Source organism: Puma concolor, chromosome A2 (genome assembly GCF_028749965.1).
Source record: "Puma concolor isolate L17-30 chromosome A2, mPumCon1.1.hap2, whole genome shotgun sequence".
NCBI lineage: Eukaryota > Metazoa > Chordata > Mammalia > Carnivora > Felidae > Puma > Puma concolor.
This window is the reverse complement of record NC_141668.1, coordinates 25511294-25755086: the sequence shown is the minus strand read 5'-3', so window position 1 is coordinate 25755086 and position 243793 is coordinate 25511294. Positions and strand designations below refer to the sequence as shown.

Genomic DNA, 243793 nt, shown 5'->3' with positions numbered 1-243793 from the left:
CTATTTGATGTGAAAAAGAAGTCATCAAAGAATCAAGGATGACTCCTAGGTTTCGAGCTTGGTTGTTGGATGGCAGTGCTATTCACTGCAATAGAGAAGGTGAGGGGAAACAGGTTTGGGATGAGAATGAGGAATTAGATTTTGGACATGTTAAGTTTGAAAGATCTGAGTCATCCAAAGGAAGATATTAAGCAAACAACTAGATATGAGTCTAGAACTTACAGGTCAAGGGGGGAAACAAAGTTGAAACCTTTAGCACAAAGACAGTGCTTAAATGGATGGAAATTGTTAAGACTGTCCTGAGAAAGTACATGGAAAGAAAAGAGGGACCTGAATGGAGGTGAGAGACCTCAACTTCTCAAAGCCAGGCAGAAGAAGTATAACACCGATCAGTGAAGGAGGAGGAAAACCAGGAGACAATAGTGCCTTGGATAAGAAGACAGAACATTTAAAAAGCAGAGAGTGGTCAAGATGAGACAGAACATTTAAAAAGTAGAGAGTGGTCAAGGTGAGGACAGAAAGGTATCCTCCTTTGTTAGGATAACACGGAAGTGACTGGTAATCTTAACAAGGACACTTTCAGTGGTGGGACAGGGGGTCACATTGTGGATTGAAAGCAACTGGAAGATTAGATGAAGACAATATATAAAGATAACTCCACAGAGTTTGGTTACGAAGGAGAGCTGAGAAATGGCTATTGGTGGGAAAGACGTGGTTTAGATTTTGGACGCTGGAACATGTCTGCAGGGAGATGAGAATGATCCATTCAAGACAGGGACTGATGATGTAGAAGAGAGAAAGGGGAAAACCTAAGGAGAAAAGTCCTTGGAAAGGCGACAGGGAATGGGATCCAGAGCACAAGAAGAGGAGCTGGAATTTGAAATTTCCTCCATAGTCACAAAAAGGAAGGAGGAGGTTACCAAGGTAGCTGGGTTGGGAGGTTGGGGGGTAGGAGGGTTTTGTGGTGGGAAGATGAGGAGGTTTTTATGCAATAAAAACCTGTTTGAAGGAAACAGGTAGGAAGGGATCAGAAAATTTGAGGAGAGATGAAAAGGTATATGCATTAGAAGTGGGAAACTGAAACTACAGTGGGAACAACAGCACCAATTTGAGGTTGGAAATCATGAGTTGAAAGTGAAACTAACTGCATTATGTGATTTTCTTAAAGAAAATGTTCAGTTGTCCCAATAAAGCCCATGGAAGGCAGATGGTAAAGTTTGTCCAGAGCTGGGAGTTTACAGGGAAAGTAAATTGGAAGAAATTGAGGTTAAAGATTGCTGAGAGCACTATATTTCAAGGATTATAACGATGGACCGTGGCATCCAGGCTAGACAAGGAAGGAAGTGAATCTAGAACAGGGGCTGATAGTGGGGAAAATGAAGTTAAAGAATTAGCTGTCAGTAAACAAGGGATCCAGAAGGATAGGAAGATGATCAGAGTGGAATGTCTGATAACCTGTTAGCTCAGGTCCTTCTAGAAGCAGACACCAAGGCAGGCTTCAATTTGCAAGAGTTTTATTGAGGGGACATCTGTGAAGCAGAAAGGTAAGGAAACAGGAGCAGGGAGGGGAAGGACTTCATACCATAATGCAAGTCTGACAGCTGTGAAAGGAGAAGGGGATCCAGCAAGAAGAGCCTTAGACTGCACGCAGCACGGTTCTAAGAAAGTTCAACCAGGCTGCTGAGGGGTCCCCGAGACAAAGTTGCTCCTTAGGGGAGTCCTGCATGTCACATGAATGGACCATCACTAATACCCACACGAGACTCGGTTAGGGACTGGGAGTAGCCAGGAGGAGCATGGCTTCAGTGCAAACCCGGTAGTGGGTCTCCCGGGATGCAGTCTAGAGCCATGGGGGCAAGGACTGATTCCTAGGGGAAGAAATGGTCACTGGGGATGAAGTCACGAGGAGGGAAGTTACAAGGATGTTGGAGTTCGAGTTCAACCACAGTTACGCATTACACACTCCAGACTGTGTCGGTGACCCCGCAGTCATCGGGGATTTGCACACTTACTAAACCAATCTCTGGCAGACAGTGGGGCAGTGGTGGGGAGGAGCTTGTTGATGATAGGATTTGAGGTGAAGAAGACTAAAGCGGGAGCTGGCCTTTGAAGAACTAATAACGAAAGAAACTGCCTAGGAAGTGGATAAATTACAAGGAGGGAAAGAGGTTGCTACTGTCCAGTGGGAAGATTCTTAAAAAAAAAAAAAAAAAAAAAAAAAAAGCCGGGGTTTTGGCAGGATGAGGAAGTTACGCTCGGAGAGCAGCAAAGACTAGCAAGGAGGCCATCCTCCCGACCCGCCGGCCCTAAGGCACACGGTCCTCCTGAGGGGCTTCGTGGGCAAGAGTTGTGAGGCGAGCCAGGTTCGGTCACAGCGAGCGGGTGAAGGGAGGTCTGCGAACAGCTGAGCACACCGCGGAGTTCGCTGCCGTCGGAGCGGACTTGCCCGAGCCCGGGACGGTCTGCAGGGCGAGCGGGGAATGAAGGCGGGACGCGGCGGGGGCGCCTGAGGTACTCGGGCGGTGCGGAGCGCTGGCGTGGTCCCGCCGGTGGCCGGGCGGCGGCGCTCACGGCGGCGCGGGCTTCCCGAGGCCGCGGGCGGCGTGCTGGCGCTCCCGGGCGGCGCCGCCGCGGAGCTTGGCGCGGCAGCTGGCGGCGGCCTGGCGCGTGGTGACGGCGCCCGCGGGCGGGCAGCGGCTCCCCGGGGCGGCCGGGCGCAGGGCGGCGGCGCTGCGGGGCGACGGCTTCCCGAGGCTTCGGCCCGCACGGGCGGCAGCGGTCCCCATGGAGAAAGACAAAGACACGCCGGTTAGAAACGGGACACACGCGCCGGCTCCTCCCAGCTAATCCGGGCGCCGCAAACCCGAACTCCGCGCGATGCCATTTCCGCCCAACAGGTTGTCCGTCCCGCAGACGCACAGAAACCTGTGTCGATCGGAGGAAAAGGGCCTCCGGCTGAAGTCGCGTATGTGTTTTAGCAATTAGAGAAAACGTATCAAAACCCTTAAATCGTTCCGTACTTTGACCCAATTCTCGTTTTAGAATTTTCCCCTAAGGAATAATTATGAATACATACAAAATTTTCATACAGGGTGTTCAATACAGTATCTATAACATGAAGAAAAAAAAAACCAAAGGCGAAGAAAATTAAAAAATGTAAAGAAAAACGGGAACTATCCTATATCCAACAGTAAGATGTCAGTCAGATTATACTCTTTCTTAGAGTAGATATTAGCCTATCAAAATAATGTTGGGAAATAATACCTGATCATATGGGAAAGTATTTATACTAGACGGAATGAAAAAATCAGTTCTCATCCCCATTTGTAATGTGTGTGGAGAGGTGTATACTTATGTGTGTACATACACAGCACACCACACGTGTATAAAATAATGGAGACAAAAACCCCAAATGGTCATCTCCAGGTGATGAGGCCGCAGGTAATCTTGATATGCTTCCCAAATTGTATACAATAAGCATATTTCATTTTTATAATAAACAATACACTTAATAAAACTTTATTCCCTTCTTATGTTCCCATTCTTTCTCCCAAGTCAAATTTCTGAAAATAATCGTATTGTTTGGAAAACTAGTGGACGTCAGGTTTTAAGAATGAATGGATGGTCCCCAGTAGTTTATCTTCCTGAAAGGTACTGAGTACATCAGAGTATTACAAAGCATTTTGTCCCTTAAATATTACGCAGTTAACCATAAGCAGTGTCTTTTGTGAAGTTATACCTTATTTAACTCTAGTAATCATTTCTACTTCAGAAAAAAGGGAGGGAAAAAAGCTTTCTGGGTTTCTAACAAACCTAATTTGGTTTGTTAGACTTGGGAACACAAAGTTTACTAAAAACAGAAAAAAACAATTATATTTTTGGAACAAATGTTTTATAGAATACCAACGTTTTAACAACATATTCAATAATTGTCTCTTTGACTTCAAAGAACTTAGTGGGAGCCAAATTAAAATGTTACAATGAACTAGTCTAAACATCTTGGTCTTCCATTATAATACATTTAAATTTTTAGCAGTCATTAATACCTAGGAAGTCTGGTTTTTGCTAAACCTTGTCCCAGGAAAATGCATAAAGATGACCATAAAATTATATTAATATAATATAGGGGTGGGATTCCAGGGCTGTGTTGTTAATTTGATACAAGATACATTATAAGTTCCAATGATATTTTTAATTTTTTTAATGTTTTTTTATTTTTAAAAGAGACAGAGTGTGAGCGGGGAAGGGGCAGAGAGAGAGAGAGAGAGAGAGAGAGACAAAATCTGAAGCAGGCTCCAGGCCCTGAGCTGTCAGCACAGAGCCTGACGCGGGGCTTGAACCCACAAACCGTGAGATCATGACCTGAAGAGAAGTAGGACGTTTAACCGACTGAGCCACCCAGGCGCCCCTTTTTAAAAAAAAATTTTTTTTAATGTTTATTTATTTTTAAAGAGAAGCTCCAATGATATTTTAAGCCGAAGTGACCTCAGAGTTGTCAGGTTGATTTTACTTAATGATGAACAAATCCAAGTTTAGATGTTTATTACAATAGTGATGACCTACTCAACCACACCATACTGCAAGTTTCCTTCTCTCTAAAGGTACTGGATAAAATTATCATGTCTAGAGGCATACTTTTAGTAAAAGATTTTCAGAAATAAAATTTACAGAGAACAAATCCTGAGAGGCCAAAAAGTTTGTATTAACTAACTGTTCCTGAACAAAAAGATGGTTTATGAGCTTTTTTATAAAGCATTTCCTCTCCAAAAACCTTATTTTTCACCAAATCAGTTAACATAAACAGGACTGAATACAGATACGGAAGAGCATTTATTTTTGATGCTATCGTCTAACTTTCATTCTCCATACAGTGAGTCTATTTAATTTGACATTTTTGAGTACTGTTTGTCTCAGTACTGTGCTTAGACACTAAGACCAAAAGATTACTGAGGGTTCCTACCTTTGAGAAGCTCTATCTAGAAAATTGCCTTCAGATTATTAGGATAACTCAGACCCTGGAGCTAATCTGAATCCCTAAATCACCCTTCAGTCCTGCCAAAGCTTTATTTCTCACATTCTTCGCATGAGCTTTCTAATTTCCCATCATTCCTTTGCTCAGATTCATCCACAGCATCCCACTGTCTTCACACTAGCTAAATTATTAGTTCTTAGCCTTTCAGGAAAGTCAGAGACCAGTCTGAGATTCTGATTAAAGATATGGGCTTTGTCCTCCAGAATTATGCACAGAAATGCATACACCATATACTTTATTTCACTGCACTGGAAACTGATTTCCTGAACATAAGCAATGTATAAAAAACAGTATTTACAAAGGATTATACCTCCCTCATATTGTTATTTTTCGTAAAAGAAAAATGGCTTCCTGAAGAAAATTAATTTAAAAGCTTCTAACTGCTCAGTAGTAAATTTCAATTATATTTGGCTTATTGAAGTAAAATTATGATATGGTCTTTGATACAGCAACACATACGTCTTCTTTGATAATCAGTTAGAACTTTTTTCTCCATGGCAACAAGCAGTGAAATCTTTGACTCCCAAAGGTACACAGAACCCAAGCAGAATTCCAAACAATGCTTTGTCAGGTTCAGGTTACCTCTGTACTGCAACACTAAATTCCTCCAACACTTTAAAAAAAATTTTTTTTAAGTTTATTTATTAGAGAGATAGTGGGAGGGGCAGAGAGAAAAGGAGAAAGAATCCCAAGCAGGCTATTCACTGCCAGTGCAGAGCCCCATGCGGGGCTCAAACTCACCAACCGTGATATCATGACCTGAGCCAAAACCAACAGTCAGACGCTTAACTGACTGAGCCACCCACGAACCCCTCCTCCAAGGCTTTCAACCTAGAGTCAAGTAATGTTATTTCCCCTGCTTTCAAATTAAATTAAGACCTCTTGAAAGGCAGCGAACCTCTGCCTAGTAGAGAAAAACATCATATTCTTTTCCTATTTCTTGGTAGTACCTGTTGGAAAGGTAGTGACAGCAGCTGATACGGAAAGTAATGAGACACAGTCACATGTGGCTAGCCTTCCCTCATCAAAGCAGGAAAACCATGACGTATGCCTGATATGATGGGTGCACATTTGCCCTCAGAGTGCTAGTATTTTTTTTTTCTTCCATTTGAATATTAGAGAGAGAAAAAGGATTATTTTGAAACTGTTGACAGTCTTTCCAATTTCCAAAAAGGGTCCTAAAATGGAATTCTTTCTGGAGGGCATCAGGGAGCACATGAAAACGTGAAGCTTGATGCACTGAGAGGCATCAATAGTTTATCCAGTTGCATGCTGAACAAAAGTGGCACAGCATCCGTTTTCTTCTAATTCTGGAGTTAGTGGTATTTGACAGAAGCACTGCTTCAATTCTGTTTCATGGACCATATTTAAGAAACTCTATACCACTCCACTCCCCTATCATGTATGATTATTTCTCACCTCTATGCTTTTGTTCTTGGCATTTCACCCATCAAAAAAATGTTTTCTCCCTCCTTACGTCTATTCAAACACTTCCCACCCCTCAAGACCCAGACCAAAGCCACTCCCGACGAGCTTTCCCTTATCATTACAGTCTGAAATGATCTCTCCACTTTCTGAACTCCCACAACAGTAACTACCCAGGACTGTTGGCTCCAAGTGTGGTTCTGAGACCACCAGCTTCAAAAATGCACCATAATCTGTATTTTTACGAATACCAGAAAAAGCTATGGCAATGTCTCCACTGTTTTCCTAAATCCATTCCGCCACTCTTAAAAGAATAACTGATCCCCAGATGGATGGAGAGGGGAAGGCTGACAATGCTCATTAGTTGCTGCAGTGACCAACTCATCTGTTCCTTTCTGTACCCATTTCCAAACAAAACATTTTGATTCGCCAGCTGTGTGTCCTACCTGTAATGTCACTGTCAACTGCTGAATTCACCACCATCATACCTCTACCTCTGGGTTTTTCAACCGTTACCTCCCAATTCCATGGCAATCCTGCTATTCTAAGAATCCAGATGCTGCTACCATTTTCAAAATAACTTTACATTCTATGAGAAAGAATTTAAGCAGAGCTTGAAATGAAGGTAAGCATGATTAGAGGGAAAGGGCTATAACTGAAACATCATCTGTTCAAATAAGATATAAAATTATACATATTCTAGAGCTAAGCAGTAACTTGAAGATCATCTCTTTTAATAGACTCACATTGCAGATGGGGAACTGTGGAGAATGAGGTATTTGGGAGCAAAAAACTGAAACTTGAAAAAGAAAGTCTCAAAAACAAAATGGTAGCAAAGTCTTTCAGAGCTAAAAAGGATTGTCCTAATTAGCTTATGGATTCCATATTAAGGGTAAATGAAATTAAGGAGTTAAAAGACTTAAAGAATAAAGAATGAAAATAGCTCAGAGTGTAAAAGATGAGACAGATCAGTCATCTAAAGAAATGGCCCAAAAGACTGACTTTGATATTACAAGTATCAATGTGACCTGAACTCAACACCAGTTATACTTATTAATATTAGTTATTATTTAATTACTGTATGCCAGGCACTGGGCTAAGTGTTTTATAGGTATTAATGCAAATTTATTAAACTCCAATGGAAAAAAATGTGCTAAAGGAGATAGTCCATGGTAACTATGTAAGAAAAGAAATCAAGAAATCAAAAGCTGGCCATCTGTCTGCAGCCTGGTCTAGTAAAAAGGATGCTCTGAAAATTGAACATCTGGTCTGAGTGGCAGATATATTCCTTGGGAAAGATGAATGCATCACACTACCAGAACTTGCTGATTTGGGTCACTGTGAGCTGACTCAATGCCCATGAAGCAACCTTCTGATTACAATTTAGTAGACTGTAGATTTGCCTGTTTGGAGAAAATACACTGAGCCATAAACATTAGAAGCCAGTGCGTCTGATACCTCTCCCTGCAAATTAAAAAACTAGCACTGTAATATTTATACACCAGTATCTAGGAGGCTCGTTAGATGACACAGTTCTCTAGCACCCAGTCACCTTGCTAGATCAACCAATAATCAAGGCCAGCCTTAGAAAGTAATAGCCATGTCAAAGTGACCTGTGAGGCCTGGAGGGGAGGCTGGCCTGCTCTATCTTGTTCACCATCTTCAAACTACAATGCTATGTGATTTCAAACACATACTAAACACATACACGTGCACATGCATACAGCGCACACGCATGTGCGCACACACGAACCATTTAGGAATGAAAATGATAGAAAAAGGAGGACAAAACATAGTGTTTCTCCAGACTCCAGGGCACCACCTTGTGAATTCAGAGCTTTGTTTTTACAGCAGAAAAGGCTCAAGATTGAGGATTGACTGATTTGGAGACAGAGAGAGAGAGAGAGTGCAAGCAAGGGAGAGGGGCAGAGAGAGAGAGAAGGAGAGAATCTTAAGCAGGCTCCACACTCAGTGTGGAGCCTGACATGGGACTTGATCCCATGACCATGGGATCATGACTTGAGCCAAAATCAGGAGTCGGAAGCTCAACCAACTGAGCCACCCAGGTGCCCCAAAATTGTTTTTTTTTTAGTAGCACCAATAAATATTTATTTCACTTGTTAAAATAAGTTAGCCACCTAAGGAAAAAAAATTCAAGTAAAATTTAGACATATAAATTTATACCAAACAATAAATATCAAAACATTTCCCAGGTGCCTGGATGGCTCAGTGAGTTGAGCATCCCCCTCTTGATTTTGGCTCAGGTCATTATCCCAAGGTTGTGGGATCAAGCCTGCAGCAGGCTGAGCATGAAGCCTGCTCAAAATTCTCTCTCTCTCTCTCTCTCTCTCCTTCTGCCCCTCCCCAACTTGTGTGTGCTCTTTCTTAAAAAAAAAAAAAAAAAAAAAACACTAAAAAAAAAAATTCCCATGTCTCACACAATACACAGTTATTTAAGGGTTCTGGTTTTTGTTTGGGGTGTTTTGTCAGTTTTTGTTTCCTGATAATATCTCCATAGAAGAGAGACCTAGAAATATAGCAAGGTTCTACCATGACTTAATCACAATTTTTGACAAGACTTTAGCTCTCAATCTTACACCAAGAATTCCAAAGTCAGAATGCAATTAGAACTGTCCAGGTTTGAAGATAATACACATAAAAGCTGCACTAATGCTATAAACCTCAAAAATACAATCTTATTTGTTCTACTACTGAATCTTAACTAATGTGAAAGTATTACAAAAATATACTTTTAGTATGATTAACTTTTTTCCAATCAGTAATGGAATTATAATTAATACTGTTTTCAAACAGAATTACTCAGTAAATAATGCATTGAGAAGTACTGCCACCTTTAGGGAGAATGCAGGATTACTGTCTATCTAAAGTAAAATCCAAATATAAATACTTAACCTCTATAAATCCTATCATGGACATCTGGCATGGAACACATTTTTTTTTAGTGGGTTTGCCTTTTGTGATATGGTTTAGTTGAAAAGATCTAAAATCAAGGAGTTCTTTAGGCCCCATTAATCTCTAATAAATAAAGCAATAATTGCACTGATACATAAGTTAGCCAAGAGAAACCCAGAATGATCAAAATTAAGAATACATTTTTATACAGATGATCATGAGTCATATCAAGATTAACACATATAGTTACAATCCATTTTGAGAAACAAATGAAAAATTATTTCTGTTATTTGCATATGAGGTTGGAGATTTAAAAATTCAGAAAATAGGGGCGCCTGGCTGGCTCAGTAGGTGAAGCATGCAACTCTTGATTTTGTGGTTGTGAGCTCAAGTCCCATGTTGGGTACAGAAACTACTTACAAATAAAATCTTTCTAAAAAATGGAAAAAAAGGTATTTAAAAATTTAGAAAATAAACATTTGTGGTTTGGTATTTATAACATTGTTGCCTTTCACTGGCACTGAGAAAGATTTTTGTACAAGTCTAAAGGTAAATCATTTCCCTGAAAACTCTGTCACTTCTTTTTCAAATGAAAAAGAAAATTTCCTAATCAGCTGTTATTGGTAACTAGCAGTAATAATTATTATATATATTTCACTTATCTTTTAACTTCAACATATACCATAAAATAAATCAATAACCATGATCTCTTTCTGAAAGCAATGTGAAATACTACATTATGGTCACACAAGAAACTCAATATATACTAGAAACAAAAAATGATTTAATAATTTGTCCATTCATATGAACAAAAACTATTTGTTTAAATGATAGACAATATAGTAACATGAAAGTTCATGGACCAAAGAATAAAAATATCCAGTGTCCACAAAATTCAGACATGCTGCCATGTGAAAAAGTGGGGGGGGAAAGCAAGGTACAGAAAAGTGTATACAAACATGCTACCATTTGCATAAAGGGGAAGGTATACATTTATATGGTTATATATACATAGGACAGCTCTTGAAAGCCCAAGAAACTGGTAATTTGACTCTGGGGTAGAGAATGAGAGATGGGATAGGAGGAAAACTTACCTTTCACAGAACACCTCATAGTACCGTTTTTTTGTTATTTTTTTTTTTACATGTATGTGTTATTACCTACTAATCTTTAAGAGATAGCTGGCCTCTATTCCTGAATTCTTCATTAACTACACATGTGACCTTGTGCAACCACTTACCTCAACTTTTTCCACTTTAGAATGAGGGTATGCTAAATCTCTAGAGTCCCCATCTGCAATTCAACAGAATTATGGCACAAAAAACAGCATATACAAAATGCCAGGTGGCTAAAAAAAAAAATAACTATAAGCCTTACTTTGCAGTGACTTATATAACACAATATTGTAATTACTTACACTTAGGCCTGCTCTGTTCCCATGAGGCTATTAAAAAAAAAAAAGGCAACATAGCAAGCAAAAGAGTCTGAGAATAAACTTTGTTTGGCAACAATGTTTCTCTTCTTTCCTTCAGGTTAATCCTCCTTTTTTATAGATCTAAACTATGGCTTCCAAGATATAGACTCCTAGAATATACTTGATACATGAATATTAAAAATAATTGTAAAAAGGTAGAATTTTTGCAGTAGAGTTTAAAAATTGATCCTAAGAAAAAAAGCTGAAAAATTACCTCCTATTCCCATAAAGTTAGCCCAAGAATCTCCCAAAATCATTGATAATCTTCATAAACAAGATACTAACAGAACCAGAGTAGCCAAGAGGACAGCAATAGAAGGTTTAGACCAAAGTAGGACACAAAGAGGTGACAGAAAAGACACCCAAACTGACAGCTGGAGAACAGAAAACAGGAAGAGGCCTGGGGATCCGTTCATTCATTATCCCACATGCTGTGGAGAAAAACTGTTGGGCCTCAAAGGGCTTAGAGTCTAATCGTGGGGGACACTCTAATTAAATAATGATGCAATAGTAACACACAGGGTGAGAGTGAAAAATAACTGGTAAGGTAAATGTTGTGAGTTCATCGAAGGAAGAAGTCACCATGGGTGGGAGCTGTCAAGAACAGAGTCACAAAAGAAAGGATTTTGAACCCTGTGTGATAAGCAACAAGATAATGGCAGCATGGACCAAGTCGGCGCTCGTAGTAGGATGATGAATTTAGTTTTAATCATACTTTGATTTTAAATGGTAACTTTGCAAAACACGTGAGAATCAGGGTTGCCAAATTTTCTCTGCAGACTACTACTACGTAGGAGTGACGACACACTAGCACTGTATCAAAAGTGACTGAACAGGCTAAATACAAGATCACTATGCATCTAGATGCAACTTTTAATAGGGCAGGGCGCTGAGGTATGAGAAAATGTTTGGCAACCCTCTTCCAGTATTTTCTTGCAAGTACCTAGCATCATTTCCTATCACAACCTTCACACACTTAGGAGTCAGCTCCACCCAAGATACACAAAACCGGGAAATCAAGAGGTGCCAGTTTTACTTTCCTATCGATTAAGTCTGTGAACTGGGGCTAGCAGATGAAATAAAGTGCTGTGGATTTTACTGCATCAGAAGGAATGCCAAAACAATACAAAACAAAGCAAAACACTACCTTCTATCTCCCAGTGATCTAGTAAAGCTAAAAGAATAATGTTTAACCACTTAATATATTAATTTTGGCATAATACATAACTTCAAGGTATTCATTATCTTCTGGATAAAGAATCTGGGTGTTTTTGGTAACATGATAAATCTTGTAAGAAATTTCTACACAAAATGTCTAAAATGTTGGCACGGGGCAAGAAAGAATATCAACAAATATAAAGGTTATTAAACAAATGAAGTCCTCAGTGCAGACAATATGTATTCTAAAATTCTATTCCACTCTGCATTTTTGTTACAAACTTTCAAGTGCCGAAATACCTTTATTCAATAATCTTTTAGTGACTTACTGAGGTGAAAATGGGTATATTGAAAAAAAAGCAATGTTTAGAAACAAATTTATTTAGAAAAAAAGATTTGAAACAAGTCTTAAAAGTTTATGATTTAAAATAATTCTACACAGGGCGCCTGGGTGGCTCAGTCGGTTAAGCATCGGACTTCGGCTCAGGTCATGATCTCATGGTTCATGGGTTCGAGCCCCGCATCAGGCTGTGCTGACAGCTCAGAGCCTGGAGCCTGCTTCAGATTCTATGTCTCCCTCTCTCTCTGCCCCTCCCCTACTCACCCTGTCTCTCTCAAAAATAAATAAACATTACAAAAAAAACCACTTTAAAATAATTCTATGCTATGGCAATGTACCTTGTTTTGACATGGATATTCAGTTTATGCTAATGCCCATTATTAAAGTTCAAATAACAAGAAAATGAAACCATTTTCAAAACATTAGAACAGAAAACTTTAAATGTCCCCCCCCATTTTACTATAGATTATAAGGTTATAATAAAATGTTGTTTTATTATAGCTGTCCTCTTCTAGTTCAAGTCTGTCAGCATTTCTATTATTGACTTTAGTTTTTAAGGGTCCTAACTCATCCATAAATTTACTCTATTAAAACCTGACACAGAAAGTCTCCCAGGAATCCTTCCCTTCAAAGGCAGATTTTAAAAGTTAATCAAAAGTTGGATAGCTCAAATGGTTTACAGTACAACGTCATTACTTTCAGCCCCAAGCAGGGCTGACTTCTTAAAACTCATTCTACACACTCTCCTCAACATCCATTGGTCCGTGCCAGGTGAACAGATTGTTCCATGTCAGTGCTGAAGGGACAAAAACCTCCACTTGTGGAGAATTCTAGCGGCTATCTAAATGGCAAGATCTAAAGTTCCGTTGTTAGGTTCTCCCTTCAGAAAGACGTGAAAAGAAATTGGGAGAAACCAGTGAGGGCCACAAGAACATATATGACAGTGCAGGACCTAGCTTTTAACTGTTATCTTAAATATTGACCCATCCAAAAAAATGTAGCTTGGCAAAATAAAATCAATATATTTCAATCATCTGTTCAATATTTAATAGCATATTTCCCCCTTAGAATCTGGCTGTGGATACTAAATTAAGTTTATCACATGGATTATGTCAGATTCTATTAGTTTAGTGACATGGCTTCCTCCTAGTTTTCAGAAATAGTTTCTGCCTTGATCAGAAGCACAGGGACTAAATCACAAACAAATCCCGAACATATGAAAGGTATGGAACTCAACAAACACATCTTGTTCAGTCTCAGAACACTAACAGGTTGTTTTATTATTTTAAGAAGGTTATTTCCTTTCTAAAAATAATCTTTTAAAATAGGTCTTACAGATTTTTTTAAAGTCCTCTAAATTAGTTCACATTGCCTAATAGTGTTACAATTTAATTATCCAGCATTTCTTAGAGTAAGTAATATCCAATATAAGTTATATTATAGACTGTATAAATGGCAGTGGAGAGTGGTAGTGGTTGGAGCAGAGAATCAGTGCTAGTCAAACATCATTTCCCAAATGAAAAACTCAAATAGAAAGGCACCAACCTAACTTACACACTAAACCAGAAGAATGTGAGAAATAGTATGATATGCGGAGTGTACTTATCCTTTGCAACCTCTTCATAACCTATGGCTTAAAATATATGTGCACTAATGACTCATAAATCTCGTCTCTGGACAAATCTCTCTCTTGACCTCCAGTCTGTATCTCCTAGTCCTACTAAGCATCTCCAGTGAGATGTCCCATAAGCATCTCAAGCTCAACACATCTAAACTTTAATTCAACATTTCTCCCCAGAAAATGTTCCTCCTCCTATGTTTCCTACCTTGAAGAATGGACTGACCCACCTGCCCAACCAATATTCCCAAACCTGGCAGTCACATTCCTTATTCATCTCCACTGCCTGGAAAATTACACTTCTGAAATAATTATAGTGTCCATATCTGTCTCCTCAGTTTCATTGCCTTACCTAAATTTAGGCCCTTATCACTTCCTATTTAGATTTCTAAAAGTGGCTTCTATTTGATTTCCCCACCACAAATCTTACTCTCTATCCCAATTCAATCTCCTCAATGCTATCAAATACCCCTGCTTAAAATCCTTCGATAACTACCCTTAATCTTGAAAATTTGATTCAAACTACTTACTTGGTACATAAGATCTTTCTTGACTTGGCCATCACTCTGTCTCATCTTCCCTTGGTCTACGTGTGGTCTCATGTGTCTGTACCCACCTGGAAGTTTTTCTGCCTCTTTCAAAACGCAATTCAAGAATGAATTTAGGAATTATGAAAAGCCTTCCCCAACTCCTCAGTGTGCCTTAATATTGCACTTCTGTGTGTCCTTATAATTTGTTCTTTTCTATGATACTTAAGAGGAATAACTGTGGCACAAAAACAGACACATAGACCAATGGAATAGAATAGAAACCCCAGAACTAGACCCACAAACGTATGGCCAACTAATCTTTGACAAAGCAGGAAAGAACATCCAATGGAAAAAAGACAGTCTCTTTAACAAATGGTGCTGGGAGAACTGGACAGCAACACGCAGAAGGTTGAAACTAGACCACTTTCTCACACCATTCACAAAAATAAACTCAAAATGGATAAAGGACCTGAATGTGAGACAGGAAACCATCAAAACCCTAGAGGAGAAAGCAGGAAAAGACCTCTCTGACCTCAGCCGTAGCAATCTCTTACTCGACACATCCCCAAAGGCAAGGGAATTAAAAGCAAAAATGAATTACTGGGACCTTATGGAGATAAAAAGCTTCTGCACAGCAAAGGAAACAACCAACAAAACTAAAAGGCAACCAACGGAATAGGAAAAGATATTCGCAAATGACATATTGGACAAAGGGCTAGTATCCAAAATCTATAAAGAGCTCACCAAACTCCACACCCGAAAAACAACCCAGTGAAGAAATGGGCAGAAAACATGAATAGACACTTCTCTAAAGAAGACATCCGGATGGCCAACAGGCACATGAAAAGATGCTCAACGTCGCTCCTCATCAGGGAAATACAAATCAAAACCACACTCAGATATCACCTCACACCAGTCAGAGTGGCCAAAATGAACAAATCAGGAGACTATAGATGCTGGCGAGGATGTGGAGAAACGGGAACCCTCTTGCACTGTTGGTGGGAATGCAAATTGGTGCAGCCACTCTGGAAAACAGTGTGGAGGTTCCTCAGAAAATTAAAAATAGACCTACCCTATGACCCAGCAATAGCACTGCTAGGAATTTACCCAAGGGATACAGGAGTACTGATGCATAGGGGCACTTGTACCCCAATGTTTACAGCAGCACTCTCAACAATAGCCAAATTATGGAAAGAGCCTAAATGTCCATCAACTGATGAATGGATAAAGAAATTGTGGTTTATATACACAATGGAGTACTATGTGGCAATGAGAAAGAACGAAATATGGCCCTTTGTAGCAACGTGGATGGAACTGGAGAGTGTGATGCTAAGTGAAATAAGCCATACAGAGAAAGACAGATACCATATGGTTTCACTCTTATGTGGATCCTGAGAAACTTAACAGAAACCCATGGGGGAGGGGAAGGAAAAAAAAAAAAAAAGAGGTTAGAGTGGGAGAGAGCCAAAGCATAAGAGACTGTTAAAAACTGAGAACAAACTGAGAGTTGATGGGGGGTGAGAGGGAGGGGAGGGTGGGTGATGGGTATTGGGGAGGGCACATTTTGGGATGAGCACTGGGTGTTGTATGGAAACCATTTTGACAATAAATTTCATATATTGAAAAAAAAAAAAAAAAGAGGAAGAACTGTTTCTTACCTCTGTAACCCTAGCACCTAAATCAGCGCCTTACACAAGGCAGGAGCTCTATATGCCTACTGAATGGATGAAGCTAGTCAATCTATGAAATAGTAAAATCTGAAGAATACTTATAAAATTCCTTGATTTTTGATACCTGGGCAGGCCTCACAGGGTGGACAAAAAGTTTAATTTGCTTATTATTACTGACCTACCCCTAGATAATATTTTCAAATGATTTATTCAGCTTCTATTCAATGAAAGTTCGTTCAATTGAAATCTTCAATCTTTAAAAGGCAAATAAACACCTCATTTCAAATACAACTAGTCCTACAAGTAATAAACACTTTAATTAACATGTGGTATAAAGGCTTGCATCACTCAAGGAGCTAAAAGGGAATCTGGGTTAATTCAACCTAGCAAATACCTGTTTGCCTGCATGCCTAGGGCACCACCTATGCATCAATACCGGGTAAACAAATCTAGCTGCCACCACCCAGTGGCCCCCAAATCAACTGCAGTCACATCAGCATTAGTGTGAGTGTGGGGTAATTGTTGACTCCCATCCTCATGGAAATAAATGCAATAGACAGAAGGGAGAAGCCCATTACTATTACAGAAAAACTAGAACTACACATGAAGGTCTATGAGGATGTAGAAGATTCTAGGACCCTGTAACTTCTCTGCCTTTGCTATCTCCTATTTGCCTATACTGATAAGCTGTCATTCATCCACTCATTCAACAAATATTTTTAAAGCATTACCATGTCCTGAGTATTGTGCTAGGCGCAGGGTCTACATAACTATCCTCACTCAGTCTCTTACATAAATTTCTCCACTGGGAAGACAGACATTAAACAAGTCAATGCACAAATACAAGCATAATTACAAACTGTATTAGATGACAAGTAGGAAAGGAATATGAAACAGAACTACAAGGGAGACATACTTTAGGTTGTCTTTCTTTAGAAGTGACAAGCTGACACCTGAGAATGAATAAATCAGTCAAGTAAGGAACATACAGTAACAGCACATCTGTGTTTTAGGAAGATAATTCTGACAGCAGCATGGAAGACAGATTAGAGAGGAGGTCAGTTACAAGACTAATACAATAGTGTAGGTAAGAGATAAGAGTCCAAACTAAACTACTAAAGATGGAGATGGCAAGGAAGAGCCAAATGTAGAAAACAGTCACAGGAAAGATGAACAGGCGTTGATCACTGATTACGTGAAGAGTGTGAGAGAAAGAAAAAAAAAAAAAAAGTCCAGGTATCTCCTAGGATTCTAATTAGTCTAGGCAACTGGGAGGGTAGGAGTGTGAAGAATTGATACAGGGAACACATAAAGAAGGAACAAGTTTAAAGGGAAGATAACAAGTTTGGTTTACTGAGTTTTTGTTGCATTTAAGATACTGGAGAAACATTTTATAGAGATGTCTGACATGCAACTTTGAAATCAAATGGTCTTATAATCAGGAGAACAGCCAGGCTAGAGAACAGGTTTGGGGTCATCTTCACAGAAATGATAACTGATGCTCTGGAAGTAAAGAAATCACTGAGACGGTATAAAAAAAAGAAAAAGGACTCAGGAAAGTTTGATCCACATTTAAAGGCCTACTAACAAATGCCAAAGGCAAGAAAGGCTCAGAGTTCACAGAAGCATCAGTTCAGTAAATATTTATCAACATCCACCATGTTCCAGATGCATTATAAGATGCCAGGGGTATGAAGAAAAGATAGGAGCCCTACCCTTAAGATGCTTATAGTCTAAGAAAGAGGCACAAATAGATCATTTCAATATAGTTATTGATGAAGTTCTATAGAAACATACTCAGGGGAAACCTAGCCAAACTTTGGAAGTCAGGAAATACTCACTGGAGGACATAGTGTCTGATCTAAAGCTTCAAGATTAAGCAAAATCATGCAAAGTTAGTAACGGCAAACCAGATGAAATCAAGAGAATGTTCCTAGACTTTTAGAATCCTGAGCAGGATAATGGGTATGAAAAGAACTGGAAAAACCTGAGAGGCTAAAGTGATTTAAACTGGAAAGTTATTTTTAGACAAAAATAAAGATGGGAAAAGTGGTCAAGGGGTTTTGGATAGAAAGTTCACAGAATGTTTTGAGAGAAATGTGACAGAAGAGAGATTGGAGGAAGCTGCCAAGTTGTATGAGGATTTAAGCTTTATGTAATTGTACCTTTCTATCTCCTTATGAAATTTCTGTAAAATAGTAAATAGGTTCATTATTTTCCAAAGATTTTTGGAAACAAAGATGTTTGTTTGTTTTTGATGCAATACCATGCTGAGATTATCCCAAGGTGACCCAGTTATAAGTGACCGTAAAAATCTGGGAAAAGTAAATTTGTAAGTATTAATGGTCATGAAGAGGTCAAGAATGATGACAAGCGAGAAGCCACCAGATGTAGCATTTATGTGGGCACTGATGTCCTTCAAGTCCTTTTAATAGAAATGTAGGGGTAGAAAAAAATTGCAGATGGTTCACAAGTGAGTGGTATAGGCATGGCACTATATTGTTCATTCATTCAACAAATATTTACTGAATGCCTACTATGGACCAGGAACTGTCCTAGGCCCTGAGGAATCAATGGTGATCAACACACGTATCTAAGAGCTTTATAGTCGAAAGGAGAAGGAAGACAAGGACATATAAAGTTATAGTGAAAGTGGTGCTAAAACAGAGCAGTATGAAAGCACGTGGAAGCCTGACAGTGAAAGGAAGCAGGAACAGATGGCAGTAACTAGACTGAAGGTAGTATGTAGGTAAAGTTTACTTTCTGGCTGAAAGGAGTCTGAGCATATTTGTGGGCTGAGGGGGAGAAGCTTGTGGAAAGGAAGACAGAAGATGGGGAGGGGAAAAGAGAGGAGGGTTGTTGAAGGAAGGTCTTGGGGGAAAAAGGGCAGAAGTGTTGGACTTGGAAAAGAAGAACACTTCTTTCTGCAAAGAATCAAAGAAGGAATAGAAGACAAGAAAGTAAGTGTGATGCAGAAGGGGAGCATAAAGAAATGCCTCTACCTTTTGCCATGATACAGGCTAAGCTGCTTCTTACCAAGGGAACAAAAATACAGCTGGAGGCTTTAAGGACAGTGCAAAAGTTCTAAAGTAGGCAATGTGAGAATTACATAAACAAAATAACTAATCAATCCCAATTTCTAAGATTACACAAATGACAGAAGCAGCAATATCAACAACTAATATCAACAATTAGTTGCCTGCTTTTTGTTGAGATCTGGGAATGGAATAGGAAGTGAAATGTGAGCTGAATTTCAAAGAATTCAATAAACATGAATTAAACAAAAGTAAACCTTTAAAAGAACCAGCCAAAAAAATCACTAAATGTGCATCCATACAGTGTGCGATTGATTATGGATTACTTACAGCATATACAGTCAATACACCACTGCCATGAGTTTGAATCTGTCACCATCACTGAGTAGCAATGGCAGAAGCTAAGAGGTTCACACAAAGAAGGCAGGCAACAGAAGCCAGCAGTAACAGAAACAAAGAGGAGCTCACAGGTAGAGAAACTATACAGATCAGAAGATGATGTAATGGGAAGGAAGCTTAAAAGCAAAGGTATATTTGTGGACTAATGATAAGCCTGAAGATCCCTGATGTCCTGTTCCTGCCTTCCGTTTTCCTTCCTTCAACATTCTCTAAGCACCTGTTATATGCCAACTACACTGTGAGGCACTGGTGATGCAAATAGAAGACATAATTCTTGTTTGTAAATTCAGAGTATGTTCATGTACCCATAGCCTAATGTTTACAACAAAAGAATAAAACCAAAAGCTGCTTTGAGTTTTTATACTCAAACTATACATGCTTCTATAAAACAGCCACAGAGAAGCAAAATTATATGAAAGATTCAACAAATTCTTTAACAATCAGCAGAAGGTGCTATTAAAAGTGGCAGCAGATTAAAGACCATAAAATAGTATGTTTTACCTTAATAAACTGCTGGGTATCTTGGCTTTATCACGGATGTTACATCTGACTTTTCATTAAACGGTTGGATTAATGCCAACAAAAAGGCAACGAACCACAAATGGCAAAGCAAGATAACCAGACACTGAGTGCTAGAAAGTATTCCAGAGCAAACTGATAATAATTTTAGTGATTACTACAACAGTAATAATGCATATTTATTGAGCTCTTGAGCCACGCATTGTGCTGAGTATATAAAATACAATGTATCACTAAATTTGTATAAATTCCCACAACAAACCTAGCTATAAGGTAGTTTCTAATATTATCATTTTACAGACAAAAACTCAAGCTTAGAAAGATTAAGTAACTAGCAAGAAAAGGAGCCAGGACTTGAACTCAGGTCTGCATCATTCTTAAAAATCCATGCTTTAACCACTGTTACAATTCTGTTTCCCCAAAAGACTGGAATAGTACCAGGCACATGATGGACACTCAACCAATGGTAAGTGTCATTGAAGGAATGAATGAGAAGATATAAAACAGCTATTGCAGAGTGAACCCAAACATGGAAAATACAAGTAGAAAAACAGAAGCAGTACTTAAAGGGTTCACTAAATCACCAACTCAAACTATACAGCATAATTGGAGGTGTGTGGAAAGCAGCAGCAATTGACAGAATGGTCTAATACGCTGGTACAGGAGATGTAATGGTTCTTTCAGAGTGAAAACTTCTATGAATCTGCAAAGCTGAAGATGGAAACAGCACCAGGCAGTTCAGAAAAGGAACAGCAGACGCTGATTAGAAAACTCTTTTCCACATTTTCTCAGGATGGAAAGGACTGATGCTGCACTGACAGAACACTCAAAGTCCCAGGTTACTTTTAATTCTATTACCTTTTTAGTTTTAGTTTATTTTTTTTTAGAGCAAGACAGATTAACACCACAAATCTGGTACCTACCAACTCTGACTTTCTTAACTGAAGTATAATTAACATACAGTGTTATATTAGTTTCAGGTGTACAGTATGATTCAACAATTCTATTCATTACTCAGTGCTCATCCCGGGAAGAGTACTTTTTTTTTTTTTTAAACGTTTATTCATCTTTGAGAGACAGAGAGGGACAGAGCATGAGTGGGGAAGGGGCAGAGAGAGGGAGACACAGAATCCGAAGCAGGTTCCAGGCTCCGAGCTGTCAGCACAGAGCCCGACGTGGGGCTTGCACTCATGAACGGCGAGATACGACCTGAGCCAAAGTCGGACGCTCAACAGACTGAGTCACCCAGGCGCCTGAGCCACCAAGGCGCCCCTCAGGAAGAGTACTCTTAATCCCCTTTATCTAATTCTATCTAATCATGTGTACTGGAAAGATTACATTCCAGAACTATCCAGATCCCTCTTTTAAAAGATTCCCACCAAGATTCCTTTTATTGGGTTCAGGAATAGGTTTTATGCCACTGACCCTGCCACCGTGATCACCAATGACAGGAGCAATGGGGGAGCACATATCCCAAAAGCAGCCAATCTATGAAAAGCAACTTATGGCCAGCAACCGATGAAAAGACCTGGCATGGGAGATTTGCCCGACAGGGAATAAACCTAACTTAATCAGATTTTTTTCTTACGAGCTATATGGAAAGTAGCTGAAAAGCAGAGAAGGCAGGCAGCAGAAGTAATGAGGCAGTTATAACCACATTGAAAAGATACAGAATAAGGTTATTAGTTTAAAAATAAAAAGTAAAAACAGAGTCTGAGAAGGGCAATAACAGCAGAGAATACTGCTGCTGCGAAGAGGACCATACCCAGTCACTACAGCTGCATTGATTTTTTCCAGGTTCTGTTAACACCTAGTTGAAATCTATATGGTGAAGCCAGTTTCAATCTCCCTTATTTTCCCACATGAAGCTTTCTAATAAGCCTTTCATTACTAGCTACAGACCAAGTAAAACTCTGCTTGCAACCAAAAATAAATAATAAAATGAAATGAAATGAAATGAAATAAAATAAAATAAAATAAAATAAAATAAAATAAAATAAAATAAAATAAAATAAAATAAAATAAAGCATGGCACAGTATTTTTATATATGAGTGCACATACACTCAACAGAGCTGCAATTAGATGACAAGGCAAACTGGGTGGGTGGTAATCTAAGCATTGTGGATCTTAGTTCCATCTTGTAGCATCTGTGATTTGAAGACACAGTGTTACACTGTTACTTTGCTCTAGTTAACCGTTTTTAAAAAGTGGGGGTGGGGCTTCAGAGATGTATCTTAAACCTTTAACAATTTATATCATTACAATTGTGCACTTAAAGATTAAAAAGAGATCCAAGGGAGCTACAGGAAACAAAATCATCTCTTCCTCCTGTGTGTACAATAATCTGTTTATGTCCACATTTTATGGCAAATAAGTGATTTTGTTCTCTCATAATCATATGCAACAACAGTTGACTAGTCACGATGGACAAGCAAAGAAAGGGCAAATTGGAAAAATGTGAAAATGTTTCAGAAAAAGTTTAACTTGACGATATACTGAAAATTATGCATAAATTTCACTAAGTATGTTTTTGACCATCTTTAGGACACTCTCATTAGACTATCTTATCACCTTGAAGCCTGCCCATTCAAAGGAAAGGACAAAGAAGCTCAGAAAGTCTCAACCATCTGCAAATGCCCAGCACATTAAACTTCAAGGAATTCAACAAATCTCCAATGATCAAAAGGCTTGAAAATGACATAGCCACTCTCCTACAGAAGCTTTTATAAAAAGCCCCTAACAACTTATGTCAAAAATTCAAGGAAATGACATAAAAATCCTTTCCCTAAAAGTATTTTTTCACATAATTCAATCACTTGTGCATACAATATCTTCCTAGTGCTTCACTATTTTTTTCTTAGAAGAAAAGTATCCCTTGCTTTTTCCTTCCATCCAAAATAAAAGCTACTAGTCACACCTAACAGGTATTTTGGGGTTCAGGTTTACCAAAGGCCCAATCTATGCAAGAAGAGTCTCAAACTTCTTTAAAAAAATTTTTGCACAGCCTAGAAAGTCTGACTAAAAGCCACAGTTCCATTTCTGAGAGCTAATTTATTTTCTGTATAATCCCACAGATAGCAGAGATTAAAAACGAATATTCAAAACCTGAGTTGTAATAACAGTTCCATGCACTTAGGGTTCATTTTGGTGTAATAACTTTTCCTCTCGACGTAACATCATTACACACTCTTGTACTGAAAGTGCTAATGAGATTATATAAAGCAGGACACCCGGATAGCTTCACGTTATTATTGCTCAAGCATTCAAAGTGAGGGGTTTTTTTTTGTTTTTGTTTTTTGGTTTATTTTGGTTTGGCTATTTTTTCAAGCATTATCATTCTACGCCTTACACGTCACAGTGTTTTGTGTGCCAGGAATATGCTCCAGATACCTGACACAAGTATTTGAGTATCAGCATCACTAAGAAGCCATACAACACAGGCGCTGGAACCCCAGCACTTGATCTGAAGTTCAGAATACGAAGGTTCATCCAAACCTAGGGACAAACGTTCTCTGGTGTTGCAAATTATACAAGTCCCTAAATACAAAAGTTTCTAAAATCATTATCTTATTGTTAAAAAAGTAAAAGCAGGAACAATTGGGTATGTGCGTAAACCCTTTCAGCAGATAATCTAACAGTACTTGGGCCTCAGTGAAATCTGGAGTACTGCCACTAATGACTACCAGGGGTAAGACTTTTGGAAGTACCACTTCTTACCTCTTCATGACACATTTACCCAAGAAATTCCTGACTTGGCCCAAATCATGCTCTGCTGAAGAATCTACTCATTCCATAACTGAAGCTTTCCTTCAAATAGTGCTGCAGATATACTTTTACAGAAATGTTTCAGCTATGTTAATCGATTAATATTAGCTCCATGTCAATATTCTGCACATGACCAACAATAAAATTTTCGTATGATGGGACAGATACTAATAAGAATTTTAAGACAGATGGATTATTCTGGGGAGTAACCATAAAAACAAAGCCAAACTTAAAATGAATGTGCTTAAAACTACCTAATACCTTTTTTCAAGATGAGTGAAAAATTTATGAGAATGGTAAACTAGTAATATCTGATCAGAAGAAAATTGACAGCAAATAATAATAGTCGGTTGTCTTCATTGTCCCAATTAAATACAAAGCAAGAGTTAAAATCTGATGTGTAGCAATAAAGTTCTCTTCTAATGCACCCATTTCAATCTAAACTTTAAGTGGTAATAAAAACATTACACATTTCCAATGCTATGAAAATCACTTATGGTAACCATATCCAACATTTATTGTAACATGCCAAGCACTACTTTAAATGTTTCACGTATTTTTCATTTTATCCTCAGAACCCCGTAAGGTAGATATTATCCCCGTTTCACAGATGAGGTAACTAGGACACAGAATGATTAAGTAACTAGTACAAAGCCACACAGGAAATAATGTGTGGATACAAAAATTTCACCAACTAATCTAGCTCCAGATCATTACACTAAGCTGCCAAAAAGGTAATGTGGTAGATGTGCTTTGTAAACAGTACAATGTGCAAATGTAACGTGCACGGATTAAGAGCACATGCTTCATAGTCAAGACCTAGTGTCAAGTGTCAATTCTGTTATTCCCTAGCTATGTGAACTTAAGTAAATCACTGAAATTCTACGTTGAAACTCAGAATTCTATAAAATGGAGATAATGAAGTAACAGTTCTTACTGGTGGATCTTATTGGTGGGTCTTCTTGGTCGATGAGGGGCATTATGCATGTAAAGGATAGCAGAGTACTTGGCATACAGTCAGCACTCCATGAATACTCATTATTATTATCTAATATGAAGAGTTCTGTTTATTATTACAAACTATCATCTTAGTACTGGCAGCATTTTCTAAAATAAGTAAAATCAATATTGAAATAATAAAAGTTTATGAAATGATGGGGCACCTGGGTGGCTCAGTCGGTTAAGCGTCCGACTTCAGCTCAGGTCATGATCGCACAGTCCATGAGTTCAAGCCCCACGTCAGGCTCTGTGCTGACAGCTCAGAGCCTGGAGCCTGCTTCAGATTCTCTGTCTCCCTCTTTGCCTGTCTGCCTGTCTCTCTCTCTCTCTCCGTCCCTCCCTCAAAAATAAACAAACATTAAAAGTTTATGAAATTAAAACCCGAAGTCTCAAAGTATATGACAGCACAATTCTCAGATGGAAAAAGCTACCACTCACTTGAATATCAAGTTTTTATTCACAGTGCCTGCGTATACATGAAAATGTGCTAGGCACTAAACAAAATTATCAAGACACAGTCCCTGACTTCAAATATAAACAATCAAGCAAATTAACTCTACTGAGTGGGCACAAACAGTAAAACCTCCAACTTCACGCATTTTCCCAACCAGACACAACTATGGTCTTCATTAAGTTCACCTCTGCTTGGGGGTGCATGGTGGTGAATATATGCAGAAGAAGCAGTTTGAAAAGAAATAATAAGCCTGACAAATCAAATTTAGAATGACAAATATTCAGGAAGAAATAAGCTGACTTTCCACCCTCTTACCTTCTCAAAAAACATTTTTGCTATCTTGGTACTTGGTAGAGAAGCAAAAAAAAAAAAAAAAAAAAAAAAGAAAAGCCAGAGATTCAGAAGAGAACTCAGAGTAAAATAGTACAGAAACAAATTCTAGGAGACAGGAGTGAATTTGAAAGTTAGAAAAGTCAAAATAATTGCAGGTGAGTTTAAGGGAAACATGTTTTATTCTATGTTATATCATGTGCCTAATTCCTTAGAAACCAAACAACAGCCATTCTTAAGACTGCTGATCCTTACTTCTTTCTAATCCCTAAGTTTCTAAAGTTGAAGAAGAGGGAAAGAATAGCTCAGAGTACAGAAGGATTTTGTATAATACAACAGCCAACATTTTGCTACACGTATCTTAGAGCTCGGCTTCAGATCAACTCTTAGAGTCATAGCTAAATCATAATCCTGGTAATCTATGGATTCCATTAAAAAAAGTAACTTCTAAAACTCCTAACTAAAGATCGAGAATACTTCCATTGGCCACTGTAGGAAACCTGGAAACCTAATTTCTAAAGTTTAAGAAGCATTTCTTTTTCAGAGGTCATGCTATTTGAAAACATCTTTTCCAACTTCACAATAGGAAATGATAGCCACTTGTGTCTATCTCAATACTTTCTTGCCATAACACCTATTGGTAAACTCAAGCCCTAGAAAGACCACAAAATTCCCTGCTACTGCATCCATGGGCTCTTTCAAGCAAAATGAGTAGAACAGCCTATTGATCATAAAGCAATATAACAAATACATATCCCTAAAAAAAGTGAAGTACTTTTCAATAATACAAGCCAAAAACTCAGCTCATATGTACAAAAGTAGGCCAAGAATTTATATATTCTACAAGAATAAAGAATATATATATTCTTCAAGAGGAGGCTTTCTTCCTGAAGTTGGGAGGAAAGAGGGGGAAACAGAGACATGAAAAAAAAAAGTTATCATACATTCAAGGTATGTATCTCCATGTTCTAATAAACACCTGCCCAGTGTCAGCCATACCTCATCCAGCTCTCACTTGCACTACCCAAACTTATGAAGTTGAAATGCAAGCCATACTTTTCATTGTTTTTCCTCTTCCACCACACTTACGACGAATGGAAGGTATCTCAGGAAACAAGGAGTTGAATTCTACAGGAAAACTCTTGATTGATCAAATAATAGCAAAGGTAGATATAATTGGTAGCCAAAGATAGGTTTTAATATAAAATAAGCAGTTTCTGATGGTTCTTTACTTACTTAACTACTCCTCCCCACAACAAAAAGTGCTACAAATATTTGCTTATATTTGCATGCAGAAAAGCTTCTGCCACAAATTTCCTAGGACTCTTCTCCTTAAGAGTCTCAAGCCTCAGCCTCTGAGAAGACAGATCCTGAATCAAAATAAAACCAAAAAATAAAGATGAAGACCAGAAAGAAATAGGAAGAACAAAGAACATCTAATAACTTCTTACTTGTTCATTCCACCTCTCTAAACTTGTTTAGCCTCTAACTCCTCTCTGCCATGATCCATTGATTTGGCTACTATGATAAAATATTCCCAATCTCTCTAGGCAATTCTAATTTAGACAGACGCATCCTGACATAGTTCTATTTCTTCCTCTATGACCCAGATGAAACCTTTTGACAGTCCTTGGAACCCTCAATTCCTCCTTCCAAATTCCTGCTCTGTGGGCCTAGAGTTATGGGTGGAGACAAACTATGAATAGTATTGTGGAAATAGGGGAGTTAAAATAAAGGAATTCCAGTAATTGGGCTCCCCTCCATCAACATCAGGCTATTTTTCTTTATTCCCTACAGAATTTAACAAGTAAAGTAGAAAACAATAGGCTGACATATAGATGAGAGGCTGTAGCAAAGAACTACCCCCAAACTTTTTAGGAATACTCCTATCTTTCCACTGGTTGTAGGTACTTAAGTCTGGAATGTATCTTTGGAAGATGTCTTGTGTGTAAGAATGTATAAAAGATAACACCTTGCAAAAGTCAAACATACAGATTTAATAATGTGCAACTAATGAAGATGGTTTATAAATGAAATACCACCTACACATTTAGTTCCCTAAATATATGATGATATTAATCATTAAAGTTAGGTATATAAGTACAAGTTTTCCATATGTGGAAAAGTAAATCTGTTTTTAAATTAAAGAGGAATTATCACTCTAATCCTTAAAAATAAAACTATTAGGGTATAATTCAAGTGTAGCTGCTCATAGTCACTGAATAAATTTAAATTTGATAAAACATTTAAGTTTCAACCAATGCACCTTTGTTGAAGCACATTTAGCTGAAATAATTTTGAGTCTGGTTTATTTCCATCACATATAGTACATTTTTCCAACAAGAGCATGTACATTCAATATAGAACATTTCCAGCAACAGTTACAGTCTTTCTAGTTTCCTTTCACAGTATATTTTAGTGCAAAGCACTGGGAAGGGTAAATGTTTTTCTAGCTATAGAAGCATTTTATTATGACCTTGTGGATCTTCAACACTTTAAAATTTTTACAAGAAGTATATAGATGGACAGGGTCCCTCCTAAGTACAGGTATGAACCTATATAAAAACATGGTATGTTCTCTGCTGTACCTTTTAAAATTATAATTTGACAAAAATTACTAAAAAATAAAATATTCCCTAAAAAGTACAAAATATTGATACACAAAAACCTGCCCAATATTTCATAAAGATAGATGTACTTCTGTTTTCCTAAAATCTTGATTACAAAAATGGACAAGAATTCATTATTTTCCAAATTTTACAGTAGGAATCAAATATCATCTAAAGTAGTCATTTAAGATTTTACTCGGGAGAAAAAACTTCAGGGTTTATACTCCCATCTTCCTTTTTTAGCAATATTTAAAGAATTAAACTAATATCATAAGAAGTGGTTGTGCATGGATTGTCTGCATCCATAAAATATCAGTAAGCTATTTACTACCTTCATACTAACATTAGTAAATGTGTGGTCTTTAAAAAAAAATATACAGAAACTGAAAAATTAAGTTGCATCTATTATTAAAGTGCTTTGTATAAAATTTAAAGAAAAAAAGGGGAATGTTTAATTTTCATAAAAACCTCAGATGTTGACAAATAAAAATAATGATCCATGGACGAAAATGAACTGGAACCTTCTGCTGAATATATTTTAGAATGAAACTTTCAAACATTTAAGTGCTGGAGAACAAGTTAGAAATAAATGAATGTAAAAATAATTACAAATACTTAGTAGGCTAAATATTTATAATATGTTGATACTAATTTCTCTTTTGGTCCTAACATACACTCACTAGGAAATAGATCTGTACAATTCAGATGAAAATTTTGCCAAATAAAGTGAAACAAAACTAAAGTCACTAAGATATAAAGTCTCTGTCAATTAAAAATCACCAGTGGTGATATACTCTTCAGGTTGTTGATCGCTTTAATCAACAAATTGTTTGGAAAACAAAATTTGCAACATTTTTGTAGGAACTGCAGACCAAATGCACAAGGTCAAGGGTGGTTAGCTGATGGACTGTGATGACAATATGTAATGTCACAGCTACTTGAAAGTGCTGGAAGAGGCAGTGCCTTAGAAACAAGTGGTTAGATGGTTATTATTTTAGTCAGAAAACAGCAGTTACAGTCGAATATTTATGAAAATGTTTTTCCTTTTTTTCTCATAGTACCATTTGAAGACGTTTAGTGGTTCTAACACCAATTTAAAGTCTTTCCACAAAAATGAACTCCAAACCTTTTCGTACATCACTTGAAGTTATCTGAGGAGAAATGGGAATAAATGAACACTTTTGAGTTTACCAATAAAACCTTGTTTTAAAAATTATACAACAGTAAATCACTTCTAAAGGATGGTTTCACCTCAAGTTTCCACACAAATAAAAACATGTGTGATACTCAATCACAACATTTAACCTACTCAGTACTCAAACTAAGTATACTGCCTAGAACCTGAATCCCAAACTAATTTAATACTAATTAAATATATTAAATGCCTTAATACAGGGGACACAGGTACTGAAGGTAAACTTTTAAAAATATAGATAGACTTGCAAAACCAAGTAGAGGGAGTCTACTCCTTATTTCATATTGCATTTTAAAAATCTACATTTATTCCAAAACCTTCTAAAAAAGTGAATTTTTTTCTTTTTTCCCAATAGGGATTTTCCTTTTCTTGCAACGCACCACCACAAAAAAAGATAAAAAAAAAAAAAAAAAAAAAAAAAAACCTACTTAATAATATTAACTATGTTGAAATGATCACAAAAAGTCTGTTTAAACAAAAAGGGAAAAGTAAGATTTTGAACCTAAATAATCACTTTTTCCGCAGATCAAAACTAAAAACAGTAACTAACACACACTCCTAAGGAGAAGGAAAAAAAAAAATCCAAACTTTTATCAAGTTCCCCCCTTTGACTGGAAGCACTATGTTAAACATAAATAATAAATGCTAATTGTTCTAAATTCAATTTGGGGATTTTCTTTTTCTTAGTGCAGCACTTTATTTAGCCGTCACAGATTAATTTTTACAATAATTACAGTGCCTCAAAAGACTTTTTTCCTATAATTATCGCCTTCACAAATTCATTCTAATATATTTAACTTTTCCTACAATGTATTCATTAGTAGACTAAGTCACTAATCAAATTAAATCTGTGCAAAGTTAGTTAAACAGAAGACTTCTATTGTAAACATAAGCCAATATAAACGTATATATTTTACAACATTGAGAGGAAAGCACTGACCCTGTGCCATCTACCTAGAACTATAATGCATTGTCCTGTGGAAGATAAGTTCTGAAGTTAACTTTTGTTCCCAAGCCACTGGAATAAAGGTCACTGAAGAGGTAAATGCAACATGCACATTACTCTTGCAGTTCCCAATGCCATAAGATATATGGAAGCAAACATGTATTAAAATGGAACCAGCTATAAATTATGGTCAAATGATTTTTTTTAGTTCGATGGGGGGAAAAAAGCAAAACTCTGTAACTGTTCCTCACCAGACAAGAGCCTTAGATCTTGTACTTCGGCCTTTGGTTTTGTTTCCTTCAGGTGAATTGGAAGCATTTGCCTTATGAGTTTTCTTATGATGTTCAAGATAAGTCTTTTTGGCAAATGCCTTTCCACATTTATTGCATCTGTGAAGAGAAAAGTTTTTTGTGACTTTTACTTCAATACCAACGTCAGCTACTTCATACTTTTTACTAGGAGAGTTAGAAGTGCCATCATGTTTTGAATCACTATGTTTTGCCTCATCCCTCGAAGGGCCTCTTTTTGCCACTTTATTTAGAACAAAATCAATGGGCTTCTTTATAGCTCTGATCTCTAAACTGGCTGTTATTTTCCCAAGATAGCGGGATGACTTTTTATGAACCACAGTTATATGTCGTATCACATCGCGCTTCCGACGAGTTTCATAAGTGCAAAGAGGACACTTGTAGAATTTAACATAAATGTTATTCCCATCTGTGTGCAACTCAATGTGTTTAGTCAAGTTCTGTTTGGAAGTAAACTGACGTTTACAAAGTTTACAGTAAAGTTGCTTAAAGTCAAAGCCAGCTGAAAGTTTTGGTTTCCTGGTTTTCTGCTGGCCACCTGCAGCAGACGGACTAGTTGATTTAGGGCTTTCAGAGTCTTGTTTAACTTTATTTTTCTGTGCTGCCGGTGTGTTCTTTTTTTCATTTGAATGATTTGTTCCCTTTAATTCATTCTGTGGAGAATGGGTAATGGAAGGGGGTGAAGATTCTACAGAATCTGCTGGTTCAACTTTAACTTTTATTTCTGAACTGCTGGCAGTATTATTAGGGCCTTTCTCTCTTTTAGAGTTTGTTCCAGAAAGAGTTATCTTGTGGACAATTTGCATATGTCTTTTAAGCATTATTTGTGAACTATATTTCCTCTTGCAAAGGAGGCATTTGCATGCAGTTAAATTGTATTCAGCCTTTGAAGACGACTTTTGTTTTCGAGTCTTAAAAGATTTTTTAGGAGAAACAGAATCCAGGAACAAAGGTTGCCCAGGCTTTGTTGCTATATCAGGAGTAATTGAATCCCTCCTTAGTCCTCTATGAACTTCATCAAAATGCCTCCTTACATTCGCTTTTGTAGCAAATGATTTACAACATACTGGACAACTCCTACTTAATGGAACTAGAACATTCTTACTGCGTCCTTTAGAGGACTGGTTTGGATTCTTTCGTGTTTCAATGTACTTTTTTAGTTCTTCCATCTTTTTCTTGTGTACTTTTCGAATGTGACGACGAACACCTCGTCTGGAATTGAATTCTTTTCTACAAAGACAACATATCAACTGGTGACCAAAATCAGAATTGTCAGAAGTTTCCAAGTCAGCCTGTGATTCCTGAGGTTGCTCATCAGATGTAGGTGCAACTTCATCTGCAACAATCTCAACAGGAGGGGGCTCTACAGTTTCCACCTCTGTATCTATAACTGGTACTGTTTTAGACTGTTCAGTGCTAGTTTCCTGTATTTGAACTTCGGTTTGTTCAGGAGTACTGCTTGACTCTGTGACTTCAGTAGGATTATCAGTCCTTGAAATATACTGAAACACTGCATTTTGATTAGTTTCTATGGGTTCTAGCTTAATAATATATTCTCGCTTGTCCACACTTGGATATATGGCTTCTAGGAGATCGTTTATGGCTTGACTTTGTTTATCATTTACATCAGGAAGGTCTGTTAAGAAAAAAAACAACATTTTAATCTGAAATAATTAGCCTGCTCTAGCTCTCTAATATTTAAAGTTGTATTATGAACTTCTACCTTAAAATTTATTACATTACTGGTTTGTATTTTTTTATAAGAGCATTATCTACTTTTCTGTATTTTATAATTTATACATTTAATGTAGTTTTACAAAAATTAGTATTAATTAAACTAAAATTAATTTAAAATCTCATCATGGCACACAAATGTTAAGGAATAAATGCAATCTGAAGAGCTACTTCCACTTCTAAGTGCCCTTAATACAAATACACGAGTGTCCTAAACAATAAAAACAGTATTTCAAATTTTTAGTCTAAAATTTTTAGGCTCGCAAAGGCACATCAAAGTTCTTACAACCCAAGATGGATAAAACATCATGAAGAATGTACTATTCTATATAAAAGTGATTCTTTTTTTAGGAAACATAACAGCAGTCCTATTAACTTAATCCATAATAAATAATCTAGTCTACTTGTATAGACATCTGATAGAATTGGAAAAGAAAAATATGTAGGATATAAATATGAATGACATGTATAGAAGTGCTAAATTCAGTCCTATTCAATGTTTTCTTAACATGACACAATACCATTAAAGCAAGTGATTAAAAACTATAGATTTTTACTCAAAAAACAGAGGTAGTTTTATTTGTACAATAATTACATCCCTTATGGGAAACCAAATATTCCTATTATATATCCCAGAACTATCTAACACTAGTTATGTTTCCACACACAACTCTAAAATCTGGCCACAAATACAGCATGAAATCTGGCTATCCATTTAGAAATCAAGAAATGATTCACTATTGCTCTTCTAGTGATCTTCCTAATTAAAATGGATAAAGGAGTGTCTACAGGAAGGATAACACTTTCACAGAAGTATTTCTAGAGTGAGTATTGCCAAGAGAAGTACACAATAATCCAACAAATCCATTTATCTATATGTCTAAAAGTCAACTCTACACTAAAAAATTGCAAAGAATAACTATCAGAAATAACTAATTTTCTACTAGTACTTCAATTATTAAAAGGTCAGGTTTAAAACTTATCCCCATAGACTGCCTTTTCATTTATATCTCAATGATTAAAAACAAGTATAGCAAGATATAACAGTGGTAAGAAAAATTTCCAAATAGAGGAATTTTTGTTTCAATTATGTGCTATAATATACTTTATATCAGCTTCACGCTAGTAATTAAAGTGGTACTTTAGATATTTGGAGTTTTCATTTCATTCCCATCCCAAAAAAGTTAAATTGAAAAGTACACAAAATCTATAATGCAACTATAGTATCAAACCGAGAAAACAAATTCTGTAAATTTGTAAGTCCGCAAAGAGTTAAACCCCTGAACAAGACATAATGAATGTAACCTATTACTTAATAAAATATTTTAAGGAACTTGTACCGGTTCTTTATAGCAAGAAAATAATACCATTATGTATACTGCGTACTTAATCGTACATGGTCGGTATACTTAATCCAACAAACATGTGGCTCCACAAAGACATTATTAGCCTCAACCTGCCTCTGTCACATAAAGCTATTTCAGATCTCAAGCTAGCCTATAAGACAATCTAATTTCTGATAAAATGACTAATCTATAAATAAATTTAACTGAGAACAAAACTAATCTTCAAACCAAGACCCAGAAAAAAATGGAAAGATTAATTTTTTTTTTATTTGTTTTTTTTTTCAACGTTTATTTATTTTTGAGACAGAGAGAGACAGAGCATGAACGGGGGAGGGGCAGAGAGAGAGGGAGACACAGAATCGGAAACAGGCTCCAGGCTCTGAGCCATCAGCCCAGAGCCTGACGTGGGGCTCGAACTCACAGACCGCGAGATCGTGACCTGGCTGAAGTCGGACGCTTAACCGACTGCGCCACCCAGGCGCCCCTAGATTAATATTTTTTAATGCTCTTCACCATCCCCAAGAAATCAACTCATTTACTCATTCTTTGCCCTATTTCTAGCCTCATTTACTTAACAGTAATCTTAGTAAATTAACAGTCATATGTAAAAAGTTGTTAAAGAAGTGAAAATGAAAAATATCAATAGTCCCTTCAAGCACTCATATTTTAACTTAGAAAAATCCTGAATATATACTATCTGGTCTACATAAACATTCAAAAACAATACCCAGTATTTTAATACAAATAAATATACTCATAAATCGAGCCTCCTATATCTTTAGAAAAACCGAAGCAAAAAGCGCTCATATGAAAGTACCTATCTAAGAAAATGAATAAAACATTAAGTCGAGTGTTTAATTTTATTCTCCATCATTAAATTATCAATACCATTTTAACACAAACATACAGCTACAGTATATGAATACTTAACTAACTATAAAATGCATAACTGAATATATGAATAAAACTTACTGTCATCCATCTGGAGACTTGGTGGGCAGTAGAATTTTTTATGGGTAATTAAATTTGGTAATCCTCTGAAGAGACTGCGGCATAATTTGCATTCAAAAATAGTGTCCACGTCTTTTAATAAAATATGCTTAAGTTGTTTAGTTCCTGAAGGAAAAAAAAAAAGAAAACACAAAAGATAACTTTAACATGCACTTTTAACTGGGCAACCACTGTTGACAATCCAAAGTGCAATTACTCTTTGAAAATAAAATACAGACATTGCCAACTTCTACGATAGTGTATTCGGAACTAAGTTATAAACTAAATTTTAAGCAAAATCGCATCATCATTTGAATATTATGACAGCTAAAACTGATATTCTTTTTCTAATTCAGCAGCCAATCAATTCTTAGGATATCCCAACAGTCACTCCAACATCTGGTTGATCATCACAATGACCTGGGAATAAAGATGTACATGACCCACCTCCAGAGATTCTGATTCAATAGATCTGGAATGGGAAAGAAGAATTAAACATGCCCCTTCCTCCCCTACCCCCTTTACTCCCTCCCAAAGTATCTGGCTGGTTCCTACAGCTCTCTTCTGCAGTGAAATGAAGATGGAGTTCTGTAATACATTTTCCCCTGATTCCTTAAAGAAAGTCAGAACTGTGTCCCAAGACTGCCTGTGACTTTTTTAAAACTCAAATTACTTCAGGTTCTAGGCCAATATGGAATTCTGGCCATTGAGTGTGAGAGTACAGAATCCTTATCCATAACATGAATTTTGCTTAGGCCTCTTGAGACCACTATACATTTATTCAAATTCTTTCTCCCTCAAAAACTCACTTCAAGTACAATTAATTAAATACTGATAGTTCTACACTTTAAACTAACTTAAAGCCTGTCTTCCCCACTAGATTATAAACACCAAAGCAGCCAAAACCAAACCTGTCTTATTTACAACTAATGTGTTCGGCTCTCACAATGCTCAATAAAGATAAGTTGAAGAAATGCCACAGATCTAGGGAATCTAAGCATTATGACAGAAGGTCAAAAGGCAAGAAAAAAAAATAAATGGCAACAAGCATTAAAGTAAATGGCAACAAGCATTAAAGTAAATGGCAACAATCTTTAAAGTAAAAATATCTGCCAGGAATAAAACACAAACAGATCTTTTGTCATTATTTCCTACAAGGTTTTGCCACAGGTAAATTGACAAAATTGATCTGCAGTGCTTTACTAATTTCCTCAAATAAAAAAGATGATAATGATATTGACTTAAACTAAAGAGGAAAAAACAAAAGTGTCTTGAAAAACAACTTTAAGGGGCGCCTGAGTGGCTCAGTCGGTTAAGCGTCCGACTTCGGCTCAGGTCACGATCTCGCGGTCTGTGAGTTCGAGCCCGGCGTCGGGCTCTGGGCTGATGGCTCAGAGCCTGGAGCCTGCTTCCAATTCTGTGTCTCCCTCTCTCTGCCCCTCCCCCGTTCATGCTCTGTCTCTCTCTGTCTCAAAAATAAATAAACGTTATAAAAAAAAAATAAAAATTAAAAAAAAAAAAGAAAAACAACTTTAAGACTATCTAGGTGCAAAGTGTTCTATCACTCAGCAAGCACTTGACACTCTGTTAAGCTCTGGGACTACTAAAGAGCAAACACACTTTACTATCCACCTTGTAAAATGAACAAACCAAACCAAACGTATTTTACAGAATCATGAAAGAAAACATGAACCTAAATCCCAGAAAAATTAAATTACACATCTGGGTTTCTACTGGAAAAAATATATATATATAATGAAATTATTTCCACCATTTCTCAAATTCAAATCAATGTTTACTGCACTAAACCATATTACCACAAAATCAGAAAACACAAATTTAAAAAGATTCAGAGGACAGCTTGAGTATATTCTTTATATAAAAGTAAACACACACACACACACACACACACACTTTATTCCACTTCACATTACAAAATATATTGACAATAGACTGCTAACATATTTAGTTCATAATCTCCTAAGTGACAAACTATGAGAGGTAGACTAATGATAAAAATATTTTAGATAAACCTCTCTACTTGATCTACCTATAATTCCCAAGTACGGTTAAGTGTAGTAAAGTAAAAAGAAAACATAGAAAGTTTTTGCACACTTCAATTCTAAATTAAATTACCTGCTAGACCCATACTAAAGATTCAATTCTGCCTTTAAAGATAGTCAAAAAAGATTGAAGAGCAATGCAAAAATAACCTGAACTAGGTTTAACGTTAAGAATTCAGTTGAAGATTTAAATAGAAAGTATGAGGTTATACATAAAAAAGTTACTGCTAAAAATATAAGACTGCATCCTTAAATCAGAGCTCTCACTTTGTCTGTAAGATTCTCTCAACCATAAAAAAGTCTATATCTATGTATAGATTCTTATTTAGTCCTAGTTATAGAGCTAGTTATATTCAGTAGAGTGTATATCTGCTCCCAGTAAACATCCCCCTAAAACAAGTCTCTAGCTCTAACCTGAACCAATCAATCTTAATACTCATTCACAAATGCTCCCCCCACCCCACCCCACCCTACCTACACACATACATGCACACACACATCAACATGCACATGCACAGACACAAACATGTCGTGTTGATCCAGGTACATCAAATTTCTTTCAGAGCCACAGGTTCACCAATTTCTCGCTCTCTCACTTTTCAGGCCTTCACCTAGGTTTTTCTCTCTGCCTATAACAATCTTCCATTTCCCTGGTCTGGCTCACTTCCAGCAATCCTTCAAATTCCAAGTTAGTTGTTTCCTCCAGGAAGCCTTCTGATCACTCCTGTTTTTTTAAGAATTCTTCACCCCTACTCCCATAGCACACTGTACATCTATACTATATTATTCCACTATCTTGTAATTATTTTTCTGTACTCCCATTGAAGTGGAAGCTCAAAGAGGAAAGAGAAGGTATCTTTATTCTTCCCACTGTATTCCCAGCCCTCAGAATCATGCCTGACTGATGTTTGTCAAATGACATATTGGAGAACTCTATGTTAAAGAAAACCTTCTCTATAAATTAAACTTTCTTTTAGCCTATTGTAAAGTTGACTGGGAAGTCAAGAGACTTCAAAGATTTTTTTTTTTTAATGTTTCATTTTATTTTTTGAGAGACAGAGCATGAGCAGGGGAGGGGCAAAGAGCGAGGCAGACAAGGAATCCAAAGCAGGCCCCAGGCTCTGAGCTGTAGGCACAGAACCCGTAGGACTTGAACTTCACCATGAACGTGAGGTCATGACCTGAGCCAAAGTCAGACGCTTAACTGACTGAGCCACCCAGGCACCCCTAGACCTCAAAGAGTTTCTAATTCAACTTCTACATTTTACAAATGAGAAAAATAAGAGGTCATCCATTCCATAAATACAGACAACAGAAGTTTTTCCCTAAGTTAGCAGTTGCCATTTAAGGTTTTGTTGTTTTTCCCATGCGGTCATAATGGTCTAATCAGCTACTATTTTCTTATTGCTTTGCTCACTAACAATTAGGCACAGGCAATCAACTCTGCCTCTGTCAATAGCTAAAACTTTCTACCACCTGAGACAACAACAGACATGGTCATCTAAACAGCAACATAAAGTTCTTCCACAGCTCTTGATTCAGAAAGAGCCAGGGTATCTTACTCCTAATTATTCCTTTTCCGATATTAATAACTTTTTCTTGCCTCAGGTTTTAAAACTATCTTAGGATGCACTATTTACTGCTTACATAGATCATTAATCAGTATCCTTCCAAAAAACCAGCCCTCCAAAGGGTAAGTTTTTGATGCCTAGAAATTAGCTAATTAGTGAATATTTCAGATTCTCATAATAGGTGCTCATAAAAATTACTTAAACCTCATCAAGGATTTAGTCATGTGCTATTCCTTAATGTCAAATATTCTGTATGTACTGAGAAAAATGTTTACAAGATTTTTTTCAAAAGAAATCAGTATTCAGTTTTACAGTAGAGTAGATTGCACTCACCTTACATGATGTGATATTAATTATAACTCTTCTGTGCTAGAAAGATAAGCTTTCATTTTTTTCTTAATATATGAATATGTTGGTCAATGACCATTTTAAATTGTGGCAATAATGGATTTTTAAATGTTTATGTATTTATTTTGTGAGAGAGAGCATGTGTGCATATGCACGCACGTGGAGGAGGAGCAGAGAGAGAGAGAGGGAGACAGAGAGAATCCCAAGCAGGCTGGGCACTGTCAGCGCAGAGCCTGATGCAGGGCACAATCTGTGAGATCATGAGCTGAGCCAAAATCAAGAGCTGGACACTCAACCAACTGAGACACCAGGCGTCCCTAAATTGTAGCAATAATTATTTTTAAGTGGTATACTGTTTGCTTTATTGATGATTCACACATGAGCTCAATCTTTTTTAGCATGACTGTTTAAACACAGTATCATCTCAACACTGCAAGCAAATCCATAATTTGTGTCAAAACTGATTTTCAAGGCCAGTATACAAAGGAAATTTCTAGCTGATCTTCTCTTAACAAAAGTTCTCGAAGGTAAAAAACAGGGAAAACTTAAGAAAATTTTAATTATTATCTTAAAACCAGCTGGTTAAAAAAAAATTACTAGGTTAATTATGGAACACTGCCACACACTACAGTAAATTCATAAGTAGAATAAAATTATTCCAGGGCCTACTTGGTGAATCTTTTAGTTTAACAAACATTTACTGAACACCTATTAAATATTAGGTCACAATGCTATTCACTGGAAACACAGAAGTGAAGGATCTGATCTGTGCCCTTAAGAAATTTCCAAACTAATATAAATGACTGCTCTCCTAGGAACACAGCCCCAGATGATATGCTTTGAAGAAGAACGTAAGAACAACAAATCAAACAAATAAATCTACACCTTTCTTATTCATCCAAAAAAATATCTAGTCTGATTTTAAATTTCCTACAGTTGTATGTAACAACCAAAAAACAAAAACAAAATCCATGGCACTCTCTTATGTATCTATGATAAATCATACTTCCAAGCTAAGTTTTTGTTTGCAGAGTCAGGACTGAGGGAGGCATCACCATCCAGTCACAGCTTACACTAAATACAAGTAATGTTGCTTTAAATAGTACAAAAACAAAACAAAACAAACTCTTCTAAGAAGTTAAATGACCAAACCTAAACTTAAGATAATGGCAATAGCAAATATCACAAAAGCTAATTCTCATTTTTCACCACAATTTACTCCTCCCTAAGATTCAGAAAAGATGTCCTTCCTTGCACAGTACTGTATTCTATAGGCAGAATCTTTTTTCTACGATATTATATATTACCTCTTTTTTCAATATTATATATTACAAGGATTCAAAAAAAGGTATCAACTTCATATTAAAGACCAGTTTTGAATACCAAACTAAATAATTATCATTCTCTTTTCTCTCCATTTTTCTGTTTCTACCCTTAGGATATTCAATAGCTCCTTTGCCTCTAGCAGAAGGCTGAGAGACTAAAAAAGACTATTAAGCTCAATCAAATCAATTTTAATAAACGTCTCATGCAAGTACATCTTTTTGTTGTTGTTGTTGTTGTTGCTGTTACTTAAAATTCTGCTTCAGTTTGGGGAGAGAGATCAGGAAGGAAGGAAGCTAAAAGTGTTAATAGAAAGGAGGAAATTTGAGGATGCCAAGTCACACAGATTGATCCTAGAAGAACCAACACAGCTAAGGCAGCACTCAGGCAAAAGGCAGGGCCCAGTCAAGGCAGTACCAGAAGCCAAGGATTCAGAGCAAACAGTATGTCTCAAAGTCACCCAACCATTAGGGATTTCAGAGTAGAAAATCTATAGTATGTAGCAAAATAGGCAGCCTAAAATAATAAGGCATCTCTCTACGAACAGATGTCAAACAACAGTGAAATGTACTGTTAAAGCAAAAATACATAACAGGGCGCAGAGTCAGCTATTACTCATACCGGGGGGGGAAATGAGGGCTATATGTATAGACAGCCTTGGAAGAAAACACACAAACCCTGTAGCAATGGTTGCCTGAGCAAAGAGACTCATTTTTACATTTTTTATATCCTTTTGTACTTCATTATTTTTTTAAACCACAGGCATTTATGACTTAATCCAGTAACATTATTTATTCCAATATAGGAATATTACTTAATTCCAAAAAAAAAAATCTACTCAAATTAATTTACAAGTGAAGCAGCCAGAAATAAAGAGATATTAGAGGTCAAGAAGGATAACTTAAAGCCAGCAAAACAGTCCAAAGCAAAAACTGAAGTGTGAGGCAAAGAGAACAAGTCAAACCTGATCAAGCAGTCAGTATAGCACACAGGGGGCTGTGGACTTGAAAAATGAGAGAACTCCTTCCTCAGCCTTTTATGAACTTCCAGCTTGGGTAGGAATTCATATCAGATCATAGACAGTCCAGTGTAGGCTGAAGAAGGTGAGTCACTTAGAGATGATACAATAGCTGAAGACAACTAACTGAGCTTAAAGATTAAGCTAGATATCCTAAGACATTACTAATACCCAACCTGATTTAGTTTCTATAGGTTAACAAGAGCAAAAGCATGGACTTCAGATGGTTCTTTAAATGCAATGTGTGTGACCCAGCTGTAAAGGAAAGAGCCTAGAAAGATTTGAGTCACTGAAGGTGTGGTTGGGAGTAGAATGGAACCAGGAGGAACTTACAGGATGAGAATGGATCTTGGTCCCTAAGTCATGCGGGCCAAGCTTCCATTCTATCCACCCCAAGTTTCAGTCAGCCAGGACCTGGATACTTCAGTGCTAAAGAGCTATCTTAGTAGATTTTAGATTACACAGATATGTGAGAGATTACGATCCTGAGGAAATTAAAATTGCTTAGTACTGAGATGCATTAACGAAGTAAAAAAAAAAAAATCTTTTTTTAAATACAGAGTTAGTTTCTTTGTATCGCTAAGCATATTTCTAAATCACTTCTAATTTAAATTAGCGGGTACCTTAAATTTATAGTACTTTCAAAATTTGCCTAAATAAAACATAACTCAGAAGGCAAATCTGCTGGGGACATTTAAAAAAAACATTTTACCCATTTCACGGACCCTTTTCTTTAGCTCTGATTGTAAAGAAATAGCAAACACAGAAAACAGATATGACCACAGTGCAAAAGAAAACAATTTCATTTTTAAATATTTACCTTCCACAGTTAAACACAGATTCTAAACACAATCTTCTTGGAAAGGGATATTTTACAAGACAAAGCATTTATGAATGAACCAATTCTTACTTAATCAAATAAGACTATAATAAATTGAAGTAGTATAAAATAACCTTATTAATTTCAAATTCTGGATTTTTAAATTTTATTCAAATTTTATTTACCTAACATAGAGTGCAATATTGGTTTCAGGAGTAGAATTCAGTGATTCATCACTTGAATTCAATACCCAGCACTCATCACAACAAGTGCCCTCCTTAGTACCCATCACCCATCTAGCCAACCTCCTACTCACCTCCTTTCATCGACCCTCAGTTTGTTCTCTACCATTAAGAACCTCTTGTGGTTTGTTTCCCTCTCTTCTCTTCCCCGGCCCCCCACAGTTCATCTGTTTTGTTTCTTTAATTCCACATATTAGTGAAATCATATGGGATTTGTCTTTCTCTGTAAATTCTGGATTTTAAAAACCTACAGCAAAGAATGTAACTAAATGTGACAAGCTATTATCTTCATTTCCAGGAGAAAGTGCAAAAGAATTATTTCTCTATTAAAAGTAGCTAACAAAAACTCTTATACTACAAAAACTAACCATTCTCCTGTTATGCCAGAAATATATTATAAATACGGCTCCTAATAAGTAAAATTGTAGTTGTCTTTACTAAAGGAAAATCTGACTCATCAGTTACTTCTGTTAATGAAGGGCAACTATCAAAAGTAAAAAAAAACAAAAAACATCTTTAAGTAGGTTTACCACCTATTTAGGTAAACCTAAATAGGTTTACCACCATCCAACATGAGCAAGGCATGTGTATACACTCAATACTTAACTAAATTAAATATAAATAAAAGCAATGCCATGAGGACTATAGATGAAAAGTCCAAGAAATAGATATTATAAAGTGAGAAAACCTTTTTTATTTTAGATTAAGGAACAATCTATTTCTTAGATCCTAAAATAAAACAAATAGATGCCACTTCTCTTTACAATGACTTAAAAGCAAGCACCTCAAAGAATTTATTAATACAAAACAAGTTATTACATATAAATTATCTTTTCCTTTGAATCTTAGAAATTTTTCATTAAAATAGTAAGCTTTAGAATGATAACAAAAGATATTCTAATCTTCTAAGTTTCCATCAGTTAGGTGTCCCATCAATCATGTGTGTCTGCTTATTTATATCTAACTCAACAGTCTACGACGACGTCAAAGAAGCCAAATCTACAAAAGGTGGATAAGTGGATTATAAGAATCAGAGCAACCTAAGATCTTACTGATAACACAGTTCTGACAGTTCTCAATTATGTATATGTAGTAAGCAACAACTATTTTAAAGCATTGGATTGCACCTGCACAAGCACCCTTATTATACATGCAATTACTATAATAATCTAATAGAAAGAAAAGCTAAACACTTGCATCCGAAGATCCCAGGGCTGGAGTAAGTATTTTTCCTATCTTGTGCTCTATTTAAGATATTGAAACTCCAGGGTTAGGCCAAAGAAGGGGAGTCACATAAAGAGTGATGATAATAATTAATCTACGATAAGTGACATCTCAGACGCTGTGAATAAACAGTCTACTCTGCCAATGCTTTTAAAGACCCAGTAGAATTCACCTTTGAGAGTTTATAAAGAATATGCCAAAAAATAAATCATTAAGAGGCACTTTACCAATAAAAATACCACATATATTTCTTTATAATAAACAAGCTTATTTCCATATTAATATATAATACATAGTACTGAAAAAGAATCTAGATCAAGTCAATATTCATCCACTTTTTTAAAATATGGCAATTAAAAGTATTCTATAAAACCAATGTATACATTTTAATATTTAAAAAAAATTAATTCTAAGGATTTCTAGGTAGTTTTTAACTACGATGTGAAGGTTGAAAAATACATCCTAAAACATTCATACCTGATCGAAAGCACTCAATTATTTGCTGAATACCAGATTTGGATGTCTGTAGTGGTTGCTGTAACAAAGGAGCATCTCCAGGTTCCAGGATATAAACTACATGGAAGACAAACACCCACCCCAATCCCCACAAAAAAAGGGTTATTTAAATCATTTACTATTAAAGTAAAACAATGGTTTGCTACAATCATGTTAACGATAATCACACTTGTTTGTATATATTTCACCAGCATCTTTGTAAGGCAAAATGAAATAATGTGAAAAAATAAAGTTACCCTCAATTCAAGGCTAAATTAAAGCTACGTAAGGCTTCAAATACAAAGATTTACTATTTTGGCATTACTTAGTACCTATTTGTCATGTCTGCCTTTTTATTCCCCTTGAAGAACTACTGTATTTAACCAAAATTCTAGGGCAATCATGGCCTAGCCACATCTCATAAACCATTCCAAAACCCTCTGGACAATCTAGTACAAATGTACAGGCAATACTCAAAAACCACTGCCTAAGGAAAGAACTAGTGAAGTGCACAATGATAGATGTTCAAAAATGTTCACTGCAGCACTCTGTAGCGCTGTAAATAATTCAGAAAAAAATTCAAATTTAAAAGTCTCTCAACAGGAACCAGACTAAATAAACTATGAAATATCCCTACAATGGAATCCTTCATGGCTGTTAGAAAGCATGAGCTAGATCTACATATACTAACAACAAAGAACGTCAGTAATAGATTAACCAACAAAAACAGGTTGTGGAATATGATCTCACTCATATTAATGTGTATTTCAATAAATACAGAAAGAAGTTTAACGTACATGTGTGTATGTACAGACGTTAATATAAACACAAAAAGTCTGGTGGGATACCAACAAAACAAGGGTTCTGTCGGCGGGTTTTACAGGGGTGATTTTCACTTTCTGCCTCATACTTCACTAGTGCTTCAGAGCCTGCCTGGGCTTTTAGAAGAGTGCATGCTAGAAAAAACACATTTCTATAATGAGTAAAAATAATATTTCCACTTTAAAAATAAATTTTTTCGGGGCGCCTGGGTGGCGCAGTCGGTTGAGCGTCCGACTTCAGCCAGGTCACGATCTCACGGTCCGTGAGTTCGAGCCCCGCGTCGGGCTCTGGGCTGATGGCTCGGAGCCTGGAGCCTGTTTCCGATTCTGTGTCTCCCTCTCTCTCTGCCCCTCCCCCGTTCATGCTCTGTCTCTCTCTGTCCCAAAAATAAAAATAAACGCTGAAAAAAAAAAAAAAAAAAAAAAAAAAAAATTAAAAAAAAAAATAAAAATAAATTTTTTCATTTTCATATACAAAGGTCTCTTCCAAAATTCTCAGGTTCACAGTGTAATTATGTAATAAATTAGATTATGATAAAAAGTAACTGCGAAGGAAAACTGAGTTTTCCCATCAGATACCAAATAAAGACATGATTGTGGTACAAAAAACCAGCCACTTTAATTAACTCTTTTTTCAGTATGTTATAACGTTCTACTCAACTATTACCATCTTAAACCCAGGATCGTCCAGTCTGTGGGAAAATTAAGAGGGAAAACAATGATGTGTGCTGCTACTGCTTCAGGACCTGGTCTTGGACAGCATTTAGCTTTCTGATAAGGGGGCTAAAGCTTGCTGTGCTCAGTATATACACACAGCCTTAGATTCTCTTTAAGTCTTCAAGTCTGGTGCTCAGTGGTCACCAAACGGGAGAGACTATGTCTCAGGACTAAGTGATTTTATTAAGTACACTTTCCCAATTTTAAGAGATACTCTAGGAGTATTTTAAATGAATCACCCACAATTCACTCTGAGAACACGGATATTGGTAGTGTTCTACCAATTGGTAGTCCAACTCTAGACTTGGACTTACTGCACCAAATTTTTTTTCTGACATTTATTAGATACAACTAAGGCAAATTAAACTCTCTGATCTCTTTTTCATCTCTAAAATGGGGATAATAAAAGTACCCAAATCACAGGGTTGTATGAGGATTAAATGAGTTAATGCAAGTAAACTAGTTAACCGGTTAAAACAAAGCCTATGTTATAGTAAGTGCTCAATAAATGTTCTATCACCACCACCACGACCAACATCATCATGTACAAATCAACTGCTTTCTGACACAAAAAACTGAAAAATTGTCTCCAAAATCTAAGAGAAGGAGAATTCAACCCCTTAAAGATACAATAGCAGAAGTCTGTAAATAAATCGATGATACCATTTATTGGGATTAGATGGATCTCTTTTCACTATTTGTACATTATAACATGTGACAAAAGTTTACAAAAAAATAGTAGTTAACTACAAAAAGAGGGTAAAAATTTTATAGTTGTAAAGAATCAAAAGCATCAAGGCTTGGCTCTATAAGTGACAAGAAATCTAGAAAGGGACAATAAAAAAACAGTAACGGATAAGGAAGGGATAAGGGGAAAAAATGATAACTCGTCCTGAGAGTCCCCTTTCCTCATTTAAAAATGCTCCAGAAAACTTTCTATAATACATCATCTTCCACTTCCACATGACAACATCTGATTTCAAAGCCAGAGCAAAATTTTGTTACCTAATCACCTTCAGAACACTGCTACCACGAGATACATCAACATGTGTGTAAGAACCCCAGGGTTAGCTTACTTATCCAGATACATCCACTTAATATACAGATCTGTGTAGTTCCCATTGTAAAAAAACAAAACAAAACAAACAAAAAACTTCTTCACTTGAAAATACACTCTCAACCCTAAAAAAATTTATATATTAGTACTTTATAAAAGTTTCCTTTCATATATCCCATCATCCCTCCCAAGATCAGTTTACATGACCATTAGGAAAAAAACCATCATCACCCTCCAATCAAAACACCAAACACTCAGAAGTTAACATCTGTCTTTACATCCTTCCAAGAACACATTTCTCAGAATCAAATACCTACTTTTGCAACAGTCTCTCCTAGCTTAAAACGAGTGCTTTAAAAGATCTTTCGCCTGGCATTTACTTACAAACAATAGAGCACAGGGAAGTAGCTGGAGGGTGGAGAAGGGAACTGCAGAGAAGGGGAGAATACATGACGAAAAGATATTGTCCATGTATTAATAACTGATGGGAGTTGTGTGTCGGTTATATCAGGTTCCTTATACCATTCTCTCTACTTCTGAATGTTTGAAAATTTCTGTCAGGAACATTCTTAAAACATAACTAAAAAAGTACTTCACATACACTGACAGGCTTATAACACCACCCTTCACTACGAATTGACCATCCTCTCAAGGCCTCCTCAGGAACACAGTGCTCTCATCCAGGAACCCTCCCCCACCCCCCAACCCCCATTCATAATTCAAGAGAATAGAACTCTGGTAATTGGCCATTAGAAGAATTTCTCAAACACCATATTATCTTCTTCCCTCCAACTGAAGGCATCTTCTTTCAAAAACTATCACATCATAACATATTCCTCTTGGTACTGGAAATATCCTCCCACTCAGCACATAACTTCCTCTGAAATAATGACAATTAACTACTCTACAGGTTAACAAACTTTTAGCTTTCCACCAAAGTAGTCTTTGGAAAGTGTTTAATTCTAGCTAAGAAAGCAAAGAGACACTAACTACTTTTGACCTGGTCACTGAAAAAGTTTCTCACAGAAGAAAGTTTAACTTTTAAAATTAATGCAACTTAGATGATTTGTTAATGAGGGAGAAAAAGCAAAGAGGTTCCAATACATATTAAAAAGTTCAACTGTGAGAAACATCTTTAAAAAGACACTGGAGTCTCTAGGAAACTTTAATTATCAGAATACACTAAATAAGGTACAGCCACAAATTATCTTATTTACTTTATATCCATCTCTTCCCACTCAAAAGTTCTATAAGGGAATGACCTTATCTGTTTTGTTCGCCACTTACATCCCCATTGCCTTGGACAGTACCTAGCACCTAACAGGTGCTCAATAATAACTTGTCAAAGAAATAAGGAAACAAAATGAACACACAAACTTCTTCCTAAATAAGAAGCTTTAACAAAATGATTTCATTAACTAATTCAACTTAAATGACTTGAATTGTTTAAAAAAAAAAAAAACCACAAAAAACAAAAACAAAAAAAAAAAAAACACCCAAAACTAGAATAAAAGGTCAGTAGAACACAATTATAAAAGGCATTCACAGCCTTCTACTTCAAAACTAGCAAACTCCAATATTAAGTAAAACATAAATGACACACAAAATATGCAGTATGGAGGGGTGCCAAAAATCACATAGGTCAGGGACAGTTGAACAGAAACTGAGTCCCATCCTGGGACTATTTTATTAGCAGAAGTAAGTTATTACTGATTTCCAGCAAGCCAGTGGGGGGGATGGGTCACAGCAAATTTTATTCTCATGTGTACCAAAGTTTTCTGAAAATGGGAGTTCTTCCTCTTTACCACTACCATTTTTTTTCCCATTAGTCAAAAAAGTTCACTACTTGAAATGAAGTCTACTGTGATATAGGACCAAGTACACTGAAGCAGTTAAAATACTCCAACAAAAAACAAGCACAAGTGTAAAAAGTTCTAATACCTTTTAGGTCAAAAATAATGATAAACACCTGCCTTTAAACTAGAATAGCCTCTGTCTGGTCTGGTCACATATGTATTCAATGATTCCCTTGTAAGTTGTACCTCTATATGTTTGTGACAAAACACAACAAACTTCTAATAACTAGAAAAACTTAACAGTTTATATGCTCCATTTATCAAAGTTTTCTAATATTCTTCATGAGACTCAAAAAAGGAACTTTTTCATTCCATAAATCCAACTAAAAACAGTTCCACTGAGTACACTATCCTTATGGATCCTTAAGTAAAAACACTTATGTATTCTACCTAAAAAATCAGCTTTTTTTATTCTGCCATACACTGTGTTCTGTCCAAAAAAACTTTTAAAGGCTGCAGTGAGCAAAAAGCGGATTCTTCTAACAAGTTGAGTTTAACAAACTTTTTAGCCCAAACTAAACTCATTTTTTGGCTCTAACCGCTATTCCCTGATAAAAACGCATGAGAAACTTGAACTTTCAAAAGTTTAAATGAATCCACTTTCACGAAGACAAATGCTAGCATTCTATTACCTATTTTCTCCTTTCTCTTCAGTTTGAAACATTCAAAGGGCAAGGGGTATACTACTAACTGCAGGCTGCCTTGAAAGCAGGAAAAGGGACCGAGTGATTGATCTTGTGGAAAAGATTTAAGGTGACACTTGCAGTACTTTTTTTAAGGGATCAAGCAGGGGAAACCTCTTGTTTGTACAAGCTTTTAGTTTCATAACTAGTTTTATGCTGGGGAAAATTATAGCCTGCTTCCTTAGCAATGACTTCTTGGGCAGGAAGGAAACACAAGGCAAAGTGACCCTGACGGAGGGCAAAGTAACTGGAGAAGAAAGGAGTATACCTGGTTCACAGCATCCGTGATGATGGTGGTCAGTCTGACAGTATTTGTCCCTTAAAGGCATTTTCAGTGGGCGAGACCTACTTTCCTTTCACTGTAAGAAGCTCTTCATTGCGGCTTGGCTGTTGAAAGAAGCACAAACCCGTCACTCAGCCTGAACTTCCTGGGGGGGCTCTGGTTCTATTTTCCAGATACGTTCCCTCCACCCGCGCGCTCCGTTTTCCCTCCACGGACCCGCACCTTCCTCTAGAGCTGAAAAAGAAACATGCACGAAGGCTTCTCCAGCCCAAACTCCCGCACAGGTTCACCGCCCTACCCGGAAACGCAGCCCGGGGCGCGCAGCGCAAGGCGAGGGCCTGGCCGGCTGCGCGGGCGGCAGCGGCCTCGCCGGCCCGGGCGGGCGCGCGCGGAGACGGAGGCGCGGAGCGCGGCGGGCACGGCCGGCGCCGGGGCCCGCGGGGCGGCGGGCGCGGCGACAGGGGCGGCCGAGGTGCGACTCCCGCCGGGGGCCGGCCCTCGCCGCGCTCTCCCACCACGCACGTGCGTTGGGGTCTCTCCGGCGGAGCCCCCGTCCCCATAACCAAGTGCGCCCAACTTACTTAACTCCTAGGGCGGGCCGGCGGGCAGGCGGAAGGAAGGAAGGCAGGCAGGCCGGGCAGCCGCGGGGACAGCCTGGCGTGGGAGGCGGCTTCGGGCCCCACCTGGCGCAGCCTCGGCGGACCACGCGAAGGGAACCGGGGTTCGGGCCCGACGCGCTCCCAAAGAGTCCCCGCCGGCGCTGACGCGGAAGCGCCACAGCTCACCACGTCCCTCCGCGGCCCGAGGCGACGGCGACGGAGGCGGCGGCTCACGGCGTCCCTCCGCGCTGTGGAGCTGGGCGGGCGGGTGGCGCGCGGGCGCAGGCAGTTGACAGGAGGAACCGCCCCGCAGAAGCCGCAGCCGCCACCGAAGGAGCCGGAACCACAGCGGGCAGGACCTGGGCGCCCCTCGCCGGGGCAACGGCTGCCGCCGGAGCCCGGCTCCCCCCAGCGCCGCTCCACCTGCAACGGTCCCTCAGGCTTTTGGAGAGGGCGGGGAAGAATGGGGGTCCCCCCCACCTTGGGCCTTTTTTGGTAGTAGTTGTTGTTTCAGGAAACTTTATTAAGTCAGTCTCTCTCTCTCTCTCCGTCTCCCCCTCCCCGAAGAGCCTGAGCTACCGCCGCGGAGCGGGTAGGAAGGGGGAAGCAGAGACTCCCGCAGCGACAGGGAGCGACTGACTGACCCCGGACGGAGATGGGGCGAGGGCAGGAAGTGACAAGCTCTCCGAGTGGGTGGGGGGAGTGTGGCCGGCACGCCCGGGAGCGCCGCGCGCATGCGCCCGGCCGGGCGCCCGGGCCTGTGGGGAGGCTACGCGCCGCGGCCGGGCCAGGCGAGGGAACCTTGGCGGGTGGCCCTCGGGCCGCGGCCGGTGGCCCGGGCCGGCCCCTCGTACGCGCGTCCTCCTGCGGGCCGACGGAGAGCCGAAGCCCCGGGTCGTTTGTGCCCGGGAGACGGACGGGCTGATGGGCGACCAAACTGTTGCTCTCGCTTTTCTCCTTTGAGTGGAACCAAACCTGGGAGGGTTGGAAAAGCACGGGAATGAACTGTAGGGAAAGGTTGGCAAATGGGTGAGCCGTAAGTAGTGGTGACTCCGAAAAGATTGTCAGCACACTTATAAAATGGTAAAAGCCGATTTTTAAAAAAAGAAAAACCAACAGTTTTCGAAGCGTGCCTCCCAGAACTCGGTGGTTTTCATCAGGTCTTTGGGAGGAAAACTAGTGGTGGAGGATCGGCATGGACTGCAGCGGCATTGCGCTTCTGGGACCTGAAGGCGAAGGTGCGTCACATGGGCAGTATGCACCTTCCCTCCTCTTCGGCGCCCGCGTCCTGCTCGGAAAATCCCCGAAGATCGAGGTCGTCTGTCAAATTCCGCAAACCCGTGTGGCCGTCTCTTGGGGCAGGAGAGGCTGCCTCCTCACCGCCCGGAACGGAATTCTGGTTCTCCAAGCAAATACGTGTCCACCGACGGTCGGGAAATTTTAAGGGAGAAAAAAGCCCATTCGCATTGTTAGCTCCTCGCGCCGAAATTGTCGGTTTGCTGGGTCCTGAAAGAGCAGTTTAGCAGTAGGTAGGCTCAGTGTGTATTTTGGAAGAGCAAACTGTGGCTGAAATCTGTTTTCAAAATGCATAGGAAAGTTTGTGGTCGGTCCAGTAATTAATTGATAAACTTGTTATTGTAAAAAAACTGAACGGAGCATCTGCATAGGTCTTGAACGATTGTAGCAGCTTGATTATACGGGTGACAGGAAAAGGAAGGAAAGCGATCCACCTTTTTAAAGGAATTCCACGTACTGTACATTTACACACCAGTCACATGAGTGTTATGTTGGATCATTTTTTTCTGTGCCATTGTCAAGAAGCATCACACAACGTCAAACTAAAATGTAATGCCACAACTTATATGTAAAAGAAATTATGGTACGTCCATGTGACGGTGTTTGTTATGCAGCCAATAAAAATCATTTTGTGTAATATTTAATTGTATCCAGTTTACTTAAGCGTATCGAAAAAAATGTGACACCTGAACAGTAATTTTTAACGTTGGAGTTCTTTGGTAAAATTTAAGGTGAAATATTTTCATTTTCAGAGGATCTTTTCCTACTTTTATAAGCACACTTAGCACAAGTTAAAAAATGAATATACAATTTTAAGTTGCCATAAACCTGAAAAGTCACTGCTTCAGATATGTGAGTTCTAAATGTTTGCTGACCACATATGAGTAAAGAATGGTTAGCTTCCTGAGTAACCTAGAGGGTAACCCTGGTACTAGAGGGTCCCCAAAACTGCTTGCTAATAGAATAAATTTTAAACAATTTTTGAGAAATTAGAGTTATGGACACGATTGGAATGTTTGTGTGGGTAAAATATTGAACACTGGGTAAAAGATTGAACATTGAATTATAGAATTTTAAATATAAAAAGAAACCATGGAAATTATCTTGTAAACCTTATTTTGTAAGTGAGAAAACAGAGATTAACTGATTTGCTGAAGGTAACAGAGCAACAGAGCCTTCTGTAACAATACTAGTATCCAACATTTATTAATTAGTGTATTAAGCTCAAGAATAACTCATTTAATCCTATCAACAATTCAATGAGATTTGTTATCCTTTCATTCTACAGGTAGGGAAACTGAGGCAAAAACATACAGCTGACAGACAACTGAGCCAGCATTTGAACCCAAGCAGTATGGCTCTGAAATTCATGACCTTAGCCTTTATGCTGTATTGCCTATTCTGTGTTGCCTACACTATATCATAGCCATTTTTTTTTTTTTTTAATGTTTATTCCCAAGAGAGCAAGCGGGGAGTGGCAGAGAGAGAGGGAGCAGCGAATCCTAGGCAGGCTCCATGAGGTCAGTGCAGAGCCTGGTGTGGGGCTCAAACTCATAAACCACGAGATCATGACCTGAGCTGAAATCAAGAGTTGGACGTTTAACTGACTGAGCCACCCAGGCGCCCCTCCACATCATAGCCATTTTTGGATCACACTGTATGTGAAAGATGAGCCAGTAGATCCTGTCAGTTGTGAAATGTATTAAAATGCTATGTACAAGTTTATGAAGTGGAAATGGAGTTGCTAAATCACAAGAATTTAATTGAAATTTCACAGGGCTCTAGAGCTTAGACTTTGGACATCTAGAATTATCATCCTACCTCTAAAACGACTCTGCACAAATCATCCCAGAAAAATTATCTGTCTTCCCCTTTCCTTGTTCACTGCAACAACCTACGTGACACATTATTACAGCTTTACGGAACTTTTTGATCTCTAAAGTCTGGAAGTACATCCCAATGATTAACCCAAGACCATTTTATGGTTTAAAATTATTGTCTCATCTTCAAGGCAGGAAAATTCTACCATAAGTCCACACACACATGTACACATTATTACTGCATAAGAAACCACCCTAGAAATAGTTCTTTAAAACCATTTTATGTACTCTCAATTCTATACATCAGTGATTTCGACTGGCCTTGTCTGGGATCATGCATATAGTCATCTGGCATCTTAACTGGGCACACTCCTGACTGGTTGTGGGTATTGATTATTGTCTGTACTTACCCCCTAGCCTTTCTTCCTCGAGATTAGCCTGGGCTTCTTCATATGTAGGCAGCATGTCAGGCAGGTACAAACAGGAAGCTATAAGACCTCTTGCAGAAGTTACATGATCTCACTTCTACCACATTCTATTAGTCAGAGTAGATCAAAAGGACAGCAGAGAGTCCCCTCTTGATGGGAAGAACAGCAAAGTCCCATTTCAAAAGGACATGCATATAGGAATGGGAGAATTATTGTGAAGATCTTTGTATACACTCACAGATCATTTCAAGAATGATACTAGCTAAAGCTGCTGAATTTTTTTAATGCTGTATGATTCCTTTAAGAATAGCAACACAAGGGGTACCTGGGTGGCTCAGTCGGTTAAGCGTCCGACTTCAGCTCAGGTCATGATCTCACGGTCCGTGGGTTCAAGCCCCGCGTCAGGCTCTGTGCTGACAGCTCAGAGCCTGGAGCCTGCTTCAGATTCTGTGATTCCTTCTCTCTCTGCCCCTCTGTCTCTCTCTCTCTCTCAAAAATAAACATTTGAGCCAAAATAGAGACTAAGTTTAAGAAGAGTCATGGAAAAATTGATTTGGAGGAAGGAATATTAAACAATTGATTATCAACTGTATAGAATTTAACACCTAAGTGTTGGGCCAGCAACATAATATGAAAAAAGAAGATAATGCTTTTCCTAAGATGTTTATTTTAAGGAGAGGAAGGAGTAGGTTATTTATACCTGGGTTGCTGCCCTGGAGATAAGTCGCCTACCAGAAAGTCTCTGACATGGACTTGTATCTTTCATTCCTGGCACTAATGCACTGAGGTCTCGCTAGCCAGGTGGCATAACGCATGCACCATGCTGCCTCGTGGGCACCAAACCATCCTTGACAAACAAGTCTGCCATTCAAATGCGTTTCAGATAACATTTAAGTGAATCCCATTTTTAAAAACTGCTTTTTGTTATAATGGAGTTTGTTTATAAGTCTGTGTTGTAATCTAATAATAATAGCTAATGACAATTTTGTCACTTTTTGAACTCAGACAATGTGCTAAGTGCTTTCTAGTTTTTCACTGAATCCTTAACAAAGATCCTGGGTTAGATATTATCCCATTTTACATAAAGAGAAACAGATAATTAGTGTCTGAGCCAAGATTTAAATATATGTATGAGTCCAGGTCCTATGCTTCAAGTTACATATATGCTAATTATTACTAAAATTTTCTCTCCAGGTCAGACCTGTCCCTGGAGCCTCTCTAAACTCTTAACTACCCAGGAGACAGACCATCTAAATTTCCCCCAGCATCTCAAAATTAACAAGACCAAAACCGAACTTCTCACCAAACTGCTCTTCCTCTTCCAAATTTTAATCAACATCCTGTCCATTTAGGCTCTCAAGACAGAAGCCTTGGAGTCATAAAGAAGATCACATGCACAAATACAAAGTAATGAAAGTTACTTGTATACAGGTTTCTTACCTTGCTTATTCCCAATGTCTAACCCAGCACCATAAACAATTGGTTATACCTCAGAAAGGTCAAGCAAATACAGTTTCCTATCTCCATATGCACCACCAATCCTCTAGTCTAAAACCTCATCTCTGAACCATTGCAATAACTACCGCCATGGTCTCCCTACGGGCCATCTCTCTCTCCCTCAATTATTCCACACTATCAACAGAATTGTGGTCCAAACAAATCTAGTACTACTCTCCAATTTAAAATCCCTGTTGACTGCCAATTTTCTACAAGGAGTCAAATCTTAACAAGAAGCATGAAAACTGCATGCACTTTGGGGTCAAAAAAATCTGGATTTTAGTTAGCCTTACCCAGCACTCATGGGTTTTGTGTCTATAGGCTAGTGAGAACCTCTTCTGAGCCTCAGTTTCCTCAGGTGTATGCTATTTTCAGTGCAGTGAGAAATCAGTTAATGAATAAAGCACCCAGCAGGATCGGGAATACAGTACAGATATAATAATAATAAATACTCGTTATTATACCTGGCCCACCCACAACTTCATAACTTTATGCTCTAAACACACTGTATTTCTCACCCTTTTCAGAAATCAACAAAGCAAAAAGTAGTTAAACTGGGTGGGGAAGGAGTGTAGGACACAAGGGAATTTTAGAGAGAGATGATAGAGGTGTCAGTTGTGTGCACATATCCATTTTTTAAAGCAACTATTAAAATAATAGAATAGTATAGGGCGCCTGAGTGGCTCAGTCGGTTGGGTGTCTGACTTCAACTCAGGTCATAATCTCTCATCGTGGGTTCGAGCCCCTCGTCGGGCTCTGTGCTGACAGCTCAGAGCCTGGAGCCTGCTTCGGATTCTGTGTCTCCCTCTCTCTCTGCCCCTCACCCACTTACACTCTGTTTCTCTCTCTCAAAAATATATATACATTAAAAAAAATTTTTAAATAATAGTAGTTACCTTTGGGGGGAAGGAGAAGGTTGGCAAAGGGTGCCAATTTGGGTGTTAATGGCCATTTTATAGATTTTTACCTCAATGATCATTACATATATATTTGCTTTATAATAATTCAGTAAGCTGATAGTTTCATGCATTTTTTGTGAATGTGTATAATATTTCACAATAAAAATATTTTTTAAAGTAGCTGACCTAGGTTTCAATGCCTGTGAACTATACTTAGAAATCAGAAATTAGAAACGATTACTGGACTGGTTTTGTGCCTTTGCACATGCTACTCCTTATGCCTGGAAATATGTTTTCTCTCTATCTAGAAAACTCTCACTCCTCCTTCAAGATCCACTTCGGATGTCATTCCTTCCATGAAACCAGTTTCCACAGATAAATAATTGCTCCACATTACTTCTCCTGTGGTACACCATTCTGATTAAATATCTGATTCTCACATCATTTAGAATTCATCAAGAACACAGACCATAACTTACTCCTCTTTGTTTTGCCATCATCTAGCACACTACTGTCACATGATAAGCAACCATTAAAAGTTACTGGATGCGCTTGAGTGATTGGATTAGCAATAAATATAATAAGGAGAAATTAGTGGGGAAAATCAATTTTAGGAGTTTGGTTTAGTAAGGCCCTTGGCCTAAAAGGACACTCATTTCCAATGTAGAGAACAATCATACAAGGACAATTAAAGGAACTCCTATTGTATACTGTGTACTAATGCTGTAGAATATGTAGCTACATATTCAAGTGCATACTTGAAACTATTAACCATTCATCATGTAAAACCATTCATGACTCTGTTTTTGTTTTTTTGAGGGGTGATGGCTTTTATGTTTAGATTTTTTTTAGTTTTAATTTTGAAATAATTTCAAATTTAGACACAAATTGCAAGAATACAAAGTTCATCAATTTTTAATATTTTCTCATATTTGTTTTCTTTCTCTTTCTCTATACACATATTTGATTTTTGAACCATCCAAGAGTAGGTTGCCTACATCATGCCCCTTCACATCCCTTATTACTTCGGGGTGTATTTTCTAAAATGAAGGATATTATCTTACATAACCACAGTACAGTTATCAAATTTAGGAAATTTAACATGATAAATTTGATTTTATTTAAATTTGATTTGATTTGATCTGATTAAACATGATTTGGGGAGCCTGGCTGGTTTAGTCAGTGGAGCATACAACTCTTGATCTCGGGGTCATGAGTCAGAACTCTATGTTGGGCATACAGCCTACTGAAAACACACACACACACACACACACACACACACACACACACACACACACACTCATGATTTGATACAATACAGCTGACCCTTGAGCAATACAGGTTTGAACTGCATGGGTCCACTTATACATGACTTTTTTCAATAACACAATATAATACTATATATGTATTTTCCCTCAAGATTTTCTTAACATTTTCTTTTCGCTAGCTTATTTTAATGTAAGAATAGAGTATGTAATACAGATGACACTCAAAACATGTGTTAATTAATGGTTTATGCTATTGATAAGTCTTCTGGTCAACATGCAACGAGTAATGTTTTGGGGGAGCCAAAAGTTATATGTGGATTTTTAACTGTGAGGGGTAAGTGGGGGTCAGCACCCCTAACTCCTGAGTTGCTCAAGGGACAACTATACTTTTATTACATCTATAGTTATTACTATATATGATATTTATATTACATTGTTATGTTATTATAACTATGTCAGTTATCCTGATAATGCCTTTTGTGAATCTTTTTTATTTGCTCCAATATAAAACCCAATCCAAGACCACATACTGCATTTAGTTCTATCTCTTTACTTCCCTTCAACCTGGAACCATTCTTCAGTCTTTGTCTTTCATGACAACCACATTTTGATGAATATAGGCCAGTTGTTTTATAGAAAGAGTCAGTTGGGGATTGTCTGATGTTTCTTCATGATTAGATTAAGGTTTTATATATTTTGAATGGAATACAACATAAGGGATGTGGTGTCTTTCTCCCGCGTATCACAACCAGAAGCATGTGATATCTGTTTGATATTAATCTTCATCACTGGTTTAAGTGGTCGTTCAGTTTCTCCACTATACAGTTCTATTTTTGTTATGAATAAGCAATTTGTGAAGACATAGCAATGGTTTTATTATAGAGACTCCTTTTAACCAGTATTCTTGAGAATTCTATGTAGGTTTTAGAAATTATCAAAACAAAAGTAAAAGAATAAAAGTTAATTGAATTGAATCTTTATTTCTAATCTTATAATTAGAAACTAATAATCAATTGTGTAACTGGAAACTGTTTTTCTGGTTTACTCTTATGTTATATGAAGTTGAAAAAAAAGTTTATAATTATCCTGTGTACTAATTTATTATTGGAAAATCCATTCAACCAACATTTACTGAGTATCTGTTATATTTCAAACATCCTGCCAAACTGAGACTATATAGTAAGACAAGTTTTCTTCCCTGTAGTCAAAATTTACTTAGTGCCTATACACTAGGTCCTACGAATGCATCCATGAATAATTTAGGACATTTTTATCCTCTTGCAGTTTCTAGTCTAATTATTGAGGTTCCCAATCTAATTTTTTTTAACGTTTATTTATTTTTGAGACAGAGAGAGATAGAGCATGAACGGGGGAGGGTCAGAGAGAGAGAGGGAGACACAGAATCTGAAACAGGCTCCAGGCTCTGAGCTGTCATCACAGAGCCCGACGCGGGGCTCGAACCCACGAACTGTGAGATCGTGACCTGAGCTGAAGTCGGACGCTTAGCCGACTGAGCCACCCAGGCGCCTTGAGGTTCCCAATCTAAATGATAACATGTAAAAAAGTATATTATTTCATAATAGTCACATAAGACAAGCACAGAAGAGATGGTTGAAACCCTGGAATTATAAGGTGTCATACACAACAGGGGCACAAGGCAAGGGAGCATTTGCAGCAACAGTTTTTCAACTCACTTGAATTAGAGAAGAGAGCATTATAGAGGATGAATAATAATGTGTTGGTTTGGGGGTGCCTGGGTGGCTCAGGTGGTTAAGCGTCGGACTGTATTTTGGCTCCAGTCCTCGTCTCACTGTTCCTGAGTTTGAGCCCCACATCAGGCTCTGTGGTGAGAGCACAGATTCTCTCTTCCTCTCTCTCTGTCCCTTCCCCACTAGTTCACACTCTCTTACTCTCTCTCTCTCTCTCTCAAAATAAATAAACTTTAAAAAATAGGGGCGCCTGGGTGGCGCAGTCGGTTAAGCGTCCGACTTCAGCCAGGTCACGATCTCACGGTCCATGAGTTCGAGCCCCACGTCGGGCTCTGGGCTGATGGTTCGGAGCCTGGAGCCTGTTTCTGATTCTGTGTCTCCCTCTCTCTCTGCCCCTCCCCCGTTCATGCTCTGTCTCTCTCTGTCCCAAAAATAAATAAAAACGTTGAAAAAAAAAAATTTAAAAAAAAAAAAAATAAATAAAAAATAATAATAATGTGTTGGTTTTTTCCCAAGTAAATGTGATGTTTCCAAAACCTATTCATTAAGGATAGCTGGCTAATAGATTATCTATTGCTATGTATTTGCAAGGTAATGCATTCTAAATTCTAAATTGTAAATACTTTATGATTCTATTTAAATAGATAGTCATTGAAGAGTTTTGCACTTGATATTACATCATTAAAAAGGCATTGTTTTTCATTCATTCTCCCAACTGCTCTTCCTTATGGCCAAAGGGGTTTATTTGCAAGACTGAGTAAATAAGGCTGTAGTTCAAGACTGTAGAACAGAATGAAGTTAACTTCTTTATGTAACTCTCACTTCATTAGCGTATTGATTGGAACTACCAAATCCAAAATCTTCTCTAATGACAGAGTATCAGGAAAAATGTACGCTTTTGGCTTATAGAAACTGAGTCAAAAGTTAAAAATCCATACATATGTCTCAGGTCTTAATTCCAGCTGAATACATAGACTACTATGAATCAGACCATAACCTACAACAAAATACTATTTCAGTGAAACACTTTAAGTAAATGGTTGGTTTCTGAACTTACATTTATCCAAGATGTTAAATAATTTCTAAAATAATTTCTACAAAACGATCACTCATATCTTAAATTAACATTAATTTTCCCATTCCAACTTTCTATTTTTTTTCAAGTTTATTTATTTTTGAGAGACAGAGCATGAGCAGGGGAAGAGCAGAAAGAGAGGGAGACACAGAATCCGAAGCAGGCTCCAGGCTCTGAGCTGTCAGCACAGAGCGGGTCTCGAACTCATGGACCATGAGATCACGACCTGAGCCGCAGTTGGACAGCTAACCAACTAAGCCACCCAGGCGCCCCAAACTTTCTAATGTTTTCAGATGAAAGTTGTATACCTTGAATATGAGAAATCCCTAAAATTAGAGCATATGAAAGTAGATGATATTTTATATAGTCAGGAAGCTTGCTGAATGTTTCTTCTACTTTCGAGTCATCAGAACAGACTGTTCATAAAGCAATTTCAGTATTGTAATTGTCATGTATGCAGTAAGAAAAAGTTAGATTGGTAAGAATTTTGGAAAAGAGCCTTGAGAAATTACTCCCTCCACTCAAGCAGAGTAGCTTCTAGTTAGGAGAAAGCACCACAGGATCCAGAGTGGCAAGATTCTCGGTAAGACCTGTGTTGCCAGGCAGGACTAAATCAGCTCATGACACCTACATGCTGGAGTTAATATCACTGTTTTCAATGCCACAGAATGACACTTTCTTCTTAGTACTTTGTGGGGGAGTATCTAAATCTACTGTCACTCTCTTTTCTCAAAGAAATGCCTTTGAAGGGGAAAAAAAAGTGGGTCAAATTCAGCGTCTTTCTAAACATCTTATTGCTAGAAGAGACAATGTGCCAACACAGTCAGGAATGACAGTTTCATTTATTGGAATAAACTTGATTTGCATTTCTCAGAAATTTTTTTAAAAAAGGAACAATTGCTATAGAAAATTGAAAAATCCCCCATTAATGTTAGTTCTCTTTTCTTCATCACTTGTGAAACTGAGAACAGTTATACAGTAATGTGAGAGAAGATCTCATTGAAGTCCCTCCTTTTTTATTTTTTATTTTTTAATGTTTATTTACTTTTGAGAGAGAGAGCGGGAGCACAAGTGGGGAAGGGACAGAGAGAGAGGGAGACACAGAATCTGAAGCAGGCTCCAGGCTCTGAGCTGTGAGCACAGCACCAGACGTGTGAACAGTGAGATCATGACCTGAGCTGAAGTTGGATGCTTAACCGACTGAGCCACCAAGGAACCCCAAAATCCTTCCTTTTTTAAATTGTGGTCTTTCTGGTCATAGGACAGTCATTTTAAACATGACACCTAGCCAGATGAGTGAAGATGCAAATAATGCACAAGCCAGCCACTTGTGAATGTCCAAAGACTCTTCAACTTCAGTGCTATATTTTATTTGGAAAACATCTGAGATATTTGTATCTCATCTAACTGTGTCTTAGGATGTCACTTAAAGAAAACAAAGACCTCATGTCCTCTGAGTACTAAAAAAGAGTCTACAGAAAATATTTTGTAGTCTATTTGTTCATCCCTACATCATCCTTGTGTTAAAAATTAGGGGGGGGGGATCCAAGAAAAAAATGTAAAGAGGTGGTGAGGAGAAAGGAAAAGTAATTGGCTTTAATAGGTAGGTTGTTGGTTTGTGTCTCCGTTTATGAAAGAAACCAGTGAGTAAAATATATATTCTAACTTTGAATTAGGAGAAGCAAGAGAATATAAGTCTGATTTACTATTACATGGCTCATGTGAGAAAAGTTTGTTCAAATTTACTGTATTTTGTACTATATGAGGTTAGAGGAATAAAGATTTGGCTCAATTACCAATCATCTTTGCACAATGTCAGGGTTGGAAATACCTTCAAAGTCATCTTTTTAAGCTCTAACCTTCCATCTAAAACTTGCATCTCCCTTACAATATTCCTATCAAAGGCCCAGCTAAAGTTTGAACATTTCTGAGTAACAGGGAATTTACCACCTCCTGAGATAATACATTCCACTTTATTCAATTGCATTGAAATTGGCCTTCCTGGGGCACCCAGGGGGCTCAGTCTTTTAAGCATCTGATTCTTGATTTCAGCTCAGGGCATGATCTCACAGCTCAGTGAGTTTGAGCCCTTTATCAGGCTCTGCTGACAATGTAGAGCCTGCTTGGGATTCTCTCTCTCCCTCTTTCTCTGTCCCTCCCTAGTTCGCGCTCACTCTTTCTCTCTCTCAAAACAAATAAACTTAAAAAAAAAGAAAAAAGAAAAGAAAAGAAAAGAAAACAAAAGAAAAGAAAAGAAAAGAAAAGAAAAGAAAAAAGAAAAGAAATTGGCCTTCCTGAGACTTTCATACCCAGCAAAGATGAGTATATGGGACTGACATAATTCCTCTTCCATCCCCCATATGTACTTGAAGTGTTTGCTGACTAGGTGAAATTTCATTACTTCATCCTCTAAAAATATCAACTATTGAGTTAGAGTATTTTGATTCACTCATGTAACAGTGTTTAGTGAGGACTTGCTTTATTCCAGTAACAGTCCTAGGAATGGGAAGATATCACGATGAGCTAAAACAAAAACCGTGACCTGACCCTCATGGAATTTACAGTTGTACAATCGCTATCTCCCCCAGATTATATGAAATCTACTGTTTCCATGCACATGCTTTCATTAATTTACTTTCTGATTAAAGATGCTAAAACAACTTTAAAAGGAAAAAAAATTCCTTCTAGTAAGCATTCAGCAGAAAGCTCATAATTGTCAACACTGAGGAACCATACCTCTACCAAAAATACATTACTACTTATACTTACGGAGCTAGTACAGATATACATAGTATATAAGAATGTCATTTGCTATGATTTATTTATCAAATAAAAAAATTGCATACAATATGATTCATTAAGAGAATACAATTACTTGAATAATCAAAATCATTCATGACAGTCAATTAGCTGACTTTTTGCAGTATTCAGATAGGATGGAAACTTTTGTAGTTAGTGTGCCTGGTTCTTACATACTCCAATAGTTCAATTCGCTACAAAATTAAATTTGCAGATGAGGTGGATGTTGGTAGCAGGACTAGGTTAGGAGCTAGAAAAAAACAGTCAAGACTATGTGATTTAGGTGACTGGCATTACCAAGAATAATATATTGAAAACTCTGAAGGAAAAGTCTACAAAACCCTCCACTGGCGCTGTAGGTATAGTCATGCTATGAGCAAATGAATTCCTGTATCCGTGAGGCCTATTCAGAATCTTTTGTAGGTAAATGGACTCCTACCTTTACAGTCACAACTGATTAAACTAGTTAGTCACAGGCAACCATATACAGTCTGGCACACAGTAGGCACTCAATGGACATTTTTGACTAAATGAACACGTGGGCAGAAGTGGAAATAAACTCAGAAGCGGCATAAAAGGGACTAGAGAGAAAGGGAGTTATTAACTCATTCAATGAATATGTATTGATCTCTATAAATAGATCAGGCATGGTGTGTCAGATGCTGCTCCAGGGTGTATGGGGGGAAGCAAAACCAGACATGATTGTACTAGCCCTCAAGGAGTTTACAGACTAATTGAAGAGAGAGCTATTAACCCAAAAATCACTCATGACAATGTACATATAATGTGCATAATATAAGTGGTATAATAAGACACATGGTGCCATGAGAGAATATAATAGTGAGATTTGACCTTGTCAGGGAGGTCAGGGAAGGCTTGCAAAAGGAAGTGACATGGAATTATCCAGAATGAAGTGAGGGTGAAAGAGGGCCTGGCAAGTGCAAAGTTCTTATGGAAGAATGATGGCGAGTGTGACTTTGCACAGTGGACGTGGTGTGGCATAAGGATGGAAAGACCTTTGCAGGCCATGTGTACAGGTCCTTTATCTCCAGAGCAAAGAAAAAGCGTCCGCATGTGTAGTCAAGGTTAGAGATCTAATCATTGCATTCAAACACACACACAAAATGTATTGTCATTATGTTGCACGTGTTTACATGTACATAAACAAAACTGAGATATCACTGACATTATATAATTGATATAATAAAACTCCCCTTTTAAAATGAACAATTCAGTGGTGAAACCCAGTTTTAGTATACTTGTAGAATTGTGCAACTATCACCACTAGGTAATTCATACCCTTTTCACTGACCAAAAAGAAATCCTGTACCTATTAGTAACTCCCTATTCCTGTCTCCCCACAGTCTAGGGCAACCACTCATCTACTTCTTGTCTCTATGGATATGTCTCTTCTGGACACCCACATAAATAGAATCATATAGTATGTGGTCGTTTATGTGTGGCTTCTTTCACTTGGCATTATGTTTTCAAGATTTATTCATGTAGCATGGATCAGTACTTCATTTCTTTTGATTGCTAAATAATATTCTATTGTATGGATACACCATATTTTACTTATCTACTCATCAGTTGATGGACTTTGGGTTGTTTCCATTTTGAGCTATTACGATTAAATGTTGCCATGAACAATTTGCGTACAAGTTTTTGTGTGGGCATATTCTTTTCTCTTTTTTTTTTTAATGTTTATTTATTTTGAGAGAGACAGAGTACCAGTGAGGGAGGTGCAGAGAGAGAGGGAGACACAGAATTTGAAGCAGGCTCCAGGCTCTGAGCTGTCAGCACAGAACCCAATGCAGGGCACAGGGCTCGAACCCATGAACCGTGAGATCATGACCCGAGCTGGAGTTGGACGCCCAACCAACTGAGCCACCCAGGTGCCCTGTTATTTTCATATCTCTTGGATATATACCATAGAGTGGAATCGCTGGGTCATATGGATGTCTTCTTAATGCTCACTGTTAACATCTGTAGTAGATGAACATCTGGACTGTTCTTCACTCTGCATAGCCAGAGCCCCAGTAGTGCCCCCCTCAGTCCCTGCCCAGCTTCTCCTGGGATCAAGCTGTATGTTTGCCACATATTTTGTCCAGCTTCTGGCAGACTGTCCATAACAGGCCTGCCAGCTCTAAACTCAGCATCCAGGCCACATGGAACTGAGGGAGAACCAGGAATGCAAACTAAACCTCTCTGACTAAACACACCACAGCATCCTTTAACTATGGTGTGTACTCCCCCAAGTGGATGCAGGACTGCCCTGTGCTGCAGCTTCCTGCCAGGATCCCAAACAATGAGTGGATGAATAATCTGTCCACTCCTGTTGTTCCTCCCAGTTTATTGAACATACCTGCCCAAAATGGATGAGGCCAGGAGAAGGGTATCATGTGTGATCTCCTCTCCAGAGTTTCGGGAACTCAGAATAAAGAGAATTTGTCCAATTATCTTCACACCCTCATTTCTGCTTTACCCATCTAGTCCACCAACATGGGTAGACTTTATTTTTGCTTCTTCCACAGTTCAGTGACTCTCTAGAGGGGATGTTTGGAACTCTGTGGAGGTATTATTGGTTGTCACAATGATTGGCAGCTGCAACTAGCATTTAGTAGAACAGTATAGAAGATACCAGACGTCTCACAGTGCTTAGGACACTCGGTGCAGCATTCCATCTGACATTTCTTTTTAACGTTTATTTATTTATTAATTTTGAGAGAGAGACAGACAGACAGACAGAGTGGGGGTGGGGAAAGAGAGACAGAGAGGCAGAGGGAAAGGAGAGAGAGAGAAAACCCCAAGCAGGCTCTGGGCTGTCAGAACAGAACCCGATGCAGGGCTCAATTTCATGAACTGTGAGATCATGACCTGAGCCGAAATCACAAGTCCAATGCTTAACCGCTGAGCCACCCAGGTGTCCCCAGTCTGACATTTTTTTAATAACAGATTTACTGAGATAAAGTATTATTCAATTCTTTTAGTATATTTACAAAGTTATGCAACTATCACTACAATCAATCTTAGAACATTTCATTACCCACAAAAGAAATCCTGTGGCCATTAGCAATGACCCCCCATTTCACCTCAACCCCCTATCCCTAGGCAACCATAAATCTATGTCCCCTCTGTATGGATTTGCCTATCCTGAATATTTTGTATAATTGGCCATATATAATATTTGATCCTTTGTGTCTGATTTCTTTCACTTAGTGTAATGTTTTCAAGGTTCACCCCTGTTGTAACACGTATTAGTACTTCAAGTTTTTGATTGCCAAATAATATTCTATCGTATGAATATGTCACATTTTATTTATCCATTCATCAGTTGATGAACACTTAGGTTTTTTTTCCACTTTTGACTATTATAAATAGTGCTGCTGGAACATTCATAGACATGTTTTTGTGGAGATATGTTTTCATTTCTCTAGGGTATAGGCCTAGGAGTGTAGTTACTGGGTCACAAGGTAACTGTTTAGCTTTTTGAGGAAATGCAGACTATTTTTCAAAGTAACTGCACCATTTTACATTCTTGCCAGCAGTGGATGAAGTTTTCAATTTCTCCATATCCTTGCTAATCCTTGTTATTGTCTGTCTGTATTATAACCATTCTAGTTAATATGAAGTACTATCTCCTTGTGGTTTTGATTTGTATTTCCCAAATATAGCTAATGATGTTGAACATCTTTTCGTGTGTTTATTGGCCATTTGTATATCTTCTCTGGAGAAATATGCCTGATGTTTTAACAACCCACTAGGCTTACAGAAAGGTGGAAAAATTGGTTATCTGAGCCTAGAATCGAATTCCAGTTTACATATACCCTTGACCCTTGAACAACACAAGGGTTAGGGCTAGGTGCTGACAGCACAGTGGAAAATCCACGTATAACTTTTCACTCCCCCCAAATGTAACTATTAATAGCATATGGTCGATGGGAAGTCTTACCAATCATAAACAGTCAATTAACACATACTCTGTATGTTAAATGTATTATATACTTTATTCTTACAATAAAGTAAGCTAGAGAACAAAAAATATTAAGAAAATCATGAAGAAGAGAAAATACATTTACAGTACTGTACTGTATTTATCAAAAAGAATCTGCATATAAGCAGATTCTTTTTATTCAAAAAGAATCTACATTGTTCAACAGTCAGCTGTAATCATGAAGTATTTTTTCATGATTTTAATATACAGTGAATTCAAGAAATGCAACTACCATGTAAACTGAGTGTTGCTTATACCTTGTTTTCTCGGGAAGTTTAGCAAGATTTCTTCATTATTTCAGAACATATCACCAGTGGCAGTGCCCTCATGGTATTTGAATTACTGGTGTAACATGCTTTTCTATATCAGTCTCCATGTGTTCCTATGACATGCAAATATGTACCCGGGGGAGTTTGAGACTCCTTTTAACAGAGTTTGAAACACAAGGATCTCACTACATGTTAATAATAAGTTTTTAAAAATATTTCACATCATTTCTAACTTTTTAAATGTTGTATAACACACCATTGCCTGTGCTGTGAAAATTACATATTAAAATTAGGTACTGTAATTTGTAACAGCCTGTTGTTTTTTAATCTTACTTTGACTCTGTTCCCAGAAGCCTGTCAAACAACCTTCTTCTGATATGGTATTGTTTTTCAATCTGCCTTCTTCCTCTTTGCCTAAGAATACAGTATCCAGGGTCTTTTGAAAGACCAGAGATGGGATGCAGAGGAATTTTAAGACAGGAGATAGGTTTTGTGTGTGCGTGACACTTGATCACTGATGTCATAATAAAGGGAATTATTTTACATTGCATAAGAAATAAAACCAAATTCATTTGTACAAATATCTTATTTCCTCATTTTCTCCATTTCAACTATCTATAATTTGTCTTGGCTATTATCCACACTTCAATTATGGTTATTTCCCTTTCTCTTATCATATGTAAATAAGTGTCTCTTGGTATTACATATCCTAATTCTGGTTTTTATTTTTCATTTCCACTTGTATTTCTGCCCTTTCATTTTCTTGTATTTCTTATACAGAAGAGTTTTTTACTTCTCTTAAATTCAAACTTTTTCACTGTAACAAGATTCAAGCATATGACCCCCTCATTATGTCTTCTGGTCTAGACATGTCTAGGCTAGAAAAACTTATTATTTTATAATAAATTACTTTCCCTTTATTTCTCCTTTATATTAGGCTTAGGTTATTATATTGATTTTTTGGAATTCTATGTGGAGATAATTTATATTATCTATGCCTTTCATTTCAGGATGATAAGGGAAGCATTATAAAACATTAGTTACGAAAATGGGACACTGGATCTGAGAAGGTTGAGAACCACTGCTCTACACCATACCTTCATCCACCATAGGACAGCAAGCTTCAAGGCCTGGCTATCCTATCATAGGAGGATGGGTTAGCCTCTCTACACCTTGGCACACTCTGTGATCTCAAATTAGTAAGCTTGGTTCTTTACACACTACAGAAATTTAGATAATCATCTCTAGCCCAAGCCTGGTTTCAAGAGTTAAAAAGTCAGGAAACTTCTTTCTCATCCCAGGGCAGTAAGCCTCAAAGCTTACCTTCTAACGTAGATGATAAACTCATGACTTAAAGGCCAAATTAAAATTGGTATTTTAATGATTGCTAACTATAAATGTTTTAAGCAGGGTAGAAGGTAACATAGTCATGTTTGGGTTTTATGAACTACAACTGATAGTGTAGATAATGGACTGTGAGAGGCTCATGTACTGACTCAAGAGAAACATAAAACCCTTTCTGGTTTTCTCTGAAATCTAGTGAAGACATGGCTGATATTCCCCCATGTTCCCCCAGGGGACAAGGTATCATTATATTCATCCTTTGTCACTAAGAGTCATCTGGGACCTCAAGGGATTAACAGCATCAAATAGTATAATTTACAAAGACATGAGACATACAATGGGGGAGTGGCTTAGTGATCTTAAGAATCTAATCCATTTATTTATTTATTTATTTATTTATTTATTTATTTATTTATTTTGAGAGAGAACAAGAACAAGGGAGAGGGGCAGAGGAAGAGAGAGAGAGGATCTTAAGCAAGCTCCATGCCCAGCAGGGAGCCCGAGGGCTCAAAGCAGGGCTCAATCCGGGATCATGACCTGAGCCCATATCAAGAGTCTGACAACCGACTGAACCACCTGGGCACCCCGAATCTAATTCCTTTATATTCTAACTTTATGTACTGACCATCTCCAAGCCACATAGGTACTTAGCTGTGGACTGGGTCTCTACAGTTTCTAGCTAATAAAGGCAGGCAGGTCTTAGAATTGGAGTGCAGTTGCTGCTGCATGAACTGGAAAATATGGAGGCTTTATGCATTCTTGCTTTCTCAATCTGAATCCTCCCATTTTATGATAAATATATAATTTGACAAAGTTGAATTAGGCCCAATCTCAAGACATCACCTATAATTATCACATAGTATTACAGCAATAAGAGTCTCATTGGTGAGATGTGAATTATTTAATGAACATCGTATTATAGATCCAACCACCAATATGGTTATTGTCATTCCAGATCAGAGAGGAGGAAAGAGTCATCAACTGACTCCCATTATTTATATCTACCTCCTGTAGATATAAACTGTATGGGATGGAATACCTACATCAAGATGGCCAAGAAAAAGATTCCTGAGAAGGATCATAATCTTTGCATGGGAAACATTCAATAAGAAAAAATACATCTGTTCCTATTGGTAATAAACAAAGAGAAGAACCAAGGATGGATTTCTTTGTCCCTTTCATACAGAAGATTCTGTGATTCATTAAGGATTATAAGTAAAATAAAACAATTTAGGGTTTTGGGGGTCATTTGCTGGCTGATTACTTGATTGCAATTTTTAGTTTACTCTGTGTATCTTGGTAATACATGCTTTCTGTTTCTTCTTGTTTCACCAGTAATTAATAAAATGGAGAATCTTTTTTTAATGTGTATTTATTTATTTGGAGGCTGGGGAGGGGCAAAGAGAAATGGAGAGAATCCCAAGTAGGCTCTGAGCTGTCAGTACAGAGCCCTACACAGGGCTTGATCCCACGATCCTGAGATCGTGACCTGAGTCAATGTTAAGAGCTAAACACTCAGTGGACTGAGCACCCAGGTGCCCCTAAAATGGAGAATCTCTATGAAATATGACTTCTTATTGCACAGATTCAGCAATCCTTTCGCTTACTGTATGAGTTTTCTAAGGCTGCCATGTAAAGTAACCACAGAGTGGTTTAAACAAAAGATATTTATTGTCTCCTATTTCTGGAGGCTACACGTACAAGATCAAGGTGTCGGCAGGACCACACTTCCTCTGAAGACATGAGGAAAGGATCTGTTCCAGGCCTCTCTCCTAATTTCTGATAGTTCTTTGTCTTGTGAAAGCCTAACAATGTTCACATGATGCTCTCCTCGTGTATACCCGTATCTGTGCCCAAATTTCCCCTTTGTATAAGGACACCAGTTCTACTGGAGTAGGGATCAACCCTATTCCAGTATGACTTCATCTTAACCAATCACTCTGCAACAACCCTATGTCCAAATAAGGCCACATTCTGAGGTACTGGGGGTTAGGACTCTAACACATAAATTTGGAGGCGAGAGGATGCAATTCAACTCATAGCATTTACCTTCTTGCTTGAAGCAGTAATGCTTTGTCTGTGAAATTATGGTTGTGGGAAAGGAAGTAAAAGAGTGGTTTTGAATGGTGGTGTGGCAACCACGACTTCTAGTTTCAATTTCTAGTCCTCCTGCTCATTTTTCTTCTTGATACTACGGAAGAAAAATAACAAAAGTCTTGGACAATTGTAAGCGTCCATAAGTCACTGTGAATGTTTTTTTGTGAGAGACTATATAATAGCAATAGAGATACAGCTACTCATCTTGGAAGAATGTGCAAAATTACCAGCCAAACTTCAAAGTGTCAAGAAATTGCTACTTTTAGATTTGAGCATATAAACACTGCTGACATACACCTCAGCTTCCTGCTGCCATTTTCCTCAAGATTAAGAGTCTTCAAAGCAAAACCCAGACCAAGCAAAATTATGCAGTAAAGGAGAATTGCCTTTTGGCTCTTCCCTTCTCTTCCTTGTCCTGCTTCTTCCCCTTGCACAGCCTGCCTCACATACTTCCCTGTCTCTTTTTTGCCTTTCTTGGCCCAGATCCTCCGGAGTCCTGTAGACACTTTGCCTGAGCCTGCCAACCTTGCTGTTTGGCCCATCCTGCGACTACCTGTCAGGGTTTATTATCATGGCATTTACCTGCAGAAATCTTCCAGTTCTGGATTTCCTCAGGATCAGTTTCTAAGCTTTGATCTTTGATCATAATTTGCAAAATTAATGAACTTGATCCATGGTAATGTGGTTGTGGGAGACTGATAAAGGATCCTTCCATCCCTTCTAGGTAAATCTGTGTTGGATTAAAAAAACAAAAAAAAAAAACAAAAAAAACAAGAAACAAAAAACTTCTGAAACAATGGCAGATGCCTCTGTTGTATAATTCAGCATAGTGCCTTTAAGACTGGGATCCCCACACAGGAATAGCTACATCATTTGCAAGGTCCAGTGCAAAATGAAAATGAAGGGGCTTGGAACCAGTGCCCCAAAACAAAGAGGACAAGCAACCCCCAAAAGATTATAACTTCCACACCAGTACACACTCAGTGCCTGTTCAAGAGGGACGGTCCCTCCGATGCACCTGCCAAAGATGCTGGGGTGCCGCCACTCGAGACACCACAAGGACATGCACCTGACCCTGCCCCACCTGCACCTGTACCCAGGCCGCTCCCAGGGGCAGAAGGGAACAAGAGAATGCAGGTTTCCCCCTTTCTGCTGAAGCTTCCTGGTTGCTGGACCAGGCAGAGGATAATGATAATCTTGGGGCAAGAGTGGGGAGGAAGAGGCAAGGTGGGCCCAGGTCCCAGGGGGCAGAGAGCAGGTAGCCAAGAACCTAGGGGAGGGGGTGGCAGGAGGCACTGCATGTGAACCAAGGCTCCAAAACCCCAGTGAATGCTCCACTGTCCCATCAGACCTCACCTACAAAACACCAATTCAAAGATAAAATTATTGAGTTTCAAGACAGTAGCCACATAGCATTAAGCCCCAAGCACAGTGGCACCCTAGAAAAGGAGGCGATATTTTCATGCACATAGATCTTTGGAGTGATCCTTCAATCCCATGGCGTCATAAGGACACCAAGACATAGCACAAACAGTTTAGGATTTGGAACAAGAAGATCCAGATTTTTGTCCTGAGTTTCTAACTTACTAACTAAATTATGTTATTAAACTTTTCAAAAGCATGCTTTTATCATTTATGATGTTATCGTGTAAGGTGGTATCCTATAAGGGTTAAATTAAATAAGTTAGCCTGACAGACGACAAGCCAGCCACCAAAATCCCTTCACTTCATCCTTGGGTACACAGCTCGACTATGTTTCTTGTCTTTCTTGCAGATAGGTGGAGCCATATGACTAAGTTCTCTGTGACAAAATGTGAGCAGAAATGACATATGCCACTGCCAGGCCAGGCCCAGAAACATCTCCCTCAACTACTCCTCTATTCCCTTCCCATTCTATAGGCTGGTTGTAAGTGATGAGGAGGCCCTAGAAACAGGAATTCTTAGCCTGGGGTACATGGAGCCCCAAAGGGTCTATGGATAGAATTCAGAGAGTCTATGATACAAATGAGAAAAATCTCTAAACCTTTATTTCCACTAACCTCTATTTAAAACGCTGCATTTCCTTGCATTATTTTTTTCCTGTCATTAGTAATGAAGGCAACAAGAAAGCACATCACCAGGACCAACATCTGACTCTTTCACCAATAAAAATCAGCAATATTGTCATATTTCATTACATTGTTGGAGATATCTCAAAATACAGTGTGTGTTCATCACTACTTTGATGTTATAGTAGTTACTAGACTCATGTCTAGATCTTATTATTTAAGGTATTCATAAAAAGTACCTATAATACTATATCACAAATTAGCTCTTTTAAAACTTTAATAACTACATTTCAACATAATTTTCATTATGTAATCGTAAATATTTTATTCTATGCATTTGTAAACATTATTCCAAGAAGGAAGTTTAGAGGCTCAACCAGACTGCCGAAGCGGCCCATGACACAAAAAGCCTAAGACCCCGGATTATGCCAAGGTGAAAAAAATCTAGACATTACTTTTTGGAGAGCTGGTGATGTTCTAGATCTCAAAGCCGATGACGGCCATACAGCTGTATATGTTCATCGAAAACTATTTGAACTGTACACCTAAAAAGGGAGAATTTCAGGGGTACCTGGGTGGCTGAGTCGGTTAAGCATCTGACTCTTGATCTCAACTCAGGTCTTGATCTCAGGGTCATGAGTTCAAAGCCTGTATTGGGCTCTGTGCTGGATGTGAAGCCTACTTTAAAAAAAAAAAAAAAAAAAGGACGCGGGGGTAGAATTTCACTATATGTTAAATTACATCTAAATAAACCTGACTTAAAAAAAAACAAAAACAAAAACACTGCTAGGGGAGAACAGAATCACAGATGAAAGGAGTCTCTCGGACAATGTGGAGGGAGTCACATGCTGACCTCAACAGCGGCCCAGGGCTATTAGAGGCGAGAGGAATAAACTTCTGTTGCACTGAGTCCAGGCTCGAGTCCATTTGTCACCACAGTTTAGACTACTTCAACATATGTATTAAAAATATTTTGGAAAGTGTAAAACATAATACAGAATACATTATTAATGCCACTGCTTTCCTCTACATCGTGCTGGTGGTGGTCATGGCGTTGGGTTTCTTTTGTGTTTTGGTTTTGGCTAGCCAAAGGCTCACCATAAAACGACTCACCAAAGCAAAAATAAAACTCCTAATTCTTCATCAACCCCAGTAGGGAAAAAAAAAAAACAACAACAACCCACATTCCTTGCTTAGCCATTGCTATGGGCTAAATTGGGTCCCCTTAAAATGCATATGTTCAAGCCCTCACCTCCATACCTCAGAAGGTGACTGTATTTGGAGACAGGGTCTTCGAAGAGGTAATTATGTTAAACTGAGGTCATTAGGGTGGACCCTAATTCAACATGACTGGTTTCCATATAAGAAGAGGAAATTTGGACACAAATATATATACAGAGAAAAAAAACTACGTGAAGACCTTCTTAGGAAGAAGGCAGCCATCTACGCACCAGAGAAAGGCCTCAGAAGGAGCCAACCCTGCTGACACCTTGACTTGGACTTGCAGCCTCCACAACTGTGAGAAAATAAATTTCTGTCATTTAAGCCAGCTAGTCTGTCATTCTTTGTTATGGCAGCCATGGCAAGACTAATACAGCCATAATTATTTTTCAACGATATATTTCAGGCTAAAATTATTGCATCGTAGGGGTGAAATGTGCCCAAGCATCCATTATCCAATCCAGCCCTACCATTTTATGGATGGTAATAGTAATGAGCAGTATTGAGCGCCTACTGTGTGCAGACACTGTGAGGAGTGTATATATATATATATATATATATATATATATATATATATATATTCTAATGTCGATACCTTGCCCTTCATATTTGTTAGTTGTTATTATCCCCATTTTTGCAGATTCCCAAAGCCAGTTAGTACCAGAAACTGGGATTCAAACCCAGGTCTGTTTGGCACCAAAGTCATGAACTCTTAAACGCTACATGGAAGGAGTTAAGCAATTTGCCTCAAGTTAACAACTGAGTCACAGCAGGACTAGAGCTGGAATGGAGGTCACTTCATCCCCAAACCAGTATCCTGCCTCAACGGCCATAAAGACATTCATTAATGACAATTTGAAATACAAAGTTTTGGGGTACCTGGGTGGCTCAGTCGGTTAAGTGACTTCAGCCCAGGTCATGATCTCACGGTTCATGGGTTCCAGCCCCACATCGGACTCTGTGCTGACAGCTCAGAGCCTGCCTCATATTCTGTTGTTTCCCTCTCTCTCTGCCCCTCCCCCACTCACGTTCTCTTTCTCTCTCTCTCTCTCTCTCTCTCAAAAATAAAAACATTTAAAAAAAAAGAAATACAAAGTTTTATAGAGGTAGTGCTGGTGCATGGTTGTCTGGCAAAGGTCTGAGACCCCCTGAAACTCATTCTTGTCTTGTGCTCTACAGATATTTTATAAAGCAGAAAATGTATGAGTCTTCTGGACTAGGAGTATCTGTGAGAGTGGCCAGATACTGATCACAGGGAAGAGAAGGGAAAGAGTTTCACGCTGATAAGGTTTAGGGTTTGGAGAGGAAAATTCAAAGAGCAGGAGTTTAGCACATGAGAAACAGAAGTATTCACCCTACATACAGATTCATAAACTGGCATACACCCTCCATGCTTTTATGGACAACCTGCACAAAAGTAGGAAATTCTAGGATTTGGGAGGTTTTCTTTTGAAGGAATTGTGGGGTTTTTTTCCCTCTCATACCTATACAGCATTAAACTGAACTCTTACTTTATATTCGAGTTTGTTCCTGCGTCCTCATTAAAATCAGTTTTAAAATTTCATTTTAAAACCCCTAAATAAAACCTACCGCTCACCTCTATGGTGTGAAATGGAACGTGTTAATTGTACACACGAAACTATTTTTTGCAGTGTTAGGAGAAGTTGCCTCTTCTAAGCTACATTTATTTACTTATTTATGTATTTAAGTTTATTTTTATTTATTTTGAGAGAGAGAGCAAGTGGGGGAGGGGCAGAGAGAGAGGGAGACAGAATCCCAAACAGGATCCTAAAATGTCCGTGAGGAGCCCAAGAGGGGGCGGTGCTCAAATTCACAAACCCTGAGACCATGACCCCAGCCAAAATCAAAAGTCGGAGGCTTAACTGACTGAGCCACCCAGGTCCCCCCTAAGCTGCATTTACATAAGTATGCCCTATATCAGTGATTCTCAAAGTGTGATCCCCAGGGAAGCAGCACTAGCACCACATGGGATGAGGACTTGTTAGAAATGCAACATCCAAGCCCCAGACTGAATGAGAAACTCTGCAATCTGGGTTTTAGTAAGCCCTCCAGGTGATTCTGATGCACACCTATGTTTTAGCTCTGCTCTATAACAAATATTTGCTTCTATTTTGAAAGAGTCTTTAAATACTGAGTCCAAAATCTTTAATAAGTAAAATGACTTAAAGGGGAAGGTTGTCAGAATGACCCAAGCCAATTATTAAATCATCTTCTGCCAAAGATTCAATACCACCTATTGAAGTGATTCCTGTATTTTGGTCTTTTGGGTACCTTTCAATACCAAGAGTCTGTGAGCATTGAGAGAGAACAATCCTAACTGAGCAATTATGTAATTACAAATAATTGGCACTTTAATTTTCTTCAAAGTTTTGACCTTATATTCTGTTTTTAAAAAGTGCTATTTCTATGAAAATAATCGTTTTGAAGCATAACCTATTCCATTTAGCATTTTGAAATCGAAATAAGTAATATGCCAACATGTTAACAGTAGTTAGTTCTGGGCAGAAGAATTACAAATGTATTTTATTCTTGTCCTTATATTTTAGTTTTAATATTTTTTCTTTAAAATATTAAGATAAGGGGCGCCAGGGTGGCTAAGTCAGTTAAGCCTCTGACTCTTGACAGGTACAAATTTTTTTTCTTTAATAAATTGACATAGAAAGCATTTTCAATGAACAGGATCAAACAGAGACTTTCTTTCCCATTGTTTTTCATCTTTTCCTTCTAACAAGTCACAGATGGACTGACTACATCACATGGAAATTAGGAAATATTCTAGGGAAGCAGTCCAGAAAGATTTATTTTAATTGTAATAGGGTTTTTTAAGATGGCAAAATGTTTTATTTTTTTTTTTAACGTTTATTTATTTTTGAGACAGGGAGAGACAGAGCATGAATGGGAGAGGGTCAGAGAGAGAGGGAGACACAGAATCTGAAACAGGCTCCAGGCTCTGAGCTGTCAGCACAGAGCGGGGCTCGAACTCACCGACCGCGAGATCATGACCTGAGCTGAAGCTGGACGCTCAACCGACTGAGCCACCCAGGCGCCCCAAAATGTTTTTTACACTAAGTAAAGAATATGCTTTGTAATATATAGAGGACTCTTTTTATAATACATGGAGGCATTGTATGTAACCCCTCATCATACTTAATGGTCCTCAGTTCCATGGGCTTTCGATGGCAGTTTGGTTGATTAGCAGTTACGCTCTAATGAGAAGGGAGCCATACTTTAGTTACTTACTCTTGCAGCAACTGAGATTGAAATTCTTTTATTTTCCTCACTTTGATTCTTCACGATGTGTTTTCCTTAACATAGATCTATTGTTTCCATTTTTAAATGTTTTTCATTTAGATTTCCTTTAGGTACTTCCTGTGAATTTTATGGGCCTCCATTCTTATTATTGCGGCAGTTGTCATTTCTGAAATCAATGAAGCACAACCTTTTACAGGGTTGACTTGTACCAATCTAGTGAGCTAGAAGGAAGTTTGGCATTTCATTTCTCGACAATCTCCTACCCAAATAATGACTCTGTAATGTTGTTAGACTAACTTTTTGAAACCTTAAATATGGCCTCTTTTCTTATGTTCATTTTTGTCATTTCCCATATACAGTGCTATTTATTGTCTTTGCACTGTGGTTTAGTTAGCATCAAAAGCCCTGGATTAAGTCCAATTTCCGCCATTTACTGATTCTATGAATCACTTAACTGCTTTGAACTCCACTTTTTTCAGCTGCAAAATGTAAGTACCATTAACTACATCACAGAGGCTATAAAAAAGAAATAATATTATATAAAAAGAAATGATATCATAGTGAGACCATAAAATTTTAGAGTAATTACTTTTATTGTTCTCTCTCCTGACGCAAGTGCCCCAGGTAGCATGAAGTAACTAAAGAAGGGAATGGAAAAAGTGTAATTCAAAGAATTACAATTTGTCTTCAGAATTGAGCCTAGAACTTGTCCTTGTCACATTCTGTCTGCCACATACACACCTTTCCCCTACATACTCCTTATCTTTTTTTTCAGCTCACAATCTTTTTCCAGATGGCTTGGTTGGGGAGGTTTTAAACTAGGCCTAGGAGGAGTTTCTGTCCAGAAAGAGTTTCCAGAGTGGGGTGGTTGGAGGCTAGTGGTTAAAAAAAAAAAAAAAAAAAAAAAAAAAAATCCTAGAAGGAAACAAAATCTGATCTAGCACTTGAACCATCTGTCCAACCTATATAGTTTCCCTCCAGAAACCATTGGTACATTCTTCTGTCAAACCATTTTGGGAATAAACAGGGATAAAGACAGCTGGATGGCTATGCAGGTGTGCATTTAGGTATACATAGGGTCACTTGGTTTCACAGGGATAAATGGAGTATTGGAAGTAAGTCAGTTAAGGAAGATGGACTATGTGAAATGGATGAAAGGCACAATTCCAGAGCCACCTTTAGGAGTTTGACATGTCAAACAGGTGTACAGGGAGAGCTGAGTCTTAGGGTAACTAGAGAGGGAACAGAAGTCATAGTTCTAGGTCACTAATATTTGATACGTAACATCAACAAGGTGGTTGGTGGTAAGTACAAATATACTAGGGATCGCAATTTAGTGGTTAGTTTCTCTTACTTCACTGCATTTTTGGCTTTGCTAATTATAATCTTTGTCCAGTAGAGGATATTTCATCTACCTCCTATTCTCTCTTTTTTTTTTAAGTTTGATAGTTCCCAGAATTAAAAAAATTATTTGTACTAACCATAATTAATAATAATGGAAAATAGCATTTCATCAAAACTACAGATGGATTCTGTGTACCTAATATAAGAACAAGAAAACTCTTAGGACACTAAATGACTCAGCGTATTCACTGCAGACATGGTCCTTCAATTTAACCACCTATTTGCAGAAGATGTTAACATTTGTTTTATAAGGATATTATGATAATGAATGGGCTAATGTTTATAAAGCATAGAAAATACTGCAGTTTAATTAATTTCGATGTATTTTTCCATGATGTGTGTATGTGTTGTGTAAAACTCCTTAAAAAAAATGGCAATATCTACTTTGGCCCAAAAGACAGAGATTAGAGTACTTCATTTTAACTTAAAAGAAAGCATTACTACCATCTATTCTATTTTTTTATGCTCTTCTAATTATAACTTTACACTTTTTTAGTTTTTATTTAAATTCCAGTTAGTCAGGGGCACCTGGGTGACTCGGTTGGGGGACCAACTTCGGCTCAGGTCATGATCTTGCGGTTCAAGCCCCGCATCGGGCTCCGTGCTGACAGCTTGGAGTCTGGAGCCTGCTTCGAATTCTGTGTCTCCCTCTCTCTCTGCCCCTTCCCCATTCGCACTCTGTCTCTGTCTTTCAAAAATGAATAAATGTTAAAAAAATTTTTTAATAAAATAAAATAAATTCCAGTTAGTCAACAAATAGTGCAATATCAGTTTCAGACGCACAATCCAGTGACTCAATACTTACACACACCACCCCATGCTCATCACAACGGCATTCCTCAGTCCCCATCACCTATCGCTCATCATTTATTCTAAGAACCACAAAGGATTTTAGGTTGTTCAGAGACTAGAGGAGCTACTTTATTTGTTCTTTGATTAGGCACCAATGACAGCAGCAGAGACAAATTCATTCTTCGACTCAAGAAAAATTTATTGAGGGGTACCTGGGTGGCTCTGTCAGTTAGACGTCTGACTTCGCCTCAGGTCATGATCTCATGGTTTGTGGGTTCGAGCCCCTCATCGGGCTCTGTGCTGACAGCTCAGAGCCTAGAGCCTGCTTCGGATTCTGTGTCTCCCTCTCTCTCTGCCCTTCCCCCACTCGCTCTTTTTCTCTCTCTCTCTCTATCTCTCAAAAATAAATAAACATTTAAAAAAATTTTTTTAAAGAAAAATTTATTGAGCATCTATGATGTGCTACACTGGGCTCTAGAGATTCAATTTTATTAGTAAGACATGATTCCTGTCCTCACTATAGATACAGTCTATTTAAGAAATTCTGTCTCATTACAAGGGCACCCGGGTGGCTCAGTTGGTTGAGCTTTTGACTTCAGCTCAGGTCATGATATCACAATTCACGGGTTTGAGCCCCGCATCAGGCCCTGTGCTGACAGCTCAGAGCCTCGAGCCTGCTTCAGATTCTGTGTCTCTTCCTCTCTCTGTCCCTCCCCACTCACACTGTCTCTCTCTTTCTCAAAAATAAACACTAAAAAAATTTTAAAAAAAGAAATTCACTCTCATTTCAAAACAATGAAAAAGGAAAAAATAATCATGCATTTTAAAACTTTGTGGTCTATACAACAGAGATATAATTTGCGCATAGAGAATAATTCTGTCCATCTGCCAATGTTACTCTAAAAAACATGTCATACTTCCAGGTCTAGACATTCCTAAATATAAAATGTTTCAAACTAGAAAAAAAAATTGTGAATTTTTAAAAAAGAGAATATATGTGAAGTACAACAAAGACAGATTATTTAAATAGGTTATAAGTAATAATGTTGATCTAAATATCAACTTTAACCTAATTGAACTAAAACCAAAGGATCCTCAAAGAGAAAGTTTGCCACTGATAAACAATCATTTCATAAAAATCAGTCATTAAAAAGTAGTCATTTGGGGGGCATCGCTGATGTCTAGCGATACCAAGTAAATAATAACGAGGTAGGTAATAAAGCTTTTATCTCCTTTAACTTGGCTGTCTGAAGATAATTGCTCCCCCCTTCTATGCAGACTCATCTGTCAATGAAATCTTCCCAGGAGAAGATACTGCCACACTATGGAGAGGGACATCCAGCCACATTGCTCACTAATTGGTCCACACCTAGGAGCTCTCAGCAGCATACTGCAGAAGATGTAGTCAATTTTGTGTTATCATAAACAATCGTCAGCACCAACGTTACAATATATTATCTAGGACATAGGAGTAATTTAAGAAACACAATAGCATCACCTTTGCCAATCCTGTACTTCATACACAAAATTATTTTTTGTTTATTTATTTATTTATCTAAAGAGAGAGAGAGGGCATGCACACACGCAGGGGAGGGACAGAGAGGGAGAGGGAGAGAGAGAATCCCAAGCAGGCTCTGTGCCCTCAGCAGGGAGCCTGACAGACATCTCGATCTCACAAACCAAACTGTGAAATCATGACCTGAGCCAAAAATCAAGAGTCAGACACTTAACCGACTGAGCCACCCAGGCCTCCACAAAACAATTTCAATAGGAGGATAGACCTATGTGAGTGAGCCTTCCATCAGACAGAAGCCTTCAAAATCACAGCCAGCTCTAGCGATGCTAAGGCTACTAAATTTACCACAATATGGCAAAAAAAGAAAAAAAATCACAAAATCACCATCATTAATCAACGAAGATTTCTTCAGCGTCTATGGTGAGTTAAACATAACGCATGATGCTAGGGATACACAGAGAAAGAAAACACAATACCTGACCTCAGAGGGCTTATGAATCATTTAGAAAGAGAACATACACATGGCAAGTGAAACAAAACACAAGGAATCCTGAGGGAAACTACAGCACTGATGAGCATTGGGTCTTAAAGGGGGAAACCAGCTTTTAACAAAGGTCCATTATACATGTGAGCCAGTTCTTCATAGCTACATGCTTAATCTGGGTTTTAAGAAAATAGACTCTATCCTACGGAAATAATCCAAAAGTTAAGCAAAAATCTAGGCACAAAATATTGCAAAAACATTTCTGGTGACCATGAATAACTGGAAACACTCTAAACACTTAATAGGAAAGAACTTTGATCCAACTATACAGAAAAATTATATGTAGCCGTTAAAGGAGATATTGACAAATCATTTTAAGTACAGGAAAATGCTAACTCCAATAAACTAGCATAGTAACTAAAAAGAAGGCTAAAAACCATAGATGCATTAGGATCTCAGCTTCGTGGCTTGTAATACAACTATGAAATATCACACTCATTGTTTACTCTGAAAATTAGTAAATAAAGGGAAATTAGTAAGCATTTGCCCTGCCTTTTTAGGAGGAACCAAAGTTTGTGAAGAAAAGCTGCTCTTGGGGCGCCTGGGTGGCGCAGTCGGTTAAGCGTCCGACTTCAGCCAGGTCACGATCTCGCGGTCCGTGAGTTCGAGCCCCGCGTCGGGCTCTGGGCTGATGGCTCAGAGCCTGGAGCCTGTTTCCGATTCTGTGTCTCCCTCTCTCTCTGCCCCTCGCCCGTTCATGTTCTGTCTCTCTCTGTCCCAAAAAAATAAATAAAAAAAAAAAAAGTTGAGAAAAAAAAAGCTGCTCTTTACAAAATAATTCCAGCTAATAAATGTAGAGGGAACAGAATTAGAAAACACCATTTTGCAATCCCGAATGAAATCATTTATTCAGGCAAGAATCTCAGAGGATGCACAAACCATTAAGATGAAAAGATGATATTCAAAAGAGCCAAAATTTCATACCATAATTACTCTTACCAATTACACAGGGGGAAAAAATGGAGGGATATGAATCTTTTATTACAAAATTCTAAAAACAGTCAAATCTAGGTTGTAAGTATATGTATAGATAGATAGGTGTTCCTTGTGCTGGTGTTTCCATTTTTTTTATATATTTAAAAATTTCCTCATAAAAATTTGAAAGATATATATAGGAGAAAGGTTAAGAATAAATACACCAAAATATTGGCAGTAATTATGTCAACATAACTATAGGTGATTTCCATCTCAATTTAAAAAATATTATTCTGTAATTTCAATTTTTTTTCTTATGATTACATATTATTTTTATAATCAGAAAAAGTGAGTAAAAGAAATACAGACATTAGGTAGAACTGTGAGTGAAAAAAATAAAAAGCCTACCCATTTAAGGCAACAGGGATGTTGGTCTATTGTTACTTTGGTTCTGACGTTATTTAATATATTAATAGTTTCCAAAAGGAAGTTCAAGGCATATTAAGTCATATTTCAAATAGTATCTTGGCAAAGCAAGAGGGAGGGCTGCAAAAACAGGCCAACCCAGATACAAACTGCCCGTACAATTCATTAATAAACAGGACATTTTTTTTAATCTTGAGAAAAAATTCAATCTAATACCTCCAGGGGAATTCTTTTCTGCATAGTTATTCAATCATAGAGAAGCCTGGAAAGCAATAAATGGCAAGGAGGAACAGCAGTGGAGAAACGGGAGAGCCCTTGGAATGATAATGGGAAACAAATTAGAGATTTGGTTTCCAGTGACGTGAGTGAAAACCATGTCAGTGCTGATTTGGACTGGGTATGGAGGCAGAACACTGCCTTTCCTCCCTGCTCGCTGAGACCATCCAGTCCCATGTCACGTTCAAGCTGGGCACACAAGAAAGAAACCTGTGAACAGTATGGCTAGCAAAGCATATAAATAGGAGCCTTCAGGGATCCATTCATCAAAAAGACCAAGAAATTAAATTAAATATGCAGAACCTGCCACGAGAAGACAGAATAAAGAGATAAGGTTACAAAAATACGTAAAAGCTATTAATGCCAAGAAGCAAGAGAAAGCATTTAGCCCGGAGCTAAGAATAATGGCGTTAAATAAAATTAAGAACTGAAAAAAAAAAAAATTGTAGTAAGAAGTATTTAAATGGTGTCACTGGAACATCTCTTACTACTTGCCTTTACATGGTACTGCAAAATATGATATCTTATTCTCCATATACGGTGACTTGCCAGGGTTAATGCTCTTCCCTTTTGGTCTGGGAGTGGCTTACGTGGAGTCTTTACATAATAGTACAGTACCGTGGTGCCCAAATTTTGCTGCAGAGGACCATCTGGGGAATTTTTGAAATCTCAGTGATCAGGTTGTATACCATACCTCTTAAACCAAAATATCTGGGAGTAGGAGCCATGCATCAGCATATTTAGAGATCATCAAGAGAATCAATGTACAGCAAAGTTTGGGCATTACTGGCCTACCACGCAGAGGCAAATGCTGGGAGTTGGACTGACGACAGAATTCATGCTGATTAAAATACTTACTTACTTATTTATTTGTCTATTTATTTATTTTAGAGACAAAGAGAACATGAGCAGGGGGAGAGGAGTAGAGGGGGAGAGAGTGAATCCAGTGTGAAGATCGAACTCACCAACCATGAGATCATGACCTGAGCGGAAATCAAGAGTGGGACACCTAACCGTCTGAGCCATCCAGGTGCCCCTCTGCTGGTGAAAATATTTTAAGAAAACCCCATCGCACAAGTGCTAGCAGCCTAGTCAAATCATATAACTTCAACATAGGAAGAGGCGAGAACTCTGATGCTGGGGGCAAAACAGTGTCGCGCTGAGCCAGTCAGCCACCCGCAACAGAAGCGTGAATTGCACCACAGGTGCAGCTTGATAAGGAACCTCTGCTGGAATGTCGTAAGGACTACCTCCATGCTCACTGAAGTCAGTGTGTTTTTTCATCCCTTTCTATGGATAACAACTGAGAGCCCATATGCTCTGTTACCATTTGAAGCCAACTGCATTAAAATTTTTTCATCCCTAATTGATACTGGTTTCATTCAGAATATCAAACCATTTTGAATTACTTCCATTTCTGTTTTTGTCTTCTGATCATGTCTATTAACATTCTCCCACATAATAATTCGGGATGTCTCTTGAATCACTGTAATTTTCACAACATATATGAAGTGATTTAAGTACATGAATTTGGAAGTGACTTGAAAAGCAATATGAGGCTTATATCACTTGAAAAGCATACAATATTTTGAGTTTGGCTTTTGAAAACAAACATAATTTTGCTTATTCTGCACAAGAAGCCAAAGATTATCTCCTCTCTCTCAAATACTGTCCTCCCTCAAAAGAAAACTGGATGCATTCTTCTCTGCTCCCCTCCATAGCCACCAGCCTGTCTCTAACCCCTCTTCACCGTGGCCCTCTCGTGGCCCCTGACCCTCAGTGAGAAGGATTTCCCAGGCTGCAGCAGGGACTGCTGCCATCTAATCTGGGGTAGGAGTAAGATCAGTGTTTCCCACAAATGGCCGTGTCCAGACTGCCAAGCCGGAGCTATCTTAGGGAAGTGGAGGACAGATCTTAGGTCTTAGGGCTGCTGGTAAAACCCAGCAGGCCTGACACGGAGCTGCCATGCCCACTAATCAAACAGGATGGGAACTTCCTTTCCAGAACCGTTTCGTTTTTGTAGCTGCCAGTAACCCAGGGCTGAGACAGACACATTTGCCCACTACCCTTTCTAACCCTCTTCTTTATTGACATAAACACAATTTAGCTATGTAAATTGCACAACTCAATAGTTTTTAGTACATTCATGGGTGTTGTACAAATGTCACAATTTTTGGACATTTTCATCACCCCCAAAAGAAACCCTGAACCCATTAGCAGTCATTTCCATTTCTCCCCAACAACAGGCCCTCTCCCCTCAGCCCCAGGCAACCACTAATATACTTTTTGTCTCTAGGATTTGCCTATTCTAGAAATAGGCAAATTTCACACAAATATAATCATACAATATATGCCCTTCTGTGTCTGACTTCTTAGCATAATGGTTTCAAGGTTCATCTACATATCAGTACTTCATTCCTTTTTATTGCCAAAAAATTCCATTTTATAGATTTATCACATTTTATCGATCCATTCATCAGTTAACAGGCATTTGGTTATTTCTACTTTTGGACATTATGAATAGACATTTGTGTACAAGTTTCTGTACAGATGTATATTTTCATTTCTCTTGGGGATATACTTAGGAGTGGAATGGTTGGAAGGAAGTCATGTAATTCTGTGTTTAATCTTTTGAGAAACTGCCAGACTATTTCCCATAGCAGCTGTGCCACTTTATATTCCCACCAGCAATATATGAGGGTTCCAGTTTCTCTACATCCTCACCAACACTTGTTATTATCTCTCTTTGATTTTAATCCTCCTAGTGGGTATAAAGTAGTTATCTCATTGTGGTTTTGATTTGCATTTCCCCAATGGCTACTGACATTGAACATCTTTTCCTGTGCCAGAAGGCCATTTGTGGATCTTCTCTGAGAAAATGTTTACTGAATTCCTTTGCTCATTTTTAAACTGGGGTATTTGTCTTATTGAGTTTCTTATATATTCTTTATGCTAGATATATGATACCAGACATATGATTTGCAAATGTCCTCTCCCATTCTGTGGGTCATTTTTTCCCTTCTTAATGGTGTTCATTAAAAGCACAAGAGTGTTCTTACCCACTGGTTTCTTTTTTCTCTCTTTTTCCTCTTAATCAATCTTATATACTGGTGGTTCTATACAAGGCTGGAATATAGGCTTTTAATAGCAGTGATTTTCATCTGTTTTGATAAATGCTGTAATCCCAACACCTAAAACAGTACCCAGTACATAGTATACCCTTAATAAATATTTGTTGAACTGGGGTGCCTGGGTGGCTCAGTCGGTTAAGCATCTGGCTCTGGACTTCGGCTCAGGTCATGATCTCATGGTTCATGAGTTTGAGCCCCACGTCGGGGCTGATGCATGGAGCCCACTTGGGATTCTCTCTCTCCCTCTCTGCTCCTCCCCCACTCATCACACACAGTTTCTCCCAAAATAAATAAATAAATTTTTAAAAATAAATATTTGTTGAATGAATGAATGTACAACATTCACATACACTCAAAATTTAATCTTTCTGGGAACATATCCCACATCTTGTTCCAGTGTGGCCTTTTGAAACCACAGAAATGACCCTGGCTGTCAGCCCAGTGAAATATTAGGGGACACTCAGCTAAGCACAAACAGCAGGATCACCTACCTCCCTTCTAGTCTTTAATCTTGACTAACGCCCTCCTATTTACAGAGGAGTTGCTAATCAGCGTAGCAATAGAATACCCATCCTATACCTTTCCCTAATGCCCAAAGGACAAACATTACACACATGGTTGAAATCTTTTATTATTTTAAGAGAGAGTCATTTAGTCCTACAGAAGTTAACTTATAATGATCCAAAGAAACTAAGAGTCACCAGGGTAAGGGCTCTCGTCACCACACCATCGGAACACTTCCCACGTCTTGTTTTTGGTTTTGTTTTGTTTTTTTCAGGTCTTCTTTGGATGAACACTGAGAGCAGATGACAGTCCATCAAGAGTCATGCAGCTGTGGTGAGCATGGCGGGATGAAGGCTCAGACACGGAAAATCCACTGAAGCCACCACAAACTAGAACCCATCTTTGCTGGCCTCTATAATATTTTTGGCTGTAACATATACCATTCTCATTAAAATAATTAAGTCTCCTTTTGCTTAAATGAGTGCTCATTGGAATCATTCTGTTTACTTTGGTCAAATTCGTTGGAGCAAACAGAAGTGGCCTGGAGTCAAAGGCAAGGGAATTAAAAGCAAAAGTGAATTACTGGGACCTTATGAAGATCAAAAGCTTCTGCACAGCAAAGGAAACAACCAACAAAACTAAAAGGCAACCAACGGAATGGGAAAAGATATTTGCAAATGACATATCAGACAAAGGGCTAGTATCCAAAATCTATAAAGAGCTCACCAAACTCCACACCCGAAAAGCAAATAACCCAGTGAAGAAATGGGCAGAAAACATGAATAGACACTTCTCTAAAGAAGACATGCGGATGGCCAACAGGCACATGAAAAGATGTTCAGCGTCGCTCCTTATCAGGGAAATACAAATCAAAACCACACTCAGGTATCACCTCACGCCAGTCAGAGTGGCCAAAATGAACAAATCAGGAGACTATAGATGCTGGAGAGGATGTGGAGAAACGGGAACCCTCTTGCACTGTTGGTGGGAATGCAAATTGGTGCAGCCACTCTGGAAAGCAGTGTGGAGGTTCCTCAGAAAATTAAAAATTGACCTACCCTATGACCCAGCAATAGCACTGCTAGGAATTTATCCAAGGGACACAGGAGTACTGATGCATAGGGGCACTTGTACCCCAATGTTCATAGCAGCACTCTCAACAATAGCCAAATTATGGAAAGAGCCTAAATGTCCATCAACTGATGAATGGATAAAGAAATTGTGGTTTATATACACAATGGAATACTACGTGGCAATGAGAAAAAAAGAAATATGGCCTTTTGTAGCAACGTGGATGGAACTGGAGAGTGTGATGCTAAGTGAAATAAGCCATACAGAGAAAGACAGATACCATATGGTTTCACTCTTATGTGGATCCTGAGAAACTTAACAGGAACCCATGGGGGAGGGGAAGGAAAAAAAAAAAAAAAAAAGAGGTTAGAGTGGGAGAGAGCCAAAGCATAAGAGACTGTTGAGAACTGAGAACAAACTAAGGGTTGATGGGGGGTGGGAGGGAGGAGAGGGTGGGTGATGGGTATTGAGGAGGGCACCTTTTGGGATGAGCACTGGGTGTTGTATGGAAACCAATTTGACAATAAATTTCATATATAAATAAATAAATAAATAAAAAGATAAGTGTAAAAAAAAAAAAAAAGAAGTGGCCTGGAGAGAGAAGGACCATCTCAGATACTAAAGTAAGGACCCTTCACAGTCTGGCTCTGAATAGATTCAAGACTACCATTACAATTCAAATTTTTTCAGGGTGCCTGGGTGCCACAGTTGGTTAAGTGTCCAACCCTAGATTTTGGCTCAAGTCATGATCTCACAGTTCATGACATCAAGCCCTGTGTCAAGCTCCGTGTTGACAGTGTGAAGCCTGCTTGGGATTCTCTCTTTCGCTCTCTCTCTCTCTCTCTCTCTCAAAATAAATAAACAAACATTAATTTATTAAAAATTTTTTCTTTCTTCTTTTTATTAAGGTATAATTTACAAATAAAACTATAAGATATTTAAAGTATACAACATGATTACATGTATACATTATGAAAGGATTTCCCCCATTGAGTTAATTAGCACATCCATCACCTCATATATTTACCTTTTTTTTTTTTAGCGTGAACATTTAAGTTCTATTCCTTTAACAAATTTCAATTTATACAATACAATATAGTGTTAAATGTACAGTTATCAACTATAGTCACCGTGTTACACATTAGACAAAATTTTTTTTTATATTATTTTCATTATGTCACTTTTCTAAACTTGTATCCTTTATTGCTCCCAATTATCTACAGAAAGAATTTCAAACTTCTCAGCATGGCATCTAGGGTTCCTATTATCTGGTCCCACCTTGTCCCCCCAGCTTTTTCCCACCTTTCTTCAATACCAACACACTCCCTGTGAGCCATCTCTCCTGCCTTCCAAACGTGTCATACTCACTCCCATACAATCTCTTTGCATTTGTTTGAACACAGTGATTTAGTACGTTTCTACATCTTGGCATTATATTTTAGAAAAGCAGTTTAGTGACAGATGGTGAATGCTTTTCATTTCTTAGTTGTACACTTAACAATTTTCTTTTGGCCCTGGCTTATTAGTTTTATTTTTATTTCTCAAACTGAAACTTTAATATCAAAAGTTACAGAAGCAGATGCTTCCAAACACAGAAAGAGCAGAGCAGTTAAATATGCAAAAAAATACATATTTTAAAATATCTAAAACAATAAGCAAAATTAACAACACAAGTTACACCTACCTAATAATAAGCTTTTTAAGCAGCAAAGAAATATGAGAAAAGAATCATGAATACTTACTATTCAAATCACTTTGATGTGAATTTTTTCCCCACGAAACCTAAAGAATATTTAAACACTTTAAAGTATGCTTCATAAACTACACTGTAGTACAATAAATAGATCTCTTAATAAAAGAACAAAAAGCTCACTAACTAGATGCCTTCTCAACAAATCAAACTGATAGAATTTCCCCAAATTCCATTCAAAGAGAAAATCAATTCACAAAACTGTTAGCCTACACAACTAGTCTACACAGATGAACAAATATTCAGTGTTGCTAGCAATCAAAGAATTAAAAATCAAAACAAGATACCACTTTTGCCATCCAACTTGGCTTTATTGTATAATTCCATATTTCACACACATTTAGGATTATACCACATTGTGTTTTTTCAAATTACTCGTTGTAGCAAGGCTAAAGTTAGATGGATACTCTCAAATATGACTGATAAATGTAACTTGGTTCAATGTTACCAGAAAGTGATTTGGGGGGGGGGGGGTGCCTGGGTGGCTCAGTCGGTTGAGCATCTGACTCTTGATCAGATCATGATCTCACGGTTCATAAGATCAAGCCCCACATCAGGCTCTGTGCCGACAGCATGGAGTCTGCCTGGGATTCTCTCTCTCTCTCTGTCTCTCTCTCTCTCTGTCTCTCTGCCTCTCCCCTGCTCTCTCTACTTTTCTCTCTTTAAAAAGAGAGAAAAATAAAGTGATTCTGGCATTTTAAATTATCTATCCTGTGGTCTTATAGTCTCTAAAATTTACATTTTTTTTTCAACGTTTATTTATTTTTGGGACAGAGAGAGACAGAGCATGAACGGGCGAGGGTCAGAGAGAGAGGGAGACACAGAATCGGAAACAGGCTCCAGGCTCTGAGCCATCAGCCCAGAGCCTGACGCGGGGCTCGAACTCACGGACTGCGAGATCGTGACCTGGCTGAAGTCGGATGCTTAACCGACTGCGCCACCCAGGCGCCCCTAAAATTTACATTTTTAATGATTATCCAATATTTCATCGAACCAATATATCACTAGTTATTTAATCATTCCCCTATCACTAAGTATATAGCTTTTTTTCCAGTTTGCTACCATAAATGCTTAAATAAACATTTTTATACCATTTTTGACATCTCTATTTTTTTCAGATCAATTCTAGAAGAAATAGTACTAGGGGAGTCTGGGTGGCTCAGTCAGCTAAGCATCTGACTTCGGCTCAGGTCATGATCTCATGGTTGGTGCGTTCAAGCCTTGCATCGGGCTCTGTGCTGACAGCTCAGAGCCTGGAGCCTACTTCAGATTCTGTGTCTCCCTCTCTCTCTCTGCCCCTCCCCTGATCGTGCTCTGTCTTTCTCTGTCTCTCAAAAATAAATAAATGTTAAAAAAAATTATAAAATTTAAAAACAAAGACAGACATACAGAATGGCAATATAGAAAATGTGGATAAATGTAACAATTGACAATGAAACAAAAAGTCCAGAAATCAACTCATACATATATTGTGAATTGATCTGCACCAAAGGTGCCAAGACAATTAAATAAGGAAATGATAACCTTTTCAAAAAGAGTGCTGTAAAAACCAGATATCCATATGCAAAAATAAAAATGATGGAGCGCCTGGGTGGCGCAGTCGGTTAAGCATCCGACTTCAGCCAGGTCACGATCTCGCGGTCCGTGAGTTCGAGCCCCGCGTCAGGCTCTGGGCTGATGGCTCAGAGCCTGGAGCCTGTTTCTGATTCTGTGTCTCCCTCTCTCTCTGCCCCTCCCCCGTTCATACTCTGTCTCTCTCTGTCCCAAAAATAAATAAACGTTGAAAAAAAAAAAAAACAAATGAACCTTAACCTTTACCTCACATCATACACAAAAATAACTCACAATGGGTCACAGACCTAAATATAAATCTAAAACTAGAATTCTAGAAGAAAACACAGAGAAAAATCTTTGCTTAGGTTGGGCAAATAATTTTTTATATGATATAAGAACATAAATTCTAAAAGAAAAAAATGACAAATTAGACTTCATCAAAATGTAAAACTTTCACTCTTCAGAAATCAGTGTTAAGAAAATGAAATGGTAAGCCACAGGCCTGGAGAAAATATTTATACTTATACCTGATAAGTATTGTGTCCAGAATATAAAGGACCCTTATGATCCAACAATAGGAAGATGGATAACCCGATTTTAAAAATGAGCAAAAGACCCAAAACAGCAAGTCCAGAAAAGAGGATACATGAATAGCAAATAGGTACATTAAAAGATGTTCAAGGTCATTAGTCATTAGGGAAATCACAAGATACTACCACACAATCCCTACAATGGCTAAAATTAAATATTGATAGCTTTAGAGGATGTAGAGAAAGTGGAACTTTCATACTTTTCTGGTGGAAATGCAAATTGGTTCAGCCACTATGGAAAACAATTTGGTAGTTTGTTAATAAAGTTCAACATGCACTTACCATATGACCCAGCACTTCCACTCTTAGGGATTTACCAAAGAGAAATGAAAACACAGATCTACACAAACATGATCTCCTATTCATATAGCCCAAACTGGAAGCAATCCAAACATCCTCACCTGGTGAACAGATAAATGTTGGCATCTTTGCATGACAGAATAACGTGCAACAAAAAGAACAAACTACTGATACAGGCAATGAGTTGCAAAAGTATTATGCTAAGTGAAAGAAGCCAGATGCAAAAGATTCCATCCTATATGAATTCCAAAAAAGGCATACTGTAGTGATAGAAAGCAGTTTGGTCATTGCCATGGGCCAAGTGGTAGAGTATTGGTGGAAACATATGGGAACCATTTGGGATGATGTCATTGCTCTACATCTTCACTGTGGTGTCTGTTACAGGATTGCATACATTTTTCAAAACTGAAAATCCAGTTTAATTCACTGAATTCACTTAAGATAAGTGAGTTTTATTGTATGTAAATTATACCTCAACAAAACCGATTCAAACTCTTTGAATAAAACACTATTTAATAATAGTTTCTTTTCATTTTTAAAAATCGGGGCTGAAAGAAATATCTTGATGTGGATGAGGAATTTGTCTCATAAAGATGGTAGACAAAGGGGTGAATATTGAGTATACCTTTCCCTGGGAGGAGATGTGTCAACAAGAGGGTTTCTTTCCCCAGAGATTAGTATTCAAATTGATCTTATTCAATGCTAGTATAAAGAAGGTGATTGTATAGGAACCAAAGTTTAGAGATGACCCTTAAATGTCTTTTAATAGTGCATGCTAAGTGAATGAAGATGAATTGCTGGATGATTTCGTACTGTATAAATAGGATAGATAATGCATTTTAAGACAAGCAATTCAAACATACATTAATAATATTATATGGGCTCAAGTTATTTTCCTGGGATACTTTGTTTCCTGAAACCTTGATATCTATTGAAGACATGATAATGGTATTATGGTTTTTTTTTAAAAAAAGAATTCTTTATCTTTTAGAAGCAAATACTAAAGTCTACAATGAAGTGATAGGATATCTGGGATTTGCTTTAAAATAATCCAGTGGGGTGGGGAGAAGTTAAGAGGTGAGTGTGGATTAGGAATATAGAGGGAACAAGATTGGACATGTGTTGATAATTGTTGAAGCTGAGTGATGAGTACAAGAGATTTACTTTTCTATTCTCTTTATTGTGTGTATATTTAAACATTTCCATAATAAAGAGGTGTTTGGGTTTTTTTTTTAAGTTTCCTAAGTAAAAAAAAGTCTATCTTAACATAGGTGAACTTGTCCTGGAGTCATCCTGGATTATGCTACGTAGTCCATAAGAAGTTGAAAATACATTCTTTAAAGTGTTATTTTCAAGTCAAGGCAAAGATACGGCAGAATCACCAAGGGTGCTCATCCATTCTATGCCAAGAGCCTCTCTAGAAGATTTGATTGGATTGGATGGTGAGTTTAGGAACTGAGAGTTTAAGAGAATGCTCAATCCCCAGGAGAGAGGAAAAGAAAAGGCTAGGTGAACTTCCAGGACTTCTACCAATGAGAAATCATTTGGGGAATATCTATAATCAGTGGGAAGGCAGAGTTTCACCATATTATCCCAACAGGCAGTTAAATTACAAAGCCAACAGAATGCTAGGATCAGACAGAGGACAGAAGACAAATTATTCCATCCAATATATTAATTGCCAAAAAAAAAAAAAAAATACTATTGGAAATTCAAAAAAAAATCCAGAGAAGGGGAATTAATTATTTTATTAGAAACTCAAGGAAAGTCAATGAAAACAAGAGAGCAAAAGAAAACATTGGAGACTTGAAGGTTATAAATTCAGAGGCAGAAATAGTGTAACTGGGGCCTTTTCACTAAATCCTAGCATGCTAGAACCAGAGGATGCCACTTAAGCTTAAAAGATAACAGATTAAGTTCAAATAAAAGGACATACAGTTTATAAAAATGTTTTAGTCAAGCACATGAAGATGATTATGCAGGGTTTAACTAGTAAATAATAAAATGTAATTAAGGGAAAGGAAGATATCTGAGAGACAAATCCTAAACATTTTCAAACTAAACATTTGAGACACCATGAAAGTCACCTACGTTTTTGCAATCTATGCATTGGTATTACTTCCCAGACAGAATTGGCCAAATCATCCATGTTGCCAAATACTGCAGTTCTTAGTTTTTCAAGATTTGATGAAAACCCATGAGTCACTGCCACAATGGCCCCTGGTCCTTGATAAATAGAAAGACTCTCCATTTCTACAGTCAAACATGTGAAAACATTTTAGCCAGAAGCAGAATAATGCAGCTTCCACCACCCCAGCCACCAGCCTTGAAAAGCTGCTCTTCCAGTTATTTCCTGCTGTGTAACAAACTACCTCAAAACTCAGTAGCTTAACACAGCATCCATTTTATTCTGTTTTATGATGTGGTGGGTCAGAAATTTGGGAACAGCAAGGCTCGGTGATTCTTCTGTTCCGTGTGGTATCATCGGGGTCACTCGTGCTATTCAGCGGGTGGCTGGGCTAGGCTAGAGGGTCCCAGGTGACTTCCCTTACAAGCCCAATGTCTTGATGGTGTTGCAGATGGCAGGGTTCAGTTGAGTTCCTCTCCCTCACTATGTAATCTCAGGACCTCTCCATGTTTTCTCTAACAGGGTAGTTAGACTACTTAACTAACAGCTGATTTATGATCAGGACTCCAAGAGACAAAGGAGAAAGCTGTCAGACCTCTTAGAACAGGCCCAGAACTGGTATTGTATCACTTCTGTTGTGTTCTATTGATCAAGGCAATCCAGGCCAGCCTTGATTCAAATGCAGAGAAATGGATCTCTCAATGGAAGGAATGTCCAAGAATTTGAGACAATTTTTAATCTATCACAGATGTCCTCAGAAAACCATCAGGAACAGAAAAATATTCCTGTCTGCCTTTAAAGAAAGCCAGAAAGGAATTTTTCCTGGACTAAATGTTTATACAATAAGAAAGATAAATGGTTATACATACCACAGTATTCCTGTTCTTAGCCAGACCAACAGAATATTCTCAGTCACATATGGAAGTGTTTTTTTTTTCTCAGTTTGCCCATATGTGGGTGAGTATATGTAAAATATGCATGCATCTTATTCTATATGCATTCATTAAGTGACTTTATTAGAAAGGAAGTTAGGATGGTTCTAAATAACATATGATAGAGAATGAATCTTTTCAACTTAATTTTCTTAAAAAGTCTTAAAGCTTATCACAAGGACTATACGATATTAGCAATAACAATGATTATTCCCAGTGTAAAGACACATTTCATCATTACAAGAACTCTACCAGCTGATAATGTTAGCCCCAGGTCACAAGCTATCATTAGGGTTTGAACCCCAGTTCACTATAGCTCTAAAGCCTACAGTCACATTACAAATGTGGTAGAGAAATAACAAGTGTCGGCAAAGAAGTGAAACAACACAAACTCTCATAGAGAGCTGGTGGGATTGTTCGTTGGTACGGTTATTACAGCCAATCTGGAAAATATTATTTGAAAGCATATAGTCTGTGACCTAATATTCCTACCCCTAGTTAAATTCCCTAGAGAAACTCATGCACACATACAGGAGACATATACAAGCATATTTATAACCTCACTGTTAGTAATAACACAACAACAAGAAACAACACAAATAACAATCAATAGTAAAACAGAGAGCTAAGGGGTCGTGTTTTCATATACTACAATAACATTCACTGGTGAAAACGAATGACCTAGAATAACACGTATCAACACGGATGAATCTCAAAAATCTAAACCTGAGGAAAAGGAACAAGTTACAGATGAATACCTAAGTATGATTCCATTTATAGAAAGCAGAAAACACTGAACAATATGTTTATTAAAATGCATACAAGGGGTAAAATTGTAATGAAATAAGACTGTATCGTATAAAATTCAGCCAGGAGGAACAGGAATATGGTCTGACAGGAACACAGAGGGGGCATGTGGAATATGGCAAAGTTCTACCTCTCGGCCTGGATGAGAGTTCATTTTGTTAGTTTTCTTTTAACTAAAAATGTTTCCTTTACACAACTAACCGTTATCAGTTGCCCTCCTAGCACATTTCAGTACCTGCAGCTAATTTGCCACACTGCAGTTTTCCATTGATGGCTTTCCCATCACCCCTCCCAGCATGACTGGGCAGGGTGAGCTAACCTGATTGATGTCCCTGCCCCCACACCACCCCAGCTAACTCTGTAGTCTATCAGTACACCTGGGCAACTGTCTCTAATAAGTGTTTGAAAATCTGGTATATGAAGAGAGGTTATTGCCTTTCTAATGAATCTCTGTGAAAAAACATTATTATTTCTACCTCATTAAGATGCAAATATGTATCACCACCACAGATCAACTATATAGCATAATTCCTATTATTAACAAAACCGTATTGTGTATTTTAAATTTTTCTAAAAGAGTAGGTCTATGTTAAGCGTTTTCTTTTTTAATTTTTTTTTTTAATGTTTATTTGTTTTTAAGAGAGACAGAGACAGAATGTGAGTGGGTTAGGGGCAGAGAGAGAGGGAGACACAGAAGCAGAAGCAGGCTCCAGGTTCTGAGCTGTCAGCACAGAGCCCGACGCGGGGCTCGAACTCACGAGCTGTGAGATCATGACCTGAGCCGAAGTCAGACACTCAACTGACTGAGCCATCCAGGCACCCCTGTTAAGCATTTTTACAACAACAAATAATAATAATAAATAGGGTAGGAGAAAACTTTTGGAGGTGATAGATATGTTTATGGCATAGATTCTGGTGATTGTTTCATAGGCATATACATATCTCCAAACTCACCAAGTTATATGTGTTAAATATGGACAGCATGTCAATCATATCACAACAAAGTAATTTTTAAAAAATCACCACCACATGCCACTATGAAATATTTTCTTAGAAACAAAAGGCTCATCATTGCCATATAGAAAAGGTAACCATAGTCTCTATTATGAGCAAATTTGTCTAAATTTATTATGCACAAAGAACAGCAAAAATGTGTTTGTACCTTGATATTGAAGTAGATGTAATGAAAGACAAAGAAAAATTTTACTGCTTCAGTGTGGAAAGATGACATCATTAGGGAAGAAAACAGTACTTTTAAATTTTCAAATGTTTCCACTGTCACAAAGGAATAAATACAATAATTAGAAAAATCCAAGTGAAATATATTTTATTTCTATTTGTTGGCATACATGCAAAGCAGAAAGACTTCTTAGGGTTTTTTCTTTCCTTTAACAATAAGTTAATGTCCAAGTAACTCAAGAAAAAAACTTCAAATTATAATCTTTTTTTCCTCTCATGTCAAAGCCAAGGTTTACTCCTAGCTATTTTAATAGGTAACATATTAGGTCAAAAAAAAAGGTAAATTAAAATTAATTCTCTGGAGGGCACATTTTTTACCAGATTAAAATGAGACAGTAAGTTATGCATCCGGTATGAAAAACAACACTTTCAGGGCAATTTGAAAGGGAAGTATTTTTCTCCAGCTGTGAAACTTTATAACAATATATTTTTAAAAACTGGTAGTTGGAGGGGCACCTGGGTGGCTCAGTTGGTTGAGCGCCTAACTTCAGTTCAGGTCATGATCTTGCGGTTCATGGGTTTGAGCCCCACACCCGGCTCACTGCTGTCAGCCTATCAGCTCAGGGCCCGCTTTGGATCTTCTGTCCCCCTCTCTCCCTGCCCCTTCCCCGCTTATGGTCTGTCTCTCTCAAAAATAAATAAAACATTAAAAAAAATTTTTTTTAATTTGGTAGTTTCACATATTCCATTTCTTTCTAAATTTATGAGTAATACATTCCAGAATCATGTGACCTTCTAATACATATGCTTAAAATAACTATCTGCAAGGCAAAGAATGAAATCAACATTATATAGTGTGGGTTCATGTTTGTTTTTGATAATATTAATAGGATTTCCTGGTAACACTCATGGTCATTATTAATACAATACTGTGTCCCCTAAATCTTTCCTGGAAAAGAGTAAATATAAGTAATATAAACTCAATTTTACCATTTTCATGCTGAGCACTGTATATTATCTCTAATCCTTACAACTTATATGCAGATTCTTATTATCTCCATTCCATACAGGAGGACAGTGAGTCTTGGAGAAACCAAGCAAGTGGTTCAGCACTGCATTACTGGTAAACGGTAAGATGGGGATTGGAATCTAAGTGTCCCACTGCTTCCATGCTATTATTCATTCTTATACTCATGTTAGTTAAAATAGGGCCTTTGGATTACAGTAACTTTAACACAGCAATGCCTGCTATGGCATGGACAATTCCATGTTTGACATGTCACTAAAATACCATCATTAAAAAAGGTTCTACTCTAAACATGTGTTTTTCTGTTAATTGAAACTTAACTAGAACATAGATTCATTATGAGTTATATAGATACTTAACCTTCACATTATCCAAAGGTTGATAAAGATAAATGTCCTGGACGAGCAGGCACTTCTAAATATTACTGTTTACAATTAATTGGAAAAGAAATATCCAATGAAGATATTATTATATCCATTGGGAATCAAAGCATGATTTCTTTTTTTTTAATTTTTTTTTTTTTCAACGTTTATTTATTTTTGGGACAGAGAGAGACAGAGCATGAACGGGGGAGGGGCAGAGAGAGAGGGAGACACAGAATCGGAAACAGGCTCCAGGCTCTGAGCCATCAGCCCAGCGCCTGACGCGGGGCTCGAACTCACGGACTGTGAGATCGTGACCTGGCTGAAGTCGGACGCTTAACCGACTGCGCCACCCAGGCGCCCCCAAAGCATGATTTCAAGCCAAAGCAATCTTGAAAAAAGAAGAACAAAGATGGAAACAGTACATTTCCTGATTTCAAGCTACATTTCAAAGCTATAGTATCAAAAATGTATGACACTGACATTTAAAACAGACATGCATATCAGTGGGACAGAATAGAGACCCCAGAAATAAACCTATGCATAAATGGTCAATCTACTTATGACAGAGGAGCCAAAAATATTCAATAGGGAAAGGATAGTCTCTTTAATAAATGGTGTTGGAAAAACTGGATAGCTACATGCAAATGAATAAAACCAGGCCTCTATCTTATGCCATATGCAAAAATCAAGTCAAAATGTATTAAAGACTTGAACATACAATCTGAAATTGTAAAATTCCTAGAAGAAAACATAGAGACCTTGACAACTGGTCTTCGCAATGATTTTTTGGATTTCACACCAAAAGCAGAAGCAAACAAGTGGGAATACATCAAACTAAAAATGTCTGCTCAACAAAAGAAACCATCAACAAAATGAAAAGGCAACGTATGAAATAGGAGAAAATATTTGCAAACCACATATTTGATGCGGTTAATATCCAAAATATATAAGGAATTCATATAACTCAATAGCAAAAAATCAAAACAACTAACCTACATTAAAAATGGACAAGGAAATTCAATAGACATTTTTCCAAAGAAGACATACAACTGACCCAACAGGTCCACAACTTCTCTAATAATCAGGGAAATGCAAACAAAGACCACAATGAGATATCACACTTGTTAGGATGGCTCTTATAAAAAATAAAAATAAATTAAAATAAATTTTAAGAAAAGATAACAAATTCCAATGAGGATGTGGAGAAAAAGGAATCTTTGTGTACTGCTGGCAGGAATGTAAATGGTACAGCCATTGTGGAAAATAGCATGGATTTTCTCAAGGAATTAAAAATAGAACTACCATATGATCCAACAATCTCACCTCTGGGAATATATCCAAGTGAAATGAACTATTATCTCAAAGAGATATCTGTACTCTCATGTTTACTACAACATTATTCACAATAGCCAAGGTATAGAAACAATGTAAATGTCCATCAATGGATGACTGGATCAAGAAAATCTAGTGTGTGTACACACACACACACACACACACACACACACACACACACTGGAATATTATTCAGCCTCAAAAAAGTAGGAAATCTTGTCATTTGTGACAATATGGATGAACCTGGAGGACATTACGCTGATGGAATAAGTCAGACAGTAAAACAAATCTTTCATGGCATTGCTTACGTGTGAAATTTAAAGAGAAAAAAAAGAAGTGAACTCATAGAAATAAGAAGTAGAAAAGAGGTTGCCAGGGGCTGGGGAGGCGGTGGGGAAAATAGGGAGATGTTGGTAAAAGGATACAAACTTTCAGTTACAAGGTAAATAAGATCCATAAGAGGATTTAATGTATAGCATGGTGATTATAGTGGATAACACTGTTTTGTATAACTGAAATTTGCTAAGAGAGAAATTATATGTTCTCACCCAAAAAGCTAGGGGGTATAAATATGTGAGGTGACGGATGTGTTAATTAACCAGAAGTTAGTTAACTAGATGCACATGTATATGAAATCATCACGTTGTACACTTTAAATGTCTTGCAATTGTGTCAATTATACTCAATAAAGTTAAAAATAAAAATAGTATCAAAGCATAATTTCAAACTGATCTCTATTTGAGGAGTTTAAATCACCTGATCCTACGTAAGAGAGAGATCTTTGGGAAATGATATGACCCTTTATTTATGTTCCCAAATAGATGAGGGCACACTACACTTTGACATTTTGAAAAGGATTGCATTAACAAAACTTACTAGCTCCAATAAATAATAAGATTGTGATCTTTTCCATATTGCAGTTTTCTGGGTACTTGAAGCACATAGATCTATTAGACCCTACCTGGGGACAGATTTTTAAAAGATGTCCTATCAAGTCATCTCTGTCCCTAAATTTTGATACCACAACCAGAGAGTAGAGACCCTGTACCATAAGTTGTAGCTTGCCATGTTAGGGAGTATAAAGCTCAATTTACCAACAAGGGAAATAAAACTAATACTTATTGAATGCCTACTAGATACCTAGTACTTACACTAGGTATATTAAATGCATTTTATCATTTAATAACATTAATATTATTATAGCCATTTTACAGATTGAAAAACTGAGGACTGGAGAGGTTAAGTAACATTCCCATGGCGACACCACAAGTAAGTGGCAGCCCAGAATTTAATACTGCTTGAATCTTCCATGCTCATCTCTTACTTTCTGCCCTACATCAATATGTATGGTGCTTGTTAGTGATACATTCTAAATAGCAGCTCAAGGCTCCTTCCCCTTATTTCTCTTTAAGAAAAACTGATGTGGCCAGAAGCCAAAATCACTACGATTGAGCTATGGGATTATAGACTGAAGTTTTCAGTATGAGTCAAAGTCTCTTGTCAACATGGCTTGCTGCCTTGGATTCCTTACTTTAGACTGCCATTGATAGCTTCTCTACTGTTTAGACTTAAGTACAGAGTGACAAAACCTATGTGAGGGCAGGGATGGACCTGTGTGCCGTTGTCCATGGTCCTGAAATGTCATGCATGCTAGGTTTTCTCCTCTGGGAAGAGATGTGGTTATGGATGTGGCACAAGGCACAAACCCAGGAAGGTCTGGCAGAACTAGGTGTGGTCCGAAGAAAAGGATGCATAGAGTAGATGGCTTAACCGGCACAATCCAATAGAATTTTTTATAATGATGATAATGTTCTACTCCTGCATCTTTCGATGTAGTAGCCATTAACTATATGTGGCTACCGGGCACTTGAAACACGGCTAGTAGATGAGTAATCAAATTTTTATTTCATTTAATTTTAACTAATTTAAATTTAAATAGCCACATGTGTACCATATTGGACAATACAGATTAGATCATCAGCACCAAGCTGTTTCCTGAAAATGCAAATTCCTGGGCACCACACCAGATGTACTGGGTCACAATCTCTGGGATGAGTTCAGGGATGTGCACTTTTAACAAGGAAATTCCTCACACCCTCTATCATACAGGGTCAGCCTTCCAAAACTTCTCCCCTGAGCCCACTGATGCCAGCCATTTTCACCAGTTTCTGAGCTTGTCCTGACTTAGAAAATTTAAAAGACTCAACCCCACTGTCACCCCTGCCTTTATACCTGGGACCCAGTGGCTCAGGATGGTTGTTGAGCTTCCACATCCTCCCTCTTCATCCCAAGATTACTTAAGGGCTACCATTAAGGACACTTATGGAAACTCTAAGCTCCTGTCTGATCCTGCCCTAAGTCACAGTACTCCCAAATTCATATACCATTTGCCTTCCCTACCCATATAGTTTTGTGTATCCAGAGAAGCAGGCATTTCTCTTGGTTTCTTCTTCCTTAAGTCCCCTGCCCTTTCCCTAATTCCCTCTACTTGTAAGGATGGTGCTTTCCTAGTTCCCACCAGTCTGTCTCAAACAAATCTTCATCTCCACAATCTCTATCCACAGTCAGGATATGTGGAGAGCTCTCATTGACTCTCCACCTGACTACTACCCTTCTGACTTTCAAGTTAAACTCAGAATGAACATCCAGGTTCCGATGAATGACCAACTCATCCATAAATCTGATATATTTTGGAAACACAGAGTCTTTATCCTCTGTGGCTAAATCCATTTCTCTAAGCTTCACATACTGGTCACTTTACCCAGGTTCCAGCATGCTACACCTCTAAGCCCACCTTAATTAAATATTTTTAATTTAATAATGGAGGTCAAAGATAAAACTAAATAATTATTTTCAGGACTGTGAGTTCAATATCTATTAAAGTCTTCCTATCTCCTCCCCACCACCATCTCCACTCATACGTGCACATACACACCACATAGAATGTACTCTGATATAACACTTAAAAAAATCATTTTCCATGGATCACCACATTTGACTGAAAGAATGTATAGACTGTTACCTAAATCATCCCACATAGAGCCTCCACATTGTGGCATAGTTCCCTCTCTCATTGACCCTGGACTTAGCCATGTGACTTGGTAATCCCTTGCACATTGAGACTTGCCTTCTTGGAATTACTGCCATTGCCATGTAAGAAACCCAGGCTCTGCTGTTGAAGCAGCCACATAGAGAATGGAGGCACTCTGCTGAGAGTCCCAGCTGACCTCCATGTGAGGGGGTAGCTGTGTGGGGTCATCCAGCTCCAGTCAAACCTCCATATCATTGTACTGCATTAGTGACCCCAAAAAACTAACAGAAGAACTGCCCAGCTGAACCTAGATCAAATTGTGAGCAAATAAATTATCATGTTTTAAGCCATCAAGTTTTGGGTCAGTTTGTTACCTAGCAATAGATGACTGACCCTAGGAGATATTACCATTATTCTTTTTAAAAAAAATTTTTTTTAATGTTTATTTATTTTTAAGACAGAGAGAGACAGAGCATGAACGGGGGAGGGGCAGAGAGAGAGGGAGACACAGAATCGGAAGCAGGCTCCAGGCTCTGGGCCATCATCAGCCCAGAGCCCGACACGGGGCTCGAACTCACAGACCGTGAGATCGTGACCTGAGCTGAAGTCGGACGCTTAACCGACTGAGCCACCCAGGCGCCCCAACCATTATTCTTATTTTATAAATTAGGAATATGAAGTTCAGAGAGATTGGGTAATTTATCCAAGATCTTAGAGCTACAAAGCAGCAGAAGAGGATCTAGAACTTCAGTCTTTCCCCAAGTTCAGCACCTCTGCACACTAGGCTGAATCCATACAACCTCCATTCAACTAGTAAAGGGTCTTCAATGACCCCAGTCCTCCCCAGACTGCATTTTGCCAACCTAGTCCCCAACCTCCAGCATCCCTTTATTGAGGATAAGAGTCCATCAGCTCTCTCTCTTGGCCTGCTGGTGATCTTATTTTGTCACTTTCATTCTGCAAAAAACTAAGGCCGGGACGTATTTTAAGGGAGCTAGTGGAAACATTAAAAGGCGAAACCTACCTCACACGCAAAATGAATATTCTGGTCTACAGCACTGACATAGGTGATCATAATGGAGAAGAGAGAAATAAACTTATCTGGTCTGGAGGAAAACAATAAGAATCACTTAAGGATTAGAAGAAATATATTAGTGAAAAACAGATTTTGGAATCAAAGTTCTTATTCATAGAGAACACTACAGTTATATAAATTCTTTAATGCAAACCTGAAGAATGAAATGGGTTTAAATGGCAAAACTGTGAAAATGTGCCACAAAACTGAATAAAATTTTTAAATGGAAATGTTGGGGTAAATAAAGCCATGATAAATGTATTAAGAAAAAAAAAACTTGCCTTTTGAGAAGTCTGTAGAGGAATTACTAAAAGAGTGAGGAGATATGAATAAGTTCATTCACTTCTTCTGTAAATTCTTAAACAACGTCATCATGCCCACTGGGCTAATTCATGGATTTAGTTCCAGGTGAAACAAACGATTTGGAAGAATTCCCTGCTTCTTGGCTAGAGATGGGCTTACTTTGCTATTACCAGAAGACAGGTTAACCAGTCTTATGAGTGTTTGGCTTGGGAGCCCAAAAGTTAATTTCAAAATGAAAATTCTCACATCTGAATGCTATTTTGCCTATAGTGATAAAACGGTAAGAAAGTATCTGGCATAAATTAAGTGAACCAATTTCCAAATCATTGTCAACTCTTAGCATGATGATGTGAAGTCATTATGAAAATTGGCTCACCCACAGGGTTCACACGTCAGTGTAGATGACACATGTGAACTCATAAACAAGCTTTCTCAGAACACATCCATCTTCCTGCAGCCCTCTGTTTACGCAGCAGAGCAAGCAATCACACAGGTGTGTCAAGTAGCCTACACAACCCAGCTTGTGTTTGTTCCAGGAGAGCTCGTGTGCCCACACAATTTCACTGAAGGGAGGAAAGCAGAGTAGGCTGGTGAGGAAGCACCACTGCTTTAAGCCATCATTCAACCTCTCTGTGGCTCATTGTTCAGTAAAAGGTGGGTCGTGAAACTCCTGCTTCCTACTTCACAGAGTTGCAGGCATAAAAGGTGTAACTATGCTTTGAAAAAGTTCAAAGTGCCGTGTGGCTACAAAGGGCTTTGTATCTGGTGAAGGGTATGAAAAGGCAGCAATCCCACCAGCCAGCCACGAGGCTGCGGTGATGTCTCACATGAAAGCAGAGGCATCTGAAAACACAAAAGACCTAACAGGGAGCAGAAATAAAGATATGCTGCTCACAAAAAATGATTTTGCTTATTCTGGGGTCCTCACATAAGAAAATAATATTTTGAAAAACTGTCATGTTAAATTTAAGCTAGCCTTGGGTGACTTCACACTATGCAATTTGCGTTTAGCCCACGCTTAATTATAGCCTAGAAGAATTCCTCTAATTCTCATTCTTGACAATAATCCTGCAAAATTTAACTTGGATCCGCTTACAAAGACTTATGCACAAGGTCAATGATAATAAATCAATCATTTTTTCCACCTACCTCCTGAATATGATTCTCTTTCTTCTGCACAGTACAAGGGCTCCAAATCCTGCTTACATACAAGCCACACTTTTTTCCCATATCATCTTATTATCGCCTTTCATAATTTCACATGCACTGACACGGAAAGAAGAGTGCTCTGTGCTCAAGCCGGTCTATTTCATCCCATTAAATAGATGGGTTTTGATTATATTACATCTGGTGCTTTTCTTGTACCTACATCACATGTTTTGGACACCGTTTTTGGCATCTGGAGGGGAACACACACTTATGAATAAGTCTCCGCATCCAAGAAGCTTACTCTAACAGAGAGGGTAAGAAAAAATCAAAATGATAATGCAAGCCAGAATAGAAGAGCTTGAAGACAGGTTTAAAAGGCTCTGGGTGGTAAAGAAAGAGATCCCATCTTGTCTTGTCAGGATGAGGCTTCAGAAGGATGCTTTCTAAATAAACCTCAGAGCAGAAATAGAGGTAGAAAAGATGCATTATTTCCCCAAAACCATATTATTTGCAAAAATAATCAAGGCATGGGTGGGAAGAGGAGGAAGGACAAATGCAAAGGCTTTGAGGTAGCAAAGCAAAGAACACAGTCAGGGGCTACTAATGGTGAAGAACACAGTCAGGGGCTACTAACAGTGAAGTCTGGGTGTTGAGAGTATCACCCTCTACAAAGGGAGCAAGGGAAAAATGAAGCAAATGAGCTCTTGTCATTTTGAAGAGCCTTCATTGCCAGGCCAGCATTCAGGATATTAGAGGGTCTTTGAAGAGTGGAAGGCAGGAAAATACAATATTTCACCCCCATAAAACCCTAGCTCTATTACACAATCATTAACACAAGTGAAGTATTAAATGATAAAATCAAATATACATGTTTACATTAAAATCCTGATCTGGCACCTGGGTGGCTTGTTGAGCACCTGACTCTTGATTTCAGCTCAGATCATGATCTCACAATTTGTGGGTTCAAGCCCTACATCAGGCTCTGTGTTGCCAGTGCACAGCCTGCTTGGGATTCTCTCTCCTCTCTCTCTCTTTCTCTCTCTCTGCCCCTCCCCTGAGCACGTGCACGCTCGCGTGCGTGCCCTCTCACTCTCAAAATAAATAAAGTGAAAAAAAAAAACCCTTATCAAATACCACTTCACTATTTTATGCATGTTATTATAATATTATTGCTAGCTATACTTATAAAAAGCACTGTCATGTGTTTCATTCTGGGGTCATCAAATGCTCTTCTAGTTATTCAGTATTAGGAAAGTTTTCCCCCAACATAATATCAAATTGATATCTGGGCTTTATTTCTAGCAATTCGGGTTAAAGAGTACCCTACCTGACCTTCCTGCAGAAAACAAAATACAAGATAAAATACAATAAAATAAATTACCTGGCTATTGAGTATATGGGGAATTCAGTGAAAGTAGGAACCGAGAGGGATAATCAGAGAAATGAAGCTAGTTTTGGCTTGGGGGGCATTTGCCAAACTGAATGAACATGCTCCTTGTTTTTCCCAGTCCAGTAAAGCCACAGAATAAAGGCCACAAAGCCCAGGATTCACACAACATGGGTGGTTTAATAGGAGATCCCCTTTCATAAAGCCGAGACTGCCAAGGGCCTCACCCCCAGTGTAAGAGTGAACTAGGAAATAATTCTGGCACTCACAGAACTGAAAACAATATCACCTATCCAGAAATTTAGTCTCAGAGAGGGTGGGACTCTTCCCTAAAATTTCTTAACCACAGCCAGCCTTCATGCAGCTTTATAGGCCACATTCACACTACCTGGGAGGTCCAATAAATCACAAGCTATAAAGTCAATTTAGAGTTGTCCTGGGCTGGTAGTTCCTCCAGGTTCCTGACAGAAACAAATTCAAATCCTCTCTGGAGTATTAGATTTATCACAGTTTCAAAGAGTTTATGCAAATAAGTTTCCAAAAAACATGAGGTCACGCTATTAAAAAAAAAAAAACAAACCCTTCTCCCAAAACTACATAAAACACAGAGGAAAAAACCAGTACCATGTGCAAAAGCCAACAGAAAAGACCTGAAAAAAAAGTCTAAAAGGCTTTGTATCTAAATAAATTTAAGAATGGTTTAAAATATGAGGAAAAAGAAAGACATCATAGAAATGATGAAGTCGATTTTTAAATAAACAAAAAATATATACGTAGTGCTCACTTTTGCAGCATATATACTAAAATACAGCTTCTAGAACTAAGAAAAATTTAATTTTAATAGGCTAAAAAAGCTGAAGTGTGAAACAGGAAGACAGAAACAATCATCCAGAAGGTAACATAGAGAGATCTTGATAGAAATTACAAAAAAGAGACCAAAAGATTATGCCAAACCAGAGCTCTAAAAGGATAAGAGAGGGGTGCCTGGGTGGCTCAGTTGGTTATGTGTCCGACTTCAGCTCAGGTCATGATCTCATGGTTCTTGAGTTTGAGCCCCATGTTGGGCTCTGTGCTAACAGCTCAGAGCCTGGAGCCTGCTTCAGATTCCGTGTCTCCCTCTTTCTCTGCCCCTCCCCTGCTTGTGCTCTCTCTCTCTCTCTCTCTCTCTTAAAAATAAACATTAAAAAAATTTTTAAAGGACAAGAGAGAAAAAGAATAGGAAAAAATATTTGGATTGATGATTAAGAATTTTTCAGAAATGATGGGACATCTCTCCTCCGCTGAAGAAGCCTAATGAATCCCAAGCTAATAAACAGAAATCCATGTTTAGACATTTATCTGAATTTCTGCACCCCCAACCAAGACTGGGTCAGTTTTCAGCTTTAGGTGTGATCTCATTTGTTAAAATAAAAAACAAACAGAGAGAATCTTTGAAAATTCCCTGAGCAGACCAAACCAGTTTAGTCATACAAAGTTTAATTTAGCTTATTTTGCAAGACTAATTTGACCTGGGTCGTTTCTTGCTTATGCCTCTGATAATCATATGCAAAACCTAAACTGCTAGGTTGATATTAGGTAACCACTGACCAGTTCCCTATCATTTGAGAGAATTCTTATATTATAACCAATATAATAATTACTATGAAGAATAGTCAGTGCTTTCTCATTACACGAGCTGCTTTATAACATTACACCCCTGAGCCTTATTTTGCGCCTTGGTTTGAGTCCTTCCAGTTTACAAACTGTCTTACTGGTGTGTGTTCAATAAACTTTTACTGATTACTACTTCAGTGATTCATCAGTTTTACTTTGGCTATTTCTGAATGTTTTTGTAAGATTTTATTTTTAAGTAATCTCTACACCCAACATGGGGCTCGAACTCACAACCCCAAGATCAAGAGTTGCATGCTTTACTGACTGAGCCAGCCAGGAGCCCCTCAACTTCTGACACCTCTCTGGCAGTCCTTTGTTCAACCCCAAATTCTCCACTGCAAGAAGAGACGAGCATCCTCAATGGCAAGGAAAGTCTGGTTGACAGCAACAACAACTAAGTGTATTTTAAAATATCTTGCCACATAAAGCCAAAGAAATACCCACCCAATTCCAGTCACCGAAGGTTGTCATGAACTCTCTTTAGGTTCTCCAAAAAGAAGTTTGTTTTGTGTCACGTTATTTTTCTCTCCCATTTGTGGGCCAGATTCGGTTTGTCACTACTTGGATATTGACCACTTTTTGCAAATTAAAGACAAAGTCACCTCGGGCAACTCTTAAATACAGGCTTATTGGGAACTTGATGATACTGTAAATCATTACAGAGCGTAGGTTCTATGCTACTGCCCTCACTGATCAAATAGAGGGCACTGCTTTGAAGCCAGGAAGGACCCCCGGGACTGGCCTAATGCTTTTTGCCTTCAGCTTCTGAAGTTTATCACATTACTAATGTTTGAGCTTCTGGATTCTGCTGGCTAGTTTAATCATCTTGAAGTACAGTAATACCATTAACAGTGTTAGAAATGATTTGTCATTCTTTGCACTATTTCCCTCTGCTTGATTCATTCATTTTATTTATAATTTTGCACTTTCCTTCTCATGCTTCTCTTTCTGGCCATTCGAAGTAAAGACCACACTTTTCTTTCTTTTATGATAATCTTTCTTTTATGACAATCTGTTACTATGGAAATAGAGTTTTCAAACAGGGATTAAATGATCCAAGAGTAATAAAGAAAAAAGAAGTACTTTCTAAGAGAAAATTTGTGTTCAAATACAATCCCTTTAAACTAAACTGTTATATAAACATTGTACAATTATTAATTGAGCACTATGTATCTAGCAAGCTGCTTGGTCCTAAGCAATTCAGAGAAACATAAAATCCATAAAATTGTGTTCCAGCTGAGGAAATAAGACACATAACACAATGTACCGGCAATGTAGTACTATATATAATTCAGATGTAAAAATTAAATAATGTTTGGGATCATAAAATCAGTAAAAACAAAAAATCAGAGTAGACTAATAAATAAAGGCAGGTGGGCTTAATGTGTATAAGCCAGTGAAATAGGCTTTATGCCAAAATCAGGAATTTTAATTTCATGATCAGAAATTACACTTAGAAAGAAAGTGTACTATAATCAACATGCTGCCCAAGGAAGATGATTCCATTTTTTCATTCAGTGAACATTTTCTGAAGGTCTAATTGACATTGGGTCCTGGGCTAAGAATGAGGGCATGGGAGAATAGAAAATACTGAGACAATGTATCTTAGATAGGTTCCCTAGAAGCCCAGCCTGAAACAGGGGTTTGGGTGCACATGATGTATTAAGAGAGTGCTAGAAGGAGAGAGAGAATAAGAGAAACAGAATAGGGCTGGGGAAGGAACTAAACTAAGATATGTCAGTAGGAGTCTGGCTTCAGCTTGATCCCTTGGAAAGCCCTGGAGCATGAACAGTCCCCCAGAATTGGTCCCACCTTGAGGCAATATTAAGAGCCTTTTATACTCCCCTATCAGGCAATAATTGGCTGGATGCTCCCCCAGGAGTAGTGGTGAGTAATTTACCAAAAGGGTTAGCGGTCAAAAAAAAAGGGGGGGGGGAGGTGGTTAGCGGTCATTGAATAAAGAACAGTTCATGCAACGGTGGGCAGGAGTGAACTGTTAGTAACCAATGCTCACAAGGGTTGAGGGATGGGGGCCCTAGCCTGCTAAAGGGGATCTGAGTGAGATACCAGCAGTTTAAACAATATCTTCAAATTAAGAGAAATTAATTCTGAACTTAGAATCCTATACCTGGCCCTCAAAGTACACTAAGAGAATTACTCAAGAGCAATATTATAGCAACAAGATAAATGAGCTTAAGAAAGAGAAATGCATGGTATATAAGAAAAAATGATAAAGAAATATGTAAAATTTCTAGTTAATTCTAACAATTCCTAATGCAGAAAGCAAGAAAAAATTGGAAGTAGAATTCTAGATGATTACCATATAGCAGATGGTGGGACTGGATGAGCAGGAGAAAAATCAAAGTATCCTAAGGTGAGTAGCTGTGTATCTGGGGTGCAAAAAAAGTACAGATTAACTTTGGGACTGTACCCTCTAATATGGTTGTTATGGGCTGAACTGTGTCCCTGTAAAATTTATAAGTTGAAGCCCTAACCCTCAGCACTTCAGAATGTGACTGTATTTAGAGATAGGGCGTTTAAGGGGGTGTTTATGTTAAAATGAGGCAGTCAGGGTGGCCCCCTAATCCGATCTGATGGTGTCCTTATAAGAAGAGGACAGGTAGATGCACAGAGAGACACCAGGGACTCATGTACACAGAGGGAAGACCAGGTGAGGTCACAGCAAGAAGACGGCCATCTGTAAGCCAAGGAGAGAGGCCTCAGGAGAAATGGAGCCTGCCAACACCTTGATCTTGAATTTCCACCCTCTAGAACTTTGAGAAAATAAGTTTCTGTTATTTAAGACACCAGTCTGTGGTATTTTGTTATGGCAGTTGTAGCAAACTAATATAATGGCACTCACTGGTTACATGTGGTTGTTGAAATTTGCATTGATTTGAATTTCTTAAAATTAATTGCATTAATTAAAATGAAAATGAAAACTTCAGGTCCTCAATTGCACTAGCCACATTTCAAGTACTCAACAGCCACATGCAGCTAGTGATTACTCTGCCGTAATACAGAAAGCAGTCTTCTCTGCAGAATATAGAACATTTCCATCACCACATTAATTTCTATTAGACAGTGCTGCTCTAAAATCTGAAGGCAAATTTTAATTTTAAGTATCTGGGATAAAAACTTAAAGGAGAATGATCAGGAAAAGAGAAATAAAAATTAAATGAAGAAAAGGTAATAAATCCAGCAAAAGACCCAAAAGGAAAACAAAAAGTCGAGAGATAATGATAAATATAAGATAAAGTAGTAGGGCTATAATCAACCATATCTATAATCATAATAAACACAAATATGTTAAATTCCCCTTTTAAAAGACAGAGATTTGCAGATTGGGTAGAGGAAAAAGGAAGGAAGGAAGGAAGGAAGGAAGGAAGGAAGGAAGGAAGGAAGGAAGGAAGGAAGGAGTAGAAAAAGAAGGAAGGAGGGAAGGAAAGGGAGTGAGGGAGACAGGGAGTAAGGAAGGCAAGAAGGAGGTAAGGAAGAAGGAAGGAGGGAATAAGAGAAGGAAAGATGGAAGGAAAGGAATTATGAAGAAAATTTTTAAATAGAAGTATGGAAAATACAACTGGTAAGAAAAAAATAGCAAATGTAGTAATATTAATATTAAACAAAATGGGATTCAAGACTAAAAAAGAAAAATAGTAAATGAAACAAAAAGAATATTTTATACTAAAGAAGATATAATTGATTATGAAGACTCTCAGAAATATAAGGTAAAATTGACGAATCCTTGAATGGCTACATTCAGAGAGGAAACTTCCTACTTACAAATGAAAAATACACTATTGGACAGTAAGGAAATGTGACATATATTAGATCACAGGTAAACTTTCAACAAATTTCAAAAATAAAAAATCATGGGGGCACCTCCGTGGCTCAGTCGGTTAAGCATCTGACTTCGGCTCAGGTCATGATCTCATGGTTTGTGAGTTCGAGCCCTGCATCGGGCTCTGTGTTGACAGCTCAGAGCCTGGAGCCTGCTTCAGATTCTGTGTCTCCCTCTTTCCCTCTCCCTTCCTCACTCTCTCTCTGTCTCTCTCTCCCCCTGTCAAAAATAAACATTAAAAAAACTTTTAAAAAGATAATCATACAAGCCGTATTAACTGACCATATCACAAGAAAAAGAGAAATTAACAACAAAGAACAAAAATATTTATCAAGTGGGAAATATTTTAAATGCTTCTTTATTTTCTTGAAAGAGAGAGAGAGTGAGAGAGAGAACAAGCAGGGGAGGGGCAGAGAGAGAGAGAAAGAGAGAGAGAGGGAGACACAGAATCTGAAGCAGGCTCCAGGCTCCAAGCTGTAAGTGCAGAGCCTGACGTGGGGCTCAAACTCACAAACCATGAGATCATGACTTGAGCTAAACTAGTATGCTTAACTGACTGAGCTACCCAGGTGCCCTGGAACTGGGAAATATTTTAAACATCCTTCTAAATAATTCCTATGATAAAGAGTAAACTAAAATGTTGTTTAGAAACATGATTTATTTGAAAGTACTAACAATGAAAGCATGTATTGAGTCAAGATTCTTATGTGGAAACAATAGAAACCAACTCTGGCTAAGGCAGAAAATGAATTTATTAAAGGACACAGATTAGCTCACAGAAACACTGGCTTAGCAGTAGAACCAAGCTTAGAGGCGCACAGTTAGGACAATGCCCACCATAGGTCACCAGACTAGTCTGCACAGGACAAGGCTACTGCGACCACCAGGTGCCAGCAGCTGCATCTGGCACCACTGACCCTGACAGCCTGATCCCAAGAACTTGATCTTGCTGCAAATGCCACCACAACCACTTCTGTGCCTTGCTGGCTGCCAATTCAAACACTGGGGTAGGTAGCTTGGCTTTATTTAGAGCCCAGATCATGTGCCTGTGTCCAAGTGACAAGAAAGACTGATGTTTTCAGCTTTTATAGAGAAGTCAGGCTTGGTCTCCCATGAAACTTAACAACTCAAAAGCAAAATAAGCCCAAAGAAAGTAGAAAAAAACAATTAATGAAGATGAATGCAAATATTAACAAAATGGAAAAGAAAAATAGGATAGACTTAATATTTGAAAAGACCAATGAGGTAGACAAACTTTTATCATGCCTGATTAAGGAGAGAGAAAGGACACACACCAAAAAAAAGGACAAAAAAAAAAGTCCTTTTAGGACAAAAAAAGGGGGGGGGCGGGGAACATAACAATAGAAAGTTCTTATTTTTAAAATAATATTACATACAGGTTATTATCAACAAATTGAAAACCTAGATTAAGTGGGTATTTTTTTTAGTATAATTGAGTCAAGAGAAGATAGAAAACACAAGGAGACCAACAACCACTGGAGAAAAGATAAATGTAATTTAAAAAATCTATCCCTGAGAAGGGATCAAGAAGATCTAGATGGTTTTACAAGTGACTTCTAGAAAAAATTAAGGAAAAAAAATGTTTTGTTTTGTTTTGTTTTTGCGGGGAGGGGGAGGAGCAGGGAGAGGGAGAGAGAGAGTCTCAAGCAGGCTCCTTGCTGTCAGCAGAGAGCCCAAAAGGGGGCTCAATCCCACAAACTGTGAGATCATGACCTGAGCTGAGATCAAGAGTTGGACGCTTACCTGACTGAACCACCCAGGCACCCAAATGATTCTATTTTAGGCAAACAATTCCAGATTATCATAGAAAAGGTAGAAAGTTTTCCCACTTTATTTTACAAAATAAACATAACTGTGTCATCAAAATTAGACAAAAATTACACATTAAATAAGAGAGTTATTGACAATATTATTCAAAATATAGGTGCAAAAATCCTAAACCAAATACTAGTAAATCAAATACAGCAGTGTGTGTGTGTGTGTGTGTGTGTGTGTGTGTGTGTGTGTGTGTAACACAAATAAGGCTTGTTGTAGGAATGCAAGGATAAGTCAATGTTAGGAAATCTCACTGACAAAGGAGAAAATATCAGGATTTTCTCCATTTTGATACATCTAAAAAATGCATTTGATAGAAGAGAGCAGTCTTTTTGAAGCAAAAATCCCATTTTAGATTTCAGAAAACCTTTTATGAGGTAGGAATGGAAAGAAACTTCCTTTTTCTAGATAGAAGTTAACCATCAGAAACATGCAAATTATTTTAGATGGTGAACTGTTAACGGTACTCTAATTAAAGATAAGACCAAGAAAATGTATCAGACTAAAGTTTCTGGGTTCCAAGCAACAGAAACCGATTCAGACTAATTTGATCCAAAGGGAGGATGGATTTACTGGAAAGCTTGTAGAAAGTTCACAGCATCAACCAGAAGACTGGAGAACCTAGTTCAGAAACAGACAGGAATTCTTTGGTCTCTGGAATCAATGAATTGCAGTTTTTCTTGCTTACTTACATATGGTTCAATTTCTTCAAGAGCCAAAGTCCTAGGAATAGTAAGTCAAATTGGCTAAGCTTCGGTCATGGACTTGCCCCTTGACTATGCAGGGCATCTAATGGGAATGACCTAATGAAAAAATATCCAAGGGCTTCTTTTACTTCCATCATGGGAACGTAGGGTCCCTGGATTTACCATTCTTCCATGACTGCCCACAATGGGGGAGAGGCAATTCCACAAAAACAAATAATCAATCAATAGAGATGTGGTTAGGAGAAAGGGATGCTGGGAAACAAACAAAAGTGCTACCACAACATCCTAGCCAGTGTAGGTTTTTAAGAAAGTTTTTAAGAAAAAGGAAATAAGTGGGAAGATCTCAAAGGAAGAAATTAGACAATCATTATTTGGAGATGATGTCACTGTCAAGCTAGAAAGTTCATTAGCATTTACTGAAAAAATATTAATATATAAATTATTTTTTTATTTTTTTTTCTGAGAGAGAGAGAGACAGAGACAGAGGGAGAGCACGAGTGGGGGAGGGGCAAAGAGAGAGGGAGACACAAAAATTCGAAGCAGGCTCCAGGCACTGAGCTCTCAGCCGACTGATCCACCCAGGCGCTCCTAATATATAAATAATTAATAGAAGTTCATTAAGGTGGCTAAGTACAATATCAATACAAAAAATATATATATAAATGTCCTTCATTCCAGCAATAATCAATTAGAAAATGTAAGGAAAAAACATCTGGGCTCCTGAGTGACTCAGTCGGTTAAGCATCCGACTTCAGCTCAGGTCATGATCACGCAGTTCTTGGGTTCTGGGTTCGAGCCCCATGTTGGGCTCTATGCTGACAGTTCAGAGCCTGGAGCCTACTTCAAATTCTGTGTCTCCCTCTCTCTCTGCCCCTCCTCTGCTTATGCTCTGTCTTTCTCTCAAAAATAAACATTAAATGAAAAAAAAATTCATTCACAGAAATAGCAAAGGTTTGAAATATTCAGGAACAACCCTCATGAGAAATGCATAATACTCTTGTAAGTAAAAATAAAATTTACCTGAAAGATACCCTAAAGAAGACCTGAGTAAATGAAATATACCATATTTCAGGATGAAAAAATTCAAAATTGTAAAACTATCCAATTAATATAAAAATATAATCTCAATCAAGATTCAAGCATGGAAAAAAAAAAGATCCAAGCATGGTTCTTTATGGGATTTATAAGCTTATTATGAAGTTCACCTGGCAGAGAAAAATATATAAGAATACATTTAAAAAAGAACAACAAGGGAGCATTTACCATACCAGGTTTCAAAACATAAAGCTTTAATGATTAAAACATGTGGTATAGTCAACAGAGGACACAGAGGGAATCTAGAAGCAGACACATATTTATACTTTCTGTCATGATAAAGGCAGCATTTTACATCAAATGGCATTGGCACAAATAGCTAACCATTTGGAAACAAAATTAGATTCCTACTTCCTGTGTTGCACAAAAATAAATTCCACATGGATTAAAGAGCTAAGTGTAAAAACAAAACTATAAAAGTGTCCTAAGAAAATACAAGACCCTTTTAATATAATCTTGGAGTGAAACGTTTTTTTTACCAGACCCAAAGGCTATATATTGACCATTTCACCATATAAAAAATTTAAACTTTTAGATAAAACAAGGTACCTTTTAAAAGATAAGAAAAAGCAACAGACTGGGAGAAAATATTTTTAAGAGCTCCTACAAATCAGTAAGAATAAGACAACACAATTTAAAAACAGACAAGGATAGACCACCTTGGTGGCTCAAGTCGGTTAAAAGTCTGACTCTTGGTTTCAGCTCAGGTCATGATCTCACAGTTCATGAGTTTGAGCTCCATGTCTGGCTCTGTGCTGACAGTGCAGAGCCTGCTTGGGATTCTCTCTCTCTCCATCTCTCTCTGCCCCTCACCCGCTCTCACTCTCTCTCTCAAAATAAATAAATGAACTTCAAAAAAAAAAAAAAAGGCAAGGATAAAACAAGTATTTCACCAAAACTTTTCACACTAGACTTGTGAAAAGATGATTGGGATTACTAATGATCAAAAGAATGCAAATAAAAGCAACAATTGGATGCTTTTTACAATCAGATTTGCAAATGTTAAACATTCAATGTTAGTGTAAGAGTATCAGGAAAAGGTCTGTATGGAAATAAAAGTTGGCTACAGTTATTTGGAAGACAATTTGGCAGTATGTATTGAAATTTTAGATGCATATACTTTTTGACCAGCAATTCCACTTTTAAGTATCTATCCAACAGAAATACACTCTCAGTTATGATCCAATACGTGTAGAAAGCTTTTTACAGCAGTATTCTCTGTAATGGCCAAAATCTGAAAAGAATCTAAATGCCCAATAGTAGGAGAAAAGGAAATTAAGCCTATCCTATGTAAAATTATAGAGCAATTTAAAGAATTATGTGGACGTGTATATACTGAGATAGAAAGTGTGTTAAGATACGTTAAGACAAAAAACTCAACAGGGGTGCCTGGGTGGCTCAGTCAGTTAAGCGTCCAACTCTTGGTTTCAGCTCAGGTCATGATCTCATGGTTTGTGAGAACGAGTCCCTCGTCAGGCTCTGTACTGACAGTGCAGAGCTTGCCTGGGATTCTCTCTTTCCCTCTCTCTCTGCCCCTCCCCTGCTCACTCTCTCTCTCTCTCTCAAAATAAATAAATATTTTTTAAAAAAGAAATACATTTTATATTATGGCCCAATACATATGTGTGTGTGTGTGTGTATATAACTAACACAAAAGATTCATGAAACAATATTTACGCTTCCTTTCTGAGATGAACGCCTTCTACTCCATCCTATTTAACCTAAAAAACAAACACCCCCAAAACCCCCTTGACTGAGTTCATCAGTGGGTTGTGACTCAGTTGGAAAAACACTAGTTGAGTGCACCTAACCAACTTCAGTTGTGTATAATTTTGTCAGTTTTCCTGCTCCACTTACCTGATAGGGGGCAGAGAAGTTAAGGAGGATATATTAGAAGGATAAGCATTTGTAGAGTCTAGGATAATGGCAAGAGGAGCATGTGAAGATGGACACTAGGCTGGCTAAGACAGACAAGTTGGGGCACGTGGGTGGCTCAGTCGCTTGGGCATCTGACTTCGGCTCAAGTCGTGATCTCATGCTTCATAAAACCCCATGTCGGGGTCTGTGCTGACAGCTCAGAGTCTGGAGCCTACCTCTGATTCTCTGTCTCCTTCTCTCTGCCCCTCCCCCACTTACGCACTCACCTTCAAAAATAAATAAACATTTTAAAAATTAAAAAAAAAAAAAGAGGAAGATGGCTGCCTAAGTGGACACTGGGCTCACCGCGTCCTGCTGATCACTTAGATTCCACCCACACCTGCCTAAATAACCCAGAAAAACACCAGAAGACTAGCAGAATGGATTCTCTGGAGCCAAGCGTAGACAACAGGCCCACAGAAGAGGGTAGACAAGAGGCCCACCGAAGAGGGTAGGAAGGGTAGAGAGGCAGTGCGCGCTACACAGACTGGCGGGAGGGAGCCGGGGCAGAGGGGCAGCCCACTGGCAAAGCAGAGCCCCCGAGTCTAGCTGGCAAAAGCGGAGGGGCCGGATGGAGTGTGTTCGGACAGCTAGCAGGACTTAACATCTGGAAGGTTATAAGCTAACAGCTCTGCATGGAGAACGGGAGGGCTGGAGGACAACGGGAGGGAGAGTTGTTGAGCCCCAGATGACAGAGATCAGCTTGGCAGGGAACAAAGGTGCTCACCAGCGCCATCTCCCTCGCCCATCCCACAGCCAAAATCCCAAAGGGAACCGCCAACACCCAACGCTGTGCTTTTGCAGACCCATCCCTCCAGCGGTGGGTCTGACTCACTCCCGGTGCCTCGGGGCCCCTCCTGAAGTAGATCACCGAAGGAAAAGCCAGCTGAGCTTGCCCCTCCTGCCTCCATGCACCTTACCAATCCACCCCAGCTAATACACCAGATCCCCAGCACCACAAGCCTGGCAGTGTGCAAGTAGCCCAGATGGGCCATGCCACCCCACAGTGAATCCCACCCCTAGGAGAGGGGAAGAGAAGGCACACACCAGTCTGACTGTGGCCCCAGCGGTGGGCTGGGGGCAGACATCAGGTCTGACTGTGGCCCCGCCCACCAACGCAAGTTATTCAAGACAGCACAGGGGAAGTGCCCCGCAGTTCCGCACCACTCCAGGGACTGTCCAAAATGATGAAACGGAAGAATTCCCCTCAAAAGAATCTCCAGGAAATAACGACAGCTAATGAACTGATCAAAAAGGATTTAAACAATATAACAGAAAGTGAATTTAGAATAATAGTCATAAAATTAATCGCTGGGCTTGAAAACAGTATACAGGACAGCAGAGAATCTATTGCAGAGATCAAGGGACTAAGGAACAGCCAGGAGGAGCTAAAAAATGCTATCAATGACCTGCAAAATAAAATGGAGACAACCACGGCTAGGATTGAAGAGGCAGAGGAGAGAATAGATGAACTAGAAGACAAAATTATGGAAAAAGAAGAAGCTGAGAAAAAAGATAAAAAAATCCAGGAGCATGAAGGGAAAATTAGAGAACTAAGTGATGCACTAAAGAGAAATAATATACACATAATTGGTATTCCAGAGGAGAAAGAGAGAGGGAAAGGTGCTGAAGGTGTACTTGAAGAAATCATAGCTGAGAACTTCCCTGATCTGGGGAAGGAAAAAGGCATTGAAATCCAAGAGGCACAGAGAACTCCCTTCAGACATAACTTGAATCGATCTTCTGCACAACATATCATAGTGAAACTGGCAAAATACAAGGATAAAGAGAAAATTCTGAAAGCAGCTAGAGATAAACGTGCTCTAACATATAAAGGGAGACTCCTGACTGATGTCTCTACTGAAACTTGGCAGGTCAGAAAGGAATGGCAGGAGATCTTCAATGTGATGAACAGAAAAAATATGCAGCTGAGAATCCTTTATTGAGCAAGTCTGTCATTTAAAATAGAAGGAGAGGGGCGCCTGGGTGGCGCAGTCGGTTAAGCGTCCGACTTCAACCAGGTCACGATCTCGCGGTCCGTGAGTTCGAGCCCCGCATCAGGCTCTGGGCTGATGGCTCAGAGCCTGGAGCCTGTTTCCGATTCTGTGTCTCCCTCTCTCTCTGCCCCTCCCCCGTTCATGCTCTGTCTCTCTCTGTCCCAAAAATAAATAAACGTTGAAAAAAAAAAAAATAAAATAGAAGGAGAGATAAAGGTCTTCCCAAACAAAAACTGAAGGAATTCGTCGCCACTAAACCAGCCCTACAAGAGATCCTAAGGGGGATCCTGTGAGACAAAGTATCAGAGACATTGCTACAAGCATGAAATCTACGGACACCACAATGACTCTAAACCCATAACTTTCTATAATAACACTGAATGTAAATGGACTAAATGCGCCAACCAAAAGACATAGGGTATCAGAATGGATAAAAAAACAAGACCCATCTATTTGCTGTCTACAAGAGACTCATTTTAGACCTGAGGACACCTTCAGATTCAGAGTGAGGGGATGAAGAGCTATTTATCATGCCACTGGAAGTCAAAAGAAAGCTGGAGTAGCCATACTTATATCAGACAAACTAGACTTTAAATTAAAGGCTGTAACAAGAGATGAAGAAGGGCATTATATAATAAACACAGGGTCTATCCATCAGGAAGAGCTAACAATTATAAATGTCTATGCACCAAATACGGGAGCCCCCAAATATATAAAACAATTACTCACAAACATAAACAACCTTATTGATAAGAAGGTGGTAATTGCAGGGGACTTTAACACTCCACTTACAGAAATGGATAGATCATCTAGACACACGGTCAATAAAGAAACAAGGGCCCTGAATGATACATTGGATCAGATGGACTTGACAGATATATTTAGAACTCTGCATCTCAAAGCAACAGAATATACTTTCTTCTCAAGTGCCCATGGAACGTTCTCCAAGATAGATCATATACTGGGTCACAAAACAGCCCTTCATAAGTATATAAGAATTGAAATCATACCATGCATACTTTCAGACCACAATGCTATGAAGCTTGAAATCAACCACAGGAAAAAGTCTGGAAAACCTCCAAAAGCATGGAGGTTAAAGAACACCCTACTGGGGCGTCTGGGTGGCGCAGTCGGTTAAGCGTCCGACTTCAGCCAGGTCACGATCTCGCGGTCCGTGAGTTCGAGCCCCGCGTCGGGCTCTGGGCTGATGGCTCAGAGCCTGGAGCCTGTTTCCGATTCTGTGTCTCCCTCTCTCTCTGCCCCTCCACCGTTCATGCTCTGTCTCTCTCTGTCCCAAAAATAAATAAAAAACGTTGAAAAAAAAAATTAAAAAAAAAAAAAAGAACACCCTACTAAAGAATGAATGGGTCAACCAGGCAATTAGGGAAGAAATTAAAAAATATATGGAAACAAACGAAAATGAAAATACAACAATCCAAACGCTTTGGGATGCAGCGAAGGCAGTCCTGAGAGGAAAATACATTGCAATCCAGGCCTATCTCAAGAAACAAGAAAAATCCCAAATACAAAATCTAACAGCACACCTAAAGGAAATAGAAGCAGAACAGCAAAGACAGCCTAAACCCAGCAGAAGAAGAGAAATAATAAAGATCAGAGCAGAAATAAACAATATAGAATCTAAAAAAACTGTAGAGCAGATCAAGGAAACCAAGAGTTGGTTTTTTGAAAAAATAAACAAAATTGATAAACCTCTAGCCAGGCTTCTCAAAAAGAAAAGGGAGATGACCCAAATAGATAAAATCATGAATGAAAATGGAATTATTACAACCAATCCCTCAGAGATACAAGCAATTATCAGGGAATACTATGAAAAATTATACACCAACAAACTGGACAACCTGGAAGAAATGGACAAATTCCTAAACACCCACACACTTCCAAAACTCAATCAGGAGGAAATAGAAAGCTTGAACAGACCCATAACCAGTGAAGAAATTAAATCGGTTATCAAAAATCTCCCAACAAATAAGAGTCCAGGACCAGATGGCTTCCCAGGGGAGTTCTACCAGATGTTTAAAGCAGAGATAATACCTATCCTTCTCAAGCTATTCCAAAAAATAGAAAGGGAAGGAAAACTTCCAGACTCATTCTATGAAGCCAGTATGACTTTGATTCCTAAACCAGACAGAGACCCAGTAAAAAAAAGAGAACTACAGGCCAATATCCCTGATGAATATGGATGCAAAAATTCTCAATAAGATACTAGCAAATCGAATTCAACAGCATATAAAAAGAATTATTCACCATGATCAAGTTGGATTCATTCCTGGGATGCAGGGCTGGTTCAACATTTGCAAATCAATCAACATGATACATCACATTAATAAAAGAAAAGATAAGAACCATATGATCCTGTCAATCGATACAGAAAAAGCATTTGACAAAATTCAGCATCCTTTCTTAATAAAAACCCTCGAGAAAGTCGGGATAGAAGGAACATACTTAAACATCATAAAAGCCATTTATGAAAACTCCACAGCTAACATCATCCTCAATGGGGAAAAACTGAGAGCTTTTTCCCTGAGATCAGGAACACGACAGGGATGTCCACTCTCACCGCTGTTGTTTAACATACTGTTGGAAGTTCTAGCATCGGCAATCAGACAACAAAAGGAAATTAAAGGCATCAAAATTGGCAAAGATGAAGTTAAGCTTTCACTTTTTGCAGATGACATGATAATATACATGGAGAACCCAATAGACTCCACCAAAAGTCTGCTATAACACTGATACATGAATTCAGCAAAGTTGCAGGATACAAAATCAATGTACAGAAATCAGTTGCATCCTTATACACTAATAATGAAGCAACAGAAAGACAAAGAAACTGATCCCATTCACAATTGCACCAAGAAGCATAAAATACCTAGGAATAAATCTAACCAAAGATGTAAAAGATCTGTATGCTGAAAACTATAGAAAGCTTATGAAGGAAATTGAAGAAGATATAAAGAAATGGAAAAACATTTCCATTTTCATGGGTTGGAAGAATAAATATTGTCAAAATGTCAATACTACCCAAAGCTATCTACACATTCAATGCAATCCCAATCAAAATTGCACCAGCATTCTTCTCAAAGCTAGAACAAGTAATCCTAAAATTCATATGGAACCACACAAAGCCCTGAATAGCCAAAGTAATTTTGAAGAAGAAGAAGACCAAAGCAGGAGGCATCACAATCCCAGACTTTAGCCTCTACTACAAAGCTGTCATCATCAAGACAGCATGGTATTGGCACAAAAACAGACACATAGACCAATGGAATAGAATAGAAACCCCAGAACTAGACCCACAAACGTATGGCCAACTCATCTTTGACAAAGCAGGAAAGAACATCCAATGGAAAAAAGACAGTCTCTTTAACAAATGGTGCTGGGAGAACTGGACAGCAACATGCAGAAGGTTGAAACTAGACCACTTTCTCACACCATTCACAAAAATAAACTCAAAATGGATAAAGGACCTGAAATGTGAGACAGGAAACCATCAAAACCCTAGAGGAAAAAACAGGAAAAGACCTCTCTGACCTCAGCCGTAGCAATTTCTTACTTGACACATCCCCAAAGGCAAGGGAATTAAAAGCAGAAATGAACTATTGGGACCTCATGAAGATAAAAAGCTTCTGCACAGCAAAGGAAACAACCAACAAAACTAAAAGGCAACCAACGGAATGGGAAAAGATATTTGCAAATGACATATCGGACAAAGGGCTGGTATCCAAAATCTATAAAGAGCTCACCAAACTCCACACCTGAAAAACAAATAATCCAGGGAAGAAATGGCCAGAAAACATGAATAGACACTTCTCTAAAGAAGACATCCTGATGGCCAACAGGCACATGAAAAGATGCTCAACGTCGCTCCTCATCAGGGAAATACAAATCAAAACCACACTCAGATATCACCTCACACCAGTCAGAGTCGCCAAAATGAACAAATCAGGAGACTATAGATGCTGGAGATGATGTGGAGAAACGGGAACCCTCTTGCACTGTTGGTGGGAATGCAAATTGGTGCAGCCACTCTGGAAAACATATAAGCTAGCACGTAAATCATGTATGATGAGTTCCCCAAGGCAGCAAAAGTGGTGGCAAACCAACAGTGCTTCTATGACCATGGTCATACCCTTGGGGGAGCTTCAAAGTTAGTGATGTGGGGAAAAGGTTGAGGGGCACTGTAGGACTTCACAGGGGACATAAGAAGAAACTATAAACTACTACAATGACTTCAGGAAGATTTATCTGCATGTTTATAGCTCTTGCCGTTAAATTTTCCCACTTATTTCCATATGGTTTGTGTTTCTCCCTTTAACTCTAAGAAATTCAATTAACGTTAAAAGCTATCCCAGGTTTTGAAACAAACATTATCTCAGCCTGAACTCAGCCATAGCTCCCCAAGCAACTGCTTCCCAAGTGTAGGAATCTCAAATACAACGAAGCTTCGTACCCACTGTACCCTCCAGGCAGGAACCCTTGAACTATAGAGACCTGTGCACTTTGTCAGTGACACCTGTGGGGAAACTCAGATGAACCTCTGAACACCTCACGCTTACCATCCTGTCCATCTCTTCGATTTTGATGGGGCCTGTGGCATCCTTCATTCCAGGTGGAAGGTGTTTGTCTTAAGGAAAGATTCTGGAACTCATGGAATTTGACAGCTGATGGAGAGATTTCCTCTATCATGCTCTCAAAATTTTGGTTCTAAGAACAATGCCTCTGCTGGAGGCACTTTTTTCTTGCCCAGAGCCCATTTCCTACACTTCCGGGGTCATGTAACATTCTCTGTAAGAGCAGCCCCTTCTCAAAACAGAGTTTATTCACATTTTAGAGTTCTATCGTCAGTCATAGGGCTTCTTTAGGAGCAGTGCTAATTGTCACCATGTCACCCTCCTGCTCCATCTCAGAGCTCCACTCTGTTGAATGTGTGATCAGATGAAACAACTATGCCAACCAGAGCAGGATTCACAAAAGGTCACTGATAAAACTTGTACTGATTTTCGGCTAGGCCTCAACATTTACTAGGACCATACAGTTTAAGAAAGAAGCCTCACTCTAAATCCCAGGTAGAACCACAGAACTTCAAAATTACTTCACTCTCTAAACATTTCCATGCCAATCAAAGAAGCTGAAACACTGAATTCTCCTTTACTCCACACTCTGTAGAGCCACGCTGTTACTCAGGATCCTGGTTCTCTGCCTCCTCCCCACTACTGCCCAGTTTGGGGTAATTTGGCTATTAATTCCTCAAACAAGAGGTAGGAAGAAAGAAGGCGAGAGTTTAAAATTCACAAACAGTAAACTGCGTGGTATGAACATCCTTTATAAAATCTCCATAGCTCTTACGGTATAGAAGTTGATACTGCTTCAACATACTTGAAAACTCTGCATGTTTAGCCCCATGGTATATGCCTCTGCCATCTCCCTCCTCAACAACACAGATACCAAGATCAAGTATGAATGATACTTCCTTCGAGAAAACTGCTTCTACTTTCTGTAGTTCGTCCTTCAGCCTCATTGCTCTGACAGAACTCTGTTTGGTATCGACCGTGCTCTAGTAGTCGGCATACTATATCTTAGTATTTTCCAGGCATGTCTTGCCAGCTAGTCTGTGAGTGCTCATGCACAGGGATCTGTCTAATGCATCTTTATATCCACACAAGACACGGTGTTTCATACACAGGTAACAGAGTTTTCTTGAATGAATGAATGAATGAATGAATGAATGGACTTTCATTCACCAGTTTACCACTTTTGACCAACCGTTGCCTTGTCCACTAAGTAAGCCTCTTTACAAGTTTACCCCTTTCATTTTTTTCTTACAAGCATCTGGATACTGGTTCTTACCTCCTTACTCCATTTTAGATAGACAGTGTCCCGACACCTTACATTTCCATTCAGACTCAAAGAAGGAGAGGAAGCTGGCAGGAGAGGCAAAGGAAATAGAGAACTCAGTTCCATGACGGGAGCCACGTAATTTGGAGTACAGCTATAACCCAGGCCTTAGAAAGCGTTTAAAATTTTTCTAAGGCTTACGTTTTGAAATGCCCCTCATAAGGGAAAGAAACAATCCTTGCAAATGTTTACCACAAAGAATGTAAATATTCAAATGTGGAAACCATATAGTAATAATAACTAACATTTATTGAGTACTAACTCTGGGTTAGCTACTTTTGAAATAATTGTAATTGTACCGTAGCTTTATAAGCGTTCCTGACATCTGGTAGGTCAAGTTTCTCTTCTTCCTGTTCTTCAGGAGTATTGTGGCTCTATTTTTCGTTTATGGCCCTTCCATGTAAATTTTGCAGTCAGCTTTTCCACGTTCTACCAAAAAAGAAAAAAATCCCTACTGATATTTTAATTGGAATTGCATTGACTTTATACATTAATTTGGAAAGAATCAATGGTCCAAGATATTAAATCTTCTACCAAATCAACACAGTATAGTTCTCCATTTATTTAGATCTTCTTTAATATCTTTCTATAAAGTTTTAAATTTTACTTCATAAAGATTATGTACACCTTTTGGTAGATTTATTCATAAGTACCATTTTTTATTGCTATCATAAATGAGATATTCTTCCTCCTGCTACATTTTCAACTTGTTGATGGTAAATACTTTTTGTAATAACATGATATCCAACCACCTTCTTACTAATTCTTTAAGAAGCCTATAGATTCTTTTAACTTGCTGGGTAGAGAATCATATTATCTGCGAATAATGACTAATCTGCTTCTTAATTATTTCTTGCCTTACTATAAATCCAATAAAATGTTAATGAAAACTGGCAATAGTGGGTGCTCTTGCCTTTTCTGGATCTTAAAAAGAATGCTTCCAAGATTTCATCATTAAGAATAATGTTCACTGTATAGTTCTGGGTTTTTTTTGTTTGTTTAATGCCCTTTATCTGATTAAGGGAATGTCCCCCAATATTCAGCTTCAATATTAAGGGAATGTCCTCCAATATTCAGATTTCTTTTTAAAAATCATAGGTTTTGAATTGGTCAAAAAAAATTTCTGCATCTATTGGATTTTTTTCTCATTTAATCTCTTGATATAATGAATGGCATTTATAAATATTTTAACATTAATTTTTAGAATTTTTACACCAATGTTCAAGAATGAGACTGGCCAATAATTTTCCTTTTTGTACTATAATTGCCAAATTTGGGTGTTAAGTTTATGTAAGGTTCACAGAATGAGTAAGGAGGTATTGTCTCTTTTTCTATATTCTAGAAGCATTAGTATAAGGCTGCAATAATTTATTCATTAAAGTTTGATAAAAAATATCTGGGCCTGGTATCTTTTCTGGGAAGATTTTAACTACTTATTTAGATTACTTTTTCTGCTTGCTTCCTTCTGATGAGTTTGAAATTATAAAATTTGTTTCTATTCTTTTAGTAGCTGCCTTTTTAAAAATCATTTTAATGTTTATTTATTTTGAGAGAGAGAGAGCCTGTGCAAGCAAGCAGGGGAGGGGCAGAGAGACACAGAGAGGAGAGAATCCCAAACAGGCTCCATGCTGTCAACGCAGAGCCTGACGCTGGGCTCTAGCTCACAAGCCCTGAGATCATGAGCTGAGCCAACACCAAGAGTCAGACGCTTAACTGACTGAGTCACCCAGGCACCCCAGTAGTTACCTTTATAATTTTAAAATCTCATTCTTATTTTTATCAAAGATACGTGTAGACATAGCTTAGAGGCAAATAATTTTTTGAGTCAAACGCAGCCTCATTTCCTGATCCCCAGAGGTAAATACTTCCAATGTTTTCAATGAATCTTGTACTATTTATGTCCATGTCTCTACGTAACATGCTTCCATTGCTACTTCTTGATTTTTCTGTTTTAGGCATCGTCTATTGCCTTCCCATTCTGGAAAACAAAGATTTAACACACTTTCACACGTACCCCATCTCCTCTTACAAGCTACCACACACGCACAAACACCATCCCTCAATCTGCACAACATAGTTATTTGAATTTGAGATAGGGACGGCTGTTTTGCACACACTCAGTACCTACCCTTCAGTATTTATAAGTTTAACCATACCCCACTCACAGCTGAGTCTGCCCCTTGCCAGCCCAGAAGTCATGAATCATCCTACCCACAGGAAACCTTCAGGTAGAGAAGGAAGCTGGAAGGCCAGCCACTCGGTGGAAAATCTTTCGTCCACTTCTCCTTTGATAGCCTCACCTCCCCCCACTTCCAGGACCCGCCTGGTGACACCGGAGCTTTCGGAGCATTCCTCAACAGGTTGCTCCTCAGCTTTCTCCATCTGGATGCACATGATGCCATTTATTTCTTCCAGGTACACATTGCACTTCTGAGAGTGTCTCGTTGCTTTCCTTTTTATGTGAGTGCATATGTTATTTCTTTAAGCAATTTTGTACATAATTAATTTATATTCTGCATCTGGTAATTCTAAATCTGAAGTTCTTAGGAATCTAAATCATTTTTCATTGTCTCTGCTGACTCCTCCTGCAGCTTGGGAGTTAGCTTTCCCAGGCTGTCTGAGACAATTATCACTCATCCACCTGCTTTCCTAAATGAGCTTTCCACATTTGGCTGCCATTGTCTCCTCACTTGGGTCTACAGACTTCTATCTTTTAAAAATATCCATTTGTTGCCATGCTTGTGATTTGGGGAAGGGAGTGAAAATAAATGCATACATGCAATCCATAATGTTTAATTGGATATTCCCCATTCTTAAAACGTTTCCTTCATATTTAAGTTAAATTCTAAAGCTATGCAGTGCCCTAACCCTCCCTTGAACACCCTTCCCAATTCACATGCTATGGTCACCTCTTCCAGTCTACATGCCACCATCCCATCTAATTTAACTCTAACGTTTTAATCCCCAACAAATAAGACATTATTATTTTATACACATAAGATGTGTTAGATTCCCAGTTTTCTTTGTTCACTAGACCTTCTTCTATTTCAGACCTTACTTCTGGAGATTCTTCTCATTCCTTTGGACTAGCAGTCTCAAAGTGTGCTTTATGGTTCCAAGACCCTCTTAGGAGGAGTCCAACAAGGTCAAACTACTTTCATAACAATAGTAAGGTGTTATTTGTCTTATTCACTGCATTGACACACACCTTAATGGTGCGAAAGCAATGGTGGGTAAAATTGCTGTTACCTTAGCACAAATCAAGGCAGTGGACCAAACTATGCAAGGAATCGTGTTCTTCTCTGTCACCCACTCATAGTAAATTTTCGGAAATGCTAGTTCCCTTAACGGTATACTTGGTGAAGCAGAAAAAAAACATATTAATTTTTTTAAATCTTGGCCCTTACACAATGTCTTTTTAATATTCTCTGTGGCCAAATGGGAAGTACAAAAAGCACTTCTGCTGAATACCGAAGTATGATGGTTGTCTCAAGAAAACACTTGTGTGATTGAGTTGCAAGCTGACGTAACCACTTTTTTCATGGAACACCATCTTTACTTAAAAGAATGACTGACAGATGAACTATGGCTATTCAGACTTGGATAATTGGCAGACATTTTCTTAAAATTGAATGAACTAAGCCTGTTACCTCAAGGAAAACAACTGACAGGATTTGTTGCCAATGACAAAATTCAAGTTTTCAAGGAAAAGTAGAATTTTAGAAAACTTATATTTCCCACCATGAACTTGACAGCTTCTCAATACATGGGCTTTTCTAATAAGATCCGCGCAGATGTTATTAATGAATGTGACTTTCATATCAATGTTTGGAAGTCCTGCATTACTCAACGAACCAGTATTTTCCAAATTACCAGTCCATGATGTGACAAAATCATACATGGGTAAAAGATCCATCTAAAGTTGAAGATAGGCAAATAAACTTTAATGTAACAAAATGCAACACGTTTATTGATATGGCTTTCAAATTCCACATGGCAACTAACCATTAGGAAACTGCCATTTGTTGAATTTTGGTACAATACCAAAAATAATATCCTCCATTATCTGAAAAAGCTATTAAAATACTTCTCCCTTTTGCATCTACACATATGTACGAGGACAGATTTTCTTCATATATTTCAACCAAAACAACATACAGCAACAGAATGAGCGCAGAAGCAGATATGAGAATCTAGCTGTCTTCTAATTACCCAGACAATAAAGATTGTCAAAAATGTAAAACAATTTCTCCGTTTTTGTGTATGAAAATAAGTTATTCTTTATTAAGTAATTTATGTTAACATCAAATGAGCTTTTTTAAAAAATAAATTTTCATTTCAATTTTAACTTCTAATATGATAAATACAAATAGATATAACCCACGTACACAAAAGATCTTTGGGGTCGTCAATAATTTTTAAGAATGTAAAGGAATTTTGAGACCAAAGTGTTTGCTTTAGGGGGTCCCTGGGCGGCTCAGTCCGTTGAGTGTCTGACTTTTGGCTCTGGTCATGATCTTGCAGTTGGTGAGTTCAAGCCCCACGTTGCGCTCACTGCTATCAGCATGAAGCCGCTTCAGATCCTCTGCCCCCCCCCTTCTCTGCCCCTCCCCCACTGGCACGCTCTATCTCAAAAATAAACAAACATTAAAACAAACAAAAATGTTTGTTTTAGCAGTTCATTCGTTAAGGGCCTATTGGTGATAAACTCTCATACCTTCCATCACCATGTCTTTCTGTGCTGCATTCTAGGTAATTTCTTTCAATCCATCTATCAATGATTATCTCTTCAATCATTTGATTTGCTGTGTAGCCAACTCATTAATTTTTCAAAACTTAACAATTATATTTTCCCATTTTGAAATTTGTTTTTTGGTTTCTTTTCAAATCTTCCCGCTTCCTGTGAATAGTTCCTTGTTGCTTTCTCATTTCTGTGAGATACCCGGTTATTTCCTTAAACGTTTCATATACAATCATTTGATATTTTATACCTCATAATTCTGAAGTCTGAATTTATTAGGACTCTAAATCCTTCGTTTATTGTTTCTGCTGACTCTTCTCATGGTGAGACAGAGGCTTTCTCTTCTGTCATTTTGGTGATCTTTGACTGTGAGTTTATATTTGGTAGATATTAATCTATAGGAATCTCGAGGGCCAACTGAGGTCACCCTCCTCCAGAGCAGGTTTTCCCTTGCTTTTGCTGGGGGTCACGGAGCACTAGACCTGGAGCTGCCTTATCTCCCTTCCAGGGTCTAAACTAAAATAGAAGTCTCAGGGCACCTGGGTGGCTCACGTTGGTTAAGAGTCCAGCTCTTGATTTCAGCTCAGGTCATGGTTCCATGGTCCTATGCTTTGGATTCTCTCTCTCCTCTCTCTGCCACTCCCCCAACTCGCAGGTGCACTCTCTCTCTCCCCCTCTCTCTCTCAAAAATAAACAAACATATTTTAAAAAATAAAATAAAATAAAAGTCTCATGTCCCATTCACTCACCTTCATTGGGCACAAGGCTTAGTCTCCTGATTGCATTTCCTTACTGCTCACTGCATCTGTTACTCAAATTTCAACAAACGATTCTTTTTTCTACACTGTTAGATATTTCCCTCATTTCCTACAAACAGCGCTGCATTTGAAATCACGATGTTACTCAAGCACATGTACATCATAATGTAATCAAAACACAACTTTATTTTTGCCTCTCACTGTTCCATTAGGCTTTATTTAGCAGGGGTAATGTTTCCCTACGCCTGGAAGAAAAACAGTCTTGATTCAGAAACTAGAATGTCCAATTCTGTATAATAATTATAACTATGGGCTTGATTTAGCAGTAAATCTCCTCCTCTCCCAGCTCCCTCCTGCTTCAAACTGAAAGCCCACAATGAGAAAGACAGGCTGATTGGCTTCTTCCCTAATTCACTGCCTTCGGCTTCTCTTCTCTTCCTTCCTCTTCCCTCTCCCGAGCTGATGTGTTGATGTCTTCAGGGTCAAAGCAGGAGGATGGCAAAGAGACATGGGACAAATATTCTTACTTGAATTGATACCCTCATGAGTTGAGGATTAATGAGCTCTTCAGAGCTTACTGTATCAATGGACAGCTTTCTCTCACAATGTCTAGCCCCAAATGGGTGCCTTAATAACCTTAGTGGCCATTCATAATCCCTCCCAACCCCGCCCTTAGTCTTTGTACACCAGTGGTATATAACCAGCCTCTATCTTCTGATATCGTCTCACCCATTGCAGATGGGAGGCTCTAAGAGAAACCACACTGGCTTTTTCACCCAAGTGCCCACATATCATATCTTGTCTCTGAATCCATAAAGACAGCTTTTTCAAAAAAAAAAATTCAAAGCCAATCCCTCCCGATGTCTGCCACAGGGTGGTTGATCAGCCCTTCTCTTGTCCTCTAGATTTCTGACACCAGAATCAGACTCCAGCCCACATATATCAAAGCTCTGCAGATGGTGCCGTGGAAGTCTCCCTGGACCTGAGATGAAGAAGGAATATCTCCCTCTGTGTGGGGAGAAGCTGTGGGATTTATCGCACGGTTTTCTCCAAAGATATCCTCCCCACTGATCCTTTCCTCTCCCATGCAGTGACCTTTGCATGTCCTTAATCTACTGCCTCATCGACACGGTTCTCAGAATGTTCTCTCTTTGGTATCTACCATACTGGCGCTTCAGTCAGAACTCAGGGGGAAGAATTTTGGCCCAACATTCTGTTACTCATCAGTAAGTATGTTTTATCCAGGAACTAGCTGACTATTTAGTTCACCAAACTGGAGGAAGCAGAAGCATATTCTAATAAACTTAAGTAACTCATTTAAATGTTGTAAATGCATGATAAAATGCCTTAAAAATAAAACTGCAGCATTTACTCATACACTGAAGGTCCTGAGCTGTGAAGAACAGTGTAGTCACAGCCACAAATCAATGTCATTTCTGGAAAATAATGATCAAGTATACTATAGTAAAGGACCTGCCTTCTTCATTAGGCAACGTGCTCCATGTACCCCGTTACATGACTAAGTCTCAACCCGCTTTTACCTCATTTGGATGCACATGAGGCTATTTATTCCTCCAGATACACATTGCATAATTATTTTCCGCTCTAGTAAATGAATAGCTTAATTAGCTCCTTAATTTGATTTTAAGAGCCGAAAAATATAAGTGATAGGACATTCTTTGTAAAAAAATATTCTAAATAATCACACTTTGTGACTAGTCCTTAAATGTGCAAACTGTACAAAAAGAATACGAAAAAAAAAAAAACAGAAAAAAGCAACCTCTACTAAAAGCTGTTTCTGACAATTAAGAGGATTTCTTTTGTTTACATTAGAGGAGAAATAGTACAAAAGTAACTGAATACATGCCAGAATAATTAGCAGCTCTTGGCTCATTTAAATTATGTGCACATTGCCATTTTAATGCATTTTTTAAACACCCACTTGCAATTCTATTTTATTCTTGGAAGAAAATTTATGACTTTCCACTAGGTATGACTAGTAAAACCAAATTTGTGTCCTGTTTTCTTGGAAAACATATATCTTCCTGGCTTTATAGAGCCACTTTTAATAATAATTAAAAACATAAAATAATAATAATTGTACTTTGGACGTATACAGTACTTCTGCATGAAAACTGGAAGCATTCTTTCATGTAAGATAAATACCTCTGTAAAAATATCATGTTGTTTCTTCATGCTTACTATATAACATGTTCTAAAGATAATCTAATATTAATAATGAAAGGATTAAGACTGTGATTTTCTTTTTTCAGGAAAATATCTCAGTGGCTCCCTAAAAACAAATTCAGGTCATGAATTTTACATATTTTCTTCTAAATTTAAGGTCCCTGATGATTAGTCACAAAGTAGTGATTAGCAAGAAATGCATGCATAAGCATGCTTCATGTCCTAGGAGATAAAAACAGGGAACAAAGAGAAGAGATAGCTACTTCTCCTTTTGAAGACATAAATGCAGAAAATTTGGTCATAAGGACACCAGACCCACTGGTTCAAAAGCTATAATCCAGACCAACAAAAGCTTTGTCAGTAAGTGTTACAGCATATATAGCTCAGCTTAAATATCATGAATATGCCTCACTCAGACTTCAGAATACGTGCAAAACATTGACACAACCCGCACACTTTTATCCTGTGCCTGGTCTGCTCAGGCCCCAACCAGAGGCCGTGTGAAACCACAAAAGTGAAGGTAGCCACGACATATCCTGAGCCCTCCAGAGGCTCCCAGCTTATTGAGAGATATGACCGGTGCATAGGTAATTATATCAAGGCAAAGAGTTGGAAATTCTCAGAATCAGAAGAATCAGATGGAGTACTGAGGAAATTCACATAAGGGAGCTATTACTTCTGCATGGAGGGACTGAAGAAAGCAAACTCAGCCCTCAACCATATGGCCAAGTAAAGCCATGAAAGTGTATGGGCTGCAAGAGGGGCCCTTTCAGGCTAACGTAAGCATGTATCACACTCAATCACTGGACAGGAATGCAGTCCCATTTCACCAATGTTTGCATAAGCTATTCAAAGACTAAATAAAGGTACACATAACAGAGAATTGTCCATAAGCCAACAAGAATGAGGCAAGGTCAGAAAACATGAGCAGGTGATCCAAAGAGACAAAAAGCAAGGATTCTGTTCAAGTAATTAGCCTGACACATGTATTTTTACACTGGGCCCTTTTAATTCTAGATCCAAGGCTTAAATAGGATATTTTAGAAGCTGTGATCTGGCCATTGGGCATTAGGGAGCTATCATGGGAGGCAGGAGCACGCATGTCGTGTGACATGTCCATGGCCAGTCAGACGCTGAGAATGAAAAACAAGCACACGTGTGGAGCCCACAAGTGGGTAGAGAAGACACGCCACGCTGTTAGCCCAAAAAGACCAAAGTTTTCCACTTTCCATTAGAATATTCGCTTCTGTCTTTGCTTTGAAAGAAGAAAAACTAATTATAACAGTGCCATTTTTATTTTTGGAGCCTTATTCCCTTCATTTGATGATCTACAATCAAGCTACAATTGTGGAGACCAGATATATCACCAAGGGGTCCTTGAAATTATGCATTCATCATTTCTAAGATACGTGTGCAGCAAGAACATTCATATTATTTGATCGTATTTTTGACAACCAAATAACATGTATAACATATATTCTTTAAAACTAATAATTTTTGCAAAAGTATATAAACATCTGATTATATTTTAAAATCTCTCTTCCAGCACATGTAGCAACTAGTTCATGAGCTGATTTAATTTGACATGTGAAAATTAATCAACATCCTATCTTTGATCCATGCATGTAATTTCATCGATTTCAGTGGAATCTATCTTCAAGGGGCAAGGATAGAATCACTCCATAATTATCTCTACCAATCCAGTCGCTAGAGTTATTACAAAAGCCACTTCGCTTTCCATATTGACTTTTGGAAACTCAAAGTACATATATTATATTCTGTTGAATTTGTTCCTTCCATATGCAGAGTATGAAATCCATCATGAAATCTGTAATATAAAATTACCAGAACAAAAATGTTTCTGAATTGATGAGAGTGAACGTTTCTGAATATTTCAGAGGGAGATACAATTTTACATTTACTTCTTCAGTATATAATCTAGGATGGAGAGAAAGGCCCTCCATGGGCCTCTTATTACCATTTAGCAATAATACCAATAATCCTTGTTTTTGTCCCATCCTTCAGAACGCTGCTCTTTACCTTTTACAAATACCTCCCTAATTCCTTTCCAAAATTCACTCTCTTCCTTGCCTCAGCAGTACTCCCCAGCCATAGTCCAACAATATAATATGGAACTTAATTAGAAACTTAGCCCTGAAAAAGGCACTTCGTGCTTCTGAAACTAGAAGGTGTAATGAAATAGCTAATACCGAGAGCATTAAACCAGTTCACAGAGCTCTTTTCTGTATAAGGCATCAGTTAAAATTACTCAAGCCCACAACAAATAAATTGAGCAAGAAAGATGTCACAGAATCTGTTTTCATTATCTTTCTTCAAAAGAACTACAAATTCAGGTATTCTTTTTTTTTTTTCTTTTTCCCCTTGAAGCTCCAGTTTAATTCTCTTCTGAGGTAATGTCTTTTATTATTTTTGTTAATCGAAGTAAGGAATTAAGGAATTTCTTTCTTTCTTCTTTCTTTCTTTCTTTCTTTCTTTCTTTCTTTCTTTCTTTCTTTCTTTCTTTTTTTGATGTTCACATGAAAAAGAGCCCCGAGCTCTGCCCAGGGGAATCAGAAACATTTTACGTTTGTTTTGCTGTTAAAACCTGCACAGTTTATCTGCAAAGACGATGTCTATTTTCACATCCATTGACAGTCTTACTAAGTAAGTGATACCATGAATACAATCTTCAGGAGCCAAAAAACTAAAATCAGCACATATCACCCAATTTTTTCTATTAAAAGCATTTACTCCTTCTAAACAAATTAACTCAAAATGGATCATGGCTTTAAATGGAAAACATAAAACTATAATTAGAAACAAAAAAATATATACAAAAACTTTGGGTCTCGGAACAGGCAAAAAGTTCTTAGACTTGACCCAAAAAGCATAATCCATTAAAGGAAAACTCGATAAATTGGACCTCATCAGATTGAGGACTTTTGCTTTGCAAAGGACTGTGAAGAGGATGAAAAGCAAGCTACAAATGGGAAGAAAATGTTTGCAAACCACATGTCCCACAAAAGACTAAGATCTAAAAAATATAAAGAATTCTCTGAATTCAACAGTCAAAAAAAAGTAACAATCCTTTAGAAAATGAGCAGAGGCATCTGAGGGTCTCAGGCGGTTAAGCGTCTGACTCTTGATTTTGGCTCAGGTCATGATTTCAAGGTTAGTGAGTTGGAGCCCCCTGTCAGGCTCTGCACTGACAGCACGGAACCTGCTTGGGATTCTCTCTCTCCTCTCTCTCTGCTCCTCCCTCTCTCTCTGCTCCTCCCTCTCTCTCTCTCTCAAAATAAATAAATAAACTTTAAAAAAAAGGGAAAATCTGAATATCTGGGTTATGATATTGTACTATAGTTTTGCAAGAGGATACCCTTGGGGGGAAAGTGAGTACATGATACGTGGGATTTCTCTGCATTATTTCTTTTTTTTTTTTTTTTAATTTTTTTTTTTCAACGTTTATTTATTTTTGGGACAGAGAGAGACAGAGCATGAACGGGGGAGGGGCAGAGAGAGAGGGAGACACAGAATCGGAAACAGGCTCCAGGCTCTGAGCCATCAGCCCAGAGCCTGACGCGGGGCTCGAACTCCCGGACAGCGAGATCGTGACGTCACCTGGCTGAAGTCCGACGCTTAACCGACTGCACCACCCAGGCGCCCCTCTCTGCATTATTTCTTGCAACTCATGGGAATCTCCAATTATCTCAATAAATGTTCAATTAAAAAAGGCATTCTTTACTATCAGCATACTAAAATAGTATCTTCCTCTTTAACAGGAGTTTTACGGCCCTCACGCAACCGAATACTGTTAGCATTTTAGAAGTACTCTTATAACTATTACAAATAGTTACATATTGGTACATAATTTTTTCAGTCATAGAAGAAAACTACCCTTAAGTCAGATATGATTCACTACTCTAAATATTTGCTTTTATTTTTGCCATGTATACATTTCAGCATGCCCTACTCTAATAAACCCTTCCTATCTTCTACCACAAGTAGAATGGTGGCTAAAGCTTCAGTCTTTAAAATACAATTATCTGGGTCAAACCCAAGTTTCACATAAATTTATGATTTATGTGTGCTTAACTTCTCCATGACCCAGGTTCCTCCACTGAGAAATGGAATGAAAAGTAATACTAACCTAAAAGGGTCATCATGACAATTGAATGAGTTCACATGTGCATATAAAGACTTGACCTAGAACCTTATACAGAGAAAATGCTCAATAAATATTACTTACTATTCCAGTACACACATTATTCCTGCTGTTTTATCACCATCAGGGTGACTATGGCCACACACAGATGGGATTCACAAACCTAAGGGGAGAAACTACGGTGAAGGCCATGCCATATGAGGGAGTATCCATTCTTGTGATGATATGAATGGCGCCCTTTGTTGGCAGCTGAATGACTTACTCTGGAAATCTCTTTATGCTCTGTACTAAAAAGCCACTTTGCTCTGTTTCTCTCTTGATGTCCACGCTCCCACAGTCCTGTGACACAAACTCATCTCTTTGATTAAACTGAATTCAGGGTACCTGTAAATAGTAACAGATTGTGTTTCCATGTTTTGTTTGTAGCCTGATTTTTTTTTTTTTTTTTTGAACGTAGACGAGATGGCTTAGGTTTGTAATGACGGAAAAGGCAAAAAGTTGTAACTTTAAAAAATTGGGGTAAAAAAATAGGTTTCATAAAATTTACCACTTGAGTCATTTTTCAGTCTACAGTTGAGTAGTGTTAACCATATTCACTTTTTTGTGCAACAGATATCCAGAACTTTTCATCTTGCAAAACTAAAACTCTATACCCATTAAAGAAAAAAAAAATTCCCTGTTTCCCTTTCCCCCAGCCCCTGGCAACCACCATTTTACTTTCTGTTTCCATGAGTTTGACTATGCTAGACACATCGTAAGTAAAATCACAAGGTAAATGTCTTTTTGTGACTGGCTTATTTCGCTTAACATAATGTCCTCAAGCTTCATCCATGTCGTTCCTTCCTTTTTAAGGCCAAATGATAGGATAATATTCCATATCCACGGTACATTTTCTTTATCCATTTACCCATTGATGAACATTTAGATTGCTTCCATCTCTTGGTTATTGTGCATAATGTCACTGTGAACATGTAAATACACGTCTTTGAGACCCTTCCTTGAATTCTTTTTTTTTTTTTCTGCTTAAAATTCTTTTGGATATATACCCAAAAGTGAGATTGCTGGATCATGTGGTAGTTCGATTTAAAAATTTTTGAGGACCTGTTATACTGTTTTCCATAGTGGTTCCACCATTTTACAATCCCACCAACACTGTATATGGTCGCCCACGCTTGCTTTTTTCTGGTTTTTTGAGAGCAGCCACCCCAATGGGCATGAGGTGATATCTCACTGTGGTATTTGTATTTCTCTTATGACTAGTGATGTACTGCATCTTTTCATGTTTGTTGGTCGTCTGTATGTCATCTTTGGAGAAAGGTCTTTTCAAGCACTTTGCCTACTTTTTAATTGGGTTATTTGGTTTTTGTTGAGTTGTAGGACTTCTTTGTGTGTTCTAGATATTAAAAGAATGCAACTTTGAAGGTAGAAATAAATGGGAGTGAATTTTTAAAAATATTATGAGTTAATAAATATTATAATTAAGTATGTCAGCAGCTTGAATGGCTCTTACATGCAGCAAGGTTTGGGACAGAGTCTTAAAGCTTTCTTTGTTTCTCCCTCCAGCGCCTTATCAACACTTTATATCCAGGACCTACTCCATGTTCTTTGTCAATGGCTTCTTTCTCCTCTCTATTGACCAAGCCAGAAACTCCACTTTTTTTTTTATCTCCTATTCCAACCAGTTTTCAAATACTATTCACTTCATCCATGACTAGATAACCCTATAGAAATATTAAGTAACTTCTTAGGACAACAATGAAGGAAGGTCTCCAAGAGCATGAAAACAAACTTTGTTTGTTTTTAATTTTTTAATGTTTATTTATTTTTTAGAGAGAGACAGAGTGTGAGCAGGGAGGGGGCAGAGAAAGAGGGAGACGAGAATGTGAAACAGGCTCCTGATCTGTCAGCACAAAGCCCGATGTGGGGCTCGAACCCACAAACCATGAGATCATGACCTGAGCCAAAGTTGGACGGGTAACTGCCTGAGTCTCCCAAGCACCCCTGCTTTCTGAGTCATAATCAGAATTTGGGCACTTCTTCCACAACTTCTGGCAAGTTGCTAGGCTTTCTAGTATCATCCCAGCACAATTCCTGGTGCCAGATATGTGCGATTGTAAGTTAAAGATCTATCCTCAGCATCCGGCTACCATATTTCTGGTTCCTAAGTTAGCTTCAACCAGGAACAGTGAAAATGACACGATGTAAATGTACCATATCCAGTCAAATATCTCAGAACGCACTATGTGTCATCAGCATCCACCTTGTGTGCTGATAGAATTCGCTTCCTTACGCTCTAAGTTTGAATCCTCCTACTACATGAAGCAATTTTACAGTCATCATGTTCAACCACTACCATGTGTAAATCCTTCTCTTTTTAGGTTCCTGGACCCAACTGCAATGTGGTGAGGGCCAGGTAGGCGCAGGAGTCTTCCACACCAACAAGCAATTCTTGGGACACCAATTGGGTGTCCATGAATTCAACTCATTTCTGACACTATTGGGGCACCTGGGTGGCTCAGTCAGTTAAGTGTCCACCTTCGGCTCAGGTCATGATCTCCCGGTTCGTGAGTTGGTGCCCCATGTTGGGCTCTGTGCTGACAGCTCAGAGCCTGGAGCTTGCTTTGGATTCTGTGCCTCCCTCTCTCTCTGCCCCTCCCCCGCTCATGCTCTGTCTCTGCCTCTGTCTCAAAAGTAAACATTAAAAAATAAGAATTAAAAAATAAATTTAATTTAATTTAATTTAATTTAATTTAATTTAAAAAGCAATTCTGACACTATCTATCTCTAGATAGCATCAGATTCCATGAGGGCACCATCCCACAAGACACACACACACCCCAACTTCACACACCCCATCTGGGTAGCAAGCCCAGATTGTTACCTGGTTTCTGACCAAACCACTAGAGACTGGAGGTCTCCACACCCCCCTCCTTGTACTTCAGATTCAAATCACATTCCAGGTTGTTACTGTACTTCTGACTGACCGGCTATAAATCTGAGGTTCCCGAGACCCTTCCTTAGGTTTGACTAATTAAAGCAACTCACAGAACTCAGGAAACCCATTTACTCACTAGATTACCAACTTACTATAGAAGGATAAAACTCAGGAACAGCCAGATGGAAGAGATGCAGGGCAAGGTGCCGGGCGGGAAGGAGGGGGGGGATGTACCTTCCAGGCACACTACTCTCCCCAATCTCCCCAAGTTCACCATCCTGGAAGTCCTCCGAACCTTTTTGGTTTTTATGGAGGCTTCATTACATAGCAACTGATAAAACTCAATCTCAAGTCCCTCTCCCTACCCCAGAGGTCAGGAGGGGCAAGAAGTTGCAACCCTCTAATCACATAGTTAGCTTCCCTGGTGCCAGCCCCCGTCCTTAGAAGCTTTCCAAAAATTGCCTCATTTGCATCAAAAAAGACCCCTGTATGTCCCTCAGCACCTAGGAAATTCTGAGGGTTTTAGGAGCTCTGTGCCAAAACAGGAACAAGGCCAAATATACTACATTTATTATTATAAACTACAACATCACACCTTCCAACGGCTGAGCAGTCAGTACTATCTCTACACTGTAACTAGATAAACTTAAGTCCTGGAAACCAGCATTATTTTCTCCAGTACCAATAGAGTCGAAGTTTCTTTCCTTTCAAATACAATGTTGTTCAAAAGAGCAGTTGGTCTTGGGGTGCTGGGGTGGCTCAGTCGATTAAGCATACGACTTTTGATTTCGGCTCAGGTCCTGATCTCACGGTTCGTGGGTTTGTGCCCCACATCGGCTCTGTGCTGGCAGCACAGAGCCTGCTTGGGGTTCTCTCTCTTTCTCCCTCTCTCTCTGACCCTCCCCTACTTGCACTGTCTCTGTCTCTCTGAAAATAAATTAAAAAAAAAAAAAAAGCAGTTTGTCTTATCTAGGAAGCCAGGTAACAAGGAAGGCCAAATCCCTGGATAGACTTAAGAATACAGGATACCAAGGCAGCTACAAGTGTTGGAAGTACAGCTTCTCTCCCCCTGACCTTGACCCCTGTGTCATTCCATCTTACCTGTGCTTCCACCAGACAGTTGCTTACATATCAGCAACTCTGTCCCATCCACAGAGAAACAGAAGTTAGACTTCAGTCTGCAAGCTCATCCCCATTCGATCTAAAAGTTTGATATCCAAGCCACTGCTTTGGGTAATGGTCTAAAAACCAGCAGCCTGGTGAGACACACAGCTCTGTTCAGCCCCTAACAAATGCTTTTGGTCACAGTAGCAGGCTCTCCAAAGAACAAGAAGGAATCAACTGCTGAGCCCTCTCAGGGTTGCAGACACCCCACAAAGCAACTGGGTCCCAGCCTCCGAGACACCTAGACATGAAACGAGAAGGATGAGCACACTGCAGAGCTCCTGCGTCTTTTAAATGAACATAATTTTTCAGAGGATACAATGGAGCCTGGAGAAAGAATAAATACGGCACTCTTCAGAGCCAGTGACTATGTAAAAAAAAAAAAACAAACAAACAAAAAAGATATGTGCTAACATTTAGCCAATATATTCCTCACCATTGACTATTTTCCCTGTCCATTCTAAGACATTCATTATCAGATAGCTTTGCCTAAATGCTATCATTCTACCATTTGTTGCAAGAGATGCACTGAAATGCCATCAGCTCTTGTCCATGCTCACGATCAGATAAATGGGTGTGAGAAGCAGTTCTCTGTGTATAGAAAAGCTTTCATTATCATGTACTTTTGCTGGCATTTTTTAAAGGGGAGAGGGAGCTAACATTATTCATACATTAAATCAGAGCCTTAAGTGCAGCGCGAGAGAAGGCTCCCAAACTCGGCTGTGTATCACATCACAACACTGACATCTGTTGGCTATAAGTGTACTGGATCATCTAGTCCTTCCTTTCCCTGCAGCCACAGAACAGCTTCTAAACCAAATCTTTTCAGGGTCCTCAGCCATTTAAGGTATGTTACGTGCTTCATTCCCAATAGATTGCAAACTTGTGTTCAGTTTCTTGTGTTAGCCTTCAACTCTCTCATGACACAAGACTTTGTCATTTTAATTCTTGTCTAAAACCAAGCAGACATTCGTGTATGCAGCATACGCGCTAATCCAAACATAAGCTACACAAATGAGGGAACTGTCCTTTTACTGATACAATTTTGAAATGTATGTCATGAGGAAGATGACACAAACATGTTTATTGACACATCAGCATGTCCCCCCACACGAATGCTTCCTGTTATTCACCATGTTAACTGCTCTTTCCTCCTTTCTTGACCCCATTCTCCACTGTGTTCTTTTCCCCAGGATCCTGCACTCCTCTTTTTCTTCCTCTGCCCACTGAACTATGAGAATCCACAAAGACTCCCTCGCCAGGCCCCCAGGGGCCTTCTAACATGCGGTGTCTAGGGAATTGTATCTAAGCACATGGTTTAATATTGCATACTAGAAGAACACCTTGATCTTTCCTCTTCTGTATCTCCTGAGGTTTCAAAGACTAAGAGTAAGAGGGATTACCTCCAAAGCCCCTTATTTAATGCTGTGATTTCATCAGTATCAATCAGTATCTGTATCAATATCTATAGCTTTACCATAAAAACTGAGCTTTCTCTCCCCTTCTGAATCAACACCCCATTCCAACTCCCCCATATCTACCAAATGCAGCACTATCCTTCCAGCCCCTCAACTGCAGCTGGACATGGTTTCGTGGTGTCGTGGTTGCCTCCTCTCCCTTCTCCCCCACAACATTCCTTACCCCTTCCCGTGGCAGGAGGCCTGACCCCCTCCCACTGCCTCTCACCTAGATAGAGACAACAAGACACTCTTCCTCTTCCACGACACCGATTACCATCTATGTACTGATGACTCCCACCTCCCGTCTCCAGCCTAGACCTCTCCCCTAAACTCCAGACCCATGTAATCCACATAGTCCACAATGGATCATCTTCACTTGGCTATCCCCCGGCACCTGAAACTCTACATATCCAAAATCAAATCCCTATTCTTTCCCCTCTCCCCCACAAACTGCTCCCTCTCCTCTGTTCCTTATATCTCTGATCGCTGACTTCGCTATCCAAGCCAAAAACCTTGGGGTCATCCACAGCTTTACCTGTCCCTCAGATAGCAATAGCCAATCAATCACAGAAGCTTAATTAATTCACCTGTTGATTCCAGCGCCTGGTTTACTCTTTATTTCATTCATGTCTCACCAACCCAACTATAGCAGACACCACAGTCTAACACTTAAGATGTGTGCTCCTTCCTCCTCTGTAGCATGGAATTGTCACCTATCCAGATGGAAACTATATTTTCTAGCCCCTAGTATCCGGGGATAGGGAAGAGAGCATATGATTAATTGTTGCCCATGGAATATAAGCTGATGTTACTTGTACTACTTAGTATTTACAAAGCAGATATACATTCCCAAGGCTCTTTCCTCATCTACCAGCAGAATGGAGTGGACTCTTGGGTCTTGGAAGATGATGGGACCACAAGATAGAAGGAACCTAGGACTCTGAATGAGCACTTAGAACGCTGTCTACCAGGGATACTCATATTGGGCTGTGATACCATTTGAAACGAACTTTTGTTGTATCGAGCCACTGAGAGTTCTGGGCTTTATAGGCTGAAAAGTACTCTCTGACACTAACTAGTTCAGGGCCCCATCATTTCTCCCCCACGTTATAGCAGGTGACTCTCAGCTGATCTGCGCCTTGGTCTGCATGCCTCTCTTGCTTAGTACAAGCTCCATGAAGGCAGAGGCTGGCTCTGCTTGTTCAGCGTATCCCCATCAGGAGCACAGCACCTGGTATGCAGTAAAACTGACTAGGATCCTTTCTTCCTAATCTCTCCCTAGCCCACACTCTTGGTTTCTATTACCTCATGCCCCTTTCCCTTTTACCCCAACACACACACACACACACACACACACACACACACACACACACTCACCAAGGTTCGACTTGAGCCCTCCTTCTAGTCCTCACATCCCATTCCTTCCTACCAAGGCCCTTTCCTCTCAAGTCGCTTATAGCTCAGCTTCTGTGAATTTTTCTGTAACTTCACTGGGAATGATCATGCTAACATTTACCTATCCCATTGCATTATGTACCTTGTCTTAGACCTCCCCGTGCATTTGCAATAAATTCCTCGTGTGTGTGTGGCATGTATTCTGTCCCATATCCTGTGCTACCTTACACACTCCTGGGGGAAGAATTGAGGTTCACTCTTACACACAGAGCTCCTCAGCAAATGCTCGATAAACACCACCCACTGAATCCAATAATTTGCTTTGTATCATACATACTCTGTGTAGCATCTTCTGGGATGCCTCTGGATCCAAACCTTTTTTTTTTCCCCATACTTGAATTAGAGGGATTTTAATAAATCCTACGTAAATTCTACATAAATCTAAAAGGAAACACAGCATTTACAAAGAAAAGCATCTCTCCGTTACCTCCTTTGTGACTATGTAGTTTTCTTTTTTTTTTTTTTTTTTTTTTGCTCTTTATTTTTTTTTTATTTATATATGAAATTTATTGTCAAATTGGTTTCCATACAACACCCAGTGCTCATCCCAAAAGGTGCCCTCCTCAGTACCCATCACCCACCCTCTCCTCCCTCCCACCCCCCATCAACCCTTAGTTTGTTCTCAGTTCTCAACAGTCTCTTATGCTTTGGCTCTCTCCCACTCTAACCTCTTTTTTTTTTTTTTTTTTGTTCCCCTCCCCCATGGGTTTCTCTTAAGTTTCTCAGGATCCACATAAGAGTGAAACCATATGGTATCTGTCTTTCTCTGTATGGCTTATTTCACTTAGCATCACACTCTCCAGTTCCATCCACGTTGCTACAAAAGGCCATATTTCATTTTTTCTCATTGCCACGTAGTACTCCATTGTGTATATAAACCACAATTTCTTTATCCATTCATCAGTTGATGGACATTTAGGCTCTTTCCATAATTTGGCTATTGTTGAGAGTGCTGCTATGAACATTGGGGTACAAGTGCCCCTATGCATCAGTACTCCTGTGTCCCTTGGATAAATTCCTAGCAGTGCTATTGCTGGGTCATAGGGTAGGTCTATTTTTAATTTTCTGAGGAACCTCCACACTGCTTTCCAGAGCGGCTGCACCAATTTGCATTCCCACCAACAGTGCAAGAGGGTTCCCGTTTCTCCACATCCTCTCCAGCATCTATAGTCTCCGGATTTGTTCATTTTGGCCACTCTGACTGGCGTGAGGTGATATCTGAGTGTGGTTTTGATTTGTATTTCCCTGATAAGGAGCGACGCTGAACATCTTTTCATGTGCCTGTTGGCCATCCGGATGTCTTCTTTAGAGAAGTGTCTATTCATGTTTTCTGCCCATTTCTTCACTGGGTTATTTGCTTTTCGGGTGTGGAGTTTGGTGAGCTCTTTATAGATTTTGGATACTAGCCCTTTGTCCGATATGTCATTTGCAAATATCTTTTCCCATTCCGTTGGTTGCCTTTTAGTTTTGTTGGTTGTTTCCTTTGCTGTGCAGAAGCTTTTTATCTTCATAAGGTCCCAGTAATTCACTTTTGCTTTTAATTCCCTTGCCTTTGGGGATGTGTCGAGTAAGAGATTGCTACGGCTGAGGTCAGAGAGGTCTTTTCCTGCTTTCTCCTCTAAGGTTTTGATGGTTTCCTGTCTCACATTCAGGTCCTTTATCCATTTTGAGTTTATTTTTGTGAATGGTGTCAGAAAGTGGTCTAGTTTCAACCTTCTGCATGTTGCTGTCCAGTTCTCCCAGCACCATTTGTTAAAGAGACTGTCTTTTTTCCATTGGATGTTCTTTCCTGCTTTGTCAAAGATGAGTTGGCCATACGTTTGTGGGTCTAGTTCTGGGGTTTCTATTCTATTCCATTGGTCTATGTGTCTGTTTTTCTGCCAATACCATGCTGTCTTGATGATGACAGCTTTGTAGTAGAGGCTAAAGTCTGGGATTGTGATGCCTCCTGCTTTGGTCTTCTTCTTCAAAATTACTTTGGCTATTCGGGGCCTTTTGTGGTTCCATATGAATTTTAGGATTGCTTGTTCTAGTTTCGAGAAGAATGCTGGTGCAATTTTGATTGGGATTGCATTGAATGTGTAGATAGCTTTGGGTAGTATTGACATTTTGATAATATTTATTCTTCCAATCCATGAGCAGGGAATGTCTTTCCATTTCTTTAAATCTTCTTCAATTACCTTCATAAGCTTTCTATAGTTTTCAGCATACAGATCCTTTAGATCTTTGGTTAGATTAATTCCTAGGTATTTTATGCTTCTTGGTGCAATTGTGAATGGGATCAGTTTCTTTATTTGTCTTTCTGTTGCTTCATTGTTAGTGTATAAGAATGCAACTGATTTCTGTACATTGATTTTGTATCCTGCAACTTTGCTGAATTCATGTATCAGTTCTAGCAGACTTTTGGTGGAGTCTATCGGATTTTCCATGTATAATATCATGTCATCTGCAAAGAGCGAAAGCTTGACTTCATCTTTGCCAATTTTGACGCCTTTGATTTCCTTTTGTTGTCTGATTGCTGATGCTAGAACTTCCAGCACTATGTTAAACAACAGCGGTGAGAGTGGGCATCCCTGTCGTGTTCCTGATCTCAGGGAAAAAGCTCTCATTTTTTCCCCATTGAGGATGATGTTAGCTGTGGGCTTTTCATAAATGGCTTTTATGATCTTTAAGTATGTTCCTTCTATCCCGACTTTCTCAAGAGTTTTTATTAAGAAAGGGTGCTGGATTTTGTCAAAGGCCTTTTCTGCATCGATTGACAGGATCATATGGTTCTTCTCTTTTTTTTTGTTAATGTGATGTATCACGTTGATTGATTTGCGAATGTTGAACCAGCCCTGCATCCCAGGAATGAATCCCCCTTGATCATGGTGAATCATTCTTTTTATATGCCGTTGAATTCGATTTGCTAGTATCTTATTGAGAATTTTTGCATCCATATTCATCAGGGATATTGGCCTGTAGTTCTCTTTTTTTACTGGGTCTCTGTCTGGTTTAGGAATCAAAGTAATACTGGCTTCATAGAATGAGTCTGGAAGTTTTCCTTCCCTTTCTATTTCTTGGAATAGCTTGAGAAGGATAGGTATTATCTCTGCTTTAAACGTCTGGTAGAACTCTCCTGGGAAGCCATCTGGTCCTGGACTCTTATTTGTTGGGAGATTTTTGATAACTGATTCAATTTCTTCGCTGGTGATGGGTCTGTTCAAGCTTTCTATTTCCTCCTGATTGAGTTTTGGAAGAGTGTGGGTGTTCAGGAATTTGTCCATGTCTTCCAGGTTGTCCAATTTGTTGGCATATAATTTTTCATAGTATTCCCTGATAATTGTTTGTATCTCTGAGGGATTGGTTGTAATTATTCCATTTTCATTCATGATTTTATCTATTTGGGTCATCTCCCTTTTCTTTTTGAGAAGCCTGGCTAGAGGTTTGTCAATTTTGTTTATTTTTTCAAAAAACCAACTCTTGGTTTCGTTGATCTGCTCTACAGTTTTTTTAGATTCTATATTGTTTATTTCTGCTCTGATCTTTATGATTTCTCTTCTTCTGCTGGGTTTAGGCTGCCTTTGCTGTTCTGCTTCTAGTTCCTTTAGGTGTGCTGTTAGATTTTGTATTTGGGATTTTTCTTGTTTCTTGAGATAGGCCTGGATTGCAATGTATTTTCCTCTCAGGACTGCCTTCGCTGCGTCCCAAAGCGTTTGGATTGTTGTATTTTCATTTTCGTTTGTTTCCATATATTTTTTAATTTCTTCTCTAATTGCCTGGTTGACCCACTCATTCGTTAGTAGGGTGTTCTTTAACCTCCATGTTTTTGGAGGTTTTCCAGACTTTTTTCTGTGGTTGATTTCAAGCTTCATAGCATTGTGGTCTGAAAGTATGCATGGTATGATTTCAATTCTTGTAAACTTATGAAGGGCTGTTTTGTGACCCAGTATATGATCTATCTTGGAGAATGTTCCATGTGCACTCGAGAAGAAAGTATATTCTGTTGCTTTGGGATGCAGAGTTCTAAATATATCTGTCAAGTCCATCTGATCCAATGTCTCATTCAGGGCCCTTGTTTCTTTATTGATCGTGTGTCTAGATGATCTATCCATTTCTGTAAGTGGGGTGTTAAAGTCCCCTGCAATTACCACATTCTTATCAATAAGGTTGCTTGTGTTTATGAGTAATTGTTTTATATATTTGGGCGCTCCGGTATTCGGCGCATAGACATTTATAATTGTTAGCTCTTCCTGATGGATAGACCCTGTCACTATTATATAATGTCCTTCTTCATCTCTTGTTACAGCCTTTAATTTAAAGTCTAGTTTGTCTGATATAAGTATGGCTACTCCAGCTTTCTTTTGGCTTCCAGTAGCATGATAAATAGTTCTCCATCCCCTCACTCTCAATCTAAAGGTGTCCTCAGGTCTAAAATGAGTCTCTTGTAGACAGCAAATAGATGGGTCTTGTTTTTTTATCCATTCTGATACCCTATGTCTTTTGGTTGGTGCATTTAATCCATTTACATTCAGTGTTATTATAGAAAGATATGGGTTTAGAGTCATTGTGATGTCTGTATGTTTTATGCTTGTAGTGATGTCTCTGGTACTTTGTCTCACAGGGTCCCCCTTAGGATCTCTTGTAGGGCTGGTTTAGTGGTGACAAATTCCTTCAGTTTTTGTTTGTTTGGGAAGACCTTTATCTCTCCTTCTATTCTAAATGACAGACTTGCTGGATAAAGGATTCTCGGCTGCATATTTTTTCTGTCTAGCACACTGAAAATCTCATGCCAATTCTTTCTGGCCTGCCAAGTTTCAAAAGAGAGATCAGTCACGAGTCTTATAGGTCTCCCTTTATATGTGAGGGCACGTTTACCCCTTGCTGCTTTCAGAATTTTCTCTTTATCCTTGTATTTTGCCAGTTTCACTATGATATGTCGTGCAGAAGATCGATTCAAGTTACGTCTGAAGGGAGTTCTCTGTGCCTCTTGGATTTCAATGCCTTTTTCCTTCCCCAGTTCAGGGAAGTTCTCAGCTATTATTTCTTCAAGTACCCCTTCAGCACCTTTCCCTCTCTCTTCCTCCTCTGGGATACCAATGATGCGTATATTATTTCTTTTTAGTGTATCACTTAGTTCTCTAATTTTCCCCTCATATTCCTGGATTTTTTTATCCCTCTTTTTCTCAGCTTCCTCTTTTTCCATAACTTTATCTTCTAGTTCACCTATTCTCTCCTCTGCCTCTTCAATCCGAGCCATGGTGGTTTCCATTTTGTTATGCATTTCGTTTAAAGCGTTTTTCAGCTCCTCGTGACTGTTCCTTAGTCCCTTGATCTCTGTAGCAAGAGATTCTCTGCTGTCAGCTATACTGTTTTCAAGCCCAGCGATTAATTTGATGACTATTATTCTAAATTCACTTTCTGTTATATTATTTAAATCCTTTTTGATCAGCTCATTAGCTGTTGTTATTTCCTGGAGATTCTTCTGAGGGGAATTCTTCCGCTTGGTCATTTTGGATAGTCCCTGGCGTGGTGAGGACCTGCAGGGCACTTCCCCTGTGCTGTGGTGTATAACTGGAGTTGGTGGGCGGAGCCGCAGTCAGACCTGATGTCTGCCCCCAGCCCACCGCTGGGGCCACAGTCAGGCTGGTGCGTGCCTTCTCTTCCCCTCTCCTAGGGGCGGGATTCACTGTGGGGTGGGGTGGTCTGTCTGGGCTACTTGCACACTGCCAGGCTTGTGATGCTGGGGATCTGGCGTCTTAGCTGGGGTGGGTAGGCAAGGTGCACAGGGGCAGGAGGGGCAGGCTTAGCTTGCTTCTCCTTAGGTGATCCACTTCAGGAGGGGCCCTGTGGCAGCAGGAGGGAGTCAGATCCGCTGCCGGAGGTTTGGCTCCGCAGAAGCGCAGAGTTGGGTGTTTGTGAGGAGCGAGCAAGTTCCCTGGCAGGAACTGGTTCTCTTTGGGATTTTGGCTGGGGGATGGGCGGGGGAGATGGCGCTGGCGAGCGCCTTTGTTCCCCACCAAACTGAGCTCTGTCGTCCGGGGGCTCAGCAGCTCTCCTTCCCTTTGTCCTCCAGCCTTCCCGCTTTCTGAGCAGAGCTGTTAACTTATGACCTCCCAGACGCTAAGTCGCGCTTGCTGTTGGAACACAGTCCGTCAGGCCCCTCCGCTTTTTGCAAGCCAGACTCGGGGGCTCTGCTTGGCCGGCGAGCCGCCCCTCCGCCCCGGCTCCCTCCCGCCAGTCCGTGGAGCGCGCACCGCCTCGCCGCCCTTCCTACCCTCTTCCGTGGGCCTCTCGTCTGCGCTTGGCTCCGGCGACTCCGTTCTGCTAATCCTCTGGTGGTTTTCTGGGTTATTTAGGCAGGTGTAGGTGGAATCTAAGTGATCAGCAGGACGCGCGGTGAGCCCAGCGTCCTCCTACGCCGCCATCTTCCCTCCCAATCTCGACTATGTAGTTTTCCATAAAGGGGAAATAGATTGTTAGAGAATGAAATAAGCTATTAGGTCCAATGCATAGTTGTCATTAATAACAATTAATAGTAAAAGTTACAATTTAATGTCTATTAAACCAGTGTCTGGCCCACAGTACACACAAGTTGTTTTCTTGCCATTTCTGAATTTTATCAACTTCTTCTTGAGCTTCCTTTCTTGAGGGAGCCCATAACTGAGGAAGGGAGCTATACCAGAGATACCTGGACAGCTCGCTGGTGAGGCCTTCTAAAAGATGAGGGGCCTAGTGGGCATGCCAGAACATAGCTCGAGAAGAAGCACCAGGGGTGATCAGCCTCGGAGAAGACTCCTATCTTCATGGGGTGGCTGCTGGGAAGTGACAGGGGAATCCTGGCGACGCGAAGCCCAGTCATCATACAGACACCATTACCACCACCGTAATCCACCCAGTTCGTATGCTCCGCTCCTCACACAGTCTACACATCAACGTCGGACATGTGGTCGGTCAAGTGACATGGGTCATCTTATGCACATGGAAGGTGTGCATCTATCATAACTCCCAGTAGGCTAACACAAGGGCCAGCCTAGGACCAAAATCCCTCCAAACTTTTCAGTTTACCACCCTTCAAAGAGACATAACCTAGCCCTCAAATACAGTTGTTAAAGCTTTCAGGCGTGCCTCACCGTGCATCTGAAAAATCATTTTTCATTTATGAGCTGTACCTTATCACTCTGTGCAGCCACCATATATGTTATGCTGCACAAAAATAATTGATTACTTATGAGTGACAGAGTAATTGGCACTACCCTGGTTATTCAGCTATTTTTATGCATTATAATTACCAGCTTCAGTACACTAGACAGAATTTAATGTTCTTGAAAATTAATATTATTGAAGGACTTAATACAAAAGTATGTAATGTTCTTAAATTAAAAACTTGTCACACACGCTGATAGAGTCTCACATTGTTGGCTATTTATCAACATTTTGTTTTAATCATTTCAAACCTTTTTATCAAGGTACAGAGCCTGGAGCTCGTGTCAGTTCAGTACAACTGAATTCTAGTAGCTCACAGTCTGAATTAAAGTTGGCAATAACAATGTTATATGTCTAATGTTATATCGAAGACCCAGAATCTGTTGCCTACCGACCTGTATTACAGCTATGAGTTCCTTGAAAGCAAGAAAACAAAAACAAAAACAAAAACAAAACAAGTCATTTATATATGATTCTAATAAGTGGCTGGTGTGCTGAGGCTGCGTGAAATATATTAAATAAGCAGAATAATATACAACAATGATGCCTGTGAACTCACTAGAAGAAATTCCGTCTTCCACACCGGGGCCAGCTGTGATTGAGGAGACAGACGCGGCCAAGAGAAAAGATGTGGTTTGTGAAGCTGGGTGGGCCTCTAACCTAATGTCATCCTACCCAGGGTGAGGGTACCAAGATGGGCTATCTTTCATTTTTTTGATTGTATAAAGGGAACACATACACACCCTTTAAAATGACTTAATCCCAGTCTCTCAAAATGCTGATTACTTCATGAAACCTGCTTTTCTCTTCAGTGCTGTGATAAATTTCTATGTTTACTCCAGTCTCCTCCTTTCCTCTTTTAATCTGTTTCTCTTTGTATTTTAACAGCACAAGAATTTTTACATGTTCAACTGAGTGTCATTCATCTAGGCGGGTCTCCTGCACCCTGCCACAGTCCCCCTCACTCCATATGAACTGCCATCTCCATATGGCTTTCCTGACTATTCGTCTCTCTCCTGAATTCATTTTCCCTCATCCTTCCTTCCCAATCCCGGCGCTCCTTTTTCTCTTCCTCAGCAGTTGGCCAACATATAGAACCATAGCGTGCTTAAATACTTCTTTTTTTGTTTATTTTTGAAAGAGGGAGAGAGAGAGAGAGAGAGAGAGAGAATGAGCAGGGGAGGGGCAGAGGGAGAGGGAGACACAGAACCCAAAGCAGGCTCCAGGCTCTGAGCTGTCAGCACAGAGCCTTACACGAGGCTCAAACCAACAAACCATGAGATCATGACCTGAGCTGAAGTCGGAAGCTTAACTGACTGAGCCACCCAGGCGCCCCTAAATACTTAATTCTTTAGTGCTTACATAGTACTTTCTAATATTAAAGTTATGTTTTACTCCTATGGCTCAATGAATTGCCTTTTTTTTTTTCTGTTAGAAGTCCCTTAACAGAAAATTATTTCCCATCCCCAGCATAGTGGCTTAACAGATAGGAATCAAAGAATCATAGAACATTTTACCATGATTAGTTTCAAGAAAATTAAAGTTAGAAAAGACACGGCTAGAATCAATTTTAAATTTGAAGCCAAAATTCTAATATTTCTTCACAATCACATTAACAGATTAACATAATTTCAAGTAATGGACTATATGGCTTTAATACACGTCAGTTTAATAATGAAATTGTTATCTGCCAACTTGATTAACTCCCATAAACTTGCATCAAAAATGCTTATTACCTCGGGGCGCCTGGGTAGCTCAGTCAGTTAAGCGTCTGACTTCGGCTCAGGTCATGATCTCATTGTTTGTGAGTTTGAGCCCCGCGTCGGGCTCTGTGCTGACAGAGCCTGGAGCCTGGTTCAGATTCTATGTCTCCCTCTCTCTCTCTGCCCCTCCCCTGCTCATCCTCTGTCTCTCTCTCAAAAATAAATAAACATTAAAAAAGAATTTTTTAAAAAAATGCTTATTTCCTCATACTATGTATAAAAAACCAAAATGGATTATAAACCTAAGGTTTTAGTTCTTACTATAAGAACTAAAAGTACATATTTCACTTCGAGGGAAATACAGGCGTAAATCTTTGTGACCTTGGATTAGGAAATGGCTTCTTAGATACAACACAAAAAGCACAAGTGATACAAGAAAAAATAGATAGGGGCACCTGGGTGGCTCAGTAGGTTGAGCGTCCGACTTTGGCTCGGGTCATGATCTCACGGTTGGTGGGTTCAAGCCCCGCGTCACGCTCTGCGCTGACAGCTCGGAGCCTGGTGCCTGCTTCAGATTCTGTCTCCCTCTCTCTCTGCCCTCCCCGACTTGTGCTCTGTCTCTCTCTGTCTCTTAAAAATAAATAAAAGATAAAAAAAAAAGTTTAAGAAAAAACAGATAAATTGTAATTCATCGATATTAAAAACTTTGTGCCTTGGAGGACACCATCAAGAAAGCAAAAAGACAACCCACAGAATGGGTGAAATATCTGCAAATTATATATCTGATAAGGGTCTACTATCCAGAATATATAAAGAACTCAACACAATTAAAAATGGGCAAACGATGTGAACAGCTATTTCTCCAAAGATGATACAAAGATGGCCAATAAGCACATTAAAAGACGTTCAACATCATTAGTCATTAAGGAAATACAAACCAAAAACCATTATGAGATACCACTTCACACCCACTAGGTTGGCTATAATCAAAAAGATAGATAATAACGAGTATGGGCAAGACGCGGAAAAACCGAAGCCCTCAGTGTTGGTGGGAATGTAAAATAGTGCAGCCACTTTCTTTTTTTTTTTTTAATGTTTATTTATTTTTGAGACAGAGAGAGACAGAGCATGAACGGGGGAGGGGCAGAGAGAAAGGGAGACACAGAATCGGAAGCAGGCTCCAGGCTCTGAGCCGTCAGCACAGAGCCCGATGTGGGGCTCGAACTCACGGACCGTGAGATCATGACCTGAGCCGAAGTCGGACGCTTAACCGACTGAGCCACCCAGGCGCCCAATGCAGCCACTTTCGAAAACAGTTTAGCAGCTCCTCAACAAGTTAAACGTGAGAGTTACCGATGACCCAGGAATTCCACTCCTAGAATACCCCCAAAACATGAAAACATACATCCACACAAAAACTCATACGTGAATGTTCATAGCAGTATTATTCACAATAACCAAAAAAAAAAAAAAAAATGGAATAACCCAAATGTCCACTGATTGAAAAATGAATAAACAAAATGTAGTATATTCATACAATGGAATATTATTCAGCCATTAAAAGGCAACTAATTCATACTACAACACGGAAGAACCTCGAAAATATCATGCCAAGTGAAAGAAGCCAGACACAAAAGGCCACATACTGAATTATTCCATTTAGTTAAAATGTACAGACAGGCAAATCCATCGAGACAGAGAGCAGATCAGTGGTTGCCAGTGGTTGGTAATGGCTCCACAACTCTGTGAATCTACTAAAAACCACTGAATCGTCTATTTTTAAAGGCTGAACATTATGATATGTAAATTATATCTCAACAAGCTGCTATTTCTTTATAAGTGCTTATTGATAGAATGTGTTCTGTTTGCAGAGATGGGGAAGAGGAAGTGTCTAAGACCCAAAAGGGATAGAATTCCATTCCAGAACACCAGGTTCTTCACCTGGCCTTCCCCTTTTTTTTTTTTCTTCACTTAGCTAATTCAGAAAATCAGCCATTTGTTGATGTTACTTGAGCTAAATTAACTTCTCCTGACTTCAGTTTTCTTTTCTAAGGTAGTCACCCAGAGTTAGAACCTGGACATTAAGAGCACACACACGGGAGTCAGAGCAGTTACTCTTTTCCTCCCAGCCCTACCAGATGGCAGACTTTGGTCGTGTTTTTTAACCTTGCCAGGCCTCATTGATCCTCACTGTAAAATGGGGATAATTCATACTCACCCCACAGATTGCAGAGAATGAAACATACATTGATTGGGATCGCTGACAGGGACTAAGTACTCTGCAGCCGTCGCTATTATTGGTTCAAAGGCTCATTCCAGTTCTTTTTGTTTGTTTGTTTTTTGAGAGAGAGAGAGAGAGAGAGAGAGAGAGAACGAGAGAGGGGGTGCAAGTGAACCAGGAGCAGAGAGAGAGAGAGAGAAAGAGAGAGTGAGAGAGAAGCAGGGCTCACCCAAAGTGGGGCTTGGTTTACTGCAAGCAGGGCTCGGGCTCACTCGGAGGGGAGCTTGAGCTCGCCCCATGTGGGACTCGAACGAGAACAGTGACAAACTGTGAAATCATGACCTGAGCGGAAGTCAGATGCTTAACGACGGAGCCTTCCAGGTGCTCCAGCTCTTTTTTTCTTCTTAAGTTTATTTATTTTTGAGAGAGAGAGAAAGTGTGAGGGAGGGAGGAAGAGGGGGAGAGGGACAGGGAGTGGGGAGAGGGAGAGAGAATCCCAAACAGGCTCCACACTGCACAGAGCCCGATGCAGGGCTTGAACCTACAAACCTTGAGATCATGACCTGAGCCACAGTCAGATACTTAACTGACTGAGCCACCCACACGCCCCTCATTCCAGTTCTAAAAGTCTCTGAGATATCAATAGAATTACAATTTAAGTAGTATATATAATAAAAATAGTAACACCACTACAAATAGTTGAGAAGGTTTTCATAATTCAGTGAAGTCTGAGGCAAAAAGGAGGGACTATATAGGAAAAGTGGTTTGTTTCGTCAATAGAACTTGTCCTTTTTAGCATGCATAATTATAAACTGTAGTTCTAAAGAACTAATCAAGTGAAAACTAAATGAGGAGGAAAATAGTAACAAAGACAGAATTATGACTTAAATTGACTTGGCATAAAGGTTAAAATTATAAGAAAAAGCTGAAGTCCTCTTGTCATTCTGTCCAAATACTGCCATGACAACAGTGTGTACTTGATGCTTCTTCCCATCTTTTGCCAGTTGCCTGATGGCTCAGATAAAGTAGAATTTCCATAGTCCGGCTAGATACTGGGCCATGACTTTCTAATCAGACTGAAGATTGCTCTGGCGGGTCACCCAGTCGATGGATGTACAAGTTTAAGTCTTATGTTAAGCCATGGTGACACTGTTCTCTCTGTCCCTTATGTTCTGAGTCAGAGAGAAGATGCTTAGATGATGGCATGGGGTTTTTTCCTACTAATTTGGATGCCTGGGTGCTTGAGATGCTATTAGATTGTCAAGCAAGCATTATTGCCATCATTGGCAAAATGACAAAATTACAGGGATGTCGCCACTGACTGCTTTGATGGACTGACTTCTAGCTCTCAAGGTGTCTTCCCTTTGCCTCAAGCAGTAATTTATCTAAAAGTTAATTACCAACCATTAGCTCCCCTACTGAGCTAGCCCAGCAGTCTGAGAGTGAAGAAAGGGGGAAATCCTGTAAGCTATCCTTAGTGCAGCCACTGATTTTTCTCGAAAAAAGAAAGAGAAGCAATACTAAAGGACAGTACCAACAACAACAAACTCCTGCAAGAAAAATCCCTTAGACCTGGCTGCAAGATAACATGGTCTCATTTCATTTTTGAAGGAATATGTGCTACACTAAGAAACAGCAGCCTGTTGATTAAATCTAGAGCCATTCAAATCCCTCCAAGCCTGTGAACGTATCATAGAATAAAAAACATCCTGATGTTCATAGGTCAGCCCATCTGCAGTACATTTGCCAACATGGGAGAGGGGGAGGGCAGATACACACTTGAGATAATCCCTTTAAAACATATCAGGGCTTCTACAGCAAGCTGTCCTCCGCCTTCAAAGGTGCCCACGGGGAAAATGACAATCCATGAATACAAATCACAATTTTGAATCATAATTTTAAATAAGTGAAAATGATACCATCCAACCAATTATTCCATAGCACCAGCAACTGTTCAATTATGCAGGCCTCATCAAAACAGGTGACACGCACAATGACATTTAGAATAATGTTATTGCTCTTGATCTTGTTTTGCCATTTGTGAGACTCCACAAATAATGCAACCTACCATGGGTTACCACTTTGTCAAATTGGAATATTGCGTTTAAGTCCATGGGCTTTGTGATATAGACTCTTAGTAGATAAACTGATTCCGAAAAAGGCACCTGAGTGGCTCAGTCAGTTAAGTGTCTGACTTCGGCTCAGGTCATGATCCCACGATTCATGGGTTCAAGCCCCAAGCTGGGCTCTGCACTGACAGCTCAGAGCCTGGAGCCTGCTTCAGATTCTGTGTCTCCCTCTCTCTCTCCCCCTCCCCCACTCGTGAGCATGTGCAAGCTCTCTCAAAAATAAATATTTTAAAAGAAAAGAAAAGGGAACCAAAACAAATTCTAGAACATTTAAGGTATATTAAAATAAAAATATTTGGCATTCAAATAGACCTACCACAAAACCTGTGTATTTGCATATTCGTTTTGAAAGGGAACGAACTCCAGAGCCAGATGAACTGGGTTTGAACTCTGGTTCTGCTAAGCTGCATGACCCTGGGCAGTTTAACTTCTCTGTGACTCAGTTAACTTATTAGTAAAATGGAAATAGAAATAGTACCTATCTCACAGGCTTGTAAGGCAAATCAAATGAGTTAACATGAGTAAAATACTTAACGGCAACGTCTGGTGCAGGGGACGTAAGTACTACATAGGAGTCCGTTGTCATTATGTCTATGGTACCAGAGGTGAGGGGTCCAGGAGGGCGCTATTTTAGCATGAAAAACACAAGTGAGCCCCCTGGCTTGGTACTTCTGGATGCTTGGGCCCCCAAATCCAACCTGGTGATCTGAACCAATGAATAAGCCCTTCTATTAGCAATGTAAGGAAGCACCATGAGTTCTCTTTTGTCCAGATCCCTTCAATTCCTGAACATCCAAGCGATGGGAAAGACCATGATCTGGATCAGCAAACCTTAATCAACTAAGAGATGCCATGACAAGACCCTCCATGATTACCACATTGCAGAAAATTGTGATGCTACTGTATCTACCCATAATAACACTTATAAAGCAGTTTTGCCAAGTCAGAAAGCACTTCCTGATCCAATCATTATTATGAGCATTTGTTATCCCTAAACTACAGGGCTACAGACCTAGAAGAATATCAAGTTGACCTTGCATCAGCTATATCCTAGAAATAGTCTCTCTTTTTTTTTAAACTAAATATCCTCGATACGCGTATTCTTACTTACAACTTGGCTTTGGGTTGTTTTTTTTTTTTCCAGTTCATTGTGTCCTCTTTTTCTGCTTCTTACCCAGCCCCTCAGAGGGTTCTTCTCAGCTCACCACACAGGTTGACTACCCTCTGAACGTAGAACCCCAAAGTCAAATATCCAGACCTGGCAAGCACTGAACTAGGAGTTCCCAACATTTTCGCCTCCTTTTATTTTCTTTCCCCAAAAGAAATGTTTTAGGAGACTTTATCTACTGAAATGCAATCACTGGCTCTCCATGCACTTGTTGAAGGATCTCTGAGTTGTTTCCAATGTTTAGCTATTACAAATAAAGCTGTTATGAACATTTGTGAACAGCTTTTTGTGTGAACATAAGTTTTCATTTCTCTGGGATAAATGTTCAAGAGTGCAACTGCGTGGGTATATGGTAGATGCGTGTTTCATTTTATAAGAAATTTCCAAACTGTCTTCCGGGGTGGCTGTACCATTTTACATTCCCACACACAACATATGAGTGATCCATTTGCTCCACACCCTCACCAGCATTTGGTGGCGTCGTCATTTTTCATTATAGCCAATTCTGATAGGCATATACCTCATTGTGGTTTGAATTTGCATATCTCCAGTGACTAGTGATGTTGAACATGTTGTCATGTGCTTATGTGCCATCTGTATATCCTCTTCAGTGAAATGTCTGTCCATGTCTTCTGCCCACTTTTTAATTGCACTGTTTGGTTTTTACTATTGGGTCTCGACAATTCTTTATCTATTCTAGATGCTAATAGTCTTCTATCAAACATTTGGTTGCAAATATTTTCTCTCAGTCTGTAGCTTATCTTTTCAACTTCTTCACATAGTCTTTCACAAAGCAAGCGTGTTTCATTTAGTGAGGTCCAATTTGTCAAGTTTTCTTTCCATGATTCACGCCTTATGTGTCAAGCTTGACAACCCTGCAGCAGGAGTCGGGACACTAGGACTAAGGTGACGCCAGCTCGCCCGGGTTTATCCAGGACTTTCTTGGGTTTAGCACCAAAAGTCCCACATCCTAGGAAACCCCTCAGTCTTGGACAAACTGGGAGAGTTGGTCACTCAAACAAGAGCCGATGGAGTCCTGCCCCTCTTTTGCACCGACACAGCCTCAGCTGAGAGTGGAGGGACCAGTGCCAGAGAGACACCCATCCTGGGCCTGAGAATCAAGACATCATCACTGACGCATGAGTAGCTGTGATGCCACAAGGTTCTGAAGGGCACACATGGTAACCTTGCCATTTCCTCTCTCACGACGATGGGCAAGATTTTTCAGAAAAGGCAGGCTGGCAGGGAAAGAGAGGTCCCCTTACCTTACACGGCCATCCCACTGTCCTCCCCTCGCTTTGGAGCCTGTACTTGAGGTGGCTCCCACCCACATCCTTCTGGTTCATCCAGTTCAACACTTTGGGCCAAGGATGCCCAGTCCTGGGCACACTAGATTTCCCCCGAAAAGCACTTCAAAAATGCGGATGACTGAGCCCCGTCCCAGACCAGTTAAATGTGCTTCTCTCCAAGTGGGAGTGGGGCTCAGTCAATATTAGCCACAAAAACTCCCGAAGTGATTCCAGTGTGCAGCTGGGGTGAGACCCTTTGCTGCAGGCTCCAGGGGTGTGAACTGCTTGTGGACATGGATGAGAGCACCCACAGCACCCAGCAAAATGCCTGCATATAGCAGGCATCCAATATACATTCCGTAAGTTTTTTAAATGAGGAAATAATATAGAAGTGATCAAAGACTGGGTCCAAATATCATTTACTTTGTCTCTCCTGCTTGTAACTGAAGGACCAAATGAGGTGCAAGGTAAACTGTAGGATAAGCCTCCCTAAAACTAGACTGTCTCCAAGCCTTTCCCAATCTCCCAAAAAGTTGAAAAGTCAAGAAATCCCTGACTGCCCCAATGGGCATTTTTACAGATGGATAATTAGGCTGTGTCAGTGTCACCAGGAAGTTGTTAGAAATGCAGATTTTCAGGCCCCATCCCAGAGTAACGGAAACACAGTGTGCTTTTTAACAAGACCCCAGGTCATTCGCCGCAGCTCCTTAAAGTCTGAGAAGCACCCACCAGGCTGAGAAGTCCCTGTGGGAGAGAACCAGCTGGCTGCACTCCGGCCCCTGGGAAAGCATATGAAGGGAAGAGACCCTCAGAAGAGGTTGAGGGAAGGGGTGGAGCCACACCCGGAGGCCAAATCTCAGAGCTTTTTGACTTTTACAAAACCCCCAAAGCATCTAAGGACTTGAATCCTTAACTCACCAAGTCTAAACCTTGAGCAGGTAAACTGACACAGCAGAGAACTACCTGTAGATACTGAACAGTGTACTTGTTTATGGATCGGAGTGAATTTAGGGCTGTGATCAGTTACTAAGTACCATCCTGAGATGGATCAAAGAATGTGGTCCTGTCCATGAATTAGCCTGCTGAGAGAGAGGCAAGCTCTTTAAGGTTTGCTCAGGGAGGCAGGGTGGGTGGGCCTCCTCGCTCCCTCCCCCACGTGGCCAGAGTTTTATAATTCCCACGTGACGTCCACTGTGCTGGGCAATCCCCCCCCACACACACACACACTCACCAAGATCCCTTAGAAACCCTCTCTAATAATTCCCCAACTAGAAGTTGGTCAGCCTACGGGCATCCTACCAGCATTTTACAGTGGGAAGCCATTATTTTCATCATTTGCTTCATCCTGAAAGCAGCCCGCTGTGGGGTTTGCAGATGGAAAGAGGTGCCTGTCTTTTCTTTTGTATAGTAGGAGGACTCACACCTGTGAGGACATAATTTATTTTTTTGCAAATTCTAGATAACTTTATGCAATTTCCCCCAGATTCTAGTATCACCTCTGTGTCCTTCCCTGCGGAGACGATAGCTGAAGCTCACAGAGAACAGCCCCCAAATCAGGGTGAACATCAAGGGAAAAGCTAAAGCCTCAATTCCAGGCGAAGCACCTCTCTGCCTACAGTGTCACCTGACCGTAGCTTCACACACACAGAAGCACAGAATGGGTGCTCTCGGCCAGAGATTGTGTTGAAATAATTATGCTCTGCCCTCGATGAAATTGCTTAAACTGCTTTCTGCTTTACAACATCATACACAGAAAACAATTTTCATGCCCGCACCGTGGCCTGAGGCAGATTTTGCATTCTGCATCAGGAGGAAATTGATTAATGTGAATGTTTTAGCTGTGGTTGTTGTTTGTGTATAAACTTTTGTTAAAACAAGTACGGCAGAATAAATGACCTTTATGTAGACACCTATTAAGGCGCTAAAAGGCTTGGCTACATTCATCTGAGACGCGTACACATAACGAGTGGAACAATGAGGGGATCAGCAGCTGCAAGGGGTTGAATTGAATTCTTCAACAATAGAAAAGTTTTTCAGACCCAAATACCAGCAATCAAAGAGAATTTTTGCAGATAATCCGAGAGAAAGAAAATAATAAAATAAAAAAAAAAAAAATGCTAGCCAACTTTGCACCAGTTAGCATAAGGTTGCCATCTGAAACATGTCAGCTTAAGAGCAGACCGAACCACCATTCTTTTGCCCAACTGCAGTATTCAGAACTGTTTCCCCAAATAATCCCAGATGGCATGCCACAAAATTTCAATTCATTTTAAAAGCTTTCTTTGCTGTTATTATGTGATTGAAAGTGCAAAAGCAAGTTGCCATTCTCATGGCACTATTTGCATTGGCTATTATCCCCTAAAATCCCCTTTAAACAGCTACATTGTCAGCCCATAGGCCTCATTTAGAACTACAAAAAAGCCCAGATTAATTCGATCAAAGAAAGAGCCAAGTACAAAATGCACTTTTCAAACTGTATCAGAGTGGGTTCGCTTTACAGATCGCTTCGGGGCAAGAACCGCAGGGGAAAGAAAGCCCTGAAAATAAAGCTTGGTTACGAAGCGAAATAACTAGGTTTGGCTCCTTCTCTGATTTACTGGAGCACCTCAAGGCGAAATCGCCAATTAAAAATTCTTAGAGGGAAAGATATTTAAATATAAATGCTGAAACAGACCCCCACAAACCGCAGCATCACATTCGTACCCCCTGGCTTTCGGCCACCATTCTTCGGAGGCAGTTCGAAGCCTTGCCTGGGTAACCCGGTTAGTAGGAGGATTTTCTGAAGTCGCAGACACCACATTCAGCCAAAGGACTTTGCACTGGCAAACATTTATGTCCGACTCTTCTCACCCCATCCCCAGAGGAAATGTTTTAAGTTACCACAAGAAAAGAAAATGCTGGAAAACAAAGGGGGGAAAAAACCGGTGATGACAACATTTCTTTTCACAAAACAAAACCTGCTCAAGATTCCGGTCGAATTCCGGGATCGGAAGCTGGCTGCAAGCGCCCTTCCACAGGCAGGCTGACGGGGCTGTCTCACCTGGGGGTCTGGAGGTGGGGGAGAAAGCTGGGGTGAGCCAAGCTGGAGTTTGGGTCTCTTAGGGACGCTCCATTAGTTTCCTAGGCGGGGTGAGCGGCGTCCGTTTTCCACTGCAGATGGTGCAGCCGGCCAGCTCCCTCCCTCTCGGCCCGAAGCTGTTCCTTCCCTTCAGCGGCGGCTTTTGTGCGCTGAGAACATTTTACTGGGGAGGGAAGGGCTGCACAGAGGTAGGGCTACAGGACGCGGGCAGCGAGACGTGCCGGTGCCTCTTCTGGGACGGAGCAGAGCCGGGAGAGCGCTGCAAACACAGGCAGCTGCAATAAATATCAAAGTCGTTTGCAGGAGGGAGGAACCCGGGAGGATTTCGGCCGGTTGTATCGGTTCAAGCTTTTGCTCCGGGAGGAACGAACTCAAAAGTCCTGAGTTGTCTGCTGTTTCCCCAAACCCACCCTGGAAACAAAAGAACATCGTGCTGCTGTAATCACATCTCATAAAATGTTTAGAAAGGGCACGCTCACCAAGAGGCTCCAACCATAAAACAGCAGTCCTGAACTTCCTGGTCGCATGCTCAGCTAGAAATGCACAGGGCTATTAAGTTACTCAGTTTGCTCGGAGGTGTTCACCACCCCCAACAACCAAATCCTCATCCTCCTGAAAATTATCTGGAGGAAACAAATATGGATAGAAAACTGCAAATTTGGATGTTATTCCTCCTCCCATCCCTGAAATCAGGCAAACAGAGAAAGAAGTAAATGGTGAATACATATACAGGAAAGAGAATATAGAATCGAGTTGTTTTCTGTGAAGGAAAACCTTCTATTTTCCTCCCAAATCTTCAAATTATTCAAACTCATTCCCTGGTGGTCCTAACTTTTAACTACAGCAATACAGTACCAAAAAACAAAAAAAACAAAAAAAAAAACCAGTTCTGGATTTTTGAGATCTGGATAAACTTTCTGAAACTCTGCAACCTAAACTTAACAGAGGAAAGACCACTATATCTGATTTGTGATGAGACAAATTGAATGAATCACTGTGAAAAAACACACCCACAGTAATTTCTTTCTAGTAAATTTCAGTAGCCTGTTAACTAGTTGGAATAGGAATGTTTCTGTGACTTTTTGTAGGTCTCGCTGCCTGAGCCCTAAATGAATACACAGTTACTTCCCTTGGTGGTAAAGATGTGTTTGATAATGAGTCAAGAATTGTCCAAGCAAAATAAGAAAGGAAGATCAGCACCTCTCAGATTACCACCACTGCCAGTGTTCAGAGACCCAAGGTGATCCCATCAGGACTCACAAGGACATTGTTTAAGGTAAATCCCTTGAGGCCATTTTTTTAGGAGGCAAGGAGAATAAAGGAACAGGTGTCAGGGAATATTGTAAAAGCTTCCACTCTCTGTTAGGAGATCTAATTCTGGTCCTGGCTCTGCCTCTGACTAACGAAATGACCTTAGCTTAGTTGCTTTCCCTCTCTAGATCTTACTTTTCTCATCCATAAAATAAGGCTAAACTAGATGATTTCCAAGGGCCATCCCAGAAATAATATCAAAGAGTGTTGAGAGCATTCCTATGGAAAACGCAGACAACACTAATTACAATGGGTCTAAAATGAGTTTCTCATGTGCTATCTAGGTAACAGAATAGCGTCACTGGCATAGGTTGGGGCTTGAAAGATTTCGTCTTAGCCTCCTAAAGGCTCTGGTCATCCCTAGGCTGTGCATAAGAATTAACTTCAGGGAGGTCCATTTGAAATTAGTCACAGAGTTTCTGGCAGTTGCCTGCACAACTGATCCCCAGTCTGAATTGTCCATAGGGAAGCCTATTTGACCTATCTGGCCATGGGGCCCAAGCTGTTAGTCCTCTAGAAACAGTTTCTAGGTTTTCTTCAGTCAAATGAAAAACAGGATGCCACTTAAAAAAAATTACTGAGGCGCCTGGGCAGATCAGTCGGTTAAGCCTCTGAGTCTCAATCTCAGCTCAGGTCTTGATCTCAGGGTTGTGAGTTCAAGCCTGGCACTGGGCTCCGTGCTGGGCATGAAGCCTACTTTAAAAAAAGGGGGGTGGATGCCTGGGTAGCTCTTGATTTCAGCCTAAGTTGTGGTCTCACAGTTGTGGGATTGAGTCCGCATTGGCCTTCACTCTGAGCATGGTGCCTGCTTGGGATTCTCTCTCTCTCTCTCTCTCTCTCTCTCTCTCTCTGCCCCTCCCCCACTCATGTTGTCTCTGTCTCTCTCAAATTAAATAAATAAACTTAAAACATTAAAAAAATTTTTTAATGTTTACTTATTATTGAGAGACAGAGAAAGAGCATGAGCAGGGGAGGGGCAGAGAGAGGGGGAGACACAGAATCTGCAGCAGGCTCCGGGCTCCGAGCTGTCAGCACAGAGCCTGATGCGGGGCTCGAACTCACAAACCACGAGATCATGACCTAAGCCAAAGTCGGACGCTTAACCAACTGAGCCACCCAGGGGCCCCAAAACATAAAAAAAAAAAAAAAAAAAAAAAAGAGTGAGGGGCGCCTGGGTGGCTCAGTCGGTTGAGCAGCCGACTTCGGCTCAGGCCATGATCTCACGGCTTGTGGGTTCGAGCCCCGTGTCGGGCTCTGTGCTGACAGCTCGGAGCCGGGAGCCCGCTTCAGATTCTGTGTCTCCCTCTCTCTCTGCACCTCTCCCACTCACACTCTATCTCTCTCTCAAAAAAAAAAAAAAACACTAAAAAAAGAATTTTTTAAATAAAATAAAACAAAAAAAAAGAGTGAAAAAGAATAAGCTCTCCACTCCTCACACTCTAATGGAGGTCAGCAAGAGAGAGCAAATAAACAAAAATTATATCAGCATAGGGTGTGGGACAGGAACCGGGTAGGCCACACTGCGTTGATGGACTCTTCAGAAGAACTAGCCATGCACGGCTCAGGGAGGAAAGCCCTCTGGGCAGAGGGAAGAGCTGCGGGCAGAAAGAAAGCCAGTGTGGCTGGAATGCAGTGGTGGAGGAAGTGAGTGGTATGAGATAGTCAGGGAGAGAGGCAGGAGCCAGACCACGTACAAGATTGGATTTTATGCTAATTATAGGAGGGAGCATAATCAGAGAGTTTTAAGCAGGGTACTGACATGATCTGTGTTCCATTTTTAGAAAGTATTCCTGCTCTGTGAAGAACGGATGGAGCAAGTGTAGAAGGGAGGTTGTTTCAATAATACAAGTAAAGGTAAAAACGGCTTCAACTGGGAGGTAGTGGTGAAGTGAGCATATTCAAGATATGCCTTGGAAGACTTGTTACCGGAGCAAATGGAGATGAGTCACGGGAGGGGTCGCTGAGGGAAAGAGAGGAACAAGTGTATTGAGCAACTGCTTGGAGGAGAAGCAAGTCTAGTGGGGTGGCAGGAATTACGAGTTCTGGTATGGCAACTTTAAGTTTGAAATGCCGTATTAAATGTGTGTGTGGCCAAGATCAACTAGGCAGTTGGACACATGAGTTAGGAGGTGCAGGGAAAGGTCAGGGCTGCCATGAGATCTGCAAGTCCCTGGGATAGGGTAAATGACCATCAATAGTCAATTATTCTGATTAAGACCCTTCATCTCACAGATAAATGTAGCAGAAGCTCTCCAACCCAATTCTTCTAGGATTTGTAGTTGGTTAATAAATCAAACACTCCTTTTGTGTTTTGCTTCGGCACTCTTGGTCAACCCGAATCCAGGGATTTTGGTCACTTGTTCTGGGCCCAGCTGCCGCAATCTGACAGTACCTACCTTTGTGCCCACGCCCCACTTCTCTCACTTCCCCCTTCCGGTTTTCCTGGAGGAAAGACCTGCCCACATGTATATACATTGTCCGCATATGTGCAATTGGGAAGTGCGAGGAAATTAATGCCCAACGGGGCAAGTTTTTGACTGAGGCAAAATGGCAGCTGACAGATCAATTCTTCCTTCCCTCAGACTCTATATGAACTGACCTGAAAACAAAACACAGCAAAGCAAGGCCTGTCAGAAAATGACCTCACAAGGTTGAGAAATCATTTTTTTTTTTTGAAAAAAAGATGTTAAGTAATCTTGGGGCACCTGGGTGGCTCAGTCCGTTAAGCATCCGACTTCGGCTCAGGTCGTGATCTCATGGTTCATGAGTTGAAGCCCCGCGTCAGGCTCTGTGCTGATAGCTCAGGGCCTGGAGCCTGCTCCAGACTCTGTGTCTCCCTCTCTCTCCAACCCTCCCCTGCTTGCACTCTGTCTCTCTCTCTCTCGAAAATAAATAAACATTAAAAAAATATTTTAAGTAACCTCTACACCCAACGTGGGGTTCATACAACCCCGAGATCAAGAGTCACACGCAATTACTTCTCACCAAGGCTGATGTAGCTTGTACCACTGCTGAATGCTCAATCTGCCAACAGCAGAGACTGGCACTGAAATATTTATTAACGTACCACTATTCCTCATGGAATTACATTTACATCACCTTCTATGTTAGATGGGGAACAGTAGTCTTCTTTCCAGATTTTGACATCTGCTTGAGTTAAGATTTGCCTTTTCTCTCCACAATGCCTCCAACAGCACCACCATCCAGGGTTTACAAATGCCTATTCTATTGACATTATATCACATATAACATTGCCTTGGTCCAAGGGACCCACGTGATAAAAAGAGAAAGTATAACAAGGGACACATGACTATGGACTCCACTATCTCACCATATGCCTCATCACTCTGACACATTCAGGCTAATAGATAGTGTAAAGCCATGGGGCAGAGGGCAGCGGCAGGGGTGGGAAGAAGGTTGCTGAGAACCCATCCCAGGGAATCAGGGAAAGAGGAGAGACAGGACATCTTGTGAGCAGGAATCCCAAGTCCCCAAGCACAGGCTTCATTGTCTCTCAAATTCTCTTACAAAACACACATTCAGAGATAAAATTATGCAGAATTTCAATGAGGCACCTGGGTGGCTCAGTCAGTTGAGCTTCAGACTTCAGCTCAGGTTATGATCTCATGGTATGAGGGTTCGGGCCCCACTTAGGGCTCTGTGCTGACAGCTCAGAGCCTGGAGCCTGCTTCGGATTCTGTGTCTCCTTCTCTCTCTGCCCCTTCCCCACTCACGCTCGCTCTCACTCTCTCTCAAAAAATAGTAAACATTAAAAAAAAAAAAAAAGAATTTCAAGACAGTAATACAGAACATTAAACCCCAGGAGTCAGCCCCCTCCTGAGCTTGGGGCCCTGTATATTGGTCACATGCCCAAGAAGCCAGCCCTAGTGCCCATACATGTCTAAATGGGAGTGTAAGAAAGTTAATACTCCATGGAGCAAACTTTTAACCAATGGGAGGCGGGAAGTAGCAAGTAAATTCTTCTCCCTCTTTTCACTAGACATACTGTCCTAAAAAGCAGCCATTTATATAGTGTCTCAGAAAATAGTCCCATAAGATCAAGAAATCGGTCACACTTGATTGTAAGCGTGGGCCAGTTCAGCTTGGCGTTTTCATATTGGCTCTCCCTCTTTCCTTGCCTCACTCCCCTTTTCTTCATCCTGCTTGGATTGCATTCCTGATTAAAGTAATAGCACATAAGCCATTTCCACAAGCTCTGCATTCTGGGTAACTCAGGCTAAGACAATCAGTTCACTCAAAAAGCAAGCAGGGAACATACTTTAAATATTTATTTTAATTTAAACATTCAGTTTTAATTTAAAACATTACTTCTATTTAAAATGTTTGAGCACGCATTCGTTTGCAATTTCTCCAAAGGTTTTTGTCTCTTTAAAGACTGGAACCAGAGACTGAAGTTCTATTTTGTTTTTATTGACTAAATCACAACCAACGCACATCATTTACAACTCATAACCTCCACCACCCCTAGTTTATTTAAAGTAAAACAATAATTTAAAGACCCTGTTAAAGCAGCTTAAATGCATAATTCCTCTAAATTTTTTTACAGACTTTTTTTTCTGGTCTCAACAGTTGCCCCACCAAACCAAACATTATTTCAGTGAGCACCTATATTAAGTCCCTCCAAAAACATTCAGCTTGGCTTCGTGGTAACAATCGTTTTTTTCAACTACTTTTTCATAGGTTGATGTGATATTTAATTAAATTGTAATCACAAGTACATTCCGTATAAACAAATTGACATCGTTACAATTGAAAAGACGATCAAAAATACAATACATACACAGGATTCAGGATGTACGTAAGTGATTCCTGGTAACATTCAGCTCTCCCTACAAGGACAGAAGACTGTAGTGTCCTCAGATCAGCATCAGAGTGTGTCCCCAGACCAACAGCATCAGTGTCGCCTGGGAACCAGTTAGAAATGCAAAATTCTCCCAGGTGCCTGGGTGGCTCATTTGGTTAAGCATCCCACTTCGGCTCAGGTCACAATCTCGAGGTTCGTGGTTTAAGCCCCGCTTTGGGCTCAGTGCTAACAGCTCAGAGCCTGGAGCCTACTTTGGATTGTGCGCCTCCCTCTTTCTGCTCCTCCCCTGCTCTCCCTCTGTCTCTCAAAAATAAATAAATGTTAAAAAAAAAAAAACTTAAGAAATGCAAAAGTCTCAGGCCATCCCAAACCAACTGAATCAGAAACTCTGGGAGTAGAGCTCGGTAATCAGTTCTGAGTACAGGCAAGTTTGAGAAGCACTGTCCTCGGGGCGCCTGGGTGGCTCAGTCGGTCGACTTCGGTTCAGGTCATGATCTCACAGTTCGTGAGTTTGAGCTCTGTGCTGACAGCTCAAAGCTTGGAGCCTGCTTCGGATCCTGTGTCCACCTCTCTCTCTGTTCCTCCCCCACTCATGCTCGCTCTCTCTCTTTCAAAAATAAAAAAACATTGAGATGCACTGTCCTAGAGCATATAGTAGCCAGGAGCCTTCACATGATGGACAAGTAGAGAGAGCCCTTCATTTAACAAGGTAGTTAATTGGAGGTCAGTTAAAGAACTTCTATTTTGTTTTAGTTAGGGTTAGGTTTGGCTTCATATAAACAAAAGCCAAAGCAACAGTGGTTTGTGTGCAGATAGTGAACACTACTGAAATATTCATTTAAAAATGGTTAAGATGAGAAATGTATTTCACTTTTTGACCACAATTTAAAAAAAATTTTTTTTAACGTTTTATTTATTTTTGAGACAGAGACAGACAGAGCATGAACGGGGGAGGGGCAGAGAGAGAGGGAGACACAGAATCGGAAGCAGGCTCCAGGCTCTGAGCCGTCAGCCCACAGCCCAACTCCGGGCTCGAACTCACGGACCGCGAGATCGTGACCTGAGCTGAAGTCGGCCACTTAACCGACTGAGCCACCCAAGCGCCCCTTGACCACAATTTTAAAATGACCAAATGCATCAATTAAAATTTTAAAAACAGTAGCTTACGCAAATTAGGAATTTATTTTTCTTCCATCTAGAAGAAATCTAGAGGTAGACACTACAGGGGTACCTGGGTAGCTCAGTCAGTTGAGCATCCAACTCTTGATTTCAGCTCAGATCATGATCCCAGGACGGTGGGATAGAGTCCCGTGCTGGGCTCCACAATGAGCATGGAGCCTGCTTAAGATTACCTCTCTCCCCCTCTATCCCTCTCTCATGCTCTCTCTCTAAAAAAAAAAAAAAAAAAAAAAAAAAAGTAGACAATCCATTACATACATGACACTCCAGTAAGTAACAAAAGACCCAGGGTGCTTTCCAGCTCACTCTCCACCATCCCTAGTGTGGGGCCCTCCTCCTCATGGTCTAAGAGGGCTGCTAGAGCTTTAGCCACTGAATATCTTTTCCAGGCAGCAGAATAGAGCAAAGGAAAAGACAGAGGGTACTTCTTCCCTTTAAAAAGAGCCTTCGGGGTGACTGGGTGGCTCAGTGGCTCAGTCAGTTAAGTGTCCGGCTTTGGCTCTGGTCATGATCTCATGGTACATGGGTTCAAGCCCTGCATTGGGCTCTGTGCTGACAGCTCAGAGCCTGAAGCCCACTTCAGATTCTGTGTCTCCATCTCTCTGCCCCTCTTCCACTCGACTCTATCTCTTTCTCAAAAACAAAAACAAAGGGGCGCCTGGGTGACGCAGTCGGTTAAGCGTCCGACTTCAGCCAGGTCACGATCTCGCGGTCCGTGAGTTCGAGCCCCGCGTCAGGCGCTGGGCTGATGGCTCAGAGCCTGGAGCCTGTTTCCGATTCTGTGTCTCCCTCTCTCTCTGCCCCCTCCCCCATTCATGCTCTGTTTCTCTCTGTCCCAAAAATAAATAAACGTTGAAAAAAAATTTTTTTTTAAAACAAAAACAAAAACAAAATAAAAAAAAAGAGTTTTCACAGCAATCCCAAACAGTACTTTATTTCAACATTTCCTTACGTAGTAGTCACATGGTCTTGCATAGCTGCAATGGACCTTAGCAAATGTCTTTGAGCTTGAGGCACAACATGCCCACTTCGATACTGAGGTGCTATTGCTAAGGGAGAAGAAGAGAATAAATATTGGAAGCCAATCAGCAGACTCTACCACACATTGTAACTGTAAAATCATGCCAGCCATTACCCAGACCTCAAATGAAGAAATCTCTCATATAAACATTTCTAGACATTGCTGTAGTAAAAATACACATGAATTCAGCTCTCTTTTGAGAAGTAAGAATTCCCATTTTTCATGAGATTTTAAAAGGGAAGAGGGGGGAAGAAAAACGCCTTCACCAAGGCGTATTACAATCCAACCGCTGTGCCTTTGTATCTGTGCTCTCATTGATTGTCCACCAGCCGGTGTGGCAGGAAGTCTTACTTTCTGTAACAAGATGGGCTAAATTTGATGCAGTTAAAAAGAAAACTCGCTGGCCACTTGTTGGCCGGGAGATAGGGAAGTGAAGGAATCATACAAGAGTTTCTATAGGTTTTGACCTATTGAAGGGACATGACCACACCCAGCTTCTAGCAGGTGACCAGTTTCCCCGGAGATCTGGAAACATCAGTTACTAATGGCCCAAGTAAGAAAGAAGCTCCTTGACACCAGGTGTCTCCCTGCGTGGTAATTAGCAGCTGGCCCACATCCTCACACAGCCAAGGAGCCTGATAAATATTTAAATTGAATTGTTTGTGATTGTAAGTTTAAAAATCCACCCCCAAATCTCTCATGTGAGCTTCAATCATCTTTCTAGAACTACTGTTGTCTCAAAAGAATTAGCTGCTGCAGGCATTTATTCTTAGAATTCATCCAGGTAGTAAAAAGTAAGAAATTGCTGAAAATTAGGTTCTGCCCCACTCTGTCCACACTGCCTGCCGCTCCTGGGGCAGGGGGTCGGGGTGGGGGGTGGGGGGCTCCCCAGGACAGCATGGGTACCAGCCCTCTAGTGGAGGAAGCATTTACTTTGATTTTCAGGCTGCAGTACAATTGGATGTGTCAAAATTCTGCCTGCCCTTTTACGAGGCAGTAATAACAGATGTTGCTATGGGAATTACATTTTTCCAATGATTAGATTATATAGCGAGCTAATCACTTTTGCTTTTATGAAGAATAAAATGCACCACCACACAGCTGGAGTTGTTATTAGCAATTGTCAACTAAATAATTTAAGCGGTGCTGTTTATGTAAGTCCCTAATTACTGCTGGGATTTGTACAGTGAGATAGAATTAATGATCTTTTCTGTCATATCTCTTCTGTAATGTGATGACTTTTGTGAGCTTCCTCCTTCTAATTGCATAAAACAAGGAAAGCACCCTGTTAAGGAAAAATAGGTACCTAAATAATGATGAGTCGAAACCCACCTAATTAAGACATGTGTGCCATAGCTGAGCCCAGAGCAGCTCAGGGGCACATTTCTAATCATTGCGGATGTCTCAAAAACAAACTATGCATTCATATACCAAGGGAACGGCCAGCATTATCCATTCAAACATCTTCACCTACATATTTCTCGGCCTCTGGAGTCAGGATTTTATCATCTTTATCAATGGGATGCTGGACTTGGATAACTTTATACCACCTTTGGAAATAAACCTTATTATGTGGGTTCTCATCCCATCTCACAACTCCCCAGGCCATTTCTGGGTTCACAAACCCTTTAAAGGTTTTTTTTAATAGCCCTTGGACCATTACAGAATTTTGATATTTCTTATGATTTCATAGAGGTATTAGCTGGCCTGGACTCTGACCCAAGGCAGTTAATGCAAGCGATGACAGGGTACAGAGAGAAGTGTGACGGTCTAAAGGCTCAGGACCATGGCTCACACAGGAGGTCTAGGTTCATCAGCCTTCTGGGTGTACCAGAACAAGGCCAGAAAGACATCATTTCAGAGAAGAAGGGCAGAACTCACCTGCACAAAGGAGGATGGAGACAGGGAAAAAGTACATTTCCATCCACTAAAGAGACTTCAAAGGGCTCAGCCTGGCTTGAAGACAATACCAGGTTACCAAGAAGAGTGGCCTCTTAGTCGGGGCTAAGATCTGGAAAGGGGAGAGACCAACGTGGCTGGAAGGAGCTATTAAATGTATTATACTTTAGCCTATGGTTTCCTTAAATGTGTATTTTGTGTCCTAAAATCCTCTTGCATCATAATAAAAGTGAGTATAGACAAGTTTTGACAGTCTATTGATTGGGTAATTCCTACACTGGTACCAACTGTGATGTGTGTGTGTGTGTGTTCACTTCCTTCAAAACTGTTCAACATCTATCTTTTAAATCTTCACTGAAAACTATGAATTCTTCATCTCACCAGAGGGGAGTCTGTGGTTCTAGGTGAGGGAAGAGACACATCAATACGGTTTGTAGAACACTCTGAGTCACAAGTGACTGGTACCACCAGATAGAAACCCTGCATTGGGTATATGAAGTTGAAGCTCAAGGAAAGGTCCAGAACTAGAACAAGGGGTTAGGGGTCACATGGTGGTGGCAATTAAAGCTAGGAAACTGGATGGTTCCCCAAGAGAGTTGTGAAGTAATGAAAGAAGTTCAAATACAGAACTCAGGTCAACAGCAACATTTTCTAGTGAGTAGGGAAGACAACTAAGTCACAGAGGTAAGAAGAGAGGAAGTCACAGGAGAAAGAATACAGAGGTGTTGCTACCTAGGAGAGAAGTTTTGGGAAGGGATGGTTCATAGTGTCAGAGACTGTGGCCACACTATGACCATAGTGCGGTCAGAGGCCACAATGGTCAAGCAGACCAAGGAGCGGAAAAGAAAGGCATCTCTGCTTGAAGGTGCAGGACAGGTAACTCCTAGAGAAGAAATTGTGGTCACATCCCATAGAACCACCGGGAAAACTTTGCAGGAGGAGTTTACATAAAGATTTCACAAGGAAACCCCACATGGGCAAGCCTTCACTGTGGGGGAGGGGGTGGGTAGAAGGCAAGGGTAACCCCCATTATCACCCACCTAATTATCACCCATACTAATTTCTCATTAATTTGGGGACCATGTTGGGGCTCACAATTATGAGGCTCCAGCTCCAGACTTTGGATCTGCCAGGGACCAGGCATCACCACAGCCTCAGGCCCTCCAAGTATAGCTGGTGCTGCACACCTTCCCATCATCATCCCCATCAGGTGTGCCGATTTCCTCAGGCCGCCATAACAGAGAACCACAAACTAGGTAGCCTAGAACAACAGAAATGTAGTCTCTCTCAATTCTGGAGCCTACAAGTCCCAAATCAAGGTTTCAACAGTGCCAAACTCCCTCTTCCTGCCTTCTGGTGGCTCCTGGCAATCCATGCTGTTCCCTGGCTTCCGGCCGTATCACTCCATACTCTGCCTCCGATTTCACATGGCCTTCTTCCCTGTGTCTGTGTGTCTCCTCTTATAAGGACAAAAGTCATTGGGTTAGGGTCCACTTGAACCCAGAATGACCTCATCTTAAATAATTATATCTGCAAAGACCCTATTTCCAACTAAGGTCACATTCTGAGGTTCCAAGTAGATGTGAATTTGAGAGACACTATTCAGCCCATCACACTGAATATATAAGCACCTCCCTAGGAAAACCAGGCATTGCTTAAAGAGTAGGACAGGCTGCCAAGTTTTTTCTCTCCCCTCCCTCCACCTCTTCAATCTCTCTTTTCTCTCAGCAGTGTCCCCCAGAGGAGTGGACAGAGGCATTTTGTCAGCCAGGCTATCTATCTTTAACGGTTTGTCATGAGAAGTGTGCTGGCCCATTGTGCACCCAAATCGGAAGCCTGGGAACCAGAGCTCCTGAACCCACTTCTGAATGACCCAGTTACGTGGCTTACACATACCCCTCAGCCCCTGCTCATTCTCAGACTGTGCTCACGAGTTTGGCACAGAGCCCGGCTGCACTTCAGCTCCTGACCTTTGGCTCTGCCATGGATGCAAAATTTACCTCAGTGCCCTGAGATGTGTCTTCATGGGTCAGTTCTTTCCTAACAGCCATTTGGACATGGCCCAGGGTTACCACAGTCACTCATTGTCCTTTAAGGCCTCATTCACCCTGGGACCAGGATGTGCACCTCTGCTCATCTTCCTATCCACTCACCCAGGACTTTAAAACCCTGTCCTTTATACGTGGATAAATGGACCTTTTCCAGGCTGCACTGATGATACAAGTAGTATAGAGAACTACCCTTTAAAGAAGGCATACGGAGGGCGTCTGGCTGGCTCAGTTGAAGGAGCTTGTGACTCTTGATCTCGGGGTTGTGAGTTCAAGCCCCATGCTGGGTGCAGCAATCACTTAAAAATAATTTTAAAGATCCTTAAAAAATAGATTAAAAAAAAGAAGGCACATGGGATGGCACGCTTCCTTTAAAATGGTCTGGCTAGGGGCACCTGGGTGGCTCAGTCAGTCGAGCGTCTGACTTCGGCTCAGGTCATGATCTCGCAATTCATGGGTTCGAGCCCCACGTTGGGTTCTGTGCTGACAGCTCAGGGCCTGGAACCTGCTTCGGATTCTGTGTCTCCCTCTCTGTGTCTGTCTCTCTGCCCCTCCCTCGCTTGTGCTCTGTCTCTCTTCTCTCTCTCTCAAAAATAAATAAAAACATTTAAAAAATAAATAAAAAATAAAATAAAACAAAACAAAACAAAATAAAATAAAATGGTCTGTCTAGTCCAGAGCTAAATGCTCTGATGGAGATCAGGACACTGTATTGGGGGGGGGGGGGGGGCGGTTAATGAAGTTTTAATTTTAGAATAATTTTAGATTTATAGAAAATTTTCAAAGACGATACAGAGAGTTTCCATATACCTCAAAATTGTTTTCCCTGTGATGAACATCTTACATTAGTATGGCACATTTGTCTCAATTAATACACAATATCAATATATTATTATCAACCAAAATCCACACTTTATTCATATTTTCTTAATTTTTAACTAATGTCAGTTTTCCATCGCAGGATCCCATCCTAGATACCATGTCACATTTAGTCATCATGTCTCTTTACACTTCTCCTGGCTGTGACAGCTGGGACTCTATCTTTTACGGTGGTTTCTCCACCTCAGACTCAAAGTTCATGCATCTCCACCCTACTTAGACCCCCAGAAGCCATGAATATGGGGACAAAGTTCACAGAGGCAGACATGAGTCACTCGAGGTTAACACACGGAGCTTAATCCAATCTATACTTAATCCAATCTATGTCTATTAGAGTGAAATAACTCTTAAGAGTGGTGTCAGAAACAGTACTCAAGGAGTCATGGCTTTGGAAGTTATTCTCTGTGATCTCCTTATTTGCCACAAATAAAGTTTCATTTGTGTGACAACTCCAAAAAAAGAAAAAGAGAAAGAATGAAAGAACAATAGAATGAAAGAAAGAAGGAAAGAAAGAAAGAAAGGAAGGAAGGAAGGGAGAGAGTAAGGGAGGGTACTTGGTTTGTACAGCACAAGACTAACAGGAGACAAATCAATAATAAAGCCACATGTCTGTGAAGGAGGTGTCAGAATGTATGTTCTACTCTATAAGTGGGGACTGGAGGGAGGACGAATAGCCTGAGGGCCCAGAGCAAGGCCAGCCAGGGGAGCGGGGGACAGGAACTGCTAGTTCACATCCCCCATGGAGATTAGGGACACAGGCAGCCCTAAGATTCTTCATCCTCCAAACAGATGAGCAAACTGCACAGTGGGCCACAGGGATGTATCAAGCTCACAGAGCCCCTCCCCTGTCCCATCAAGGCCAGAGACTCCCAAGGACACTTGTTCTCTTGAACCAGAAGTGCCTCCCATGTGGGGACACCATCAGTAGCAGGGGGCATGAACCCTATTCCATTCTGTTTCCATCAGCACATTCTCCATTTATCTCTGTAGGGATCAGAAATGCCATCTCTCTCCCTGTCTGGGGCCAGGTCAGCCTCACCCAGTGAACATTCTGCTGTTTGTAGTTGGGTAGGAGGAGAGGAAGGAGGCCCAATACATGGGAAAGAAAGGGCAACCACTCTAAGGCCTGGAGAAGGAGCTGGGGGGAGGGGAGCAAACAGCCAACAGGAGGTACTTTTCTAATCTCTTCTCCATGTCCTCTAATTATTCCTCACCCATTTTTGCCTCCTTGATCCTCCTAGCATGCTTTTAGTAACTTTATTGAGATATAATTCACATACCAAACAATTCACCCACTTAAAGTGTACAATTCAATGGTGGTTAGGGCTTTTAGCACATGCAGAAAGCTATTCGACCATCACCACTAATTCCAGAACATTTTCATCACCCCCAAATCAACCCTTTGCTCACTAGCGGTCACTTCCCTTCTTCCCTTCCTACTCCCCAGCTGCTGGCAACCACTAATCTGTTTTCTGTCTCTATGGATTTACCTGTTCTGGACATTTCATATAAATAGAATCATACACTATGTGGCCTTCTGTGTTTGGATTCTTCCAGTGAGCATAATGTTTTCCAGGTTCTTCCACATTGTGGCATGTATCAGTACTTCATTCCTTTTTATGGTTGAATAATATTCCATTGTATAGAGAGATCACATTTTGTTTACCCAATGACCTTTGTGTCATTTCCACTTTCTGGCTATTATATGTGTTAATAGGCATTAGTGTAAAAGTTTTTGTATGGAAGTGTGTTTTCAATTCTCTTGGATGTGTATTTAGCTGTGCAACTGCTGGGTCCTGTGGTGACTCTATGTTTAATTTTTCAGGGTGATGCCAGTGACTATACCAATTATTTCACAAGAACAGAAAGTGAATTTCTCTGGGATTTAAGCCAGTGTTCTTTCGGGTTTTGATATATGTACACCTAAACCTAATTGTGACTGGTACCCTTGGCCATTAAGTCTCCAGTGGGTACATATCTATGAGTAAATGAGTACATATATATGCTTTTATTGCCAGCGTGTGGCTTGTCTGCCCAATAAGACTGGAAACAATTTGAGGATGGGGATCGTGTTCTTATCTTTCTCCATCAATCACAGAACCCAATATTGTGTCATGCCCCAAACAGAATTAATTTAAATACTTCTGGATGTCTGCATGGATGTGGGGGCTCACAACTAGGTCTAAAGAACAGATAGAAGAGAGAATCACCAGCCTTTTCCCTCTATGAAGTCATGAGAATTTCCTTTCTCCACCACCAGTCACTGAGCTGTACCTTCTAGTCTATTTTTAATTACAGGAAGCTTTATGTTTTCTGTTGAAATTTATTCGGAGAGACACTAGGTGTTGCTGGTTTCCCATGAAAAAGAATATCACTAGGAATTATCCAGTAGTACTGGAAGGCTTTATTACCAAGAAGTTAGAGAGAGTTTTGATTTTCCATTTTTGCTTTTGCTAAAATTATTTTCAGATAAAATACTTATGTGGTCGGCAGAATAATGTCCCCCCACAGATGTTCATGTTCTAATTTCCAGAGCCTGTTAGGTTACATGGCAAAGGGGAATTAAAATAGGGAGACCATCCTGGTTATTCCAATGGGCCTAATGCAATCACAAGGCCAATCAAGAGTAGAAGAGGCAGAAGAGACTATGGGAGAAAGGCACAGAGAAATGTAACATCACTGGCTTTGAAGATGGAAAAAGGGGACCATGAGAAAAGGGATACAGGCAGCCTCTAGAAGCTGGAAGAGGCAAGGAAACAGATTCTCCCTTGAGCCTCCAGAATGGGATGGAGGCCTGTGGACACCTTGATTTTACTTCAGGGAGACACCTCTCAGACTTGTGACCTCCAGAACTGGTAAATAATAATTTGTGTTATTTTGAAGTCACTAAGTTTGTGGTAATTTGTTATGGCAACAGTAGCAAATCAGTACTTATATTAATATTTTCTCCCACTTCATCCTTTTGAGAATATGACTATATTTCTTAGGGAGACAGTGGGATGGGGGAGCCAGGCTGGGGGGTGGGTGACACTTCACCAACATGTAGTTAATTTATCATTGCATTGTGTTATCTAGTGTAAAAAATGTCAGACATTAATATTAACTGCAATTTATAGTACTTTATACTTTTCCAAGAACTTGCAACGCATTGTTTGGTTTGATCATTAGAATAACTGAAAAACTACGTAAATGCATTGCTTCTTCTCTAACAGATTAAAAACAGTGAGTTGCAAAGGCCCCAGGGTCCCAAAGACAGGTGACAACAGGATCGGCATGTTGTTTTTATCTCTTTCAGGAGTGGTCCTCAGCCTTTCCTAGCTTACTCTTTCATAGAATGTGAGTCCCGGGGTGCTAGAAAGACAATGGGCTTTACTCTAAATACTAACCTCCAAAATATTTTGAGAGTGGACAGCACACCCCCGGTTAATAAAAAAGTGTATGTGTAATCTACATTTAAAAAGTAATGTTTGTAGGGGCGTCTGGGTGGCTCGGTCAGGTAAGCAGCCGTCTTTGGCTCAGGTCATGATCCCACACTATTCATGGGTTTGAGTCCTGTGTTGGGCTCTTGTGCTGACAGCTCAGAGCCTGGAGCCTGCTTCAGATTCTGTGTCTCCCTCTCTCTCTGCCCTTCCCCTGCTTGCACTTTGAATCTCTCTTTCTCTCAAAAATAAATAAACTTAAAAAAAAATTTTTTTTAATAAAAAGTAATATTTGTATAGGGGCTCCTGGGTGGCTCAGTCGGTTGAAAGTCTGACTTCAGCTCAGGTCATGATCTCAGGGTGTGTGAGTTGGAGCCCCGCATAGCACTCTCTCTGCTGTCAGCGTGGAGCCCACTTTAGATCCTCTGTCTCCTTCTCTCTGACCCTCCCCCACTCATCCTCGCTCTCTCTCATTCTCTCTCAAAAACAAATAAAACATTTTTAAAAAGTAACATTTGTACGAAGTGGTGTCAGTCTTCAGAGTCATACTCTCAAACATGAAAGGGAACATTTGGTCCCTTGTCCAGAGCCTATAGGGACAGACAAATGTACAGGGAACCAGAGAAGGTCTACCTGCTAAAGTGAAAAGACAGAGGGGCACCTGGATGGCTCAGTCGGTTGAGCATCCGGCTTCGGCTCAGGTCATGATCTCACTGTTTGTGAGTTCAAGCCCCACGTCAGGACTTGTGTTGACAGCTCAGAGCCTAGAGCCTGCTTCGGATTCTGTGTCCCCCTCTCTCTCTGCCCCACCCCTGCTTGTGCTCTGTCTCTGTCTTTCAAAAATGAATAAACATAAAAAAAATTTTTTAAGTGAAAAGAGAGTTTGCCATGTTAGGTGGGTCATTAGCCCCTTGATGGCTTTTGCTTTTGGGGGCTCCCTGCACTGTGGGTTGTCAGAACCTTTGACATTTGGGTTATCCAGGAGATCAGGGTCCCAGGAAAAACAGGCCGTCACTACCCAAACTCACATAAAACTGAGTTGTAACACACAAGCCCAATTCATGATTTTCGGGGTGAAAGGGCTCCGTTGCGGGGCTAGAATGAGGCTTCTAAGAAATTAGAAGACAGTCACTTGCCAGTGCAGAGAGGGTGACCCTTCTCCCCTGCCTCCAGAAACACAGCCCCCTAAATTTCTCAGCGAGCCACACATTTCCAGTATTTCCCCGTTGCCCTCTGCTGGGACACAGAACAGATAGAGACCGGGCCACACGTGTTTAAATCCTGAGTCTGTCATTACTAGCCCTGGGCCTTTGGCAATTCATTTTATTTTGCCAAGCCTCCATGCCCTCATTTGCAAAATAGATATGCTTCACAAGATTGTTGTGGTAATTAAGTAAAGTAATGTAGGAAAATGCTAGCAGTCTGCTTTGTAGCAGGCAGTCCACAAAAGGCCATTGTTATTTATTTTTGCTTACAGCAACATTTGTGGCTAAGAATCACTAGACTCAAATCCAGAGAGCTCAGTCTAACTTCCATTCTGCCACCTAAATACTCTTGGGAAAAAAGAATCTAACACGGTTTAGAACCTACTTTGTTTTGGGTACGTACTATGCTGGTTCTTTACTTACTTAATTTTTCTCTAAGATGAGGAAAAAACCCTGAAAAGGTATTATTATCCCCATGTTAAGAAAATTAAGTTCAGGAAGATTAATTTATTAAGGTCACAGAACCGGCAGGAGATTGGATTGAGACTTCCACCCAGAATGTGTGAACCTAGTTCTTTGCTCCAAAACCATCAGCCTGAGGTAAGGCTGCCTAGCAAGGCCCCCGAAAACAGAGAGGAGGCAAAGGGGATTGAAGATGAGGTAAAGTGACACATTCGTTAGGGCTCTATTTTTAATTCCCCAAGCTGTGTCCCCAGCTTTACAAGAGGCTATAGTTGGAACCCACCAGGGCAACAGCTGGTACTCAGCCCTCCTTTTGCTTTGTTAGAGTGCTCTGAGTCCTAAATATTAGCTGTCGTCTAGAACCTGGGGAACAGGGCAGCTTTTAGGGCTTTTTATAAAGAACCAATGTTGCCTGTTTAATTCTACAGCATAGCAAATTTTCTTGGCTGCAATTTATAGCTGGAGATTATCTCTCCATTTGAACCAGCCCAGTTCAACCTAGAGGTCAGTCTCTCCATCCCTAGTAGTCATCTGTGGAGACAGGCCTTGACCCTCCCAAGTCCTGAGAAGACAGGAACACACCCAGATTAAATAGGCATTGGGTAACCTGACCTGGTTCAGGCATCCACCATTTACATTGTCTTGGACAAATTTAACATCTCAGCCACTCTCCTGATCTGTAAAATGGAGGGTAACAACACATGTGTGGCGTAACAGGGGTCAATGGCTCGACGTGGTGCTGGCAGTTGGCGAGAGTGAGCAAACACAACCCTATAGTGGCAGCTTCTCAACACAAGGCCAAGAGCCTTAGAGTACTGGGTAAGAGAGGGGGACTTACATCCAGGGCGTGATTATATGGCGATTTTTTTCCCAGAGGGGAGGTACCCAACAAGAGAAGAGGAAAAAAAAGGAAAGCAGAAAGCCTTAGAATCATCAACTTGCCTTCCTGCCCTTCTCCCTGCATCTATTCTCAGCAATCCTCCTGATTTGTGTGATAATAAATGAAAGGAAGGTTGTCTCCTTACTTTATTGACACACCTCATGCACTGATATTCTGGAACTGAGACCAAGAGAAAACTCATTTTTCTCTGTATCTGATCTCAGTTCTTTTTCTCTCTCCCTTTCCTTAGAGTATCTAGCACCAGAAAACCAGTCAAGTAATTGGAAAACATATTTGGGAGGAAAATGTGGGAAGACAATGAACTTCTTCTTAAGGGTAGGAAGGGAGCAAGCTTTTTCCATTTCAGTTGGGAGCATTCACAGGCTTATGAATATTAATACTTTAAAAATTATTAATCAGAGGGGCGCCTGGGTGGCTCAGTTGGTTAAGCGTCCGACTTCTGCTCAGGTCATGATCTCACGGTTCGTTGAGTTCGAGCCTCGCATCAGGCTCTGTGCTGACAGCTCAGAGCCTGGACCATGCTTCAGATTCTCTTCAGAGGATCTCCAGATCCTCTCTCTCTGACCCACACTACTGTGCTCTGTCTCTCAAAAATGAATAAACATTAAAAAATTATTTTTTATTAATCAAAACTTGACTTCTTTCCCCATGTGGTATCTACTCAAAAGTCAAAAGCCCCAGAATTACTAGTCCTAGGAAAGCAGCTGGGACTATGGATCTTTCTATGCTGTCCAAAACCACCAGAGAAAGCAACCAGAATATAGGCTACATTTAAGGGGATCAATTAAAAGATGACAATGATGATTTACTTTAGCTTGCAATCCTGAGAAACGTTCCCAGGATACCATGAACCCTAACTTGAAGCATAATAAAGCGTTCAATAAACGGATTAACTCTAAAAAGTTTCAAGCAGTAATTATGGAAGTTTTAAGCCTGCCCACTAAACCCATGAAAAAGCTTTTTCCAGTGTGGCTGCTTACACACAAACACCCATAATTCCAGGCTAAAAAATGTGTTTTGTAATTGAGGTAAAGCATGGAGACATGTTATTTCCATCCTTTTCATTCACTATTTACATTCACTCTGTGTGTGTGTGTGTGTGTGTGTGTGTGTGTGTGTGTGTGTGTACCATTAAGAAAGCACACAGGTCAGGTTGTTCAGATTTAATGATTCCACAGTTTATCACTTGGACACATTGCATGTTTCATTAAGTCTGCTGTTTGTAGATAGTGCAGGTCACCCAGCCTCCCAATCAGAACATTTCATCAAAGTCTCCTGCATCCCAAACCCTCACAAAGCAGATCTCTATGATGACATGAGAAGGATATACATTAGTCCGGTCAGTGGCAAAGCACCGGTCTTTGGGGTCCAAAGATCTCTATAACCAGCAAGAGAAGATGGGGAAAGGAAAAAATAGGGGAACTGATACTGTTTGAACCCAACTTTTCTGAGATCCCCCTTTCCAGATGCCTGAAGCCCCCTTTCCTGAAGTGCAGAATAAACCTACTTACACAAGACCAAATATAAAAAACTGCAGGAAGGAGGGAAAATTATAGTGACGCATGTAGGAAAGACAAGGATTGTGTACTGTAACTATATTAACCCCTAAAGGCAAAATACCCTGGTGACAGTAACCCATGAACACCCTAGCTGCAGGGACATGGAGATTTAGCCAGAATGCTATCCACGGGGCAGCAAGCACTCCAGGCCCTTGGCTGAATTTCCACCACTTTCCTGTGAGAGTCACAGCAATCTTCTGGAATCAGAAAACCCCCCTCCTCTTCCCTGTCCTATAAGGGCAGAAACAGCTGGGGAGGGGGGAGGTTGTAAATCTCTGAGCTATTTCTTTGTATCCAGACAGGGTCAGAGTTTCCCAATCTGACCACTCTCATAAGAAGCTCAGGTTTTTTTCTTAATCAAAGTTCAACGCTGAGGAAAAGACAGCAAAGTCATTCATCTCAGCCCACTCTTAGGCAGACAGGTTAAGGCAGGGTCAAATGTGAGAGACCTAACATATCCCTATCCAGGGCAAAAGCAGGCTACTCAGGAAATCCCGAAGACCGAAGTGGTGCTCAGCGCCCCCTACAGGATGGTCACAGTGATGTGTTTTGTCCAGATTAGGTCGTTATCCAGTCCCAACTAGACCAAGCCTCCCAGTTCCAGGACTGAAGAATGTGTGGATAATAGTGGACAATCTGTCACTATCCGAAACTTCTTGATCCCTCTCCAGCCTGGATTTACGTCCCCAGAAAATTGGGGCAGCGGTGGACCAGACTCAGATTGTGATGAGATGGGGAGTAAACGGCTGGTCCCGAGAGTGTTTAGAAATAACTGAACTCCCTTTGGAGTCACATTTACTCCTGGTTCTGCATTAGGAGCATAATACTCAAACAAAAAGTCTTATTTTAAAAGATTCTCACCACTTCCCCAACTTTGGCACTTCTCAACCTTCATCTCTCGCCCCCTCTTCCCCTCACAAACACACCACCCCAAGATGTTGGGACTCTTCCAGTATCTCTAGGGCCCCAGGATAATGTGGCATTAATGGCATTTGGCAGAAAAATCCCGTCCCACAATTAAGACTCTCCCATTTCAATACACAGTGAAGAAAAAAATGATAATGTAAGAGAAGAGGCAGCAGAAACCAGTCTGTCCCTTCCCACGTAAGAGGCACAGAAATTTCAGGAGTCAATGAAAATGGCATCATCTCTTGCCAGAAGGCCACCAGCTACCACTGGTTGGGAGACGCATTATCACCTGTTTCTCCTCTGGACTGAAATGCAAGATAGTCAGGATGGCCGTGAGCGTCTGCTGGCGGCCCAAGGTGTCAGGCAAGGTCAGGAAGCGGTAGATGATGTTTTTGAGGTACTCCAGGTTGGCTCCCTCCCTACTCTGGTCCCTGATATTCTTCTCGATGTGGCTCTGCAGCGCTCCAACCTCCTCGCGATGGCGCTCCCCCTCCTCCAGCAGCCGGTCCTGCAGCTGATGCACCTCGACCTCCAGCCTGTGTCTCTGCTTCCTCAGCGATGTGATCTCCACCTCCTTGCGGGCCAACTGCTCGGCATACAGGAAGAAAGTGGGCTCATTGGCCGCAGCCAGCTGCAGCGCCTGGGTCAGGCTGTCTGGGGAAGACGCGTCAGCCGGGTCCCCGGGCCCCCCGCCACCCACGGGGCTCCTGCGCCCTGGCAGCCCGCAGGACAAGGCCACAGAGCGCAGCTGCTCCAGCTCCAAGTCCTTCTCGGCCAGCACGGCCAGGGCCCGGTCCCGCTGCTTGTGCAGCTCCTCCTCCAGCTTCAGCGTGCGGTCCCGGAAGTCCAGCTGGCTGCGCTCCAGCTCCTGCCGGTGGAGGTGCTGCAGCCGGGCCAGCTCCTGCTTCCAGTCCTCAGCCTCCTGCTGGTGCTGGCGCTCGAGCTCCTCGCAGGACAGCCGCAGGGAGATATACTTCTCCTTCAGTTCCGCAAGCTGTTCCTGGGCTTCCTCCAGCTCCTTGGCCAGATTACCGTCTTTGGTGTTCTTGCTCTTGAGGACGACCTGGGCCCTCATCTTGTACCTCTCGAACTCCTCCTTCAGCTGTTTCAGCTCCTGTTGGTAGTAGAGCACAGAGGCCTTCTCCCCGTCGGCAGCCTCGGAGCTGGGCATTATCTCCAGGTCACAGAGCTTCTCCACATCCAGGGTCACCTGGCTTTTCCTGGCTGCAACCTGCAGCAGCCTCTTCAGCTTCTCCATCTTATCCTTCAGGACATTGACATCCAGACTGGACTCCTCTCCATGGCCGTCGAGAGGGGACCGGCTGGAGGCTGCCAGAGCCAGGGTCTTGTTCTCCAGGTCCAGCTGCAGAATGCGCTCCTTTAGCTTCTGGATGGCCAGCTGGTCCTTCTGCTTGGCTTTCTCATAGGTGCCCAGCAGTTCCGACACCTCGGATATTTGATTCTCCAGGGCCGCCACCCTCTGTTCTTCCACCTGAGATTGCTGGCGTAGTTGATCTTCTGCAAGGGCTGCCTGGAAAACAACGGAGCAGATGGAAACGCATCCAGAAAAGTCACAAAGCCCTACGGCAATCTTTGAGAAAGCAAGAGAAGGGAGCAAAAGGGTCATAGGATGGGAATGGCCTGGCAAGAATGGGAACCGGGGATTTTTCTGTTGATGCAGAAGCTAACCAAAGTTCCTATACCCTGCCTGGGTTCTGCTGCCAGAGATATATTCTACCAAACGGTATTTTTTTTAATATAATTTGCTGTCAAATTGGTTTCCATACAACACCCAGTGCTCATCCCAACAATAAACCAAACGGTATTAAGAACCTCTGTGTATCTGCTGTTGTTCTGCTTTAGTGCCTCCACTTTCCCCCATCATACACCAAGCTCGCACATGAAGTGTGTGACTTTTGTTTATCATCTGCTTCCCCAGATCCTACTAAGAAATCACAGGACGTTCTTTTCCTCTCCCAATATTCCCGCAGTTCAAAACTCAGTTGGATCTCTCTCTCTCTCTCTCCACACTGAAAGGAGCACTGTAAAATGGCACACCTTTCCAGAACAGGCAAATTGACCGGAAGCAATTACAAGAGGTGACTTCTGCAAAAATTCCTTTTGCCCCGCCCTATAGGCATACACCACGGACTATCCAAATATAGGCATATACCTATGGTATACACACTACCTTTCACTGCATGGCTGCCACGACACTGCTTCACAGAGCAGGGCTGGGAAGACGCCAATGCCCAGAGGTTCAGAGATGTCTGGCTCCAAACCAGCCTACACTGAGAAACCCCACATCCTGTTGGAAGCACATTCTGTGAACACCGTCAACACCACACAGAACAGATGTCCCAGGGCTCAAGGTGGAACCTTCTGAATGGCATCAAAACCTGATAGCACAGCCCCTTGGTTCTAATTACCAAAGAGGAAAATACCCTAATATTTCCCACTCCAGGCTAACTGACTAATGTTTGGAGCAATAATTACCTTCCTCATTTCCTGCTGCAACTGAGCCTGGAAATGGCTCTTCAGGAAGGCGGCCTCTTCCTGAAGCTCCTGCAGCCGAGGGTCAGGCCGATTCTTCTCATCTCGAAGAGCCTGCAGCTCACCTTTCAAGTCCTCCACCTCACGGGTCAGCTGCTTGGTCTGCAGTTCGAACCCTTCCATCTGACCAGCTGCATATGCCCGCCCCGCCAGGGCTTCTCGGGTCTCTTCTAGCCGAAGCTCCAAGTCCTGGCGCTGGGTCCTCTCCTCCTGCAGCAGTTTCTGGAGCTCACGAAGCATCAAGGCATGATCACTCTGCTCTTGGGCCCGATCATGCTGCTGGGTGATAAGCCGGGCTTTGGTTTCTGCAATCTGGTCCTGCAGCCCCTTCAATTCTCCCTCCAGACGGCCCCTCTCCTCCTCTGCCTTTTTACTGGCATCCTCTAAGTCCTGTTTCATCTTCTTCTTGTCTGCCAGGTAAGACGCTTCCATGCGAGACTTCTCCTGGGTGACTGTAGCCAAAGAGCTGGTCAAAGTAGCCAACTGAGTCTTCAGCTGGTGCAGTCGTTTGTCCACTTCCCCACCCCCAGACGGTCCATCCCCACTGCTACTGCTGACGCCACTCTCCGACCCGTTGGCCTCTTCAGACTTTGGAGGTGGTGGTCCACGAGCCAGTCTGTCATCCTCTACCCCAAACTCACCCTTGGTGCTGGTGAGACTGGCCGCAGTATCCAAGCTGGTGGCGGTCCCAGTGCTATCCTCGCTGTGAGTGGAGCATCGGTCATCTACAGAGTCAGGAAAAGTGAGGCCTGGAGGCTGGACACCTGTGAGGCCCACATCCGCCTCATGGGATACCGACAGCACCTTAATGCTGGCCTCTAGAGCCTCCTTCTCTTTCAGTAAGCTTTTATAGGCACGGACCACATCCTTGAGACGTGCCTGGTACTGGAGAAGCTGCTTCTTCTGCGTCTCAATGGTTTCCAACAGGTCCTTCTTGCTCGGTCCGCCCCCGAAATTCATCCCAAACTTCTCCATGTTCAGAACGGGTTACTCGACGTCAGCGTTCTGGCAGCTCAGAAGAGGGTCGCGAAGACCCTGGCGGGGACAGTAAACTACAAAAAGAGACTTGTCCCCACAGCCGCACGCCCGCTCCTCCTAGCTGTCCGAGACCGGATGCCGGGTACCGTGCAGCCTAGCAGAAGCGCCCGCCAGGTCCCAGGCACCGAGGGCGGGGGCGGGTCCTACCTTAGAGGCGGGGCGACGCCGGGACGAGAGCAGCACACGGCGAGGGCTCGCCTGTACTGTCTCAGAGGCTGCTCCGAGCTCCTTGCTTGCCCGGGTCACAGCAGTCCCAGACGGCCCTCAGCCCACGATCGGCCAAGAGTTTAAACCGAACGTAACCCCATCAAGACTTCCTAAGTAGGGCTGCCCGAGAACGACGCTTCCGGGTCCGCTGGAAGTGACGACACCGCGACGCATCAGGTTCCGCCCCTAGTGGGCGCGAGGTGGGTGGGGCTATTTCGCCGGGGGAGTGGGAGAGAGCCGGTTCAGAGCGTAGCTGCGCTTTGAACGCAGGGCCGCGAAGTCAAAAACTCGGGAGTGATTATGGTTTGGTGGAGTACCCTAGGATTACGATGAGCGAGAGAGAGTGGGTAACATGGCACTAAGTCCTTACCAAACACCCGGATGAGCGACGTGTCCCCGCATTTGCGGCTCAACACCTTTGTCTCTAAAGATCAACAATTAAGACTCCCTTTTAGAACACGAAAACTTCAACCCTTGACGGGACAGTTTTGGCAACTCCTAGGCATCTAGTATAATTATTAGCACCCTTCCTGAGTTCTGTTGTGTTGATTCAACAAATACATGTAGACGGCACCCTATAGCCAAGACCTCCATCCTATGTGCCAAGTATATTTCAGAACCTTCGCAAGAGTTTTGGTATTTAGCCCTTACAATTGTTCTGCTCAGTGGGTGCAAACATGAGACACAGAGGCTAAATAACATGCCCAAGGTCACACAGCTAGGAATTCTATCTATATCTGTCCAACTCTCAACATACCAAACGCTGCTCCTGGTGATTACCATGAAGAGACAAGTTTCTGCCCTCACGGATCCCCCATCTAATGAAAAACCAGAGGTGCAAACACAAGTCCTGCTCTCATGACTGTATGTTTGGGTTTATTCAAAGTGGTATGGGAGTTAGGAGGGAGGCCTGTCTAGAGGAAGAAGAGAAGGTTCTCAGGGAAAACACTTGGGTTGTTGAAGCATGTGTAGTGATCTAACTAAACATGAGGGAAACAAGCATTCCAGGCAGAGGAAAATGATTGCAAGGACTCCTAGGGCATCAGAGAGCCTGGCTCACCCAGGAAGCATTGAGAATCACTTCATGGCTGTAGCTTAGCGTGAAGGAGGTGGCAATAGATGGGGCTGGCCCAATAGATAGGTACCTAAATTAAGGCATTTTTAAATTTGTTTTAATTTTTTTAATGTTTATTTACTTTTTGAGAGAAAGAGAGAGAACAAGTAGTGGAGGGACAAAGAGGCAGAGGGAGACACAGAATCTGAAGCAGGCTCCAGGCTCTAAGCTGTCAGAGCAGAGCCACACATGGGCCTCGCACCCACAAACTCTGAGATCATTACCTGAGCCGAAGTCAGACACTCAACCGACTGAGCCACCCAGGCACCCCAAGGCATTTCAATTTTTATCTTGAGTGCTAAGACACTAAAGGATTTTAATATTGAGTAGCATCATCAAGACTTGTATGACGGGGTAAAGATACCAAGGGGCAGGAGACTGATAAGGAGGCTATTTCTGTCCTGAGGAAGAGATGATAGTGAAATAGGGCAATGACAACAGGGATGGAGAAAAAAGAGTCTAATTAAAAGAGCTAAAGATTGGGGTGCCTCAGTCAGCTAATCATCTGATTCCTGATTTCAGCTCCGGTCGAGATCTCACCATTGGTGAGATCAGGCTCTGCATCAGTCTCTGTGCTGACAATGCAGAGCCTTCTTGGGATTCTCTCTCTTCCTCTCTCTCTGCCCCTACCCCCTCATAAATAAATAAGTAAGTTCAAGATGTAAAACTGACCTGACTCAGTTCTAGTTGTGTTATTATATTGGAACTCTTTTAAATGCACTCTTCAAAGCTTGTAAAAAGCCTTCTTAGGAATGCAAGTATATGGCTAAAGAGTAAAGGAAAGTCTTAGACTCACTCCTACCTGGTACCCAAAGTGTATTCTATTTACAGACTTTTAAGGTCAGTTTGGGGCAGACCCTGGAGGTATTTTCAGACCCAATTTCTTAGTGGCCCAGATAACATCCACCTGAAACATACAGAACATACAGATAGTCTCATAATTTTAATATTCACCATCACCTCATGAGATAGGGCAGATATTGGTCTCCTTTTACAGAAAATAACAAGTTATGAGGATTGTTGAAGCCAAACCCTCAAAAGGGGGGCGCGGGGGTTGATATTTGAACTGAGACCTGGAACAATGGTACATAGTAGGCATTCAATATTTGTTGAATAGGTGAATTAATGAAGGTTCGCTGATTCTCAGCTCACCTCACCATGTCCAGTTCATAAGCAATTGATTCCAGAAGCCAACTGGCAATCCAGTTTCAAATCGCTTGTCCTTGCTCCAGTGAGCATCCTTTTAGTCCGTTCAAACCAGCAAGTATCATATTTGCTAAGCATTATTATGTGCCAGGCACTGACCCAGCCTCTCTCATAGAAGAAACTTAAATTCCTTTCCTGCTATTTCCCCTCTGTTGCTGAGTGGGGAAATTACTTCTGAAGCTCTTGGAGTCTAGGGCCACAAGAGTCTCATAAAATCCTGGATAGGTGTGCATTAAAAATCCGGGTTCTCAGGTCTGTGGGAAAGTAAAGAAGCTTCAGAAAAGCTGCGTGGATCAACTGAAAGGTGTTGTGTCTGGAACCATGGAGGCGAAGGTGGAGTTCTCCAGCACGCAGGAGAAAGTTCTGCTTATTGGAAAACCAAGAAGTCCAGCTAGCACTAGGGCACCTTCTTTTTCCACCTCCGGCGCACTCCTCTCGAGATTCTAGGGTCACTTGAACCACCTGCCACGTTCAAAGCCTCTCTCTGGGCGCTGAGAGGGCCAAACAGAGGAATAGGATACTTGCACCGACCTTCCGCTCCCCTCGGAGGGTGGTGCATACAGTCGATAATGCTAATTCGCAAAAGCTACACCGGAGCGCAGGGTGGGCTGGACGCGACAAACCAAAGCCGAAAGGCCGGCCACTTAAGCTAGGGGTCGGGGGCCGTGTGGAGCACTGTAGACTTTCCTCGACCCCGCTCGGGCTGCCATGAAGCAGCCATAGACCTGCCAGCGCTCTTGAAACGGAGAGACCCAGACCCTTCACTCTTTAAAGCCGGCGCCGGATTCAGCAAGGATGCGGAGACTCGCTTAGCTTCAGAATTTGCCGGAGAGGTAGCCTGGGGGTGGGGAAGGGGCGGGGAGGGGGCGGGGCCCTGGCGGGGGCGGGCCCGCGATGACGTAGGGCGGACCGGGACGCGCGGAGGCGGCGGCGGAGCCTCCTCCTTCTGCTGCTGCGCCCCATCCCCCAGCAGCCGGCCGGTTCCAGCCCGCACCCCGCGTCCGTGCCCGCACCCCCTCCCCCGGCCCCGCCATGGGCCTCACCGTGTCCGCGCTCTTTTCGCGGATCTTCGGGAAGAAGCAGATGCGGATCCTCATGGGTGAGGCAGATCAAGCGCGCGCGGCCCGGACCGGAGCGTCGGCCCCCGCGGAGTCCTCCCGCCCCCGCATCCCTCCGATCCCGGCTCAGTCTGGTCTCTGACCCTGAGTCACCCACCTCCTAACCACCCCCACCCCCCGCCGGGGTCACTGTTCTCGGGCGGCTTGCGGTCTGCAGCGCCGACCCCGGGGCCTGGGCTTGGGAGCTGCGGGCCTGGGTGGGGTGAAGCTCCCTACGCCCCAGCCCGGCTGGTAAGAAGGGAGGATTCCGCCCTTGGAGACGACTTTTAAAAGGAGCGTGGCCCTCCTCTTATGCCCTTTACCCACTAGCCCTCTTCAGCCCCTCGCCCGCTTTGGGGCTGGAGTTGGTGTTCACCATCAATCAGACCGCCCTCAAGGCCTCGAAGGCAGATAACAGCGCGCACCTGCAGGCGCAGGGGCTCTCCGCCCCCGTCTCCATCGGCTGTCCTGGCCTCTCCCCTTCCCTGGTCTCTAGAGGGCTCCCTCGCTCCCGTCTCCAGCCCTCTGCCCCTCTCCTTTGCAGTTGGCTTGGATGCAGCTGGCAAGACCACAATCCTGTACAAACTGAAGTTGGGGGAGATTGTCACCACCATCCCCACCATAGGTGAGTTCTGAGGCGAGCCTGGGAGGAGCGGGAGGCTGGCGGCAGGCCTTCTCTGGGTCTGCTCGCGATTCTGCCTGAGGCCCTTATCTCTGTGCAGGGGCTGACCCTGACACTAGACACGGCTACCTGAGAAGTGGGTCACAGTTACCTTTACTTGCTGGATAGTGCCGAGGCTGGGTGAATGTGACCTAGCCCCACCTGGTCTGTGGACTGCAGGTCCTCTGGGGTTCTGTTCCCAGCAGACTTGATCGTTTCCTGGTTTTAGGTCTCTGATGACTCTACATAGATTTAGTGAGTTCCTTTCTTTCAGGACTTTGTTTTCATTTTTTTTTTTTTTCCCAATTATCTCCAGGCTTCAATGTGGAAACAGTGGAATACAAGAACATTTGTTTCACAGTCTGGGACGTGGGAGGCCAGGACAAGATTCGGCCTCTGTGGCGACACTACTTCCAGAACACTCAGGTGGGGATGGGGCTCTCCAACCCCACGAGAAAAGGTGTTAGGACTGCAAAGACTGAGATGTTGGCCTAGGCTGGGCCCCCAAGCCAGGAAAAAAACCCTTCACCTCCTTCTGTCTGTGTTTGTAGGCTTGCCTCTACTTGTCCTTCAGAACTGGCATTATTAGTCTTCTGAGACTTAGCCACCATACACTCTCCTGACAAGCAGGGTTCTGGGTCCATCCTGTCTTATTTACTTTTTTTTTTTTTTAAGTTTATTTATTTATTTTGAGAGAGAGAATCCCAAGCAGGACCCGTGCTGTCAGTGCAGAGCCAGACAAGGGGCTCAAACTCAGGAGCGGTGAGATCATGACCTAAGCAGAAATCAAGAGTGGACATTTAACTAACTAAGCTACCCTGGTGCCCCTATTTATTTTATTTTATTTTATTTTATTTTATTTTATTTTATTTTATTTTATTTTATTTTATTTTATTTTATTTTATTTTATTTTTTTAAGTAAGCTTTACCCACAGTGTGGGGCTTCAGCTCAACTCCAGGATCAAGAGTCACACATACTACTGACCGAAACAGCCAGGCGCCCTCATGCTGCCTCATTTAAGTCTCATCAAGTCTTTCCCTGTTCCCTTGCACCTCTCCTAGCCACACTGCTTGCCTGAGGGCAGAGGCTGTATCCCGGGCAGGGTGTCTCCAGTTTGTGCCAGGATGTTTGCAGAGCCTTGTGAAAGTTTAGATGAGAAGGGTTTGGACACAAAGATGGGAAGAAGAAAGCCAGACTAGGGTATGTCCCAGGTGGGAGTAATTGCTTGCCCTTTCTTTCTTCCTTCCCACCCAGGGCCTCATCTTCGTAGTGGACAGTAATGACCGAGAGCGGGTCCAGGAATCTGCTGATGAGCTCCAGAAGATGGTGAGCCCCCAGAGCACTGGGAACTGATCCCTGGTTTGGAGGCAGAGCTCTGAGATCTCTGTGCCAGTGTGAAAGTCAGGAAATGCCTCACAGGCCTTGAAAGTGTTTCTCTTTGTGACACCGACACAAGGAGTATCTCACCCTGTTTTGAATTTGAGTCAGGTGAAAAGTATAGGACTGACTTTTTCCTTGTCAGGAAACTGATTTCTTACAGCTTCGCCTCTGAGAAGTTGGCAGGGAAAGGAGGATTATATGTCGCGGAGAGAAACTTCATCTTACATTCTTCATTCTTGGTTTTCCATTTGGAAATGTTGTCACTTTGACTAGGGCAAGTCATTAGACAAAGGCTCTGGACTTCGGGCCAGATGGCCTCAAGCTGATTTATGACTCTGCGTCTTGTGTTCAGCAGCAGACCGCACAATATTACATTCTTCCCCACAAATATGCTGGAAGGTAGAAGGGGGGGCTCCCTCCACAGCAGGGAAGAGGAAGCCTGGAGACCCTGCTAGGGCTCTAGATTCCATCCCCTTCGTCTCTCTCAGCTGCAGGAAGACGAGCTGCGGGATGCGGTGCTGCTGGTGTTTGCCAACAAGCAGGACATGCCCAATGCCATGCCCGTGAGCGAGCTGACCGACAAGCTGGGGCTGCAGCACTTGCGCAGCCGCACGGTGAGGGTCCTGCCTCTCCCAGGGGAGCCACAGGCTGGGGCCAGGAGGAAAGGTATCCCCTTGTCTTCCCTGCTACTGACCTTTCCTTCCTTCTCCCCACAGTGGTACGTCCAGGCCACCTGTGCCACCCAAGGCACAGGCCTGTATGATGGGCTGGACTGGCTGTCCCATGAGCTGTCGAAGCGCTAGCAAACCAGGGGCCGGCCCCTGCTGCCCGGAAGCTCCCGCGTGCATCCCGGGATGACCAGATTCCCGGACTCCTCAGGCAGTGCCCTTCCCTCCCACTCCTCCTCTCCCACAGACACAGGCCTCTGCTCCTGCTCCTGCCTGCATGTTCTCTCTGTCGTTGGAGCCTGGAGCCTCGCTCTCCGGGCACGGAGGGGTCCACTCTCCTGCCTGCTGGAGCCTGTGGAAGGGACCTCCAGGGCTAAGGCCCCTATTTCCAGAGGAGGAGCAGGGATCTGGGTTTACTTTTGTTTTTTCCATTTTGGGTGTACCCTTGGGGCCAGATGGGGAGGGAAGGTGAGGGCTCCGGGTGGTGCTATGATGTGGCACTGGATATTGAGTAATAAATTTGCTGTGGTTTGTACACAGTGTTGTCTGTAGCTTAGAAGCGGGGGTTTGGGGGGAGGCTGGGTTGTTGGGTACAAAGGGACAATATGACAGGGGGAGGCTCAAAACGCTAAGGCTGCACAGCCAACCCCTTCCCCCAGCGCGCACACACACATCGCTGCCTTCCCCTAGCTCAGCCTCTCCCTCCTTGTTCTTGAGGATACAGTACTTCGGGGGTTCCAGTGGAGGAAATTCCACTCCCTTCCCGATTCCAGGGGGCCTTTGCTGAGGATAACAGGCTCTACCTCATGATTCTATAAATCACACACTTCCTGTTCCTCTCTATCTCCTAGCTACCTAGAGCAGTGGCTCTTCATGGTTACTGTGCACATTAAAATTCAGGGGGAGGGGATATTTATTAAAAAGAGGGTCCCGAGATAACCTTTAGAAAATATGATTCATCAGGACCAGTGTGAAGCCCAAGAATATGCATCTTAAAAATTACCCAGGTGATTCTGTCACCCGTAGTCTATTAGCCTTTTTCTGTAAAACATTGATAGGGCCTTGCAAATTACAGTTCCTCACCTTGCACTGGAACTCTTTCTACCTGGGAAGACAACCCTGCCCTCTACTCCCCTATTCCCACCGCGGGGAATAAGAAAGCATATGAGTGGAACCAGGAGTGTGGGCTATTCTCCAAATGTGGTTTACTCTGCCCGTTCTTTGAATCCCAGCAAAGCTTAAGCAAAAACCACCATCACCACCATTATTTCCTCTTGCCTTTCTCCTTTGATGTTGTTAATTCCCCCTTGTTCTTCACTGATTTTCTCCATGAGCTTTGTAGGAAATGAGCCCTGTAGGGGCTTTCCCTACAGAGGAAATGGCCATTGGCCAACAGAAACCCTTTGAGGGCAAGGGCTCATATCCTCAGGGCCAGCACTCACTGGCTGCCCAGCAGCAATGCGGCTGGGGATTATGAGGAAGATGCCCAGTGCTCTCCCCATCTAGGGCATTTTCCTTACCCTGCTCTAAGCCAGCCCTTTCTGATTAATATGAGTAATTTGATCCTTGATGGTTATCTGTGTAGGGTTTCCTCACACTTCCTGAAAAGCACCTTCTGAGACATTTTGGCCTTATCCTCCCAAGGGCTGTAAAAGTTAATCGATTTTTCTTGGATATCTTGAACTTTAAAAACACTTGAGTCCCAAGGGAGCCAAGCAGAACTCATTTCGGAGGGTGGAAAGAGGTTGGTTTTTACCCTGCCATTAAAATGAGGAACAGGCATGAAGAAGGAGAAGGACTTGCCTGTAGTCATGGGCTATCACTGGTACAGGCCAAAGTTCTGATGCCCAGTCTTCGTTCAGCCGACCTCGGTGCCTGGAGTGATGTGAGGAGATTAATGCCCAAGGCCCTAGACCCACTTCCTCTGGGCTGTAGATTGACAATGCTGTGCCAGTGCCCTTTCCCCACTATGGATAAGAGGCAGCCCTCACAGTCACAATGCTCCCGGGTCACAGAGGCGCTGGGCCCTAGCCCAGCCTCTGCCTGAGAAGTTCCCTCTGGGAACGTCTTCTGGTGGGTACTACAGGCCTGATTCTAGGCCCTATGGCCTGTGGAACCGCACCACTGGGGGGAAGGCTGGGCCGGACAGAGTCATCACGTGTGGTGCCGGCCCCATGGATGACGTGGAGTGGACGCAAAGCCCCAAGCCTGAGGAGCTAAGGGTTGGGCTCATCAGCTGGGCAGGATCCTACCTCACTTATGAGACGTATAAGAATATAGTCACTGCTACTGCGAGGGGTTTGGGCCGGAGACAGGTAACAAAGCAAACCTGTACTGGAGCCATTTTTCCCAATGGCCAAGCTCTCATGAGCGTATGCGTGTGTCCATGTGTCTGTGTGCGCACACGCGGTGGTGGCAGGGGTACACGCTCAGCCTAATCATCTTCCCAGCCTTTGACATTGTCAGGCTGAGAGCCTCCTACCCCAGGCTTTTGGTCACAGGTCTCCACTGCTCCCTCTCCCCCTCTCTAAACCTGTTCCGACAGACAAAGCGTTAGCCCTTCCTTCCTAGTCTTCCCTGGCTGCTCTCTTCCTTCCATCCCAATACAGAGTGGTTGCGTCATCACAAAGAGGCCAGATAACAGCCCAGGCTGGAAGACAAAATTGTGGGCGTCCAAGGGAAGTTGGACAAGTGGAGTGACGGCAAGGCCTATGATTCTGTTCTGGCTGTAGTTCAGGGATGGGGTACTCTACAAGCATAGGAGAGCTCATTTTAGAAAGGGGTATAGGCAGCCCTGCAACAGTACAACAGAGTGAGGCAGTAGCAAGGTCCTTGTTTAGAACAGGGTTGATCACAGCTGAACCAGACAACTGCATCTCAACTGTGTGTGTTCCCATCCTTATCCCTGGAGCCTGGACCCACCTGTAAGAGGTCTTGCTCTTCTCCTGCCATGCTGGCGAGGTGGGCTTTGGGGATGGGAGTGTGGCTAGTGTGCTCTCCAGGGGCAACAGTGAGGAAGAGGAAAGTAACATTGAAACCAAAACACTTCTTGGAAAATTAGGTATTGAAGGAAGCCACCAAGTAAGAGAGAGGGAAGTTTACCTTCTGGTAGCTGGAAGAAGTAAGCATTTAGAGCTTCTCTTGGGATCTTGAGAAGCGCTCTGATTCCAGGAATAGAGGCCCCCTGAAATCTTTTGATCACTGTTGGATGAGAGGGTGGAAGAGCTGACCGCAAGGAGGCTGATGGGGAGGAGAAGGTGGTTGGTCCCAAGGAAGGTTCTAGGGTGATGCCAGGGGTGATGGTGGTAGGGCTCCCTGGCCTAGTCATGTGGCAGTACTGATTTCCTTCTTCCTCCCAATGCCTCTAGACCTGGGAGATCTTGGTGAGCAATCAACACGACGCACAGGCTGTTGTACGACTAAGGAGCTTTCAGGGCCTCTACCTCCTATGCGAGGCAGATGGCAGTCTATCCTATGGCCGGCCAAGGACCAGCCACCATGGATGCTTCCTACTGCGTTTCCACCGCAATGGCAAGTGGACTCTCCAGTGCATTATTAGTGGTCGTTATCTGGAGTCTGATGGTGAAGATGTGTTCTGCAACTCCAGGGTCCTCTCAGCTTACCACATGTGGACCCCCCGGCCAGCTCTGCATGTCCATGTGATCCTCTACAGCCCCATTAACCACTGCTATGCCCGGGCTGACCCTACCACGGGCCGCGTCTGGGTGGATGCGCCAGTGCCCTGCCTGGAGGAATGTGGCTTCCTGTTGCATTTCCAAGATGGATGCTACCACCTGGAGACCTCAACACACTTCTTCTTGTCCCACTTAGACCGGCTGGCCCCCCAACCCTCATCACAGACAGCTTTTCACATGCAAGTGCGACCTGGAGGGCTCGTGGCACTGAGCGATGGAGAAGGAGGCATACTGTATCCACAGGGCACACGTCTGCTCCTGGGCCTGGGCTCCAGTCCCCATAGGGGTGAGGAGTGGTTCATCCTACAGCGCTGTCCGACGTGGGTCAGCCTCAGGTCAAAGACTCGGAAGTTCCTCTCCATCATCTATGGCAAGTGCTGGGTTCAACACTGCTGTGGAGGGAGGGAGAGCTGGCTGCTGAAAAGAGAAAAATATGTTTGGGATCAGCAAAGATTTTTGAATGTGCTGGGATCCCAAGAAGATCTCTTGTGCCATGGAGCAGGGTGATAAGGCCAGGGTCATGGGCTTTAGGGGAAAGTAGCCTGGGTCTTTCCAAGCTCCTATGGTCCAGAAGGGGATGAAAGCTGAGGGGGGCAAACAGAGGGAACCCCAGCCATAAATCGTGGAGGAGGGGCTGACACTGAGGGTGAGACCAGACTCTCCCTCTGACATATTCTTTCTCTGCAGATGTTGAGGTGTATGCTGCCTCTGAGCACGTAACCCCAATGTCCTTGTTCCAGTTTGAATGTGACAACGAGAGCCTCACCCTGCAGCTTCGTGCAGCAAATGGCTGCTACCTAGCCCAGGTAAGACCTTGGCCTTCTGAGCAAGAGAACCCTTGATCCCTGAGTTCTCTCATTCTAGACATACTTTTTCCTTCTTCAAGGCAAGTGACTAGGTGCTGAAGTGAACAATGGAGGCCCATATCAATTTTCAACCAATGGGCCCAATTTTATCCAATAGGGCCTCTTAAAAAAAATTTACTTTCTTGAGGCAGAATTTATTTACAATAGAATGTACCACTTTTAAGCATACAATAAGTTTTGACAAATATATATATACCTATGCAAGTATGCCACAATCACAAGTTAGAGAATATTTCTATCTCCACAGAAATTCCCTCTTTTCCCTTTTATGTATTCTGTCACTATAGATTAGATTTGTCTATTCTAGAATTTCATATAAATGGAATCGCATGGGGTTGCAGTATGTATTCTTCCATCAGCATAACGTTTGTGAGATTCATGATCTGTGTACCACTGGTTTGTTCCTTTTTATTGCTGAGTAGTGTTCCATACTAGCACTCATAAACACAAACGTAATTTGCTTATCCATTTGCTTGTCGATGAACCCTTGAGTTGTTTCCAGTGTGGGCTATTATGAATAAAGTTACTATGAACATCTGTGTACAAGTTTTTTTGTGGGCCTGTATTTTTAGTTATCTTAAGGCAAGTACCTAGCAGTCGAAATACTGGGTCACGTGATCAACGTGCATTTATATTTTTAAGAAAATGTTAGTTTTTGAAAGGGAGTATGCAATTTTACATTCTTGCCAGTAATGTATGAGGGTTCTAATTACTCCACATCCTTATCGTGATGTCTGTCTTTTTAATTTTAGCCACTCTAGTAGGTATGTAGTGACATCTTACTGTGGCTTTAATTTGCATCTCCCTTATAATTAATAATGTTGAGTATCTTTTCATGTGCTTACTGGCCATTTGTAGATCTTCTCTGTGAGGTGTCTGTTCACATCTTTTGCCCATCTGTCACTGGGTTGCTTATCTTATTATTGAGTTTTGAGAGTTCTTTCTATGTTCTGAAGTCAAGTTCTTTGCCAAATATATGTGTTGTGTTTCCTCCCAGTCTGTGGCTTGCCTTTTCATTTGCTTACAAGTGTCTTTTGAGCAGCAAGTTTTTAATTTTGATGAGGTACCAATTTCTCCATTTATAAATGGTTAGTGAGTTTTCATCCCAATAAATCACTGCCTGTCCCAAAGTTACAAAGAATTTCCCGTGTCTTCTTGTAGACATTTTATTGTTTGGCTTTCATTTTTATGTCTATGATCCATTTTGAAATGATTTTGGAGTCTGGGCTGAGGACTATTTCTCTCCATATGGATATCCAGGTCCCTTTTTAATAATGGGCTCTGGGAAATAGCAAACTGGGGAAGTGGAAGAGCTAAGGCCACAACACGTTTTCCAAAAAGGATGGGAAAGCATAAAGCATACCCTCCCAGGGTAGGGAGAATGAAGAAAGCTAGTGGGTGGTATGTGGGAAAGGGTCTAGGAATAGAAACGCTGGGAAGAAAGCTGAGATTTTCAGTCCTTGTTTCCCCTCTCTGCTCCCTATCATCTCTCCAGAGGCACCACAGGACAGTGGTAGCTAATGGGCACCCAATGGAGTCTGGCACCTTCTTCCACATGCACTGGAACTGCGGCAGGATTATCCTGCAGGCTCCCAATGGACGCTTCTTGGGCATCATAGACAATGGCCTGCTGATGGCCAAAGCCACCATTCCAGGTAAGCACAACAGCCTTCCTGCCAGGTTATTCCAAGTCAGAGATGCTTTCAGAGGGAGCTGAGATATGACAGAAAGAGCACTGGAGTTGGAGCCAGAAGATTTGGGTCTGTATATTTGCTGAGTCACTGATTTTTTGTCATCACTTGGGCAAACCACTTCTTTGAGCCTCAGTTTCATTGGCTCCATTATCAATGGAAGTGATATCCAACCTGCCTGCCTCACAGGATTATCGTGAGGATTAAATAGGCTCACACATCTCAAAGGAAGGAAGAACATCAACATTTCTCGGGTTCCACAAGTGCTTTCACAAACATTTCATAAGCACCTAGCATACAATCCAGCACATAGTAGGTGTTCAAAAATTGTTAAAGTATTGACAACACCTTACAATTAGGGCCCCTCTTCCTGCTTCTATCGGTGAAGACATCTAGAAGCAGCTCATCCAGATAACTCCTTTCTGTTTCTTTTAGGCCCAAATGAGGAATTTGGGATTCGATTAGCTAACCGTCCCTTCCTCGTATTGCGAGGTCGTTATGGGTATGTGGGCACCTCATCAGAACACGACCTAATGAAGTGCAATATGGATCAGCCTGACTGCATTCACCTGCTGCCTTGCCACCAAGGCATCTACCACTTCCAGGGTGAGGAGCTCCTCTTCATCCCTGGGGTCAGAGTCTAGCCCTGCCTTGGCCCCAACTCAGACTTCAGGGCCTGCTGCTCAGACCCTACTCACCATAAAAGGAGAAACAGAGTTTCTGTTTGTTTTCACACTTCAAGACCCCCCCCCCCCCCAAGAATGGGTCGGCCGAACAAAACCCAGCCCTCCTGTATTTCCATAAGGGGACCTGCCAACACAGGCAGGGTAGGGTAGTCAGGGAGGGTTGGCATGCTTCCCAGGAGCCTCCTCAGGCTGTACTGTTGGAGAACTTTGTCCTGAATAGGGCACTGACCTGAGCTCTTCCCTCCTCAGCACAGGGTGGATCCTTCTGGTCAATAACGTCCTTTGGCACCTTTCGCCCTTGGGGAAAGTTCGCTCTCAACTTCTGTATAGAGCTTCATGGGAGCAACTTGCTCACAGTACTGGCACCCAATGGCTTCTACATGCGATCCGACCGAAGCGGCACCCTGTTGGCAGACAGCGAGGAGATTACCAAAGAGTGTATTTGGGAATTTTAGGTAAGACAAAATGGGCAAGGACCTGGAGATGGGGGAGCAGGAACTGAGGGGCAAGAAAGGAAGGGAGGTGGGTGAGAGTGAGACCAAAACACCTCCCCTGGGCTGACGTCTGTCCCACAACTTGATCAAGGCCAGACATTTGTTCCAGATATGTGCTTTTCCTCTTAGGGCTTCTAAACCCAGCCTTGCTAGAGAAAGGAGGGCAATCAGATCTAGATTTCTCACTATTATGCCACACTGACACGAGTGTGCAAGCAAACTTGCAGGGGACAAAATTGGGTGTACTCGTGTGTGTTTATCTTCCTTTGTTAAGATGCAGTTTTGTCCCATGTTTCGGGGAGACAGGTAACTCTGAGGGTATGCTTTCTATCCCATGCACTTTCTATCCCTACACCCTTGGATCCCTGGAGTGCTAATGGCTCCCAAATATTCATCTGCAGCCTTGACCCTCCTCCCGAACTCTACCTTCATCTCTTTCCAACTTCCTGATGGGCACTTGACTTGACTTTGTCATGCTATCCCCTCAGAATCAGCCGACTCACCCTCCCCTCCCCTCCCCTCCAAAGATGATCCTTCCTGCCCTCCCCATGGCCATCTAGGGCATGGCTGCCCTCTCAGATGCTTCTGGATCAAGACCTCAGCACCATGTCTCCTTCCTCCCTTTCATTCCCTTTACCAAACCCTGAAAATTCTTGGGTACTCCCTTAACTATGCCTCTTGAGGGCTTACTCTTTCTTAACTACCTTGGGTACCTTTGGTTCCAGGCTTGTCACCAAAAGCCTTCACCGCAGTAACCCCCCGCCCCAGCAGCACTCCCCTGCCTCAGGTCCATCCTATTCAATCTCCTCTCCACACCAAGTTTGCTTTCCTAAGGTGCTGCCTCCAATCCATCATTCCCTGTTCACACCTCTTCAGGACGTTTCACTGCTCTTAGCCCCGTTTCTTCATAGCTGACCTCGCTTTCTCAACTTGGAAAGTTATGAGGATGTTGTAGGAAGAAGAACTTTGGTTTTTGTATCATATAAACCTGGAACTTTAGGGAAATTGCTTTAACATTTCTAGGCCTTGGTTTCCTTATCTGTGAAGTGAGAATAATATCTACTTCATAGGGTGGTATGACGGTCAAGTGACAATATGAATCTGGATATAGACCCCTAATACATGTTCACTCCCTTCTTCCATTTTCTTTTTTTTTTTTTTTTAATTTTTTTTTTCAACGTTTATTTATTTTTTGGGACAGAGAGAGACAGAGCATGAATGGGGGAGGGGCAGAGAGAGAGGGAGACACAGAATCGGAAACAGGCTCCAGGCTCTGAGCCATCAGCCCAGAGCCTGACGCAGGGCTCGAACTCACGGACCGCGAGATCGTGACCTGGCTGAAGTCGGACGCTTAACCGACTGCGCCACCCAGGCGCCCCCCTTCTTCCATTTTCTACCAGTTTTCTACACAAATCCTTTACTATGGCCAAACTGGATGAAATGACACTGGGCTTGTTTACTTATCTGTTACGTGAAGGGTTTTGATTTAACTAAATTTCTCAGGCTCCTCCCAGCCTGACATTCCAATAGACAGTGTATCATAGTGGTTAAGAGCTCATTTTTGGACTCAGAACTGGGTTCTGATAAAATTAGATTTTTATCAGTTTAACTTGTTGTTTGACCATGGAAAAATGAACCTCACAAAGCCTATTCCTTGTGGATAAAATGGGAATATAATATCTATCTCCTGGGATTGTTGTGTTATGTGAGATAATGATTATAAAATGCTCAGTAAACAGCCTGGCACCTAGCGCATTCTACTCTATCAGAAGTCTTCCCCAATCCTGTTGAATTCTTAGTAAATCTTTTCTGTTGAATTTAGTATCCCTTTGAACTCTGATGCTATTTTTATGCCATTAATATGATTTTAAAAATAAGTTTTACTGTCTTTTCCTATCAATTAACTTCACATGCATCTATGTGATCCCTCATCAAGAATGGAACAAATCATTTTATTGTCTCTTTTCACAGATGGTCTTACCAGATTTTTCTTAAAAGCCTAAGCTCAGCAAATGACTGACTGCAGCTTTCTATTTCCTCTTCCCTTCCCAGGTCAATGGGATGCTACCTACAGAAATCCAAATCCTCTAGGAGAAACTACTACGCTAAACACAAGAGGAACCCCAGAGTCCAAATCCATGAGAATATCTGTTACACAACTTTCCCTACCCAGTTTAGCAAAACACCTGTTTCGAGTGACAATACATCACAAAAGGCCACCCCCAAGACCCTGGTGTGCATCTGACTCAGTACAGAATAGGGGTCTGGATATGGGTGGAGACTGAGGCCCCAGACCACTCCAAGTTCTATCCAGAAGAGGCGGCACCAAATGGTAACCAGTTCTTACAATGATCTTCCCCATTCCCACCAGAATCGCTAGACTTTTTCCAGTGATTCCATAAGGAGCCAGTTTTGCCCTGAAGGATTAAGAATCCAGATATGATTAGCTGTCCTTTTGGTTTTGAAAGAATGATTACTAATCCTATGGGCACAGGGCAATGGTAATAACACCTTATGCTGGTGTAGCATACTCCCTCAGCACCACCCTGGAGGTTTACCAACTATCCCACCTTATCATTACCTTTGATCTCATCAGTTGGGCAAGACAGGTACTTTCCCCATCACTGCCCACCTTTTACAGGGAGCTGAAGTGATTTGCCCAAGGTCCCACGACTGGGGTTTCTGACTCAATTTCCTCAACTAGAATGGACTGTAACGTCCACTACTCTTTCATCAAAACAGAGTTTCCAAAATGACCATCGTTCTTGTACTGTCTGTATAACTTTGGCCTTCATCTACCTACCATATGCTCTATCAATGTCTTTATTGACATAGACTCTTAAGTACTTTTATTTAGAAAGGAATATTTTAATCACTGTCATAAAATGGAAGACCAGAATCACTTGCCATAAATAGAAAGTGACCTTAAAAATAAATACAATCAGGGCCACCTGAGTGGCTCAGTCAGTTAAGCACCTGACTCTTAACTTTGGCTCAGGTCATGGTCTCACAGTTCGTGAGATCAAACCCTGTATTGGGTTCTGTGCTGTGGGCACAGAGCCTGCTTGGGATTCTCGCTCTCTCTCTCTCTCTCTCTCTCTCTCCTCCTATCTCTGCCCCTCCCCTGCTCATGCTCTCTCTCTCTCTCTCACAAATATAATTAAATAAATAAATAAATACAAAATGATTCTCAAATCCTAGTTAGATTTCCCTCCCCTGTCCGAGGCTCAGAACCTGTGTTTCCCTTTCCCTCTGTTAAAAAAAAAAAAAAGGGGGCAGGTGGGCAGGGCGCCTGGGTGGTTCAGTCAGTTGAGCATCCAGCTTTGGCCCAGGTCATGATCTCACGGGCTCTGTGCTGACAGCTCAGAGCCTGGAACCTGTTTCAGATTCTGTGTCTCCCTCTCTCTCTGCTCCTCCCCTGCTCATGCTCTGTCTCTCTCGCTCTCTCAAAGATAAATCAACATTAAAAACAAAAAGATTAACAACTGTTATAGAGGCACTAAATACTAGGACCAAAATGAAAGCTTCTGTTTGATGCAATCAAATTAAATTGAAAGGGAGTTGAAAGGTGAATAATTTTCTCATTTCTGACTCACTATTATTTAAATTTTTTTTAACGTTTATTTATTTTTGAGACAGAGAGAGACAGAGCATGAACGGGGGAGGGGCAGAGAGAGAGGGAGACACAGAATCAGAAGCAGGCTCCAGGCTCCGAGCCGTCAGCCCAGAGCCCGACACTGGGCTCGAACTCACGGACCACGAGATCGTGACCTGAGCTGAAGTCGGACGCCCAACCAACTGAGCCACCCAGGTGCCCCATCTGACTCACCCTTATTTTTTTTTTTTTAATTTTTTTTTTCAACGTTTTTATTTATTTTTGGGACAGAGAGAGACAGAGCATGAACGGGGGAGGGGCAGAGAGAGAGGGAGACACAGAATCGGAAACAGGCTCCAGGCTCTGAGCCATCAGTCCAGAGCCTGACGCGGGGCTCGAACTCACGGACCGCGAGATCGTGACCTGGCTGAAGCCGGACACTTAACCGACTGCGCCACCCAGGTGCCCCGGACTCACCCTTATTTAAAGCAGTGTCTACATGCCTCCTAAAATGTTCTCAAATACCAACAGTGATGCCTGACCCCCACTTTGGGGGAATTGCACCACACTATAATGAGTGCCTGGTTTTTAAATCTGTTGAGAAAAGAAGCTAAAACCACAACATGAGAGAGGTTCCATCTGCACAGAGAAAAGTGACCTCAGGTTTTTGTAAGTATGTTTCTCCTCAAGAGATATAAAAGAATTTTGTAAAAATTTTAATATAATAAGTGAAGCTTGAGAACGCTAGAGACTAGGGCATTTCTTTCCCAGAGAACTTTAAGAACAGGCCAAAGATATGGAGTGGAATACACTCTTCAGAGAGATAGGACCTCGGGGGTCATTTAAGGCAGGATCTCTTCCTCATCATTCCATAAACACATGTACAAACTCAGATGCATGGGTATGCGTGTGCATGGAGGCACACACACACCCCACTCATAGTCTCTTAGGGCCCACTCCCCCCAGGTGGCCATCCATCCTCCGCTTGATCGTGCTTGGCCATGGGGCCTCAGCTGACAGCTCCCTCCACTGCTGACATCAGTCCTGTAGTTGAATGAATGGCTTGTTCGCAGACTGTGCCATGCAGATTGTCTTCCCACAAAACCTTACCCATTTACCTAGGCCGTCTGTCAGCAGGGCAGAGGCAGGGTATGCTCCGTCCCCCTTGGAATTTCATTCTAGAGCTGTGCAGTCCCATAGAACGTTTTGTGCTGATGGAAATGTTCTGTAATGTTTACTGTCTGATACGGCAGCCAGGGGACACATGTGACCTTTGGGCATTTGATATGTAGCTAGTGGGAATGAGGAGTTGGGGTGTTCATTTTACACAAATTTTTGAAATGTTTTGTTTTTGAGAGAGAGAGACAAAGAGAGAGAGCAAGCAGGGGAGAGGCAGAGAGAGAGAGGGAGACACAGAATCTGAAGCAGGCTGCAGGCTCTCAGCTGTCAGCACAGAGCCCAACCCAGGGCTTCAGATTAGTGACCCATGAGATCATGGCCTGAGCCAAAGTCAGTTGCTTAACCGACTGAGCCACCCAGGTGCCCCAGCATTTTACTTAATTTTAGTCACATTACAATAGCCACACGTGGTTGGTGGCTACTTATTGCAGAGCACAGCTCTAGAGTGTTTGATGAAGATAGCTTCTGGATGAGTAGCACTCCCAGATGAGAGAAAACAAACGTGCCCCCACTCCTTTTATTCCGCTTTGTGCCATCAGCCATTATCAGTCCATGCCCCTGCTCTTCAAAAGGGAAAGAATTTGGATATTATTCTTCACAATATCCCATTCTTCACCCCATTCTCCCCATATTCCCCCTCTTTCTCTACATACCAAGGCTTCCCAGGGGGAGCCAGATTTTTTTTTTTTTTTTTTTGCAGAGAGACAAAACTGAGAAGATGTGAAACTTACTGCCAAGAAGTTGCAAGCAAACATGCCCCAGGGGGGTGTATAAAGGGACAGAGTATGAAAGATGGCATTTCCACTCTGCTGCTTTGCAAAAAATACACATGCAATTAAGGAAGTAATGTCTATTTCCTTAGATTAAGGAATTACTGTATATTGTAGTTATGTAAAAGTCCCTTATTTTTGGAGATACCTGTTGGGACTTAAAAGTGACATGCCATGATGTACTATCAGTGTGTGTGTGGGCACAATATGAGTGCGTGAGTGTCCACACTAATATAGATACATATCTACATACATATGTAGATATACACCCAGGTAGATGAATATATAGATTAGACAGATTGGGTAGATAGTTCCATAAACATATAGATAAATTAAAAAGATGGCAGCTAGATACATACATAGTTACATACATAAAGAGATCATACAGATAGATAGATTGGAAGATAGGAAGATAAAAGACAGCTAGCTAGCTAGCTAGATATAGAGCAAATTATATCATTGTTAAAAGTAGGGGTGGGAGTATGAATGTTCATGGGAAAAACACAAACAGGAAGTACTGCTAATTAAAAAAATGCTTTTATTCCTGCCAACTAGAGGCCATTTAAGGCCAGCGTGAGTGGGCACGGCTTTCCCAGCCCCTCCAAACAGGTGCCGCATAGAAGGGGCAGCGAGACAGGACCAGACCGGGTCCACAGATGAGGAGAAAGAGTCACAGGAAGGAAGAGGAACCAGTAATCTGCTTGGGCAGGATGATATTAGATCCTCCCCACCCCATCTCCTTTCCACTCTGGCCCTCCTCCCTCATTCCAGGCCTTGCAGGGGTGGGGAGCTGGACCACAGCAAGGCCGCAGGGGCACCAACACTGGCCACGGAGGCAGTGGAAGGAAGGGTAAGGATGGCAAAGCACTACTGAATCCAGGGAGCTCAGCTGCAGGAGGCAGGTGGCCTGCAGAGACAAAAAGAGGGTGAGTTTGGGTTTGTTGCTGTCACCCCACCCCTCAAAGTCACTGGTGGGGAGAGGGACAGATATCAGTTCTCTACCCTGGATATATACACTCACATCCCAATCCAACCCCCTTTTCCTTCTACATCTGTCAGTGGAAATATAGACTCAGCGGGTGTTAGCATCTAACCTTGTAGGCCATGGAAGGAATGAAGAAAGCTGTATCAATGTTCCCTTGGTGACCCCAACTGGAGATCCATGCCCTCTTGCGGGTCAAGGAGTAAGCCTTCCCCACACCCTGCAGGAGTGAGGCCTGGCCTGTGGATTCTTACCCCAGCAGGGCTTGAGAGAGGCTTGGGGTGGGTTGTCACTCAGACACCTGTCCGGTGCTGTCCCCCAGCACAGCTGATAGCAGGAGGGACCCAAGGATTCCAGGGCAGGCAGGACTGCTGAAGACACACTCCCAGGGGGCTGCCACGAAAAGTAAGAGGAGACCCTCAGTTGTTAGTGATGCCTCCTATTTAGCAGAACTGGGGCCCCAAGGCTGCCCCCATGCCTCCAACTGTCTCCTGCACAACTCTAGAGGGCACCATTCACGTAGTAGACTGTGAGCATGGTGCTTTCTGAAATGTGAATTGTAGGAACCAGGAGCAGTCAGGAATTGGGAGAAGCAGTGAGCCCTTGTCTTCCCAGTTCACAAACTCCCCTCTCTTCCTGGATACCTGTGCAGAGATGATCCCAGGGGAGGCATTGGGCACAGTTGGTACATGGGAAGCACCTACAAGGTGAGAGTAGATCCACTCAGAAGGAGGAATATGTTTGGGGAGCGGGGAGTAGCGGGGAGGTTCTAAGAAAGATGGCAACTTCTGGCAGGGATGGGAGGAGATGGATGCTATAACCCTAAACTGCCTTCCTCCCCAAGGCAGGCCCTTGGGAGACTGGGGAAGAAGGATTAAATGTCAGGGATGGTAAACGGGGCAGTGCAGACCTAAAGAGCAGAGACTCTGAATGCTGAGCATCTAACACAGAATCTGGCACATGGAAGATGCCAAGTAAATGTTTAGTGGATGGATGGATGGATGGATGGATGGATGGATGGATGGATAGTGGAGGGACAGACAGGTGGGTGGGTGGGTGGATGGATAGGTGAGTGGATGGATGCATGGATAGATCCATGCACGCATGGATGCATGGAAGGATGGGTGGGTAGATGAGTGGATGGAAGGATGGATGTGCAGGAAAATTACCTGGAATCTGCATTTCCCACTTGAGCTTCTCTTGTCGGCGCCATTTGGCTCTTCGGTTGGAAAACCAGACCTGAAGGAGAGCAGAACGGTGTAGCTGGCTGTGCCCTTCGCTACCTGGCACCTACTGCTCTCATCACATGTTTCTGGTCTGGACCCAGAGCACAGACCCTTCCTCAGACCTGATGTCCCTCCTCCCTGCTCTGGCCTTTGTTCTCTGTCCCCCTCCTCACTTCAAAGGCTTGGAGTGGGGAAGAGAAGAGAGGAATCGGCAGAAGGAGAACAAGGAGGGTCTTGTGTCTGACTTTTTTCTACAAACGAATCTCTTTCCACCTTTTCCCTGCCATCTGCCCCTCACCAGAACCCAAAACCACTTCAGCACAGTCTTTGTTCTTGCGTTTTGTGCACCTTGTGTGGCAGAGTTCACTCACCCTCACCGTGTCCTCAGGCAGAGAGGTGGCAGCGGCCAGCTTTCCACGGGCCACCGAATCAGGATACTGCCCACGCTGGAACTCTGCAGAGATCGAGGCTCAAGTAGTAAGGTCACAGGGAGAGGAGCAAGGCATGGATCTCCCCCTCAGGCCCCATTCCCACCTGCTATGACCCTAAACTACCCTCCTCCTTAAGGTAAGGCCACCCACAGCCTCCGCTTCTCAGCCTTTGCCCACAGGCCACAGGGCCGTTGGCCTGTGTCACACCAAGCACCCTTTCACCTGCTGTCTGACCCAGCCCTGGCACCTTTCTCCAGAGCCTCAGCTTGGCCTGGGGAGAAGATGGTCCGATTCCGGTGGCCAGTCCCTGGGTGGGGACCCCGAGGAACCTCACAGCCACTGCGGGGAGTGTGAGGAACTGGAGTCAAAACATCTGTAAAGGGGGACAGTGGCTTGTAGCGGTTTGTGATGCTTCTTCTCATCAGATGGGGTTCCCAAGGCCCTGGGGCTATGGATAAGGGACAACATGGATATAAGAGCAGAGCCATGCTCATAGGGCATTCACAGTTTCTTGGAGGTTACTAAAGGGGCACTTAGTGGGAGGCACTCCCAATGCCATGGTTGAGTGCATGCTTCGTGTTTGGGGAAACAGCAGCAAGGTTGGCCCAGGTTTGCATGATTCCACAGAATGTGAAGAGCACTCTGAGAGGCTGTGCATGAGGCATAGGGAGGGTGTGGGAGGTCCAGCCCTGCCTCTTCCTTGGCAGATCCTGTGAACCTAGGGGCCAGAGGACCTGAATTCTGTCACAGGACCTGCCAACAACTAGCTGGTAACCCTGGGTAGGCCATTCCTCTTCTCTAAGCTTCAGTTCTTTTCTGCCAGGAGAGAGCAATACTCCTTGCCAGGCCCTCCTTATTGTCTTGTTGTCAGTGAGGGTGATCCAAGAAAGAACAAGAAAGGGCTTTGCCAACTGTAAGATGCTTATGTTTGCTCTGATCATTCCTGTAAAATGCTTACGTTTGCAGCTCCAAGACCCACCTGGTGACCTGAGCTGTGCCCAGGGCTGTTGGTGGTCCTCCTGTAGTGCCCGCAGGACTCGGTTGATGGAAGAGACCTGGGGGTGTCAGGGTGTTGAGAGGGGAGGTGGTGCACAGACCCAGGGTTGTAACCTGAGGATGTTTCCCCAGTAGCCTTTCTCTCCTCCGTCCTGGCCCACACATCTTTCCCAGGGAAGCCTCCTTTCTTCTCTCCTATCTCGCCACTCCCACTTTACAGAAGGGGGCCCAGCAACCCTGCCCTGCCAGGCTGGAATGGCCTCATTGCCAAGTAAGAAGGGATCTTCTTCCCAGACGGCCTGTTCACCAGCCTTGGTGCAGGGAGGGGAGGGCACTTACACTGGGAGTCTTGTCCTGGGTGCAAAGCCCTTCAGCACAGAGCTGGCGTTGGATCTCCCAGGCAAAGAGGGCAGGGCGCTCACCCTTCAGCTGGGCAATTCGAGCCACCACAGAGGGTGTGGCCAGTCGGGGTTTGCTTCCCCCAATCCCCTTGGGCTCCAAGACACCTGTGCGGTAGTAACGCGCTAGGATCTTGCTCACACAGCCATTGGAGACCTGGGTCAGATAAGAAGCAAGGACAGGTAAGGCATGATGGGCAGAGGGTGAGTGTCCCTAGGGCAGCAGGAGGCTCCAAGGCAAAGTGAGACTTAATGGACCAGGCTGCAGAGTTAAGAATTCAGCCTCACCTTTGGGAGCCTGAAGCTCCCCATCCCAGGCCCCAAGAGGGTCTTCTAGGAAGTAGCCCAAGCCTCGAAAGCCCTCAGAGTCTGCAACAGCCTCAGACTTGCCTTAAGAGGGTGCTTTGTTCCTGCTTCTTGTCCCCATCACCTGGTAAAGCATACTACCTTAAGGCTCCGTGAGATGTCGCAGGGCCGCATCCCACTGACTGCCAGCCGAACAATCTGCTGCCGGGTGTCCAGGGGCAGGGGCCGGCCGTTCACAAAAAGCCCCCCCAGCTGATTCACACTGCTGGTCCCTGGACATGAGAAGGAGGCATCCACACATCTCCCCTCTCCCCGGCCCACCTGTGGCAAGGAGGACCCTCTTGGGGAGGGTTACTCAGGCCCCTCAAGTCTGGTTTCCCACCACACAGAAAGTCCTCTCCCCAGGGGACTGCTCCCCTTCTGCTCCCAGGGTCCCCCAGCTCTCACTTTCTTTGGGAGGTGGCTCATAGTTGAGTCTTTGCTTTGGGGCCATTTGCACTGACCCCACTGATCTAAGGGAAGCAGGGTGTGACTGAACCAAACTCCCCCAGAACACTGGCCAAGGGCATGGAAACCATGTGGATGAAAGCAGGGCCCTGAGATATACCTTCCCTTCTTGCACCAACCTGTTCTTCCCACTTCTCCCAGGTGTCTTACCATCCTGTGGCATGTTCCAGGCTGACACTTCTCACAGAAGGGCAGGAACTGGGAAGACTGCGGCGAGGGGTTCCTCCTGGGAGCTCCTTCTCTGGTCTTGGAGCTCGGTCTACAATGATTGAGGTTATTTGGGTGAAATCTCTTGCTCAGAACCATCTTGGGTTCTAGTGTTTTGTGATAGAGGGCCACGTTTCTAAAATTTGCCAGAAGGTTGGCTGAGAAAATCCAAATTCTCTTTACTTATGCCCTTCTGTGATGAACTAATACATCACAGGGCCAGCAGAGGACTGGATCTTTCTGGATGACCTGATAAGGGCCTGGAGGGTGAGAGGGTTCTCACTTCTCACACATTCATTATAAGAATTCAGGGAGGTGGAAAAGGATTATGCTCCCAAACGCTCATGCCTTTCCCTTTTGCAAATGGACACCTGTTGTCTCTGATCCCTCAAAAGCCTTCTCAGCACTTGGGCCTCCTAAGTTCAGTCTCAATAGGGTCAAAACCCAAACCTTAGAATATTCTGTCTAGCCAGAAGAGGGCAATCAGTGACCAAAGATCCCAATTGCCTTGGTCTGAGGTTAGAGACCAGGTTCAAGACTCTGCCTTCACTATCAGGAAGCTATTAAGGTTAGTTTCTCCAAACCACCAACCAGAAAGCTTTCCTCAGAAAACTTCCCCTGGGAGGTCTTGCTCCTGACTCTTTTTGTACTCTCCAGGGACCTCTGGGGAAACACAGGGGCTCCGTTCCCCGCCCCCCCCCCCCCCCCCCCGCCCTGGGGAATTGAGGTTCTGGTTCCACCCACTGGAAGTATTGACGAACAAGCATGAATTCCTGGCTTCTCTCAGAAGACACATATCCTGGCATCTTCTAACCTGCTGGGGTTGTTGTTCTTATTAACTCTGGAGAGTTCTAGATCTCACAGAGAAGGAGCTTCACTCTCAGAGACCAATTCCTTGGGATCAGACACTCACTCGTTGAACTAACACTTATGGAAAGCATGTTGAAGGCAGAGAGCAAGGAATAGGAGAGAGCTGCATGGTGACACAATACATTGTGAGCACAGGAGAGTCTCTGAGCAGCAAGGGACGCTTTGTCTCTCTTGCTTTCCTCAGCAAGTAACAGGAGTTGAAACCACCTCTTTTCATGCCTGGAACCCTGGCAGGGCTAGAGGTCACCCCAGGAAATAGCTTGTGCATAGAACTTTCCTGTAATAACTATGCCATCTTGGCTCAGTTAACTAATCTGCAATTATTTGCTGAATAAAGTATTAACCATCAGCACATTGCTGGTTGTTCAGGATGAAGGGAGTGAAAAGAAAGGAACAAGGGTTTTGCCCTCCAAGAGATTACAGTGCAGCCGGGAAGAGGAGAGAAGCACAGGGGGGAAACAGGGAACTCACAGATTATGGCATCCAGAGCCGCTTTTCAACTCGGTGGCTGAATTGGCTTTTACTCACTCCTCTCCAGACAGGTAGAGGCACATTCCCCTTTGAGCTCTCATCTTTCCAGAAAGTCAGGAAAGAAGGCAGAGATCTTTCCAAAAAGAAAGCCGAGGCACGGATCGGCATTCCCACAAATCAGGGACCACCCAGGGAACAAAACTCAAGGAGGGTTAGTTAGAAGCCAGTCCCTCACCAGAAGACAACATTTCCAACTCCTCATCGTGGGGCTCTTTCTCTGCCCCCAACCCTGCTTCCCATAGGTGCGATTGCCAGCTAAGCAATGGAGAGAGGAGAGTCAAGAATGCAAAGGGCTCTGTCGGGGCAGTGGGATATGGGAGCTCAGGATACCAGCCAAGCCTTTGAAATGACTGTGTGCCCTCTAAGTGACCAGAGCTCAGAGGAGGAGTGGGGACTCAGGTTCCACATCCAAACTTAAATCCACATCCAACCTTTCCCAACAGCCACCCACTCCTTCCCAGCACTCATAATAACTTGTCTGGGAAAAGAACTGATGCTCACAAGTTGGAAAAGCAGGGTAGGAGTTGGAGAGGCAGGAAGGCGCTAGGCTGCAAAGACAGAAGGGGAGAGAAGTTGGCTTGGTCACACAAAGACATGGAGACAGCATGGGAGGCAGAGCAGACAATGAGCCTGTAGGTGAGCTACCTGTGTGGAGGCAATGAGGTGGGTGCTTCAGTGGGAGGGTCTCAGTCTCCTGTGCTGGGCTCCTGAGACCCCTGCAGGTTCCAGGGGTGATGGTGGTCTGGTCCTAGTAACAGCCTCCACTCTGCTCCTGCTTCAGTCCTGCCAGGGGGTCCAGAGCTACAGAGAGCCCGTGCTCAGGAACAGAGGGCGGCCTTCTGGGAGCAGCCAGTGATGTCACAGGCCATGAGCAGAGGAGAGAGGAGGAGGGAGGTGTGCATGGGGCTGACAGACACCGGCCCCGAGGCAGAGCAAACCACAGCCACTGACCCATTCTGTCCTTCCATGGGAAGTCCTCAGAGCCCATCTTGTGTCTACCTGCCACCATAAAGCAGGGACAGAGCCATCTTCCATGCAGGCCCCCCTGGACCCAGAGTGCACCCACTCAGGGGCCAGTACTCCTGAAGGGAATGGAGAATATGGAGATGGGGGAATTTCAGACTATATCCTCAAGGCTTGGAATGCACAGAAGCCCAAAGGTGACTTCCAGAACCACAGACAGCTTCCCAGCCAGAATGCACACGCCAGGGGTCTGGGATCAACTCCTGGGTCTTGTGTGTATTACTAGCAAAGATAAATGGGTATATAGACTGATACCGAATACTGGCCAAGTTGACCTCTAACTCTCTGAGAGAACGATGGTACATGTAGAAAAGCACGTGTCACACAGCACCAGCTCTCTCCAGAGAGCATCTTCACCAATGCTCCAATTGGCTCCTTGACTGAGGTGACACCAAGGGTGAATTTTTGCCTAGAAATAGGGGGACCCTCGACTAGAACCCTGGCAACAGTGGTGATGGTAATGAGCCTCTAAGGGTAGTTAGGATGCAAGTGGGGTGTTTATGAGGAGGAATGCAGCTTGGTTTTTATTCTCTCCATCTCTAGATGTCAGCAGGCTCCATTCTACCAGGGATTTGGTGCTATTAAACTCTATGTTATAAATGACACTCCTGTTTCCACAGAGGACACCAAAGGTTATCTGGATCATTGTTGGGGTGGGGGAAACCAGTAGTTGGCTAGGTGGTTCTTCTGGAGTGGGATGCTGCAGGTGAAAGAAACACAGCCCTAGCAATGGAAGCTTCATGGCCACCATAGTTTTGGGCAGATCCTTCATGAAGGAATCAACATGGGAAGTCCTTTGGGTCCATTCCATACCTTGGATTCTGTGAAACCCTCTCAGAAGTCAGGCTGAAAGTAAGTAGGGTGTAGGGCAATAAGAGTAGCCCCAGAGGGTGGAAGAATGGATTTCGCTGGCCAGTGCTCTGGTTTTGGGGAGGAATGGGGTGGGTTGTTGTACATTCAGCTTGATCCTAGGATTGAGAACACTTGTTCTCAAAACAGGGCCAAATGTGTCACAGAAATGGATTTTCTGTCTTACCTCCATTTGTACTCCCCTCCTCTTCAGCCTCTTTCAGCACCCTCAGGCTGGCCTAGAGCCCCTGGCCATGGGGGAGACTGTAGCACGTGACTTTTGCATCGTGGGTAGGACAGCACATACTCTAGTGCCCATAGAGCCCATTCAATCTCTGGGCAGCTGGGTCGGCTGCTCACTCTACTCAGCCATGCCTGGGTGAGAGAGGGTCCCATGGAAGTCCTGCCCTTAGTCCTCCTTTTCTGCCTCATCCCTTCCCCCCACATCTGCCCCTGATCTGGGGGCACAAGTCTCCAGGTCCTGACCCGCTATTCTCACAGACAGCTGCATGAGGGTGGAGATAGGGGTATCAGGGGGAGAAGGGACAAGCCCTGGCAGATGGTGGTGGCAGCGATTTCCCCCATAAACTACCCTCCCCCCCCCCACCTTTACAACATGCTCTTGGGTCTGAACAAACAGAGTCTTTCGACCCAGAGATGATGAGGGGAGGGAAAAGAGAGGAAGGGCCCTGGCAGGGGGGCCTAGCCTGCCCAAAGGCTCAGCCACTCAGCCCTCTGCCCAGCGCACCAGACTGTTTGAGGAGCAAATATCTGCCCTCACCGTCTGACTCTCTCAACCTCCCCCACCAGGTTTGGGGCTAATTGTCCCTCATTAGCTAGGACCAGGCTGCTACCAGCCCCCGCCATCTGCTCGAAATTATACATTAACTCAGAGGTCTTGCCACCCGCCAGCCAGGCTGTGCGCCCCTCTCCAGGCCACCCGTGGCCATTCCAGCCTGTCCCTCACCCTGATGCAGAGCCCCAACTGCTGGCTTCTTCTGCCCTCAGGACCTCTGAGTATAAAGCCCAGTGGCTGTGGGAAAAGATCTGTCCTCAGGAGAGGTGGTAGGAAGTCCCCTGCCCTCCTCGAGGGGCCAGAAGACAAGACAGGCTCGTGCGTAAAGCTGGAGAGGGCAGGGCGCAGCCAGTGCGGAGTCCGGGGCAGGCGGGCGGCTTTGGTCTGACGCCTCACCGGGGGTTTCTGGCACTCACGGGGGGAGGTGACACCGATTCCAGGCTGTTTCCACCCCTCTCTGTGGCATCTGTTAGTAGGCTGTGGGGTTCTGTCTCGCATCTTCCCTCTCTCCAGCAAGCACCATCTCATACCAACCCTCAGCTTTCCAGAGCGCACTGTTAACCGCCACCTCTCCAAAATCCCTCTCTGGCAGCGCTTGCCTCCTGGTTTAAGGTCACTAGTTTCCTTGCTACAAAAACATGGGGAATCTTCAAGTGCTCTGGATATTCCTAGGCTTGACATTGAATTTGCAACCCCTCCTCACCCTCAAAACTCGATGTAGTCATCCTGCTCTCCCCACCCAGACCCTGCCCTTTTTCGCTCAGTTTCTAGAACGCTGACTATCTGGCTCCCTCCCTCCCAATGCGCCTGGGAGGCAGTGAAGAGCCCGTCCTCCCAACTGTGGCTTTGAACTGGGGCACAGAAAATGCCCCCCTTGCCCAACCTCCTTTTTACCATGAGCCCCTAGCTTCTGAGCTCAACCCTTCCCCATGTTTCTCTCAGGACTGGGCTTCGCTGGGTAGGGTGGGGAATCTGCACTCCCCTGGAGAGAGCCGGAGAGTTCAAACGTTAGAACCAAGTGCCCAGGGAGGCCAGGCAAGGAAACCCACGGGGACGTGAAGGGCAGGCGACGAAGAGCCCAGCCCAGAGCCACCGGGACCAGCACTGCGCGCGCCTCAGACCCCAGCCGACCGGGGCGGTCAGACAATGCTCTGCGCGCAGCCTGTGGAGTGCGTGCTCGGGTCCGCATGCGCACCAGCCCTGCCGGTGAGGAAGGGCACCAGCCCTGGGGAAGGCGCTGCGCTCGGGCTGGGCCTTCACACCCACCCAGTAACCTGAAATCCAGTCTGTTCCCAGGAGACCGGCAGCTCCGTGCTCCCCAAAGCTTCCCTCCTCCCTCCCCTCCTCCCCCCCCCCCCCCCCCCCCCCCCGCCCCAGGTTGCAAGGGGTAGGGGATCTGGGAAGGCAGAATAGCAGTCCAGGGTTTTAAGTACACTTGATAACCTTTATGTTTTTAGAGCAGTCCTAGATTTACAGAGAGCTTTCAAAGATAATACAGAGAGTCCTCATATACCTCACACCCAGGTTCCCTGATTATTAATATCTTACATTAATATTGTATATTTGTGGTAATTAATAAACCAACACTGATATGTTATTATTAGCTAAAACCTATTCTGTATTCAGATTTCCTCAGGTTTTCCCCTTTCCGGGAGCCATCCAGGACCCCACTTTACATTTACCTGCCATGTATCCTTGGGCTTCTCTTGGCTGTGACAGTTTCTGTTTCTTTTCTTGTTTTTGGTAACTTTGAAAATTTTGTAGAACTTCTTTCCATTGGGATTTGTCTGATTTTTTTTTTTTTTTTTGAGAGAGAGAGAGGGTGTGCACATGGGTGTGTGCAAGTTGGGGAGAGGGGGAGAGAGGCAGAAGGGCAGAGGGAGAGAGAGCGCGCACGCGCGCACTCGAAATTCCCAAGCAGCCTCTTTGTTCAGCACAGAGCCTGTTGCGGGCTCTACCCCAGGACTCTGGGATCATGACCTGAGCTGAACTGGACTACCCAGGAGTCCCTAATGTTTTCCTAATGGTTACACTGGGCTTATGAGTTTTGAGGAAGACCAAAAAAGGTAAGTGCCATTCTCATCACATTATGGTAAGGGTACATGTTGTCAGGGGCTCCCGGGTGGCTCAGTCGGTTAAGCTTCCGACTTTGGCTCAGGTCATGATCTTGCAGTTTGTGGGTTCAAGCCCCGCGTCGGGCTCTGTACTAACAGCTCAGAGCCTGGAGCCTGCTTCAGATTCTGTGTCTTCCTCTCTCTGCCCCTCCCCCTCCTCCCCCTCCCCTGCTTGTGCTCTGTCTCTCCCCCCTCTCAAAAATAAATTTTTTAAATTTTTTAAAAAAGGGTACATGCTGTCAAATGACAGCTCTCTGTTGATGTTGACCTTGATCACCTGGCTGAGGTAGCGTTTGTCAGGTGTCTCCACTGAAGTTACTCATGTGTCTCCTTTCCGTACAGTGCTTTTCTGAAGAAAGTCCTCACACTTGAGGGGGGAGTTATGTTTTCAGCTCAAGGGTGGAGTATCTACATAAATCGTTGGGATTTCTGCTGCCCAGGAAATTTCTCTCTTACCTCCCATTTATTTATTCAATAATTTCTTTATATCAATATGGATTTGTGGATAATTATTTTATTCTTTGCATTATAATCCAGCATACTACTTTATTTTGTTGCTCAAATTGTTCCAACTTTGGCCATTAGGAGCTCTTTCAGTTTGACCCCTGTATCCCTTTGGCATAGCCCCATTATTGTGGAGTTTGGTTTTTATCTCGAGCCTCTGTGTGTTTCCTTACTTTTTGGTGCTGGAAGAGGATCCAGGCTTATCTTGTATATTTCCTGCCCCAGGGCTAGACTCAGCCATTTCTCCAGGAATCCTGGCACCTTTTGTTGAAGAATGGCATGAGAAATAAAGATCTGGTACTAGATAACGTTTGCTGCTATTGGGGTGTCAGTGTTTCGAGGTTCTCTCAGGTGACAGAGCAGAGAAATAGATGTGCGAGGACTAACCAGTGTCTATAGACATGTCTATAAATAGTTCTATATGTAACCATTTGAATCTATATTAAACTACACGCGTTTAACTAAATGTGATGTCTCCAGCTCTGATCCATTATTACATGGATCCTCCCCTCCTAGTTTCTGTGAACTCTTGCATAATATTGATGTACAACTTACTTTCTGTTCGTCTTACAGACTCCACTCATTTCCAAAGATACTTAAATCAGCACCTTTTCCCCCACTCCCTTCATTGAAGCTGTTCCACACATTTGCAATACAGTTAGATTATTTTGTCACATTCTGGATTTCGTCTTAGGAGCCCCTGACTTCTACATAATTTTTTAAAAGTTTGCATACATTAAGGTTCACTCTTTGTGCTAGAAAGTCCTATAGTATGTGATAAATGCATACTGTTATGTATCCACAAGTACAGTTATTGTACAGAGTAGTTTCACCACCCTAAGAAATCCTCAGTGCTCCACCTATTCGACCCTCCTCCCTGCCCCCAAGCCCCTGGCAACCACTGATCTTTTTACTATCACTATAGTTTTGCCTTTCCTAGAATGCCATGTAAGGGAGCCATGCAGTATATAGCCTTTTCAGACTGGCTTCTTTAACTTAGCAATATGCATTTAAGTTTCCACCATGTCTTTTCACCGCTTGATAGCTTATTTTTTAGTGCTGAATAATGTTCCACTGTCTATATATACCACAGTTTCTCTATCCATTCACCTATTGAAGGACATCTTGGTTGCTTTCAAGATTTGGCAATTATGACTGAAGCTGCTACAAACATCTATGTGCAGGGTTTTGTGTGGACGTAAACTTTTAGCTCCTTTTGGTAAATAACAGGGAGCACAATTGCCTGACCATATAGTAAGAGTAGTTTTGTAAGTAGCTGCCAAACTGCCTTCCGAAGTGGCTGTACCATTTTGCATCCCGCCAACAATGACCGAGTTTTTGTTGCTCTGTGTCTTTTCTAACGTTTGGTGTTGTCAGTGGTCCAGAGCTTGGCAATTCTGTGTCGTGGTATCTCATTATTGTTTTAATTTGCATTTCCCTGATGACCTGTGATGTGCATTATCTTGTCATATGCTTATTTGCCGTCTGCGTATATTTTTTGGTGGGGGGAGGGGTCTGTTAAGGTCTTTGGCCCATTTTTTCATCAGATTGTCTCTTATTGTTGAGTTTTAAGTGTTCTTTGGATATTTTGGATAATGGTCCTTTATCAGATGTGTCTTTGGCAAATATTTTCTAACAGTTTGTGGCTTATCTTCTAATTTTTTGACATTGTCAAAATTTACGATGTTGTTGACAATAAAATTGAAAATTTTATTTTCAATTGTAATAAAATCCAGTTTATCAATTATTTCTTTTGTGGATCGTATTTTAGATGTTGTATCTAAAAATATATCACCATACTTATAGACTTCATTTTTTTTAGAGCAGTTTTAAGTTCACAGCAAAATTAAGAGGAAGGCACAGGAATTTCCTGCAGACCCCCTACCCTCCACAAGGCATAGCCTCCCCTATTTTCAGTATCCCCCATTTGTTACAACTGAGGAACCTAAGCTGTAGATTGTGTGGACATTCTTTATCAGGTTGAAGTAGTTTCTCTGTAATCCTAGTTTCCTGAGAGTTTTTATCATGAATGGATTTTGTTAAATGCTTTTTCTACGTCAGTTGGTACAACTTTTTTTATTCTTTAGCCTACTGATGTGGTGGATCATATTGATTAATCTTTAAAATGTTGAACCAGCTTTGCATACCTGGAATAAATCCACTTGGTCACGGTGTACAATTCTTTTTATACATTATTGGGTTCAGTTTGCTGATATTTTGTTGAGGATATGTTAATAAGACATATTGGTCTTCAGTTTTCCTTTCTTTTATGTCTTTATCTCCTTGGGTATTAGGGTAATTAATGTTGGTCTCATACATTGAGTTAGGAGGTGTTCCCTCAGATAGCCAACTTTGAGAATGAAGGTATAGTCTGTCAAGCGGATGTAACTCAGGCTGAAAGAGACACACAAAGCTCGTCTCCTGTAAGTGCATCCAGGGCAGTTCGACTCAGTAATTAACAGTGGGACCTTTATATCCATCAAACCTCAATTCCTATTGTATCCCTGCTATGTTAACGGCATGATCTTGGACCAATTCACTGTTAATTTAACCTATGATTATTGAATACCTACTATGTGCCAGACACTGGGGATAGTGGCAGGGAATAGTCAGAGAAAGACCCTTACCATGTGATTTCACTCATATGTGGAATTTAAGAAACAAAACAAATGAGCAAGGGAAAAGAAAATAAGAGAAAGAGAGAGAGAGAAACAAGCCAAGAAACAGACTACAGAGAACAAACTTATGGTTACCAGAGAGAAAGGGGGGTGGGTGAAACAGATGATGGGGGATTAAGTAATGTACTTGTCAGGGCGCCTGGGTGGCTCAGTCGGTTAAGCAGTTAAGCTTTTGATTCTTGATTTCAGCTCAGATCATGATCTCATGGTTCATGATTAGTTCAAGCCCCCAGTTCGAGTCTGCTTTGGATTCTCTCTCTGCCCCTCCCCTCCCACGCTGCCCCACACACTCTCTCTCTCAAAATAAATAAACACACTTTAAATGAAATAAAAGAAAAAAGAAGTACACTTGTGATGAGCACTGGGTTATGTATGGAATTATTGAATCACTATATTGTGCTTCTGAAACTAATAAAACACTGTATGTTAACTATACTGGAATTTAAATTAAATTAAATTAAATTAAATTAAATTAAATTAAATTAAGAATATAGGGGAGCCTGGATGGCTCAGTAGGTTTATTATCCGACTCTTGATGTCGGCTCAGGACTTGACCTCATGGGTAGTGGGATCGAGCCCTGTGTTGGGCTCTGCACTGACAGTGCAGAGCCTGCTTGGGATTCTCTCGCTACCCCTCTCTCTGCCCCTCCCTCGATCGCGCGCGCTCTCTCTCTCAAAATAAAGAAATAAACTTTAAAAAAAATTAAAGAAAAAGACAAATCCTAGCCCTCTGGGAACGTGTCTTTTTTTTTGGCTTACATCTTAAAAATTTCTGTGCTTCAGTTTCCACATCTTTAAAATGGGACTATGGTAGTACCTACCTTGTAGGACTGTTGTATTATGTAAGTTAATATACATAAAGAACATTCTGTATGAGTATTATATTATTATTGTTATTACTGTTGTTACCACTACTGTTGTATGCCAGTAAGTAATACCATTATCTGTTGACTGAGTTCAGTAGTTCTAGTCTAGGAAATTCCTAGTGCCCCCTGCCCCCCACTTGTTGCTTTTACTCTGCACTCCTGTCATTTCTGCTTATATGCTTCTTCAGTTGACCCTCCTGATCTCTGGGCGCATGAAGCCTATTGTATGAAATTCCTTCTCTGACCTAGAGTTACCTTACTGGGAGGTAAGTTGAGTGGCTATCTTTCTGCTGCCTTTGAAATACACTAAAAGTTTTGCATTTTTGAAAGGGAGGGGGTGAGGAACAAAAGTCATCAGTGATCCAAGGTCTTTGCTTGTATGTTTTCTGAAGGTTGTGGGCGCTTGGCCGGGCCTAGGACAGAGTGAGAGGGGACTGTGTTACTTTAGTCTAGCCATCACTGAAACTAGATCTGTAACAAGTCCTACGTGAGAGAGCTCAGTGCTCCCACTTGGGTAACTTTCCACTGCTTTGCAAGACCAAAGGCAATGGGGAGAAAACTCCCTCCCTAAGGATAAGGATCTTACCTCTGTCCCAGAAATCCAGAGCTCTTAATCTTTACTGTGCCTCCAAAGACCTCCCAAGCAACACCTGCTCGGGCCAACAGAAGTCACTACCCTATCCAGAGATCAAACTATGTAAAGATAGGTGGTTTTAAAGAAAGTCTCATTATTGTCTCTGGCTTGGCACCATCAGACACAATAACCAGACTCTGGATGGTCCATGGTCCCAGGTTTCATCGTCAGCCCACCCGGTATCCCCTCTGCCAACATCCTCAGCTCACCTGGTACCTTCTTTCTGGTCCTCGGGTCCGCTCACTCTTGGTTCTACATCAAACTGCCCTCACTTTCAAGTCTCCACTATCTGGAATCAATGATTTTAGCCTTCCCTGCATTGCAACACATTTCCTCCCCCTACTTCTTTTTTTCCTGGAAGACATGCAGCACTCATGCTTAGGGGAAGCCTCTGTTTATTCTCTAGTTCTCTTTCCTTCTCCCACTCCCCAGCATGTAGAGCACCCACTGCAGCCCTGATTTACTCCACCCACTATGTCGCTTTCTCTTCAGTCACCTGGTACCTTGAGTTCTTTTCTGTCTCTTAGTTTTCATTATATTTTTTTATAATTCAATGTATAATAATAATTGTCCCAACCAAACGGTGGTTGGAGAGAAAGCTGGGTATTGCTGCTTGACCCCGCTGAGATCAGTCACTTGGGAGCCTGGCAGATGGAGGAGGCGGCCCTCTGTGTCTGCAGGCGGGCTCCCCCTGCAGCCTGCCCAGCGCTCTGCGTTTGGTGCGGTAGCTATGGGTGACCCAGAAAGATCCCATCTCACCTGAAAGCCTGAGCAGAGTGACTGTCAGGGGAGTCAGCAGTAGGTCAGAAGGGTCAAAGGAGATACACACTTGGGAAAGACTTGGCAGTTGCAAGCGCCCTGAAGCACCAGGTCCCCTCCAACCCCACATTCTCCCAGATCTACTCCCTGCATCTTGCATCACGTATCTTTTTGCCTCCAGGGATGGAATTGAAAAGACAGACTCTGGAACCCAACAGAGTAAAATCTTTGGGGTATTATCGTCACTGTTAGAGGAAGCAGGTTTGAGAATAGAATTCCCCCCTCATTTTTTTTTTCAAAAGAAAGCAGGGAATTTATTTTAAAACAACCAGTACAAATATCAGCCAAATTATCTAATATAAATGCCCAAAGGTATTAATCTTGGTAACTCAGAAAAGAAAATTGTAATTATGTAGGATCAGTAAAAATGTTGATTTTACCTCTGGTGATTTTTTTTTTCCATCACATGAAAATATACACAACATAAAGCTTACCACTTTAACCATTTCTTAAATGTGTGTAAGTGTGCAGTTCAGTGGCATTAAGCCCATTCACAATGTCGTATCATCACTCTCCATTTCCAGAACTTTTCATCATCCTAAATTCTGCACCCATTAAATAGTAATTCTGCATTCCTCCCTCCCCCAAGCCTTGGAGCTCCACACTACTTTCTCTCCATGAATTTGCCTATTCTGGGCACCACGTGTAAGTGGGATCATGCAATACTTGTCCTTTTATGTCTGGCTCATTTCGTTTGGCGTGATGTTTTTGAGAAGGAAGCTCTTGAACGTGCTTCCATGTTCCCTCCTCCTCATTACCTTGGTGTCAAAAACTTAAAGCTGTTTTGGGGATTGTTGGTGGAGGCTTGAGGAAGAATGGAGGTGTCAGTTTATGAAGATAATGGGTAAAAACAAAGCAAGTCTGTAAAGATGTCAGTGTATGAAACAAGAGCCAACGCCCTTATAGGTCTGAGTTCATATATCTTGAGTACTGGGAGAACCCCAGCTGAGAGAGAAGACAAGGCCAGAGACTGTAACACAATACCACAAACTGGGAGGCTTGAACAACATAAATTTATCGTCTCATAGTTCTGGAGGCTAGAAGTCTGACATCAAGGTGTCAGCAGGGCCACGCTGCTTCTGCGGCTCTGGGGCAGGACCTGTGTTAGGTCTTTCTCCAAGCTTCTGGTAGTTCATTGGCTTGTGGCTGCATAACTCCCGTGTTCACATGGTGTTCTTCCCGTGTATCTATCTCCTCGCAAGGCATTTTTCATTAGGACACCTGTCATATTGGATTAGGGGCCTACCATACTCCGGGATGACCTAATTTTAATGAAACTAATTACATCTACAATGACCCTGTCTCCACGTACAGTCACATTCTAAGGTACTGGGGGCAAGGGCTTCATCACATGAATTTTGTGGGGGACACAGTTCAACCCATAGCAAGACCTATTCCATTGTTTCAATCAGAACCTTTCCTAAGGTAACCTCTGAGCACTGAGGCCTGGAGAGAGATAATTAGGCCAGGAAGGACCTAGGGTAAGGAGGAGATCAGGAGCTATCCAGGGTCCATCTGATAAAAAGTCCTCCAGTTAACTGACTGCATCCTGCAAACACCTTGACCATCCTATGACATCTGGAATATGTGACTTGGGATGGAGAAAGAGGATGTGAGGTAAGCACTGGGCACACCCTGCCAACAAGGCTTTGCTGGGCAGCCAGAGGAGAGTATTTGGCCATCAAGAGGGGGCAAAAGCCCTGGATGTGGGGATAGAGCTGGAACAAGCAAGGACTATTAAAGCAAATCTCCTCCTTAAAAATCATTCCCAGGAGTTCCAAACCTTCTCAGATATTGTCAGCTCTGCCTGAACCCAAGAGGGAATTTAGAGGAGATTCCCTCTAATCTCACTGTGTAGGAACAGAAAATTCTTTGGCAGAAAAGGGACAATCAAGTTGGAGAAAATGGAAAAAAATTTCCCAAGGAGCTAGATAAGTTTCTGTAGGAGGATCACAGAGAATTGCCACAGAGGCTGGCAACAATGACTCACCTCACCAGCATTTTTTTTCTAGGACTGAAATAAAAAGGATCATTTGATGGGGAAAATAAAAGATAAGCAGGAAGCCTTGTGAAGTAAGAAACAAATGGGCAGATAAATAAGGTGAATGTTATTAAATGGAGGAAGTTTTTGACAAAGACTTCAACCTTTGGGTGGGGTGGGATGGACTCCTAAGGCTTCCAAAACAATGCTTCATGAATAGATTAGCTGATAGAAGTATTAAGATCTTGAATTTAGTAGTCAAACGGAACTGAGTTGGACTCCTGTCCTGAGCCTCAATGTTATTGTCTTTACAATGGAAACATTCCCCCATGGGATTATTTTAACAATTTCAGGAGATAATATAATATATTAACAATATCTAGTACTATGCCTGCTACATTGTAGAGACTGAATAAAAGGTAGTGTTTGTAATTTACAGAAGCACCAACAGAAGGCAACAAGAAGCTTCTTTGTTACCAAAAATGATGAACATGTGGGTTACGCAGGCATACTGAAGTGATGTCATACAAAATCAGGCTAAACAAACAGCCCAAGTGGGAAAGAGTCTTCTGCAGTTTTTCTAGGCTGATGGTTTACAATCACGTGGGGCTCACTCCTATTCATTCTCCCTCATCTGGGTGAATGCTGAGCTAGAAACTAGAAAGGTGTGACTATCAATCATGCTGCCACTGGGGAGAAGCAATTTGCTCTTTTTCCATGGTGTACTCTGGGTTGTGCTGGCCAGTAGACAGGGCTGGTGCAACTGAGTCCTGCAGAGTGGCCACAACACTATCTGAGTGATCAGGGCTGAATTTCTGGGCTTTTCTATAGCATTATAAACCGGCACCCCCCAGAGGAGTGCTGACTCTTAAAAATGCTCTCCCTACAGAGGCTGGGGGTGGCAGGGAGGTGAGGTCCTCTGTGAGCACCCAAACACTTCCACATTGCCTTGTTGGAGAAAAACTCTTCAGCACCACCTACCTCCTAACCTCCTAACCAATTACAACCCTTTTCTCTTAGCATTTATTATGCTCCCACTATGGTTTTTTTTTATATATATAATTTTTTTTAGTTTATTTATTTATTTTGAGAGAGACAGAGACACCAGGAGTGCAGGAGGGGCAGAGAGAAAGAGAGGGAGAGAGAGAATCCCAAGCAGACTCTGCACTGTCAGCACAGAGCCCGACATGGGGCTTGAACCCATGAAACCGTGAGATCATGATCTGAGCCGAAACCAAGAGGAGGACACTTAACCAACTGAGCCACCCAGGCGCCCCTGCTCCCACCATGTTTTGACTCTTTTTCTGTCTCTTGCATTTCCTGGCCCTAAAAAAGTTCTTATATTTTAGGTTGAAAGTCTTAAGAGAAAAAAGCTTGGGGGTGGACTTTTTGTATTGGGGGCGTCTGATTACAATGTGTTTGTTTTTAGTTTGGGGAAAGAGACAAAGTCATTTAGGAAGGTGAAGGAATCATAAGCAAGAAGAAAGATGAATGAGAGGAAGAGAGGAAGGAAGGGAAATGAATGATCAGGGGTGTCTGGGCAGCAGCAAACATTAGGGTAAGTGAACAGATTTTCCCACTGGTCTGTCATAGCTAGGAAGAAGAAGTTTGTCCCACATCTTAGAGAACAGCAGCCTGGAGATCTAACCTCACTGGAATCCCATGGATAATAATTCCTGGGAAGAGAAGCCACCTTAATCTTTCCAGGGGAACTCAAACACTCAGATGTAAAGTGTCTAAAGTTACAGTTAAAATGAACTGACATCCTCGCATTTGCCCCTAAATCTGAGAATCCAGAGTTCAGAAGAGTTAGTGGCCTTGTCCTGCCCACAAGCTCTAGATGGGAAAGGAAACATTTATGTTTGTTTGGCTATCACAGTGAGAAAGGTTGAAAGCCACAGGTTCAAGTACAACTTGGTTTGGAGCAGAGGTCTGAGACGGGGAGAACAGAGTGATTTGCTAACCTCTTGTTAGAGTTTGGGTCCTAAATGATTAAGTTGGACTAGGGTACTCGAAGAATAAAGAGTTTACTCTTTTAAGATTTGTATTTTATCTCTTGGTTTACAATTATGAATTTCTAAGCTCTGGGAGCAGGAGAATTTTCCCAAGGTTAAATCTCTCACCCTCCTCTCTCATTTTGGATTAGGATAGCATGTAAATGGCTACAATCCCAAAAGATGCACTGAAGGGAGACAAATGAAATGATTCACAGTACCTCTAGAATTGTTGCTATGGATGTGATTGGTAAAATAAAAAGCTCCTGGAATACAGGAGAATATCTTCATGACCAAATGCCAAATATACATCATTTAAAATGCCAGCCCTCATTAGAAATTAGGGAAATGCAAATTAAGACAATAATGAGATACTATTGTGGGAGTCTAACTTGGTACAACCACTTTGGAAAAAGTTTGGCATTATTCACCAGGGTTAAAGATATTCACAACCTATGGCCCCCTCTTATTCCCCCAAAGAAATTCATGTGCATGATTTTTGTTTATAATATCTAAGAATTATATACAATACTGTTCTAGACACTGTTTCTGTGTTTTCAAACAATCCAAACTTAGAGGCATAAAACTCCCACCATTTTGTTACGCTTATGGATTCTGTAAGTCCGGAGTTCAGAAAGAAAGGACCTAAAGAAGATTGCTTGTCTCAGCTCTGTAATGTCCGTGGCTTCTGCTGCGAGGCTCAGAGGCTGTGACTCAGTGGTGAGGGGCTTGAGTCATCCCTGTTCTGGCTGTTGATGCCAGCTATTGACAGGAATTCAGCTGGGGCTAGGGACCCAAACACCTGAACGCAGCTTCTCTGTGCTTTCTCACAGCATGGTAGCTATGTTCTGAGTACAAGCATCCCAAAAGAGCAAGGTGGAGGACGTACAGGGCATATTTTATGAAGTGACTTAAGAAATCAGTTTTGCTGTAGTCTATGGGCAGAGGCAGAATAAAGGCTCACCCAGATTCCAAGGGAGGGGGCATAGATTCCACCTCTTACTGGGAGGAATGTCAAGGTCACTTTGTAAAAGGACCGCGTATGTTGAGAGATACGTCTGTGGCCATCCTTTGGAAAATACAATCTGCCATAAGCCAAATGTCCATCAATAGTAGAATGGATAGATAGATTGTGGTGTATTTGTTACAATGGCACACCATATGACAATGAAGATGAACAAACCCCAGCTACATGAAAGGACAGGGATGAATCCCACAAACGTAACGTTGAGTAAAAAAAGCCACACAAAGGAATGCATAGTATTTAATTTCAGTTATAAATTTGTAAAAACACGAGCAAAATTACGGTGTTTTGCGATCCATGCTCAGAGAGAGCAATAATTAGGAGAGAGGGTTCCGGGGATGCTGCTGTCATTTTCTCAGCTTGGGTGGTAGGTAATTAATTACACTGGTGTTCACTTTGTGATAAATCATTAAGTTGTACATTTTTGTTTGGGGGACTTTCCTGTGTCTTATATTTCACAATAAAATAAGAAAGTGATTTCTATAATTATATGTGATTCTTTCAAAATAAGAAATGAATCTCTTGGCACTGAGAACTAGATTTATTTGAAAAAGAATTCATTATGAACATTAGAAACAATAGCCAGAAAACTGACACATCATTAAACTCTATTAAAAATTCTGTTGAGGGGGCGCCTGGGTGGCTCAGTCGGTTGAGCGTCCAACTTCAGCTTAAGTCATGATCTCATGGTTTGTGGGTTCAAGCACTGCATCGGGCTCTGTGCTGACAGCTCAGAGCCTGCAGCCTGCTTTGGATTCTGTGTCTCTCCCTCTCTCCACCCCTCCCTTACTCGTGCTCTGTCTCTCTCAAAAATAAAAATAAACATTAAAATTTTTTTAAAAATTATTTTGGGTTATTTTAATATATATATATATATTTTAATGTTTATTTTTGAGAGAGAGAGAGAGAGAGAGAGAGAGAGAGAGAGAGAGACAAGTGGGGGAGGGGCAGAGAGAGGGAGACACAGAATGCGAGGCAGCCTCCAAGCTCTGAGCTGTCAGCACAGAGCCAGATGCAGGATCTGGACTCACAAACAGTGAGATCATGATCTGAGCCAAAGTCAGATGCTTAACCAACTGAGCCCCCCCAGTTGCCCCTGTTGGGTTATTTTTAATGTAGATATGTCTTCTTGTCTCGTTATAATCAATATGTAGAACTCTTTCATGTCCTGGGCACTATGCAGATAGTTTACACACATGTCATTTTAATAGCTACCTAGTATTTCATTGTGTTTACATACCACATATTTTCTTAACTATTTTCATATCTTTGGGGCTGTAGTGACTTAAAATTTTCAAGATCATCATCATCGTCATCACTTTTACCAAACTTATTAAGAGCTCCCTAGATCCCAGGCACTGTAAGTAGGACTTTTTATTCATTGTCTCATTTAATATCACAACAACCTAATGAGACAGGTTCTATTTTTATTCCTATTTTACAGATGAGGAAACTGAGACTTGAAGAGGTTAAATAACTTAGACATTTTGCAAAGTACAAGTTTCGCAAACAGTTCATACTCTGGCAATCACATCCCAGCGCCCTTACTCTCTACCCCTTTGTCAGAATACTTGATTTGGACCCCTCCCACCCTGACCTGGAACACTTTTTTTCCTTGGGATTTCCCAAAGTGGAACTGCCAAGTTAAATGTCTTAAGCAATTTTAGAAGGCTCTTATACATCTTCCAGATTATTCTCCATACACTCCAAACCAATTTAAAATGACATTGGGAGAGTTTAGTGAAGGTTCAGGGTCACGTCAGGTTTAGGGAATCCAATTATACAGCCTCTCCATATATCTTCCCCTAGCAAAATGGTACGTGCCGGTGAATGATTTAACATTATTCTCTACACTCAACCCACTTAGAATATTATAGGTCTTGTTTTCCCTTTCTTACATGTTTTGCTTGACTGTCAGTACCTGGAGTTAGATATTTTGCCCTCTTTTTTCAAGCATTTTTTTTCCTTTATAATGATTGCAGCTTCCTTTTAAACTCTTGCTGAATTACTAACCAATAGTATTTCTTTAGGTTTTATGTGAACTTTTTATAAGAAAGAGCCACATTTCTGCATTTCTTTCAAAACTCTGCTAAAAACATCACCCATTATGTTACTCATTGATTGCTCTTTAGATACGAGTCACGTAATGAAAACTTTCTAGAATGCAATGTCAAGGGAAAAGTTTGTCTCTTCCCACAAAATAGTATGCTTCCTTTAGTCAGAGAGTGAGACACATATAACCTTAATGTGTCTTTTTAAATTTTTGCCTTTGTTGCAAATATCTCTAATCCAAATTTAAAGTTCAGCCATCATAATTATCCCATCCCAATTTTCTAATATTAGAATGTAAGCTCCCAGAAGGCAGAGATTTTGTCCCTTTTCTTCCTTGTTGCAAGGACAGAGCTCCAGGCAGAGGGAAACTGCTCAAAGGCCTTGCACTGAAAAAGAGAGAGAGAGGAAAAAAAAAAGGCATGTAAACATCACATACCTCTATGGTTGTTTAGCCTGTTTCAGTTGCAGCATAAAGCAACATCCTGTCCTCTGAAGTACTCTTAAGAGAGCAAACTCTATTAACTGCTCTCCACTGAACAACAGGATGTAGTATAATTTTAGAATTATCTTGCCTTTTCATAAAACCATTTCTTATTGGAATTTATGCCACTCGCGAATGCATGAAACAAAGACTTGGGTGAAGAGGAAAGTGAGGTGATTTTTCTGACATCAGAACGTCCCTGTGGAATTTTGTGGAATGTGACTGTACTATTTGACTTGAAATAGCTTTCTTTCGAGTGAATTAAGCTGGGAGAAATCCCGAACAGAGTACCTGAAAAAAAAAAAAAATGCATGGATCGTCCTGAAGTTCGAGCCCCTTCAAGCTGCCACCTGAACCCTGGCCTCTTGCCTTAGCTCCACCCCTGCTCTTTCACCCTCATCAGATGACAAGCCTGCCTGGACTCTGGCCACTTAACGCTGGCAGCTCCAAAACCCCCACATTCCAGGTGCCCTGTCTCTGTCCCCCAAGCCCAGTGCCCAGTTCCCAAGTCCTCATGTTTCCCCTACATTCCGCACCATCATCTCTCCCCTAGATCCCAACCTCTTGCAAGTGGGGCCTCTTTGTCATTCTGGCCCCTCAGCTCTGGCAGTTGACACTGGCTGTCCTGGTGGGGACTGCTGGCTATTCCAGGCCACAGACCTCCCTGGAAAGGGTCTCCTCATCAATCCCGGAGTCACTGCTTCCACAGGAACGCATCCTGTCCGCTGTCTCCCAAGTTCTCCTGACTTTGTGTAGAAGATTGAGAACATCCAATGTGACCACCTCATTGTCTTTCTTCTCTTCCACAAAATGTTTCTGCATCATTACATAATCCCTCTTCCTTTGCTCTTGACTTTAAAGGACAGTTCTGTTAGAGTCCCTGTTAATGGACAGAAGAGCTGCGACCAGCCTGGGCCTTTGGGTGACTGTGCGGCTGGGCTGCTATGTGAGAGAGAATTACACCTCTGTATTATTTAAGTCACTGAATAATTGTTGTTTCTTTTGCTTCTGCAGCTGGCCAACCCTGCCTAAGCAGAGGGAAAACTAAAGTTAAGGTATATGTGGTTGCCAGGGTTCAAGAAGAGGTGGAGACACAGACGATTGCTGGCAGGAGTTAAATCAGACTCACACCTCAGTTGAACTGCCTTGTGTCTGGACTTGTCCACTGATAATACCCCCCACTATAGTCCCCAACTTCCACCTTAAACACCCCAACATTCTCAATTTCGATTTCTAGCAAACACAAAAAGGGGCACCTGCATGGCTTAGTCGGTTGAGCTTCCGACTTCAGTGCAGGTCATGATCTCATGGTTTGTGGGTTTGAGCCCCACACCGGGCTCGCTGCTGTCAGCACAAAGCCTGCTTTGGATCCTCTGTCTCTCTCTCTCTCTGCCCCACCCCTGTTGGTGCTGTCTCTCAAAAATAAATTTTATTTATTTATTTATTTATTTATTTATTTATTTATTTATTTATTTTAAATGTTCATATTTGAGAGACAGAGATAGAGACAGAGAGAGAGAGAGAAAGCAGAGGAGGGGCAGAGAGAGAGGGAGACACAGAATTGGAAGCAGGCTCCAGGCTCCGAGCTATTAGCACAGAGCCTGATGCAGGGCTCGAACTCATGAACCGCGAGATCATTACCTGAGTTGAAGTCGGACGCTTAACCGACTGAGCCACCCAGGCATCCCATCTCAAAAATAAATTTAAAAAAAGGGGCGCCTGGGTGGCTCAGTTGGTTGGGTGGCCGACTACAGCTCAGGTCATGATCTTGTGGTCTGTGAGTTCAAATCCCTCATCGGGCTCTGTGCTGACAGCTCAGAGCCTGGAGCCTGCTTCCAATTCTGTGTCTCCCTCTCTCTCTGCTTCTTCCCTGCTTGCTCTCTGTCTCTCTCTCTCTCTCTCTCTCTCTCTCTCTCAAAAAGAATAAACATTAAAAAAATTTTTTTAATAAATAAATTAATTAATTAAAAAAACTTTCAAAAAAGTTTTTTTTTTTTAAAGCGAAGTGGCATAATGCAAACTTAAAAAAAAAAGAAAACACAAAAAACTATGGGATGAAATATGGGAAGAAAAGAGAAGGTAAATAAGGTATCTCAGTCATTCATACAGACTGAATACTTCCATTTCATTCAAAATATACTCACTACACTCACTAAATAAGAGTGCTTATTCTTTACAAGGCTGTGCCAGGTCTGTAGGGAACACAAAAACTAACAAGATGCAGAGGAGCCTGTTATCAAAAGGCTCACTGACCAGTACAAACGTTGCACAAATAACTGTGACACAGGAAGAGTATAGTACACACAATTGGAAAGGTATGACCCGAGGGGCCTAGGGATACAGGAGAGATAGAAGTCATTTCTAATTGCAGGTGTTGCAGAAGATTTTATAGGAAAAGCTGTGTCTGCACCGAATGGAAGGGCAATCCAAGTGGAGGGAATTGGGCTCTGGGTATATTTAGACTGAGTTTTCTAGTGCTGCTAGAGCTGCTGCGGCCACGGTGAGCAACACAGGGCAGTGCAACACGTGGTTCTGGCTCAGTGACTAGAAGGCTTTTCCATAGGCAGAGAAGGTGGACAAGTGGAGGGAGTCCACATTCCCTCCCCTCCACAGAGGCAGGGCCTTTCATAGAGGAGGTTACAGTCCAGAGACAGCAGAGATGAAAGACAGGCTTTCTGCTTTTGGCTTTTTTAGTCTGGAAAGCATGAAGGGACAATATTCTTCCTTGAGGAAGGAAATGGGGCTTAGAAATAGGCCAGGGGCATCTGGGTGGTTCAGTCAGTTAAGCATCCGACTCAGGTCAGGTCACGATCTCATGGTTTGTGGGTTCGAGCCCCGCATCGGGCTCTGTGCTGACAGCTCAGAGCCTGCAGCCTGCTTCGGATTCTGTGTGTGTCTCTCTCTCTGCCCCTTCCCGCCTCTCACTCTCTTAATAAAAATTAAAAAATTGAAAAAAAAAGAAATAGGCCAGAGTTCTAGGGAGGGCAGACCAGGGCCAGAAGCAAAGAAGATGTCCAGTGCTCGGGCCTGCCCCCAGCATCCATTCTGGAATCCTTCTCCATTGTCAATCCAAGGGCCTTCTCAGCCTCCCCTGGAGCAATGTGAAGCCTAGGCCAGAGACTTTGGGAAGACTTTTGCTTTCCTGATAAAAATGGGCAGGTATTTTTGGTACTGGTCTTTTCCCTCTTTCTTGCCTTCTTCTCACAGTGTCTGGACCTGAAGCAGCCATTTTGCAACCACAAGGGAAAAGCTAACAGGATTACAAAGATACCACCCTGAGATGCTTGAGCCTCTAAACAAATACCTCCAACCTCTTGATCTGTGAAAGAAAAAAGTATATGCTTAATCTATGGTTCCTCTAGTTTGCTATTAGTTGCTCGAATGTTCCTAAGTCTTGAGTTTGCTAGCCAGAGACTCCAGGACTTGAGGACAGAGAAGAGGAATCCTTAGGTTCCATCCCTGCTTGACCATCTCAGGTTGCAGAGAGGAGACAGATTCAGAGCAGCAAGCTGCTCTGTGATAAAGATGGCACCTCTGGGGCTCTCCTTATGCTTTTTTTCTTAGAGGTTTGAGTAGGGCAGGGAGGTCCAAGGTGACAAAACTCAACAGTGGTTAAAATGATGGCTGTAGCAGGAGAAAAATCAATATACAATTATCTAAGGCTGCTGAGAACCCAGAGGCGTTGATTAATGGCATTTGGGAAAATGGAATTAAGGTTGGTCATGCCATTACATGACAACAAAACAGGGTACAAAGTTCATGCACTAACTGAAATTTTGTAACTTTTGCCCAAAGAATTAATATAGTTGCATAAATGTGTATTACATCTTTTGAAATCCTTTACATTGACTTACTATATAGACAGGGCAAATTGGGAAGCACACATGATCTTTCTTAAGTTGATAGGAATTTTGTCCTAAGGTTTGTAAAGTTTGAGAAATAATGTCTAAGTCTCAAGCACAGGATAATTTCTTTCTTTCTTTCTTTCTTTCTTTCTTTCTTTCTTTCTTTCTTTCTTTCTTCCTTTTTTCAAATAGGATTTAAGTTCTACTTTTAATGTTATAAACTTATTTTGTTGTTTCTTAAGTTTTTTTTTTAAGGGTGCCTTAAGCACTTTAATCATGTTTGGACTACACAAGGAATATAGAAATCACTTAATTTAAAAACTTATATGGAAAATTATGGCATCAGATATTCAAGTGTAATCAAGATTCAAGGTCAATCACCTACACTAGTGCAGTGTAATAATACATTAGTCACTAGCCTCATGGAGTTATTTAAACTTAAATTAATTAAACTTAAATAACAATAAAAACTCAGCTCCTCAGTTGCATTAACTGAATTTCTTTCTTTCTTTTTTTTTAATGTTTATTTATTTTTGAGAGAGAGACAGAGACCGAGTGTGAGCGGGGGGAGGGGCAGAGAGAGGGAGGCACAGAATGTGAAGCAGGCTCCAGGCTCTGAGTTGTCAGCACACAGCCCGATGTGGGGCTTGAGCTCAAACTGTGAGATCATGACCTGAGCTGAAGTCAGACGCTCAACCGACCGAGCCACCCAGGTGCCCCTGCACTGGCTGAATTTCAAGTCCTCATTAGCCACGTGTAGCTGGTGACTACTGTGTTGGGCAGAGCATATACAGAATATTTCCATCATCACAAAAAGTTCTTCTGATCAGGGCTGATCTGGACAACTTGGGTTTGGAGACTTTTCTTTTAAGTAAACATACAGTGAAACTTTGTACTGGTCAGTTTGGACTGCCATAACAACATACTACAAAAGGGGTGGCTTAAAAACCAGAAACATGTTCTCATAACTCTGGAGGCTAGAAGTCCAAGATTAAGGTGTCAGAGTTGTCTGGTGAGAAGTCTCCTTCTGGCTTGCAGACAGCCATCTTCTCATTGTGCCCTCCAATGGTCTTTCCCCTGTGCGCCTGCAGGGAGAAAGAAAGAGATCTGGTCTCTTCCTCTTCTTCCTCTTTTTTTTTTTTTTAACATTTATTTATTTTTGAGAGAGAGAGCATGTGCATATGAGTGGGGGAGGGGCAGAGAGAGAGGGGGAGACACAGAATCTGAAGCAGTCTCCGGGCTCCAAGCACAAAGCCCGACGCAGGGCTTGAACTCACAAACCATGAGATCATGACCTGAGCTAAAGTCAGACACTTAACCCACTGGGCTAACCCGGGGCCTCTAGTCTCTTTTTCTTCTTAAAAGGACACGAATCCTATGAGATGAGGGCCTTATTCTTTTGACTTCATTTAACATTAATTCCTTCCATAAAGTCCCTATCTCTAAATTCAGTCACACCAGGGGTTTAGGCTTCAACGTATGAATCTGGGGGAGACACAATTCCTTCCACAATAAACATACAAAACAAAGAGGCAGAGAAAAGGAAGAGAAGGAAGAAAAGCAGATCAGGGCCAGATTGTAAGGGCCTCATGTGCTATGCTGTGGGGTTGAAAGTACCCTGAAACAGAAAGGGAGCCACTGCAGTGTTGAGGAGGGTTTCTGTGTCACTGGGATTTGCATTTTATTTCATTTATTTTTCATTTTTAATGTTTATTTTTGAGAGAGAGAGAGCACGAGCAGGGGAGGGGCAGAGAGGGAGGGAGACAAAGAATCTGAAGCAGGCTCCAGACTCTGAGCTGTCAGCACAGAACCCAACACGGGGCTCAAACTTGAGGCTTGAACTCATGAACTGCGAGATCATGACCTGACCTGAAGTCGGACACTTAACCCAGATACTGAGCCACCCAAGCGCCACTGGGATTTGCATTTTGAAAGAATACCAGGTAACAGTGTGGATGATGGGTTGAAGTTGGAGGTGCATCAGGGAGAATGGAGGCAGGGTTACTCTAGTGCTGAGATTTCTCCTGTTTCCCTCAAGGAAGGTTACTGGAGAGTTGAAAACCCCTTCTTTGCCCAGCCTCCAGATCCTACAAGTGCAGGAGGAGGGCATGCTTGGTCACCTTAGAAGTCGGTTGGTTACATAGTTAACAGCAGACTATGGTCAGAAAGTTCTGGGTTCAAATTTTGATCCATCCCTTATTTGTTATTGACCTAAAGTTGGCTGCTTACCTTTTCTAAGCATTATGTCCTTTGTAGAAAGAGATTGATCATATCCATTTCAAAGGGCTGGTCTACAGATTAAAACATGTGAGGCAGATAAAAGCATTTATTTATTTTTAAAAATTTTTCAATGTTTATTTATTTTTGAGAGACAGAGAGAGACAGAGGAAGGGGTGGGGGCAGAGAGAGAGACACAGAGTCCAAAGCAGGCTCTAGGCTCTGATCTGTCAGCACAGAGCCTGATGCGGGGCTTGGACCCACGAACTGAGAGATCATGACCTGAGCCGAAGTTGGATGTTTAACCGACTGAGCCAACTAGGTGCCCTAGATAAAAGCATTTAGCACAAAGTCTGTTGTTATTTATTTATTTATTTATTTATTTATTTATTTATTTATTTCCCCTCCCCTAGTATAAAGTCTGGTGCTTATGTTTAGTGCTTAATATATTTTGGCTAATATTACTACCAGGATATATTTCCTAAATTTGCTCTCGAAGGAATACAGGAAGCAGGGTGTTTTGTTTGTTTGTTTAAATGAGTCTTGTCTGTCTCTAGACTCTGTGTGTGTGTGTGTGTGTGTGTGTGTGTGTGTGCCGCGTGCACCACACAGGAGTCACCTTTAAGGATTTCAAAGTCTCTTTCTCTCTTTTTCGCAAGTGGCTCCACTTATTTGAGTAAATAGCTTGTAAATAAATCATTGGTAAACATTACAAAATTAAATACCTTTTCAAAATCTTGCCAGTATACACAAAATTCACAAACATACTAGATCCTTTAAAAAATAAAATACATTCAGAGCAGCCATGATATAAAATGCCTGACCTCTGTCTGGGGCCAGGGCCACCTAGAGACATCTTACAGCAGGTGTTTCTGCGGGGAGGTGGAAATGGGGGCTTTTAGATGGAAGGAAGTTTGTACTCTGGCCTTTTACCCCATCTGCTTGCATCTGACTTTTGATCCTTTTTCAAGGAGCTGCTACATGACTGAGAGAGGTGGCTCAGGTGCCCCAGGCTTAGTTCCAAGCAAGGGGTTGGGGTGCACCGTTAGAACCAGGAGCCTCACTATATTACACTAGGGGAAACCAGAGATTCAATCTCTACCATGTTTCTAAAACAGCAAATGCTGCTCTATCAACTTTCTTGAGAGAAGGTGAGGATTTCTCACCTCTACACCTGCTCGGTACTGCGTTCACCCACTGCCTCTGGTCTAATGCTGCCCAGGCACAGAAGTGACCAGAATCTACTTCTAAGGAAGATCAAAGTCTCTTTCCTTCCTGTAAAGGCAAAGTGAGCATGAGCTTTAGAGTCACAAGAACTGGTGTCAAATCCCTTCTCTGCCACTTACTTTCTCTGTGACCTTCAACAAACATCCTCCATGAGGCTCTAGCTCCTTATAGGTAAAATGAACATGATAATACTTTGGTCTCATTCATTTATTAACAAATATTGGCCGACCAGCTATGTTGAATTCCCAGACATTGGGCTGGGGATTCCACTGTCAATAAATCAGACTGAGTCTGATGACATTTTAGAGGGCAAAGAGACAATTATGTTCCAATCTGATAAGTGCTTTGATAAACCAAAAATAGGAGGCAAGAGAACTAAACCTGTCATCTTCTCAATGCCTTTCAGGGGAGAAAGGGGAGAATGGTTTCCAAGTAGGAAGTTGAAGGATATGGAGGTGGTAGTCACGTGGAGTGAGAAGGGTGGAGAGGAGGACAAAGGGGTGGAAAGAACGATCCAGGCAGACACAAAAGTATGTGCAAAGGCCTGGAGACAAGTGTTTCCTTGAAAGACCAAAACCAAGTTCACTTGGTCTGTTAGCTGTTTGAAGGGTAGAGCTGTGACAGGAGATCTGGGGTGAATAAATCACATGAGGGAATCGAGGAGAAGAGAAATGAGCAGATCTGCATTTTAGAAATGCCACTTTGACTACCATAGCAAGAATGGATGGGGTATAGGTAGGGAAGACTGGCATCGGGGATCTCTAGTATAAGCCTGGTGCAGTAGTAGTTCAGGTAAAAATAAGCCAAGTTTAAGCAATAGGATATATTAAATAATCATCATAAAAGTTTAACACAGAGATGATCCAGACAGTGTTCTATGTGTTTAACATTTACTAATTCATATAATCTTCAAGACCAGAACAACCCTAGGAGGAAGGTCCTATTATCATCTTTATTTGACAGAGGAGACAGCCATCGAACAGAGATACATATAACTTACTCAAGGTTATACAATGTTGGGATGTGAACCCAGGTGGTCGGTTTCTGGGGCCTGTGTGCTTGACTGTGCCGCTGTGGATCCAACATTTCAGAGGTTGACTAGGAAGTGAGGAATGAGAAAGGGGAGGTGTCACTGATGATCTCCAGATTTCTGGTTTGCAACTGGGTAACTTCTGGTGTCATTATTGGGGCTGTGACACGTACTAGGGAAGAGCAGGTTTGAGAGGAAAGATAATGAGTTTCTTGTGAGACATGTTGAATTTGAATTCCCAAGGTGCTAGGTTATTATTATTGAACATAGGATCTGCAGCTGAAGAAAGAGATTTAGACAGGAGCTATATACCTATATTTAGGAATCCTTAGCATGCAGCCAGGGGAGTGGCTAAGATGTCTTAGGAAGAATGTTTCAATGATTGTTTATTTTTGAAAGAGAGAGAGAGAGAGAGAGAGAGAGAGAGAGAGAGAATGGGGGGGGGGGCAGATGGAGAGGGAGACATAAATCTGCCCAGAGCTGTCTGCCCAGAGCCTGATGCAGGGCTTGAACTCACGAACCATGAGGTCACGGCCTGAGCTGAAGTTGGATGCTCAACCCAACTAAGCCACCCAGGTGCCCCAAGAATGTTTCAAATTAGAAAGGAAGACGCTTTGAGAAGAACCCAGAGGAACATCAATATCAAGTAGAAGCAAAAGAAATCATTCACAATGGTGATGAGGAGGAGCAGCTAGATAGATGGGAGGAATACAAGGAATGTGGGAAGGAAAAAGGCATTTTGAGGAGCAAATAGTGTCAAATGTTATGGAGGAGGTGTGAGGTGTGAGAAGGAGGAGGTCAGTATTGACCTTGGAGAGAACAGTTTCAGTAAATTGATAAGAGCAATAGTCAGACTGCAGTGTGCTGACAATTGAATGCAGGGTGAGGATATAGAAAGCAACAAAGAATTTCACAGAGGGGGTTTGTCTGTGAAGGGAGGAGAAGAGCTATCGAAAGAGGGATGTGGAGAAAGGGAAGATTTATTTAATTATTTTCACTATGCAAGAAATTGGGAGAATATTTAAATGCTAATAAGAATCCAGATAAACTGAGAAGCTGTAAAAACAGGAGAGAGAATTATCTATTAAGAGAGTTCTTGACAAGGTGGAGGGGGGTGGATCCAGAACATAGATAGAGGGGTTAGCCTAAGAAGTAGGGGGAAGTTTTTCTTTGTAATGAGGAAGAAGGAGAGGGATGAGAAAAAAGGTAAGGTTTCAGATTTGGTGTGGGAAATGGAGGCAGTTCTTGATGGCTTTTATTCTCTCTCAAGTAGAAGGCCTATCACTATCTGAGAGTGTGGGAGCCAGTGGAGTTGGAGTTAAGAGGGAAATAGAGAAGGTTTAAAACAGACTCACTGATATTTATTTTATTTTTAAGTTCATTTATTTACTTTCAGAGAGAATCCCAAGCAGGCTCTGCACTGTCAGCACAGAGCTTGACGTGGGGCTCAATCTCATGAACTGTGAGATCATGACCTGAGCCAAAATCGAGAGTCGGACGCTTAACTGACTGAGCCACCCAGGTGCCCCTTATTTTATTTTTTAATATATATATATTTGCAACCTCCCTCTCCCTACAGACTCACTGATTTTTAGGGCAGTGAAACTACTCTGCATGACATCATAAAAGTCCATATGTCATTATACATTTGTCCAAACCCACAGAATGTACATCAAGAGTGAACCCTAATGTAAATTATGTCCTCTGGGTGATTATTATGTGTCAGCATAGGTTCATCAACTGTAGAAAGTGCACCACTCCAGTGAGGGGTATTGATAATGGCGGAGGCTATGCATGTGTATGGTCTGGGAGCATATGGGAAATCTCTACCTTTCCCTTACTACTGCTTTAAACCTAAAACTGCTCTCAAAAAATAAACTAAACAACAACAGCAACCAGACCTAGTGACCAAAGTGACTGAGGAAACAGAAGAACTCCAGGCAATGTGGGAGGGCCCATGAATTCACTGTGGCACCAATGTGCGCATTTGTGTGTTTTCGGTAGCTAAGTGGTAGATTTGGAGAAGGCAGAAGGATCTAGAATTGGAGTTTTGACAGGTAGGTCGGATGGAAGACAATGGGAATTAGAGATGAGGACACTGAGAAGAGAGAGCAAAATGACAAGAGTCTAACCAAGGATTCAGGAGAAAGCAAAAGGGAACAGATTACAAAGATAGAGAGGTTCAGGGACTTTGAATTCTATGTAAAATTAAATAACAGTGTGTGATTGGCAGCCTCTAAGATGATCCCCAGTGATCCTGCCTCCTAGTATTTATGCCCCTGGATAATCCTCTCCCCTTGAGAGTAGGCTGAACCAAATGACTTTTCTAAGGAACAGCATACGGCAAAAGCAGCAAATGCGATGGGATGTTACTTCTGAGATTAGGTTCAAAAAGACTCTGGCTTGCTTGTCTTCTCTTGCTCTCTCACTTGCTTGCTCTGATAGAAACCAGCTACCAGGTGAGCTGCCCTATGGAGAGGCCCACTAACAAGGAACTGAGGCCCTCAGTCCAACGCTCTTGAAGAACTGAATCCTGCCAATGACTATGTGAATGAATTTGGAAGTAGAGCCTCTGTCAGCTAACAGACCTGCATGAGAACCCAACTCCCAATGACACCTTGATTACCGCCTTGTGAAAGACCTCGAGGCAAAGGTATTCAGCTAAGCCACGCAGAGATTATAAATGATCATTGTTTAATACCTAAGTTTTGGGGTAAATTGTTATGCAGCAATAGATAAGACAAGGTGTAAGAGAAGTAACTAAGTGAGAAAGTAGAAAGGACAGCAATTATGATCAGAGAACGGGGTATCTGGAGTTCACAATTTCAGCTATGGAACAATTGCCATACTTTATCTGTACTGAACAGGGTGGCTAAACGGGGTATACAGAGGTGAAGTTCACTGAAGATGAGGTAAAGGAGCTGAGAGGCCAGGGTATTGGACAAGTCAGGCTCATAAATGTTGAAATCATTCAGGATCACCGGGTGGAGAAGTGTGCACCAGGTGTTGATTTCAACGAATGACAAGGTGGCAGTTAAGGCAGAGAAGACAAGAACCTTAATGAGATAAGAGTGGTATAAATCTGGTGGAATGAGCCTTCACAAAGTTGTTGTTGTTTTTCTGGAGAGGGTAGCAAGTTAATGGTATGGAAAGGGCAGCACTAAGGATCTAGGAAGATTGGTGGCCCCAAAACTTCACTGGGATATGTGAAGTGTGGAAGTATAGACAACCTCTTCTCAAAAGAGCTACAGGTGAAGTGGTATCCTCAACGTGGAGCCAGGTTTGAAGATTAAGATTAAACGGCATAAGGTCCTTGGCTCCACATAGTGAGCACTTGACGGATTATTAGTTGCCTTTAAACATTCACTTAAACATTTGTATGTCCTTGCTCCGCACGCCTCTCCCCCAATCTCTTTATTCAGAAGAGACTAGGGCCAGGTTAAGGGATGGGATCAGGTGGTTGGAACCGGCATGGCTCTTCACAAGCCATCAAGGGACTGCCTCCTCTAGGCCCAGGGAGAGCTTGTACCATGGCTTTCCCTAACCTTCATTGGCGAAGCTGAGAAGAGCCCGAAAACGAGGGCCATTCTCTCCCGTGCACAGGGCACATCACCCCCTAAGAGAGATTTATCCTCCCCCCCCCCAACATTAATCGAG

At 41.4% G+C, this 243793-nt stretch overlaps 5 protein-coding genes across 10 annotated transcripts; 2 read left to right on the top strand and 3 right to left on the bottom strand.

Annotated features, from left to right (window-relative positions):
* Positions 1–2467: 2467 nt before the first annotated feature.
* ZNF800 (zinc finger protein 800) lies at positions 2468–196511 on the bottom strand. Of its 6 annotated transcripts, XM_086691059.1 has the most exons (9): positions 196376–196511; positions 190362–190466; positions 166738–166940; positions 162992–163305; positions 49297–49415; positions 43877–43972; positions 34773–34916; positions 30664–32356; positions 2468–2754 (listed from the first exon to the last, which is right to left on the bottom strand). In XM_086691059.1, exons 5-9 carry the CDS (start codon positions 49355–49357, stop codon positions 2568–2570), a joined length of 2181 nt encoding a protein of 726 aa, XP_086547185.1. In that variant the 5' UTR covers positions 49358–49415; positions 162992–163305; positions 166738–166940; positions 190362–190466; positions 196376–196511; the 3' UTR covers positions 2468–2567. The 6 variants fall into 6 exon arrangements, with proteins under 6 accessions (XP_086547185.1, XP_086547178.1, XP_086547194.1 ...); XM_086691052.1 differs by lacking the exons at positions 162992–163305; positions 166738–166940; positions 190362–190466; positions 196376–196511 and adding an exon at positions 49893–50572; XM_086691068.1 differs by lacking the exons at positions 162992–163305; positions 166738–166940; positions 190362–190466; positions 196376–196511 and adding an exon at positions 50097–50572.
* GCC1 (GRIP and coiled-coil domain containing 1) lies at positions 183328–188590 on the bottom strand. Its single transcript, XM_025929924.2, has 2 exons — positions 187144–188590; positions 183328–186178 (listed from the first exon to the last, which is right to left on the bottom strand). Exons 1-2 carry the CDS (start codon positions 188173–188175, stop codon positions 184883–184885), a joined length of 2328 nt encoding a protein of 775 aa, XP_025785709.1. The 5' UTR covers positions 188176–188590; the 3' UTR covers positions 183328–184882.
* Positions 191698–195107, top strand: ARF5 (ARF GTPase 5). Its single transcript, XM_086691100.1, has 6 exons — positions 191698–191864; positions 192407–192487; positions 192840–192949; positions 193779–193850; positions 194393–194518; positions 194621–195107. The coding sequence occupies exons 1-6, from the start codon at positions 191798–191800 to the stop codon at positions 194705–194707; spliced, it is 543 nt and encodes a 180-aa protein (XP_086547226.1). The 5' UTR covers positions 191698–191797; the 3' UTR covers positions 194708–195107.
* Positions 196415–204169, top strand: FSCN3 (fascin actin-bundling protein 3). The gene is made up of 7 exons (XM_025929968.2): positions 196415–196887; positions 197941–198637; positions 198955–199073; positions 200629–200788; positions 201260–201430; positions 201760–201965; positions 204057–204169. Exons 1-6 carry the CDS (start codon positions 196747–196749, stop codon positions 201963–201965), a joined length of 1494 nt encoding a protein of 497 aa, XP_025785753.1. The 5' UTR covers positions 196415–196746; the 3' UTR covers positions 204057–204169.
* Positions 204170–208264: 4095 nt separating this feature from the next.
* On the bottom strand, positions 208265–212557 carry PAX4 (paired box 4). The gene is made up of 10 exons (XM_086683349.1): positions 212545–212557; positions 212029–212159; positions 211523–211738; positions 211167–211242; positions 210435–210560; positions 210128–210210; positions 209700–209769; positions 209175–209230; positions 208785–208923; positions 208265–208455 (listed from the first exon to the last, which is right to left on the bottom strand). The coding sequence occupies exons 1-10, from the start codon at positions 212555–212557 to the stop codon at positions 208265–208267; spliced, it is 1101 nt and encodes a 366-aa protein (XP_086539475.1).
* Between the last annotated feature and the right edge of the window lie 31236 nt (positions 212558–243793).

Coding starts and splice junctions, on each gene's coding strand:
- ARF5 (XM_086691100.1), top strand. CDS start 191,798: ATGGGCCTCACCGTGTCCGCGCTCTTTTCGCGGATCTTCGGGAAGAAG. Junction 191,865..192,406: donor GCAGATGCGGATCCTCATGG/GTGAGGCAGATC, acceptor TCTCCTTTGCAG/TTGGCTTGGATGCAGCTGGC. Junction 193,851..194,392: donor CTGATGAGCTCCAGAAGATG/GTGAGCCCCCAG, acceptor CGTCTCTCTCAG/CTGCAGGAAGACGAGCTGCG.
- FSCN3 (XM_025929968.2), top strand. CDS start 196,747: ATGGATGACGTGGAGTGGACGCAAAGCCCCAAGCCTGAGGAGCTAAGG. Junction 199,074..200,628: donor ATGGCTGCTACCTAGCCCAG/GTAAGACCTTGG, acceptor TCATCTCTCCAG/AGGCACCACAGGACAGTGGT. Junction 200,789..201,259: donor GGCCAAAGCCACCATTCCAG/GTAAGCACAACA, acceptor TGTTTCTTTTAG/GCCCAAATGAGGAATTTGGG.
- PAX4 (XM_086683349.1), bottom strand. Junction 210,211..210,434: donor AGCTGAGGCTCTGGAGAAAG/GTGCCAGGGCTG, acceptor CGATCTCTGCAG/AGTTCCAGCGTGGGCAGTAT. Junction 208,456..208,784: donor CTCTCTCAAGCCCTGCTGGG/GTAAGAATCCAC, acceptor TTGTCTCTGCAG/GCCACCTGCCTCCTGCAGCT.
- ZNF800 (XM_086691059.1), bottom strand. CDS start 49,357: ATGCCTTTAAGGGACAAATACTGTCAGACTGACCACCATCATCACGGA. Junction 43,973..49,296: donor TCACGGATGCTGTGAACCAG/GTATACTCCTTT, acceptor TCTTCCATGTAG/TTTATATCCTGGAACCTGGA. Junction 2,755..30,663: donor AGATCTAAGGCTCTTGTCTG/GTGAGGAACAGT, acceptor TGCGGGCCGAAG/CCTCGGGAAGCCGTCGCCCC.
- GCC1 (XM_025929924.2), bottom strand. CDS start 188,175: ATGGAGAAGTTTGGGATGAATTTCGGGGGCGGACCGAGCAAGAAGGAC. Junction 186,179..187,143: donor TGCAGCAGGAAATGAGGAAG/GTAATTATTGCT, acceptor GTTGTTTTCCAG/GCAGCCCTTGCAGAAGATCA.